Source organism: Budorcas taxicolor, chromosome 19 (genome assembly GCF_023091745.1).
Source record: "Budorcas taxicolor isolate Tak-1 chromosome 19, Takin1.1, whole genome shotgun sequence".
NCBI lineage: Eukaryota > Metazoa > Chordata > Mammalia > Artiodactyla > Bovidae > Budorcas > Budorcas taxicolor.
Window position 1 is genome coordinate 48500301 of NC_068928.1, and position 260630 is coordinate 48760930.

At 41.7% G+C, this 260630-nt stretch overlaps 3 protein-coding genes, 2 non-coding genes and 1 pseudogene across 5 annotated transcripts; 4 read left to right on the forward strand and 2 right to left on the reverse strand.

Annotated features, from left to right (window-relative positions):
- Nucleotides 1-33183: 33183 nt before the first annotated feature.
- KPNA2 (karyopherin subunit alpha 2) lies at nt 33184-43181 on the reverse strand. Its single transcript, XM_052657848.1, has 11 exons — nt 43087-43181; nt 41384-41481; nt 41097-41234; nt 39351-39439; nt 38015-38283; nt 37758-37852; nt 37398-37661; nt 36976-37209; nt 36559-36741; nt 34966-35115; nt 33184-33530 (listed from the first exon to the last, which is right to left on the reverse strand). Exons 2-11 carry the CDS (start codon nt 41456-41458, stop codon nt 33438-33440), a joined length of 1590 nt encoding a protein of 529 aa, XP_052513808.1. The 5' UTR covers nt 41459-41481; nt 43087-43181; the 3' UTR covers nt 33184-33437.
- A 6354-nt stretch (nt 43182-49535) lies between these two features.
- Nucleotides 49536-49608, forward strand: TRNAR-CCG (transfer RNA arginine (anticodon CCG)). Its single transcript has one exon. It is a non-coding gene; the product is annotated as a tRNA-Arg (tRNA).
- A 20727-nt stretch (nt 49609-70335) lies between these two features.
- C19H17orf58 (chromosome 19 C17orf58 homolog) lies at nt 70336-75467 on the forward strand. Its single transcript, XM_052658551.1, has 4 exons — nt 70336-70411; nt 72709-73245; nt 73476-73667; nt 74327-75467. The coding sequence occupies exons 1-4, from the start codon at nt 70336-70338 to the stop codon at nt 74515-74517; spliced, it is 996 nt and encodes a 331-aa protein (XP_052514511.1). The 3' UTR covers nt 74518-75467.
- A 3975-nt stretch (nt 75468-79442) lies between these two features.
- BPTF (bromodomain PHD finger transcription factor) lies at nt 79443-211142 on the reverse strand. Its single transcript, XM_052657404.1, has 32 exons — nt 210500-211142; nt 169585-170407; nt 155338-155561; nt 149495-149704; nt 148750-148938; nt 142193-142381; nt 138377-138564; nt 136520-136875; nt 135250-135381; nt 127019-127148; nt 126469-126607; nt 124544-124723; nt 121176-123486; nt 116800-116924; nt 115920-116048; nt 113599-113749; nt 112512-112635; nt 109364-109610; nt 108841-109002; nt 108473-108624; nt 107493-107601; nt 103508-103725; nt 100508-100730; nt 98846-99783; nt 97160-97242; nt 96625-96850; nt 94097-94419; nt 91148-91321; nt 90188-90380; nt 89173-89257; nt 85688-85874; nt 79443-80392 (listed from the first exon to the last, which is right to left on the reverse strand). The coding sequence occupies exons 1-32, from the start codon at nt 211140-211142 to the stop codon at nt 80356-80358; spliced, it is 9600 nt and encodes a 3199-aa protein (XP_052513364.1). The 3' UTR covers nt 79443-80355.
- On the forward strand, nt 174949-175573 carry LOC128064588 (transcription factor BTF3-like; annotated as a pseudogene).
- TRNAE-UUC (transfer RNA glutamic acid (anticodon UUC)) lies at nt 199247-199319 on the forward strand. The gene has a single exon. It is a non-coding gene; the product is annotated as a tRNA-Glu (tRNA).
- Nucleotides 211143-260630: the final 49488 nt, after the last annotated feature.

Sequence of the window (260630 nt, forward strand, 5' to 3'; positions counted from 1 at the left end):
GACATGGGTTTAATCCCTAATCCGGGAAGATCCCACAGGCCACGGAGTAACTAAGCCCACGCGCAACTATTAAGCCCTGTGCTCTCAGAGCCCGGGAGCCACAACAGCTGAGCCCAGGGGCTGCAAGTATGGAAGCCTGCGCTCCCTAGAGCCCGTGCTCCTCAGCTAGAGAAGCCAGTGGACTAGACCTAGAGAGTAGCCCTTGCTCTCCACGATGAGAGAAAAGCCCACACAGCCTGCACAGCCAAAAAAAAAAAAAAAACATTTTAAAAATACAAAATCGGAACCCAAAGAAAGAGGATAACCATTCAGGAGCGGTTTGGAGACAAACCCCCTTCCCCTAACATTTATCAAAGATGGGTGGCGGAAAAGACGGTAAGGAAAAATCTTAATAAAGCAGACACTGGGGATGCATACGCTTTTACAAGATAATGACATCATCTGTCTAAAACTCTCCTCTATTAAGAAAAAATGCCTGTGATGTGGTCTAGAGCAGCACGGTCCAGTAGAAGTACAATGTGAGACGTGTATAATCTTACATTTCTAATAATCATGTTGAAAAAAAAACTGGGGGGAGGACTTATTTTTTACAAAATAGCTGTGTAACCCAGCATATACAAAATGCCATCTCAGCTTGTAAATAATGTAAAAAATCAGTAATGACATACTGTACTTTCATTACTTTTTTCACACTAAATCGAGAGCTGATGTGTATTTTGCTCTTGCCGTGCATCTCAGTGAGGGCAAGCCACATTTCAAGGTTCCAGGGCCATGTGTGGCGCTCCAGGCTTCAGTGTGAGGGGCACAATTCTGGACCAGCCCTGAGTCCCTGGTTTCTTGCTCCACCACCAGCTCCACCACTGACAATGGGACCTATGGGAAGAGCCTTGTGTGCTAAGTTGCTTCAGTCGTGTCTGACTCTTTTCGACCCCATGGACTGTAGCCCGCCAGGCTCCTCTGTACACAGAATTCTCCAGGCAAGAATACTGGAGTGGGTTGCCATGCCCTGCTCCAGGGGATCTTCCTGACCCAGGGATCGTACTCACGTCTCTTATGTCTCCTGCATTGGCAGGCAGGTTCTTTAGCACTAGCGCTACCTGGAAACCCCAAGTGCCTGAATAGCTGTGAATCTCAGTCCTGGAAAGTGAAAGTGTCAGTTGCTCAGTTGTGTCCGTCCCTTTTCAACCCCATGAACTGTAGCCCTCCTGGTTCCTCAGTCCATGGAATTTTCCTGGCTAGAATACTGGAATGGGTTGCCATGCCTTCCTCTAGGGGATCTTCCTGACCCAAGGATGGAACCCCAGGTCTCCTGCACTGGAACAGATTCTTTACCATCTGAACCACCAGGGAAGCTGGAATTGTAGTCCTAGTCTTGAGAAATTCCTAATTAAATGGAGTTGAGTTGACCTGTCTAGGCCATATGGTTATTGGAAGTCTCCATCAAGACAATACACAAATATAAAGGTTCATACAGCTGTGATGTCTGATTGAATCTATCAATACCAAAATGCAATATGTTAAAATTATAGCCTAAGACCATCATAACCACAGGCAAGAGAAATACTTCTAGACAAAAATTCCCTGATTGTCCAGTGGTTGGGACTCTCTGCTTCCACTGCAGGGGCCACAGGTTCAATTCCTGGTCAGGGAACTAGGATTCCACATGCTGCAGGGTACAGCCAGAAATAAATAAATAAAATAAAATACTTCTGGACAAGTGAACTCACGGGGAGGCATGCAGGGAGGGTAGCAGGGAGAAGTTCATGGTACGAAGCGTCCGTAGACAACTTCAGACTAGTCTTCTCCAGGAAAAGAAGCCCCAAAGCCACAGTCACTGACTTGTGAATGTATGGAGCCTGAAAGACACACAGTCATAGCTGTTCTGCAAGTGGATTTTCTTCCAGGCTATAAGATGCTATTTCTCAAAGGAAGGAGCTCAGCGCTTCCTTGTTTATGAATTTATTTTTCAGGGGTGGAGTGATTTAAAGAGCTGGGGCTGTTTCCTGACAGTGTACACTGAGCCGGCCTGGAAGCCTCAGGCCCCAGCCAGGCTGACCACGAGCCAGACCCAGAGTAAGCTTCGTCCCACGCTTCCTGTCGGGTCCGGCAGCCTGAGTTTCCTGGTGACCCTTTCCTGCACCCAGCTGATTCAAAGGCCTGGCAAGACCTGGTGCCAGCCAAGAAAATCTGAGGCAGCCAGGTTTGTTATTTCAAATCTCTAACCCAGCAGACCTCTGTGCTTGGCTAGTAAATAGAAAGTTTAAAACAAGGATGCATGTGATAGCTGTGATTTATAAGACAAGCGGGCAAAAATCCTTGCATGGCCAGCCTTCAAAATGTCAGCCCACTTCAAATTGAATGAATTTAACTAGTGTCATAAAATAATAAAAATGATGAACAGTGGGAAGGTAAAAATGGCAAGGCCATTCTAGGAAACGCTTTGGCAGTTTCTTATAAAGTTAAATATATACTTACCATAAGATTCGGCAATAGCAGTCCTGGGAAATTATCCCAGCGAAAGGAAAATGTGTGTTCATACAAAGTCCTCTATACCAATGTTTATAGCAGTTTTACTTGTAATAGTCCTGTATTAGTCAGAATTCTTCAGAGAACCAGAACCAGTAGAGAGAGAGGTTAAGAGAGAGGGAGATTTCTCATAAGGAATTGGCTCACATGATCATGGAGGCTGACAAGGTCAAAGTTTCGGAGTCGGCAAGCTGGAGATGGAAGAAAACCAAAGATGTAGTTCCTCTGAGTCCAAAGGCCTGAAACCCAGAAAGAGCTGATGTTTCAATTTGAGTGTAAAGGGAGGAAAAACCGATATCTCAGCTCAAGGCATTCAGGCAGGAGGAGTCCCTCTACTGGGGGAAAATCAGTCTTTTTGTTCTGTTCAGGACTTCAGCTGATTGAATGAGGACCACCCACACCAAGGAGAGCAATCTGCTTCACTGAGTCTACCAATTTAATTGTTAAACTCATCCAAAACACCCTCCTAGAAACAATCAGGATCAAATTTGACCAAATATCTGAGCACCATGTGATCCAGTCAAGTTGATACATAAAATTAACCATCACACACACACACACACACACACACACACAAAATTAACCATCACAAGTCAAAAACTGGATACGAGCAAATGTCCTTCAACAGGTGAATGGATAAACAAGTTGTGGGCCAGTCATACAATGGAATACTGCTCAGCAATCAAAAGGAATGAGCTACTGATATACGAAACCACTTGAGGGCATCTTAGGGCTTTATGATGACTGAAAAAAAGCCTATTTCCAAAGTGTACATACTGGAGATGTACAATGCTGGAGATGGCTGCTATGGTACTTATCTTGATTGTGGTATTCATCTCATGATGCCTACATATATCAAATCATCACAGGCATACCTTAATTACACACAGTTTTAATTTGTCAATAATACTTCAATAAAGTTGGAAAAAGAGAAAAAAGATTAAGCCCTGCCCTTAAGGCTGGCTTTGTTCCTTTTTGCCTATTATAGATTTATATTTTAAAATAGGTCTTTTCAGGAATTCCCTGGTGGTCCAGTGGTCAGGACTCCACACTGCACTGCAGGAAGGCACAGGTTTGATCCCTAGTTGGGGAACTAAGATCCTGCAAGCTGTGCAGCACGGCCACCCACCAAAAAAAAAAATAAATAATAAGATTGCTCTCTTTAAAGTGTTCATTTCAAAAAAGTTACATATTCTTTGATTCTTGAAGTGGCAACATCATAGTGACAGGGAATAAATAGATCAGTGGTTGCCAGGGGTTAGGGCTGGGGGGAGGTGTGACCACTAAGGAATAACATGAAAAAGTTTCTTATTGGTGATGGAATAGCTCTGTATTCAGATCTTGATGATAGTTACTTGAATCTGCACAGAAAATTTCATAGAATTATATACCTTGCAAAAAAGGAATGTATGTTCTTTTTTCTAATGATGATGAGTACCTATTCAGCATCATGTTCACAGCACCGCTCTTGCAACTTTACATACACCCTCTGCATGTATGCACAGCTCTTGGAGACCCTATAGACTATAGCCCACCAGGATCCATTGTCCATGAGATTTCCCAGGCAAGAATACTGGAGTGGGTTGCCATTTCCTTCTCCAGGGGATCTTCCCAACCCAGAGTTCGAACCCACGTCTCCTGCATTGGCAGGCGGATTCTTTACCACTGAGCAACTTGGGAATGCCTTCCATACATTAAACATGATATTGACAGTAGCTTTGTGAATAAACACTATTGGTCCATTTTAGACAGGAAGAAACAGATGCTCAGAGAGTGTCAGTAACCACACACAATCACACAGTAGGGAAGTGGCAAAACCAGGGCTTAAACCAAATCTGTCTGACTCCAAGACTTTTGCCCTTTCCCCTGCCTGCCTCAAGTAACCTCCTAATCCATTAAAAACTCCAAAGAGCAGAGCCTCTGTCATTCACACAATAGATCATTCCAGCTCTGATGTCCTCTCGCATCACAGCTGAGCATTCTACACTTCCTTCTCACATGCTCGGAATCCCACTGAGCTGCAGCCAGGTCCTAAGGTAAATGCAGAAAATACTGCTCTACAAAGAGGTGATGAGAATTGGGAATTCCCTGGTGGTCCAGTGAGTAGGATGTGGTACTCTCACTGCTGGGGCCCAGGGTTCAATCCCTGGTCAAGGTACTAAGATCTCACAAGCCATGGGGTGTGACCAAAAAAGAGACAGGATTAGCAGAGAGATGAAGCCACTGAAGAGAAAACTACACGACGAGTCCAGATAGGCAGGTGACTCAGACTAGCTTCAGGGGTCCCAGAGTCAAGGGAGCAGCTTTCCTCCATAAACCTCACTTAGAAAGTGACTGGCTTTTTAAAGGTATAGGCGTCTCCTGTAGTATGCCTCACCAGCTCCCTCAGGGCTGAACTAGGAGCCCCCACTTCAATGTGCTCATCAGCAGGGTTTACTGGGGACTAACCATCCAGTTCCAGAATCATTAGTGTGTGTGTGATGATCGGGGAGCCTCCAACCGAACTTGGCCTGAGTAGGAGTTAGGAGCTCAGTGAGTATTTGTTGAGTGAACAAATGAACTGTAAGGGGTTGTGGACTCAAATGTCTTCAGAAGTCAGGCAGGATGGACCTAGAGATTGTCGTACCGAGTGAAGTAAGTCAGACAGAGAAAGAAAACATCACATGATGTCACTTATATGAGGAATTTTAAAAGGTGATACATGGGTTTCCCTGGTGCGCCAGTGGTCTGCTTCCATAGCAGGGGACATAGGCTTGACCCCTGCTTGGGGATGTCCACATGTCATGAGGTGCAACCAAAACAGAAAGTATAAAAACAGTACAAATGAACCGGTTTACAAATCAGAAATAGGCACAGATGCAGAAGACAAACTTATGCTTGCCAAGGGGAAAGCAGTGTAGGAGAATAAACCGGGAGACTGGATAGACATATACATATACTATAAGCGAAAGTGAAAGTCGATCAGTCGTGTCCGACTCTTTGCGATGCCATTGACTATACAGTCCATGGAATTCTCCAGACCAGAATACTAGAGTATCCCAACCCAGGGATCAAACCAGGGTCTCCTGCATTGCAGGTGGATTCTTTACCAGCTGAGCTATAAGGGAAGCCCGAGAATACTGGAGTGGGTACCCTATCCCTTTTCCAGCAGATCTTCCCAACCCAGGAACTGAACCAGGGTCTCCTGCATTGCAGGTGGATTACTTACCAACTGAGCTATCATATATATAACAGGTAATTAATAAGGACCTACTGTATAGCACAAGGAACTCTATTCAACACTCTGCAATGACCTATATGGGAACAGAATCTAAAACACATATATGGATAACTGATTCACGTTGCTGTAGAGCAGAAACCACAGCAACAGTGTAAACCAACTATAAAATCCAGGCAAACACAAGTGACTGAGGTTGAGGGTTGTGAGCAGCAGGGAGTGGTGAGGAGTAGAGTGAAATGGAGTGCTTGCACCATGCTCAGCTCCAGCCACTTGCTGCCAGGGGAGAATGCAGACCATTTATTGCCTCATCTGATTTTTCAAGAGAAGCCAAAATCCAGACTTTTATGATGAACTCCTGATTTTTTTTCATGTTGTGAACTAATTTTAAACTTCTTAAATTAAGTGAGGACCAAATGAAACACATATGCTGGTTGACCACTGCCCAGAAGACATGTTTAGAGCTTCTACTCTGAAACCTCAGATGTTTTGGAGTTTCTGATGCAGTAATAGTGATTTTGCTGATAACTGATAGGCAAAGAGGTCAAGAGTGGGCAAAGGAAAGCCTCCTCTGTAGGCATCCCACAGGGAGAGGCCCAGAGTGCAGGCAGGAAATTTGAAGGGGAACAGATAGCCTTGTGATTATTAGCTGGTTCGGTTATAGGATTCTTGCATCACTTGAGCCCTCATGGAAAATGCATCTTTTTTGAATTATCAGATTATCTGTGCTTTTAGTGCCAGGATGAAAAGACCAGACAGCCTCATTTAATGGGCATGTGATAGTCTTGCCATATCTATTTAAAGAGGAGACCTCATTGCCTCTTGCACCGGACACAGGAAATTTAAGACAAGACTGGACAGGGCCGTGGGGCAGAGACCATGGGTGGTGAATCACCCTGGCTGAGGGACCTAATATGGACATGAGGTCTCCCCACATCCCACCCTTCACTTCAATGCTAAAGGCCTCTTTTTATCTCTCTCACTGGCCAGTTCTTCCCCTCCAACAAAGGAAGTGGCACAAAGTTCAGAATGGCTCAGTGTCAAATCCTCCCTCCACCATTTGTTGGCTGTGTGACTTTAGGCAAGAGACAGCTTTGGAATCTCCATCTTTAAAATGATAACTAAAAGGGACTTCCCTGGCAGTCCAGTGGTTAAGACTGCCTTCCAATGCAGGGGGTGCGGGTTCAATCTGATTGGCGAGCTAAGATCCTAAGTCTCGTGGCCAAAAAGCCAAAACATAAAACTGAAACAATATCATAACAAATTCAATAAAGACTTAAAAAATGGTCCACATCCAAAAAAAAAAGAACTCAAAAAAATGTAACTAGTACAGGTGGATATCACACATCCCACGAGAAGCTATAATCTGAAGGGCACACCATCTCGTAGGTGTTCTTTCCCAAAATCTACATCCCCAATCTTAATCATGAGAAAACAGCTAATGAGCCCAAATTGAAGGCAGGAGGAGAAGGGGATGACAGAGGATGCGATGGCATCACCGACTCGATGGACATGAGTTTGAGCAAGCTCCAGGAGTTGGTGATGGACAGGGAAGCCTGGCGTGCTGCAGTCCATGGGGCTGCAAAGAGTCAGACACGACTGAGCGACTAAACTGAACTGAACTGATACAAAACGACTGAGTGGACTCTTCGGAAGTGTCGAAGACAAAGGACAAGGATAAACTGAGAAACCGTCACAAATAGGAGACTAAGGCGACTCGACTACTCAGGGCAACATGGTACCTGGTTAAATGCTGGGATGGAAAAAGGCTGTGAGCAGAACTGGCGAGATCTGAACAAAGTCTGTAGGTTTGTTTTTAAATCACGGGACTAATAATTCCTCCTCTTCAAATCCCTTTTCCCTCCCTCTTCCTTTCCCAAACAATTCAGTCCTAAAACTTGGTTGGGACAGAGCAAGGGGGCTGGAAGGAGGTAGGGAGTCATGGGGACCCAGAGTGCATGCCCACATAGGAGGCAACGTGACATACGGAATCAGCGCCCAGGCAGGGTGGGAAGAGTGTCCACCCCGAGAGGCCTGGAATGAGGGGTCAGAGGTCAAGAGTGAGAGGAAAGTATGGCTGTTGAAGACAGCAACAACATGGAAGGGAGAAGGCTAGGATGAACCCTGTGATGTTGAATGAGAGTCAGACCCATCAGGGTGAGCCCATGGCTTTTAGTACATACAGACAGATACACAAATCATTATAGAGATGAGTATTTAATAGGCTGTCTCGGTTTTGCAAGATGTGGATGTGCGATGGTGATGGCTGTACAACAATGTGGAGATACTTTGTTGGCGGTGTTTAGTCACTACGTCGTGTCCAGCTCTTTTGCGACCCCATGGATTGTAGTCTGCCAGGCTCCTCTGTCCATGAGATTTCCTGGGCAAGAATACTAGAGTGGGTTGCCAGTTTCTTCTCCAGGGGCTCTTTCCCACCCAGAGGTCAAACCCAACTCTCCTGCTTGGCAGGCAAATTCTTTACCACTGCTGCTGCTGCTGCTAAGTCGCTTCAGTCGTGTCCAACTCTGTGCAACCCCATAGACGGCAGCCCACCAGGCTCCCCTGTCCCTGGGATTCTCCAGGCAAGAACACTGGAGTGGGTTGCCATTTCCTTCTCCAATGCATGAAAGTGAAAAGTGAAAGTGAAGTTGCTCAGTCGTGTCTGACTCTTAGCGACCCCATGGACTGCAGCCTACCAGGCTCCTCCGTCCATGGGATTTTCCAGGCAAGAACACTGGAGTGGGTTGCCATTTCCTTCTCAGCCACCTGGAAATCCCATGAACGTACTTAAGACCAGCAAAAATGGCTAAGATGGGACTTCCCTGATGGTCCAGTGGTTAGGACTTCACCTTCCAATGCAGGATAGGGTTCAGTCCCTGGTTGGGGAACTAAGATCCCTCTGCCTCATGGCCAAAAAACCAACACATAAATCAGAAACTATTCTAACAAACTCAATAAAGACTTTAAAAAAAATAAAATTGATGGAAAAATGGTTAAGATGATAAATGTTATGTAACACAGATTTTATCAGTTTTTTAAAATAATAAATAAACGTAGATACAAATGATTCTCTGTGTGTTGCATTGTATGTGTATACATACCTACATTCCCTCCCTCCCTCTGCTGAGAGGGACTGGGAGATCTTGCCCTGGTAGCAATGAGCACACTCGGCATCCAGATCTTGAGTTCTAAATACCATTTCCACTAAAATCAACCATGTTCCTTGGAGAAATAGCTGATTCCAAGGTTGAGACAGGAAAATACAAGACGAGCCTGGTACATCTGGTGCTAGAAAGCTCAGAGAATAACAGGTCGTGGCCAAAGGACATGGTGACTAGCTTGAAACGGTTTCCACCAGTCAAATCAGGAATGACTTAATTATCAAAATAAGTAACGAGAGTCACAAACTGTAACACACTGAATCCACAAGTTCATGTAGACATAAATAAACTACTTGCCCAAGACCACGAGTGGGTAAGGAAGCTCTCAGGCTAGAAGGATGCTCAGTCTCTTTTCCTGTTTCATTTTTCCTATTAAAAAAAAATAGCCTTGAGTGGAAAGGATATGACACATAGAGCAAACTAGAGGCCCAGAAAATTCCTAGAGAGACGGTCCAGGACATATGGACTTCTGAGATCTGTCCAATGTCATTTCCTGTTGGTGGGGAGGGAAGATGCAGGCGGTGCCAGGGTGAGGCCTGGGATGCGGGAGTGAGGGGAGCTGGGGAGAGGGGCCGGGGCTGGGTGGCCAGCTGCTCCTTCTGATATGCCCCCTCCCCAGATGCTGAGGGGTCCCCGGAGTGGCTTCTGCCCTTCAGTGTGAGGAACTCCACATCTGGTTCACATTGAAGGGGAAAAGCAAACGGGTTTCTGAGCTGGAGGAAGCCCAGTGGACTTGGCCAAACCTGGAGCTTGGACACGAGGGCACAGCATCACCTCTTCTGCGGGGCACCAGGCCTGGCCAGCTCCCCAGGGCCTGCCGAGGGGCAGTGGTTGGAATGAGGCTGTCTTCTTCGCTTAGAACCCCATTATCCAGGTCCAGCTTTGCCTAATGTACAAAACAGCCTCGTTGTGTGTCCAGAGGGGCTTGTTCCATGACTTGCCGATGACTCATTTCGGGCCCGAAGTGAGGCTGGAGCTGCGCACACACCAAATGTAATCACCTCCACCCACAGGGCTTGTCTCTGCTTCCCAAGGTGCCTCCCTTGGCTGGGAAGGCACAACTGCTTGCCCTGGAATCTTGAGAACTTTCTTAACCTCTCCGAGCCCCAGTTTCCCCATCTGGAAAATGGGAACAACAATTTTCCTTCTCACCAGGCCATAGTAAGCCTACTAGAGTCGCTGGTTATAAGGCATAGTCAGCCCCAGGAAGCTCTCCATCCGTGTCTACCATTCCTATTGGTCATCTGGTTACCAGTCTTTTCCACTGGATAATAAAAATCTTAGTGGGGATGGGGGAGTGGGAAAGGACTTTCTTTCTCTCGCTTCGTACCCCAGCAATCAGTACCATTCCTGACAGTAGACAGTATGTGGAGTATTCTTGCCTGGAAAATTCTATGGACAGAGGAGCCTGGTAGGCTACAGTCTATGGGGGTCGTAAAGAGCTGGACATAACTGAGCGCATATGCACATACACAGACTATGGGACAGAGGACAAAGGACACTTCACTTTCCAGTTTTACCATTTGTTAGCTGCGTGACTACAAAGCTTCCTTAACCTTCCTGAGCTTCAGTTTCTTCCTCTGTAAAGGGGGAATCCTTGCCCCTGTGACCCACATGGTTGCGAGAATTGAGAGAGACCATGCCTGTCAGGGTATAGGTCCTATTTTCCCTCCCAGACTTCTGTTAAAGACTCAAAGAATAGCTGTTGAGCTGAAGAAACGCACATCAGGAGAACATCTCTTAAAGCATCCAGTCTTGGCCCTTTCTCTGCCCAGCATTAGTTCTTTCCTCTTCAAAAATCGGCAGCTGCCAGAAGAGAGCTGATTCATTCTGAGGCTCACATCCCGGCCAGTGCTCCGCGGAGGTCTCAGCTTCCGAGCCTGGGCTCGCCTCCCACGATGTGGACCTCAGACATATAGAAAGGGCATCACCTCTTTTCTGGATGCAATCAGCTTCTCTGGTGCCCTCCTGGGTGTTCCCTGGGAGCCACTCAGCCTCGATGGGACCCTCATCCGTGGCTAAGAGCTCCGGCCAGGAACCAGGTCTCCAGAGCAAAAGGGTTTGGGTTCTGGGACACCACCTTTCTTGGTCCTTTGGAGAAGAAGGTAAAACCAGAGAAGCTGCTTACATCTCTGCAAACCATTCGTCCACCTTGTGCCTCAGTTCTCTTACTTGCTAAAAGGGCTTGTAGACACTCCCCACCTTACAGAGTGCGGTGAGGCTCCCTGAGAGGTTCTAGCATGTGAAGGGTGTACTTAGTATACAGTACCTGGCCCATGGTTGAAGTGCTCACTCAGTGCTTTGATGAGTGTTAGCGCTCATGGAAATCTCTCCAGCCCCAAACAATTCCTCCTGCAGCTCAGAAATTGCCAGGGTTCAGGCTCAGCTCTGCTTTACCAAGGAGGCTGGGGGAGAGAGAGGCAGTCACTCACTTGGTTTCTCTCTCGCGCTTACGCAGGTGAGGAATACAGGGGATTCCTTGGTGCTCCAGCAGTTAGGACTCTGTCTCCACTGCAGGGGGCACAGGTTCAGTCCTTGGTTGGCGACCTAAGATCCCACATGCTGAGAGGCATGGCCAACGCCCCCCTGCCCTGTTCCCCACGTACACACACATACACACAAACAAGTGAGGAATCTGACATTCCATCAACAACTAATCCACTCCTATATATAATCCACTCCAGCCGGACAATCTACAGATGAAACCATAATTCCATCAGGTGGTTAAATCTAAATTCAATATACCCACTTAACCCCTCTCCTCCTTCAAAAATTGTACCAGTCTCTGCATTGGAGAAGGAAATGGCAACCCACTCCAGTGTTCTTGCCTGGAGAATCCCAGGGACGGCGGAGCCTGATGGGCTGCCGTCTATGGGGTCACACAGAGTCGGACACGACTGAAGCGACTTAGCAGCAGCAGCAGCTCAAACCATCACCCACTGAACTACCAGCCGCGATTTAATCACTCCCCTGAAACTTGGACACAGCTCAGTGTCATTAACACACAAAATTGAAATCTTTTCCTTTAAGCACTTTCTTCGAAACCTTGAAACAAGAAAAAGAGCAGAAGAAAGCAGCCTTCCCCTTCTCTGTGAAACCCTAAAAAAAAAAAATAAATAAAAACCAAAGATTTTTTACATAATACATTTTATACATAATTTCTAAATATAATAATATACTCCATTCCATAATACAACTGTTATATACTAAGAAAGTAATTCTAGAATATATATCATTTCGTTGTGCGTGTGTATACACTCAACCAAAGGCTAAGAGAAAGCCTGTCACACTCAAAAGTGGAATGGAACAAATTACACAGCCTCTGCATGACAAGAAAGAGCTAGAAGAATAACACTGTGGAGGGCCAAGGTTTCTTTGAAGCAGCTGTTGAAATTTGCTTCTTGATTACAATGGGATGTGATTGTAGGTGAGGATTGGGACTAGGCCTTTGAGAAACTGTTTAGATGATTTGGGAGGGGGCGGGGGTGCTTCCCTGGTGGCTCAGATGATAAGGAATCCATCTGCAATGCAGGAGACCTGGGTTCAGTCCCTAGGTTGGAAAGATCCTCTGGAGAAGGGAATGGCTACCCACTCCAATATTCTTGCCTGGAGAATTCCATGGACAGAGGGGCCTGGTGGACTACAGTCCATGGAGTCACAAAGAGTCAGACAGACTGAGTGACTAACATTTTCATTTTAGACCATTTTGCACAGCCTTAAATATATTGTGCTCTCAAAAAAAACCCCTACCTATTCACTTATCTATTTGAAGCTTGCTCCCCTCAACTCCTGTATTTTTAAACACTAATCAAGAGCTTACTTAACACCCCTAGGAGTTTGATATTAGTTTCATCCCCATTTGGCTGAGTTGGACAGTGAGGCACAGAGCAGTTGAGGAACTTTCTGGAGGTCACACAGCTATGACGTCTGCCTGATTTCCAGAGCCCACACTCTTAACCACTAGGCTCTACTGCCTCCCTGTGGCGGTTTCTCCAGTGGGGAGGAAACGACCAGCTTTCACAAATCCATCCCTACCGAATAACACACAGAACTCAGTGTCTCCCATGTTGCTTTTCATAACAAATCCCACACCTTGTGTTTACATTTTCAACAGGCATAAAATATTAATCCACCAGGAGAAAAAAATACGTTGGTTTGAGGGATTTTTTTAACCAATAACTTCCACTCTCTCTGACTCTAGACCATCATAAGGAAAGCATTTTTTTCTCACCTTCCTACGTCAAGCCAGAAGAATCTGTCAGCTCTAGACCTGGGGTAGGTTCCACCTCCAGAGTTTTAGGAACGTTTTGTTCTTCACATCGGTGATTCAGATACCTTCGCATGGTGGGGAGGCAGGTTTATTTTCTTCCTGTTAAAACTTTTAAAATTTACAGTAAAAGTTGTCGGCCACAGAGGCTGGCTTCGTGCTGCTGTGGGTGAGGCATGGGGTGACTGGGGAGGAGGGTCCTAGTGGGTGGGGCAGTTTTGATGTATCTGGTGGGATTAGCAGCCCCTTTAATTAGAAGATTAGAACAGAGCTGATGGGGTCTGGGTGGGATGGATTGAATTAAAGCTTACTAGGCATTTGATTCCTTGCTGCTGTTCACTTGCCAAGTCGTGTCTCACTCTGCGACTCATGGACTGCAGCCCACCAGGCCTCCCTGTCCCTCACCATCTCCCAGAGTTTGCCCAAGTTCGTGTCCATTGAATTGGCAATGCTGTTTGGTTCCTTACTGTTTACCAGGTATGTGGAGGGTGACAAAAAAGCAACCCAAGGGCAAATATTAGCCCTGGCGGTCCAGAGGCTAAGACTCCATGCTCCCAATGCAGGGGGCTCAGATTCAATCCCTGGTTGGGTAACTAGATCCCTTATTCCTCAACTAAAAAATGATCCTGCATGCCAAAACAAGGATCGAAGACCCTGTAGTGCCAGAACTAAGACCCAGCACAGCCAAATACGTCGATAATTTTTTTTTAAAGAATAGGGCAAAGAAATGATCCACTGTGGGAGAAATGATCCACGGATGGTCTGACATGTGAGGCCAAGGGGACGTAAACTTGCAAATAAGTGAAATAAAATATTTAAAAGAATGGAGATACTCTGTTTCCTTTGTCTTGTCCAAACCTTCCTGCCTCAGTTAAAGCTCTCAGAGTGAAGTTGGCTGAGAACACGTGGCTGCCCTGGATGCCCAAGGCCACGGCCACCGATGATCATGGCTGAGTCTACTGAGCTCTTAACAATGTGTCACCCCAATCATTTTACCTGCATTAGGCTATTTAACCCTCACAACAACCCCAAAAGGTGGGGACTATTTTCCATGTTAATAGATAAGAAGGGTGAGTTACAAAGAGGTTAAGTAGTTTACTCAAGATCACAGTAAGGGACTTCCCTGGTGGTCCAGTGGCTAAGGCTCTGTTCTCTCAGTGCAGGGGGCTGGGGTGCCATCCCTGGTCAGGGAACTAGATCCCACATGCCGCTAAGAGTTCTCATGCCACAGTGAAGATGCAAGATCCCGCATGCCACAACTAAGACCCAGCACAGACAAATAAGTAAAAATAAACATTTTTTAAAAAGTAAAAGGATGGTGATTCAGGAAATGGGTGATGTCAGGAAGGCTTTAGGAAGAGGTAACATCTGAGGCAAAACCTAAGGGTGAGAAGGAATGAGTCATATGGATATGCGTGGGGAGATTACCGCAGAAAGAGGAAGCAGCACAAGCAAAGGTCCTGTGGCAGCTCCCAGCTTAGAGTTTGAGGACTAGAGGGAAGGCCAGGATAGCTGGCACACAGTGAGCTCAGGAGAGCATAAGAGGTGGATACCGGATGGGAGCCAGGTCACACAAGGCCTTGCAGGCTACAGTGAGTTTAATTCTAAGCGTGATGTGAAGCCAGTGGAGACTGTGAAGCAGAGGAGTGATAGAATGTGATTTGTGTTTTTAAAAGGCCCCTCTGTGGTTGAAGTCACACTAGTGGTTACCTCTGGCTGCTGGGGAGTGGGGATGGCAGCTAAGGTTGCAGAGCAAGAGGAGGCGGGGGGAGACCAGTAGGTGATTGACTAGAGAGGGACCTTAAGGAATCTTCTGGGGTCCTGGAAATGTCCCATACCTTGATCCAGACGCTGCTGACCTGGGTGTGTCCATAAGTAAAAATGCATTGAGCAATATGCTTAAGATTAGAGCATTTCACACAGATTACTGTGGGTATACTTACCTCAGTAAAATCAAATAGGGACAAACGAAGCAACATAAATGTTCATCAACAGATGAATGAATAAAGAAGATATAGTATGTATATCTATATATACATATGTATATCTATATATCTATATAGTATATCTATACTATGTATACATATATAGATATACATACTATATACTAGTGTATATATATACATAGTGTATATGTATATATGTATATGCGTGTGTGCGTATATGTATATATATATATATATATATACATACATACAATGGAATACTACATGGCCATAAAAAATAAAATAAAAGTAGCATATAAAAATAAAAATAGCATTTTTATTTGCTCCAACATCAACTCTGAATATTCATTGAAAGGACTGATGAAGCTGAAGCTCCAATACTTTGACCACCTTATGCAAAGAGCCAAGTCATTGGAAAAGACCCTGATGCTGGGAAAGATTGAAGGCAGGAAGAGAAGGGACGAGATGGTTGGATGGCATCACCGACTCAATGGACATGAGTCTGAGCAAGCTCCAGGAGATGGTGAAGGACAGGGAAGCCTGGCGTGCTGCAGTCCACGGGGTCACAAGGAGTCGGACACGGCTGAGTGACTGAACAACAGCAAGCAGCACACAGATGAACCTAGAGATTATCGAACTAAGTGAACGAGGTCAGACCAATACGATATCACTTATATATGGAATCTAAAAAAATGATACAAGGACTTCCCTGGCAGTCCAGTGGTTAAGACTCCACATTTCAACTGCAAAGGGCATAAATTTAATCTCTGGTCAGGGAGCTAAAATCCCACATGCCACATGTACAGCCAGAAAAAAAATCTTTTAAAATGATACAAATGAACTTATTTATAAAACAGAATCACAGACTCAGAAACAAACTTATAGTTACCAAAGGGAAAAGTCAGTGAGGGGAGGGATAAATTAAGATGTTGGGATTAACATACACACTACTACATACAAAACAGATAATCAACAAGGACCTACTGTATAGCACAGGGAACTCCACTCAATATTCTATAATAGCCTACATGAAAAAAGAATCTGGAAAAGAATGGATATATGTATAACTGTGCACCTGAAACTAATGTAACATTTTAAATCAACTATACGCCAACATAAAATAAAAATCAAATTTAAAAAAGACAAATGAAAAGGAGCAATCTTGGGGAAACCGTTGTAAGAGTGAGCAAGGTTCACCAAAAAATAAATCCCTCTGGCTTCTGCATAGACTGGAGGGGGACTTGCTATCCTAGTTTTACTCTCTGTTAGGGGGACAGGGAGAAGAAAGGGAAGCATGTTCTTTTTATTGGCACTGGCTTGAGTTTTATCCTCTAAAGACAAATTGGTTTCACGTTTTTCTGTTTCCCAGATTCATCCTCCACTTTCTGCATCCTGGTCCATTGCCTCCCGGCACTGCCACCGCCTGCCTCTGTCTAGCAGCATAGCATCATCCATCCAGGAGGCCAGATTCAAATGTTTCCAATGGCCTCAATAATCCCTTTAATGTAAATTTCCCCCAGTTAAGGATCCAATCTCAGATGAGGGATAGCATTTAGTTTTGTTATGGGTTGACTTATTTCTATCCCCCCCAAAACTATGGTGTGTTGAAATTCTAACCTCCAGGACCTCAAAATGTGATTTTATTTGGAAATGCAGTCTTTATACCCTTCATGGATCATGGGTTTGTCGTGGCAAAGGGGCTTACAAAACTCAGTGAAGCTATGAGCCAAGTCATGCAGGGCCACCCAAGACAGATGGGTCATAGTCAAGAGTTCTAACAAAACATGGTTCACTGGAGGAGGGAATGGCAAGTCACTCAAGTGTTCTTGCCACGAGAACCACATGAAGAGTATTAAAAAGCAGCAAAAAGATATGACACCGGAAGATGACCCCCCAGGACAGAAGGTGTCCAATATACTAGGGAAAGAGTGGAGGGCAATTCCTAATAGCTCCAGAAGGAATGAAGAGGCAGGGACATAGTGGAAATGATGTTTAGTTGTGGATGTGTCTGATGGTGAAAGTAAAGTCCAATACTATAAAGAACAATATTGCACAAGAACCTGGAATGTTAGGTCCATGAACCAAGGTAACCTGGACATGGTCAAACAGGGGGTGGTAAGAGTAAACATCGACATTTTAGAGTCAGTGAACTAAAATGGGCAGGAATGGGTGAATTTAATTCAGATGACCATTATATCTGCTACTGTGGGCAAGAATCCCTTAGACAAAATGGAGTAGCCCTTTTAGTCAATAAAAGAATCCGAAATGCAGTACTTGGGTGCAATCTCAAACACAACAATGACCTCAGTTCGTTTCCAAGGCAAACCATTCAATATCACAGTAATCCAAGTCTATGCCTCAACCACTAATGCTGAAAGAAGCTGAAGATGTCCAGTTTTATGAAGACCTACAAGATCTTCTAGAACAAACACCAAAAAAGGATATCCTTTTGATCATAGGGAATTAAAATGCAAAAGTAGGAAGTCAAGAGATACCTGGACAGACAGGCAAGTTTGGCCTTGGAGTACAAAATGAAGCAGGGCAAAGGCTAACAGAGTTTTGTCAAGAGAACACACTGGTCATAGCAAACACCCTTTTCCAACAACACAAGAGATTACTCTACATGTGAATATCCACATACGGTCAATATACAAAATCAGATTGATTGTATTCTTTGCAGTCAGAGATGAAGAAACACAATACAGTCAGCAAAAACAAGACCTGAAGCTGACTGTGGCTCAGATTATGAGCTCCTTATTGCAAAATTCAGGCTTAAATGAAAGAAAATGGAAAAACTACTAGGCCATTCAGGTATAACCTAAATCAAATCTTTATACTTATACAGTAGAGATGATGAATAGATTCAAGAGATTAGATATGGTAGACAGGGTGCCTGAAGAACTATGGATGGAAGTTCACAACATCATACAGGAGGCAGTTACCAAAATCATCCTAAACAAAAAGAAATGGAAGAAGGCAAAGTGGTTGTCTGAGGAGACTTTATAAATAGCTGAGAAAAGAAGAGAAGCAAAAGATAAGGTAGAAATGGAAAGATATACCAACTGACTGCAAAGTTCCAGAGGATAACAAGGAGAGATAACAAAACCTTCTTAAGTGAACAATGGAGAGAAATAGAGGAAAGCAATAGCACAGGAAAGACTAGAAATCTCTTCAAGAAAATTTGAGATATCAAGGGAATATTTCATGCAAGGATGGGCACGATACAGGACAGAAATGGCCAGAGAATTAACAGAAGCAGCAGAGATTAAAAAGAGATGGCAAGAATACACAGAAAAACTATACAAGAAAGGTCTTAATGACCTGGATAACCACAATAGTGTGGTCACTCACCTGGAGCCAGACACCCTGGAGGGTGAAGTCAAGTAGCCCTTAGGAAGCATTACTACAAACACAGCGAGTAGTGATGATGGAATTCCAGCTGAACTATTTCAAATCCCAAAAGATGATGCTGTGAAAGTGTTGCACTCAATATACCAGCAAATTTGGAAAACTCAGCAGTGGCCACAGGACTGGAAAAGGTGTTTTCATTCCATTCCCAAAGAAGGGCAATGCCAAAGAATGTTCAAACTACCGCACAGTTGCATTCAATTCACATGCTAGCAAGTTTATATTCAAAATCTTTCAAGCTAGGCTTCAGCAGTACATGCACCGAGAACTTCCAGATGTACATGCTGGATTTAGAAAAGGCAGAGGAACCAAAGATTAAATTTTCAACATTCGTTGGATCATAGAGAAAGCAAAGGAATTCCAGAGAAGCATCTACTTCTGCTTCACTGACTATGTTAATGCCTTTGACTGTGTGGATAACAACAAATTGGAAAATTCTTAAAGAGATGGGAATAGCAGAGCATCTTATCTGTCTCCTGAGAAACCTGTATGTAAGTCAAGAAGTAAAAAATTAGAACCAGACATGGAACAATGAACTGGCTCAAAATTGGGACAGGAGTATGACAAGGCTGTATACTGTCACCCTACTTATTTAACTTATATGCAAAGTACATCAAGGGAAATGTTGGGCTGGATAAATCACAAGCTGGAATGAAGATTCCAGGAGAAATATCAACAACCTCAGATATGCAGATGATACTACTCCAATGGCAGAAAGTGAAGAGGAAAGAAAAAGCCTCTTGATGAGGGTGAAAGAGAAGAGTGAAAAAGCTGACTTAAAACTCAACATTCAAAAAACTAAGATCGTGGCATCCGGTCCCATCACTGCATGGCGAATAGAAGGGGAACAAGTGGAAACAGTGACAGATTTTATTTTCTTGGGCTCCAAAATCACTGTGGATGGTGACTGCAGCCATGAAATTAAAAGACACCTTGGAAGGAAAGCTATGACAAAACTAGACCGCGTATTAAAAAGCCGAGATACCGCTTTGCCAACAAAGACCTGTACACGCTGTGTGCTAAGGCACCTCAGTCGTGTCAGACTCCTGCGACCCTACGGATTATGGCCCTCAAGGCTCCTCTGTCCGTTGGATTCTCCATGCAAGAATACTGGAGGGGCTGCCAGGCCCTCCTCTAGGGGATCTTCTCAACCCAGGGATTGAACCCATGTCTCATTATGTCTCCTGCGTTGGCAGGTGGGTTCTTTACCCCTAGCGCCACCTGGGAAGCCTGATGATTTTTCTAGTAGTCATGTACGGATATGAGAGTTGGACCATAAAGAAGGCTGAGCACAGAAAATTGATGCTTTCGAATTGTGGTGCTGGAGAAGACTCTTGAGAGTTCCTGGGACTGCAGGGAGATCAAACCAGTCAGCCCTAAAGGAAATCTATCTTAAATATGCATTGGAAGGACTGATGCTGAAACTGAAGCTCCAATACTTTGGCCACCTGATGCAAAGACCCTACTCATTGGAAAAGACCTTGATACTGGGAAAGATTGAAGGCAAAAGGAGAAAAGGGTGGCAGAGGATGAGATGGTTGAATGGCATCACAACTGAATGGACATGAATCTGAGCAAATTCTGGGAGATGGTGAAGGACAGGGAAGCCTGGCATTCTGCAGTCCACGGTGTCTCAAAGATTCAGACACAACCTAGCGACTGGAACAACAACAATGGTCTTTACAGAGACAATCAGGTTAAACTGAGGTCATTAAAGTGGGCACTAATCTGATATGAATAGAGTCCTTTTATTTGTTTTTATTGTGGTTGTTTATTTATTTTGACCACACCATGCAGCTTGTGGGATCTCAGCTCCCTAGTCAAGAATTGAACCCAGGCCCTTGGCAGAAATCACAGAAACCTAACCACCGGACTACTGGGGGATTCCTGAATGGAGTCCTTTAAAATGGGGAAGTTTGGACCCAGAGACAGACATGCATGGAGGGATGATGGCGTGAAGTGATACAGGCAGAAGACGACCATCCATCTATACTCGAAGGACAGAGGTTTGGTACAGCTCCTTCCCTCACAGTCCTCAGAAGTAACCAACCCACTGACACCTTGACCTCAGACTTGTGGCCACCAGAACTTAAGACAATAAATCTCTGTTCTTTAAGTCCCCCAGTTTGTGGTATTTCTTAACCACAGCCCTAGGAAACAGGAAACTAAGACACTTATCAGGTCAGTTCAGTCAGTCAGTTCAGTCGCTCAGTGTGTCTGACTCTTTGCGACCTCATGGACTGCAGCACGCCAGGCCTCCCTGTCCATCACCAACTCCTGGAGTTTACTCAAACTCATGTCCATTGAGTCAGTGATGCCATCCAGCCATCTTATCCTCTGTCATCACCTTCTCTTCCCACCTTCAGTCTTTCCTAGCATCAGGGTCTTTTCCAATGAGTCAGTTCTTCCAATCAAGTGACCAAAGTATTGGAGTTCCAGCTTCAGCATCAGTCCTTCCAATGAATATTCAGGACTGATTTCCTTTAGCATGGACTGGTTGGATCTCCTTGCAGTCCAAGGGACTCTCAAGAGTCTTCTCCAACACCACAATTCAAAACCATCAATTCTTTGGTGCTCAGCTTTCTATATAGTCCAAGCCTCACATTCATACATGACTACTGGAAAAACCATAGCTTTGACTAGATGGACCTTTGTTGACAAAGTAATGTCTCTGCTTTTTAATATGCTGTCTAGGTTGGTCATAACTTTGCTTCCAAAGAGCAAGTGTCTTAATTTCACAGCTGCAGTCACCATCTTCAGTGATTTTGGAGACCCCCCAAATTAAGTCTGTCACTGTTTCCATTGTTTCCCCATTTATTTTCCATGAAGTGAATGGCAATGGGTGAATTTACCTCATATGACCATTATATCTACTATTGTGGGAGAGAATCCCTTAGAAGAAATGGAGTAACCATCACAGTCATCAAAAGAGTCCAAAATGCAGTACTTGGATGCAATCTCAAAAATGACAGAATGATCTGTTTGTTTCCAAGGCAAACCATTCAATATCACGGAAATCAAAGTCCATGCCCCGACCAGTAATGCTGAAGAAGCTGAAGCTGAACGGTTCTATGAAGACCTACAAGACCTTCTAGGATTAACACCCAAAAAAAGATGTCTTTTTCATTATAGGGGACTGGAAGGCAAAAGTAGGAAGTCAAGAAATACTGGAGTAACAGGCAAATTTGGCCTTGGAGTATAGAATGAAGCAGGGCAAAGGCTAACAGAGTTTTGCCGAGAGAACGCACTGGTCATAGCAAACACCCTCTTCCAAAAACACAAGAGAAGACTCTACATGGACATCACCAGGTGGTCAATATCAAAATCAAACTGATTATATCCTTTGCAGCCAAAGATGGAGACGCTCTATGCAGTCAACAAAAACAAGACCGGGAGCTGACTGTGGCTCAGAGCATGAACTCCTTATTACCAAATTCAGACTTAAATTGAAGAAAGTAGAGAAAACCACTAGACCATTCAGGTTATCAGGTCAGGTCACTTTTAAAAGCCCTTCTGACCCAGCTGACAAGGAGCAGGGCTCACCATGGGCCCTGAAGCCATAGGCTGCCTGGCTTTTGGAGCAGGTGTTCAGACTTCCATATCACCTGATGCTGGGAAAGATCCAAGGCAGGAGGAAAAGGTGGCGACAGAGGACGAGAAGGCTGTATGGCATCACCCACTCAATGGATGTGAGTTTGGGCAAAGTTTGTGAGACAGTGGAGGACAGGGAAACCTGGCGTGCTGCAGCCCATGGGGTCGAAAAGACTCGGACGTGACTTAGCCTCTGAACAACAACACAGCACCTGTTGTGAGATCTGGCTGAACCTTTAAGTGTCTACCTGGAGCTTGGGTGGGCCAGTGTCCAGGACTGGGCCCTGGGGGAACCCAGGGGGCACCCACGACTTGGATACTGCTCTCGGGCTGCCCGTGGCAGCAGGATGGAGGGAAACCTATCCCCCAAGCAATGAAGGAGACACAGCTTGGTGAAGGCGTCATCAGGAGGAGGCCAAAGTGGGTGGCAGAGAGGAGGAAGGGACCCCGTGGGGATGTCCAGGGGGCTTCCTGGGTGAGAGGAACATTTCCAAGGTTTTCTCCATGAAGGACAGTTTTAAAATTCTTATTGTTGTTTTTTAGTTGCCTGACCAGGAATCGAACTCATGCCCTCAGCAGTGAAAATGTAGAGTCCTTACCACTGGACTGCCAGGGAATTTTTAAGTTTGCAAAAAGAAAGATTGAAGTAAAATTCCCCTTGTCTCTGGCTATTGGCTGAACTTCCTTGCGGCTGTCTCTTGCTGATGGCCAGACAAACAGTGACAGCCTGGGGCTCCCTGGCAGCTAGGCCTTGAGGAAAGAAAAAAGAAATAGCTGCTTGCTGAATAGGCCCTGTCGGAGAAACAGAATGGCTTATTCACTGCAAGAAAAACAGGACCTCGAAACCCTGGGGCCAATCAGAAGTGCAAAAAAAACGGGGTCCCTTTTCCACAAGGATCACTTACAAGATTTACAAGATACCTGATTCCCAGGGCGTGTCTTCAACATCCAATGTTTGGGAGATTGTCATCACCTGCAGGACCAGCCCAGGAATCCAGGATGCTCCCAGAAGCTTAGATCCTAGATCTGAATGGGCTGAAAGGTCCCCACCGTTAAGATGTGGGACTTAACAGAGAGGACACAAGCCAACACTGAGTCACGCTGAACCTTTAGACCAGGCTTTTAAAACCTCAGCACTACTGACGTTTTGGGCAAGATCACTCTTTATTGTGGGGGGTCTATTCTGTGAGTTACACACAGTATGTTCAGTCGGATCCTAGACCTCTACCTACTTAGTTGTCAATAGCATCCCTCTCCCCAAGAAGTGACACCCCAAATGTTCCCTTGGGGGTTGTAAAATCACCTTCGATCTAGCACCATTGCTTTAGATAAAAATTCACCTGGTTAAATTTTTTATTTTTCAGTTACCTGAAATCACATTCAAAAGTCTAAATGACACAATTTCAACACCAATACCTGAACCCCACTGAATGCAGCAGAAAGCAAATCAAAGAGGCTGCCTCCCTCGCTGCTTCCTTGCAGTTTCAGTTGTGTTAGGCGGTTGGCTTTCCGCCCTCTCCACTGTTTGAATTGTTGCTGTGCAGGGCAAACACAGCGGCGGCTCCACCTCAGACAGAGCTGGCCGCATTTCAACAACGGCTGGGAGGACTCTCGTGGGGGCTTTCCAAGCTTAATTAGTTCATATTGTCAAGTTCCTTAGGAAGCACAGGCCAGGATGCTATGGGAAGTCCAAGTTACTAGGATTCTCGCCACACTCTTTTAAAAAAGAACATTCCCGCATAAAAAGACCAGGGAAGCCAGAAAAGGGCTCCTAGGAGCATGTGTGTGTGAATAGTGAAGGAGTCCCTGGGAAGTGCCTTTGTGACCGTAAAGAAAGAGAGTAATACTTTCCAACTTTCTGGCTCTCCTCCTAGTCTCTAGAGCAGGAAATTATTTAAAGTATTTCCTGAACAGCTGAAGTATGTTAGAAACCTGCTAGCATTCTCTGCGTTATCTCCAGGAAATAGACGCCGAAGAATTTTTCTTTGCCACCAGAAACTATTTGGGCTCTGTTGCTCATTTCCACCTGAATGGGATGAATACTCTCATTCTGGGAATTGGAGATGACAATCTTTTTAGATCATTTTTATGTCATACGCAGTGTCCGAAAAAACACACCCTCGAAGAGAACTCTTAGCGTGTGTGTGTGTGTCTGTGTGTGTGTATGTGTAGAGAGAGAGAGACAGAGAGAAACTTTCTTTGCCAGGTAATTTAGCATTGTCAGTAATAACTTGCTAGTTACCTAGTTATCCCCACTTAATCTCCGGGTGGGATAAGAATGAGGTCAGCCTCTTCTGTGTTAGGCAGAATTCGAGAACGCGCAACAAAAGGGAACTGAGTAGCCCCAGCCCACCTCTAGAGATTTGCTCCCTCCAAGGCCTGAGCCCATAAATCTCTCCGGGTGGGGGTCTGCAGGCATCCTGCCCCGCTAGCTAGCTGAGTTTAAGCCTCCTGAGCAAATCAATGTTGGGATGTTCGTGGGGTCATGGGACGGAGAGCCATCTGGGAGCCAGCTGTTTGACTTTGGCTAGCAAATTCCCCCAACCTCCTAGGAGAAGGGCAGGCATGATGACCGCAGCAGAAATACCAGGGGGAAATGGCAGTTGTTAGCTCCAAAGCAAAGCACAAGGCCTAGAAACAAAGCCAATTTCTAAAGAGAGTGACAGCTCTGATGAAGCTGGTGAAGGCCAGGCAAGTCCCCTGCTTCCTTGAGAACAGTTAGGAGCCATCCCTGGCGGTCGAGCCTGGGATCCAACACTGGGAAGTGTCTGATTCGCCTCTCAGAGACCTGGCTGTCAGCAAGAGGATGGGGAGCCAAACAGTACTTCGTTACCGCCCACGCTCTGGGGCCTGCAGAGAAGCCGAACTTGAGGCCAAAGAGAGAAACGCAAACCCCTGCCATCTTCTCTTTCAGGGGACAAAGGCACCACATTCTTCCTGTGCTTCATCACACTTTTGGAGTGAATGTCCGCCAAATGCCATCTTTCAGGGACAGCAGTTAAAACTCCCATTCAACTTGAGTTCTTTAGTCAAATTACAGCTGAATTCTTGGCCTGAGGTCTTAAACAACTGCGTGAAGCTGGCTCCGATGACATTAAAAAAATAAAGTGCACCTCAGCTATGTAGAAAATAAATCGGAGAGAACTACACCTGAAGTGTGTAATGTTTTGAGGGTGGCTACACCTTTAAGAACCCAGTTTTCATCAACCTATGAGCCCCTTTCTTGGAAAAGCTCATATTCCTGTATTTAACAGTAAACTTTGCATACAATTTCAGGGGTTCATGGGCCCCTAAAGGCCTATCCTGGATCTCAGGTTATTCCAATTAAAACTTTCTATCTCTACAAAGTATTAATACTATGTATAAAATAAAGAAGTACCAAGATTATGTTGTACAATACAGGGAATATAGCCAATATTTTATAATAACTATAAATGGAGTATAGTCTATAAAAATCTTCACTATTGTACTATTAGTTGTATAGCTGAAACTAATATCGTAAATCAATAAAAAAAATCCCAAACTCTTCCTGTGTTTAATTATGCATGTAAACATCTTGTGGTCCTATTTTTCCTTGTATTCTTTTCTAATAAAATTAAAAATAACTTGAAAAAGAATTCCTATCTATGAAAAAATATACAATCTAATGGTGAGATTTTAGACTATTTTAATCTTTGTGGTGGTGGGTTTTTTAAATTTTCCAAAATTAGGATTACCTCTGTAACAAGAAAAGGTTATTTTACAAAGTTACCAAGAAGAAAGAAATTTCACATTCACTAAGTTAATGTGAAAGTTTCCTTGATGTGACAGAGAAATTGGTTGAAAAGATGGACAAAAATTGAGAGCAGGGGTAGTAACTGGTCATCTAAAAATTTGGTTTAAGCCCGTTTTTAAAGGTCTTCTCATTTCTGTGTGTTTTTCCACATTTCTCCTGTAATCCAAGTTTTGCTAAAAAATTGTATGTCTTTCATAATTACATTTGGAACAGCCTACTAATATTTATGTATTTATATTATCTTTTTTTCATTCATTTTGAATGAATTCAAAGTTTTCTGAGTCATCCAATTCTTTCTCAAATTCCTTTGTTTTTATGACGAAGCTTCCAATCTCTCTCCCTGAGGGCTTCCCTGGTGACTCAGATGGTAAAGAATCCGCCCGCAATGCAGGAGACCTGGGTTCAATCCCTGGGTTGGGAAGATCCCCTGCAGAAGGGAATGGCAACCTACTCCAGTACTCTTGCCTGGAGAATTCCATGGACAGAGGAGCCCAATGGGCTACAGTCCACCGGGTTGTAAGAGTCGGACACGAGTGGGAAACTAACACACACACATCCCTACCCGAATCTGTTCAAGTTCTAAACATTCAACCTCATTCAGAGTAGAAAACACAGCTTTGTTTGGTTGTTTCTTGGTAAAATGTTTGCTCACTTAAGCAGCTTCATATCACAAGTAAAGGCCTATATGTTGTCAGATTTTATTTTCTTGGGCTCCAAAATCACTGCAGATGGTGACTGAAGCCATGAAATTAAAAGACACTTGCTCCTTGGAAGAAAAGCTATGACAAACCTACACAGCATATTAAAAAGCTGAGATATCACTTTGCCAGCAAAGGTCCATATAGTTAAAAGTCATGGATTTTCCAGTAGTCATGTACAGATGTGAGAGTTGGACCATAAAGGCTGAATGCCGAAGAACTGATGCTTTCCATCTGTTGTGCTGGAGAAGACTCTTGAGAGTTCCTGGACGGCAAGATCAAACCAGTAAATCCTAAAGGAAATCAACCCTTAAAATTCATTAGGACTGATGCTGAAGTGGAAGCTTCACTGGTTGGCCACTTAATGTGATGAGCCAACTCACTAGCAAAGACCCTTGATGCTTGGAAAGACTGAGGCAGGAGAAGGGGGTGACAGGATGAGATGGTAGGATGACATCACCAACTCAATGGACATGAGTTTGAGCAAACTCTGGGAGACAGTGAAGCCTGGCGTGCTGCCCTCCATGGGGTTGCAAACAGTCAGACACGACTTAGCAACTGAACAACAATGGGTTGGCTATACTTACAAGCTTCCAAGCAAACCATCACCAGGATGGCTTGAGTGGGCTGTTCTCAGGGCCAGTGAGACATTAGATGAGAAAGGTGCCCTAAGTCATAGAATGAAGAGAAAGGGGAATAAGGGCAGGGTACAGGAACTTGATGCCCTCACAGGTTTAGCTGCAAAGGCCATCCCTGGAAAAACTGGTGGTCCTTGGGCCAGTTTCACTGTTTGCAAAGCTCTGGTAAGCCTGTAATAGGCCTAAAGACCAACAGAACATCCAACTTTGGAATAGAATCGAATCCTACCACTGAGTACAGAAACAAGCCATGTGGTGTCTCATGATGAGGTATAAGAGACTGATAAGAAAAAAAAGGAGTAAGAATAAACTTAGCTAGGAGGCAGAAAGTGAAGAGGAACTAGAAAGCCTCTTGATGAAAGTCAAAGAGGGGAGTTAAAAAGTTGGCTTAAAGCTCAACATTCAGAAAACGAAGATCATGGCATCTGGTCCCATCACTTCATGGCAAATAGCTGGGGAAACAGTGTCAGACTTCATTTTGTGGGGCTCCAAAATCACTGCAGATGGTGACTGCAGCCATGAAATTAAAAGGCGCTTACTCCTTGGAAGGAAAGCTATGACCAACCTAGACAGCATATTCAAAAGCAGAGACATTACTTTGCCAACAAAGGTCCATCTGGTCAAGGCTATGGTTTTTCCAGTGGTCATGTATGGATGTGAGAGTTGGACTGTGAAGAAAGCTGAGTGCCGAAGAATTGATGCTTTGAACTGTGGTGTTGGAGAAGACTCTTGAGTCCCTTGGACTGCAAGGAGATCCAACCAGTCCATTCTAAAGGAGGTTGGTCCTGGGTGTTCTTTGGAAGGAATGATGCTAAAGCTGAAACTCCAGTATTTTGGCCACCTCATGAGAAGAGTTGACTCATTGGAAAAGACTCTGATGCTGTGAGGGATTGGGGGCGGGAGGAGAAGGGGACGACACAGGATAGATGGCTGGATGGCATCACCGACTCGAAGGACGCGAGTGTGAGTGAACTCCAGGAGTTGGTGATGGACAGGGAGGCCTGGCGCGCTGCGACTCATGGGGTCACAAAGAGTCGGACATAACTGAGCGACTGAACTGAACTGAGGAGGTAAATATATATCAAAATAGAGGTCTGTGGAAGAACAGCAAAGAAACCTTTGTTGCTAAAGGCTGGGAATAGGGACTTTGCTGGTGATCCAGTGGTTAGGACTCCATGCTTCTAATGCAGGGGGTGTGGGCTCCATCCCTGGCGGAAGCACCAAGAACCCACACGCTGTGTGGTGCAGCCAAAACAGAAAATAATTACATTTTAAAAAAAGGTGGGGAATAGCTGTTCTATGACTACAATATTTACCTAGCATACTGCTATTATATGGTAATCAGATATTATATGGTAACCTATTTCAGGGTACAGCCCATCAGGGATTGCGGGCTACATACATAACCCAAAGGACATTCACTAAAATACAGTAGAGACAGATTTTAACTCAGGCTGATCTGGCTCCTAATTAATAGCCCATTCCATTGCACCACTCTAGGAACTTGAACAGGGAAAGACATTTTTTATTGTGGAAAGCCTGAGAGGAATGCACAAACTGATCAATTTAAGAGGGTTTGCTGTGTACAACTCCTACACAGTGTTATGAAACTGTCCCAAATATTTAGGAGGAACTGGGCGTTTATAGACACCAGAATTCTGCTTTCAAACTATGCCAACAACACGCCATTTAACATACAAATGCTCAAAATTAAACTGCTCTTCTGTCCTCAAAAAATCCTACTTGATAGCTTGAGTGTTTTCTATCATCTTTATTAGCTGAGGTTATTTAAATCGGTGATGTTGCTAAACACTTTTCACGAACACTTTCCCTGGGGGGAGGGGAGCACGGCATGATTTGGCCAGGTTTTGTTCATCACAAATTAGGTCAACAGCCCAATCTCAAAAGCAAGCACCATTAATGACATATTTCAAGGGCTTTGCAAAATCAGCCAGCTGGGTCTTGGCAAGCTTCAGCAAGGGTGGAGGGAGGGAAGGAGCAGCCAGCTACACTTCCCTTAATGGCCTTCTGAACTTGGGGTCCTGTGGCTCACGAGGTTTCCAACTGCCCATACAAACAAAACGGCTATTTAGAATGGAAAGGAACATGCCACTTTGATGAGCACAATTTTGGTTTTAATTGACTTGGTTCTGGAAAGTGCAAAATAAATAAGAGCAATATAAGGTGCCTAATGCTGAAGCAAAAATCCTATTTAACAAGGATGTACTGTAACAAGAAATTATCCAGAATTTCTTTGCAGGGATGAGGCAGTCACAGAAAGGTTGAGGATGAGAAGAAAAAAAAAAAACAGCCTTGAGAAAACAAATGTTTATTTCCTCAGTTCAGTTCAGTTGCTCAGTTGTGTCCAACTGTTTGCAACTCCATGGATTGCAGCATGCCAGGCCTCCTTGTCAATCACGAACCCCCGGAGTTTACTCAAACTCATGTGCATTGAGTCAGTGATGCCATCCAACTCTCTCATCCTCTGTCATCTCCTTCTCCTCCTGCCTTCAATCTTTCCCAGCATCAGGGATTTTACAAGAGTCAGCTCATCAGGTGGCCAAAGTTTGGAGTTTCAGCTTCAGCATCAATCCTTCCAGTGAATATTCAGGACTGATTTTCTTTAGGATGGACTGGTTGGATCTCCTTGCAGTCCAAGGGACTCTCAAGAGTCTTCTCCAGCACCACAGCTCAAAAGCATCCATTCTTTGCACTCAGCTTTCTTTATAGTCCAACTCTCACATCCACACATGACTACTGAAAAAACCATAGCTTTGACTAGACAGACCTTTGTCGGCAAAGTAATGTCTCTCCTTTTTAATATGCTGTCTAGGTTGGTTGTAGCTTTTCTTCCAAGGAGCAAGCGTCTTTAAATTTCATGGCTGCAGTTACCATCTACAGTGATTCTGGAGCCCCTAATGTCCATCAGTTTCCACTGTTTCCCCATCTATTTGCCATGAAGCCATAGGACCAGATGCCATGATCTTAGTTTTCTGAGTGTTGAATTTTAAGCCAACTTTTTCACCCTCCTCTTTCACTTTCATTAAGAGGCTCTTTAGTTCTTCGCTTTCTGCCATAAGGATGGTGTCATCTGCTTATCTGAGGTTACTGATATTCCTCCCTGCAATCTTGATTCCAGCTTGTGCTTCATCCAGCCCAGTGTTTCTCATTATGTGCGCTTGCATATAAGATAAATAAGCAGTTAAAATATACAGCCTTGATGTACTCCTTTCCCTATTTGGAACCAGTCTGTTGTTTCATGTCCAGTTCTAACTGTTGCTTCCTGACCTGCATACAGATTTCTTAGGCGGCAGGTCAGGTGGTCTATTTTCCACAGTTTGTGGTGATCCACACAATCAAAGGCTTTGGAATAGCCAATATAGAAGAAATCAGATGTTTTTCTGGAACTCTTTTGCTTTTTTGATGATCCAGAGGATGTTGGCAATTTGATCTCTGGTTCCTCTGCCTTTTCTAAATCCAGCTTGAACATCTGGAAGTTCACGGTCCACAAACTGTTGAAGCCTGGCTTGGAGAATTCTGAGCATTCCTTTACTAGCGTGTGAGATGAGAGCAACTGTGTGGTAGTTTGAGCATTCTTTGGCATTGCCTTTCTTTGGGATTGGAATGAAAACTGCCCTTTTCCAGTCCTGTGGCCACTGCTGAGTTTTCCAAATTTGCTGGCATATTGAGTGCAGCACTTTCACAGCATCATCTTTTAGGATCTGAAATAGCTCAACTGAAATTCCATCACCTCCACCAGCTTTGCTCGTAGTTTATTTCCTACCTTATTCTAAAAATAGTCAAGTTGCTTGATAGGATTTTAAAGCCAAGATACACTGGCAATTTAAAGAATCAATACTCCAGGAAGTATAGCAGAAACTAACACAATATTGTAAAGCAACTATACAATAAAAAACTAATTTAAAAACACTCGGGAAATACTTAGCACCGATGTTCAATCTTTTCCTCATGTTAACTTTTTAAAGATTTTTCAACAAGCAAAAGAAGTGTCAGCAGTACTTTGATATTTGACTGAAATTTTGCTTTCCCATCTTCCTTATGACAATACAAAAATGAAGTCATCACAGGCAGTGATGGTTTATTAAAATCTAGATGAGATTTAAAACGGCTAAAGCTTAAAAAATGCAGTGTATTAATGCAATATACACATGCTCAGTTGTGTCCAGCCCTGCAACCCCATGGACTGTAGCCTATCAGACACGTCTGTCCATACAGTTTCCCAGGCAAGAATACTGGAGTTGGCTGCCATTTCCCACTCCAGGATATCTTCCTGACCCAGGGATTGAATGGAGTCTCCTTCATTGGCAGGTGGATTCTTTACCACTGAGCCACCTGGGAAGCCCATAATTTAGAAATTATCATTTAATGCAAGAGGGAAAATTGGGGGGCTGTTTTGTCACTTCTTAAAATCAAGCTGAATATAAAAACGTTAGATTTTATCTAGTTAAGTTCAATAAAAACATACAAATGCCTCTCTGGATTTTCAAGGAAACTAGTATGTTAGGAATTTTATCTAAAATATGAAAATGTATTTTTGGAAAGCAGCTGTCTCCTGTCCATTACTTCACCAAGTCATGCCTTCACGCTAACAAATCCAGGCCTTATACTCCTATCAAAGTGTGTGTTACACTAGTCCCTTTAAAACCGTAAAGCTCCATCTACCTTAAAGTGAAAGCCTAGGATGTGCAGGTTCACTTCCACATTTTCTCAGGCTAAAGACTTTCGGATGCAGCAACCAAGAAGGGATTCACATTGGGGGAAGGGGAGGGAAAAGGGAGGCAAGCAAGACTTAGGCAGGGAAGGGAGGACAGAGCTCCAGCCTGGTTCCTTCTGTCCTCCTGTCTGGAAGACTGCAGAGAAAAACAGAAAACACCAGGGCTCCAAACAAGGCGCCCTGCACTTAGAGGAGCACCTGTAACAGGTTTCACGTTCTGTGTTGAGAATTCGGCCGTTGGAGGTGCTTTAAGTACACATCAGCTGAAGCGTTTCTGCTCCCCAACAAGACGACCACCTTTGAGAAGAGAACTTAAAAAAACCGTTATCTACAAAAGGCAAAATGTATTAAAGTGTATGTCGATGAACTAGGGGAAGGGCTTGGACCCACTGAGAAGGTAAATGGCAATTCCTTACATTATACTACCAACTTGAAGAACTATCTTGTCTTACTGAATACAGTAGCCCTTATTGACTACAGTAGGTCATAAATTGTGTTCAATTTGAGTCTTCCACCCCATGCCCGCCATCATAGCTTTTATCTTCATGAAGCATTTGCTCATTTTTCCAATAATCTGAAAAGTGGAAACTGACAGTAGTATATTAAAGCTGCGTTTTGTTTTCCTAAGACTTCTGGGATATTGTAGTTAAAAACTCTACCTGACCCCTTCCTTTTCTGCTAACATAGTAGCTTTCACAACCCAGACTGCACCTGGGAATTAAAAGGACAAGACTCAATAGGTGGACCTCACCCCTTACCAATCGAATTTCCCAGGTGCAGCCTTGAAATCACTTTCAGCCTTGAAAGTTGGGAGGAATGAATTCCACTTGTGACTCCAGGAGAAATTTAAGATTAAATTAAGATTTTTATCCCAGTGGCCAGTATGACTTTAGAAGACACTGGCTGAGGGGTTCTGGGAAATTTTATTTGTTCTTTGGTGAAAAACCCGTCCAGTGAAAAATGTCCTATGACATTCCAAGGGCCATTTCTCACCAACCAAGTGGGGAAGCAGCGTAGAGCAAAGCCAGAATTCAGAAGCAGACAGGAAGCGATCAATTCTGTATTCTTGATGACACAACAAACCTTACATCAAATGCTGCCTGACACCAGAACTATACCCCAGTTTAGAGTCACATGAGTTCAGTTCAACTCCCTTTCATTTGCCACCTGTGAGAACTCTACATTAGAAAGTAACACATTGGCATGGTGAAGTAAAGAAAACGGTGGAATTTAATCTTTATTTACAGGACACTGCAAGATATGAAATTCCACATAGAAACATAGAAATAAGAAACCGATTGAGAGGAGAAGCTTCACACAGTATGTACAGTTTGGAACTGTTCAAGTATAGTTTTGTTGTACAAAGTGCTACAGTAACAAACCACATTTAAAAAGAGTTCTTGGTAGAGAAACAGTAAGACAAACTTATACCAAACAAAGGGCACCACAAACGGCGTTAAGCCTCGGGGGCGCGCCTAAAAGCTGAAGGTCCCGGCAGAGCCATCCTGCACCTGGAATGCATAGCCTTCAGAGGTAGCTTCTGGCAAAACATTTTGATCTTCCTCTTCCTGGAAGTATTTAAAAACAAAACAATAGAATCCCATAAATTTGGCACAGTTCTAAGAGGTAGCTGCCTAGCAATCTATATTTACGCTTTTTTCTTTCATCTCAATTTATTTAAGCTGAAAACAAAAACAAACAGTTTACTCACTTCTCCCACCCTCAACCTCTGGCAACCACCCATCTATTCTGTGAGCTGACATATTGTTTGTTCCCCCCGCCCAAACATCCCGCACATAAGAAAAATCTTATGGTGTGTGTCCTACTCTGTCTCATTTCACTTAGCCATAACACCTTAAGGTCTTCATTTGCATATTTCACCTTTAATCTTGAACCATATTTTAATCTCTCAAACAGTGGAGGGAGGGCTACTGAAGTTTGCCTGAGAGGGGAAGGTTCTGAATAGGTTAAGAAATGCTACTCTAACAGGGATGCAACCAGATTATCATACTAAGTGAAGTAAGTCAGAGAGACGAGTCACCTCTATGCGGAATCTAAAATACAATACAAATGAACCCATCCACCCAAGAGAAACACAGTCATGGACACAGAGAAGACGGGTGGTTGCCAAGTGGGAGGAGACTGGGGGAAGAGATGGCGCAGCAGGTCAAGGCTACAAATGTACACTTTTATATACAGAATGGATTAACAAGGTCCTACTGTACAGCAGAGAATTATAGTCAATATCCTATGATAAACCATAATGGAAAAGAATATATGTATGTGTAACTGAATCACTTCACTGTATAGCAGTAATTAAACACATTATAAGTCAACTATACTTCAATAAAAAATTATGGGACTTCCCTGGTGGTCCAGTGGTTAAGAATCTGCCTGCTAACACAAGGGACATGGGTTCGATCCCTGGTCGGAGAAGACCCCACTAGGCCCACGAGCCACAACTGCTGAAGCCCTTACGGTCTGGAGCCTGTGGTCCGCAACAAGAGGCCACCGCAATGAGAAGCCCGCACACCGCAACTAGAGAATATCTTCCTCTCGCTACAACTAGAGAAAGTCCTTGCATAGCAACAAAGACCCATCACAGACAAAAATAAGTTTCTTTTTAAAATGCTACTACAGTAACAGAGAAAGAGATTTCTTTAACCTGTCACTTTTCAGTAGGCAAGAGGCAGCCTATTAGGCCAGAGGATGGCTGTGGGGTTGGCCCACTTCTCCAACTCCTACACAAACTGACTCTCAAGATATTCTAAGATTCGTGAGGCTATTCATTCCAAAGTAAACTGGTGACTTTTTAATATTTCAAGTTAAAAGATGGTATTATTACCAAGCAAAACATTAGAGAAACAAATATGTATGTTATATGCAATAGCATACTTACACGGATATTTTACTACATCTATCAAGACTCATTAAGAAAGTCTGAGGGAAAAATATCTTATGGGGCTTAACCTTCCCAGCTATTAATATTACCAGTTTACTCACCTCTACAGAGAAATACTTCTCAATCAAGTTTAATGAAGCTTTGTACACAGACTCATTTTCATGGTTTTGTAGAGCTTCAATTTTGTCCAAACCTCCACATTCTTCAATCATTATACTAAGTTTCTCAGTTTCACCTAGTTTCTCAGCAGCCTGAAAAAAAGTCCAAGTTTAGAAGACTAAACTTTGAATGAACTCTTTTAATGAAGAAAACAATGTCTATATTTGACTATCAATATATATCAGACAGAAATAAACTCAGCAGTTCCTTCACAACCCTATGAGATAAAACTCAACTTCACATTTTTTAACAATTCAAAGGAATCAGATCTGTACTTGCTCTTCGCAGCTACTTCTGTAGCTTTCAGCCACGAAGATCTTACTATAATTCTCAACCTTTTCTGTGTATCAAAATCACTTGGGTAACTTAAAAAATGACATTATATCCAGGCCCACTGGTCTGTGATGGGAATAGAAAATTACTGGTATAAAAACACCCCAGATAATCCCAAGGTGTATGGAAATCAAGCAAGAGAACCATTGTTCAAGGGTAATAAACCCTAACTGGACTATTTGTTGATATCAAGAATCTATTAGGTATATACACAAATGATTATCATGGCTAGCTATGTTTTTAAAGTCCTCAACTTTCAGGAGAGACATAAATATTTAAAAATGAAATAACTGACTTGCTTCAAAATAGAATAAAAGGTAAGGGTGAGAGTCCCTTGGACTGCAAGGAGGTCCAGCCAATCCATTCTGAAGATCAGCCCTGGGATTTCTTTGGAGGGAATGATGCTGAAGCTGAAACTCCAGTACTTTGGCCACCTCATGCAAAGAGTTGACTCATTGGAAGACTCTGATGCTGGGAGGGATTGGAGGCAGGAGGAGAAGGGGGCGACAGGATGAGATGGCTGGATGGCATCACGGACTCGATGGACGTGAGTCTGAGTGAACTCCGGGAGTTGGTGATGGACAGGGAGGCCTGGTGTGCTGCGATTCATGGGGTCGCAAAGAGTCGGACACGACTGAGCGACTGAACTGAACTGACTGAAGGGTGAGGAGAAAGAGAGGGCAAATGTTGACAAATTATTTAAGCTAGGTGACACATTAGGGATCATTACTATAAACTCAACTTTGATATGTAAAAATTTCCATACTCAGAAGTTTAAAGTTGTTTTTCAATGTTGACCTACACACCATTAAACATTACGATCAAGTGCCATGTGCTATCACACTTCGATCAATTGGGAATGGAACCAAAAGAAAAATATAATTAACCCGGTCATTCAAATTTAATTTCACCAAAGTTTAGTATGAAATTAGGGGAATTAATGCTTGACAAAATAAATGTGTATGAACAGCATATCATCTACATACCTGGCCTCAATTCAGGTCACATCATGCATTTGTCATCTCCTTTTTCTCTCTCATAATCCTCTGCCACATCTTTTATCAAGAGTGTGGCCCACAGAAACAGGTTTTCTGATTCTGCGGTGAACTGAGTAAACTTAGCTGCCCCTCACTTCGTCATCTAAATAGTAAACCAAATTATCGAGTCCAAATTCAAACAAATGCTGTCTTGTTAAGCCTTACCCGAAAGATATTTGAAACGGCATCCAGAATAACCAGAACAATTTTGGTATCTTTTGCAGTTAGGAGGTTCATCAACGGCTCTATTATGCCACAGTGAACAAGGTACACGATCTGCTCAACAGTTCCGCCACTTGTATAATTGTTCACAGCCCATGCGGCTTCCTTTTGTGTCTTAAAGTCTGCCTAATTAACAGAAAGAAACAGGTTTATTTTAGAATGGTCATAAAAATAAGATTCCAAAACTACTGTTTTAGCAGAAAGTGATTAAGACTTCCAATTGGTTCTATCCAAGCTTAAGTAAAAAGGCTACTATTCTTTAGCAAAGGACTGTTAAACAGAACCCAGCATCAGTACGTTAAGAATCTTAAGTACAACTCTACCGAGCGCCTGCCCATTGAAGTCCTAAGGCTACAGTACCTTTGAGAGCAGGCCAACAAGGAACGGGACTAATCCATGATTCACAACTTGTTGTATCTGGTCCTGGCGGCCAGCTGTGATGTTTGACATTGTCCATGTAGCTTCCTTCTGAATATTAGTTTTGGAGTTTGTCAGCAGGCTGGGAAACACGGCAAGTGCTCCCGCATCTATTACAACCTGTGTTTGTTCATCTGTCCCAGTGACAATATTTCCTATGGCTCTGAGCGCAGGAGTCTGAAAGGAAAAAAAAGTTGACACTGGCAGTTATCTTTTATCTATTCCAGCACTACTCAAAATCTCTACACCCTAAAAGTTTTGACAGGTAAGAGGCTCATTATGGCCTAAAATATACAATATGTCAATATTAGTACCAACTAATTGTGCTCCTTATACTTTATACTCTCATTTGAAAATCAACTTACCACAATTGGCAATTCAGTAGCTCCTAAAAGCTTCACAAGTTGGGGTACAACCCCAGTTTTCACAACCATTTCAATCCGTTCATTTGGACCATCAGTAAGGTAGGAAATAGCCCAGCAGGTATCAGCTAATACTTCTGGATCATCGTGATGCAGGAGACGAACTAAAGTAGGAAGAATCTGCTCAATAGCCTCTAAGGGGGGTGCAGGATTCTTGTTGCGACAAAGATTTGAAAGCGTCCAGGTAAGATTACGTAAGTAACCACACTGGGGGGAAAAGAAACACGCAATGAAGTGCTGTTTTTTAAGGGGGGTAGGAAAATGAGAATCAGTGAGAAACGTGACTTATGCTAAGTAACTTACTGCTAGAGATGACATATCAGGCACAGCCAGAAGTGCCAAGAGCGGATCAACTGCACCATACTTGATAACCAGGTCTCGGAAAACGGAACCATCACCTTAAAAAAAAAGAAGGCGGCTGAGTCAACCACAACCACCTGTCTAGTGCCATTAATTTCCGTTACAGAGTACACCAATGTCTTGACGCAACAAACACACTAAGACACGTATGCCAACCTCAGTATGACTGGAGACATTCAGCCAATTTCAAATCCAAGTACCTGCAATGTTTCCTAGAGCCCATACAGCTTGTTCACTGATGTGAGCATGGGGAGATGCCAACAGAGAAATGAATGCTGGGATAGCACCTCCGTCCACCACAGCCTTGGTCTGTTCTGAAGTCCCAGAAGCAATGTTAGTGAGGGCCCAGGCAGATTCGAACTGAATGGGACTACAATCAGTTCTTCCCAAGAAGGACACAAATTTTGGAATCAAACCAGCCCGGATTATGTTGTCAATAGGGGGCTGTTTTTCCCTAGAAAGCAGTTTCCTATGGGTAAGCAAAAAAAGAAACAAAAGTTGAAGGTGATTACCAAACAAGTTCATACCAGAGGAAAAAAAAAAACAAAAACACAACAATTTAAAATGCCAACTCGAGACCAAACAAGTTCATATAAAAAACACAATTTAAAATGCATCTTACACGGGGATGATCCAGAGAGATGATATGGGGTGGGAGGTGGGAGGGGGGGTTCAGGATTGGGAACTCATGTACACCCGTGGCGGATTCATGTCAATGTATGGCAAAACCAATACAGTATTGTAAAGCAAAATAAAGTAAAAATAAAAATTAAAAAAAAAATAAAAAATAAAAATAAAATGCATCTTAATCCAAGAGTTTAGAACTTGAAGTAACCTTTTACAGTGAAGACTAAATGCTGACATATCCTGGAATTTAAGAGAAGCTGAGCAGACAGACTGTTTGCATGGTGCTACCACAGGTAGTGTCGTAAACTACTTTTCCCAAAACTGAATATTACCAATGATGCAGAACCCTTCTCTCTGCAGAAATCTACTCCAGATCTTATCACTTTTTAAAAACTTTGACATACGATACCATCACAGTCCATTAATCCGAATTGCTCCGGCCAGTGGTGGGGACACACACGTTTCCCCTGATCTTCTGCCAATTGGACCTGCTTCTCCCCACACTGTGAGGCTAGAGATCATGAATCCTTATATTATGGATGTCACAGATAGTTGTGTATGGTGGGTGGGAAGAGTCTAATAAATAGAATATATTTATTTCCTAAATGGATGAACCATTCTAAATCAATGTGCTAATCCCAGTTACTGAATAATTCCTCCTCTCCCTGACATTGACTTGAAATGCCAGTGACAAGAAAACATTTGTTAAGTACACTAAAAAGTTATCACTGGAGGTAGATGTAATTTTAGGCAACTACAGAAAATTTTAGATTAGGAAAGATTATAATGAAAATTGGCCTAGGCCTGGCTTAACCTTTACTCTCTGTACCACCTGCCATTGCTTTCCCACCAAAAAATGTAAAAAGGCTGATTTCTTAGTTTACTCATGCTGCAGAAGACAAGACTTACCTAGCAGCTTGAGTAGCTTGGAGCTGGCTTTCCAAATTGTTGCTATTTATGCCTTTGACAATATCATCAACAGACCAATTTACAGTGCCCTACAAGAACAGGGAAATTAATTTTCAAATGATCATTTTTAAGATTAAATACAATGCAATCCCAACACAAAGACATTTCTGTTTATAACCAGTTACTAAAGTTTAGTCCCACATTTAAATTCGCCTGTTAAATATTCATTATTTAATATATAGAACAATCCTCAAATTTGGTGTCATGACTAAATGATGTCAAGTGATGGAGTATCCCAGCATCTAGTCACTAAGAAAAGTAGCTATGAATGGGTTAAAAAAATGAACTAGAGCACTGTGAAGGTTATTCCTACATTAGTCTCAATCACTTGTATTCAGATATGCTTTTAGGGGAAAAGGGACAGAGTTAGAGGCAATGTGCTGGGAATCTGAAAAGCTAAAGTTGTTATCCATGCATTTCCCCACCGGTTTATGTAGTATTTATGCACACATAAACATTATAGGTAGTAACTACATACTGGAGTTAACTGCAGCATTTGCGAACCAAGCTACAGTTAACTCAAAAAGACAATATCACATTCTCCCTAAAACCTTACAACAAGGACAATGTAAAATCTAAACAACCATAGAACAAATGATTATATATATAAAACACTGTATATAGCATTATACAGAATTTACTCTTCATTTGTGGTGCAGAATGGGGTGCTGTAGGAATTCTGGGAAGGGAGCATTTTTCCTGTTAGGATGACCTAGAAGTGCTATAAAGAGAAGATGAGATTTGAGTATAAAACTCGAAAAACACAACACAGGTCGAATTCAGTGGGGTGGGGGGCGGGGAGAACACTGATAAAATGAGGAGAACTGAAGGAAAGCATAATGTGGGGGGAAAAAGCAGGAAACTGCCCAATATTTTTAAAAGATAAAAGATAAATTTAAAAATGTAGGATGGGGTTTCCCTGGTGGCTCAGCTGGTAAAGAATCCAGCTGCAATATGGGAGACCTGGGTTCAATCCCTGGGTTGGGAAGATCCCCGGAGAAGAGCATGACTACCCACTAGAGTATTCTGGCTTCCATGGACTGTATCGTCCACGGGGTCGCAAAGAGTTGGACACAACTGAGCAACTTTCACTGACTTCTGATAAAATCATGAAGTCTCCATGAGTAGAACTCTAGGATGGGTCTAATTTCCAAAAAACCTTTTAAAAAGGATTTAAAATCATAAAGTTTCTAAGATGTTTTAAGCAGTATTTTAAGAAAACTTTTAGGTAAACAGTATGTGGCACAGAAAGAAAATCAAGAGACAGCTGAGGAAAAAGACCTGAAAAAAGCTGGTGACAACTACAAAAAAAGAGAGGGAGGGAGGAAGGGAAAGGGAGAGAAAGAAAAAAAAAAGGCAGAAAAAAAAAAGCTGGTTCTGGACATACTAACTTTCACTGAACACTTGAATGGCCAACTCAAAGTAAAAGCTGGCAACTGGAAAAGCAGGGAAACTTGAAGGGGAGATCAGAGCTAAAGACAACCTTGGAATCAGCTTCCACAGATTACAGAGGATGGGCGGGGGGAAGATAACCCATCAGAATTACTGAACAGGAGCACACAAAGACAGATCTTCACATCTGATAGTTAAAACCCACAAAGCTAAGACATGTTATTTAAATATCTCAGAAAGGCCTCATATTGATTTTCTGGGTTTACCATAACTCATAAACTAAAATATCCTCACCTGGTTGTTGCGGTTTTCCTGCAGTGGAGAAGTAGCATCATCAGGAAAAGAGCTGACATTTCTCCTTTTCAGCATCTGGTCATCCTTCTTAGCTTTCCTTAGCTCCACATTCACTTCTATTCGGCGCCGCCTCATTTCCTTGAGAAAAGATAACGTATCATCTCACCTATTACATCAGTGTTAGGTGCCAAGTGAGGACAACTTTTTAAATTCACTCAAAGTGTGGACGCTCTTTCCAAATACCTTACTATTTAAAAAATACTAGAAAAGCAACAGAAGGTACTCACTGTACTGTCTTTGCCCTTGTTCTTGAATCTGTTAAGCCGGGGAGCCGGTGAATTAGCATTCTCATTGGTGGACATGATTATGAGACAAAGGGAAAAAGCTGCAAGATAAGGGAGAGAAAAAAATTTCCTTTTTATCACTTTGTTTGGCAATAACATAGCATTAAGGGAATTATCAAATACACGTTCAATTCATATTTCCACACTATAGGAGGAACTTCCTTTTTCAGCACTATGGAACAGGAGTTTTGGCCAAATTATATTTGGCCCCTCCCCTCTGAAGGGCTGAGGCTTCCAGGAGCAGTACTGTCCATCAGAAATATAATGCAAGCTGTATAAATTTAAGCTTCCTAGTAGCCACGATTGTTAAAAGCAAAAAGGAACAAATGAAATTAACTTCAATAATATATTTTGTTTACTCCAATATCTATTTGCTCACTTCAACACATTACATCAAAAAAATTACTGAACTATTTTGCATTCTTTTTTCATACTAATTCTTCGAGATTTTGCAGGTACTTTAAGCTTACAGCATTAACTCAGTTTAGACCAGCCACACGCGTTTGGTGACTACCACACTGCACAGCATGGCTCTAGACTCTATATAGGATCCATGAATAGTTAACTGAAGACAACGTACGGGATATAAGGTTACAGTTAAAATCTATGTCGTACGGGCCACAAATTCAGATCTGGAGGCTCTGCTGCTGCTGCTAGGTCGCTTCAGTCGTGTCCGATTCTGTGCGACCCCATAGACGGCAGCCCACCAGGCTCCCCCGTCTCTGGGATTCTCCAGGCAAGAACACTGGAGTGGGTTGCCATTTCCTTCTCCAATGCATGAAAGTGAAAGTGAAGTCGCCCAGTCAAGTCCGACTCTCTGCGACCCCACGGACTGCAGCCCACCAGGCTCCTCCGTCCATGGTATTTTCCAGGCAGGAGTACTGGAGTGGGGTGACATTGCCTTCTCCGAGGCTCTACTGGCTTTAAACGGCCCGAACAGATACATTCTGCACGTTTGAAAATTTTTAAAAATCGGATTCGTCGTTAACATTGTGTAAACTTTCATAAAATTTCCTGCCCACCCTTAACACCTGCGACGCAGTTCAGCATCTCGCACGTTTTCATTTCCAGAAATTCTGAGTGAATGCACTAAATTAGGCTCTATCAGCTGCGTTCCACTCAAACTCACCTACTTAAGAGCAATCTCCCAAAAAATCACAAAAGTCCTCCTTCAAAGTGGCTATCTTTAATTCCATTCTGTTCTTTTACGAAATCGTGACACAGCCAACCCAGGGCCTACAAATTAAGAGATAGCACTTCCAACTGCCACCTCCATCTCCAGTCTCCTCCCCTACCCCCTTCCCCACCCCCATTTCGGGGAAGCAGCAGCGGGAACCCGCGGAGGAGGAGCCAGAGGCGCCGGGCCCCCTACCGAGGCTTTCGTCCTCGGGCCTGACTCTAATTCTTACTCAAAGGCGATTGCAGCGGTTCGCAAGGCCTCGGGCACTAAAGCCCATGCACTCGCATCCACAGTGAAACACCCGTTTCGTCAACGAACTACGCCCCCGAGGCCTCATCGACCAGAGAGGCCGAAGCCTGGCAGGGCGTCTACCCCGGGACTCCCCTCCCGCCTCCAGCAATCCAAGAGCGGCCTAAGGGCCAGCCTTTGTCGCTCCAGCCGCACTGCGACCTCAGTTTGTACTTACACAGCAGGCTCAAGCGTCCACCGGAGGCGGTGCGCGGCGCACAAGCTGCGGGATCTACTGCCTCCAAACGTCTACCACGGTCAGCCCGAGGACGGTATGGCTCGTGCAGCCGGCCGGCGCGATTTAAATTTCCCGGTGGCTCTGCATTCCGATTGGCTGGTTCGAGCTTACGCTATACGCCCATTGGTGGATTTGAAAAACACGTTAGCTGGGGAGGGGTCAGAGGGCTCAGAAGAGGATAGGATAGCATCGCGAGATAAGGGAGCGGCCGCGCGATCCCCGAGAGCCTTGCAGTGCGGAGAAGAAAAACTCCAGATCCCGGCATGCAGCGCACAGGGCCGGTTCCCTGTCCATCTTGGTCGGAGGGTCAGCTCTTTGCGTGGGTTTACCGCGGTGTGGTGGCTGGTCGTTTTCCTGAGTGTTTGCCTTAACTAAGTACCACAAATGATTCCCAAAATAATTCTCTTTAAAAATCTTAATAAAGAAATATATTGCTATGCATTTTTCCCGATGGGACTCAGAAAGAACTTTGCCGGGGTCTCTGGACATCAAGGAGGGGAGGGATAAGGCAGATATGTGCTGCATTTTTTAGTTACTGTTTTTAACGTGTGTCATAAAAGATTGCATAGAAGGCAGAACTATGTTAACAAAAGCTTTATTAATGCCTGCTTCTCCAGTCTTATTTTTAATAATTTGAAATACAAAAGAACTGCAAATCTTTATCCATATTTGTTAAATGTTAATTTACTATTTTGATGTGTGTGTATATATATATATGTATACACACATGCGCGTGTACCTCTATTTATATATACATGGCTTTTACATATTATTTTTTGAACCATTTGAGAGTAAGTTTGAGAAATCTTGTCCATTTACCCCTAAATATTTCAGCTTGTATGTTGTAAGAATAAGGACATTCTGTTATATTACCACACCATAATCATCAAATTCAAGACAATTGAACTTATATGAGATTATTTATTTATAGTCTGTGTTCAGATCATCAATTGTTATAGTAATGATCTATGCTATATTTTATATCCAATAAAATGTTTGCATTTTCTTGTAATTTAAAAAAAGCTTCAGTGATAGTCATCAGAACCTCAGGATTATGGTCCACTTTCTTTTCGCAGCTTTTCTGTATCCTGAGAAGGGTATTTTTAAGAAAAGCTGTGTTGGCTTTTTCTTTTTTTTTTTTTACTATGATTCAAACAATGAACTTTGTCCCTCCTGCAGGCATTTTTGCCAGCCTCACTCTTTGTGTAACAGTAATGAGTCACGGAGGTTCCTTCTACTTCCACATAACCAATCAGGATAATCTTACCCCCTCTAAATGCACAAGGTTGTGGGATTTCACCTCTAAACCAGTCATTACATGGCTTTCTCTAGGCTATTGTGAATGGTTCAGGGGCAGTCATGTGACCTAAATTCATTCAGTTGAGAAGCTGGATACCTTTTGTTTAATGATGGGAGGTAGGAAAGCAGGCTCTGTTCTCAACTGAGAGATGTGAATCCTGGAAATCCAGTAAGACAATTGGAGAGAAATCGTGAAAACTTTGATCAATACCCTACCTTACTTCAAAAGGCTGCAATTATATGACTTTGCAAATACATCATCCAGTACACTTCCTTTGTTGTTTAAGCTAGTTATAGTGGGTATTCTTTTGCTTACGAATACATATTAGGTAATATTATGTGCCCAGAAGTGTTCTAAGTTTTTTATCTTTGTGAATACATTTAATTTTCACAACTCTGTGAGGTAGCATTATTATCTGCTCCATTTCACAGAAGAGAAGAGTGGGTGGTTAAGTAACTTGTCCACATTCACACAGGAGTAAATGGCAGAGACAGGACTCAAACCCAGGCCCTGTCCTTCCAGGAACCATGCTCTCTGACCACTATTCCGTACTTGCACCTGAGAACAACCTGAAACAGAAGTAAACTGTCAACAGTGAAAGTTGCCTTTGACAGATGCCTTGCCTGGGAAAGCACAGACCCCACCCCCTCAAACCTTCCTATTGTAGTTGGGATGGAGATTCAGGAGAGGGCCTAGTGTAGCCTAAACCAATCCCATTCCATCCCCCAGACACAGGAATTGCTTTGCTGATGAAGATGTAACAGAATACAGTAAAATATTTACTGAGACTTTTGTGAGATATCCCCTCTCTTCCAATGGACTGTGTGCTATGATGATGTGAGCCTGAGAAGGAAGCTGAACCAGAGAAGCAAACTCAAGTGTGGCCAAGTCTGAATAATCATAGTCTGTCAGCCATTCTTTCAAGTAAGAACTGTGTTCCATCAAAAAGGCAATGAGTTTAGCCCACAACTCAAACACTACACAAAATGTTTCCTCAAGAGACACTCACTGAATTTTGGTTATCTGGTAGAAGTGATTTATGCATAATTCCATTTTGTCGCATAAAATCTTAAAAACATGTATTCAAGGGTTGGGATTTAAATTAATAATTCTTATAGTGTCACCTCTTCCAACAACACAAGAGAAGGCTCTACACATGGACATCACCAGATGGTCAATACCGAAATCAGACTGATTATATTCTTTGCAGCCAAAGATGGAGAAGCTCTATACAGTCAGCAAAAACAAGACCGGGAGCTGACTGTGGCTCAGATCATGAGCTCCTTATTGCAAAAGTCAGACTTAAATTGAAGAAAGTAGGGAAAACCACTAGACCATTCAGGTATGACCTAAATCAAATCCCTTACGATTATACAGTGGAAGTGAGAAATAGATTCAGGGGATTAGATCTGATAGAGTGCCTGAAGAACTATGGACAGAGGTTCGTGACGTTGTACAGGAGGCAGGGATCAAGACCATCCCCAAGAAAAAGAAATGCAAAAAGGCAAAATGGTTGTTTGAGGAGGCCTTACAAATAGCTGTGAAAAGAAGAGAAGCTAAAGGCAAAGGAGAAAAGGAGAGATATACCCATTTGAATGCAGAGTTACAAGAATAGCAAGGAGAGATAAGAAAGCCTTCCTCAGTGATCAGTGCAAAGAAATAGAAGAAAACAATAGAATGGGAAAGACTAAAGATCTCTTCAAGAAAATTAGAGATACCAAGGAAACATTCCATGCAAAGATGGGCACAATAAAGGACAGAAATGGTATGGACCTAACAGAAGCCGAAGATATTAAGAAGAGGTGGCAAGAATACACAGAAGAACTCTACAAAAAAGATCTTCATGACCCAGATAACCACAATGGTGTGATCACTCACCTAGAACCAGACAACCTGGAATGTGGTCAAGTGGGCCTTGATGCTTCCTAGAAGCATCACTACGAACAAAGCTAGTGGAGGTGATGGAACTCCAGTTGAGCTATTTCAAATCCTAAAAGATGATGCTATGAAAGTGCTGCACTCAATATGCCAGCAAATTTGAAAAACTCAGCAGTGACCACAGGACTGGAAAAGGTCAGTTTTCATTCCAATACCAAAGAATGATCAAATTACCACACAATTGTACTCATCTCACATGCTAGTAAAGAAATGCTCAGAATTCTCTAAGCCAGGCTTCAGCAATATGTGAACTGCGAACTTCCAGATGTTCAAGCTGGATTTGGAAAAGGCAGAGGAACCAGAGATTAAATTACCAACAGCGATGGATCATCACAAAAGCAAGAGAGCTCCAGAAAAACATCTACTTGTTTTACTGACTATGCCAAAGCCTTTGACTGTGTGGATCACCACAAATTGTGGAAAATTCTTAAAGAGATGGGAATACCAGACCACCTGACCTGCCTCTTGAGAAATCTGTATGCAGGTCAGGAAGCAACAGTTAGAACTGGATATGGAACAACAGACTGGTACAAAATAGGGAAAGGAGTACATCAAGGCTGTATATTGTCACCCTGCTTATTTAACTTATATGCAGAGTACATCATGAGAAACACTGGGCTAGATGAAGCACAAGCTGGAATCAAGATTGCTGGGAGAAATATCAATAACCTCAGATATGCAGATGACACCACTCATGGCAGGAAGCGAGGAAGAACTAAAGAGCCTCTTGATGAAAGTGAAAGAGGAGAGTGAAAAAGTTGTCTTAAAGCTCAACATTCAGAAAACTAAGATCATTTCATGGCAGATAGATGGGGAAACAGTAGAAACAATGACAGACTTTATTTTCTCGGGCTTCAAATCACTGCAGATGGTGACTGCAGCCGTGAAATTAAAAGATGCTTGCTCCTTGGAAGAAAAGTTATGACCAACCTAGATAACATATTAAAAAGCAGAGACATTACTTTGCCAACAAAGGTCTGTCTAGTCAAAGCTATGTTTTTTTCAGTGGTCATGTATGGATGTGAGAGTTGTGGACTATAAAGAAAGCTGAGTGCAGAAGAATCGATGGTTTTGAACTGTGGTGTTGGAGAAGACTCTTGAGAGTCCCTTGGACTGCAAGGAGATCCAATCAGTCCATCCTAAAGGAAATAAGCCCTGAATATTCATTGGAAGGACTGATTGTTGAAGCTGAAACTCCAATATTTTGGCCACCTGATGTGAAGAACTGACTCATTAGAAAAGACCCTGATGCTGGGAAAGATTGAAGGCAGGAGAAGGGGACAACAGAGGATGAGAAGGTTGGATAGCATCACCGACTCAATGGACATGAGTCTGAGCGATGGACAGGGAGGCTTGGCATTTTGCAGTCCATGGGGTCGCAAAGAGTCGGACATGATCGAGCAACTGAAATGAACTGATTGTCAAAGATGTTCTTAAGTGAAGCTGGCCAACAACCCACCCCCCCACCTCCACTGCACAAAGGTGAAGCCTAACAATTATTACTAGCTTAGTCTGACTGCCTGGACTCAATAATGTGGCAGTTTTACTTACCATCACGTCTGCACCATCGTTGCTGTGTGATTAGCTATTATTCACTGATAATGTCCTAGTGTCCATGAAAAGTATTTCCTGGAGGACTCAGGATCCCCAGGTAGTAAAACTGACATGACACACAGACACATAAAATTTGAAAGAAACACACCAAAATGTTAATAGTGGTTGACTCTGAACACTAGATAGCATATTCAAAAGCAGAGACATTACTTTACCAACTAAGGTCCATCTAGTCAAGGCTATGGTTTTTCCTGTGGTCATGTATGGATGTGAGAGTTGGACTGTGAAGAAGGCTGAGCGCCCGAAGAATTGATGCGTTTGAACTGTGGTGTTGGAGCAGACTCTTGAGAGTCCCTTGGACTGCAAGGAGATCCAACCAGTCCATTCTGAAGGAGATCAGCCCTGGGATTTCTTTGGAAGGAATAATGCTAAAGCTGAAGCTCCACTACTTTGGCCACCTCATGCGAAGAGTTGACTCATTGGAAAAGACTCTGATGCTGGGAGAGATTGGGGGCAGGAGGAGAAGGGGACGACCGAGGATGAGATGGCTGGATGGCATCACGGACTCGATGGGCGTGAGTCTGAGTGAACTCCGGGAGTTGGTGATGGACAGGGGAGGCCTGGCATGCTGCTATTCATGGGGTCGCAAAGAGTCGGACACGACTGAGCGACAGAACTGAACACTAGAATTATAGTCAGTTTCCATTTTCTTTGCTTGGCTTACTCCTATTTATACAACTTTACAGTGAACAGGTATTATGTGTCTAAAAAGAAAAAGAAGTATTAAAAAAATTAAAAAATCAGCGCATTTACGTGCAACAAGCAAAAAGGTATTATGCATGGAACCAGAAAACCTCTAAATCTTTATCCAAGATCTAGTTTTAAGATAAAAACAAAATTCGTATTATTTTATATGTAGGGCCTTGTTATGTTTATTTTCCCTTTAATCAGGAAGGAAAGAAGAGATGGGGAGAAATATGGATGTAGGTGGGTAGGGGAGCGAGGCAGATTTACAGAAAAGCCTGTTCACCCTGGAAACCCCCAACAGTTCCCAGCACATAAAAAGTTATCCAATTAACGTATATAGAATAAAAGCAGCAAAGGAGAAGGGGGAGACTGTTAGGGACGGGAAGGCTGTGGGGACCTCACGCTAGAGGAAGGCGGCAGACATGCCAAAATGCAGAGGCCTGGGCCTGCCCCGGTAAACAGAATTAGAACGGGGGTGGGGGAGGCCAGGCATTGGAATTTTGTTTAAAGTTCCCAGCAAGAGCGTCTAGTATGCAGTCAAGACTGAGAACTTTCCCGAAAAGAACCTCCCGAAAGAACCTAATGAAAAGCACGCCCCTCCCACAGATACCCAGACCCGCCTGCGTGCCTGCCAAGCAGTACCAGGACAGCGTGGGGGCGCCGAGGTAGCTCACGCGCATGCGCGTAGGGGCTAGGGCGGCGGGCCAGGCCGAAGGCGCAGGCGCGTGCTGCAGCCACTGGGGGCGATTCCCAAATCGCACGCAGCCTGACGTGAGGCCCCGAAGCGCGGGGGCGGGGCACGATGATGGCATCGCGTAAGAGGACGGTGTGAGAACCCGGATCCTGTGGTGACCCAGTGGCCTAATGGATAAGGCATCAGCCTCCGGAGCTGGGGATTGTGGGTTCGAGTCCCATCTGGGTCGCACGGAGATTAGTTTTGGTGGAGAGAAAAGCAATGATGGGCACAAAAGTAGATTTTGAAATGTCGTGATTTCGCTTTCTCTGCTGCGATCTCCAGGGCTGTTGTATTTAAAAATCGGAAATGCGTTCTCCGCTGTAGCACAATTGAGACCTTGAAAGAGAAAACTAAGATGTGACCGAAAAGAGGAGCGTTTACTCTTGCCTAGTTTATATTTATCTTTAAAAGAAAAAAGCCTTAGGAAACACCAAATGCTAGCTGGATAGATGGCATCATCTCTTTTTCTGTCTTTTAAAAATGCATTTCATCATGGGCAGGCACACATGGAAAACTCCCTCCCCATCCTTATCCCAAGGGGTGTGTGAGCAGATCCAATTGTGCTGGCTGCAAACGTTTATTTCCAGAACTAAGGAGAATTTATAAGAAACTGTATTAAAACATATAAATATAATAAATATAATTTATGGTTTATGTCCTTAAAGACCGATGAACAACAAACTATAGTTGAAATGTAAGGTTTGTGTGTATGTGTATTTGATTTGCAAATTAGTGTAATAAAAGAAATGCAATCAGAGTTTAAGCTTTCCAGACTGGTTCAGCTGACGAGCCTGAAAAGTTCAAACTCTTCTTGTAAAACTTGTACAGGAGAAATATCACAGAGTTAAGTCCTACTTTTGAAAAAACAAATACTAAATACTATGTGGGGATCCTGGGTTTGAGCCTGAAACAGATAAAGGACAGTAGGGGAAAAACCAGTGGAATCAGTACATTCTGCAATTTAGCTACGCACAATTATCAGTTCAGTTCAGTCACGTCCGACTCTTTTCGACCCCATGGACTGCAGCACACTAGGCTTCTGTGTCCATCACCAACTCCTGGAGCTTGCCCAAACTCCTGTCCATTGAGACAGTGATGCCATCCAACCATCTCATCTTCTGTCGTCCCCTTCTCCTCCTGCCTTCAGTCTTGCCCAGCATCGGGGTCTTTTCTAATCAGTCAGTTCTTCTCATCAGGTGGCCAAAGTATTGGAGCTCCAGCCTCAGCATCAGTCCTTCCAATGAGTATTCAGGACTGGTCTCCTTTAGGATGGACTGGTTGGATCTCCTTGCAGTCCAAGGGACTCTCAAGAGTCTTCTCCAACACCACAGTTCAAAACCATCAATTCTTCAGTGCTCAGCTTTCTTTATAGTCCAACTCTCACATCCATATGTGGCTACTGAAAAACCATAGCTTTGACTAGACGGACCCTTGTTTGCAAAGTAATGTCTCTACTTTTTAATGTGCTGTCTAGGTTTGTCATAGATTTTCTTCCAAGGAGCAAGTGTCTTAATTTCATGGCTGTAGTCACCATCTGCAGTGATTTATACCACTGTTGATTTCTTAATTGTGACATGGTGATGTAAGATGGTAGCGTTAGGGGAAACTCACTGAAGGGTATATGGGAGCCCTCTTTGCAACCTTTATGAAATTATTAACATTAAATCTGAAATTATTCCAAAATTAAACATTTATTCAAGAAAAAAAGCTAAACAATCAATGGGAAAATTTAGCTGATACCTTTACTACCGCCACCCCCCGCCCCCTTTTAAGATTAGCAAGATGGTGCTACATTTAAAAGCCAGAAGAGACTAACAAATGAAAAAGCCCAGGGCATGATTTCCAGCTCCATTCCTGGTGCCTCAGAGTTGGTGGCCACATTAGGTCCTTGCTACAGTAGGGGCTCAAAAAATTAGAATTGCCTTGTCTCCACTTTCCACCTGTGGGCAGCATCTGGGGACAACGGTCAGCGACACTGTCTCCCTGGTCCCAAGGCAAGATTGCTGTCATGCACGACCCTCAGCCTGAGGGCTGGGCAAGACTAACTCCTCACAGGCCCTCCATGCTTTGGGCTTCTGACTGGCCTGCTCGGGCCTCCAGCGAGCTCACCGGACTCTCCCACCTCCTCCAACCTCTCCTCTCAGCCCCGGGCCTTCTCTCTGGCAGGTGTTTTTGTGACTCAGTCACCATAGTTCATCCCAGCTGAAGTCAATGCCTGCTGAACACCCCGGGTTCAAGTCATTCAACGCAAGTTCTGCGTTTTCGCCTACCCTCACCTCCACCGTCTCCCCCATTTCTTCCCTCTTCTGTCTCACATGAAGAGGATGTCCCTCCTCCAGTCCAGGCCATTCCCTCCCTCTGCTTTTGCTTTGAAACGCCTTCTCCTCAGGAAACTTGTCTGATACTTAGAGTGAAAAAAAACGAAGTGTTAGTGGGGTCCAGCTCTTTGCGACCCATGGACCGTATAGCCCGCCAGGCCCCTCTGTCCATGGAATTCTCCAGCCAAGAGTACTGGTGGCGTGAAAGTGAGAGTCGCTCAGTCGTGTCCGACTCTTTGCAACCCCATGGGCTATACAGTCCATGGACTTCTCCAGGCCAGAATACTGGAGTGGGACCCATTCCCTTCTCCAGGGGATCTTCCCAACCCAGGTTCAATCCCTGGGTCTCCTGCATGACAAGCAGATTCTTTACAGTCTGAACTGCCACACTTAGTAAACATTTAAAAAGTCTAAGCCCAGTGATCCCCTCCACCTTGTCTATATCTTTATAGTTTCCTTCTTCTGGCTTTCCTTTGAGCCCCCGAACATTCTACAGTTTCTCTATTCCTTAAAAGCTCACCCTCGGTCCTGGGCACCTGGCGACCGGTGGCACCTTGGCACCTCCCTCCAAGCAGCCAAGCTGCCTCAGGGTAGCTCCTGCACACCCAGGGTTTCCTTCCTTCCACCTGGCATGTACTCCTTGCTCCCCTGTTGCTGGACACACTCCGCCTGGATACTGACCTCCGAATTGGCAAGTTTAAGAGATACCTTTCACTCCTTCTCTTGCTTGACTTCGCTCTGAAGTTTGAAACTCTTGGCCAGTTCCTTCCTGAAACAAACCGTTTTTTCACAGGCTTCCAGAAAAATCTCCTTTTTCTCAGTTCTCCAATCAGCTTCTCAGTCTCCTTTGCTGGTTCCCTCTTGTTTCTAACAATGAAAACAAACCAGCCCAATCAAAAAGAGCAAAGCAAAAGAGAACTCATTGGAACGCCATGGGGAAGGGGGGTGCTTACTAAATGCGGTTGGGAAAAACTGGAGGACCAGTTGTGGGGGCTAGCCAGAATCGACACAGCAAAGGCCCCCCAGAAGAAGAAGCTGGAAGCACAGTGACTCTCAGAGCCAGCCACCTGCCAAGAGGCCACCACTGCTGCCATCATTGCCACTTGCCATGCAGCTAGGCTTGCAAAAAGTGCCTCTGATGGCTTTCATCATCCCAGGGTCACTTGCTCCAGAATCAAGCTTCCCTGGAACAGCTTACAGTTGGCCCAACTTTCTCCTGTTGATTCATGGGGCCACAGAGGAATCACCCTCCCACCAATTCTTCTCATTAAGGGGAAGAGATAATTTCTTCAAAAGAGGCTTGCATACTAACTAGCCACACAAAGCATCGGCTCCTTTCCTCAGCACAAACGTTGTACATTTTATTTTGAGTATTCCATAGTGATTGCTCCATTGTCATTGTTGACCTTAGGTGATGAAGACTGTTGTTGTTTTTCCTCTTATTGAATTTGGTTTTAATGAGTCTCAAAATTCTCTGACAGATTTTTGGTTCAGTTGTTGCCATTTAAAACATTTTAAGAACTAATAACTTAAAACTGCCACACACATATACCCACAAACAAATGGTCCACAAAACACTCTCCTTTCCATCTGAAACTTTTACGATGCATTGCTTATCATCAACCAGTCTCATACTATCAAACTTAAATGGCCAATTGAGACAGTTCTGAGATGGTTTTTCCATCACTGACTAAGACTGGGGTGGCAGGTATTGGAGCTAATACTCACCTAGCCTTCTGAGGTTTCTGGGCAGACATGGTGACCTTGCCATCTTACAGCACACAGGACAGCCCCATAACAAAGAATGAGCTGGTTCCTCATCTAGGAATTGCCTTAGAGGCTTGACAAACAGGGATGGTATGACTATATTATTGATATACCTCATGAAAAACATATTAGGGCCTTTCTAATTGTCCCCATTTTAATCTTTTCTTTCTTTGTCCCCAGGCAATCTCAGGGGCAAGGGCTTCCCAGGTGGCTTAATGGTAAAGAATCCACCTGTCAGTGCAATAGACACAAGAGATGCAGGTTTGATCCCTGGGTTGGGAAGATTGCCTGGAGTAGGAAATGGCAACCCACTCTAGTATTCTTGCCTGGAAAACTCTATGGATAGAGGAGCCTGGCGGGCTGCAGTCCATGGGGTCCCAAAGAGCTGGACACAGCTGAGCATTCATGCACACAATTTCAGGCAATGTGAGGAGCGGGTCAAGGGGTAAATATTAGTATTATATCCAGCCAAATTTTCCAAACTCATATAAGAATGTCAGAAAGTACACCAGAATTAATATTAAAATGCAATACAGTAATATTAACATTCGGAATTGTCATAAGTTTAAAATTTTACCAGATTACAGTACGGTTGCCACTTTTCTCCACTCCTCTCAGAAATCCTACAGAAGCACAAGGAGGATGAGAAGCAGAATCACAAACACCTCCATCAGTGAAACCAGGGGGCATCGCAACTCCTCAAATAAAAGGAGAAAGGTTCCTCAAATAAAAGCATAAGGAACCAAGACTGCTGCTAAGTCACTTCAGTCGTGTCCGACTCTGTGCGACCCAATAGACAGCAGCCCACCAGGCACCCCTGTCCCTGGGATTCTCCAGGCAAGAACACTGGAGTGGGTTGCCATTTCCTTCTCCAATGCATGCAAGTGAAAAGTGAAAGTGAAGTTGCTCAGTCGTGTCCGACTCTTAGCCACCCCACGGACTGCAGCCCCCCAGGCTCCTCCGTCCACGGGATTTTCCAGGCAAAAGTACTGGAGTGGGGGTGCCATTGCCTTCTCCGAGGAACCAAGACTGATAGACGCCAATTAGAAGAGGATGCCCGTGGCCGCAGATCTTAGGAAAAGCCAGCAGAGGGCGCTTCTTCAAGGGGAGGGTCGCATCCTGAGAGGCAAAACAATAATGTCTTGTTTGCAGGGAGTCTGGGATGTGCGGACAGCAGCCGGTCCTCACAGGGACACACACGTGTTCTGGGTCTGGATTTGCCTTCCTTGCCTGCAGGGCTTCTAGCACTACCATTCCTGGACTTAGGCATTGCCAGAATGCGCCTGGCCAGGAACTAAGGAGAGGAGGTACGAGTGGCTTCTCCCACGATGACCGCTAATGATCCACTGGAAGATTTATTTTATTTTATTTTATTTTATTTGCTTTCCTTGCCAGAGGCTCAGTGGGTCCAGAGGTCCTAGTGACCAGTGGAGAGATGTTTGGGCCAGGAGACACTATTATGGCTCCATTCAGCTGGAGATGAGGCTGGCCCTTGACCATCTGGGACCCCCCCAGGCTGCTGAATCAACAGGCGGAGAAGGCGAGGGGGTGTCACTTTTATGAGCTGAATATTTATGTTACCCCCAAATCGACTGGTAAAAGTCCCAGTGTTACCGTATGGGGAGGTGAGGCTTTCAGATGAGGTCATGAGGGTGGAGCCCCGTGTTGGATTAGCGTCCTTAGGAGAAGTGTCTGGCGCCCTTTCTCTCTCTCTGTCTCTCTGTTGCGCGCTCTCTCTCATGTGAGAATACAGCAAGAAGGCAGCCATCTGTGAGCCAGGAAGAGAGCTCTCACCAGAATCCAGCCATACTGACACCCTGATCTCAGAGTTCCAGCCCCAGAACTGTGAGAAACAAATGTCTGTTGTGTAAGCCACTCCGGCTGTGGTACTTGGTTACAGCAGCCCCAGCTCTGACAGTCCCGTGAATGATGTGATTACCAAGGGGAAAATGGCTCTGCTACTTAGTGGAGGAAAGAGGAATCCAAGGACTCACGGGAGGTACATCTTAGTGTGCTCTTGTCCCAAAGACTCAGTTAATAGGAAAGCACAGCAATCCAATAACGACAGGACTGCCAAGAATGCAAGTCTTACAGGAATACAGTTTTGAGTCTCCCTACCAAGCATTGAGCCCTGCCCAACAGAGGGTAGAAGAAACACAGAATAAATGATGGAAGAAGGCAGTTATGATGATCAACTTAGACCTCACGGGCATTTGCAGAGGAGGCCTCTAACAGCTACATTTATGTTAATTGTATCTTTTCCCTTCTTTTTAATTTCTACTTGATATAAAGCAGACTAGCTAATGGTTTTGGTATCCATTGATTACCAGCTGTATAACCCTGGGCAAGTTACTTAATTTTTCTCTTATCCCTAATCTGGGATAATAAAAGTAAAAGCTCATGTGTTTATGCAAAGATTTATAAAAAATATTTTATACAAAGATTTAATACTTGGAACAGTGTTCAGTAGGTGCAAGCTATTATTAACAATAGATTTTCTTTTACATTTCATTATAACATTAGAATCCAGTACTTTGGCCACCTCATGCGAAGAGTTGACTCATTGGAAAAGACTCTGATGCTGGGAGGGATTGGGGGCAGGAGAAAAGGGGACGACAGAGGATGAGATGGCTGGATGGCATCACCGACTCCATAGATGTGAGTTTGAGTGAACTCCGGGAGATGGTGATGGGCAGGGAAGCCTGGTGTGCTGCGATTCATGGGGTCGCAAAGAGTTGGACACAACTGAGTGACTGAACTGAACTGAACTGATAACATTAGACTAGGCAATTCCCACATTAAAAAGGGAAAAGTTCCCCAACTTTATTATCATTCATTTCAGAGACCATTTATTGAACTGCTGCTGCTGCTGCTAAGTCGCTTCAGTCATGTCCGACTCTGTGCGACCTCATAGACAGCAGCCCACTAGGCTCCCCCGTCCATGGGATTCTCCAGGCAAGAATACTGGAGTGGGTTGCCATTTCCTTCTCCAGTGCATGAAAGTGAAAAGTGAAAGTGAAGTCACTCAGTCGTGTCCGACTCTTAGTGACCCCATGGACTGCAGCCTACCAGGCTCCTCTGTCCATGGGATTTTCCAGGCAAGAGTACTGGAGTGGGTTGCCATTGCCTTCTCCGTTATTGAACTATAAGTGCATATTTTATGGAATGTAGCAAAACTTAGAATTATAATTTTTTAAACTCCTCAACTTGGAGAAGGAAATGGCAACCAACCCCAGTGTTCTTGCCTGGAGAATCGCAAGGACGGGGGAGCCTGGTGGGCTGCCATCTATGGGGTCGCACAGAGTCGGACCCGACTGATGCAACTTAGCAGCAGCAGCAGCAGCAGCAGCAGCAGCAAACTCCTCAACATTAATTGATGATATCTTTTTACAATGGCAGCTAGCGCACTCATAATAGGAAAAACATTCAGGAGAATGGTAAAGACCCCCATTTCAGCATAAAGATTATTATCTCTGGAAGGAAAATAAATTGGATTAGGGAGGAGCCTAAGGGGCCTTCAACCCTGTATTAGTTACCTATTACTGCAAAATGAATTACCCCAGAATTTAGCAGCTCAACAATAAACACTTATTACTCATACTTCCTCTGCCCCAGGAATCTGGGAATGGTTTACTGGATGGTTCAGGTCCCTCAGGAAGAGACCAGTCAAGCTCTGGGCTGGGGCTGCAGTCTTATCTGGAGGCTCCACTGGGAGAGGATCTGCCTTCAATTTCACTTACCAGCTATTGGCAGACCTCAGCGACTCACTGGCTGTTGGCTGAGGACTTCAGTGGCTTCCTTGCCACGGGCCTCTTTGGACTGTCTGGTGTCCTCCCATTACAGCAGCTGGCTTCCCTCAGGGGAAATGATCTAACAGAGAGGATGAGATTTTGAGAGTGAAGAAGGAGGGGCATGGTAAGAAGAAATAAAATTATGTAATGAAAACAGAGAGAGGTGAGAATTCAGTCTTTTGTAACCCAGACTTGGAAGCATTTATTACCACTTTTTCCATATGCTATGGGTCACTCAGACCAGTCCCACTACATGCAGGGACCATGCAATGCCAGGGGACTACACAAGGTGTGAACACAAAGAAGCAGGGATCACCTAGAGGCCAGTCATCCCGGAGACTGGCTGCCACCAACTATATTTGTAATTTTTAAGCATTAAAAAAGAAGCAAATATGGAAAAATTATTAAGGTTTGATAAAACTGGGCCATGCTTATGCAGGTATTCTTTATATTATTCTCAGTAGCTTTCTTTTGGACTTCCCTGGTGGCAGAGAGGATGGTAATCTGCCTGCCAATGCAGGGAACACTGGTTCTATCGATGATCCAAAAGGATTCCACGTGCCGCCTGTGGAGCAACTAACCCTGAGCACTACAACCACAGAGCCCCTTCTCTAGAGCCCACAAGCCGCAGCTACTGAAGCCCACCTGCCTACAGCCTGTGCGCCCCGGGAGGCGAGGCTACTGCAATGAGAAGCCTGCACACTGTCATCGAGTAGCACCCGCTTGTCACAGCTAGAGAAAGGCTGTGTAAAGCAATGAAGACCCAGTGTAGCCCAAAACAGATAAATACATTAAAATTATATAAAGAATGGAATGCATTTATTTAAAAAAAATAGCTTTCTTTTTTCTTTCTTTTTTTTGGCTGTGCTGGATGGCTTGCAGGATCCTAGTTCCTTAACCAGGGATTGGACCTGGGCCCTGGCAGTGCAAGTGCTGGAGTCTCTGGACCACCAGGGAACTCCTTCTATTAAATTCCCCCTTAGAAACGCTCAGAGGAAGATATACCTCAAATAATGATGACAAAGAATCCCAAAGACAATTTCAAGGAGCAGATATTTTCCAAAAAAATGTACAAGAAGAAATTGTTCTTGTGAATCAGGAAATTACGAGCAGGGAGTAGACTGAATTGAAAGAACAACAGGGTGAACAATAGAAAAAGAACTAACTAGGGGACTTCCCTGGATGTCCAGTATTTAAGACTCTGTGCTTCCAGAGCAGGGGGCGTGGGTTTGATCCCTGGTCAGGGAACTGAGAAATCATACATTCGAGGCACAGCCAAACTCATAGTTGATGTTACTGAAAATGAAATCAGAATGAAAAGGAAAAAGATAAAGAGACAAAAATGACGAGTGAGAAGGTAAAATACGTGGAAGACATACTCAGATCAGTGGTATTAAGAAAGCTATAAAAAATAAAAAGGGGTATCTGTCAGATTTCCAAGCTGAAATGATGTGGACATCCCTGAAGTAAAGTGAAATGTTATTCATTTGAAAGTGAAACACTTGAGGTGTTCCCGGAAAATGAGAACTACTTATAATGCAAAGATGATGACTATGATTGAGATTATTTAATAGCTTGTGAAGTTCTCATCAATGCAATATGAAAGTTTTACAAATATTTGAGAGGAACAGGCAAAATACCACTACTTCAAAATTTTACAGTTTTCCCTTGAGAAAATCCAAGGGAATCTATGGCGAACAGTTTGAAATATTTTTGTATATATACAAATTGGGATATAAGCAATAAATATCAATATATATCAGAATATATATATATATGTATCAGGTATATATATATATATATATATATATATATATATATGATCAGGTATAATCAGTACCCTTTCTGTACACCTACCAAAACCAGTTAGAAAATATAAAGGAAAAAAGACCTTTCTATATTACCCAGGAGATGGTTAGTGCTTAGGTGAAGAAAATGATAATATTCTAACAGAAGGAAGAGGTTCAAAAATATAGAGATATTCGATTTTCATGGCTACAAAGATAATACATGACAGTTGCCAATTCCTTTACAAATCTATGTATTTAGTGGAATTTTAATTTAATGCAAATTCTGTTGGTTTTTTTTTTTTTTTTTTTTCCCACACTGTGAGTTATGCAGAATCTTAGTTCCCAGATTAGGGATCAAACCTGTGACCTCTTCAACGGAAACATGGAGTCTTAACCGCTGGATGGTCAGAGAAATCCCAGGGTCATTTTTTTTTTTTTTTTCCAATTTAGCAGAATAACCTTGAAGTTCACTTGGGAAAAAGAAAAGCTATAATAGTCAAAACAATTTTTGAAAATAGAGCTATATTATAAGATCATTATAATAATGTCCCATTGTAGGCACCAAAATAAACAGATGAAATAACAGAGAAGAAAGTCCAGAAAGAGATCTACATTTATTAGAAGTTAATGATCTTTATCTGCTGCACTCAATATACCAGCAAATTTGGACAACTCAGCAGTGACCACAGGACTGGAAAAGGTCAGTTTTCATTCCAATCCCAAAGAAAGGCAATGCCAAAAATGTTCAAACTACCACACAGTTTCACTCATCTCACACTCTAACAAAGTAATACTCGAAATTCTCCAAGCCAGGCTTCAACAGTATGTGAACTGTGAACTTCCAGATGTTCAAGCTGGTTTTAGAAAAGGGAGAAGAAACAGAGGTCAATTGCCAACATCCATTGGATCATCAAAAAAGCAAGAGAGTTCCAGAAAAATATCTACTTCTTCTTTATTGACTGTGTCAAAGCCTTTGACTGTGGGTCACAACAAGCTGTGGAAAATTCTTAAAGAGATGGGAATACCAGAGCACCTTACCTGACTCTTGAGAAATCTGTATTCAGGTCAAGAAGCAATGGTTAGAACCATACATGGAACAATGGACTGGTTTCAAGTTGGGAAAGGAGTACGTCAAAGCTGTATATTGTCACCCTGTTTATTTAACTGCTATACAGAGTACATCATGCGAAATGCTGGGGTGGATGAAGCACAAGCTGAAATCAAGATTGCCAGGAGAAATATCAATAACCTCAGATATGCAGATGACACCACCCTTATGGCAGAAAGCAAAGAAAAACTCAAGAGCCTCTTGGTGAAAGTGAAAGAGGAGAGTGAAAAAGTTGGCTTAAAGCTCAACATTCAGAAAACAAAGGTCATGGCATCCAGTCCTGTCACTTCATGGCAAATAGATGGGGAAACAATGGAAACAGTGACAGGCAAAAAAATCACTGCAGATGGGGACTGAAGCCATGAAATTAAAAGACGCTTGCTCCTTGGAAGAAAAGCTATGACCAACCTAGACGTTATATTAAAAAGCAGAGACATTACTTTGCTGACAAAGGTCCATCTAGAAAAGATCTTCATGACTCAGATAATCACAATGGTGTGATCACTCACCTAGAGCCAGACACCCTAGAATGCGAAGTCAAGCGGGCCTTAGGAAGCATCACGATGAACAAAGCTAGTGGAGGTGATGGAATTCCAGTAGAGCTATTTCAAATCCTAAAAGATGATGCTGTGAAAGTGATGCACTCAATATGCCAGCAAATTTGGAAAACTCAGCAGTGGCCACAGGACTGGAAAATGTCAGTTTTCATTCCAACCCGAAAGAAAGGCAATGCCAAAGAATGCTCAAACTGCTGCACAATTGCACTCATCTCACACGCTAGCAAAGTAGTGCTCAAAATTCTCCAAGCCAGGCTTCAACAGTACGTTGAACTGTGAACTTCCAGATGTTCAAGCTGGTTTTAGAAAAGGTACAGGAACCAGAGATCAAATACCCAACATCTGCTGGATCATCGGAAAAGCAAGAGAGTTCCAGAAAAACATCTACTTCTTCTTTATTGACTATGCCAAAGTCTTTTACTGTGTGGATCACAACAGACTGTGGAAAATTCCTCAAGGGATGGGAATACCAGACCACCTGACCTGCCTCCTGAGAAATCTGTTTGCAGGTCAGGAAGCAGCAGTTAGAACTGGACATGGAAAGACAGACTGGTTCCAAATAGGGAAAGGAGTACGTCAAGGCTGTATACTGTCACCGTGCTTATTTAACTTATATGCAGAGTACATCATGAGAAACGCTGGGCTAGAAGAAGCACAAGCTGGAATCAAGATTGCCAGGAGAAATATCAATAACCTCAGATATGCAGATGACACTTTCAGCCTTATGGCAGCAAGTGAAGAAGAGCTAAAGAGCCTCTCGATCAAAGTGAAAGAGGAGAGTGAAAAAGTTGGCTTAAAACTCAGCATGCACAAAACGAAGATCATGGCATCTGGTCCCATCACTTCATGGCAAATAGATGGGGAAACAGTGGAAACAGTGACAGACTTCATATTTTTGGGCTCCAAAATCACTGCAGATGGTGACTGCAGCCTTGAAATTAAAAGACACTTACTCCTTGGAAGGAAAGTTGTAACCAACCTAGACAGCATATTAAAAAGCAGAGACATTACTTTACCAACAAAGGTCTGTCTAGTCAAAGCTATGGTTTTTCCAGTAGTCATGTATGGATGTGAGAGTTGGACTATAAAGAAAGCTGAATGCTGAAGAATTGATGGTTTTGAACTGTGGTGTTGGAGAAGACTCTTGAGAGTCCCTTGGACTGCAAGGAGATCCAACCAGTCCATCGTAAAGTAAATCAGTCCTAAATATTCACTGGAAGGACTGATGTTGAAGCTGAAACTCCAATACTTTGACCACCTGATGTTAAGAGCTAACTCATCTGTAAAAACCCTGATGCTGGGAAAGATTGAAGGCAGGAGGAGAAGGGGATGACAGAGGATGAGATGGTTGGATGGCATCACTGACTCAATGAACACAAATTTGAGTAAACTTCAGGGGTTGGTGATGGACACAGAAGCCTGGTGTGCTACAGTTCATGGGGTCGCAAAGCGCTGGACACGACTGAGTGACTGAACTGCACTGAACTAAAATATATATAAAATTTTGATTTAAAGAAAGTCTTTCTGAGCAAGATCCAAAAGACACTGGAGAAATTTAAACAAAAGATTGATGGATTTTAGTACAGAAAATTTAAAAGTTCTATGGTCAAAAAAATCAGTAAAAAGCTTAAAATCAAACAAAATTGTGTGAGGAGATATTTACAATATATATAATGAACAAAGGGTTAAAATTCTGAAGCTATGAACAGTTCTTTAAATCATAAATGAAAGTCTGATCATTCCAATACATAGACAAAGAATATGAACAGATCATTAACAAAAGAAATCCAAATAGGCAATAAATTTATGGGAAAAAATGTGCAATATCACTAACAAAATAAATTGTAAACTTTTTTAAAAAGAGAAATCTTAACAAACTCTTCAGAACAGCAAAGATATCAGATAATGATTTATTTGGTAAAAAATAATGATAATTTAATTGGATATCTCCAATGTGGAGAAATATTACACAGCTACACTGTGGATGGTCAGTGTAAACTGATACATATCTGGGGAATAATTCAGCAATAGCAAAAATATTGAAATTATCATATTTTTTGACTCAGCAATGTAATAGTATAGGAATTCAGTCATTAAAATGATCAGGGAGGGACAGCCCTAAGTAAGTAAAGTCGCTCAGTCATGTCCGACTCTTTGTGAACCCATGGACTGTAGCCTACCAGGCTCCACCCTCCATGGGGTTCTCCAGGCAAGAATACTGGAGTGGGTTGCCATTTCCTTCTCCAGGGGATCTTCCCAACCCAGGGATCGAACCTGGGTCTCCCTCATTCTAGGCAGACGCTTTAACCTCTGAGCCACCAGGGAAGCAGCCCTGGCCCTCCAATATATAAGACTCTGAGCTTCCAATTCAGTAGGTTCGGGTTTGATCCTTGGTCAGGGAACAAGATCCCACATGCCTTGGGGCATGGCTAGGGAAAAATAAAATAAATGATTATGGAATCTTATATTTATTGAAATGAAAAGACCTTACCATATCATTAAAAAATTTTAAACCATGTCATAAAATATATACATACCATGACCCCATTTTTATAGAAAGAAATATTTACATGTGCACATATGTATAGGAAAAACATCTGGAAATTGACCCATAAAAATATTTGTAGTAAAAAAATATGTATTTAGAGTAGCTTTTTCTAGGCAACAGGACTATAGTTGATTTTTTCTCTTTTTATTTGTTATAGCTAGTTATTCTGCTATGAATATGTACTAATCATATACAATAACCTCAGATATGCAGATGACACCACCCTTATGGCAGAAAGCAAAGAGGAACTAAAGAGCCTCTTTATGAAAGTGAAAGAGGAGAGTGAAAAATCTGGCTTAAAACTCAACATGCACAAAACGAAGAGCATGGCATCTGGTCCCATCACTTCATGGCAAATAGATGGGGAAACAATGGAAACAGTGACAGGCTTTATATTCTTGGGCTCCAAAATCACTGCAGATGGTGACTGCAGCCATGAAATTAAAAGAGGCTTGCTCCTTGGAAGAAAAGCTATGACCAACCTAGACAGCATATTAAAAAGCAGAGACATTACTTTACCAACAAAGGTCTGTCTAGTCAAAGCTATGGTTTTTCCAGTAGTCATGTATGGATGTGATAGCTGGACTATAAGGAAAGCTGATTGCTGAAGAATTGATGCTTTTGAACTGCAGTGCTGGAGAAGACTCTTGAGAGTCCCTTGGACTGCAAGGAGATCCAACCAGTCCATCCTAAAGGAAATCAGTCTTGAATATTCATTGGAAGGACTGATGCTGAGGCTGAAGCTCCAATACTTTGGCCGCCTGATGCAAAGAGACGACTCATTGGAAAAGACCCTGATTCTGGGAAACATTGAAGACAGGAGGAGAAGGGAACGACAGAGGATGAGATGGTTGGATGACATCACTGACCTGATCCACATAAGTTTGAGCAAGCTCTGGGAGATGGTGAAGGACAGGGAAGCCTGGCATGCTGCAGTCCACGGGATCGCAAAGAGTCGGACATGACTGAGCGACTGAACAACAATAATATAGATCTTAAAGACTTTCATAAAGGGATGGAAGGCATAACAAAAAATAACCTATAGATTCTACTATACAAACAGTAATATTTGTCATTTAAGATATGAGAAATTAATAGATAGAGCTTCAACAGCAAAGAACTCATCCCCCCACCCACTCAGATATTCTTTCTAGTCACTACCTATCCCCAGGGTAAGCACAGCCTGACTTTTAACTCCATAAATTAATTTTGTCTATTTGTGAGTATATAGAAATTAAATGAAATTACACCATAAAGAGTTTTTTTTTTTTTTTTTGGCCATGCATCTTGGCATGTAGCATCTTAGTTCCCCAATCAGAGATGAAACCCAAGCCCCCTGCACTGGAACATAGAGTCTCCACCACTGGGCCAACAGGGAAGTCCTTGGCATATAGCCTTATGTGTCAGACTTCTTTTACTTGATATCACGTTTATGAGATTCATCTATATTTTGCTTTTGTAGTTGTAGCTCATTTATTTTCATTGCTGTCTAGCACTGAATATGGTTCACAATTCTGTCTCCAAGAGACATCTGGCAATGTCTGGAGACAGTTTAGGTTGTCACAACTGGAGGTGGAGGGGCACTACTGCTATTCAGTAGATAAAGCCAGAGATATTGGCGAAGAATGCACAACAAAGAATTATCTTGCTCAATATGTCAAACGTGGCAGGTGGAGAAATGCAGCTCTATAGTATTTCAGTATGTCTCAATACATTCATTCCTTTGTTAGTGGGGACACGGAATGTTTTACAACAGCAAAAACTGAAAACAGTCTAAAATGTACAAGTGATGATTTGTCTAAGTGAGAACATATTATGCATTTAGGAGATTTCAAATCTATAAAGAATGTGTAATATATTTTAATTTGTAAAAAAAAAAAAAAAAAAATCTGGCTACGCTGTGCATGTGGGATCTTAGTACCCCAACCTGGGATCAAACCTACAGCCTCTGTCTTGGAAGGGCCAGTCTTAACCACTGGACCACCAGGGAAGTCCCAATAATATGTTAATTTTCATTGAATAAAAGCTAAATACAAAGTTGTATACACAGCAGGTGAAATAGGCATGTGCCGTTGTCATGGTGTCATGTGAACAACACAAGATCCAAAACAGTGTTCGTTCACTGAAGGCATCTGTGTGAAAATGGCATCTGAGAAAGAGCCTGGAAGGAAAGACATGGGATTATTGCAGTGGTTGTTGAGGGTGATGGTAGTAGTTCTTGTGTCTACTCTTTATTTTCCAAATTTTTCATTACAATAATGGACAGTGATAGGAAAACAAAATGAAGATTTAAAAGCAGCTATTTGGGGAATTCCCTGGCGGTCCAGTGGATAGGACTGGGCCGCTTTCACTGCCATAGCCCAGGTTCAATCCCTGGTCAGGGAACTAAGATCCCACGTGCACAGCAGCAGCCAAAAACCAAAATTAAATGCATAAAGCAGCTAGTTACCATTGTCTGTGGAATGTTCGTCTATAGTCATCAAGATTCTCAGCAACGTCCCCCATCAGGGCACCCTCCTAAGAAGCTGCCATGCTTTCTGGGCCTGGGTAGACTGACATGCTCTCTTATATCCCCATGCCTTTGCATGTGCTGTTGTTTCAGCCTGCAACGCCTGCCCTCCTGGGTCTAACTGGTGAAAAGTGTTAGGTGCTCATTATGTCTCTTTTTGACCCCATGGCTTCTTTGTCCATGAGGATTCTCCAGGAAAGAATACTGGAGTGGGCTGCCATTCCCTTCTCCAGGGGATCTTCCCAACCCAGGGATTGAACCCAGGTCACCAACATTGCAGGCAGATTCTGAGCGACCAGGGAAGCCCTTACCAAATGGGAACCAAAGCAATAGTACTATATTCTTTTTGAAAAATGATGATGATGATGGGTATTTCTGGCTTCTAAAACTCCTGGAACATAGTGGGTTTTTTTTTTTTCTTGGCCATGCCATAAGGCTTGCAGGTTCTTAGCTCCCCAACCAGGAGTTGAACCTGGCCCCCAGCGGTGAAAGCACCAAGTCCTAACCAATGGATCACCAGGAAATTCCCGTGGCACACAGTCTTTGAAAACTGAGTGGTGGGGTGCAATTCAGTTCTGACAGAAACCACCCAGAGTTAGTGCAGACCTCATTAGTTAAAGAGCAGATGATCCAGAACAAGACTGCCCTTATTTCAGACAGCTGGGTACAAACCTAGGGGGTTCCCATGATTCCTCTCAGATTTGATAATTCTCCATAATAACTCAGGAAAGTGCTATAACTTATGATCAGTTTCATTAGAGAGGATACAGATCAGTACCAATCAAATGAAGAGACACATAAGGCAAGATCTAGGAGGGTCCCAAATGCATAGCTTTGGCGTTGCCTCTCCATGGAGCAGACTTTGCTGCTCCCTAGCACATCAGCGTGGTCGTTGACCAAGAAGCCCCACTGAGTTGTCACTGCATTCAGCAGGCATGATGGATTAAAACACTGACCATCCGATTGAACCCAATCTCCAGCCTCTGCTCCCTAGAGGTCATGCTGGCTCAAAGTTCCAACCCTCTAATTGCATGGTTGGTGTTTCTGATGGCCAGATTCCAGCCCTAAGTTATCAAAGGGCCCTCCAAGAGTCAACTCATTAGCATAAACTCAGGTGTGATCTAGGAAGCTCATGAATAATTAAGATGTTTCCTTCACTTGGGAAATTCCAAGAGTTAGAAGCTCCATACTAGGAACTTGGCACAAATTCTTTATTATTCAACACACAGTAGATGCTCAACAAATATTTGCAAAGCGGAAAGATACACTCAAAATGCCAGTGATTGGCAGGGGAGAGGAAGGCAGTTAGGGTTTTAGATTCTTTCATCTGACACATGGGAGATGGGCATGGAGAGATGGACATTATACATTGTGAGAAACCAATACTTTTAAACATTCCAATCATATAAGGAATCCTTGTATCCTTACCAACCACCCTGATGATAACTGGGCTTCCCAAGTGACTTGTTTATAGAAAGAGAATGTTAGCCAGGCTGACATGAGACTCGGGTCTGCCTGAGTCGATCTTTTGTAAATTAATAAAGTGGCATTCTCGCTTACATAGTTTCATCTCTTTGAGCTCTTTGCACTTTCCACCATGAACATGGCTTCGGCGCCTGCAAGTGGTATGCTGCCCAAGACCCAGCCTTGGACCCTGGCAAGTCCTTCCAGGCTGGTGCCACCCCAGGAGGCTCTAGCAGACTTCCGGCCCGCTCTCTGCCTCTACATTTCAGGGTGTGGGCTTCAGGGCATTCATTCACAACATTCCTGAAACAGAAGAGTTTCGGGAACACCCCAAATTGGATCTGGGCGACTTGAACATAATCTCAGGCAACTATGTCTGAGCTGTGGTTGTAACCGAGAAAGCTTAAGCCTAATTAATTTTATTCCACTTAACTTAAAGAAAGAGTGTGTGAAAGAAAGGAATCTAATGACATCTGTAAATTATAATGCCGAGGAACTTCTCTGGTGGTCCAGTGGCTAAGACTTCAAGCTCCCAATTCAGGGGACTCGGGTTCAATCCCTGGTTGGGAACTAGAGCCCAGATGCTGCAACTGAATATCACACATGCAACTAAAAGATTCCAGATGCCACAATGAAGATGGAAGATTCCGCACGCTACGACTAAGACCTGGTGCACCTGCCCCCTCCCCGCCCCCAAAATTGTAAACCCAAAACACAAAGTTCACAGTGTTTTTTTGATCTTGGCCAGAATCTGGAGACACTGACTCTGATGTACATAAGACTCGTAGTGATTGAAGAGATATACTCTTTTGGAGGAAACAGAGAATTTGCTCCTCTAAAACTTGAATGAGGAAAGATGAGCCCATCGTCAACTGCAGTTTGATTTAGCTCTCAACAGGGAACTTCTGATTAATAATTAGACCTCTGACTCATCTTTGCTATATCCTCCCTATTACAAAACAATAAGTGATATTCTGGTTTATACATCTGCTTTTTATGAGTTTGGTTAACATGAGTTGGTTCCATAAATCTGATCTATTGATAAAAGTGAGTTTCAAACTGAGGAAATTTGAGGACCAGTGTTCAGATACAGTGATCCCCTCCAACATATTGTCAGCCTGTGACCGGACAGGCAACTCCTCCCTAGAGCTCATTTATCTACTCTACCCCTCAATCCACAACACACCTAATCCAGGAATCTGTTCTACAAGTATCCCTGAATCATGTTCTCTTTGGACATCCCCAGTGGCCAGGACCTCATTGTTACAACCCTTGAAAGCAGCCCTTTCTTGGAGATCTCTGTTGTTAGAATATTCTTTCTTAAACTGAAATTAAGCCTGTCACTTCATAACTTCTACCTACCAGTTCTTTCCCAAAATATAAAAAATGTTTTTGTTTGCCTACCCTGCCTATCTTCAGTTCTTCCCAAAGAACTTGGCCATCATGGAGCCCAGCCCTCTCAGCACTCTACTGTTTTCCTTCTAGCTGTCCAGTGTCTTTCTTGAAAACATGATATCCACCCTGCCCTGCACCAGTGAATCTGACATTCATTAGTACTATTATTTTTGAGACATATTAATGCAGCAAAACTTTTTAAGCCGCTGCATCTCACTGTTGGCTCACGTGCTTAAGATAAAAATGCCTTCATCTCAACATACTTCCCCTTCCTCTTGGATGGGAAGCTGTTGAAATGAGATACACATTGGGAAAGTTGTGGGTTTACTACGGTGAGCTTACTTCCCTCTTTGGTGAATGCTGTTTCAGTTCAATCTGAGGGATAGGGTTCTTAGCTCAGGCTGAATTTACAGAGCCATTCAAGAATTCAGACCCAATGGGACTTCCCTGGTGGTCCAGTAGCTAGGACTCCGGGCTCCCAATACAGGGGGCCCAGGTTCCATCCCTAGTCGGGGAACTAGATCCTACATGCCTCAACTAAAAGAGAACCCGCCTGTCACAACGAAGATCAAAAGATCCTGTATGCTGCAACTAGATTCAGTGTAGCTAAATAAATATTAAAAAAAAAAATTCAGACCCAAGTAGTGAGTGAGTTTTTCTTAGAAAGAAAAAAACAGAAAACCCACCTTTCTTGAGGAGGTGAGCCATCATCAGAGAGCTGGGGAGGATTTTTCACTGTCCCTGGTGGCTGAGAGGTAAAGAGTCCACCTGCAATGCAGGAGACACAGCTTCGAGATGCGGGTTCCATCCCTGGGTTGGGAACACCCCCTGGAGAATGGCAACCCACTCCAGTATTCTTGCCTGGGAAATCCCATGGACACAGGAGCCTGGTGGGCTATATAGCCCATGGGTTGTAAGAGTCAGGCACGACTTAGTGACTATACCACCTACCACCACCACCATCCTCTAGCACCTGGTGGCTAAAAGACTTGATGAATCTAGGCAATTAGATACCAATTTCAATTAGGGAAAGGAGGAGAGAGAAGAAAAGCTATTAATATTTTATGAGGGCGTTTGGGCCTTTCTGACTCTAGAATAATAAATATTACATATATGATGTAATCAAACCCAGGATGTAGTGACTTAGTTCACCTCAGAATCCATGACACATTCTGGGATGAATTTTCTGTCACCTGGAATCTCCTCCCTTCCACAAGCCCAAACTGTCTAAGGCTCTAATTTGCCTAACTGTTGTTGGCTTAATCTAGAAAAATCTCCTTATCACTCATTCTCCCACACCCAGTCCCTCAGCCCCTCAACACCCTTTTTTGGTGTTGCCGCCCTAACACGCTCCTCCACCCAGCCCCAGCCCGCAAGCCCACACGGGTTTAAAGTGTCGGATCTGATGTTCTCATTGCCCGCAGATCGCAGGACAGACGTTCCCAGGGACAACTTTGAGAGGCCACGTGCTCTTCCCCCTTAGGAGGTGGGAGAAATCCTTGCAGCTCGGTTTTGTTCCAATGGTCTGTTCAGTGAGTGATTCCCGTTTCCCCAAAGGCTGCCCCTCATTAGCATGAACGGGGGTGGGGGTGTGGAGAAGGGGTGGGGGGAGAGAAAGAGCAAAAGCCCAGGCTCAGTTTTAGAGCCTGGGAACCGTGTCTACAAACATGACAGCTAGAGCTTTCTGGCTCCTCTGTTTGATCGTTGGATCTTCTCCCGAAGCCCCAGTGGCGGAGAGAAAAGGTAAGATCGATGAAACGCTGAGCCCTGGGAGAGGGGCTGGAATCCGGGGGCGAGGTGCGGAGAGCGCGCGACGAAGGGAGGGACGAGAAAGGGGTCAGGGCTGACCGGAGACTCCAGGTCCGTGTTCGTGTTTGAAAGGAGCAAAATGTGTCCCCAAGATTGTGTGTGTCTTGGCAGCCTTTTCGGAATGAAGCCAGTTGTTCAGCTACTGAAATGATCTCGAGCGAGCCTGGCAGGCTGGAGAAAACTTTGCATGTTAAGTAGTTGCTCCATCACAGAGGAGGGAAAGTGTCAAAAGGGGTCGTGGCGCGCCTTTCGGAAGCCTTGCGGGCCGGGCTCGCGGGACGCGGCGGGCGGCTGGCGCCCCAGGAGCTCGGGGTCCGCCCTGCGCCCGGGTCCGCGTCCCGCCGGCGATCTCAGGCGCTGGGTGCGCCCCGCCGCGGCTGGGGGCGGAGGGAGCCGAAATCGGACCTCTCTTCCCTCTCCCTGCAGCCCCAACCAATTGCCTTGGGACACCTGAGTCTTTAAAACACACAAAACATATATACACAGTTTCATGCATGAGATGGAAAATACTGAGAGAATGAAGAAACAAGAGGTTCTCTGCGGAGAGGTGTTTTTGTTTGGCTTTTATTTAGATGTTCTGTTCGATTCACTATCTCCGGGAAAAATAGCTTCCGCACCTCGCAGGGCAATTTACTTTGGGTTATTTTTCCACATGGAAATTGAATGACTTCAGTGGCATTTAACCCAAATATCAGACAATCTTTCCCATGACAACAGATGGTGATATCAATGGGGAAGCAGTTGTGAGGTCAACAGTTGACAGTCAGGAATTGGATATCCACCAGAACTTTATTCAGCTGTGTATGGGCAACGTTGAACATAATGAGTCAGAATCAACCTCTCTGCAAAAACATGAGCTATAACTGGCGATTATTGCTGGCGGAAAGCTGATTTTAAAGGAGATTGTCAATTTGGCAAGATAAATCACTTGAAATGAAGATTGTCAATTTGGCAAGATAAATCACTTTAAATGAAGTGTTGCAAGAACTGCAAAGGGGCAGGCCATGCATTTCGATGCCAGAGGAGAGAAATACTGAAAACCAGCCGTTAAAACAATAGAAAAAATAAAGACGGGCTCTTGTGCCCGCCTGGAGGGCACTGGGACCCAGGCAAAAGGGGGAGGTGATATTGTGTAACTGGGCATGGAAAGTTGCCCAACTTCTAAGCTGGCTGAAGTCTGCTCACCAACCTGCCTGCAAGGCTGGGGGAAAAATCACTAATAAATTCAAAAATTTGTTTCCATGCCATGCCATTTAGGAGCTTTTTCTTTACCACGAAAATGATGCGGGGCGGGGGGAGGGGTGCATGTAAGGGATGTGTGTGCTTTCACACTTAACCGGGGGCTTCTGCCTCCCAGCCACGCTTTAAACATCTTTCTAAGCTGTGGTTTACTAATAAACGGTGTCCAAGAAGCCAGATAAAAATCCACTTACAAATGCTCGATTCTGCGGAGACCAAGATGACAGTGTAAATACGGATGGGAAAACCAAATAGTTCTGTTGTCAGGGGCGCTTAAACAATTAGGAGAACCTGTAATATGAGACCTTTCCCCCTGGGGTTTGCTCTCGGTACTTTCTCAACAAACTGTACATAGCAGAAAGGCGGATGTTTATACATATATTAAAGAAAGGGCAAAAAGAGTTTGTTATTTAACCAGAGTTGTCAGTTGTGTTTAGTCCTAGAACAAATAGGTTGTTGTAATTTTAAAAGCTATTGATTTAGACAGGGTCCTTAACAAAATGAAATCGTCCCATGTGGTGAGAAAAATGTTCCTAGTTGTCCTCATTCTCATAGGGCGAGACCCTCAGCTCGGTCTTCCAGTGAGGCCTAGGAAACCCGTGCTCATCAGAAGCTGGGGCGTCTTTCCTCTCCTAACCGGGGGGCGCCTTCCTCTCCCCCCCTCCGGTTCTCTCCGCTTCATTTCCAGGTCCCCGCTCGCAGGTGTACGGCTCCGTTAACATCGTCCCCCATCTCCTCCTCCCCCGCCCCCGGTCAGCCTCTCCTCCCCTCCGCTCCGCAGCTTCATCTCGGCCGGCCTCACCTCGCCTCCCCTCCTCTCGGCCTCTCCCCCTTATTCTCGGCCTCTCCCCTTCCCCCTCCCTTGTCCTCCCCTCAGTCTCCTCTTTGCCCCCCTCCTCTCGACCAGCCCCCTCCCCTGCCCGCTCCTCTCAGCCTCCCCGGCCTCTCCGCCTCTAATGGCCTCCCCGGGCTCTCCTCTTCTCTCCCTACAGCCTCGCCGCCCCACAGCCGGAAGCCCGACCCCGGCGGCGGCCCGAGTGCGGAGATGCCTGGGCCCCGGGCGCAGCCAGTCCCCGAGACCGCGCGGCGGCCGCGCGCGGCCGAAGCCGCTCCCCGCGCCTGGTCAGACCTGAGGCGCCGGAAGCCCCCGCCGCCCGCGGAGAACCGGGCGGGCTTCCGGGAAGCCGCGCGCGCACCCGCCGGTCCGCCGAGCCCGCGCCTGGCGCAGGCCGAGAACCGCGCGTCACCGCGCCACCAGCCGGCGCTGGGGGATTCCCCGCGGCGGGCGCGCGCCCGGGCCCCGCGCCTCCCGGCAGTGCGGCCTTCCGCGCGCGCCGCCGAGATCCCCGCCGGCGCCGCCCATCCCAACCGGCCGCGCGCCGCCGCGCCGCCCCCGGAACCCGCGCCCGCGCCGCCGCCGCATCTCGGCTCCCTGCAGGGGGAGGACGCCGAGCCGGGCGCCGAGACGTGTGCGCGCGCCTGCAGGGCGGACTTGGACGAGCGCGAGTCCTACTGCGCCAGCGAGTTCGGTGAGTCCCCCCCGCAGCTCCTCCCGGGCCCGGGCGACCGAGCCCAGGCCACGGGGCGAGCCTTTCCGAGCCGAGAGCGCCAGGCTGTGGCCCGGGGCCCCTAAACCCAGTCCTAGAGAAACCCACCCACTCGGTCTTTCAAGCCCCAGAGATTTGTAAGAAACGCACTGGGGGGAGAAAAGAGGATGTGAGCGCTATGCATTTCTCCAAACTCTGTTTTTTGAAAGCAGCATTGAACGGAATCGTGCATGATGTAGACGTCCTCGGCACAGGGATCCGGCTGGTGACTCTCCTGGTGGACCGAGACGGGCTGTACAAGATGAACCGCCTGTACATCACTCCGGACGGGTTTTTCTTCCGAGTCCACATACTAGCCCTAGACTCCTCTAGTTGCAATAAGCCATGTCCAGAATTTAAGCCAGGTATTGAAACTGACCGAAGGGACCATTTTGAATATGCACTTTATGCCACTTTGTAACTTGTATATGCCACAGCTCTGTCCCTATCGGTCATCTCAGTACCATTTTTTGGGGGGGGGGGGAAGGGTATTCTAAAATGAATAGAATTTAGACAAGTATCTCTTCGGCAACTCTGTGATTTAAATTCCTTCAGCGAACACCCCCTCCCGGCTCCTCTGGTTAAGGATGGGAACTGCGCGCGTTGGCACAAAGCAAGTCTCTATTTGTTGACAAGTGGAGTGAATGGCCGAACACAGTCGCCAGAAGGCACGCCTAAGGAGCTGTTTAAACTGTTTATAGTCGTCTTTGCGGGGGCGGGGGGCGAGTAATGTCCACTCCTACATCTTTCTAGAAATGTGCTCTGTAAAATCCTGCTGGTACTGTTGTGATTAGAACCTTTGTTCCTGGTGTTGGCTATTAACAGCCTGAGAATCTGATTGTAAAGGTCACTCAGCTGTTTCCACCTGTTGTCTGAGATCTGAATGTCTGAGATTCAGCAAGCGCAGCAAGATCATAGATTCAAGCTATAGGCATGTCTTAAAGGTGTTACGTTTTCTTATTGTTACATGGCACTTGAAAGATAACTATACCTTTATATTTTGGCTTTTTTTTTTTTTCTTCAGGCAGCAGGTATATTGTGATGGGCCACATCTACCATAAGAGAAGGCAGCTTCCTACAGCTCTGCTTCAAATCCTGAGAGGACGCCTTCGCCCAGGAGATGGACTACTCAGGAGCAGCAGCAGCTACGTGAAAAGATTTAACCGAAAAAGGGATGGGCAAGTGCAAGGGGCAATTCATGCCCAGTGCATCTGAAAAACACCAGCTGGGCATTTCTGGATCTGAAACTTAAATTCTGCAATGAGACAGGAAAGGCCTTATCATCATATAATGGGATTTTCCTTTAGAAAGAGCACATAGTCCCTTTAGGAACTATTTGAAAGTCCCAACTCTCATCTTGAAGTCACTGTCTTATTTACAAAAGGCTTCTTAACTGGTTATGCTTCTGAGCTCCATGGCGGGGTTATTCAACTGGTGTGCCAGTTCTTCACACAAGCTCAGCTCACTGACCTGTCCAGTTAACAGATCACTGCTTCATGTTGTTTATTTTTAATTATTTTAATTTAAATACATTCTTCAGTAGAAATAGTTCACAAAAACATTTGCTTGATCTTAAATATACAATTCCAAGTAGTTTATATCATGTATCAAACCAGATTTTATACTAAAACCATCACATTTTAAATTCTGTACATAACAGTAAGTGCACTAGTCAGACGTATGAAATGTCATTTAGATCACATTTAGATCAAACACTAAAGTTGGAGCCCAAGACAAGTATTGAAGTTTTCCACTTAAGAGTACCGAAGGTCTTATTTCAAGCAAACAGGTGTTCCTGATGTACCAAAATACAAGATACAGTTTATTTTCACGCCTCCCAGGTTCTAAAATCCTATTTTGTGCCATATTGGCAGCTATCCCAATGCCAAACATATTCTGGGTGTATCTGATGTCATTTTTCTATTAAGACCAAGTATCATGTTTGTGTTTGTAAAGCAGTAAATCTTGCTGTGAAATCAGATCTTGGATGCACCTGGTTTTTTTAGCCTCACTGAGCCCCAGAAGGTTTGGGAAAAAAAGCATTTCTCAAACTCACTCCCCAAACCCTGGAACCAGTATTTAATGATGGCTTGCAACATGTGAGTCTTAAACGTTTTCCAGCTAGCTTGAAAAATATTTAATCACGAACTGAATTTATTATTGATTTTATATCTGAGCCCACAGACATTAACAGTGTTGTTTTTTTTCCCCCCAGAAGACCAAGTTGTGCTTTACTTAATGTGAAACTGTAAATAGAGACACTGATAATCCTTGGTTGAAGATGACTGCCTAAAGAAAAATAACTGCACTGAAGAGAAAAACAGCACATTTGGTTTCAAAGGAGATGCACTGGATTCAAGCTATGTCAGTCTGTAATGGCCTCAGAGAAGCATCATATACACACAGGATGTCAGGACAGCAGTGACTATACAGCTGAAAACATATCTGCCTGTGATAAGATACTGTTACCTTTTTTGTCCCAAATGAGGCAAAAAGTCAAGAGGCTCTGACTATTCTGTCGTAAAGCATTAACTAAAGGATTTTCAGAGTTTGCTGAGAATGAGTTTTGCCCAAGCTCATCAAAAATTATCCTAGAATTGCCTCTTGGGAATCCACTGCATTATTACATGAACCATTGACAGTGAATGCATATGCAGTGAATGAAGAGCTTCTGGATTAGTTTTCTTTAGGACAGAAATTAACTAAGAAGTAGCACCAGTCACAAAAACCAAAGCTGTACTTGTAAATGTCAAATGGCTAAGTGGTGATCCTGAGTAACATGGTGGGGAAGATTACAATGTGACCAAATAAATGATTAGTTGGATGGTCAGATGTTAGAGTATAAAGGGAAGTGTTATAAATAGCTCTGGTTTAAAAGAGAGGGGGAAAATCACTTATTTAAGACTGAGGGTTAGGGTTTGATTGTTAACAGTTTGAGAAGTTTTGAAATCACACACGTCACTTAGAGGTCACAAGGTTACTGTGGCAAACACAAGCATGTCAACTTTTTAGAAACTGCCTGTTAAAACTAAGGCAGTCATTCAAGACCAAGTTTGCAGTGAGACGAGTGAGGCTCAGGTGAGGTCGAAAAGTGGTATGTGTGGGGATATGGATGGGAGGTAGTAAAGAACAGACTGGTAATTCCAGGTTAGGCAAAAAAGTTTACAAAGAATCTCAATATTAATCAGTACTTTGGACACAATCTTTGAATTTTATGGAAAATTTTAACTTGCAAATTTACTGTAGTTCCGAACCCTTCTGTCCTGTTGATAAGATTTTTCTTAGTACATGGGTTTGTGCTCCAGAGACTAAAGGATCTTGGGGACAATACTCTGTTGCCTTCAAGAGGAACTCAATACATTCCTCCTTCAATTAAGCTGTTGGAGCTCAAGCAGAAAAAAAGTGTTTTTCTTTTGATAGGGAAAGGTTCATAAAACATATACACTTTTGTACTAGCTTTTAACTCTTAAAGACATCACTTGGCACTGTTTATGTTTTTCTCAAAATAATTTCTAAGATTCATCAAAGGTTTAGGTATTTGCAAACACCTAAAAACTGACCTGACCCTTCCCAGGTGGCTCAGTGGTAAAGAATCTACCTGCCAAGCAGACATGGGTTCAATCCCTGGGTTGGGAAGATTCCCTGGAGAAGGAAATGGCAACCCCTCCTAGGATTCTTGCCTAAGATATCCCATGGACAGAGGAGCGTAGGCAGGCATGGGGTCCATGGGGTTGCAAAAAGGTGGACAAGACTTAGCAACTCAACCACCACTACCAAAAACTGACCCACTTTCTACAACGGGTAATTTCAATTTCAGGTGGACTTTATCATTTTAAAACTATAGCACTTATTTCTTCAGTTGAATCTGGTCCAAATTGGATTAAGAGGGGTGTGATCTTCTAAGAAATGTCTTTTGTGGTATCTTATTCCAAGTATCCAAAAGTACTTTGTATTTCAATTCACTAACAACCTTTCCCCAAGTACTTGTAAGACATTACTTTGTTCCTGAGAGGCCACCATTTTCATTTTAACGACGAAATCTGACACTCATGGGTAATGGCCTCAGTCATGAGGCTATGTGTGTAGATTTAAGAGGTCATCACGCAGGCTCTGTAGTATCAGAAACACAAAGATGTAGGGAGTTTGCCTAACAAATGAACAGAAACAGGGAAAGAACTTTTTATTTGCAGATTCCAGGAAGGTAGATTACAAATAACAGCAATCAGCGTCTCTTTAATAACACTCTAGGCCACTTGAAATATAAAAAAGTAATTGTTTTACTTTAGAAAATATCTCTGAAAGTTCACTTTTTAACTACCACAGGACATGAACTAAAATACAAATCCTGCAGAGTTTGGGTAGGAGGAAAAAAAACCTTACCAATATTATGAAAATACTTTTTATGAAATGGTTTCAAGGTTTGTGAACTTGGCAGATGAAATATAACAAGCACTGAAAATACTTCTAGTCAAGGAAATTGTTGATGCAAAGTAAACATATATCTATATATACACACACACACAAATCCAAAGGCTGGGTAGAAAAACCCTAACAGTATAACAAATGTGCATTCTAGTACTTGGATTATTGAAAGCAAAATAGTTGCATCATGTATACTTTATTGAGTAGCAGAAGCTTATCAAATACTCATAGAAAAGTAGCTTTGAAACTCCTTATGTGTATATAAGAAGGCGTGTTTTCCCAAAAATTACTTTTCAAAGACTAAAGCTCTGTAGTTGATAAAACTATAAAATGTCTATGTATTTATATGGTGATAGAAATCACAAGAGGCTTTATACTATTAAATACACTTATGAAATTAACATCTTCCTGGTCCAAGGATTCCCACAAAATTTACCATTTTTGTACAATTTGGCAATGTCAACATCTACGGAAAATATATTAACCAACCAACCAACCACTGTTTCATTAGAAACTGCACCAAATCCAACGTCAAAAACATTACTTTATTTTTCTAGGATGAAATGTCCTATTACGTACAAAAAGAATTGCTGTTTAAATTTGCCACAATCTGTTAAAAACATAGCAATCTATTGCCTACAGATAGGAAAGTTCTTGCCGCAACGTTTTAAGTGATTAAGCCCATATATATCTATATATATGAATAAATAGTACAGAAATACTGTGACGTGATGAGATGCAAAATAATTTCATAATTCATTAAAATGTAGGATTCTTGCATCAGCACAGTGCATACAATATGTAACATTTTTTAAAAAGCAAAAGGACAAAATAACCTATGTTTGACTACTTCCATGTTAATATTTTAAGCAAAAACTTTGTTTCCATGTATTCAATGTTGAACAATTAGTCTCCTTAGTTTGTAAGTATAAGTGACATTTTTATGTACAAAAAGGAATGGGCTTCATTAGATAACATTAACCCAGAATAACTTGTACACCTGAGCCTGTAATAAGAAATAATTGGGAACTGTAGTAACGTCTTTCTTTTAAGAAACTAAGGTCTGGGAAGGTTTTGCATAGCAGGGTGATATTAAACAAAGGAAACTTAAAAAACAATAATTAGATAAAATTCCAGAACCTGGTAGGACAAAGCTAATATGAATTAGTGCAAAATCTAGTAAAATTTTTGCAAAGCTGCATAAACCAACTATGGCAGATCTCACAGAAGTGATTATGACAATGTAGAAATACGACGTGTAAGATTAAAACACTGAAAGGAAAAACATGCGAACTACATTTTCCTCTGAGGTTTCCACTCTCCCCCTACTGCTTACACTACTTTTTCTTATGTGGGGAAAAAAACCCCAAACAACTCAACCAACCAACAAGTACAGAAAGGATGAAGTCATTAAAAAAAAATGCCCTTCATAAAATGTAAGCAGCAGTCTGTAAAGGGTCATCTCCCTGGTATCATAAAAACGTACAGATGAAGGCAAAGTATATTTTGTCACATTATCTTTTTTTTTTAATCAGTCTGATCAATTGATGCAACAGGATTAGCACCGCTGAATATTTTTCTTTGACATGATGACAGTGGGCTGGGAATTGTAAAATTTAGGAGCACTACTGTCCTGGAGAAATCCAGGTACAATCAGATCCTTCTGCCTTTTTATTTTTCTACCTTGCAGCCCTCCCTTTCCCCTCAAAAGGCTTACGGAGAATCATTAGCGCACATTCAAAGACACCATCTGTGGGAGAAAAATGATCTCCATTTATTTTGTTTCATATACATCCATAGTTGAATTTTAATACAAAAAGAAAAAAAAATTAGAATCTGACAAATGTTTACAAACAAGATACCTTCAAATAGATTTTACTCATTTTAGCCTGGTGCAGAGTAAATGACAAATTGTTCTGTTATATTCAAGGCAACAGAGTCTGTAGTCCAGGACCACTTAGCCCAACCTTTATGCAAGCTTAATTTTTATCTACTATGAACAATAAACTCATTGTTGATTCCCAGTTGTGTGTGTGTGTGTGTGTGTGTGCACATGTGTACATAGCAGCTCCTTTCATAGAAAGAAAAGACATCTAGAGGTCGTCTTGTACTTTTACCTACAGGAATCATGATAAGATACAGAATGGATTACATGTAACCGGGGCTGGATTTTATAAGAAAAAATAATTAGCTGACAAATGAGGGCAGCAATAAAAAAGCGTCTTTTTTGCAACAATAAATAAATACAGTCGAAAGTTTTCTGCGAGACTCTAAACCAGCTTCTTCACTGAAGAGCAGACGTGGCATTTCCATGGAGTTACACTTGACCCCATATTATCTTTTTTTTTTTCTTGCTTTCTTTTTTTTCAATAAACAAAGTTTTCCCGCTTCTGCCACAATAGTAAAACCATTTGATCTTGACAAGATAATGGTGTCGTTGACTTTGCTTTTCCCTTGTCCGTTGGACAAAATTGGCCAAGAATATAATTGGACTGTTATGACCAATAAAAACGAAGTTTAGGTCAAGTCTTGTCAGGATAACCTGACTAAAAACATCTGGCTCCTTAATTTTAAAATAGTTCAGACAACCAGATTCTTGCTGTGTTTTATGTTAGGTTAACACGCTGAACTTTAAGAAGCTGTAGACTGCAGTTTGTTGTTATGAGACCTACAGAATACAGAAAAAAGGGAACAATTAAGCACCCTTCATTTTTTAAGACAATGATGCTTTCTGTGGATGCCAAGGTCAGTCTGTCTGGGGAAAGCAGCCATGTTCTTTCATTCGCCCTTGGCAAGCAAATATATGAAAACAAGTAAGAAATTTTTAACCTATAATATTAAAAATTTTCACGGTACACTAAACATGATAATTCACTGGAAAAAGCCAATTTTTTTTAAAAGGAATATATATAATATATATATATATATTTGTCCAATACAACATTTTTAGCCAAAGGGACAAATAGAAACATTTACAAAAGCATTACCACTGTGGTAAAAGATGTGTACACCTATGCGTGTGTGTGCTTATTTACACTGAGTTGGGAAGTTTGAAGGAAAATAATACTAAAAGGAGAGAAATAACAGTATTAAAATCACAGTTTTTTCTATGAAAGTTCAGAAAGTCTCCTTTCTAGTTTCACAGTTTTATTAACAACTTTTGTTAGTAAACCAAATTACTGTACAGTTATCAAGTATGTACTATTGCAATAGTGTATATAAATACAGTCTTCCAGGAGTTTACAATTCTTAAATACATTGTTCAACATGGCTGCTAGAATAAACTGTTTATACTACTATACATCTTTTTTTAAACATTAAAAAAATTATATTAACTAATCTGAACTCTGGGGGGCAATTTTGAATTAGGTAATCACGTGGTACAATAAAAGAAAAGAGTGACCCCAACATCCAGTTCTGATTCCAGTTAAAAATTCAGACTAAAGATATCACAATCTGTAAGAAAAGAAAGAACACGGATGATAAAAATGATGAATTGTAACAAAGAACAGTTACAAAAATAATGCTGGAGATTGCAAATTAAAAATGGCGGAAATATGGCAAAGGAAACACTGGAAATCCATAAATAAATAAAATTTCAAAGATTGGCTACGTATATGTTTCATTCTGCCCTAAACTCAACAAAAGCTCCCTAATATCACTTCATTTTTTTTTTTAAACATAAGCAAGACTTGGGTAAAGTCGTCAGTTGACTTCTGTGTTCTTCAATAAAAATCACATCAGCTAGAATATAATTAAATAGTTATAGAAAGTACTCAGGGGGCAAGCTCTCCTGAGTGGCCCCTTCACTGTGAAGACCCAGCCTTTATGTCTCCTCTCCTGTCCCCAATTCTCTACTTTTGTAGCAGGCCCATCTCATCAGCAGCTGCTGCCACCCCTACTCGGCTGGGATTCAAATCCCCCAGCTTCCACCAAAGGCTAAACTAAAGCCTTTTTCAATGGGAAAAAAAAGAAAAAGCAGTTTCAGAAATTCAGTTGGAGTATAAACTACATAAGGTAGGAAGCACAAAGCACAGAGGGTTTATAGTAAGTTTCAACCTGAAGTCTGGGCTGCCTGAGAATTCCTTGGAACTTTCAGTTCTTGGGTAGGGAGATTTCTTACCCTGGTATTTCTTACTTACCAACTTCCTATTGTTTAAATTGTTATAGCAAATGAGAACTGGGCTTGTGTAACCATCTTCCCTTCTCCCTTCTTGAGTACAACTTTTATTTCTCAGTAATTTAAATCTTTCCACCCTTTGTCTGCAGACTGATTATAAAAGCTGAAAATCAATGTGCCATTTACATTATTGTGACTATATAAATATTTTTCTCTGTAGGACCTACTCTTTTCCTAAGAGGGCATTCTTAGTAACCTATACAACTTTTTTCCTTTCATGGAGTTTCTGATTGCCTTTCATTCCCACCCCCACCCTTACATTCTTAAGTTATCTAATGTATGAATCATTTTTTCCCTCCAGACACATCCCTTCTGGGAGTGCTCCATTCTCCTGCTTCAATTTGCCGTGCCAGCTGCATGGGCCTGCTGTACAAATGTCACTCTGGGTCAGAGTCATTCTCTCAGCTTTCTTGAAATTCAAGGTCTTTCGTTTTATTTTCTTCTTTTTTTGTTAATGCACATCATAAAATAACTTGCTAAGAAAGGATGCAAGGGAAAGAAGCTCTGAGTCCTTATATGACCTGAAAACATACTTATTCCACCTCTACATGTGACTGTTTGGCTGGACACGGATTTCATCTTCCCTCAAACTTTTCGATTATATTCTTCCATTACTCTCTAGAGTTCTGTGTTGTCAGAGAAAAGTCTGATACCAGTCTAATTTCTATTACTTTACAGGAATTTTAACCTCTTTAGAAGCTTTCAGAAGAGCTTCTTCTATCCCTGGCATCTGGAGATTTCAGTTATGGATATGTGGAATGGACCAGTTATGGATACGTGGAATGAACCAGTGATGGATACGTGTAACGGACCTTTTCCCACTTGTCCGGCTGGCTTACTCGTTTACCAACCATTCTCATGCCTCCACAGCCCCACCCAGCTCCGCCTCCCTGTCTCACAGAACAGGAGCTCCATGGCAAGCCGCTATATTCAATATCTGATGCACAGCAGTGGCTCAACAACCATTTGCTGAACGAACAGCTTTGCTTAGATACAAAGTTGTCTGCATCTCACCAGCTCAGGAAATTTTTCTTAGTAGTCCTCTGTTAATTTCTTTTCCTCTGTCTTCTCTGTTCTTTCTGAAATTTCCACTAAGTGAATACTGGATATCCCATAACAATTTTTTCTTCATATTTTTCACCTCCTTGTCTTTTTGTTCTTTACATTGAGAATGTCTTGATTCAATGTGTACAATAAGTTTGTAAAATTTCTAGTTACTCTTTTTTCAGATTATTCTTTATTTCTAATATCCTGTTCACCATTTTACAGATGCAGTATCTTCTAAAATTTCTCTTGGGACATGATTTAGAGGCTTGCTTTGTTTTTTAAGGTTCTCCTTTGACTTCTCTGGAATCTTTTTTTATTACACCCTGACCTTTCACCTTTGCACTGCAGGCTTTCCTTACATATCTGGCTATCCCTGACTGTCTGTTCCCACTTAAGAGTAAGTTCACAAACTTGATGGGTGCCTGGAGAACCCTATGCATATGTATGCAGCTTACTAACTGGCAGGCTTTGCTTTAGATCACAGTTTTCAATCTCAACACCACTGACATTCTGGAGCTGGATAATTCTTTGCTGTAAAGGCTGCAATGTCTGATGCAAGTGTGGGATGTTCAGCAGCATCTCCAGCCTCTACCTATTAGATGCCAGTACCACTTACCATCTCCAAGTGTGACAAGCAGTAGTGTCTTCAGGTATTGCTAACTATCCCTTGTAGGGTGAGGGCGAGCAAATTACCCTGTTGAGAGCCCCAGTGTTAGCATAAGGGGAGCTGATCCTTCAAGTATCAGGGGATTTTACTCTGGGTCCCATTCTCTTCTGTCTACTCTAGCTCTGTGCTGATGGTTTATTCTGTTTCTTTGGAGAAAAATCCAGTGTTCTTCCAGTTCTTCAGGCCTCCTACAAGGTCTACACACTGGTCAATGAGGGCGACTAGCCTGGATACATTGGAGAAGGAAATGGCAACCCACTCCAGTGTTCTTGCCTGGAGAATCCCAGGGACGGGGGAGCCTGGTGGGCTGCCGTCTATGGGGTCACACGGAGTCGGACACAACTGAAGTGACTTAGCAGCAGCAGCCTGGATACAGATCTTCAGTTAACCCTCTCTCTTCCCACTCTTGCCTTCGATCCTATTTCAGACTCTGTGTGTTGAAGGCTGTCTGGTGCCCTACCAGTCAGCAGGCTGTCACGTCTGCTGAAGAGCCTGCTGGAGGAGTCTGGCTGCAGCCTGCTTGCCTTCATCAGTCAGTGCCCTTCTGTCTGCTGCATTTCATGATTTGCTGAAATCGCATCAGCTGACTGACTTCTACCATATTCTTTTCACCACTCTGAATTTCTCTCTTTCTTCCTTTGTTATTATTTTCCTGGGGACTCTGTCATATTCAGTAAGTCCTCTCCCATTTTAAGTTTTCCAGCTAATGGGTTCATAGGCAACAATAAAAGCAGGAAGGTTTTAGAGATTCTGTAACTCTCTTGGTTCATGGTTCACAAAGTCTCCCTACTTGCTTTCCATCCTGCTTTGCCTGTAGTTTGTGAGTCTTTTGTTGAGAAAGTGACTGGGTTGTGCCTATCTTTAACTTTAAATAGACTGACTCTGAAGTACAGGTCTCAGTCTACCTTGTTACAGGAGAAGGAGAGAAACCCAGAAGATTTTCCTTAGAGAAAAATGACTAGAGATTCTTACACTTTGGTATGCAGAGTCCCTTGGGAGTTCACTAGGTAATACAGGTGCCCAGGCCCCAGCCTAGCCAAGAGTTACCCAGGGAAGGTAGATCCTACGACTACTTAGGAAGGATCAAACTAGTGGGCTGGTGGATGGGAGATAGTGAACAATGAATCCCAGGACTAGACCAGTGGCTGCTCTCAAAGAAAAGGAAAATGGGCCTCTGTTGGGAAGAAGAAAGTCATGGGCTTGGGAGGAGCAGGTAATGAAGAAACAGAAGGCATGAGGTCAAACCACCTGAATACCATACGCAGCTGTTCAATGCTTTTTATATGTTACTATAGAGGTTAAAGCGTCTGCCTCTAATACGGGAGACCTGAGATCGATCACTGGGTTGGGAAGATTCCCTGGAGAAGGAAATGGCAACCCACTCCAGTATTCTTGCCTGGAGAATCCCATGGACGGAGGAGCCTGGTGGGCTACAGTCCATGGGGTCACAAAGAGTCGGACACGACTGAGCGACTTAACTTATAGATTCAAAGGGGCTTTCCTGGTGGCTCAGCTGGTAAAGAATGACCTGCAGTGTGGAAGACCTGGATTCGATCTCTGGGTTGGGAAGACCCCCTGGAGAAGGGAACGGCTACCCACTCCAGTATTCTGGTCTGGAGAATTCCATGGACTGTATAATCCATGGGGTCCCAAAGAGTCAGACATGACTGAGTGACTTTCACAGGTTCGAAGAAAAAGTCTGTGGAATTAAAGTATAGTTTTGGCCCAAGGAAAAAAAATCCAGAAAAATAAAATAATTCATGATTTCAAAGACATCACAAACATAAATTAATGAGAACGTGCTAAGATCCCCTCTTTATGGTCTTCCCCTCACTCTATCCTATAGAACAGTTATTTTCATACTTCTGTAAACTTAGTGAGAGCAAGAACTCTTACTACTATCTTTGTATGTGCCCCATGGCATTTAAGACATCTTACATTCTTTAAGCATTTGATAAATGCTTTTTGAATTTTAGAAAGTGGCTCTAATTTTAAGTAGATCATACACAAATCTAGCCATTTCTCATCAGGAGTTGAGTTGATTCAGAGCACTGAACACCTCTGCTTACCTGCTAGCCTTGAATCCTTTCAATTTCTGTACAAAGAATGATTCAAGAACTTCTGCACACTGGTAAAAAGGAGAGTCACTTGGATTGTAGTAACGACAATTATCAAAAATTTTGGTCATATCTGCTACAAATTCCGTCAGCTTTTCATAATATCTTCTTTGTACTCTTTCTTCCATGGTGGCAAGGTCTTAAAAACACAAAATGTAAAAAGATTTTCAAAACCTTAAGGTCATTCCCATGTGAATACTGCCTGCAGTTCTGACAAACAAGAACAGGACTGATAGATAAACACAATTTCAAAACTAAATCTCAATAATTATTTTAGAATTGGGAAAATAATTTTGAAGTTCATTCAAAAAATAAAAGCTCAAGAGCATCTAAGAAACATTTGAACAATAAAAGTAATGGAAGAAGACTTAATCTATGAGAATTTAAAACATCATAAAACTGTGATAATGAAAAGTGTGGCACTGTCCAAGATGATACAAACATTAATGGAACTGAATTCAAAACAGGGACAGACCTGACTGTATTCAGCATATGAATTTTACATATGTTGAGGATGTCATTTCAAGTAAGCAGAGAAAGGAAGAATTCATTAATAAAGTGGGTAGGGACAACTGCCTACCTATATTTGAAGAAAAATTCTATCTCATACTATATGCCAAAGTAATCCTAGGTGGATTAAAATGTAAAGACAAAAACGAATGTAGTCAGTCACTGAACCATGCATATGAAAGTAGTTAAAATGGCAAGTTTACGTTATACATATATTTTAATACACACATACATATCTTTGATAGTTCCAGTGTATACAGGTAGGGGGAAAAAGTATAAACAGGAACAACTGTAAAAAAGGACCCAGTCTGATAAATTCTAAACAAGATCTGGGTACATCACTTTGTGCAGGTTATGTAAGCTGTACAGGAAGAGTGAACGCTTGACACAGCCCACCACGAAAGCACCATCTTCAGACTTTTTTAAAGTTCCAGGCAACCATTGATTGAGTAGCTATGACAAAGTATGTGAGTAGGGTTTGGACATTTTATGATTTCTATTTAGTTTGATATTCCTTTAAAAAAAGTATTGGAAAAAAATTTAAAAAGTATTGGGAGAATATATAGGTAAGTCTTTATATATCTGGGGTAGGGAGAAAGGCTGAAAATACAACTCTAAAAGTAGAATTCATAATGATTAATAGATTTGAATTAAAAAATATTAAAAACTACCTATGACCAAAAATTACCATAAATCTTTAAATATCCTTAGAATATAACTACCCCTTAAATAACACTGACAAGAGGAGGAATATCTCAAGAACAAAATGGCAAAATATATAAATAGGAAGCTCACAGAGAAAAAGTTCAAACAGTAAGAACATCACTAGTTACTGAAGACAGGCAAAAACAGAGAGTCCTTTTTTTGTCCAAATTAACAGAAACTAAAAATCATAATATCAGACTATTAACACAGGCTATCTTTAAAGGAGGATGAGAATGGTAGTAATTTACATTTTACTCCCTACATTTCCGTAACATCTGCGTTTGTACCTTAAACCTATCATTTTGAAATAAATATATGCAAAGAAAAAAATGTTCTCAAGAGTGATAATGCTCAGTGTCTTCAGGGGTGCAGAGAAAAGGGTACAGATATATGCCATCAGTGGAAAATGGCTCAATCTGCTAACGCATAATATGAAAATACATATCAGAAGCCTAAAAAGTATACATACCCTCTGACAGAGAAATTCTGATTCTAGAAATTTTTACTAAGAAAACAAGAACAGCACAGATGCACAAAGGTGTTTTACAGAAGTGTCATTTATAGTAGCAAAAATTGCATACAATCCCCAAAAACCCATTTTCGGGGAGGTGATTAAATAGATTATCTTAACTTCATACAATTAAGAACAATCTGGGTCTATACCACAGCTGATGTAACAAAGCTACTGACTGACAAGTTTACAAAATATGCTACAGAACACGGTAATCCATGTGTACAACTCCATTTAAGAAACCAAAAGCTGCTGACCTTGTCGGCTCCTTCATACCCTCAGAAGAAACTATTTTCAAATTAGTCAATGTTTGTCCAGACATTTTCTATGCACCTTTAAATACATGTACATATCCTGAGAAAACACACTTGCTTACGGCTTAAAACCTAGCAATTACACTGTAACTTTCATTTTTCTTTCAACAGTATATTTGGGAGACCTGTATTATCTTTATGCACATACCTACATAAAATGCTATTTATCTGGCTGGCATTTAAAAAAAAGGAAAACATTCTAGCTCTTCAAGGAAAGAACTGTGGTTAAATAAGTTAAGGCATAATCAATTTACAGACTATATAAAGCCATTAAAATTGTTACTGAAGATTAATGAAGATATCGGAGAAGGCAATGGCACCCCACTCTAGCACTCTTGCCTGGAAAATCCCATGGGCGGAGGAGCCTGGTAGGCTGCAGTCCATGGGGTCGCTAAGAGTCGGACACGACTGAGCGACTTCACTTTCACTTTTCACTTTCATGCATTGGAGAAGGAAATGGCAACCCACTCCAGTGTTCTTGCCTGGAGAATCCCAGAGACGGGGGAGCCTGGTGGGCTGCCGTCTGTGGGGTCGCACAGAGTCAGACACGACTGAAGTGACTTAGCAGCAGCAGCAGCAGCATGAAGATTAATGACAGGAAGATGAATGCCAGACACATTTACTACATGATCTCAATTTTTTCCCTTTTAAAAAATATATATGATTTCAATTTACACACACACACAAAGAACACACCAAAATGTGAGAGCATTCAGGGAGGAAAAGGTTAAAGTGCATGCATCTAAAAGGCTTAGCTGCTCTTGGAATATTTTCATCAGCTAGAATGAATCTTTTGGCAGTTCTGGAAGCTTTTATGTATGTTCTAACTTCTATAACTTCTTTTGCAGATAAACTATTTTTAATATAATCATCACCTGCAGCTGTTCATCTTAATACAGTCACTTGCAGCTGTTCCTTATTACTACTTTCATTTTCTGGGCAATGAAGCCATATTTTCTTGGATTTCTACCTTTGTTCTCCTTCAGGAAAAGACGAGGAAGAGAGGACAGGAAAGATGAGAGGTTCAAAACGACCTCAATCTATTCAAGGATTTCACTCCTTATACAGCTACAGAGTATTCTGCTCATCCTTTGATATGGCTGCTCTTCTCCTGACGGTCATTTATTTCATTTCCAGTACTTTTGCAATTATAAACACTGCTGGGATGAACAACATGTGTGCATATATAAATCCTAAGGGATGAAACTGCTGGGTCCAAAGCTATATACCCTTGAACTACAACATGTACTCCCCATTTATCCTACCACTGACTATACCAGTTTAGACTCCCACCAGTCCTGCTCAACACAGCCTCATGATGTATCAGTTGCATGGATGAAAATTGAAATAGCTGCTTAGACTTCTGAAAAAACTTCAAGTTCAACTCAAGCACTTACCCATAGGTTCCTTAATAACACCATAATAATCTGGTGCGTCGTTAGGATCCACTGGTTCAAGGAAAGGCCAGGCCATCTTATGGGCCTATATTGATGAGAAAAAAGGCATCATTACTGTCAGGGAGAAATAAAAATTTCATCTAAGCTTCCCATCTGACTTACTGCATCAGTCAGCCATTAAACTTGGAGAGTCAGTTTTAAACTTGATGGATGAAATTTATACTTGGGATGATTTTTGCTCCAGTTACAAATGATCTCAGACGAACATGCTCTATAATAACGGTGCTCAGAGGCCTGGGACCTTGCCCTGAGCGGGGATGGTGGAGCACTGGCTTAGGAGTCAAGGAATCTGTCCTCTGGTCCCTACCTGATGACCTGCCAACTTAGTCATGCTGCCACTGCAACCTCGTCTATTAAACTGGAGTGGGAGGGGTTCCAAGTGGGGAACGGTTACTTGTGTAGGTGAAGGATGTGGCAGAGAGATGAAGTTAAGTGAGATGCAACCACATGATGAGACTACTGTTCTTGCTTCGGTTCTTTCAATGTTTCTGATTACAACGACATGGGAGACAGTGCTGACCTAGTGCTATGTCTGGAATACATCTCTAATACTTGGCAATCCTATTAGGCACCCCCATCTCCTTCTTATTTTTAATAAGGGAGGGAAGGCTTTGCCTCAAAGCCTTAGATAAGCATTTGTATCTCACTAGAGTTTAATCAAATTGCTTTTCAATTGATGGTATTAACAGTAAGGTAGTTTTCTTTAAAAATAAAATTAAGGCTAAAAAAAAAAATCAGTCATTTTAAACATGAGCATTAGCTAGACAACAGCTGAGCTAGCCTGTGGATCTGGTCAACGTCATGACAATGGCTTGTGGAGGGCTGAGTTCTGTGGAGCACTTCAGCTGGGAGTCGGCAAATAATCAGGTCCTTGAAGATTGGAAAGGTCAACCCCCAGAAGTGTTTCCTAGGTCACGCTGGTTGACTTCATCTTTCAATGAGAGTGGCTTCTTACCTGTAAAGAACGCAGCACCCTCTTCAGACCCTCATAATCTTTCTCTGTGAGCGGCGTGAGCACTGTCATGGCATCCTCTGTTGACTGGCACTGTGGACAGACGTACTCGTCAATGAGCTCTGCCTCACTCTGCAAGATGCCAACGCAGCGCCCATGGTACCAATTCTGACACCGATCACAGCCAATATAAAATCTGCAAGATCCGAAATGGAAATGTGAGTTCAAAACAGATGGGATGACATGACTTATAATTTACTTAAAAAAAAAAAACAAAACATGCATCTGAAAATATTCTAACCCTGGGATATAAAATAGTTTTAGTATTATAATTATTTTAATACTTTTGAAGATTGACATTCCAATGTGTTAATTTAGTATTTCCGATGTTAAGAACAAGCGTTAAAGGTTTAAGAACACTGTCAAAATTGGAGAACCAATATGATAAAAAAAAAAGTAGAACATTTAATTGACTTTAAAGCTCAAAACAAAATAAAGACAAAAATCTTTCAGCTAATACCATATCAAATGGGAAGCTGGTACTGGCCACCCAACTGGGAGTTCAAAATCCTAAAAGCTATTAACAGAGTCTCAGAGCTTATTCCCAAATTAGTGTTTTACTAACCTGCAATAAAGCACCATTTCAAAACACTGATAAAAGTCCAAACAAGTCAGGCTATTTTAATCTCATTAATTTCTGCGTTACATATTGAAGAATCAAGTCTACCATTAAACCACATTTTCCCCAATGCATCTCAAACATTCACTATGAAGCAGCATAAAGTTTGAAGGGGAGGTAAAGAGGGAAGAAGAGAAAAAAAAAAATTGGAAAGGAGTTTGTAATGTAAGTGTATCATATATGCAGAAAAGTATCTTGCTTTTTATTTTAAAATAAAATAAGTAACCAGTCAGAGCAATTTGGCTTCCTAAATTATTAAATATGATGCTCTTATCAGAACTCACTGTGACTCATCATAAGGTGTTCTGCAGATACAGTACAATTCCTCACTGTTGCCCTCTTGTGCCCGTTTACAATCATTACAGATGTACACATCCATTTTCTTAGCCTCCTTTTCTGTGATGCCAACACATTCTCCATGATACCAGTTAGTACAAAGATCACAGCCAATATAGAACCTAAAAGCATTCACAATGAAAATGACAATGTAGTTGTCATTTTGAGCTGCATGGTACGTAAATCTGTCTTCCCTGTCCTGATTCACGTTCTTACAGGGTAACTTTCTGCAATGAGTCAGCTAAACATCCTGAATCCAGCCATTCTAACCCTGACAAGCTGCAGCATTTGACGCTGTATCAAGTGTGGAAACATAAAAGTCGCTCACATCCATTTCAACAAATACACTGTTGAGTGAAATGCGGGTCTTTAAAAAAACACACTGGGATTTGAAAAAATAAACAACACACCGATGGTAATGTCTCCCTCTTAATGAATGTGTGTAAAACTGTCACAGGCACAAAAACCAAAGCCAAAGAATCAAAGACTTACATCTGTCAAACCTATGCCACAGAAGCCATTTCAAAGTCAGGGCTATTTCTTAGATAGGTTTGAAAATGTATCTCACGATTTAAATTTGAAAACAAAGCAAAGCGCAAACACCGAGTAGAAGTTACACTACAAGGAACATGCAGGAGCTCAGCCAGGGGCAGAAGATAAAATGGTCAAAATGCAATATGAAGAAGAAAATTAAAAAAGGCACATGTAGGAAGTCTACCAAGTTTTCGAAATAAATATTGGAATTTAATTGCAATAAGATTATGACATGGGCCAGTTTTTCAGTCAGTAGAATGTGTGGGACAATGTGGAGAGCGGCCAGGTTATTAGCTGGTGAGAACGTACTTCAGTTCAAAACCAGGGTTATACTGTGTGGAGAGTGATATAAGGATTGTTAATCTGAAAACGGGGCTATATGAGTGTGTCACTGTGGGTAACCACAGTTAGTCAACCTCGAGGCCTTTGTCGTGTAAGATCCCAAATAGCACAGTGAAGACTATCTCTATGACAAACACATACTGTGTCTTCCGTGCTGACGGGTGCTCTGGAGGAATGCCTGGTCAGAGTCACGGCAAGGATGAGCGTGAACTGCAGGGAATGAGACTGGCCTTGCTGATACCCCTGGTTCTACCCAATGTATTTCTTGGCAGATTCACCTAAAGGAATCGCAATAGTCCTCAAGCTTCCAACTAACCTGCTTTTGAACATCAAGGAGTAATAGACTTTTCTTGTGAGTTACAACGCTCACACGAATTGCACTGCCCGGGGTGGAGGCCCTGGGGCGTTTCTGCATGCTGCCTTCACCCAGGCAGGCGGTGTGCTGTGTGTTCTGGAAGTAAGCTCAGGACTTGAATTTCAGGTTTTAGTCTTCCTCACTAGATTCCCAAACCAGCCTAGTTTGGTATAAGAGATCACAGAACACTCCTTAAAAAACTCTCCCCAACTAGAACGGGGAATGGATGAACCTGGTATACTGAAATGTTAATAATGAAAAAAAGTAAAAAATATGAAATATCCACAAAATAACAATCTCAATACAATGAACATATGTACGTGTGCCACATTTTATGCAATTTAAAAGTTGTGTGTGAAATGAATTTCCATGATCTGAATATTTTAAATAGGCCAAAGTGTCTTGTTATTTAAGGAAAATCCATAAGCAGAGCTTTTTGTAAAGAAAGTAAATCATGTTTTGTTCTAGAAATCATTTAGTATAATTTGCCTAAAGGGAGGCACACGTGTTATTGAACCATGGGGAAAATCAGTTAATAGGGTTCTACTTTTTATATCACATCTAATTTCTCATAAGGTAAGACAATGAAAAGTGAAGATGCCTATACTGATCTGCGTTTAATTCAACACACAGCTAAATCTACCAACAAAAAGCTTTGATTTAGCACTTCCAAACAGATTATAATTTAAACTGCATCACTAAAGTAGTTCCACTGTTACAACTTAAACATCATTAAAGGGACAATTTTATTTTATAAATGGATTAGGCATCTACTTACAGTAGACATTAAGTATTCCTAATTCTAAATGATCACACTTTTTAGCATAATCAAACTTTTGGATATTGTAAAATTAATACTGCTATTAATTTTGGTTTTAAAAAGTTGGCCTGCATCTGAATGTTGAAAATGGAAGCTAAATAAAAATGAGTGATAAAAATGATAGAAAAAAAAAGTGTAACCGCATTTATGGATTAATGTCTCTAAAATCTTGTATATATAACCAAATACAAGTCACAACTATCAAAAACAGCTTCCAGTTGCCGTGCTTATCAAATTTTTGAGTGTCATACTTGAGGAATGAGTGAAAGAACTCCTTTTTGTATTCTTCTGACTTCTGTCCCCAGTAAGAAAGTGGGAACTTGGACAAAAATATTAGGTTACACTATTCTATTGCAAGAAGATAGAATTACTTGCAATTAAATGATAAAAATCCCAAACCACTCCAACTCAAAGCCCTTTCCACCATTTGAATCTAGGTTGTCTCTAGGGTTGGATGTAATCATGGGTTTGTGAAGATTCCAGAAAGGATGATGTCAACTTTGGGCGGTGATAGTAACACCCCTCTTTCTTCAGAGAGCATTACTGATTGATCTGGAATTGATCCAGAGAGAAAAGGAGACAGCAAAGGAGCAAGAGAAAGCTTATTTTTGATAGAAAAGAATATGATGAAGGACAAACATGAATCATGAACACGTGGGGTAAAAAAAAACACGAATTTTTATTCTAGTGTCAAGGTTAAGAATATCAGATGCAAGACCACAAATGAAATATCTTATGTTTAACTATTTTCATTTACACTGCTACTGATATCCTCATTTTCTTCAAAACTGGAAACTTAGCTACACTTTTAAGAGAATAAACTAGAGCTCAGAAAGATCTACTCACTTAGATTCATCGTAAGGCGTTTTACAGATACAGTAAAGCTTTGTGTCCTTCTTAGTTTCCTTTGAGGTAGTAGAGATCATTTTCTTCTTCTTGGACTTGGAGTTGGAGTCTCTCTCCTCTTCCCGCTTCCTTTTCTGGGAAGCCACAGGCAGCGTGGTTGTGGCCGTGGCCAGGGGGCCCGGGTGCTGCGGGGGAGGCGGAGGCGGAGGCGAAGGTGGAGGGGCTGGAGGTGCGGGCGGTGCTGCGGGGCAGGTGGCAGCTACTGCTGTGGCCTGCACCAAGTCTTTTTCCTTCTTAATTTTCAGGTCCCTCTTGAGCTCTTCCTGTCGTCAATTAAAGAAAATACCAGACCATCAACCGATTTACATAACGTCCTGGCCAGAGGACCTTACTTTCCCTCCCTTGTCCGAGGAGTTCCCTAGTTCAGTCTAAGGCGAGGGAGTCTTGCTAACTGAAGCCAAGAGGGTTCTTACTTTACCTTAAACCCAACAGACAGCTAGAAACAGAAAATGATAATTACACAATTAGAAAGCTGCGAGTTATCGTCAAAGGAGGTTTGACAGAGAGACGAGTATGTGTATAAAAGAACGGTCCTTCTGACACGCCAGGGCCCTGCCTGGTCACCGCAGTCGCCGCTCAGGACATGGTTTCAAGTGTCCACACGCGCTGGCTGCTTCCTTTCGGCTGGTCTCCTTCCATCCCCTTAGAGTGAGACTGGACATACTGGACACGAACAGGATGTGACCCTCCAGACATGGCCTGACCAGCGGAGTATGAGACAGATGCGCCTTATTTACTGTGCTTCTACGTCTAGAATTTAAGACTCGAAGGAGAGCTATCTTCTCAAAAGAAATTTTGCATAAATTACAATCTTCACTTTTTCCCATGTGAAATATTTTATAGACACACCTGCGGTATTAAGCACTACAACTTCTTAGAAATGATGATTTAAAAAGAGTTTCATTTTCCTAAATAATATGATGTGTTTATAACATAAAGTTTATAAACATACATTTAATTTAAGGAAAATTAAGATTGTCAAGACAGTATAAAGGGTATACACTTTGACCACCCCTTCAAGAACATTAACATATGCGAAGTCTCTGCTTTCTGCATAATTTTTACGTAAATTTAAAACTGTTCTTAAAAATGAAGTCTATTTGTTTCAAAGAAGGCAATCATAAATGATATGAGAACAGGTAGATATAAAGGACCAACTGCACATCTTGACAATAAGAATAACAGCTCTATAACTAAAAGTAATTGTTAAAATATACTAGCATACATAAATTTGAAAGTTGTTCTTCAAAGGAAATCATCCTAGCAATAAATTCTATTAGTTAAAATAATGCTGAATACTTTAAGTGCAATTTTTCTCCCTCATTAGATGAGCAATACACTGTCAGAAACAACACCACTACTGTACACTAGAGTATCTGCGGTAGTAACAGCATTTTTAAGTGGCAGCATAGTATAGAGAACGCAGAAAAATGTTCAGCATATGCTTACAGTGTGATTCTGATTAAGATGTGTTTTATGTAAATACCTATATTACAAATAATATATATGAATATAAATAATTTTAAAATGGTAATCTTTGAGGGGGGATCACAACAGACTATTGGCTCTTTTATTTTTATTTCCTTTGACAATGGTTGTGACACCTCGATATTCATCTAGTAGTGACTACCTTACTGAACTCGCTCTTAAATTTTAATAATTTTTCTTTGGGGTTTCAATATAATCATACCATACACAATAACAAATTTTATCTTGTTTTTTTTTTTTTTGCTTAACATGTTAGCTAGAATTTCCAGAGATGCTGAGTAATAATGGTGATTCTGGGAGTTACCGCCAGTTTCTGACTTCAGTGCAAAGATTTCTAATGTCTCAAGAGTTACGTGCAATGCTCATTAGTAAGATGACCTACTAATTTAATATTTAATATTTCTAACTTAATATTTCTCACTTTTCAAAATGTACAAGACATTTTTAGAGATGCTTTAGATAGCCTACTTCTCTTTTAAAAAACTGTTTAAATATGTATGAGTAATCTTTCATTTCTCAACAAATTCTCCAAGTATACAGAGGACTAGCCACGCCTGCAGGATCAGTTACAAGTCAAGGAAGAAATCTGGCCTTATTTAATGAACACACTTAATTTTTCCTTTAACATTATTTCCCAGTTTCTCTGTTTACTCTTCTCATGAAAGTTGGCAGCTTTTGGCAAGACTATGCTGCAGACAAGAAGAACTACAGTCAAGAGGATCCTCAAATGTTTTAATCAAAAGCCTAGACCTCTCCAAGGGGCCAGTTTAGAGATTACAATATACATGTAAACATAAACATCTATCTTATTTTAAAAGACATATGTTCCACTACTTACTACTTATTCTAGGAACAAAAATGTAAATTCTAGGAAACAAACTCAGGTTTTAAGTTTAATCACAATTTCAAAGGGGGAAAAAAAAAAGAGTAAAATCCGATGCTGAACACTGGACACAGGAGGATAGAAAACACTTTCTTACCTGCACTTCGATTTGTAGATCTTTGTCTAGCAGCGCTCTCTTTTTCAGTATTTCAGCTTTGAGCTGCTCTTTGTGCTTGAAGAGCAGTGCAGAGAGCTTGCTGGCATTCTGTTTGCTACGTTTCTGTTCCACACTCTCTTCTCGCTTCCGTTTTTTTGCTGCCTGTTTTTCTTCTTTATCTATCTTATCCAAAATATACTTCATCACCTGGTTACAGACAATCATTCTAGAGAGAAATACACAACCTATGTAATGCTGGGCATTTTATTCTGGGCTGAAGACATAATTTTTCTATGTCTCTATAGTTGATACTAACTTTCTGGGAATGGAAAGCTTCAAAGAGTGCTTCAAAACCAGTCACAAGCATCTATTAGTACTCAGTGTTCTGATTTAATAAACTCCAATCAGGATAAAACACAAACTCAGAACTCCCATGCGTGTGTGTGTGTGTGTGTTCGTTCATGCACACACTTTAAGAGAAGAGTCTGATGCACAGTGAGAGCCTGTGTAATGGGTTATAAACATTTCTCCCTACCTTTGATTCTCTTCTCTTTCTGCTGGAGTCATGGTCTTTTTCTGTTTTAAATGTTCTATTACAGCATTATGCTTCATCACCACCTTCAGGACAGAATAAAATCCAAAAATGCATATTTTATAATGACTACAAGTTAGCACAGGGGTAACAACAGTAGAAATCTGAGCGTGTGTATGTGTTTCCCAAAGAAACTAAGAATTTTATATCATGGTACAAATAAAATTAGCGCCACAGTATGCCCCAGGTGCTTACCATGTACTGGGCACTGCACTGAGTGAAGCACTGGACATTACCTCGTTCATTCACTGTAACAATGCTGAACAGTAGGGACATTTTTATAAATGAGATGCTGAGATATAAAGAATTTACTAACTTGTCTGAGAGTAAAGAATGAATACAGTTGTAATTTTAACCCAGCTATCATCCTCCTATGATCATGTTTTGAATGTTATGTTCTCCTTCCCAGGCATTAAAGATCACTCCATTCCAGCCCATCCCCAACTTATACAGAAATTAGCGTAGAGAGAGACATTATAACAATTCTCAGTTCATGGCCCATACAGTACTGAAAGATGGAAAATAATGCATTTTAAAATACTGCAGATGACATTAATTTTATAAGGATATTCCCATACATCTTCAAAATCCCTCTGCTGCTTAATGAGTGCTTCTAACAACAGTATTACAATCATCAAAGTTGTGAAGAGACTAGATCTTAAATTATTCCAATCACCAAAAAGAAATGAAATTATGTGACATGACAGAGGAGTTAATTATTGCCATGATGGCAATCATAAGATACAATCTGTGTCAAATAAGTCATACGCCTTAAATTTATACAATGCTACATGTCAAATATATTTTAATAAAAAATAAAAAGTGCTTCTATATACATGACCTAGTTTAATCATTACAATAGCCTTGCATGGCTGAAAAGAGTGTTTTAAGGAGGATAAAGCCCAGGGAAGGTGAGTGAGCTTCACGGACTGTAAATGGGAGACCCAGGAACTGGGTTCTCATGACTTGGGAACACTTGAAATCCACACACTCCTGATAAGTGCAGAGTACTGCAAGCTGTAAATGCAAAGAAAGCTTTCTCCAGTAATGTAGGATATTATTTATTATACATGAAACTTCATTTCAAGTAGAATAACTCTAATTCATCTAAATTGCCTTACTTCACGATGAGGCTACTGCACAAGGTTGCTTTTTATTTCTGCTATGGAGTAATGGTACTTAACACTTCTTTTTTTCAAAACAAAGCTATGACTGGAAATACAAATGAGTTTAATCTGCCTGTAAAATTTGCTTAGTCTACACACCAACTAAAGAAGGACAACTGCGAATACCTTCAAACAAATTGCCACGATGCCTCAAGTGGCTTCAAAACTTAGTCAAACCTTCAAGTTTCAAAGATGCTTAAACTTCCTATGTGCATTCTTTCCCTCTTAGTTCTCCCAAAATACGGGTAGTTTTCACCAGTAAGTACTGGCTGTTTATACACAACAGAGTCCCAGACCACAAGTCATGTGATACGTATTGGTCAATGCAGTGCTGCTTCTAACTTGAAGCGACAATGATGTCTGTGTCTCGTTTACGGAAAGCTAACACAACCAAACACTACGTCTAATGCACAGCACAATCATTCAAGCTACTGAACATGCTGCTTTCACTCAACGACTTTACCTGTTTCTGAATGATCTCACTTTGATTAGAAGCCTGGAGGGTGTGTTCCCGCTCCATCTCTATCTGCTGCTGCTTCTTCTTTTGCTGCTGCTCCCTGAGTTGCTGAACCCTCTGCAACTGCTCTTGCACACTGGCTGCCTGTACTGTGACCACACTCTGGATGTGGTGAGTCTGCACAGGGCTGCTCTGCTGAATCTGAACGGGCAACTGGAGTCTGATCTGCTGGGGCACACCACCTTGCTGAGCCTGTATCTGAGCCACAACCTGCGACTGGATCTGGGAGAGAACCTGGACTTGTGGTGGCAGCTGCGGCACAGCCAGGACTTGGGGCTGAGGCTGCGGTACTTGGAGCGGAGGACGGGGCGGGGATGCAACAGTAACTTGACTTAACGTTTGTCCTGGTGAAAGAGTTTGAGTTGAAGACTGTACCTGGGGTTGTGACTGTGGCTGGCCCTGGGAAGGTGTCGGAAGAGATGTGTGTGGCTGGATTGGAATCGGTTGGGAGGCTGCAGTCTGACCCTGGGCCTGCTGTCCGGGAGACACTTGGGATGGCGTCGATGGGCGTGCTCGAGTCTGTGGCGGGCTCTGGACGCGAGCAGGAGGCTGTCCTTGGCCATTGCTCTGAGGCGGACACTGTCCTGCAACCTGGGCTTTGGAGGACTGTGCTTGGGTGGGCTGTGCTTCAGGAGGGACATGGGAGGCCACAGCTGTTTGGGTCTGAACTTCAGGCTGAGTCTGAGTTTCAGGCTGAGCTGGGGACGGGGGCTGGGTTTGGGGCTGGGGCTGAGCTGAAGGCTGAGCTGAAGGCTGAGCGGGCTGCGCAGGCTGAGGCTGGGCTTCTGGAGGACTCACGCTCGACGGCGGAGCTGGAGGCAGGCTTTTGGCTGGCTGCACCTGTGTCGGGGACGATAATTTACTCTGTCTTTGTTCACTTGTACCTGTGAAAAGGCAAGAGCAAATACTTATGACTCTAGAACGTAAGACTGTGGTTTAAGAAGAATTTGAAGGGGATTTTCTAAAGGTGAGAATTCTACATTTCAGGACAGAGGACTGAAGCTTAGAAATGCTCCATCTGGAAATACTTTGGTCAGAACTCGCCTATCAGGGAACCTCGCCATGTTCACGGCTGCCCGCCACACGTTTTGTGAGGTCTCCGGAAGGCTGGCTTCCGAAACAAAGCGCATTCTCTGGACATCAGTCCGGACTTGTGGCCCAGGCTAAGCTACCCGTATCCCTCTCCTACGGCATGGGGTCAGTGAACGACAGCAGCTTGCAGGGGGAGGCTCACAGAGTGCTCCGGTTTGGGAGCTCTCAGTCCTAGCTTATGAGCTGGACAGACCATCTGCCTGGTGAGCACGTCCGTGATTCACTCAGCAACTACAGGTCTGGGAGAGAGCAGGAGGGGGCACGGTCGCCACGGCGCTTTACTACTGTGCGCTACCCCTGCTTTCCTCATTTCCTAAAGGGGGAGAGGGGTGGCGACAGGGAGTCTGTCCGAGCAAGAGATCTGGTCGAGCCCTTGTGAGGCTGACCAGTCAGCTGTGGCCGCTCCTCAGCTTGGGGCACATCCGCCCACGGTAAGCCCCAGTCCTTTTGCCTCCTTGGTCACCCAGCAACTTGTGACACCAACGAGCAGCACTTCCGACAGCCCCCAAGTTCTACCTGCTGCTGTAGTAGAGACGGTGGTGGTGGTGGCGCTGGTGGTGGCAGCTGTGGTTGCCAGCGGGGTGAAGAGGAATCGCTGAACGGTACCATTTGGCATTGCAGCTTGCATCAGCTGCTGTCCTGGACCCGGAAGTATCGTCACCCCTTGAGGTATCAACTGCAACTGCCCAGTAGTCTGACCTTGTCCTTGAATCACCACTGTCAAACCTTGATTGCCACCCTACAGAAAAAAAATACCTAACATGTAAAGAGTATTCAAAAAACATCAATCTCTAAGTATACTTGTTTTTATGTTGAAAAGATCCTTTAAAATAATGAAACTATGTATTTCAATGTCTATGGAATAGTACCAAGAGAAATACAGATAAGCTAAAAGAACGGCATTTATTTTAAAAGACTGATGGTGATTAGTGGAAAAAACATGAATTAACAATCCAGAGTTTCAGTCCGAGTTCTGCACATGGACAGCCAGGAATCTGTCTATGAGTAACACCACTTACCTGGATCTAAGTCTCCCAGTCTATAAAATAAGAGCATTGAAGTGACTAAGGTCTCCACAAAATTCTGAGTTTAAATCACCTTATTTGTAGTCATATTATTTTATAACTTTTACATACTTTAGACATGCCTCATTTGATTCTCACAATAGACATGTGACTTTGTGGAGTAAGGAAAGAAATATTACTACACTCTTCCTACCAATTAGGAAACTCAAGTTAGAAAGTTCAAGTCCCTTGCCGACAATTAGAGAGCAAGTCCAAGGTGAGACACAGTGAGAAGCCCAGGTCTCCTAGTTTCAGCTTTTTCACTAGGTACCAAACGATCTATGGAGTGTGTGTATGCTGAAGCATAGAAAGCTTAGGGTTCTACACATGGAATGCAAATACCACGTGAGGAAGGTCACTAATGTCTGCGTTGTCACCAAAATGGGGACCAGGAACTAAAAACTCCATGTGTACTACCACTTCTGTCCAGGACTTATTAATCCTCTCAGCCACCAGAAGCATGAGGGAGAATGAGAAAGCAAACGTAAAACCAATCCACCCCAAATCTCCAACAGTCAAAACTGACACTGCAAAGTTCACTTACTAAGCTCCGTGCACTTTTACTCATGAGCCCCTTATTCAGTCTTGCTTTTCTAAAATACTTTGTGTGCACAGTCAAAACTGCATAAAACACAAAGTATAAAGAATAATAATGAAGTGAAGATCTATAAACCCAGCATTCAGGTCATCATCGCCAGTATCCAAGAAGCTCTGCATGTGACCTGCTCTGATCTTCATCTCCTTCCTTTGCCCTAGAGGGAAGCGCTAATTTCACGGATACAGTACCTGCATTTCATCGCGTTGTGACCACTGAGGTGTATACAGATCTCTACGAGGCCATAGGCTCATGACTTCAGGAGCACCATTATTTACAAAGAATATGAAGGGTGCCCTTTGGTGCCCCCTCCAGGAAGGCAATGCAGCAGCCCCCTAATTCTGCACAATGTAGCTAGTTTTGCCTGTTTCTGAATCCTAGGCAAGTAGATCATAATGTATGTTTGTTACCTGCTTCTTCATTTAGCTCAACAATGTAGTTCTACATTGCGGTAGTTTGGTCATTTCAGTTGCTGTAGGAAGGCATTACCGCTCTACTGATCTAATCGATGGCTGCTGTATATGTTCATGTCCGTTATTCTGGGGCTCAGACGAACAAGAACTTTTCAAGAGAACATACCTAGGAGGGTAACTGCTGTGACCTGGGGCATGCTGTGTCTTCAACTCTGCTAGAAAGTATTGAGGAGTTTTCCAAGGTGGCCAAACCAATTTACATTATTATCAGTTGTGTATGAGAGTTCATTCTACTCCACGTTTTTGCTTTTCTTGATTTTGTCTGACATTTTACTTTATACCAATCTCTTAATATATGGTTTTAATACACATTTCCCTCATTACTAACAAAGTTCAGCAGTTTTTTTGGATTTGTGGACATTTAAGAGTTCCTCTATTCTCATCAAGTGTGTCTATTCTTATTTTCTACCAAGTTATCTGGATTTTTCCCCATCTTAATCTGTAGTAGTAACTCTTCGTTTCTGGAGAACAATCCTTGGCTGGCTACATGTGCACCTTTCCCTCACTCTTTTCACTCTTTCATGTTTGATGGACTAAAGTTCTTACTTCTAATGTTGAATTTATAAATCTTTTCCTTTATGGTGAATATTTTCTGTCTTTAAGAAAGCCTTTCCTACCTTCTGACAAGTACTATAGTCTTATCTTTTACAGCCAGGACTTTAATCTTCCTGGAGCCGAGTTTATGAGTGAGGTTGTGGTCCAAGCCAGGACCTTTTATTGAACAGTCTGTCCTTGATCCACACTGCCATGCAGGTCATATATCAAGTGTCCACATATACATATGGGTCCTCTTCTACTGTTCTGTACCGACTGGTCCACCTATCCTTGTGTCTGAACCTTACTGTATTAATTAGTGAAGGACTATAATTTAAAGTCTTTATATCAGGTTTCTACATAGGGCAAATCCTCCTTTTCTTCACAAGTATTAAGAGTTATTCTGGATCCTTTGAACTTCCATATAAATGTTTTAAAAACCAGCTTGTCAAACTTTAAAACACCTCTCTTGGGATTTTGATGGCAACCACATTCACTCTATGGATTACTACTGGAAGAACTGACAGAACTGACAGTAACACTGGGTGTTGCAAGGAAACGGCTTGATGTACTCAAATTTCATTTTTCCCAAGCAAATTAGTTAACTAATAAAATTTTGGTGGTTCAATGTGTTATCCACCCTGCTATTACAGCACACAATCTCAGCATTCTGGACAGTTGAACGGATCACATCCTGCCTTTAAGAAGTACTTTTCTTTGACTTTAGGAAGCAGCCATTTCTTAAAACAAGTACATTTTTAAATCTCTGAAAATAAGTCCATGTTTTAAAACTCACAGCAGATGTAAATAAGATCACTTCTAACGTGAAAAGGGAAGTCACATTACTTACGTGGCCCTGTGTTAACTGAGTGAGCTGAGCCATGGTAAGCTTCACCTGTCCTTGCTGGGGACGAGGGGGCTGTGAGGCTGAAGGCTGCAGACTCGCAGTGGATGTTCCTGAAGATAACCCTTTCTGTGCAGGTGTGGAGGAAACGGTACTAGGGGCAGAGATCGCAGTGGAGACAGGCTGCCCTCTGATGATCTGTGTCACCACCTGCTGAGGAGCACCTATGTAAACAGGGAAACATTAGAGTGCTTCTGTGCCCAGAGTGGTCCTCTGAGTTGAGATATATCTTTCAACACTTCGCATGAATGTATTTTCTCAATTTTCAAAAAGACTTATGGGATGCCGACAGACAGATGCCTTTAGTCATATACCCATACCCGAAGGACCCACCAGGTTGTCAATGAGTCTGTTTTCACTCAGCTCACTGACAACCTCTCTCCCTTTCCTGTTCTCCGTAGAAGAGTTTAAAAAAAAAAAAAATACAATGCTCTTCCTGTGACTCTAAAGCCAAAATGATAATAGGGAAGATGGAGGAGAATACGTAAAAAATGCCGTTAGGCAGTCTTTCCTTAGGAATACAAATTAAAAATAACAACACATAATTAACTAATGTAATTTTTAAACAAAACACATATAATCTGGAATATTCTGGGCCAATTAACAGTTTGGGAGAAGCAAGAGGTCAAGGACCCCTATATATCCTCAATATTAGAGCAATGTGCTTAACTAATGCTTTCGTATTTACTCTTCAATAACTGTCTATAGAATGAATGAAGTTTAACTGAAATGGCTCTATCATCTTCTTGAAAAACTGTTTCTCATTTAACCTGATATAACTGGAAAAAAAAATCAGATGGTAATTATTTGGTAGCTGGTTGTATACTTACAAAGTCTGAATTCATTATCCATTAGTAAATAACATCATATTTCTGAAGTTTTATGTTCGCATCCTGTTTGTCCTTTTGTGTCTACATATATATTTCTGTGTATATTTCTTTTAATGATTGGTGGTTAATATTACTGCATTATGTATAAAATTAAATCAATTTTGACCCTTAGAACACTTTCCCCTTTTCTTTTTTTAGATAACACCATGGTGAAATCCCTGCTTATAAACTTTTTTGTGCTTCTAATTATTTCCTTAGAATGAACTCCTCCCAAAGATACTGTGTTCACAGTATGCACACAATACTAAACTGAATTTTAGAAAGGTTATACTCACTCATATTCCCCCCACCACTGGGTACTCATTACATTGAACCTTTGCCAGCCCTGTCACTAAAGTAACATATTCCAGCAATCGGACATAGTATGACAGCATCACAGGGCCTGCAATTCGTCAGCTGGGCTAGTTTGCTTTGGTAGCATGTGCCTGAATTCCAGTGGCTTGTAAATATGCTTTAAAAATTGGCAGGGTAAGTTTTCTTTTTTTTCTCTTTCTTCTAAACTTTTCTTGGTTACTGTTATCCATTTATTCATAAAGATGAATTGAAAAATAGCATAGTATATGCAGACAAGTGCCTGAATTTACGAACTTCTGGACCCCAACACTATGTTCTTGTACTGAAGTTCAAGGAGCAGTTCATAGAAAGTTACTTCATCATCTTGTATTGATACAATGTCGTCATAATCACAGATGGAAAAAAGGGTTATATGATGTAATTCAGACGATCCCCAATATGTACGTGTTAATTTATTTTTAGATTATCACAGAAATGCAACTTCAAAAATTAAAACACTTTTTATTCCATCTTGGGAATGTACGACTTTGGGAAAGGCTAGCGAGTGTGGTGGTAGGAACAGGGTACGCTAACCAGCGCCCACTCAGACATACACACAGCACATATCCACTCTCCCTCCATCTCTCTGACTACAACTCTAAAGAGTCTTCACTGGGCACCCCAGCCCCACTGGCCACCTTGCTTTTCAAACAACACACCAGACACACTCATATATATTCACATATGCAAGTCTATTATCACTTATCATCTATAAACTTTTCTTCTTTACATCAGTTTTATCTTCCCTTTAAGTCAGCTGCCTGATAGCTATTTTTAAACACAAATAGATATTAAATTTCATCAATTGTCATTGTAGTATTAACTGAAATAACAAACCATACTTTCTTCTCTGGGATAAATCCTGCTTAAGCATTAGGGGATTGCTGTTTCAAAAAAATACCAAGCCATGTTTTATACTAGAATTATGCTAAATCTGTAAAATGAATGGGAAAAAAAATCAATCCCACCCCTCTCCCCTTATGCCCTGAAACTATTTCTTATAAGAAAGAAATTGTTTTCCAACCATTTCAGAGAATTTTACCTATAAATCCATGAGGTCTAGAATTCTTTTTTGTATGTAACAGTATGGCAACTTTCCAAATTTCTTTCCTTGATATGAGTCATTAAGACTTGAAATTTAGGGGACTTCCCTGGTGGTCCAGTGGCTTCCAATGCTTTCCCTGCAGGAAGGTGTGGGTTTGATACCTGGTCAGGAGACTAAGATCCCACATATCATGTGGCATGGCCAAAACAATTTTTTAAAAAGACTAGAAATTTATAAACATAGTATATACCTATGCCTTGTGATTCAAAAAGATTTAGTTCACTCTATTTTTATGGCACTTTCTCATTCCTACTTTTAGTAAACTAGCATTTTGTTTCCTTTTGTCAAGATCAGACTTGCAAAAGAAAAGAATTTAATATTTGCCTTTTTTGCCTTATAATCATTACTTATATTTATTTTACTTCCTCCTATTTTCATTTAACACTTGTTTTATATATTTTTCTAACTTCTGATTAAGATTTAACATGGGTTTTTGAGTCTGTTTTGTTCACCAACATATTTCAACTGCCTAGAGTAGGTGCTCAAATATTTGTTGAATGAATGAATTTGCCTCCCAGTTCAGCTTTGCAGCCTGGCTTAATTGCTATTTGATAATCTGTTTGTAATGACACATTTTCTTTAACATAAAAGTCACTTTTGAAAACATATGTTTATAAATTCCAAGCAAATAAAAGTTATTAGTATAATACCTTAGTATTAATTTCTAGATTCACTACAAAAAATGTAGTCTATACATATTCTACTTTTTGGAATTCTTCAAGGTTTTACCCATGGCTCATTTTAAGACCATTTTCATAGGAACAGCTCACAAATATTTGCAACTAATGCGTATTCCTAAAGGTACAAAATTGATATAGTCTGGTTCTGGTCTATTATGCTTCTGCTAATCCTTCCTTGATTTCAAACAGCTTTTGCTTTATACACTTCAATCACATCTTATTTAAAGATACAAGATTACATCTTCACTGCAATGTTTAGCTTTAAGCCAAAATAAATAAAATGACCCTCTGTGTCCTAGTTGTTTTTTTTTTTAATTGTGAATTTGACTTTGTTCGGTATTAATAGGATTATCGATGTCTTCTCTCTGCCCCTTGGTTTTTTTTTGTCCTTTATTTCATGTATCCTTAACCATCTTTTCTTTTTTTTTTTAACCTTCTGTGGTAATCTGCTTTTAGGTACCTTTTCATAAAGGCTTTTCCACTCAGTCTTTATTGGCTTCAACTTTTAATAGGGGAGCTTTAACATTTACATTAAAAAGGGCAGGGACTGCCTTTGTAATTTTGTCTCACGCTTTCCATTTAAATGCTTCTTAGCCACTTCCTTGATTTTATCTGTCCTTTACCACACAGACTGATTTCTCTGCTCATTCTCTTTACGCCAGTGATTTCAATGTATATATCCCATTAACTAGAGGTTTGAAGAACATTTTAAACAAGCATACTTGAATCTGCTTAGCTCTTATTGACAATGCCAGAAATGAAATCGATGGGGACATCCCATGATAAATCAGAAATTTAGTATGCTTTGAAATCTTAATTCATATTGGTATTTTCTAATATGTGGAGTGCCGAATACAGAATATTATAGATTTCCTACACTGGCTATTTAGATGTAAAATGATAACGCTGGGGTGGATGAATACCTGGCTGTACCATCACAGGTGTTCGAATAATTGCCTTTCCTAGTGTTGACTGCTGGAGTGGAGTTCTAATCACCGTCATACCAGGGCGGATCTGAGGCCCTGTGATGACCTACAAATGACACAAAGGACAAGGAATTAAATGTTTTTAAAAGATTAGAGCATGATGGACTCAGAACAGAGAGATCTTTAAACATTCTATATTGATAAACATGTCTGTAGAAATGACAGAGACTCTTGGACATTACATATTAAATTATATGAAGCATCAGAATAAAGACAAATTTTTGAGGGGAGAAAACAGCATTCAAATCAGATCATACGACACTCCTCATCACTGATACCAAGAATAGCCTACAGACTAAAAGAAAAGAACAAGACCCAGGAAAGCTTGCTCTATAACCACCACAGTTGCTCACAGGAAAACGAGGAGTCCTATTTTTCCTGAGCTCCGTATCTGTAACCCAGAGAACACAGGAGCAAGATCGGAGGCCAAAAGCTCTTTCATACGGAGCATGTTACCTTCAGGGTGAGGTTTAGAACGTTCTCAAGTCTGCAGAACATTAAGCCTTTCTCATACTAGTGCCAAAGACATGATGTATCTAATCTGTATGCGTATCAGCTGACAGACTAGTTTCAGGGCTGTGGAGTGTATTTTTCACTCTACTTCTTAGCTGTACTGAACATTCTCCTGGGTGATCCAGTGTTCCCCACTGTTTTCAATTAAGAAATATTTTTGTAAAATCCTGGAAAAGCAATCTTCATGATTCATAAACTGTACTAATGTGGTATTAACAAAATGTTAAAAATGAACAGTTCACTAGAAATATAACTAACAGATTTTTTAAAAAGCCAATACTTTGTCACAGATAAAGTAAGGGGCAAAGAACAATTAGGAGCTGGATTAATCCCAGAGGAGGCCATTCAAAAAACTCCAACCAATGTGGTTATTAACATCAAATAAACCTGTAAAGGACTCTTACTTGGGAAGCGGTTGTGGTTCCTCCAGAGCCTGAGGTGTTGGGCCTAATGGTGACTGTTGCTGTCCTGGGCTGGAATGAAGTAAAGGTTTGCTGACTTGTACCTGTACTCGATGGAATGATACCCAGGACTTTCTGCTGTACTTGAACAACGCCTTAAAAAAAAAGATGAAGAAGTCATTAGTAACTGCTTCTTTAGTAACATCTCAGGTACTGCTTGGTTTCTGAAGAGAAACTAGGTGTGGCGGGGGGTTTTAGTGGGCTACATAAAATGTGAGATCCGAAGACTGAAATCAGTGAAAAGGAAATGAAAATAATGGCAACAGTATGATCTGGCAGATGTGAATCAAAACTCTCCACACTTCCCTTACCTCCTTGTGTTGCTGGCACATTTACAGCGACAATCTTGCTGTTTGCAGGAAGTGGAAGTTTGGTAATTACTTTTCCTGCCACAGTGACTGGACTGCCTGTAATTTGGAACGTCTGACCTGTGCTGGCAATGGTGGTAGCAGATGTGGCAGCTGTGCTGGTGGCTAATGGGGTATAAGACATTCGATAAGCTTCAGATTTAAAATAACCAGCAACGCAGTGACTTCTAGGAAGGCACCAAGGCATGAAATGTGGCTCATTTTTGTATTTTTAAGAAAAGCATTCCACTCCACTCAAAGTAAGTGAACCATGTAAATGTTGAAAGTGAAATAATGTAAGAGAGGAGTTTCGCTAATGTAATATTAGGAACATTATCTGTAACAAACCTACTGTTACAGTTGGTTTGCTCAACCGGCTGCAGAAGAAAAAGAATTTTCTAAAGAAAAGTTTCATTTCAGTAGGTAAAGGACTGAAATTTCTTTCTCTTGAATGAAAGCAAGCTTTTATTTAATCACAGGTGTGTACCTGAATTTGACTGGCCTTGCTTAACCCAGGTGGCAAAGGTTTGATGAAAGTTCTTGTTCTGCTGGAATGTTACTGTAGCGGGAGATCCAACTTTAGTAGTTAGTACCATTTTAGTTCCAGTTGTAACTGAGCCACTTATGGGGGCCACCATGACTTTCTGTGCTGGAGAGATGGTACTAGTCGTACTGTTGGTTGGGGAAGTAGTAGAAGCTGCAATCACTGTAGGCTTCTGTTGTTCCAATCGTTTCTAGAAAAGTCAGGGAGAGAAATCATGAACAAACATCGTTTCAAATAAAAACGCCATTCTGTAAGAAGTCCAGTCACAATTCCTTCTAATCTAAAGAAACTGCACCAAACTTCTAAAAATATTTTACTTCTAAAAATGTGCTCATATAATCTGCTCATATAAATTTACACCTGAATTTAATTCTTGAGGAAGGCAATACTTTTATGACTCTAAATTACATATACTTTATTAAAAGTAGATTTTCACAACAAAAAATTGAAATAATCATGTTTTTCCAGTCCGTGCAAAGGTCCAAGCTTTCAGACTAAAAACACAAGAGACATGGGTGATCTTACTAGACACAGGATACTGTGCGACTCAGTGGTGGAGTTTAGAACAGATAGCAAATGATGGGCCTGTAAAAGGATTTAGTTTTATCATGATGCTCATTTATCCAATAATAAAGAATGAGTCAATTTTTGGGGGGGAGAGGAGGGGGCTTTTCCATGTGAGACGCAGAATCTTAATTCCCTGACCAAGGATCAAACCCACGTCCCCTGCAGTGGAAGAGTAGAGTCTTAAACACTGAACCATTAGGGAAGTCCCCAAGAACAGCTCAATATTTAAATATCACTATTCAAGTTGGCAAACCTGCAATCAAGCAAGCTGAAAATTATAAACAATTTTTCTGTATTTTTCAGGTCAAGTATTTTTATATAAAAGTCCTTAAGGGTATTTTATACAGAAGTGTATAATCTGATCTTTCAGACTATGGGGTTATCAAAGACAATGTTTCTTTTCCCATAGATTGCTGCCTTTTCCTGACAGCTTACTGACATGACAGCTTACGTTTACACATGTAAAACCTACAGATGCCACTGACTACAAACCTGGTGGGAGACCCTGTACCTTCATTATCCTATTTAATGCTTAGATCTTTAAATTATGATTTACAGATGAGGAAACTGAGACTCAGTTTGTAAAACTAGTCTAAGGTTACAGAGTTAGTACATGGTGGAGTTGAGTTGTGTATGAAGACCAAATTTCAATGATGAAGTATTTCCTGCCATCAAAAACAGCTCAGCAAAGACAGCACACCCCATCTTTTTACTGTTACTTTTGTACATGTCCTGTATGCCTGAAAATAAACTGAGGTATTTTATATAATTTCTCATTTCTCAGAAAAAAAGGAGTTTAGTTTTGGATTCCTAGAAATCTCATCTGACTAAATTATTTTTTTTTTTTTAAAAAAAGGAGACCAAACACCTCCCCCTAAACACATAGCTATTTTCTGGGTCTATGCCTTTAAATACCGGAAATGTAGACTATGGGAAATATAGCCGATATTTCATAATAACTGTGAATGAAGTATAACCTTTTAAAATTGTATAAAAAATTACAAGGGTAAAAGAAATCATAGATCTGATATGTCCACAGAATCTGCTGGTTTGTACACATATTCAAAAAGGCAAGTTTGTCATTAAATTCTAGCTGTCATTATTGCCTAATTTCTGCATGAAAAAAAAAGTTAAGATCATCTTCACTGATAAATATGAAAAGCATATTAAAATGAAGACTGGCCTGTTTCAAGAAAGACTCTGAATAAAGATTTTGAAGTAATGTATAAATTAATTATATCCTGCTCTCTTCAATTAAGCTATATCCAGGATGTATGTCCATCACCTCAGAAACTGACACACATGGGGAAAACAGAGACAACAATGTTCCTGGGGGACTTAAGGGGCAATAAATCAAGTTCAGGTTCTGACTTTCAATCGCCAGAGAAAAGTTCGTTATCAAATTATAGAAACTGACTCCCTGCCCACCCCCACCCCCCACCAAAGCAAAATCTTAGGTTACATCGTAGAGATGACAAAACACATCCATAAAACGAAAAACAAAACAACTAGCCAGTCCTTCCATAAGTGGACAGACAGATGTGACAAAATCGAAGTGTTGTTATCTCAAACTGTGATCTAAGTAAAGATGACCCATAGTAAACCACTGTAAAAGATATATAAGAACTTGAAAATGTTTTATAAAATATGAGGGACAAGGTAAAATTTAAGGAAATGAAGAATCTGATTTAGTATGTAATTTTTAATTTAGCTTTGTGTCACTAAGTTAATGGTATCTATTTTATCTATATCCTGAAAATTTATATATTCAAGTTTGGCTAAAAGCTTTTATATTACCTTCTTAACAATAATTAACAACAATCTTCTTAACAGTAATTATCTTTTATGCGAGTCCCTAAGTTGTCAGGCACAATTTGCTTTTTCTTAGGCTACAGAGATTTTATTGATCAGAATTTTGCAGGAAAAAATTATCCTTAGAAGCTACTCATCAGGACTTTCCTAATGGTCCAGTGGTTAAGGCTCTGTGCTTCCACATGGAACTCTGCTCAATGTTATGTGGCAGCTTAGATGGGAGAGGGATTTGGGGGAGAATGGATACATGTATACGTACAACTGAGTCCCTTCGCTGGTCACCTGAAACTACCACAAAATTGTTTGTCAATCAGGCATACCCCAATACAAAATAAAAAGTTAAAAAAAAAAAAAAAAAAAAGACTCTGCTTCCACTGAAAGAGGTGAGGGTTCAACCCCTGGTTGGAAAACTAAGATCCTACCTGTCACACGACACGACACAGCCAGGAAAAAAAAAAAAGAAACTACTCATTGAAATATAACAAAGAAGAGCTTAGACTTCAAACAGTGTTCTTCAAATATGTACACTTTTTGCAAAACCACAGCTTGGTATATCCACAGAATTACTTTCAAGTACTGAAATTAAGATACATATGTGAGATACACATAAAAACAAAACCACATAAACATATAATTACTGTGCTTTTAGCGTGCATGAATTTGGCTAAAAATGTCAATTCGTTGCCAGGTGGGACAGTACCAACTCCCCCACCTGCTGGGCAGCCAATCGCTGCTGTTTGAGGTGAGCCTCCATTTGGGCCTTGAAGTCCTCTGCCTTCTTCTGTTCACTAACCTTAGCCTGTTGCTCAACTGCTTGTGCCTTTTCTTTCTCCACTCTGCAGGGAAAGAAAGGAGGAATTTGTCAGAAACTACAGGCATACCTCAGAGACAGTGTGGGTTTGGTTCCAGACCACTGCAATTACACAAATAAAGCAGTCAAGTGAGTCCCATGAATTTTTTTGATTTCCCAGAGCATACAAGTGATATTTACACTATTACTGTAGCCTATTAAGTGTGCAAAAGCATTGTCTAAAAAAATGTACATACCTTAATTTAAAAAATACTTTGTTGTTAAAAAATGCTAATAATCACCTGAGCCTTTGGTGAGTACAGTGGTAACATCCAAGATCACTGATGGGGAGTGGGGATGGGGGGGGGGGGGAGGTGAGGTTCAGGAGAGAGGAAATGTATGTATATAGTTACGGCTGATTTGTGCTGTGGTAGGGCAGAAACCAACACAATGCTGTAACGCAATTATCCTTCAATTGAAAAAAAAGATCACTGATCACAGATTATTATAAGAAATATAATAATAAAAAAATTTGAAATATTGTTAAGAATTACCATAATGTGACCCAGAGACACAAAGTAAACAAATGGTGTCAGGCAAATGGTGCCAACAGACTTGCTCAAGGTAGGGTGGCTACAAACCTTCAGCATGTAAAAACAAAAAACAAACAAAAAAAAGCAGTTATCTGCAAAGTGCAAGAAAAGGAACAAGCCCGTACCCATCCTATCAGGCATCTGGAATCTAATATTAGGTGAAACCGGGCTAAATGTCATAAAAGTATAAAATTGTCTCAATTTAAAAATAAAACATCAAATCAAGGTAATTCACAACTGACAAGTGGATGATAACTCATAAAAATTAGGAAGAGGCCCTTAATAAACACCCAGCTAGAAAATCAAAATGTGGATCAAAGTTAGGACATACTGAATAAACTATTCGAGAAGTAATTCTTAAATTCTGAAGTGACAGAAATCTTCAATAGCTGATCACACGTAAGCCATTTCCTTACCTTTCGGCAAATGCCCTGATCTCCCATAATTCCAGCTCTTCCTCTGCCACCCAGGTTTCGATAATAACAGGGCCAGTTTGCTTGGGCGTTTCTGGTCTCTTTGGCCGCAATGCACTTGATCGAAGGCCTTTCCTCTGAGGTGTAGGTGTTTCTTTGGAAAAGAAACCAGAGTATTCTAAGCAATATAGCTTCTAAAATTATAGTGCTTCTGGCATCTTCTCTTATACGAAAAGCAGGGATTGGCAAAGTTTTCTTAAACGGCCAGATGGTAAATACTTTATAGATTATTTTTTAGACTTTTAGACTGCATACTGACTATGCAGGCCAGATGGTCTCTGTTACAACTTCTCAACACTGCCTTTGTATCATAAAAAGAGCCAAAAACAACATACATGTGAGTGAGTGAGTGTGGCTGTGTTCCAATCAAACTTTACTAACAAAAGCAGATGGTGGGTCAAAGTTTATGGGCCGTCGTTTGCTGGCCCCTGATATAAAAGTCCTATGAGCCTTTACCCAGCCTGTTCCCTCTGCCTGGACACTATTCCTAGCTCCCTTCATCCTCATTTGACTGCTGCTTAATCATCCTTCAGACCACAGCATGGATACAAACTTCCTTCAAGAAGCACGGCATTTTCCTCCCAGGTGGGCTGCGGAGGTCTCTGACATGTGCAGCCCTGGCAATCTGTATTTCCCTATCACGGCACCGAGAAGAGGGACTAGAGAGTTGCTAATGGAAAGGGGGGATTGGAAACTATTAAGAATAGATATAATTTCCCATGATAAAGATTTTAAAAATAAAAAGTAAGGACAGACAAGCATTGAACCGTCCCATATGCTCAGGAAAAAGAGAAGCAGCAGAATCACAGGCAAGCAACAGAAGGAAACTGAAACAGCAGCAGGAGCTGGGTTGTACAAAGTGATACAAGAAGAGTGATTTCAGAAGACTGGCAGTGGTTGCATGGACGGCTGAGGTCGAGACTGGTCAGGAGCACATTCTTTCATCTGTGTGCCTCTGCCTATCAGTGTTCCAAGACAGCCCTGCTTTAATTCTACTAGTATTTCATCATCTTTTAGGACAGGTACCCTCTTTGTTGGTACTCTTTTCAAAAAAGGCATTCCTATTTATTCCCCAAGATGAGCCTTTTGACTTAATTCAATCAAGCTTCAAAAAATTAAATTTATACATTTGGGGACAATTAACTTCTATAAAATAGTAAGTTTCTATCTATAGACAGCACTTTCTTTTTACACATTTCTTAACAGATTTTTCCCTAAGCACTTTTACTATACATATAAAATAAAATTATTGACTTTTGTCTAATTATAGATCTTTAATCTGGACACCTTACTGCACTCTTTTTAGTATTAATAGTTTTGATTTTCAAGTATAGTACTATCATACCTTTTGCTTCCTTGAGAATTGGGCTGGATGCCATTCTATATATTTGCCACCTAGTACCTATCATGTAGCTGTCCATGTTTCCTGAGTAACTCTTTACGCCTGTTAGGTTATTTCTATATTGAGCACTTAGGTATGACGCAAGAGCTTGAACCCTTGAGTCAATACATCTTCAATGACCACTTACGTGTCAGATTCTGCAGCAGGCTCCAGGACTACAACCAGACAGACTTGAAGGCTTGAGTCTTGGAGCTGATGGTCTGGTGTCAACCACTGCCCTACATCTTAATTATAAGAGGTATTTGTACCCTTTCTCTGCTGGGCACTGTTGATTGTGGACAACACAGTGCCCAGGGGAATCTTGCTATATTTATTACTTAAATATCATTTAAAAAACGAAACTGTCTGTGATGAAAAAGTACTGCTTTCAAAAGCTGAATGAAGAGTTAAACCAACACTGCAGGGGAGAAACAGAGATCCAACATAGAGAACAGAATTATGGACACAGCTGGGGAAGGAGAGGGTGGGATGAATTGAGAGAGTCGCACTGAGATATTTACACTATCACGTGTCAAACAGACAGCTAATGGCAAGCTGCTGGGTAGCACAGGGAGCTCAGCCTGATGCTTTGTGACAACCTAGAGGGGGGGATGGGGAGGGAGGGAGCGTCAAGAGGGAGGGAATGTGTGTATACCTATGTCTGATTCATGCTGACATACAGCAGAAACCAACACAACACTGTACAGCAATCGTCCTCCAATTAAAAATAAATTTTTGTTAAAAAGGCATTTTAAGGTGCCTCCCACAAGTACCTATGGACGATGAACTATTAAAAAGTTAAAGAAATAATTATAATTAAATTTCAATTCATAAAAGATATGGATAACAGGTGAATAATAATAGAATTCTTTCTACTCCTTACCTTTTGGTGCTTCTGGAACTCCAATGGGGCAAATGATTTTCCTGATACAATATTCAGATCGAATGCCATAAGGACCAACATCTCGCCTCTTAATTATTTCTGTTGTTGTGATTTCAGTTTCTGATGTTTCTATGGCAATTTGATTCACACAGTATTAATAACCACCCAAAATATTCAAAGAATAAAAAAATACAACATCTGGTGCTTTAAAAAAGACACACATGGACTAAACCTCTGGAAACATTTGCTTAATGAAGAGCTGCAGCACCATCACCGGACTGCAACAATATTGAGTGCCCTCCTCACTGAAAATTTCTAAGCTGAGCAAATTGCTGTTTGGGGACAACTTAGTTCCTAGTGGCAAAATTCAGTCAGAATAATAAAAACCCAAGGAAAGCAGCAGCAAGCACAGGGTTCCAGGTGTCCCAGTGCATGGTAAGAAATAACTTCTAAAGCTTCACACTGGTTCACACATTAGTGATTCATCTTATAATCCAAACCCTTCCCCTACCCCCAAGATTTTATAGCATATGCTGCCAAACTTTACCAAAGCTGTGTTTTTAAAATGGGCTTCCCAGGTGACTCAGTGGTAAAGTGCTGGCCAATGCAGGAGATGCAGGCTTGATCCCTGGGTTGGGAATATACCCTGGAGAAGGGAACAGCAACCCACTCCAGTATTCTTGCTTGGGAAATGCCATGGAGAGGGGAGCCTTGTGGGCTACCGTCCATGGGGTCACAAAGAGTTGGACATGATTGAGCAAACTGAGCACATTTTAAAAATACTAGCACTATCTTTTAATAAATAACAGATATGCTTACAATGAACTATCAGGAGATTTTCTCTTTTAAACTTAATTTAGAAAATAAAAAAACCCCTTACCTGTCCGTGTGGTCCCTCCTCCTGGAGGAGCCTTAGCTGCCATGTCATCCCATCTCAGACTTGCCCACAGTAACCGCAACATAAGACTCACTCCAGCTAAGGACTTCACAGTCTGAAGTCTATACCTGAAAGAAAAACCCAGAAAAACCATGTATGTATATAAACACACATACACACTCTGTATTGAATGGAAGGACTGCTTTTTGTCCTCATTGTGACTTCAATATTTATAATATGGCTTTGTAAGTGCTTTGGTTATTATGTGTCCCTTAAGAAAAGAACTTTTTTATTCCCAAGTATAACATGTATCTAACAATTTTAAAAGGGGCTGCAGTCACCTCAAATGCCATATAAATTTGTAAAACAAGAACATTTCATTGTAAGATTGATATGGCAATAATTTACACAGATTTTACAAATTTAGCGTAGTTCTAAAATATGTGTTAGAAAAATTATGAGAAAATAAATATGAATAAATAAATAATGTCACAGTGTGACAAGTGATCTGAAGGATAAAATCTTAACTGACTGATTTTTGCTGAAACAAATCTGAAAATGTTTAATTTTCTCAACAAGCAAAACAAAAACAAAAAGACCTCATAAATCCAACAAGAGCTTTCCAGATGGACTGAAATTTTGTATTCAAATGGTGGTTCTGCAAAACATGGAACAACTGGATGGTAAATACTGCTAAAACTAATATCACTTTAGCAACATTAGTATAGTTTTGGAATTCTTTGATACAATGAATAATAAAAAAGACGTTACTGTATTAATTACTAGTCAGGAGACAAGGGAATCTCTGTGTTCAGGTTTCTCCTAAGCACTATATACAAAGTTATTGAACTTTTTAGGTATTATTTTAAAAATAATATTAAAAATGCGTTCCAGAGTGAATTTACAACTCTACTGAGTATCATGTCTTAAAAATAGAATATTTTAAAGCAGCTCTAGGCTGTCAATTCTCTATTAGCGGTTTTGTATAATTAAGTATTTATTTAACTGACATTTCCACATACTGAAATGAATACCCTGATTGTACTGTAGAGAAGAACTATGAAACGAAATTAATTTCCTCCTCTAATGGAAGTACAGGTAAATCTTAAAACAATTTGTATTTGAAAAACAATGCTTTCCATTCTTAACGTTAAGTTAGAAAAATGAACAATGTGAGAAAAAAACGCTCTAGCCAAAAAGTTGCTGCCCCTTCTTAACTTCCCCTCTCCATCTATAATACTATTATTTTCTTCCCTGTACTATCAGCGTGTGAACCCTCTGGCTTGAACAGACAGTTCTTAAATTAGAGGGCAAATGTTAAGTAGGGCAGGGTAGGCAAGGGGGAGCGTGTCCCTTTCAGACCACAGCCCCTGTAGAGATGCCTAGCGAACTCTGGACTCCTGGGAGCAATCAAATATTTATTTGGAGGTTTTCCTCCTTCTCTCTCTTCTTCCTCTGCTCACTCTCAACAAATAACTTGAAAGTATCTCTGGTTTTACAATGGAAACACCACAAGGTGGGGAACACACCCATGCATTAGAGCCTGTTCATTCATTTATTCATCCAAAAAACACTTGAGTGTCATCTATGTGTTCAACTAAGTAAAAGGAGCTGGGAACACAGATGAATTTTAATCTCGTCCTACATTACACAGGAGCTGTTAACAGAGGAAAGCACAAGGCAGCGGTTATCGGATTTGGCTCAGGGATGGGGATGAGAGCTTTGCTGGAGTCTCAAAGACAAGGGTGTGGGGGCAGCTGGCCAAAGGCAAGGGGGCAAACATGTGCTTAGGAGGAAGGTGTATGAGGGCTCACACTTCTTCATCACATCACATCTGGTGTGCTAGGACTGGAGGGAAGGGGTGTGGAGGTGTAGCAAGAGATGGAGCTGGCATGAGAGAGGAAGGCGGAAGCCAGAATGTGCTACACCAAACAGAAGAATTAAAGGACATCAGAGACCATCTATAAGGAGATCTCTAACATGTACACAGTTCTGCACAGGCTGTAAAGGGGCATACAGGTGACACTGTCCCCCTCCCAGCCCTGCAGTACTTAACACGTCCTCTTGATTTATTAAGTTTTTCGGCCACACTGCGCAGCACGTGGGATCTTAGTTCCCTGACCAGGGATGGAACCCATGTCCCCTGCAGTGCAAATGGAGAGTCTTAACCACTGAACCACCAGGAAGTTCCAACACACCTGCCTGCTCAGCTTAGTCAGAATAATCACAGGATAGATCTGTGTTTTAGAAGGATCCTTCTAATAGCACTATGGGTTCTAAGTGATTATGATACACAGAATCAGGGCCTGGGGAAAAGAGAATATGGGAATGGACAGTGTAGAGGGAAAAAAAAAAGGCCCTATTGAGCCAATGAGACAAATTTCATTTTTTCAGTATTGCTCAGCCTTAACATTAAATTTAATAAAGATCAAACATGTGTGCCTTTGGCATTCTTAGCTCCTACTCTAAGCATCAGACATATTTTTATTCAAGTGTGAGTAGAAAAATGCATTTCACATGCATGGTTTTTATAGCAATATATATATATTTTAAATGCATTCTGAAGTCAAAAATAATTACATTTTTACCCATGCCTCTGTTAGGTAGAAGGGATTATGGTTCTCTCAGCCTCAGCAAATTAAGACATTAGCGTATACCTGAAGGCAATACCTGTTTCAAATGTACAGGAAGGTATTTCCATCTCATTTGAGAAATGAACTAAACAGATACAAACTGTGCCCCCAGTGCATATTAAAACATAACAGTACAAGGCTTCTGACACCCAACCGTGCAGAGAAGGGCCCTGGGCAACATGGGAACAGAACTGGTTCAGAGGACAGTGCTTCCCAGTCAAGCCTACCTTCCATTTCAGAACAGAAAAGAGCAGAAAGGCCGGCCTCCACAAGTGCCAGGTCACTTTAATTAAAGTATTTGTACATAGTAACTTTTCCAGTGGGAAAGAAGTTACCTGCAGGACAGTCAAGGATACATTTGGGGACCGCTCTCAATGAAGAAAGCAGAAAAGTGCAGAGTAATCCTACAAATCCATGAACTGTAATGAAGAGTTCCTTGATTCCCTGCAGGATTCTGCAAATCCTTCATTGCAGGCCCTGCAGAGAAATTGTACTTTTCAGCTGTCTCTATTGAATGTGTAATGGAGTGATGATATTTAATTCAAATCAAAAGATGAGTTATTAAAAAACTTGGTCAAACCAACTATGACTGGTCATATTAATTCCTTCATAGAGAGTATTCATTACAGTTTTTTTTTAAAATGCTAACTGTAATATAAAGAAAACCAAAAAAGTATGATTTCAACTTAAAGAAACCATATTAAAGACACAAAGACATGAAGCCTAAAGTGAAATGGAGTCTGCTCAGGAACTTGCTGATGTCATGAATTTCAGGATCTTAGGCGAAAACTAACTGCAAATAAGACCGTTCCTGGTTTCTGCGCCTGTCCCACAGAACTTGTTTTTGATGTTCATGTTCCATCCTTTTCAGATGTAAAAGTGAAGAGATAAAAAGACAAGGCCATGGAAAAGGACAAAGCAAGGGGCAAATATGTGAAATGTGATACAGCAGATAAAGGACTGGACTGAGATTCAGGAAAACCAGGCACTGCTCCTAACTCCCTCTGTGGCCAGAGGCAAGTTACTACACGTTGAGAAAAGATAACAAATTTCTAAGATCCTCCCCCAATTTAAACCTACATGATTTTACAACTGCCAACTCTTTGTACTTATGACTCATCCCCAAAGCTTAATGCCCAGAAAATTTTACATTAAGACTATTTCTGGGTTTAAATAAACTCTCTAAGGAATCTCAGATTACTTTTCCTCACAAAAATAACAGAGAACTCCAAAACAAATGTTTACATTGCAAATAAGTTACATTCAGGAAGATTTCTACGTTATGATGAACCTTGTGTGAGTCACAGGCATGTCTCCTATGTCTTCTGTTTTTATGAATTACCTAATAGAAATATTCAATAAAATACAAACATTCCAGAAAGTTGATGAGTATCTAATTCTGTGATTATTTCATTCCCAAAGCAAACACATGGCAATATCTGGAAGGTTAGACCACAAAAACAACTATGTTTGACACATTTCTTATGCCTTATGAAAAGTGAAGTTGAGTTTCATTTTAAAAGATTCCCTTACATTTTCAGTCTTTAAACATTCTTTTTCCCTAAGCAAGCTTTAGTACCTACCAGCTGGCTGAGTTAAAAACTCTGTATCTTATTTCCATTACTAACATGCCCATTAAATATATATTTCCCTGTCTTGTTTCTATTATCTCATAAATGAGATATTCTTATTAGACAATTTTTCAAAAACGTTCTCCCTCCCCCAAAGGCATTTAAAAGTACATACCTCCAAGTGATACCAAAGGTCGGTCTAGGAGAAGGATATGGCCATATATCCAAGGCAGGTTTTGCATTGTAATTAAAATAAGGGACTTCTCGGATTCCTCCTTTTCTGGCCAATTTTTTTAGGTCATCATTGGGCAAAACAAATATGCTCTTCTTGCTGCTCTTGGTGATAAACTTTCTGTACGACGGCAGAGCTGTACCTGAACGAGTCTTTTTGGGTCTTGAAAACTTCATGAGTTTCACTTTGTCTCTTGTGGAATATTCTTTGCTCACGGTCATAGATGTGACCAGAGTGCCTCCGGCGGTGGTCAGCGAGTCTGTCACGGTTGTGGTGACCACAGTTTTGCTCTGCTCCTTCACGGAGATGATGTCCACGTCGCTGCCTGCAGAGGGCGTGGAAAGCTTGGTCACTGTTGTAGTGGTGGTTGTGACGGTGGACTTGGCACAATTTTCCGTGGCAGAGACCACGGTCTGCTTATCGCCCTTTGCTACCTTAATTACGGTTTTTGATTCTGTGGCCACTGTGGATGTCATGGTGGTGACTTCTGTGATGACCGTTTTTCTTTTAGGTTCTCCATTGACATTTTCATCTTTGTTGGTGGGGAGGCCATTTTCATCAATAAAATCATTACTGAGGTTAGATTCCTCTCCAGAAGGAACAGGGGACGAAGTAACTTTCTTAACTTTGGAGGTGTCAATTTCCATATCTTCTACCTGATTGGATGAACTGCCTTCTGGACAAGACGGCAGAGGCATGGTGGCCTGGGCACTCTCAGACTCTCTGGTTGACGGCAGTGTCTCCAGGCTACCATGGTAGCCACCTTCAGCATCTGAAGACCTCAGTAAACGTGATTTTGTTTCCAAGTTGTTTTTTTCATTAAAATCTTCCATAATGACATCACCATTCATGAATGGCTTTACAGTAGATTCTTTAACAGTTAAAGGCTTGATATCATTTTCAGGAATAATTTTATTTATATTATTAACCTTTGGTTCAATGTCCCCACTTCCTATTTTACTCTCAGAGATGTCTCTCAAGCATTCACCTTTCAAATATACTTTAGCTTTATTATCTTTTCCATTTATTTGAAAGGTACTTGCTTTCTGTCCTTTCTTTTCAGACTCTCGGTTTTCATTATTCCTTTTATCAGTGACACTTTTCAGGCTGTTTTGATCGATACATTTATTAAGTGGTCTCTCCTCTAATTTCTGATCTTGACTTGGTTTTCTACCATTTGCGTCATTTACCTTACCCTGCAGCCTGTCATCACAGCTTCCAGTAGTCTTATCTGAAACAAATTCACGTTTCAGTGGTTCAAAGCCTTCACTACCTTGTTCTTGAGTTATTAACTGTTCAGAAATACTTTCATTGCTATTTTGAACAATCATATCTTCTTCACTGCTGTCCTGAACAGACATAGTATCAGAACTATTTTCCAAAGTGCTATTATATTCAGAGTCACATCCCAGTTTTCCATCAAAGTCTATTGCTTTTGACAGAGACGGGATATCTCTATCATCAGTACTTTTAGGTACTGATGGAAGCAAAGGGCTCTGGGAGGGACACACAGTGGTGTCATTATCTTCCTGTATGAATGGTTTTCTGTTCTTATAGATCAAAGTGCCAATTTCATCTGCACTGCCTAGTTTAGAGTTATCAGTGAGAAAATCAGTTCCTTTTGTTTTAATCTTACTGGGCTCCTGGCCTTCACTGGCAGGGTCAGAGAGACCCTCATCCATGTCATTTTGAACAGAATTTTGTTTCTGACAGTGTGTCTCTGCGCTCTGAATGGAGACGTCCTCTAACATTTGATCTTTTGAATAAAGTTTGTTTGCTGTATGATCAGGGTCACTGATTCCAAGAATTGAGGAATCACTCTGTGAACATCCCTGAATTGAGTCTTCGGATTTATCGTTACTTGAGTTAGAGCTCTGTTCTTGTGTAAGCAAGTCACTCTGACATCCTTCTTTTACTTTCGTTATGACTGGTGACTCAGACAGACTTTTCACAGAACTTGTAGGGGTCTTTCCCGAACCTTTAATCCCACCCTCCAACTTCATTTTTTCGTGGCGTTGTTTTTCTTCCAGTGTAAACTGTTTAATTCTCCTTTCCAGAAGTCCATCTAGTTTGGATGATTTGATTTTCTTTTTATAACTAGTCCTTAGATGAAAACCCTCACTGACATTGACCACATCTACTTGAGAGCTTTCCTGACAATTTACATGGGACTCTGTTTTCATATCATCATCTATTTCCATCGGTTCTTCTTTAAAGGATTTATCATTGTCAGAATCTAAAACTTCTTTTACATCTGTGAAACAAAGACATTGATATAAATGTAGTTTTTAGTCTGAAATGTGGAATCCATAATATTTTTATTTAAAAAAAATACCAGTTTTTCTTACTTTTACTTAAATCTTAACTATAAATAGCTATATATTTAAAAGTTCCTGATATGATTAAAATAGGTCAATGGGCAGGGCTAAACTTTATAAAGTTTAAAAACCACATACATACCAAATATTTAAATATTCTGATTCTCAGTATCTAAAAATGATGGAATGTCACAGTGAAAAATTAGTATGTGATATCTATTGCATATACCAGTACCTTCACGTAAGATTTCATTTAGTTTAGGCTTATAAAACATCTTAAGGTTTATGCATTATCTAACTCATCTAGTTTTTAAAAAACAACTGTTCACAAAAGACAAGGTAAGTTCCTCAAAAGGCTGAACACAGAGTTATCTTTGATTCAGCAATTCCACCCCTACATATTTACCCAAGATAAATGAAAATGTATGTCTACAGAAGAACTTCTATACAAATGTTCTTATTACCATTATTCTTAACAGTGAAAAAGAAACAACCCAGATGTTCATCAACTGATGAATGGATAAACAAAAGATGACACATTCATACAATAGAATATTACTTGTAAATAAAAAGGAATGAACTACTGATATTAATATATGCCACAACATGGAAGAACTTTGAAAATAAGCTAAGTGAAAGAAGCCAGACACAAAGGACCACATACTACCTGATTCCATTTATATGGAATGTCCGAAACAGGCAAATCCATAAAGACAGAAAGTAGACTTGGATCTAGGGGAAGATAGAGGACCAACTGCTGGTGGATATGAGGTTTTTGTTTGGGGTGATGAGAATGCTCTAAAATTGAGCGTGGTGACGGCTGAACAACTCTGTGAACTGTACACTCTAAGTGGATGAATTATATGGCATATGAATCATGTTTCAATAATGCTGTTATCGAAAAGAGACAAAGCAGTACCTTTCCTGCTGTGCCAACTAGATCCAGTGCTTTCTTATCACCCCCAGGTGCCCTCCACACTTGACTCTCCTTACCTTGATCCTTCTTCTCAGTAACCTTTGAAATGTCCATTTCACTTTGGTCTGCTCCTTTTGCAGCATCAGAGTCTTTTACCTCGCCTTTCTCAGAATCAGGCTCTGTTTTTATCTTTTTAGGGCTTCGCGGACTTTTCCTTCTATCCGATTCATCCATATTTTCATCCATGTTATTTTTAACTAAAAAGAACCAAGTACCTAGTAATTACAAGTATGTCAAATATTAGCAATTACTTTAATACACCTAGTTTAGTGGAAATTATGAAGTATATTCCAGCAATTTATACCTTATTTTTAATTCACAAAACAAAAATTGAATATACTACATACTTCCTTATATGCTCAGCTGACTTAAACCATAGAAGTAAAGACTACACTTTAGACACGCTTTAGGAATCTTCACCTAGGAGACTGTTTCACCCTCTTCACTGACCCCAGAAAGTCTCCATGAGCGGTTTCTAACATAGTTTGTATCACAGAGAACCATATTAGAACTGGATAAAGCTATGATTCCCTATCTAGGAAAAAAGTACATACAGAAGCTTTTGTTAATAAATTTCAACGGATTGATTTTTAGATGGAATTGAAGTTTATCTATGGACTCCCAGGTTAAGAATATTTAAGTCTGTGTCACTGAAAAGAGAAAAAAAACCAAATGCAAAGTGTGGCCCTGTTTGGATCTGATTTACCACTAGTTTTTTCCCCTGCTAGCAACTAATTAGGGAGGAAAAGACTCAAAAGATGCTCCAAGACCAACATGGTACCTGCTGGATAAAGGCCCAGCATTAAGACAATAGAAAACCCCATGCTAAGGAAAGTGGATACAAAAGAAATTTACAAAAGCCTAAATGTTTTGTATATCGATAATCTGGATTTTATTACATAGGACAAAGCAGGTCAGTCAGACACAATTAGAAGCTCTCCATAATTCTAAGCGCTACACAGTAACTAGCGCAATGAAATGATAATAAAAAGTTAACCTTTTGGAATTTATTATAATGGACATTTAGCTTGAATATAATCAGATAAGTAACTAAATACTTAATATTTCTATTTAGCAAATAGTTATTGAGCATCTACTAAAGGCAATTCAAGGACAACTTTAATAGTTTAAAAAATCTACCAGTCTAGGTTTCACAAGAACCATTCACAAGTAAGCCCAATCAGTTAGCTAAGTGTGTACTTATTTGACCTACAACACAGGTTTCACAACAAAGACCATACCACACCATAAACCAGCAAATTATACTGCAGAGCAAACAGAACTGCTCTTGAAAATCACTTAGATAACAAAAGAGACTTGACAAGGTAGAGTGCAGAAAGGGGAACGGAAGCCAGGAGACAGAGGTTTAGCCAGGATTCTATTACTCTTCATCTATGTGAGCTTCAGCATATCCCTTAACATCTTCATGAAATAATTTGTTCATGTAGCATGCGTTTCGAAATACATGGTCTTCTAAAAGGACAGTTTACCTCTAGAGTTCTGTGATTCTAAATACTGAAGTCATCAGCCAGTGGCATAAACTGAATTAATATCTCCTTTACGTGATAGTGTTATGGAAGCCTCTATTGCTTTCTTTCTGGTTTTGTTATACGTTACAAATCTGAAGTCACCAGAGATTTGATTCCTCAAGAAGTTAAGCAGTATTGAATTTAAGATTTTAGAAAGACAATTAAGTGGCTGAGGTCTTCTTTCTTTCAACAAGTTCTATTCTCTCACCTTTTTAAGCTAGAATCCTAAGTATCAAAATCCTGTTAATAAAGGTAATTTTAAAAATGAGAGCTTGTTAAACTACATTAGTAATTTTACACATTCTAGAAAGAATTTCAGAAAAACTTTTATCCAAACTATTGTCAATATACTACAAATTTGTAAGAATACGGACCAGAAACAATGATGCAGGAAAATAGCTTCAGTTACTTACCTCCTTCTACTGACTTTCTGTAATGCACATTGGTATTGCCTGGCAATTTGGGAACAAACCTATAAACGTGAGTTTTACTAATCCAGCTCCAACCACCATATCCTGTTACTCGGTATTCCTCTCCTTTTTGTTTCCAAACCTGGTGTAAATAAAAACATGCTGATTAAACAAGAATGAGAATGTTTCATAAAGCACCTTTGATTTTACATGTTTTTACCAAATAAAATCAACAGTCAGGCAAATTAATTTGCCCATTTTATTTTCACCCAGAATCAAAGATTTCTGAAGAAACTTAAATATTCCTGATACAAAAAAATGTAAAAACCAATTTTACATTTTATAACAATTTCTACAAATTGGTCTGATGACTCACATCTATTTTACTAAGAAAAACCTATGCTTATAAAATTGCTAGAGAGATTTACTTCGTTCAAACTATGTTAATTAAGAGTGTATCGAAAGTAAAATAAAATTACTAAGTATCTGAAGTTGCAGAATCAAAGCCTCAGAAATGGCTAACACTTTTAAATAAGGTCATCCTAAAAATTACCTGATGTTTAACTGGAAATGTGTATTTTACCCATGTAGCTTGCTGCATTGTTTCTTCCTCTTCTTGTTTTTTCTCCTTTTTTTTGACTTTCTCCTTTTCTTCTCTCTCAATTGATGTCATTCTATGTAACCTAAGAATATATGAATAGAAAGACAGAATTACATTAAAAAAATAAAGAGATAAAAATACAGTACTGAAGATTAGGAAGGTAAAAGCAAAGGATGATTAACTATAATTCCACAACCCAGGAAACTGAAAAGTCACAAAAAATAAGCAGATATACAATTATGTAATAGTAGAAAATCAAACAGTACAAAAAGGCAAAAATAAAACTTGCTGTCCTTCCCATATGCCTCTCCATAAGAAATAACTCACTCATGACTTATTTCATGGATATACCAACATTATAATCACACAAAGGATGTTATATTACAAATACAATTACACAGTTTTTAATCAACGGAAAACTGCACTAGATCTTTCCAAACCCTAAGATACATTATCTTCTTACCTCCCCACAAAAAGATCAACAAGTCCCAAAACTTTTATCAACCAATATTTCTATTTAGCACTTTCTATTTAGACTCTCTTTAGTAGAGTCTTCACAGGGTCCACTAACATAGAATTTAGGCTTCCTACAAGCAGAGAGACAGGGATCCGCTTTTGGGTGACTGGAAGGGTTGGGCAGGGAGGACCACATTAATCAGGCAATAATCACTAGGCATATGGCATAGACCATGCTCTTTTTTTAAGGCAGGAAATCAGATACCACTGCACCTATCTGTAAGGAGACAGGTGAGTCTGTGGTGAGGTTTTAAGTTGATTACACTAGATTTCTTGAATGGGAGTATTTCCCATAAAAAAAAAACATTAACCAAAGTCTACAAAGGAGCTCCTGTCTCTAAAAGCCCTAGTGGTAGAATAACTGCTTTTATCATACCTTACCCAGAAGTAGCTAATTTCAAATGCACAGCTATATGGAAAGAAGAAAGAGCTCTTTTGTTAACTGGGGGAGCAGTAGGTGCTACAAAGATGTGAGAGGGGATTTAATTCTTTTTTCTTTCATCCTTCCACCAAAAACCTATCTCCACGCTGAAACAAGTTTCATGTCCCTATGACTACAGGACCCTAGAATCTGTTAACTGCACACAACTAGTATAGCAACGATTCTTCATTCTGTCACAAACGACAGAAGAAGAAAGGGAGGAAGTTCTCACCGGGGACTAACTTAGTCTCAGATATCACAGATCTGCAGCCACTCCTGGAGTCAGGGAGTGGGGCAAGCTCTGTAGGCACAGCTTGGTGGAAAACCCAACAGCCTCAGCTCCCCAGACTACAGGAGTGACTGAGCCACAAGCAAGCAGTTATTTCTCCACAGGGATTCTGTGGGCTCAGCTTTAAACTCCTACGGAAGGCCAGGTCTGGCACAGCAACTGAGCCACCTTCACAGATGCTGGCCAGAAAGGAAGCCCTGTCTGGGGAGAGAACCAGTGCACTGACACTCTGGGAACACACAGCTGAGCCTGGCACTCGGCCTGTGCTCTTGGTGTTCATGTGAGGAATACGTCCATCTTCATCACCAAAGACAAACGCTTTTCTTTGCTGGGGATGCCAGGCCAGTGAGACAGTATTGTAGCTAACCTATGATTTCCCTCTACCAGAGCAGAGTCTATTGTTTTCAACACCGCTGAGACAACCCTTATGGGAAAAAGCAGCAAGAAAGGTGAGCTAGAAAGGGGTTCACTTCCACGTGGTTAGGCAGAAATCCTGGCTACTGCTGGCAGCCTGGTGGCCCCAGGAATCAAACCCCAGGAGGTTGGTAGTCTGAGCCTCCAGACACTGCTCCACTCTGGAGGGCACACTGGGGACAGGGGTTTCCTCCATGCATCCTCGGCTCACAGAGACCCAGGCCACCAAGTGCAGAATGAGCCTCCACTCTGTTCCCCATGTCCATGGGGCTTCGCTGTGTCTGTCTCCCTATTTCTTAGTGAACACGAGGAGTAGCCCCTTATGTTTCCCACTGGTAGGATGGCTGAGTCCAAAGAGCATCGTATTTAAAATGCTGACAGTGCCCAATTGCTCTGCAGAATTATACACTTCGCATTGCCATCGACTCTAGTCACCCTGCTTTCCCATACCTTCACTCAAGTCAGCACCAGATTTCTAAATTATTAGCCCAACTGAGAAAGAAGAAATATTATCCCACTGTTTTTATTTACATTTAATTATGAGAGAAGTAACCACTTTTTTTTTTAAATGTCTACTGGCCTTTCATATTTATTTTGCTGCCAGATGCCTGTTCAAATCCTATGTCTTGTCGGCAATGGATATTTCATTTATAAAAAAGATCTTTTCATTTTAAAGGAAAGTTTCCATTTGCGGTGCAAATATTTTTCCTCAGTGTCTCAGCTGTCTTTTGAGTTTGATTATATTATTTTTCCACTGAGAATTTTAAATACATATATCCACTTTTTTCATCTATGGCATCTGGGTTTTATATCTGTTTGAAAAGAAAGTATCACAACAAAAATATAAATTAATCCATGCTCTCTTATTTAAGCTTTTTGTTACTGTTTTTAACAGTATGTTGTTTTTCTTTTTAATCCTCATTTGTCTGATGAATGTTTTTGCTGAAGCAGGAATTTGGATGACATTTTCCCCAAACACACCCTCCTTTCTTGTCTGACAGGAAAAGCTATCACAGTAGATTTCCATGTGTATTTAGGTTTATTTTTGGATTCTCTGTTTGATTCCATTGCTCTACTTTTTCTCTAGGACAAAGTATTTTGACTATTGTAGCTTCAAAACACATTCTAAATATCTAATCCCTTTCCTGTAATACCTGTTTTCCTTTTCTTACACAATAAGTCTTCTAGAGGAAATACTAGTATCATTTTGGTCAAGTCTCCCTCACTCTCCAAAAGGAAAACTATCTACATTGCAAATGAAAATTAAATTTGATAGACTAAATTAGCATAATTAGTATACTGTATGGAAGCATATGATGTCTCTTCCCATTTACTCCAAGTATATCCTTTATATCTTTTCCTTCTGGCGGGGGAGGCACTGAGGGGAGGGGGTGCTGCCGCTGTGTGTCATGTGGATCCCAGTTCCCCAATCAGGGACTGAACCCACCGTGGAAGTGTGAAGTCCTAACTGCTGGACTGCTGAGGAAGTCCCAAGGTAGCCTTTATATCTTTAGTAAAGTATAAATGATTTCTTTACATGCCCTGAATTAAATTTATTCCTGGTCTGAAGTATTGTGTTATTGCTGGATATTTTCTTCATTATAATCTTTAAAAATATGTAAACTGCAACCAGGTTAAGAAACAGACCCTTATCAATAACGACTACATCCAAAGCTAGAATGTCCCACCCCAGGCAGGCATTAGGCTGACTTCTGTGCTATGCTATCATTTCCTTGCTTTTCTTCATAGTTTTACAAGCACCTACATGTGTGTCCTGAAAACCCAGTAGTGAGAATAAAACCAGCTGCATGAGCAAGAGCAATATTGTCACTATTAAAAAAAAGCACCCCAGGAAAAAATAAACTTGTCTCCAGGTCACACTTCACAAGTTAAGAGCTTCTTGTGGTGCAATCACAGGGTGGGGCCATCAGCAAGGGCTAGCAGACTCCCCACCCTCAGGGAACCCGGCAGGACCGGGTATAAACAGCTGCACTGCCCAGAAAGAATCCCAAGCAGATTGCTCTGCACTTGCTGCTTCCGTGCCTTTCAAGGGTTCTACGGTGTGACTGGTGAAAATTCTCAGTTCTCCCCCACTGACTTGGGATCTGCCTTTCTTGGTTAGGGTACTGCTTGTTCACCTGCAATACTGCTTCCACAGCTACACGGCACTGCGTTCTCTGTGGTTTCCCTTGTCACTGTTAGTTTATGCTTTGAAAAAAATCCCTTTGCATAGCTATGGTGGAGTTCAACAGGCAACAAAACTAAACATACTTTTTAATTTGTCATTTTAACTCAGAACTCCCTCTGTATTTTTTTCATGGTTACTATTTGTATATATAAATCCTACTGTGGAGTACAGGGGCCACCTTATTTAATTTTCATATTGTTTTACAGTTTTTCAGTCAATTAAGTATATAATTAAACCAACTTAAATAACTATCCCTACATTTACCTATGTATGTTTTACTTCTCTTGGCAAACTGCATTAACTAATACTTTTAGGAAAAGTTAACAGTAACAGTAGGGATTCTCTTGTTTCGTTCCACCTAAATGTTAACGGGAAAACTTCAAGAGTTCCATAAAAAAACATGATGGTTTGGTCTGAAATGTATCTTTACAACAAAGCAGGGTGGGTGGGGGTAGTCACTCATCTATTTCTATTTACTTAAGTATTTTTTAATACTTAATACAAGAATTAATAATGAACTCATATCTTTTTAATAAACAAATACCCTCCTGACATCTAAAGAGAAAATCAAAGTTTTCTCTGACTTCTTAAGATAGCACGGTATTAATAATCTCCTAAAAACAGACAAACGTTCAATGCCAAGAGGAAATCAATTTTGTCATAATTTATTATTCTTTTAATTTACTCCTGAGTATATTTCCTAATGCTTTAAGATTTCCTGCATATACTTCTATTTGCTATTAATTATTAATCAATGGTAAATATTAATAAATGAGACAGGATCTTACTTTTCCATTTAACTATTTGCCTATTTATCAAGTTATAACACAGACAGAACTAAGGCACAAGATTTCTTTTCCATATGGAACAATTTAAATAGAATTACCTGTTTTCCTAAAATTTGAAAAACTTTCTTATGAAATCATCTGGTCCTGCCCAAATCCTTACTCTGATAGGCACAGTGATATCCTTCAAACTGAACCAGACTTTCTTTTCGTGCCTAAGAGCATGGCCTCTGCCCTACGTCCAATGGCTGAGACCTGTGGTACTCCTCCTCCCCAACCCCTCTTCCACTCAAAACAAGGCGTTCAACAGGATGCTTTCTCTACAGATGTAGGAAGCCTGAATGCTATGTCAGTGGACTCTGAAGGTTTGAAATCACAGCATCAGTGACAGAGAATCAGAAATGTTCTTGATATTGGTTATTTGTCCTTTGACCTCTCCCTTTTTTTTTTCTACCTTTCCTGATAATCTCATAGAGATTAGTAAACTGTAATAGTATCTAAGTTATTTTTAATCCTAGGAAGAATTTAAGTCCATTCCATTTGTGTAAGTTTCTATCAGGAGCAGCAATTACATTCAAAATGGGAGGGAGAAAGGAGAGAGGGAAAAAAGGTATCCGTAAGATTTATAGGTTGGCAGGGAGGAGTGGGGAAGACTACAGAAAACTTACAGCAACCTTTGACAGATAAAAAATATTTAGCAGGCATACTTACTTTTCTTTAAAATTTCTCATTATAAGGTAAAATACAGCTGTAAAAATCAACACAAAATATATTTATGTTTTTTTAAAAGTATAGCATTATACCTTTGGAGTGGGCCCAAAGGGGCAGGGAAGGTAGGAGGAGTCTTTAGTTCAGTCAGTGGTGTCTATCTCTTTGTGACCCCAGGGACTGGAGCACGCCAGGCTTCCCTGTCCATCACCAACTCCCGGAGCTTGCTCAAACTCATGTTCATCAAGTCGGTGATGCCATCTAACCACCTCATCCTCTGTCATCCCCTTCTCCTCCCGCCTTCAATCTTTCCCAGCATCAGGGTCTTTTCCAGTGAGTCAGTTCTTCACATTAGGTGGCCAAAGTATTGGAGCTCCAGCTTCAGCATCAGTCAATCAATGAATATTCAGGACTGATTTCCTTTAGGATGGACAGGTTGGGTAGCCTTGCAATCCAGCGGACTCTTCAAGAGTCTTCTCCAACACCACAGTTTAAAAGCATCAATTCTTCGTACTCAGCTTTCTTTATAGTTCAACACTCACATCCATACATGACTACTGGAAAAATCATACCTTTGACTAGATGGACCTTTGTTGGCAAAGTAATGTCTCTGCTTTTGAATATGCTATCTAGGTTGGTCATAACTTTTCCTCCAAGGATCAAGGGTCTTTTAATTTCATGTCTGCAGTCACCATCTGCAGTGATTTTGGAGCCCAAGAAAATAAAGTCTATCACTATTTCCACTGTTTCTCCATCTATTTGCCATGAAGTGATGGGACCAAAGGCCATGATCTTAGTTTTCTGAATGTTGAGTTTTAAGCCAACTTTTTCACTCTCCTCTCTCACTTTCATTAAGAGGCTCTTTGTTCCTCCTTGCTTTCTGCTATAAGGGTGGTGTCATCTGCCTATCTGAGGTTATTGATATTTCTCCCAACACTCTTGATTCCAGCTTGTGCTTCACCCAGTCTGGCATTTCTCATGATGTACTCTGCATATAAGTTAAATAAGCATGGTGACAATACAGCCTTGATGTACTCCTTTCTCGATCTGGAACCAATCTGTCGTTCCATGTCCAGTTCTAACTGTTGCTTCTTGACCTGCACACAGATTTCTCAGGAGGCAGGTCAGGTGGTCTGGTATTCCCATCTCTCTCAGAATTTTCCACAGTCTGCTGTGATCCACACAGTCAAAGGCTTTGGCATAGTCAATAAAGCAGAAATAGATGTTTTTCTGGAACTCTCTTGCTTTTTCCATGATCCAGCGGATGCTGGCAATTTGATCTCTGGTTCCTCTGCCTTTTCTAAAACCAGCTTGAACATCAGGAAGTTCACGGTTCACGTATTGCTGAAGCCTGGCTTGGAGAATTTTGAGCATTACTTTGCTAGTGTGTGAGATGAGTGCAACTGTGCAGTAGTTTGAGTATTCTTTCGCATTGCCTTTCTTTGGGACTAGAATGAAAACTGACCTTTTCCAGTCCTGTGGCCACTGCTGGGTTTTCCAGATTTGCTGGCATACTGAGTGCAGCACTTTCACAGCATCATCTTTTAGGATTTGAAATAGCTCAACTAGAATTTCATCACTTCCACTAGCTTTGTTTGTTGTGATGCTTCCTAAGGCCCACATGACTTCACATTCCAGGATGTCTGGCTCTAGGTGAGTGATCACACCATCATGGTTATCTGGGTCATTAAGATCTCTTTTGTATAGTTCTTCTGTGTATTCTTGCCACCTCTTCTTAATATCTTCTGCTTCTGTTAAATCCATACCGTTTCTGTCCTGTATTGTGCCCATCTGTGCATGAAATGTTTCCTTGGTATCCCTAATTTTCTTGAAGAGATCTCTAGTCTTTCCCATTCTATTGTTTTACTCTATTTCTTTGCACTGATCCCTGAGGAAGGCTTTCTTATTTCTCCTTGCTATTCTTTGGAACTCTGCATTCAAATGGGTATATCTTTCCTTTTCTCCTTTGCCTTTCAATTCTCTTCTTCTCACAGCTATTTGTAAGGCCTCCTCAGACAACCATTTTGCCCTTTTGCATTTCTTTTTCTTTGGGATGGTCTTGATTAGTGCCTCCTGTACAATGTCACGAACCTCTATCCATAGTTCTTCAGAAGGAGTCTTACTTATCACATTAGGTAATAATTTATGCTTTTCACTGTAAGCTTATATTGTTTTTATAATAAGAACTTTTAAAGTTACAAAATAAATCCATTCGAGCTAAAAAGTAGAGTTGCGTCATAACAGTTATCCTTTTTGTTAACCAGGTGCTAAAGTCACGTAACTCTTGGACTACTTAGGAGCTATATCATGTTGGGCCAAATACTCATTTCTAAATATATCAGATCTCCAGTACATTCCAGAATAAATATTCAAAAAACATGAGCATTCTTCCTATTCAATAAAAATGTTTTCACTTGATGTTGCTTTTTTAGTTTCTTTTTTTTTTTTTCTGGCTGAGCCTTACAGCGTGCAGGATCTTAATTCCCTGCAGGGGAAGCACAATCTTAAACCACTGGCCCACCAGGAAAATCCCTAAAGATGTTTCTTTTACTTTAGAAAATATTTTTCAAAAAAAAAAAAAAAAGAAAATATTTTTCATTTGTATATACCTGATCTCTTCTGCTCTTCATTACAATCCTATGTCATAAATAAGAACTAATATTCATTCAGGGTTATACCTTAGAGAGGAGGAAAATGAGGTCAAGGTTGTTCAGTCGCTCAGTTGTGTTCGACTCTTTGCGGTCAAGATTAGTTAAGTCTTTAATATGGCTTCTTAACGCCATTAACTTTCATTATTAGTAGACTACTAATACTCCAAAAGGGAGTCTAACACATTATTCATAAAGCTCAGGACTCACTTACCTGGTATGTCCTAAAGATTCCCGCCATATCGGCAGCATCACAACTGGCTTGACTGCACACTCCAAAATAGCTAAAGCCAATGCAAATTCTCTGGGTTTGCTACACATCTGAACAGCCTTGATCCAATTTGCCCTATATTTCAGAAGTGGGGGAAAAAGGGGGAAAAACAAAATTTCATCTTGTTGATCTTAAATTAAAAGCACCAGAGTTGTAATTTATGACAACTTTACCTTATAAGGCATGTCAAAGTGTTAGTCACTCAGTCATGTCCAACTCCTTGTGACCCCATGGACTGTGGCCGTCCAGGCTCCTTTGTCCATGGGCTTGTCCAGGGGAGCCCCTGGTGGCTCAGCCAGTAAACAATCTGCCTGCAATGCAGGAGACTTGGGTTCAATCCCTGGTTGGGAAGATCCTCTGGAGAAAGGAGTGACTAACCACTCCCGTATTTTCGCCTGGAAAATCCCACGGACAGAGGAGACTGGCAGACTACAGTCCATGGGGCCGCAGAGAGTCAGACACGACTGAGTGACTAAGCACGTATATAAGGCATATGTTTCTAGGCTAATCAAGTACAAAATACACTGCTACTGGAAGTTTCTACCTCACAGAATCACAGATTTTGAACACTGGAGGAATCTCAGAGGTCAGTTAGTCCTCCAAATCCTTACACCTTCTATGATGTTCCAACTTTGTTGGGACTCCATTTGGATCCAGGAATAAAGACTGCTTTCCAGAAATCTTCCAAATGTCAGTGTTGGTTCATTAACTTTATATGTTAAATTAATCAATCAATTAATCAATTTATTGGTCATACTGCACAGCATGCAGGATAGATCCCTGACCAGGGATTGAACCCATGCCCTTAGAAGCATGGAGTCTTAACCAGTAGACTGCCAGGGAAGTCTTGGTTCAGTAACTATAGAAGTACACTCATAGTCCTAACATCCTCAGTGTTTTGCTGACTAAACTGATGTCATTCAATTTACTAATAATGATAGTTTAGGGATTTCCCTAGTGGTCCAGTAGCCAAGACTCTACACTCGCAATCCACAGGGCCTGAGTTCCATCCCTGGCCAGGGAATCAGATCCTACATGCCAAGACTAAAGATCCTGCATGCCGCAGTAAAGACCTGGTGCAGCCAAATTTTTTAATATTTATTTTAAATTTTAATATACACATTTTTAAATGACAGTTTAAAGTGTGCAACTGCAATAATTTTATAAATATTTACTATATTCACAGCAATAAACAAACCTTAGTTTCCTTTACCTGTGTGAAGCCCAATTGGGATGAAGAAAGGAGGAAGGGATATTGTTTTCCAACTGGGTGATAGTCAGTCTCAGAGTAGATATAGTAAGAACTTTGGACCCATGGACAGAACCATTCCATTTGAACTCTCCAGCTGGAGTCAGGCAGAATTTATGTGCAAGATGTCTTCTCTTATCATGGTCTTCTCTGTGCTGATGCTTATTCAACGCAAATGAATTCGTGGAGTACTGATTGTGGTAGACGCGATACTTCCCCTCTTGACCCAACTTAAAATAATTGTTGATGTTTCCCTTCATGACCACTTCCTTTTTGGTGCTCAACCGTGAAATTTCTCCTTGAGAGTTAACTACTAGTACCTGGCCAAGAAAATAAAAAGAGACTCCATTATTTGTGTCAAACGCATAATAAAGCTGATCAACTGTCTTTCCACAGTTTTTAATTTATCATTCAAAGTAAGTTAAAATATATCTTATGACTGCACTTTTGAAGTTAAAAGCTCAGTTATAAGCTAAAGCTAATTATTTATCATTAAACAACCAAGATGTGCCTGCAAAAAGAAAAAAAATTAAGCTTTATTAAAGTGCCTGTTATATGTTGGACATTAGTTAAGTACTTCTATATATCTCAAATATACACCTGAAACCAAATGTGTGATATATAAATCATTCAACAATCATTATCTCAAGCTTACAATACTCAGGGGTTAGGGTTAAGCATGAGGGCATTACATGTACTATTCCCCTCCAAAATACACTCCTAAAAATATATTTTATTCTGTTCCTTTTATCATTCCAGCTTTAGATAAGAGCCCATAGATATATGACAACAGTGTTTTAAATAGTTGATTCCAATCCTTTAGTGGCCTGTGAAATCAATAGTGGGCCTTATCCAGCTTTAAAAAAAAAATGAACTATAATACAACAGACTAGGAAAGAAAATACTAGAGCGCTCCCCACACAGTAAGGTAAAATCCTATTTCAGGGAACTTTTAAATATATGTACTGGGCTGCTAAGGGCTTCCCCAGTGGCTCAGCAGTAAAGAACCTACCTGCAATGCAGGAGACACAGGTTCAATCCCTAAAGGAGGAGGAAATGGCAACCCACTCTAGTATTCTTTCCAGAACAAACCCATTGACAGAGGGGCCTGGTGGGCTACAGTCCGTGGTGTCGTAAAGAGGTGGACACAACTGAGCATGCGTGCGCACACTGGGCTATGAAAAATGTCTTACTGAGGGTCAGAGTGAAAAAGTAGCCTGAAAACCTCTGCTTTAAAGCCTTTTCTATGATGTTAAAAACACTGCATATTCTTGCAAATATCTACCCTGCAAATAATTCTCAAATCTGAAAGACACAACTGTGACCTTTATTCAATCACCATGGCTGGCTGGGGGACAGAAATACTGAGTCTTAGCTTCCATTTTCTTCTTCAAAATCAGGGTTAAGATGATGTTCTACATACTACTGTCTGCTGTCAAGAGGTTAAGTCCCATCCTTTAGTTGTAGGTTCACCCAAAATGACTACAGTCAGATCTGAGCATTAAACCTTTAATAAAGCCCACAAAGAGCCTACCTGTTCCCACATGTGAAAAAGAAGCCTCTATCTCTTTAGAACTGCATACAATAAAACTAACCATATATAAAAAAGTATACTATCCATGTTCAGCATTTCTAGGCATGGACTGAAACTGGGGTGTACATTTATCATAACATAAACCTAACACTTTTCATCTTCTTACACACTACACTCTCAAAGTGAGGAAAATACAGTTTAAAAGTGTATGTCTACAAACATCTTGCCTCTATTTTAAAAATTATTTTACATTCCAGAGATATTTGTTTTAAACAGAAAGAACACACCTCTTTCCCCTCCTTAAATAATTTATTTGCTTCATGGGCTGCAGCAGCCACCTGTTGGCTCTTCAGCTGACTCAGTTTGCTGTCTGGGTTCCGTAACCTGGTGATAATCCGAGTTGAACCAGATGCTCCTCTTCCTCCTCCAGGAGACTCACTTATTTCCCCATTAGACTTCTCTGATTTGAAATCACCTGTTATCAAACGAAAAGCCAAAAGTAATTGCTAATAGTAAGTAGACTATATATAATAAGTAATAATACCTTACTAACCCAAATATTCTGTCTGATAGACAACTAAGATCCAGAAAACAAACAGAAAAAGTCCTTGAATAGCCAAAGCAAATGGATTAATTCTTCAAAGTTTTACTCCAAAGAAATTATGTCAGAACTTCACTGTGAGTCATTATTTTACAGAAAATTCAAACATGCCAGGTTATCTGTTGTAAAGCTCATCTACCAGAAAAGCGGAAGGGCTGCTACAGGTTAACAAGGAACAAACATAACTCGAAATGCAAACTAATAAAATATTGCCTTATATATTCACTGTGGGTTTCTGTATTAAAAGCATATAATTACTTTTAGAAATATTTCCACTGAAAGTCTGTTCAAATACCTAACTGTTTAAAGCTTATAAACATAAACTGCATGTTCTCCTAAGGAATCTAGGTAATTATCTGTGTTTGCAGACAATGTACATATGAAAATCAACTGCATTAGTTTTTTTTTTTAATATAGTAAAGACCTCTCATATTTTCCTAACATCAATTTTTTAAAGTGATGGATTTAACTGCCAAGGAGCAACTTCTGCTTTCCCATGAATCTCACTTCAGCTGAAAATTCCTATATATTCTAAAACTATTGCATCACTATCCAATTTCCATTGGCCAGATGGTTAAACAAGACCTCATTTTCCTTTTGCAGTTTTTAAAAACTAAGTGTGGCAACGGCAAATGAAACACCAAGCAGACAATAATGCCACTGACTAAATCAAGATGCGGCATCTTGCCATCTCAGGCTGGAGAGCAGGTAACCTTCAAGGTGAGGTAGCAAAGCAGTTGGTTAGACTTCCCACAATTTTCTCTTGGGTCTCAGACCATGACTCTACCCATGCTGGAGGTTTGTGCCAACATGTTGAGCTACAGTGGCTACTTCTCAGGACCATCACTGAAGTTCTCCAATAAAGACATTTTAAACTTCACTTAGTCAAGGCCAGACTTCCTAAAAGCAGAAAGGGAACAGCGCGGCACTTTTTAAACTGAAGGCACTCAATTTACAGCCAAGGATCCAATAGGCAAGAGTCCATTTGTTGCCACTTACTAAATTTAGTGCAAATAAGGGCAAGGAGGCAGAAAATTCATCCCTGGGGGAAATACTTGAAGGAACAGAGAAAGGGGACATGGCTGAGTGGAGGTCATTATCTACTACACCCTGCAAAAAGGGTGTATTCTCCCTGTTACAAAAGAGGGAATCACAGTGATGCAGCCTGCAGGCAGAGTCCAGAACTGCTGGACCCTGGTCTCCCTAACTCCTTGTTTAATGATGTCAAGAGGCAGGAGCCTATACAGACTTTGCTCACCTGAGGGCTAGGGCAGACAAACTCGGTAAGTAGAGGGGGTTTACCTTCAGGTACCCTGAGCCAAGTTTCTGGGCGTTAGGTATGAGCTGGGGGTCCAAGCAATCTACAAGGGGTATGACTGCCAGAAAAAACTCCAAACCTGTCAAACAGGATGTATAACTATTCAAACCTACCTACAGCAATTTCCAGCAGGCTATCCCTCACAGGTGGACCGAGGCTGGTAAAGCAAGATGGCCTCCAGCAGGGGGATCTTGCCATGTTCTTCTCACATCTTGTCCATATCCATCCTCCCAGATAATCTCCCCAAAAATGCCAGCCAGGTTTATCAGAGAACACCGTTCACCATCAGGATAATGAGTGTTACAGGTAGTTAAAACTCATAACCTGGCTCATGGATTGTGAGATCAAGGTAAGCCACATCCAGATGTAATCAAAATAGTACACACAATACACAGAAATCCTAGATACAATGTTATCAGATGTAATTTGGGGGAGAGAAGTTTTTGAAAAAATTTTCAGTTGTGGGTGAGACCTTTGCACTGTGTCAGGCAGAAGCGCTTCTGAATCTACGCCTGTACGAGCTAGGGTGGAACTGTGGCTATTCACTGTTTGCTGTTTCCACATCTCTCTTTATTTGGAAAACCATTCCTACCCCACTTGAATCATATACTTTTGCTGGAGCCATCAATCATAATACCTTGCCTGCCCTGGCCACAGGGGTGGAAACAATTCCAACAGGCCACTCAAATTCCTTCCTCAAGCACTTTTGATTTGGAGCAGAAGTAGGGGCCTTGCCTTTGGGTCACAGACCATGGAAACTTATGAATACATGAAACCGCTGAGGCCATCTTCCCTGCTACTTGGGAAAAGCCTGTCTGTATTAGGAGAGAACGAGGTTAACACACAAACATATGCAGATCCACAAAGCTGAGACAGAAAGAGGAAAATGGAAAGAGTTTTGATACCTGGGGGGTCCAGTTATGCCTGATGATGGCTTGGACTTCCCAATTACATGAGCTAATTAAATTCCCTTTTCACTTAAGCTAGTTTAAGCTGGTTTGGTCACTTGCAATTGAAAAGGTTCTAATTAAAATAGATTTCCATCTCACACACAAAATTATACACCACCAGGATTAAAGACAAAGTTATAAAGTATTTTAGGTGAAATTACTATAAAATATATGTATGTTCTTGGGATAGAGATGGTCTTCCTTACTTAGTAAGACACAAAATCCAGAGAAATCCTAAAGAAAAAGATAGATTTAAATGCATAAAAAAATGTAAAAACTTTCTGTACAAAGCAAGCAATGCCTATTTAAGTATAGAGGTAAAATCAAAAATTAATACCCAAAATACATAAAGCATTCCTAAAACTCATTGGGGAATATCAAAAGTCAAGAGAAAAAATTGAGCAAAAGACATGAATAAGCAATTCACAGAAAGTTCAACAAACACATGAAAAGAAATTCAACCACATTAGTAAGCAGGGATATGCAATTTTTTTCATGAAATACCACTGGCCAAAATGTAAGAGGTGAAAATGTGAAGAAATACACATATATGTAAATTATTAGTATAAATTTCTTTTAATGTACAATTAAGCAATAGCCATCATTATTTTTAAAATGTACCTACCATATGATCCAGCAATTCCACTTACTGTATCTACACTGCCAGAAATACTTATATAAGGAGACAAAGATATATGCTGAGGATGTTAAAAAGCACCACTAGTTGTAATAAGGAAAAAACTGTTAACAGCCTAAATGTCCATTAATAGAGAAACAGTAAATGAATTATGGTTCATCCGTACTGTGGCATATCATGCAGCGGGTAAAAAGAATATATTCAATTTATTACATGAAAAGAACCCCTACATGTATTACTGAGTGAAAAAAGCAAGATGCAGACAACATATGCAGAATGATCCCGTTTAAATATTTTTTTAAAAAAATGTTTTTTGTAAGCATACATACATAAATGTAACTACATGGAGAAAGATACAATACCAATTAATGGTGGTTACCTTTGGGGAGGGGGTGTGAAACAGATGTATTTTTTCCTATATGCTTGTTTTTCAAAAGCAAAAACAGAGTCTGAGTGTTACTTATGCTTTAAAAAAAAAAAAAAAAGGAAAGAAAGAAAATCCAAATCTTCCCACCCCCATCAAACTTGTATTTTAAAAAATTTAAAAAATTAAAAAAAAAAAAAAAGTTCCTCTTGTTGTATGAAGTGTATCCTTACCTATCTCTTCTTGAATAGAGACAGGTGTATGGGGCTCTCTTTCTCCATTTTCAGGATCGTCAGCTGCCTTAGCAGGCTCACTCTGGGAAGAGCTTAGTTCACTGCTGCTGTTACTGAGCTCCAGATTAGGCTGGATGCAGGTAGTGGGAGCACTAGTGTTACTGCTGTCACATGTCTTGTTAGGTTCTTCTAGAAAAATAGAATATCTGAGTTTTAAACTGGAAATCACATCAAAAATAACTAATTGTCAGAAAAGACATTTAATTGTTTTAGGGTTGCATTACAAAGCCAGATTTTAAAAAGAAAAAGCTGCTCATGTATGAATAATGCAATGTATGAAAAGAAATTTGTAAAGAACACCCTGTGAACTGTCTTTTAAGTCTCTCAGCATTAACTCAACACACAGTACAAAGCAGACCATCTGTCAGAGTCAAGTGATGTAACTATCTCACAGAATTTATGATGATATGATATGCCAGATACTGCAAAGGTAAGTTAGTAGAGAAAATCCCTCAAAATCAGAAATTTATATTCTTACTTTTCAAAAAGTCTTCAAACAGTATTCTAAATGGAATTAAACAGGATTACTTCTCTCTAAGGTTTTCCTGCCTGAATTCTATACCCCCAAATTTAACTACAAGGTAATGCTTAAGTGATTGCTAATTTTAAGAATATAACAGTATCAATAACAGTATAGTTGCTGAAAGACCAAAATGAACACTACCATGTACTGAAAGGCCATGTCGTTCCTCGGTAGGTCAAAGATCTAGAGCCTCCTTGTGTATTTCATTTTGCCACTATTAAGGTAGCTTTTATATCAATCATCTAAAGTAAAAGTGATTGACAGTATTACTGTAATATGTTGTGAGTTCCTAAATTTTGTTTTGAAGGAAAAAAACAACAACCTGATAGAAAAATGGGAAAAATATATGAACAGTGACAAAAGAAATGAAAATGGCCTTTAAACATGGAAATAGGCTCATTTAATTAAAACTAAAAGAAATGCAAAATGAAACTATATGGAGAAACTACCTCCCAGCTACCAGAAGGGCCAAAAATCCAAGTCTCATGATATACTCAGGTCGAGAGGCAGTAGCTTAAGAGATACTGCCATACACTGCTGTGGGAGTGGCAACAGGGTGCCAAGCGGATACAAGGGAACTGACGATACCTAGAAAAATTACAGTTGCAACTACTCTTAACCTAGCAATCCCATGTCTATAAATCTATCCCCAAATTCACTGGCAGAAATAATACTACACTGCTTATTTGCAGAGGTATTCACTGTAGCACTATAATGGCAAAAGACCAGAAAAAGAAAATGCCCATCAATACGGCACTGGCTGAATAAAAGACGGAACATACAGTAAAATATCATGCACCATAAAAAGGACTGAGAGGATCATTATATCCACATACAAACTGATCTCAAGATTAAATGTAAAAAGAAACATGCAGAAGAGCACTTAAGAGTATGCCAACATTATGTAAGAAAAGGAGAGAAATATGAATTTATGGATATATTTTGCCTTTCTATACAAAAAAAACCACTAAAGAAAAATGACTAAAAATGGCTACCTATAAGGGAAAGGAAGGATATAGTTACCTAGAGAGGGAAGGAATGAAAGTGAAAATTCTCTGAACAGATATTGTTACACACAGCTGGACTTTGGAATCATGTAAATGTTTTGTATTTAGTTAGAAATGCAACCCCTAAAAAGTGAAAACCAATGGAAACAAAAAAAAGTCTAACTGTGCATTAAGTTGTTGGCATGACTGCACAGAGGAAAAAATTATTTCAAGTGACTTTGGAACACAGAATTTTGACTATATAGTCTTACTGGAAATATGACACAAAGATGAAAAGCTGAAAAAAACCTTAAATGCCATTAGGAAATCTTACTGTGAGCAATAACATTGGTATTATGAAATTCTATGCTGTTTAAAACATTTCTTTGTATTACTGTTATTAATGCATATCAGTATATTGATAATTATTAATTAACATCTGTATCAGGATAAAGCAAATATATAATTAAGCTACTGTTGTTAGGAACTAAGCCATTCAGTATAAAGAAAAAGATACAAGTGTTTAAAAAAGAAAAAAAAAAAACCTATGCAATCCTCAATCTGAATCTGAAATGTCAACGTGAATTGGTCTTTTTCTTTTCTGAAATATGTATTTCCTAACACTACCCACCAAAAAAATCCTACAGACAGTGTACTTCATAAAAGAATAGGCAATCAGTCCTATCCCCAGGAATTTTGATCCTGCAAAGACTGAGCTCAGAATTTATCTGTTTAAACTTTCAAGGTGCTAATGAGCTGAGGACTCCTGTAAGTCATTAACACACAGCGTTTTTGTTAACTTGTCCCAAATTAATTTGCCTTACTTTCTCCTCCATTTCAGTTTAGAATTCTGAATTTGTTTTTCAATTGTTCTAGAACTCTTGACCTCTTTACTTCATTAGGCTATAAGATTAAAGAAATCTCAAGCATTTGCTTTAAAACACCACAAAGGTTTCAGTTCAGTTCAGTTCAGTCGCTCAGTCGTGTTAGACTCTTTGCGACCCCATGAATCGCAGCACGCCAGGCCTCCCTGTCCATCACCATCTCCCGGAGTTCACTCAGACTCACGTCATCGAGTCCGTGATGCCATCCAGCCATCTCATCCTTGGTCGTCCCCTTCTCCTCCTGCCCCCAATCCCTCCCAGCATCAGGGTCTTTTCCAATGAGTCAGCTCTTACCCACAAATTGTCCCCACAGTTCAACTAGACTAGAAACTAAAACCAAATTTTAAAAAATAAGAAACAAAAGAGTAACATTTTGCTGCAGAACCTCCAAAAGCTATTCTTAGTCAACTCAATGAGGTGAGCCGGTAATAAAGAAGTTCAGCAGCCAGTATCAGCAGCCTCTTCTGTCCACTAGCTTCCTGATAATAGTATCAAAACCTAAAGCAAAGTACTATCTTTATCCCAAAAGTTAAGAAACAGATTAAATAAATATGTTCTTATCGTTCAACTTTATAGATGTTAGAGTTTCAATATGTCTATGGAAACATTTTCAAAGCAGTTATAAATAGTTATGGATATAAAGCCAGTTTTATCTATTGTTACTATCTTCTTAGTCCCAGGCATGAAATCTAGAGGCGTAACTTAAAAACAAATGCTGTCTGCATTATAGGTTTGAATACCAATTCTCTGTAGTACATTTGAGGTTAAGATGCTAGAATGACATGCCCCTCTCTTCTCTTATAAACTGAAAAAACTGACACTCTGGTACAAAAAGTTTCTAATCTAAAATGGAAAACAAAAGTATAACTCTGAAATTGAGCTTTTTGTTAACTACAAAGGAATTATGCTGAATAATAAACAGTATACTTGCTATAAGGCATCATTTTTGGCAACATAACCATTTTCATGAGCTGAAGTGAAATGTTTGGAGTAGAGATGTGGGGGCGGTGGCGGGAGGATCTGAGGAATAGATATTCAGAGATTAACTTTTTAAAGTGATGTCTACAAACCTCTCTCAAAATACAGCCCCGAACTCAGTTTAAACTTCAGTCTCAGCTACATAAAGTCTTTCTAATCACTGAAAATACCCAACTTGAAGTCATGAAATCTGTCCATTTTTCTTATGTTTTCATTCCTTTAGATTTTTAGATCACAGATTTGTAATTCTTCCTTTGCATAATGTCATCTAGCATAAGACAATGACAGTGCTGTCTGACAAGACTTGACAAAATACAGCTTGAAATAAATAAATATACATATGCACATATGTATATATTTATGTGTATGTATGTATTTCTAAAGAAATTCTAAAGTAGATATATTTAAAAAGAGAGTTTAAATTCTCAGGTTATTTTTAAGTATCTTTCTATTCTAGAAAAGATATCCAATACAAATGCTAATCAAAAGAAAGCTACTGTATTTAGTAACATTATTAACAATAAAGGGTATTTCACAAAGACAAAGTTAATTCGACAATAAAAATTATGGGCACCTAATAACACAGGCTCAAACTATATAACGCAAAACTAAAAACATCTGAAAGATAAAAAGGCAACACATTAAAAAAAGTAACTTAAAAGTATCTTGCAGAGAGGGGGGGAAATGGCAAAAATATAGATATGAACAACATAATTGAAAACCCTAACTGTTCCGTACAGTACCCCAAAACTAAAAATATATGTCTCAAGTGTATATTGGAGGAGGAAATGGCAATCCACTCCAGCATTCTTGCTTGGAGAATTCCGTGGACAGAGGAGCCTGGCGGGCTACAGTCCAGGGTGTTGCAAAGAGTCGGACACGACTGAGTGACTAACACTTGACTGAGTGATTAACACTTTCTTTCAAGTGTAAATGAGATAGCTTATCTATATTAACCAAATGTTGGGACCACAAAACAAGCCTCAACAAATCTTAAAGGACATAAATCATGCACAGAATGTTCTGTGACTCCAGTTTGTCAAACCAGAAATCAGTAGCAAAAATATAACTAGCAAATCTCTAAATGTTTGGGTGCTAAACAACAGATTTCTAAATAAGCAATGGATTAAAAAATATATAACAGAAATCAGGAAGTATTTTAAATTGAATGATAAAGACAAAATAATATATTGAAGTTAGTGAGATGAAGCTACAGCAGTATACAGGGGTAAATGCATAGCCTTGATGACAGCCATAGCAAAAAATAAAAACTAAAAGGCATGAAAGCATCCATTAAGTGAGAAGAAAAAAATTTAACAAACAGTGTATGAGAAACTTGGAGGTGACAGATGTTTATGCCACAGACTACAGCGATGGTTTCACAGGTACATCTTTATCTCCAAACTCATCAAGTTGTATACACTGAATATGTACAGCTTTCTGTGTGTCAATTACAACTCAATAGAGTGGTTAAGGGGGAAAAAAGGCAGGGAGGAATAACTCACAAGAACGAAAAGAAATTAAAAGGAATCCCAAAGTTATTTTTTTAAAAGACTCATAAAAATTATTAATAGTCTCATGAAATGATTAACCAATTTCTGGACTGAAAAAAGGGAACATCACTACAGATGCTATAGACACTTAAAAACAGTTATCATGTCAGTAAAATTTAAAATTGAAATGAAATGGTATATTCTTAGAAAAATAAAACTTAAGAAAATTGACACAAGCAATCAACAGAAAACATGAATACTTCACTATCTGCCAAAGAAATGAAATCTACAATAACTTTCCCTCAATGAAAACACTAGGACCAAAAGACTTTCGCAAACATTTAAGGAATCAACAACATCCACCCACAGAAACTCTTGCAGACAAAAGGAAAAGTGGGAACTTGTAAAATAAAAATGCATTTTATAAGGCCAATGTAATCTAGGCATCAAATCCTGACACAGACATTATCAGAGGAGAACTACGTCAATTTCATTCATGAAAGCTGATGCAAAAATTCTAAACAAAAGATTAAAAATGGAATGCAACAATATTTAAGAACAAAAATATGTCACAACAAAGTTGTATTTATTCCAGGAATATGAGATTGGGTTAACATTATTTTTAAAAAATCAATGTAGAAACTTTTGCTTCCAGTCAGGATAGAGAAGAGGGACTGAACCTAGCCCAGTCTATGCAACAACCACAGACAAAAAAAGAAACCACTTAACAGAAAATGAACAGCAGAACTGATAGCCACTTCAAAACAGAAGGCATCCAAATGACACACACACAGAAGCATGTGTGTATGCGCACACACACTAAAGGTGTTCAACATCCTTAGTCACCAGGGAACTGCAAGTTCATCACAATAAGCTATCCCTACATTTCTACCAGAAGGACTAAAAAATACTCTTTCAGGATTTCCATCACAGTATTAACTACAATTACTGACTTTCCATAGGATCACCACTGTTTTCCTGTTTTGCTTATCTAATTTTCTAATTTGCCTTCTTAAAAAAATACATCAAGCTCCTATGATAAAATGTTTTCTTTTTTAAAAAAAGGCAAAAGGAAAGACATATCAAACATTTTTGATGTGATACAACTTACTCTGAGTATTAATTTTAATTTTAAAAAGCTTAAATTATTACTGGTTAACTTACATTTTCATATCAAAATACATGACAATGGTTTTCTATTATAATATTATGGTTTGAAATGTTGTTAAAAAGAAACTTACATGACCACATGCAAACATAAAATTAATCTGTTAGTACATACACAACTGGAATGGTCAAATTATTCAACACAGCCATTAGCATGTGAGTAGTTAAAACCAAAATATCTGCCACTACGGTCTGGTGATAAATATATAAATAAGTCTATTAAACAAAAACAGCTAAATGAACTTTAAAAAAGCATGAAGATTATGATGAGTTTCAAGCACTAAATGCAGGAACATCTGTCAAATTCCAAATGTTAGGTGACAATTTAGCGGTCAGGGATGGCACTGATGTAAGCAAGCAGCATGAATGAACACATACTTTAAGGTTTTAGGTGACATTCAGCTTTCACTACTCAAGGGAAGGACTTCCCCCCATTACAGAGGCATTGATACACTGCCCTCTGTACCTGGCACGTCCTGGGGGAGCTCAGATGCCACCTTCTTCTCTGCCATGTTGCTGCTATCGTGGGTTTCTGAGACACACCCCATGGGACTCCTCCCTTCAGAGGGAACAGTCTCTTCGGAAGAAGCATTTGTTGTGTTGTCGCCAAGATTTGCTGACACAGAGTTACCTTTATCCCCAACTTCTGTTGGCTCTACAGTAAAATGCACAACAAAACTTTAACGATACCCTTTAAAATTGCTCGAGGACAAATGGCCACATTCAGTCATCCACTGAAAATGAATGAGCACCAAAACACCTGGCTTCTATTCAACGGCCATTTTGAAGCAATTAGATTCTGGGATATTTTTGCAGCAGGTAATCCAAAGGGTATTTAAGAATATTTGGTATTATTAAGAATGTTTAAGTAGTCAACATAAAAATGAACATTTTTTATCACCCCAAAGTGTATATTCTGATAGAAAAACAGTGACTTTTCACCAACAAATCTCATAGGAAAATCATACCTTATTAAGAAGTATAGAGATATGGATATAAAATCATAGCAAATCCACCAATATATAAAACTCATTACCATGATTATACACGTTATAAGGAGGAAGGATATACTAATCACTTTAGAAATGTAAAATTAAATAGTTGTTTGTAATTTTTAAAAAAAAAACCTCATTTTCATTTTGCAAGTAAAATTGGAGATTTCCTAAATAACACTGATGAAATATTTCTTTTTAACCAAGTAATGTCTTTACCCTCAGATCTTCCTTGCTCAGGATCGACGTCATCTGGTGTTTTGTCATCACTGTCTCTTTCAACAATCTGGTCTTCAAACTCCTCTCTGCTTTTCTCAGCATCTCTGGAGTTACTATTCTCAGTCTCATTCTTGTCCTTGTCTATTTCTTCTGGGCTTTTAACAATATCAATGTCTCCCTTTTTGGCTCTTATGGATTCCAAAATTTCTTCTATAATAAAACAAATAAAAAAAATTTTGTTTCCATATTACCAAGTATAAGGTACTACACGTGTCACTTAAGAGTTTTCAATACAAGCTATTAACAGATAAATTTGTTAAACGCATTAAGAACTCTGAAACAAGGATCAAGATTACCAGTAACAGTTTGATACTTAACAGAACTTGACCAATTTGGTTATCTTCACATCTAGAAAACAGTCTTTTAAAATTGAGATTGCTACAGATTACTGTAACATCCTCTGCCATATAAGAAAAACTATAAGCTGACACAGACCCACAGTCTGTGCAGTGTGGTTCGGTGACAAAAACCTAGTGACCCATGACCTAGCACAGTTCTGACTTAACTGTGTGAGCCTGGACAGGCTAGTTAACCTTCGGTCCTCCACTGTAAAACAAGAAAACAAAGGCCCATTAAATATTTCTCTCTGAAATCCCATAGCTTTCTGAAAATCACTAAAGCCTAATGGCTCTAACTTCCTTTCAACCTCGGTGTAGTGAGACCATAACATGGGTGCAGACGGCAAGGTATACCAACACAGATCCCTGGATACTGACATTCTTTACATCATAATACAATACTATCGTTTTTTTTTTTTACTTTGTTGCTCAAACTGGTCCAGCTTTTGGCCACTGGGAGCTTTTCCCAGGGAGTCCTGTATCCTTTTAAACACACTTCCCCTCCCTCCTTCCTTACTTTCCAACACTACAAGATGCTCCAGACTCATCTTGGGTTTTCTCTGCCCCAGCCCTAGAATATACCACCTCTCAAGAAATCTTGACTTTTTTTTTTTAATTGGAGAAAGAGGTTTAGAAGTCATGATCTAGGCACTATGTGCACTTCTTACTAGTGGGGTGTCACTGCTTTAACCACCACAGACCCAGGGAATGTATATACGTATACTAACCCATGTATATATACACCTTTATTATTTCTGTATCTATCTGTGTGTGTGTAGCGGGGAGTACGTGTGTGGTTCATTCAACCATGGCTCTGTTGTTTTTTTTTTGTAAATTCACTGTCTGACAGAAGCTGCTTTCATTACAATATATCTATTTATTTGGTTAACCCTATTATTCACAGTAAACCAGTTTCAGAATTGCTAAACTGTACTCCCAGGAGAAATAATGTTTCTGAACAAGAAGAGACATCTTTAATGCTAAAGCCATGCACCCATGGTACCTCTTTTGGGATTTTTAAATTTCCTTGTTTACATTTCCTTTCTTTAAATGTTCTCTACCTTCATTTTCATCAGTGTTTTCTAAATTGTAGGTTTCCTAGGATTAGAAAAACCTTGTAAAGTCATCGCTGAAACACACTGACCTCTCTGCTTAAAAGATTATCTTTGAGATGGCTGTAGTTAATTCCTTACTCTCTTTCACCTACTCCTAAATCCTGTAAGAATTCTAAGTCAGTGATTATAGAAACATCTAAGTCAGCTATAGGACAATTTCAAACAGAAGGAATTCTAATATGTGTATTTTCTGTCTTCACCATCACCCCAGGATCCTTTTTTTACATCATTTCTTTGTATCCTTTTACATCTATACATCTACACCGCTTTCAGTTCGTATTAACCCTAATGCATTTACTCTTGCTACACACACTAAATCTATCAATGCAAGTATCTCAATCACTGTGAAAAGAACTTTTTATTTGGAAAAAAAATTTGTTCACCAACTACCTGCTTTTCTTAGAGCCATATTATTTCTTACTTTCAAATATAGCTCCATCCTGATCAAAGTGTTACACATTCAACCAACTTCCCTCTTGCCATATGAGGATAGAGTTTAAAAAAAAAATACAAAACTATAAATTAGATCACCTAAATTAGGTAGAAAGCACAGGTAGGATGATCAAAGGTCTCTGATTTTCTATAAAGGTTCTAATTTTAAATAGTCTATTCTGTTATCTACTCTATCAAGTATACAAATAATTATCAGTCTATATGTCTGTATTTTCAGCTCAAGACCTACAGTACTCAGAGACTTATGAGTAACATACAGTTCTCATAGCCTTATGAGAAACACACCAAAAAAGTGGGGAGGGGAAAAAAAAGCATTAAGGAGGTGACAGAAGAAATAATTGGTCTAGGTTGTATCTGATCTGTAATAAATATGCATCTTCTATAAACATGTATAGTAGTCTATACTTTGCAGGAATATTTCAAAATTAAATAGAATCAACCTACCAAATATTAAAAATTATCTCCTCTCAGAAAAAAATTTATTCCAAAAATAAATTTCTTTCAAAACAAGCAGAATAAAGCATTACAAAACACAATCACCAAAGGGGTATATGATAAAACCAACTATTTACAGTTACAAATATATAATAAATTTTAGAATCTAGATGGTAGGCTTATGGGTATTTACTGGATAATTCTTTTAACTCTCTGTATATTTGACAATTTCAAAAATATCAGGGAAAAAAACAAAAAATATTCAGAAAAAAAAAAAAGAAAACCACCAAAAAACTGAATTAAACTCTCCTGAAGTGAACATATATGTATATAACAACCAGAGAGCTGAAAATGTGAAAGGATTTACGCTATTTGTGAGGTTAAAAAAGAAAAGTCACAAGGATAAGCTGGGATTCTCAGATCACTGATAAGATACTGTAAATTATTCTTGGCTATTTCAGGAGCCCAGTAGTCTGTCTTTTTTTTAATCTCATAAAACCCCCAATTAAAGAACACCACTAGATACTATTTTAGGTATTTACCTGGACTGGATGCTCCTAAACTATCATAGCCAAGATTTTGGTTCCCAGAGAGAGCAAATAAAGATAATGGTGGCAGACCGGTGTCTTAATAGGAAATTCTTCTATCTGAATGTTTAATTCATTGCCAATACATTCCTTATAAAGTTGCTGAGAGGATTAAAGGCTTGTGTAACATCTAGATGAACACCTGGCCCACAGTAGGTGCTCAAAAATGTTAGTTTCCCTTCTCTTCCCCATCAAGTTTCAATCCTTGTGAATCCCTCCACCTTTAGTACCAGGTTGGTTGTACCTTAGCAAAAAAAAGGGGAAGGGGGAGAAAAAAAGAGAAGAAAAATGTCACTTGTTGTCTAGATCTCACCATTAAATTCAAGGTGCACGTTACCTTATTTAAATTAACTTCAGTTGTACTAAGAGGGTAGCTGTCCACAAGCCGTGGCCACATATCTCTAAGAATATACTGTGCCCTAATGCTCAAAGCTCGATTTCTGATTATTACAAAAGATTTAACTAATTTTTAAAAGTACATCACAGGCTGAATTACATGAACTATAACATGCTTATTGTAGGAAATTTGAAAAATATAAAATGGAAAGTAACTATAATCCTACGATGCTAATTAGTTACTTTTTAGTGATAAAAGCTGATTATTCACCCAGTTGATTATTCAGAGGAAGAGAATTTAAGTGCCTCAATGACCCAGGTACTGTTCTGGCGTGGTACCTTATGTATTCTCCAATGTACAATGCTCCATCCCACAGTAATTCAAATGAAATTAACCAATTCCTCCCCAAGTTCATTTCCAGTTTGACATTCCCCCCAATCAGACCACTAAACATTTTAATTATCCACTTCTATACTGGCTTTGTTCTTTACTTAAGATGATGAAGTGTTACTCGCTCACTCGCTCAGTCGTGGCCGACTCCTTGCGACCCCGTGGACTGTAGCTCCCAGGCTCCTCTGTCCATGGAATTCTCCAGGCAAGAATACTGGAGCAGGTAGCTACTCCCTTCTCCAGGGGATTCTTCCCGACCCAGGGATTGAACCTGGGTCTCCTGCACTGCAGGAGTATTCTTCACCAACTGAGCCACCAGGAAAGCCCATGATTAAGATGATACTACTATATACATAATTTTGTATACAGATGAGTTCACTCTAAAAAATATTTCTAATTCAATACCTGGTAAAAACACATTTCACATTGCTTTTTAGGGGACAGCATGGCTCATTATTACTATACTAAAAGCTGACACTGCAAGAGTAAAAAGGGATTTGTCAATTGCAATGCTGGGATCCATAAAAGGAAATTAAGAGGGGAAGTAATCCTCTTAATTATATTAGTACAATTATCAACCTCCCCAAAGAATTCTGATGAGTAAAACTTATCTGATGGAAAAAAATACACATTAAAAAACCCAGATCTAGTGATAAAAGATACTTCCAACTACCAGATATGAATAAATATAACTCTTGTTAACTAAATCTACTAGTTTTTGAAGAAGTACAGGAAGTCCCTGTACTATTTACTTTTTTAAAATGTCATATACATTCATTATTTGTTACAAAGCAGGGAATAAAAATAAAAACACTGAGCAGCAAAATAAATAAGGTAGTAATCAAAATATAACCCAAAGTGTAAAATATATATCCATGTGTCCTGATATACATGACTGAATAAATAAAGAATACACACATCTGTGCAGGAATCCAAACAACGTAAGATCAATGCTCCCTCAAGGAGGTGGACTGTGACTCCCGATGGCCTAAGTGGGCTGTGCACAGTGACTCTCTCCCCAGACCACAGTATGGGTGGGAGGAGTAATTTTACAAGAAAGAAACCGGACAAACACTGACTCAATCAGATGACCCAAGTTAACATCACTGGTGATAAATCACGCTGGTGGCAGGTACTCTGGATAAGATGACGAGGAGGGCACTTCACCTTTGTGGCCTTCCTCCCCAAAATACACAGCACAAGGCTAACTCTGAGAAGAACACGAGACAAATCCATGTTGAGGGCATTCTTTTAAGTCCCTGGCCAGCAATCCTCAAAACCTGTCAAGGTCGTCAATAATAAGGGAAATCTGAAAACCTGTGACATCCGAGAGAGACAGGATGACTAAACATAGTGTGGTGTCCCGGAAGGGATCATGAGACAGAAAAAGGGCATTAGATAAGGACTGAGGAAATCTGAATAAAGTATAGACATAAGTTATTAAATACATCAACACTGGTTCATCAGTGATGACAAACACACCACACTAATGTGAAAGTCGCTCAGTTGTGTCCGACTCTTTGCGACCCCATGGGCTAGCCAGTCCGTGGAATTCTCCAGGCCAGAATACTGGAGTGGGTAGCCTTTCCCTTCTCCAGGGGATCTTCCCAACCCAGGGATCCAACCCAGGTCTTCTGCATTGCAGGCAGATTCTTTACCAGCTGAGCCAGGATGTAACGCTGATAATAAGGGAAGCCTACTGCAGGGCATGCGAAAAACCCTCCGTGCTATCTTAGCAACTTTTCTGTAACTCTAAAATTATTCTAAAATTGAAAGTTAAAAAAAAAAAAGGCAGAGAGTAAATTTTAAAGGAATACCATTTCTCATAATTAAAAACAGGACTCCCTAAAAGGTTTATTAATAAAATTTATGAATTAAAAAACAAATATAATTTGTAGAATATCAGTAATGACTAAGACAAGGTACCAAACACTAAACTGTATAGGATCTCTAATTTAAATTAGGATGAACAAGGTTCTATTGGGAAAATATTATAAAGAATTAAAGTAAAATAGTCATACTTGAAAATTTTAATACATTTTTAAATTTTGTAGTGATTTCACACCAAGAGTTTATCTCAAAAAGTAAAATCTAACAAAAAGTAAAATGAGAAGAATTTCCTACTCACCATTAGCTGCCGCCAGGAAGGATTTGTTACTGCCCCGAGCTTTATTGGTCAGGTCTTCAGTTATGTCCATGTGCCGGTGGATTTCTTCACGCATTTCTTCTAGAATTTTGCAGAGTTCTGCCTCCCAGTAATCTTTGTCTAGACAGTCAATTAACTCTGCCAGTTGGACCTTCGTGCTGTAGTACCAGATTTTCTTTTCATCTTCATTTTCTGTGTCTTCTTCTCTGTTTAAGAAAAAGCACAAACACACTTTATATGTTGGACATAATGGCACTTATCTGACAATTTTATCTATCCAGTGAAAGTTAAAATACATAACACAAAGACTGCACACTAAAATTCAATATATTAACATTTATTCACAAGAGATCGTCAAGTTTCATTCAAATTCAAGGTACTCATTTTACTTGAACTTCTATTTTGATTTCCTAGCCCAACATAGACAGCATATTAAAAAGCAGAGACATTACTTTGCCAACAAAGGTCCATTTAGTCAAAGCTGTGGTTTTTCCAGTAGTCATGTATGGATGTGAGAATTGGACTATAAAGAAAGCTGAGTGTCGAAGAATTGATGCTTTTGAACTGTGGTGTTGGAGAACTCTCTTGAGAGTCCCTTGGACTGCAAGGAGATCCAACCAGTCCATCCTAAAGGAAATCAGTCCTGAATATTCATTGGGAGGACTGATGCTGAAGCTGAAGCTCCAATACTTTGGCCACCTGATGTGAAGAACTGACTCACTGGAAAAGACCCTGATGCTGGGAGGGATTGGGGGCAGGAGAAGGGGACGACCCAGGATGAGATGGTTGGATGGCATCACCAACTCAATGGACACGAGTTTGAGTAAATTCCGGAGTTGGCGATGGACAGGGAGGTCCATGGGGTCACAAAGAGTTGGACACGACTGAGCGACTGAACTGAACCTAGCCCACAACAGCTTAGGATAAAATATAGTAAATGTAGATAAATGTAGCTTGTAGTAATGGGAAGAGAAGAATTAGTACAGCAACAAAGAAAGATTTCTAAGAACATGACACTCAGAAATAGGACCTTAAAACTCAAGAGTGCGTGCGTGAGTACTTGGTGGAGGATGGTCTTGGTGACACTTCAATCAACATTAAGATCGTCACTGTAACAACAGCATGCACGGAACTTTAACCAGAAATATTTAAACTCTGTTCAGTACCTGACAGGTACAGGGCAGGATCATGTTATACTACAGTTTAGAAACATTTCCACCAAAATTGTGGAAATGCTTTGTTAAATCTTGGTCCTTGAATGAATCATCTCAATTGAGTGACAATATCTCATCACTCTTCTTGCCTGTGGACAATCAAAGCTCAAACTGGAAAAGAGCAGAGCAGCTTCCTGTCCTGCTTAAATCTCACTTGCAATGGAGGCAGACACTTCCACACGAATAGTCACTGATTAAAAACACAAGGCAAATTAATGTCTAGCGCCAGACTTTAAGAAACACATGTGATGGCAGTTCTTCTCTCATTCAAAAGAAGTCAGGATTCCATAGGCATGCATCAATATACAATACTTGTCTTTCTCTTTCTGACTTATTTACTCTGTATAATAGGCTCTAGGTTCATCCACCTCATTAGGACTGACTCAAATGTGTTCCTTTTTTATAGCTAAGCAATATTCCATTGTATATATGTACCACAATTTCTGTATCTGTTCACTGAGGGTGGGACCAATTGAGAGAATAGCATGGAAACACATAATTACCATATGCAAAACAGACAGCAAATGGGAATCTGCTGTGTCACACAGGGAGCTCAACTCAGTGCTGTGACAACCTAGAGGGGTGGGATGGAGAGGGAGATGGGAGCGGGGTTCAGGAGGGAGGGGACATACGTACACTTGTGACTGATTCATGTTGATGTACACAGAAACCAACACAATATTGTAAAGCAATCATGCTTCCATTAAAAAAAAATGTTTAATCTGGAATATGTGTGAAGTAGCTGACAAGAATAAATCTAACTTTCCTACTTGCTCAAAGGCAAACTGATGGAGCTGAAAGAAGAGGACTTTAAGAAAGATCTGGCTTTAAATGGGCTCAGTTGCTTATGATATGCGAACGTGGACCAGATACAACCTCTCTGAGTGTCTGAGCCACTTTACTCACCTCACTGGCACATGGGGATAACATGACCTGTCTTGAGGGTCACTGTGAGATATTATAAAGCAAATAAAGGTATTCACTTCCCTGGTGGCTCAGAGGTTAAGCGTCTGCCTGCAATGCGGGAGACCTGAGTTCGATCCCTGGGTCGGGAAGTTCCCCTGGAAAAGGAAATGGCAACCCACTCCAGTATTCTTGCCTGGAGAATCCCAAGGATGGAGCAGCCTGGTGGGCTGCAGTTCACGGGGTCGCAAAGAGTTGGACATGACTGAGCAACTTCACTCACTCACTCAATAAGGCATCTTATTAGAGTTAAGTCTTATAGTGCCTGGAAACATCACTGACAAGTGAGAAGTGTTAGTGGCTCAGTTGTGTCCGACTCTTTGCAACCCCATGGACTGTAGACTGCCAGGCTCCTCCATCCATGGAATTTTCCAGGCAAGGCTACTCGAGTGGATTGCCATTTCCTACTTCAGGGGATCCTCCCAACCCAGGAATCAAACCCAAGTCTCTTGTGTCTCCTGCACTGCAGATTCTTTATTGTCTGAGCCATAATGACCAATAAATAGAAAATATTATTGTTACTAGTAAGGTAGTAAATAAATTAAAATGTAGTAGAATTCCAGGAATGAGACATTCAACAATTTTGAAGAAAGATAGGATATATTAAATCATGGATAAATAAAAGGATATCAAACTTAACAAAAATTTTTAAGAAAAAAGGTTTAATAAAGGGTCCCTGTTATCTAGCTTTGCTTTTTCAAATAGGCATCTACCGACATGATTTATCTCTCTGATAGAGGCTTTTCACAAAAATTTCTGAAAATCATTTTTTTAAGCTGCTCTGGATTTTACTTTACAATAGGTATTTTTACTGACTTCTTATGACTGAATGAAAACAATGGTCTATTGCAATTTAGAATGCTAAAGATGTCAGAATCCTCTAATCAAAAGATTAACAGGGAATGCCCTGGTGGTCCAGTCACTAGGACTCTGCTTCCACTGCCGAGGATCCAGGTTGAATCCCTGGTTGGGGAACTAAGTGCACACAAGCCATGGGACATAGCCAAAAATAAATAAATAAAAAGCTTTCCAAAGGCAATACCATAACAAACACATTCTCAGGTGGCTGACTGGTGAGAATTCACTTGCCAAAGCAGGAGACACAGGAGATGCAGGTTCAATCCCGGGGTCAGGAAGAGCCTGTGGAGTAGGAAATGGTTACCTGCTCCAGTATTTTTGTCTGGGAAATCCCACGGACAGAGGAGCCCAGTGGCTTACAGTCCATGGGGTTGCAGAGAGTCAGACACGAATGAGTGACTTAGCATGCACACACCAAATCAGAACGTACACAGTGAGCTTTGCCCAAGCACAAGAGTTACAGGACAACCTAATTATTTTCTAAGATATCAATCTTAAGGAATTTTCCTCTGTTATGAAGATTATCAAATTTTTTTCTTACCTGTTTGCTTTTTTCTCGATACAGAAATATCTACAAATTTCAATGGAACAAGAAAAATAGTCTACATAAAAACATTTTGGGGGTAGAAATACAATTTACAAGCATAAGAATGAGATGTTAAAAGAGCAAACTTAAGCAACTCACAAGCTACTCAAAGGGCCTCTATCAGATGACTAAATTAGCCCATGCTGGCATTTGCAGAATTTCTATCTTAACAGAGAACACTTAATTTTAATCTTAATTTTCATCTTAAGAGAGAATTCACAACTTCATAACAGTGGCAGTCCATTCTAGATTGAAACTGCTCTATTAGAAAGTTTTTTCCCTTTTAAGAGAAGATACACATACCTAGTATTTCCATCAATCCATCCTGCTAGAATTCTCTGAAATGAATCTAACACCTCCTCCACACAGTCCTTCAATTCTTTCACATCTATAATTTTACCACTTTTTTCTTTCCTTTATCTTAAATGATAAAATACTTTAATCATTTCTCACACAGCACGTTTTCCAGTTTTCACTACACTGATATTGTTCCCCTAAATGTACAGTTTGTCAATGTCCTGCTAAAAATAGCCCTATTTTTTATCCTGCTCATCAAAGATAATACTCAACACTATTCTTTTTTCTTCTTGAGGCCGTAGGAGGATAAATTCATCAAAAGCATAGAGTAGTAAAACTGAGTGAACAATAATGGCAAATGCTCTCAAAGAAAAGCTGTTTTAATACTGATGTACTTGGGCACATTTACACAATCTAAATAACCAAGATTATTTCTTCTAATTGTAAAGGTGACAACAGCTTTCCTGTAGGAATATACATCAATTTGTAGGTCTAGCTGTTTATGGGGTTATAATCTGTTTTCTACAGAAGCTCTGTCTCTGCAATGCACCCTCTGCACCCCAAAACTGGCCGGGATTCTGTGAAGTCACTGATCAGCTCAAGGAGCTCACAGGCTGGTGGGGGAGGACAGGCTGGGATGAAAATATTTGCCAAAAATGCAATTAAGCCCAAGTTTCCAGATTCTATGCCTATGCTTTAAAGTCTATTTGGCTTCTACTTAGGCAAGGTAAGAGGTTAATGACTAACAGTTAAATTTTGAGTTTCATTTCTAAACAAACGCACAGAAACTAAGAGTAAGGAACGCTAGTGTGGCGGGTTGACTAGTACCCCACAGAAATGCATGTCCACCCGAGACCACAGAATGCGACCTTATTTGGAAACACAGTCTTTGCACCTGTAATTATCTAGGGATCTTGAGATGAAATCATTCTGGATTTGGGTGAGCCCTAAGTCAAATGACTGCTATCCTTGAAAGAAGAGAAGATTCAAAGAGACACATGGAGAAGGTGATGTGAAGATGGAGGCAGAAATCTGAGTGATGTGCCAGTCTGTAAGCTGGGAAATGCCAAGGACAGCCAGCAACCACCCAGAAGCTAGGAGAGAGGTGAAAGAAACAATCCTGTTGACATGGATTTCAAACTCTCAGCCCCAGAATCATGACAGAATAAATTCCTGTTGCTTTAAACAACTCAACTTATGGCAATTTTTTATGGCAGCCCTAGGGAACCAAAACAGATTTGGATACTGGGAAATGAAAGTGCTGTTGTAACAAATACCTGAAAACATGGAAGCAGCTTAGGAACTGGGTAATGGGAAAAGGCTGGAAGAATCTTGGGCCACTTGACAGAAAAGGCCTATCCTGAATACACAGAGGTTGGCAGAAACAGGAACTGTGCTACTATAAGCCAAGGAACACCTCAGGTACCAGAAGACGGAAAAGGCAAACAAAGAATTCCTTCCTAGCGCCTCTGGAGGGAGCACAGCCCCACAGACACCTTGATTTTAGACTTCTAGCCTCCACAGCTATTAAAATGTGAATTTCTCATTATACTTTGTTACAGCAGCCACAGGAAACTAATGCAGCTCAAGATTCAGAGACCAAAGGCAGCCCAAGCAGGTTAAGAGCACACATTCTGGGTTAGAATGCCTGGGACTGAATTCTCATTCTGCCATTTGCTAGTAGCATCATACCGGATAAATTATTTAAACTTGCGATGTCTCAACTTCTCCATCTGTAAAATGGGAGTGACAGTATTTATATATCAAAATGCTGCTGTGAGGATTAAACAAATTAAAACTGTAAAGTGCTTCAAACACTGACAGCATTTAGTAGGTGCAGTATGCACGGTTGCTACTATTTTGCTCATCTTATGAAGTATATGATACCTACCTTAAAACAAATAATTAAAGTAGAGAGTGTGTGTGTGTGTGTGTTTTTAAGTTGTCTCAGGGTGCAAGTGGGAGAGAATTTCAGGGGGGAAAGCTCTAGGAAATGGCATATATAGGCTGTAGTTGAAAGGCTTTGAGTTTTTTGGTTTGCCTGGGTGCGTTTTATTTATTTTGTTCTGGGTGGTGGAAAGCAAGAGAATAGGGCTTCCCTGGTGGCTCATTGGTAAAGAATCTCTCTGCAATGTAGGAGGTGCAGGTTCAATCCCTGGGTCAGGAAGATCCCCTAGAGAAGGAAATGGGAACCCACTCCAGCATTCTTGCCTGGAGAATTCCATGAACAGAGGAGCCTGGCGGGAAGCAGCCCATGGGGTCGCAAAAGAGTCAGATAGGACTTAGTGGCTGAACAACAACGAAGTTAGGGAATATACAGAACTAGAGCTCTACGAACTTTCTGTTACGGGCAAAGGAAAGCATGTAATTGAGAAGTTGTTCAACTTGGGGGTAAAGGAGACCTGACCAGAGAGGCTGTTTTAAAAACAGTCCAACTATGGGACAGAAAACACAACTGGGGAATGGGGAGTCACACACAGACCGGTCTGGAGACAACTCAACCAATATAATTGAGATGATGTTGACCCTGAGCATGGAGAAAAAGAGATTCAATACTGAAGAGATAATTACAAGGTATACAAAAACAACACAGGACAGGAAACCATTTGCAGGTTTCTAGCTTGAGCAGCAGGCAGGATGGTAATCCCATCACTAAGATGGTAACACTGAGTGAAAGGCAGGTAATGGGGGCAAGTGGGGCATTCGGTTTCAGACATGTTGCATCTGAGGCGCCAGCTATGTGGACTTGTCCAGGAGGCTGATGGATACACAGAACTGGACATGGGTAGAAAGGTTACACGTGTTAGGTCTGATGGCAACTGAGTCAGCCAGTAAACAGGCAGCTTATGGCTGGAATGGGGAGGTACAGGTAGAAAGCTGTACAGGTTAAAAAGGATAAATCAGTTCTGGAAAGTGAAAAAATGCAGAGCTTTAAAATGCTATGTTCAAGGTAATTTTATCCAGAACAGAGAGTGAGAGGAAAAGGTGCTAATCTAATCTGGTACATCCTATTTTATTAAAAGCCCCAATTTCAGAGCAAAGGATTGATAGAATGAAAGCAATATTTAAGAAAGATTGGCCCTCATATATCAGACTGGAACTAATCTCTAAATTGTTTGCTCAATATCCTAGTTCTTCAGGTAGACTATAAACTCATGCGTAAGAACTTTTATTCACTAACCTATCCAAATAACACTTTAAATGACTATTAAATAAAAGCAATAATAGGAAAACTTTAATGTCTATAAAATATTAGCATTACAATGAAAAAGTGTTCACTGGAACTTCCTTGGTGGTCCAGAGGTTAAGACTGTGCTTCCACTGCAGGGGGCAAGGGGCTCACTTCCGAGTGGGAAAACTGAGATCCCGCCAGCCCCAGGCAAAAAAAAACGAAAAAGTGATTACTGCCCCAGACTTTGTTTCAGACATAACCCCTTGGACAACAGGTCCACTGATTCATCATTTTAAGCTTCTGGACTTTCCAGGAAAGCATACACCAAATCTCTATATAACCTGAGCAATTTACATTGTTTCAAAACTTTTCATCAGGAGTCCACATATAATCTACCACAAGGGGGCGCTTAAATGGAAATTGTTTTGATCTAACTTTGAAAAAGATGTAAAATCTTTCACATTTACTCAAATTATTGACAAGGAATGATTCATTAACAATGATATTGAAATCTTCGTATCAGACTTTACAAAGAAAATAGTCAAAATGTTGCAACACATGAAAAAAGATACTATCCTAATTCATCTGAAATCTTCCATTAAATTTTGTGTACTTTATTATCATTAAGAAAGGAAATTTGGGGACTTCCCTGGTGGTCCAGTGGCTAAGACTCAGAGCTCCCAACGCAGAGGGGCCTGGGTTCAATCCCTGGTCAGGAAACTAGATCCCACATGCTGTGACTAAGACCTGGCACAGTCAAATAAATAAATATTTTTTTTTAAAAAAAGGAAATTTGAGGGACTATGATTGAAGCTTTTAAAGCAAATAAATGTAAGTGAATAGTTTCAATGCCAAATATGTAATTTATTATTAAATAATAATAACAAATTATTATTATTACGTATTACACTGGGACTTCCCTGGTGGTCAGGTAGTTAAGAATCTGCCTTCCAGTGCAGGGGATGAGGGTTTGATTGCTCTTCAGGGAACTAGATCCCACATGCTGCAGGGCAACTAAGCCCCAGAGCTAGAGAGAAACCCTCATGCCGCATGATAAAGGGCCTGTGTGCCACAACTAAGACCCAGTGCAGCCAAACATACATGTAAAGGGATTTTACTGTCCAATTTAGAAAAGCAGATTATTTCATCTCATTGATGTTTCACAAATCCACCCACAGGAACCTTCTTGAGTCCTTTGACTCCTGTAATTTCAAAGGTTTGCACTTTATTTAACCACATTCAATGAGTCTTCTCTTCTCCTTGTCTGAGTGTTGCTTTACATAAGATGCTGATTTATCAAGAAACAACTTTTTTGGAACACCACTTATTTATGTCATATTTTCTAAAAATGCCTTTGTTTCAAATTTATAAGATCTCAGAAAAATCCAGTCTCAACAGAGCCAAAATCATTATGCTATTTTTCTTTAAGCACCGCTTTTCACAACTAAAACAATGCAGGTTGCAGACTTCTCAAGACGAGGGCTTAGCAACCAGACCACAGTATAAAATTAGTTCTTGAAAATATTCTTGGGAGTTCCCTGGCAGCCCAGCGGTTAGGGTTCTCATTGCCATAGCCCGGATTCAATCCCTGGTCAGGGAATTAAGATCCTGCAAACCACATGGTGTGGCCAAGAAAAAAGAAACAAGAAAAAAGAAGATTCTTAAAAATAGGTCCTGGAAAAAAAAATTTTTTTTTTTTAGGTTCTACTTCCTAATAGCCAGAGTCTTGGGCAAGTCCAAGAGCAACTTATTTAACTTCTCCTGAGTTTGAGTTTTTCATCTATGAAATGCAGACAAGAAGAGTACCTACATTATTGGATTGCTGCGAGGATTAATTTTAAAAATGGATTATGTAAAATGCATCATACAGTCCTTTTTATATGAAATGCTTAGAAAAGGCGGATTTATACAAGCAGCAGAGGCGTGATTTTCTAAGGCTGAGGATGGGCGTGAGATTAACTGCAGACAGGTACGAGAAAATTTTCATTCAGGATGACTGAAACATAGTGACCAACCACGTGGATTTGTCTCAGAAGGAAATGTTTCCTGGGATGTGTGGCTTTCAGTGTTAATTTACTAAAATTATTGAATTGTACACCTATAACAACAGAATTTTATAATACATAAATTAATGAACAGCCCAGGGAACCCCCTGCTGGTCCAATGGTTAGGATTCTGAGCTTCTACTGTAAGGCCCAAGGGATCCCCCCGGGTCAGAAAACTAAAATCCCACATCCCACGTGGTGTGATGAAAACAAAACAAAACAAGGGCAGGACAGGGAAGACAACAGAAGAACCGGAGAAGAGGAGCACAGAGTGAGCATCCCTTGCTTCCTGATTTGTTCACAGCAATCCTGAGGACTCCGAGCCCTTATGGGAAGGCACAGGAGACTGAGGGAATCGGGCCTGTTAACTGCTGAGCTGCCTGCTGTCTAGAGGGTATAAGCACCAGGCTCCCTGAAAGGCAGCCACTGACTCTTCATTTAGAATGCAAGACTGCATCACACTTCACACCAAAATGTGGTTCCAGTCACCTCTCCATCTGTAATGACCGCGCCGACACAAGCTCCCATGCTACCATTCCCATAGCGTAACGTGCAAAAGACGGAACAATAAACACCACAACCAGGTATGTGGGAGGTACGGGGGCAGAAAAAGAAAATTATATAAACATTCTAAATAACTGATAGAACCCAAAACACAAAATAACATTTAAAAACGTAATATGCTGTTTCTCACATCAGTGTCTGGATTAAGGAACAGACTGAATCCGCACGTCTCATTCATGCTGTCTCTCGAAGCCCTCTTGCTGTGTGCTGTGCTGAGCCGCTCAGTCGTGTCTCTGACCCCATGGACTATAGCCCACCAGGCACCTCGGTCCACGGGATTCTCCAGGGAAGAACGCTGGAGGGGGTTGCCATGCCATCCTCCAGGGGATCTTCCCAAACCAGGGGCTGAACCCAGGTCTCCTGCATTGCAGACAGATTCTTACCATCTGAGCCACCAGGGAAGCCCCTGGAAACCCCCTTAAAACTGCTACAGAAATATCTTTAAAGACGTAAACTTACAGTACTTCCCTGCTCAGTGTGAAGAACTGGCTTGCTAGTGTAGGAGACACAGGTTCGATCCCTGGTCCGGGAGGATCTTACACGCCTCAACGGAACTAAATGCATGGGCCACGATGACTGAGCCTGTGATCTAGAGCCTGGGAACAGCAACTACTGAAGCCCGTGCACCTAAGGGCCCGTGCTCCACAGCAAGAGAAGGCACCACAGTGAGAGGCCCACACACGGCAACCAGAGAGTAACCCCTGCTCGCGGCGGCTCGAGAAAAGCCCGCGCACCAACGAGGACCCAGCACAGCCAAATAAACAAGTAAAATTATAAAGTATGCTTGCATTTTTAAAAAAAGATCTAAACATAAAAGAATAAAGAAACTAGATAATCGTGATTCAAAAAGATACATGCGCCCTCGTGTTCACCGCAGCACCTAACTGCCAGGACGAAAGAAGTGATCTAGATGCCCGTTCACAGGAGACTGGGTGGAGACGATACACCACGCACGTACGATGGAGTATTACTCAGCCATAGAAAGAGATGAAGTAAGGACCCCCCTGGTGGTCCAGTGGTTAAGAATCTCTCTTGCAATGCAGAGGACGTGGGTTCAGTCCCCGGTCAGGGAACTAAAATTCCACATGCCTCAGAGCTACTGAGCCTATGGGCCACAACAAAAGATCCCACGTGATGTAATGAAGATCCCAATTGCTGCAACTAAGACCTGACACAACCAAATAAACAAACATCTTTCTAAAAAGAACGAAATATGCCATTTCACAGCAACACGGATGGAACTAGAGACTCTTAAACTAAGTGAAGTAAGTCAGAGAGAAAACAACAAATACCTTAGGATATCGCTTACATATGGAATCTAAATAAAGGGTACAAATCTAAATAAAGGGTACAAATGAACTGGTCTATGAAACAGCAACAGCATGGAGAAAACAAATGCATGGTTAGCAGTGGGTAACTGTGAGGAGGGATAAACTGGAGACTGGGACTGACATGTATACACTACTATATACACAGCAGATAACCAGTAAGGACGTGCGGTATAGTACAGGGAACTCTACTCAATACTCTGCAATGGCATATATGGGAAAAGAATTTTTTAAAAAGTAGGTATCTGTATGCGTACACCTGAAACTAACATAAAATTGTTAATCAACTATACTCCAGTAAAAATCAAAAAAACAAAAGATTAGAGAAAATAAAAATAACAACAACAACAAAAGCTGGAAGCAGGAAAGGAAATGGACAAGTGGTAACTGCCTTTAACAGAGCCAAGAAAGTGCAGCCTGAAATATAAAGGGCGCAGCTGAGAACCAGCAACCACAGTCCCCAGAAGACACTGAAATGCGGAGGGAGTGTGGACAGCAGAGAAGGGCTTGAGCTTCAGGAGCAGACCTAGAGACCACTTAGTACCCACTTTAAGCCACTAAAGGTTTAGTTACTACAGGAGGTAAAAGTGAGGTTCTCTGGACCGGGGGACACCGGGAACAGAGGTACTGTACAGAAAACCAAGGAACTGAGTGGCTATGCACACAGTCTGCAGAAGCCTCTTGACAGTCCCGTGGGCTGCAAGGAGACCCAAGCAGTCAATCCTAAAGGAAATCAACCCTGAATATTCACTGGAAGGACTGATGCTAAAGCTCCAATACTTCGGCTACCTGATGCAAAGAGCCAACTCACTGGAAAAGACCCTGATGCTGGGAATGATTGAGGGCAGGAGGAAAAGGGGGCAACAGAGGATGATGGTTGGATGGCATCATCAACTTAATGGACATGAGTCTGAGCAAACACCAGGAGATAGTGAAGGACAGGGAAGCCTGCCATGCTGCAGTCCATGGGGTCGCAAAGAATCAGACACGACTGGACAAAAAACAAAGCACATAGTTAAATGTGCTGTGCGTGGTAAATGCAGCCCACGTTCTCCACCCAGCCAGCCAGACCCTCATGCTCCACGCAGGACACGAGAAAAGGCCTCTCTGGACCACCTGACCAGCTCAAGAGGAAGAGCTAAAGATAGTGAGTGACACTGGGGATCACCAAGAACAAAGATTAAGAAAAATCACCTAAAGGTTAAGCTCAAAATTGACATAGCCTACCCACTTGCTCAGAACTTCCAATCAGCTGTATAATCCCACAATGTTAATCAATCAAGAGCAGAAAACTAAAGATTAACAGACATCTAAGGATGGAAGAAACAAAACAAACAGCAGGGAGAAGCAGATTAGAAGAAACAGAGGGAAAAAGTATACGAAGAATGATCAAAAAAAAAAATATCTTCAAAAGCAAGAGAAATTTTTATTTCCAGAAAATAAAAGACCAGGATTTTATGTTATTTTTAGAAAATGAGGATGATTTTAAGAACAAAAGAGCTCTTAAAAAATAAAAATATGATAGGAAAGGGAAAATAAATACTCGGGCTTGAAGACCAACCTTCAGAAAAACCTTCCATAAAAACTGAGCAACACATACACACACTGAGCAACACGCATGCGTACATACACACACCCACACACTGCAAAGAAGACAGAGAGGAAAACTGGAGAGAAAAGATAAAATCAGAAGACCAAAACAGGAAGTCCAACATTCAATAACATAATAGTTGAAGAAAAATGAAACAGGGAATAGGAGAGGAGGAAGTCCTCAAGGGAAGTTCTCAGAACTGACTCCACTGTCAGACTGAAAGTGCCCACCACACACACAATGGACAAAAACAGACCCACAGGAGGCCGCATCACTCTACAACTGCAGGAAATGCCAAGGCAAAGAGAAGGCTCATTAAGCTTCCAGGTAAGTCCAAACTAGTTATATACAAAGAATCAATGAACAGACTCAGATTTCTCAACAGCAACACTGCAAGATGACAACTGTACAAAATTCTGAAATTCGCTGTGTATTCTGTACCATTTTTAAATACTAAGGGTGGCCCTGGCTAAGCTCCTCCTCTCTACCTGGCCTGGTCTGGCCGTATGCTGATGAAGTTCCCTCTCTCCTCTCCTCTCTTTCATTTCATCCCACGATGATTTCTGCTTTGACCTAGTTCTGAGAGCTTGAAGAAGGCTCTGAAAACTTTAGAAGTTGAAACTACAAAGCAGCCGCTCTCTCTGACCAGACTTCTACAGGCTGTCCAAAACCAAGTCCACACTGCAACCCTGTCCCTCACCCTCACTGAGGTCAACCCTCTGCTTCCCCAGACTTTCTCCCACTCTTCCCACTGCCCTGCCTGGAAGCAACCTCTTGAAAACCCTCGGGAAAGCACAAGCCAAGACTATGACCATGAGTTTGTCAGGTTCATCTTCTGGGAGACTGCAATCAATGTGACAGCACCGATCTTTCCTGAGACAGCTGGTTTCTTCTTGCTGCTCCATTTCATTACAGGCACAGCAAAACTAAAAAGAGAAGCAAGAAAATCCTAACACCAAAGTGAGGATGGAGACTATCCTGGGGGGTGGGAGCAGGGGTGGGGGGAGGAGCAGGGGTGGGGGGAGGCGCAGCGATCTAATGGGAGAACGGCCCCCAGTGGCATGTGGCTTTCCACCTAGTAATTAATGTCTTTAAGTAATTTTAAGTAATTAATTTTTCCATCCTAGGTATTGAATACAATGGGGTATACTTTGCTTTTTCTCATATACCCTTCTGTCCTTAAAATTGTAAAGACTTGTTTTAATGCACATATTCCTTCAAGTTAGTAGCTATTAAACTATACAACTCGTTGGGCTTCCCAGACGGCGCTAGTCCGGGAAGGTAAAGAATCAACCTGCCCATACAGGAGATGTAGGACACACAGGGTTGATCCCTGGGGGGAGAAGATCCCCTGGAGAAGGACATGGCAATCCACTCCAGTATTCTTGCCTGGAGAATCCCATGGACAGAGGATCCTGGCAGGCTACAGTCCACTCGGTTGCAAAAAGTCAGACACTACTGAAGCGACTTAGCACGCACGCCTACAACTCATTATTAAATCACAAAACTTTGTATCACATCGGCAGCACAGCTCTGCTACATCAATCATGAAGGAAGCTGGCTTAATTTTAAATACACACACACAAAAAATCTAAGACCAGATTCACTCACATTATGAGTCTTCGGTTTAAGAACCAGTATTTCCTCCGACTTCTGTCATATCCGATAGGTTCGTGTCGAATATAGGGTTTGTTTTTTTGGATTTCAGCAACGCAGTCAGTCACACCAGGCACCTTATGTGCTACACAGACTTCACACTGCCACTCATCCTCCGGCACCTCCTCGAGCGGCGGCTTCACGCATTCCAGGTGGTACACCGCCGAGCAGGTCTCGCAGCAAAGCAAGTCCCCAAGCTTGTGGCAGACCCGGCAGTGGTCGTCGTACTGGATCACCCCTTCAGACATCAGCTCCTCCCGAGCGATGTTCGTGGTGAGAAACTGGTCGACTAAGAACTGCAGAACTTTGATTTTGTTCTCTACTGGTCCGTAAGGATAGTCCTCCGCTTCTTGGTAAGGAAGAACGTGATGGTACTCCTTGTCACTCTCACAGTACACCCGCAGCACCTCTGGCCACGTCATGCCATCGATGAAATACAGCGTGGAATTCACGCTGTCTTTCAGATCGGCGGGTCCAAAGGTAGTATTGGAAGTGTCTTCTTCACGCAAGACTGCTTTCAAAAGCACGACGTGCATCTCTGCCATAAGTGTGCACTGCTCTTGACTCACCAGAGCCGCACAGAAGTCCTCGAAGCGAAAAGGAGATAACCTTAGAACCGTGCCAAAGTTCCGCAGTACCTCATAAATGGCAATAACATTCATTATATGCTCATTAGGCACCATTAAATCCTCAGAGGACTTGGGAAATTCAAGGGGCGGGATGTCTTTTTCTTCCAATATTGGAGAACGAGGCCGATGTACTCTTGGTTTTCGCCTACCTGTAAAGAAAGAAATGGTATAGTTACAAATCAATACCTCATTTCTATGAACTACGGGTTTTCCAGTTTTTCCTGTTTGGATGTATACCCCCGAAAAGAGATATGTCATACTTCTATTTTTCTAATAACTGCCAAGTTCAAAGAACACCAAGAAGCAATGATTTAGCTCTGACCTTGATGTCTGTAGAAAATCTAAATGCAAGTTTTCCCATTATATCCCAAACTAGAAGTACCAAAAAAAAACTGCAATTATATTCAGTTCTCAATTACCTAGAGGGGTTAACTGGTTTACAGGTAACCACAATAAAAAAAAGTTAACAGTGTATTTGTGAAAGACCTGATGAGAATATAAATAAAAAAAAGACATCTCCAAGAGAAGAGGCGCAACACGGTGCCCCGCTGCACTAAGAAAAGGCTCTCAGCAACCAGACAGGAAGTCCACTGTTGCCGCAGCCCTGTCCTTGGCCAGAAGTTCTTCCTGAGTGCTAAGGTGACGCTCAAGGTTAGGGCTGAGACAGAAAAGAAGAAGGAAGAGAGAAGACAAGCAAGATTCCAATACTGGGAGAAAATGGGATCGGGGGTTCACTTAAGAAACAGACAACTGACTGTAATTTTTCAGCATAAATTCATCAACAGCAGATGCCTGTTTGCCAACTGACGAGCTGCGATATCCAGTCTAGGAATACCTATGTATGTAAATAAATATACCAAGATATATCATTTGAGAGCTTAGTTTATAACAAGCATGCAGATTTACTCAATCCTCTGAAAAAGTCTACTAAGTATTTTAATAAGAAAATCTGTGGGAAGAAACAAGTTTCTCTTAAAATGCTATGCCTGCATTACTATTATTACACTTTCCAATGATGTTTACAGAACAAGAAATGTATTTTTAAATATAAGGATTAATTTTATCAAGATCAGTTAACACTGAATTCATTTTTCACAATTAAGCTTTATGGTAACCATGGCTTTGGGTTGCTGGTCACCTCCTGATTGCCTCTTCCATCCCCCCATTCCTAAGCTCTCCTCAGGTCCAGCTAACTCACTGCTGCTGCTGCTGCTGCTAAGTCGCTTCAGTCGTGTCCGACTCTGTGCGACCCCATAGACAGTAGCCCACCAGGCTCCCCCGTCCCTGGGATTCTCCAGGCAAGAACAGTGGAGTGGGTTGCCATTTCCTTCTCCAATGCATGAAAGTGAAAAGTGAAGGGGAAGTCGTTCAGTCATGTCCGACTCTAGGCGAACCCATAGACTGCAGCCCACCAGGCTCCTCCAATCCATGGGATTTTCCAGGCAAAAGTACTGGAGTGGGGTGCCACTGCCTTCTCGGAACTCTCATTAGGTACAAACTGAAAGGGTACAGGACACCAGGAGCAGAAAGTATAATAAAGGATATAAAAGGTCAAGATCTTTTATACAAAGCACTACTCCCCATATGCGTTCACTGGAAAGATTTCCCAAATAAGACTATATCCATTACTTTCTGTAGAAAAAGGTTCAAGGGATCATGCTAGGCCAGACTTCGCAGGTGAGCCTACATAGCAAGGGGTTTCCCTGGTGGCTCAGAGGTAAAGAATCCACCTTCCAAGTAGAAGATGCAGGTTCGATCCCTGGGTCGGGAAGATCCCCAGGAGGAGGAAATGGCAACCCACTCCAGTATTCTTGCTTGGGAAATCCCATGGACAGAGGAGCCTGACAGGCTACAGTTATGGGGTCGCAAAGAGTCAGACACGACTTTTAGTGACTGAGCACCCCCCATTATGTAGTAAGTAGTAAGGAAAGAAACCTCCTTCATCTCAGCAAATCTTCATCTACTACAAAGATGCAGTCTTCACAGATTCAGCTAAATCACGGAATCACCACATTAGTGACAAGCATCATGATGGTAATCCAGTCCATTTCACTGTCTTCTGGAAATTATTTGGGTCTCAGCTGCATAAGTATAAATAGAGAAAGCCAAAAGGGATTCAAGGGAAGACTGAGCCTAGAGGAATCCCTCAAATCCAAGAGAAGAAACACAAGTCAAACCTGCTTATAGAGATAGCGCCTGTGTTCCTCTCGGCTGTTTACGCAAAATGCTGTCAAACAAGAGTCCAAGCAAAGGATTGCAGAAGCAAAGGTTGGAAAAGCAGTTCGAGGACCAGAACACAGGGATCCTTAAATGTCAGGTGTAGGCATTTGTACAGCACTTTATTCGGGCAGTAATGAAGGCTGTCACAGGCTTTCTGAGCAGGGCAGGGTCATGGGAAGAGTGCTCTAGGAAACCTTCTCTGGCTTCAGTGTGTACAATGAAAAGGACAAGGGGAACAGGTCAGAGACAGGGCAGTTGCAACTACCGGGAAAATAAAGACCTGGATTCAGAGTCTGGCTGTGAGAACAAAGAAAAAGATGGATAAAAGTGATCTTATGAAGCAAGAAATCAAGTGGTGTGGAATACAACATGGTCACCGTAATGTTTGACTCAGGTACCATTTCCTGCAAAACACTGCTCTAACTCCCCCAAACTCTTCTGAATTCTTGTCGCCGTCTCTGAGCCATGTTACCTTGTAATTCACCTGTTCATGGTAGCTATTCCACCTCTGCACCTGAATGCCCACCTCTTAGACCTAAGAAAGATTTGGCATGCTTCTTTTACTGGCAGAACTTGCCAGCATCACTCTCCTGAGAGAATTACCTTCCCCCACACCACCTGATTCGGATGGGGTCCCCATGCACAGTAGTCCATCTCCCGAGCGTGGGCACTGACAGCCGGCTAGGGTCCTGCCTGAGATTTTATATTCAGATGCTGGGTGAGAAGTGCTCTGAAGCTTGTTCTTTCCAAGATGGTGGCCAGAGGTGGTCTGGGGCCAACCCACCTTTACCTCCCTTGTGGAAGAAGGGAATCAAGACAAGAAAACAGAGGAAGCAGGAGTGAGAGAAGAGTACTGATGACTCAGGAGTACTGGCAGAAGCTGTCATTCAAATTTCCCAGTCACACAAACCAAGTGTGACTTGAAGCAAGTCACTTGCTTAAAGTGAACATGTTGGTTTTTTGTCACTTGCAAAAAAAAGGGAACTGATTAAAACAGTATTTAACACAGTATATAAATCTTTTATAATGAGAAACTCAGAAAATTGCTATTTAAAGACTATCAATGAGAGCAGTTAATGTGTTTTTTTTTTTTTTGCTAAAGAAAGACTGTTGATAGTACTCTTCCGTAGTAAATTGGACAGTAACAGAAACACTGTCCAACATCTAATTTCAAAGGATCAGCTTTCACAGATTCTACAAGATTTTGGATAATCATTGCATTCTGATATTTAACAGTTCGTTTAGCTTTATCTTAAGCTAAAGTATGTTTGCTTTCTATTAGGTTTAGAGGTAAGAGGAAGAAAGGCAAAAAAAGGCTCACAAATTCTACACTCCAGTATCTAGCTGGAAACCACAAAATAGGGTCTATTCAAACTATGATTATATACATACTGAACAATGTGAGCACTTTTCAAAGTTAACATTAAATACTGGTCAGTTCATTCTGAAGTATTATTGGCAGAGTTTAAATAAGTTCAATTGTTAAGAAGGCAATTTGGCAAAAATCTATCTGAAGGCATATCCCTTTGACCCAACAATTCTACCTCCTAGAAGTTATTCTACAGATAAACAGACACATGCACTTAAGTAATTACAAAATACTTAACACAACAGTTTCTTTGTGTGTATTTTGTGGGTTTTTTCGTTTAACCTAAATATATATCAATACTTAAACAAATCATAATTACAATGCATATAGATAATAGCATCCAATATAGCAGCTGAAAAGAATATGGTAATATTCATATGGGTTGAAATAAAAAATCTTGAAGATATTAAGTAGAAGAAAAAGCCAGCTACAAAACAATGATGAGAATGTCATTTGAGAAAAGAAATTGGAAACAAACAAAAAAAAGGGGGGAAGAGCAATATAGTATATACATCTAAGAGGTCATATAAGACTCTTTCTCGTAGTTGCTCCTGGGGAGGAGAAATGGAGGAAAGGAAGGAAGGCCAGTTTTTTTTATCCTTTTATAGTCTTAAACATCACATGCATATATTTTTGCTATAATATTTTAGGAAAAATACTGCACAGGTATCTATGCAAATACATAAAAATATTAATATTCAAATCAATAAAAATGATGCTAATAATAATGGCTACTGATGGTCTTGTATGAATACAAATATAAGGTCATTATGCCAAATTCAAAGATTCAGGTAAAAGCACAGAGTATAGTGCATAAAGAGAAACTCGTAAAATTAAACCACTTATGCCCCTCAACTGTCAATCACTAGTGTTAGCAAGTCAAGTCATTTCCACTATTCAAGGAAATGTATTTATAATGTGCCACTGAAGATTATCCCCATTACCATTGCAACACTGATACAACACCTAGCAGATAGCTCTAGCTGCCCTCTCGCGTCCCCACGTGTGTGCGCCTAACCTCAGCTGGTCTGCCCGAGGCCACCTGAGTGCCAACCCTAGTCCCCTGCGCGGCCCCATTTCCGCTCCAACAAGACGAAAGAAACTATCATGAACCAGGAGAAACTCGCCAAACTGCAAGCACCAGTGCACACTGGTGGGAAAGGAACTGCTCGCAGAAAGAAGGTGGTGGTTCGTAGAACAGCCACGGCAGATGACAAAAAACTTCAGTTCTCTTTAAAGAAGTTAGGGGTAAACAATATCTCTGGTATTGAAGAGGTGAATATGTTCACAAATCAAGGAACAGTGATCCACTTCAACAACCCTAAAGTTCAGGCATCTCTGGCAGCAAACACTTTCACCCATCACGGGCCACGCTGAGACAAAGCAACTGACAGAAATGCTTCCCAGCTTAAACCAGCTTGGTGCCGACAGTCTGACCAGTTTAAGGAGACTGGCTGAAGCTCTGCCCAAATAATCTGTGGATGGAAAAGCACCTCTTGCTGCTGGAGAGGAGGATGATGATAGAGTTCCAGATCTTGCGGAGAATTTTGATGAGGCTTCCAAGAATGAAGCAAACTGAACTGAGTTAACTTCTGAAGAAGATAAATCTTGAAGAAGTTACTGGCAGCTGCTATTTTATATTATGACTGCTTTTTAAGATTTTGTTTATGGATCTGATAAAATCTAGATCTCCAATATTTTTAAGCCTAAGCCCCTGGACACTGCAGCTCTTTTCAGTTTTTGCTTATACACAATTCATTCTTTGCAGCTAATGAAGCTGAAGAAGCCTAGGAATAAAGTGTGAGACAAAGATAAATAAAATTCTTTACCTAGTATATGGTTTTATTTTTTATTTCATTGATACCAATTTGTACACAGAAGGCAAAATTGTTTATAGAAAGCTAATCATGGCATGTAATGTGACTGATAATCATGAATGGAATCTGATTAAAGATTTAAAATGACAGTTAAAAAAAAATATCTAGCAGATAAATTATATTAATTTTCCTGTATTAAAGAAAAAAGTGATCAACGTCAACCTCACTAGCTATCCGGAAAAGGCAGAGTAAAACCACAATGAGATAGTTTCATAGTCATCAACAGACAAAAATTTTAAAGTCCATCCAAACAAACTTTTGAGAAGAAGAGACAACAACGGACACGCTGGTATATCATCTTCGGGACCCTAAAGTGGCACCACCACTTTGGGGAGCAAGTCAGTCTGAGTCAGGTTTAGGCTATACACATAACTTTGAGAGGGCAGTCTGCAAACTTTTTGTCCATGACCCAAAGTAAGAATACATTTTATATCTCAATCTAGTATATAGCCCCCAAACTAAAGTCTTTTAAGCACTACTCTTAGCTTCCCTCATAGCTCGGATGGTAAAGGATCCGTCTGCAATGCAGGAGACCCTGGTTCGATTCCTGGGTCAGGAAGATCCACTGGAGAAGGGATAGGCTACCCACTCCAGCATTCCTGGACTTCCCTTATGGCTCAACTGGTAAAGAATCCACTTGAAATGTGGGAGACCTGGGTTCAATCCCTGGGTTGGGAAGATCCCCTGGAGAAGGGGGAATGGCTACCCACTCCAATATTCTGGCCTGGAGAATTCCATGGACTGTACAGTCCATGGGGTCACAAACAGTCGGACACAACTGAGTGATTTTCCCTTTCTTTCACTTAGACTAATGTCTTCTCTTCCATCCCATTTTAATACCTTCTATTCCATTCTTTTTCTGCTTTTAAAACATGCTGCATACAGCCCACAATCTGAAAAACACTTCTCAGGAATTTCCTGACATCCAGTGGTTAGGACTCTGCACTTCCACGGAGGGGGGCACTGGTTCCATCCCTCGTTGGATCCTGCCTGCCTCACAGGGGCCTCCCTGGTGGCTCAGTGGTAAAGAATCCACCTGCCAAGACAGGAGATGCAGGAGATGTGGTTCGATCCCTAGGTCAGGAAGATCTCCTGGAGGAGGAAATGGCAACCGACTCCAGTATCCTTGCCTGGGAAATCCCATGGATAGAGGACCTGGCAGCCTACAGTCCATGGTCACAAAGACCTGGACACAACTGAGCACAGCACAGCATGCTGTCCAGAGTGGCCAAAATATAAAGTGTGAGGTGCTGCCTTGAAACTATCCATCCTAAAACTAGAAGTGCAGCAAAATCACATGGGTCACTGTTAAAGAATGCACAGGAGAACTGTACAAAAAGATCTTAAAGGCCCAGCTAACCACGATGGTGTGATCACTCACCTAGAGCCAGACATCCTGGAGTGCGAAATCAAGTGGGCCTTAGGAAGCATGACTACGAATCAAACTAGGAGAGGTGATGGTATTCCAGTCGAGTTATTTTGAATCCTAAAAGATGATGCTGGGAAAGTGCTGCACTCAATATGCCAGCAAATTCGGAAAACTCAGCAGTGGCCACAGGCCTGGAAAAGGTCAGTTTTCATTCCAATTCCAAAGAAAGGCAATGCCAAAGAATATTCAAACAACTGCACAATTTCAATCATCTCACATGCTAGCAAAGTAATGCTCAAAATTCTCCAAGCTAGGTTTCAATAGTACGTGAACTGAGCGAGAACTTCCAGATATTCAAGCTGGATTTAGAAAAGGCAGACGAACCAGAGATCAAATTGCCAACATCCACTGGATCATTGAAAAAGCAAGACAGTTCCAGAAAAAAATCTACTTCTGCTTCATTGACTATGCCAAAGCCTTTGACTGTGTGGACCACAACAAACTGTGGAAAATTCTTCAAGAGATGGGAATACCAGACCACGTTACCTGCCTCCTGAGAAATCTGTGCAGGTCAGGAAGCAACAGTTAGAACCAGACATGGAACAACGGACTGGTTCAAAACTGGGATAAGAGTACGTCAAGGCTGTATATTGTCACCCTGCTTATTTAACTTATATACAGAGTATATCACGTGAAATGCTAGGCTGGATGAAGCACAAGCCAGAATCAAGACTGCTGGGAGAAATACCAATAACCTCAGATATGCAGATGACACTATCCTTGTGGCAGAAAGTGAAGAGAAACTAAAGAGCCTCTTGATGAAAGTGAAAGAGAAGAGTGAAAAAGCTGGCTTAAAACTAAGCATTGAAAAAACGAAGATTCTGGCATCCAGTCCCATCACTTCATGGCAAATAGATGGGGAAACAATGGAAACAGTAACAGACTTTATTTTGGGGGGCTCCAAAATCACTGCAGAGGGTGACTGCAGCCATGAAATTAAAAGACACTTGCTCCTTGGAAGAAAAGTTATGACAAACCTAGACAGCATATTTAAAAGCAGAGATATTACTTTACCAACAAAGTCCTTATAGTCAAAGCTATGGTTTTTCCACTAGTCATGTACAGATGTGAGCGTTGGACCATATAGAAAGCTGAGTGCCAAAGAATTGATGCTTTTGAACTGCAGTGTTGGAGAAGACTCTTGAGAGTCCCTTGGACTGCAAGGAGATCAAACCAGTCAATCCTAAAGGCAATCTAGTCCTGAATATTCATCGGAAGGACTGATGCTAAAGTTCCAATACTTTGGCCTCCTGATGCGAAGAACTGACTCACTGGAAAAGACCCTGATGCTGGGAAAGACTGAAGGCAGGAGAAAGGAATGACAGAGGACGAGATGCTTGGATGATATCACCGACTTGATGGACAAGAGTTGGAGCAAGCTCCAGGAGTTGGTGATAGACAGGGAAGCCTGGTGTGCTGCCAACCATGAGGTCGCAAAGAATCACACACGACTGAGTGAATGAACTGAACTGAACCGAAACTGTTAAAAGTAGAGTATCAAAATGCAACTCAAATTTACAGAACCCCAGGTGAAGCTCAGTAATCTGTATTTTTAATCTTTCTCCCCAGATAATTCCCATGTGCAGCAAAGTTTGAAAATTAAGGCTCTCCTGAAATTGGATATTCCCCCTGCCAAGCAAAAGTAGAGCTTTTGTGGAAACTCAAGGAAAGAAAGCTAAGAGGCCACCTCAAGGCATGATTAGAAGAGTGGCGTGAAAGGAAACTGAAGCCTAATCAAAGACATTAATAAGACCACAAAGAAAAACTGCTAAGGATGGAGAGTGGTCTGCATGGCGGATGGGAGTGGGGTGGGGAGGGGAACCAAAGACCAAGAATTTGTCAGTGTTTCCAACACAGACTGGGTTAAGGGAGAGAGTTTCTTGTCTGAACAAGAAGGATTCTGGCCCATGTGACAGATTATTACCTTAACAGAAAAATTATGTTTTTATGTACACTATTTAAATAACCTGGCAGTTGCTGAGGCAATACTTTCCACTCCTTTGAATTCCATAATAGAAGTTTACTTAATAGGGTCTATGGGGACACCCTCTGAGCTCTTTGGAAGAACTGGTCAATAACACTAAGTGTTAACTGTTGCTTGGGGTCCTTTTCTACACGCCTAGGTTTTTTTAATATACACTGTTGGCACAATCTGTATTTGTTAATTTCCCACTGTTTTCATTTAAAAACTTGTCTATACATTTTAAGTAGATATTGCTTTCATCTGCTGAAGCTGCAAGAAATCCTAGACCTTTTTCAAGGCCCTGATCAGATGTCACCTTTCTGTCTTCTCCTGGGCCTCCCGGCCCGGTGCTTCTCTGACACTTTGTACAACTCTCTGTTATAGTGTGAGCACGTTTATACTACAGGCAATTACTTATGGGTCCTCAGCTCATGTGTTAACTTCTTGAGAGCACAGACCACGTTTTATTGTAATAACTAAAATTTTAAAAGTGTTCAACAAATGATACCCAGAAGCAAAACTACCTACAAAGGGCAGAGATCCAGGGGTGCACTCAGGCCAAGATTAAAATCCAGATGCCACTGCAGATTTTTCAGTTTGGCTTACACATTTTTACTGTATTAATACTAACAAGGATATTTACAGTATTTTCAGACTTTTAGACCCCATAACTCTCTATATATGTGTTTCTATGGAAAAAAATGTTAATATTGTCCCCCTATTTCTAACTGCTATCTGAGGGAAGAAAGATGTACACTCAGTATTGGTATACAGGGTGAGTGAAGTTTGTTTCCAACATAAGTTCATATTCAGTATCTAATCAAGTCTCATTCTTTAATCTAATGTTACACATAAACCATGAATGGCATAACAAAATAAATCACCTGTAGTATGTTCACTGGGCTTCCCAGGTGGCTCAGTGGTAAAGAAGTCACCTGCCAACACAGGAGACTGGGGTTCAGTCCTGGGTCAGGAAAATTCCCTGGAGAAGGAAATTGCAACTCACTCCAGTATTCTTGCCTGGGAAATCCCATGGACAGAAGAGCCTGGTGGGCTATGGTCCATGAAGTGGCAAAGAGTCAGACACGACTTAGCAACTGAACAACAATATATTTACTAGTCATCTTTTTAAAATTGGGCTCCCCTGGTGGCTCAGGCAGTAAAGAATCTTGGCTGCAATGCAGGAGACCCAGGTTCGATCTCTGGGTCGGTAAGATCCCCTGGAGAAGGTAATGGCTAATCACTCCAGTATTCTTGCCTGGAGAATTCCATCAACAGAGGAGCCTGGCAGGTCACTGTCCATGGGGTTGCAAAGAGTTAGACGCCACTGAGCAACTCACACTTTTTTTTAAATTATGAAACTGATTTGTCCAAAGTAACAAGGATATATCCCTTTGATCTGGAATAGTGTCCCAATCTAGCTTTAAGATTATTACTCACAAGTTTGAGCTCTTTCAGTGAATCTCCTTTGTCTCCATTCCCTATCCTCCCATTTCAGTAATAACAGGAAAAATAGCAGCTAGCTTTCACAAGGGCTTCCTATACGCCAGAGACAGGAACTGTGCTAATAAACACATTTAAATGCATTATCTCCACATCAACTCCATGAACTAGGTATTATTATTATCTCCTTTAAAAGATGCATGTAGAAAGGCTGAATGACTGGTCCAAGGTAATACAGTCAGTGCCACTAAGAGTTACAGTAAAGGAGAAGTCCACCTGTCTCTTAAGCTTATGCTCTTTACTGCATTAGACTTTCTCCCCTATTATTAAAAAACCACTGGAGTCAACCTCTCAGGTAAAAGGCATTTGAGAAATAACAAGAGTCCTTTGTGCAGGTGGCAGAAATAGCAGCTAAAGGAGATCAATGACAGAGTTAGGAAGTTTGGACATCTAAAGCAAAAATTTTAACAAGAGGCATCATTTCAAGTGCTTAATAGCCAGGTATGGTTAGTGGCTTACCAGACTGGACAGTGCATATACAGAACATTTCCATCACCACAGAAAGTTCTTTGGAGAACCCTGGTCTAGAAATATATCTAGGGACTACTCCACAACCCTACCCCACTGGGTTAACAACACAAGGCTAAAATATGTCAGTAGTCTCTCCCTTTAAAACAACTGCAAAATACTAAAAGCATTCTCTGTGAAATTCCAGCAAAATAAGGAGTCTATCAAAACTGAAATAAAGATGTAAGCCTCAGATAAAGAAACCCATGTAAATATATACACCTACAGATAGATTTAAGCATTGATAAGAGTACATGATATGCGCTCTAAAGAAGCACCCCCCAAACTGGAAATAACCTAAATGTTCATCAGGAGGAAATGGATAAATATAATGGAATACTACATAGTATTTAAAAACAAATGAACTAGGTGTATCAACACGAATAATGAATACTTTTTAAAAAGTGAAACAAGCAAATTAATTAAACACCTGAAGACCACCTATGTAAAAATTTTAAACATCAAACAATAATGGCACATAAACATATGTAAGTGAAAGTGAGAGTTGCTCAGTTGTGTCCGACTGTTCGCAACGCCATGGACTGTAGACTGCCAGGCTCTCCTGTCCATGGAATTCTCCAGGCAAGAATACTGGAGTTCCTTCTCCAGGGGATCTTCCCAACCCAGGGATCAAACCCAGGTCTCCCGCATTGAAGGCAGACTCGTTACCGTCTGAGCCACCAGGGAAGTCCATAAACATTTTTGGACAAGCATAAAAACATGGATGGGAATGATACACACCAACTTCAGGAGAATAAATACCTCTGGAGGGGCAGGGAGGGGAAAAGGAGAGAGAATGTTAACTTAACCTCTAATATTCTCTTAAAATAGGTAGAACTGGAACAAATACGGAGAAAATGTCAGTATTTACTAAATCTGGCTAGGGTATTACAGAGTGTACACTGTCTTATTTTACAAACTTTTTTGAATGCTTGAAATATTTTCTAATTATTTTAAGAGGAAAATTTCTTATATTTGAAAAGTTTACTTCCATAGTATGCTTAGTTGTTCAGTTGTGTCCAACTCTTTGCGACTCCATGGATAGTATCCTGCCAGGCCCCTCTGTCCATGGGATTCTCCAGACAAGAATACTGGAGTGGGCAGCCATTCTCTTCTCCAGGGGATCTCAACCACCCAGGAATCTAACCCAGGTCTCTTGCATTGCATGCGGATTCTTTTCCATCTGAGCCACCGAGGAAGCCCCTGAAAATTAGTACTACTATGCACTCAGTTGGGTCTGACTTTTTGCAACCCCATGGACTGTAGCCCACCAGGCTCCTCTGCCCATGAGTACTGGAGTGGGACCCACCACTGAACTCAATGGTTCTTCAACCATTTCTGAATATGCTACTTTCTGTATAGTCAAAAGAAATTTTTCACTATAGTAGAAAAGGTGAAATTCTGGCTTCAACAAAAGTTGAAGAATTCATTTACTAATTTCTTTTAGCCTTTGAAAAATAAAAATTTTTCATAGTATTATATCTCTTTAGTTTCTTCTCCAAATAAAACATTTCTAGAACAGGTCAGAAACATTTTAAGTAACATTACCAAAGAATCTTGCTTCTTAAATATCTGGCACAAAAACTATTATGACATAAAAATCTCTTAAGTCTTCACAATGAATTAAAAAAGAATCTATCAGTCCACAGTAACATTCAAAAGAAAGGGAGGGAGAACTCTTCAAATGCTAATATATGAAAGAATGAAAAATCAGAAAAAAATCATTATGCAATCACGAGTGTAATAACCGACTCAGGCAAGGCCTGAATGAATGCTAAAACCACTGGGTGAAAGCCTGATGGGCAACGGGATATTCTCACCATAATATCAGCTCATAAATTACCTGTTCCTTTCAAAGGGAAAGCAACCTTTAAAAGTCAGACTCAACCTTTACAAAGTGATCAAACGGTCAGTAATGGGACAAACTGATGACATGCCTTCTGCTGAGATGTGCAAAGGAAGACACAACATCACTTACACAGAATTCCCACCAAAAACATCAAAACTGAGTCTGGAGGGAACAATCAGATAAACCCAAACAGTGAGACGCTCTGAAGACAACTGGCCTAGACAGTTAAGAAACGTCATTGTTGGGGATTCCCCGGTGACCCAGTGGTTAGGACTCCATGCTTTTTTGGGTTTGATTCCTGGTCAGGGAACTAAGATCCTACAAGCCGCATGATGTGACCAAAAAACCAAAAAGTCATTGTCACAAAAGAACCTTTCCCTCTCCAAAAGTGACAGGACAGCTCTAGATTAAAGGAACAAAAGAGATGTCAGCTAAAAGCAACACATGACCCTTGACTGAATCCTGGATAAACAAAAAGACAAAACAGCAATAAAGGGCAATTAGGAAAATCTGAAATGGAATATTATATCTGCGTTAAATTAAATGTCTTGAGCATGCTGCAGAATCTAGAAGTGAAATGCCATCATGCCTGCAATTTACAGTCAAACAGTTCAGCAAAAAGAAAACTTTTAAAGACTGAAAAAGTAAATACAGCAAAAATGTTTTTTAAAAAATTGGTGAATTCAAGAGAAAGGTATACTGGGTGTTCACTGTACTATTCTTTCAGCTTTTCTGCATATTTGAAATTATGTAGTGTTCAGAAAATATGTTCTACAGTTTCTTACTTTTAACTGTTTCAATGATTTGTTTTAATTTTTTCAATATATAAGCTAACAGGAAGTATCATGTTATAGTCTAAATATAGACTAAGATTAAATAAGATTATTAAATTAACTGCAAACTCAAGAACATCAACTGATAGTTGAGATCGAAAGCGCTACAACGTACCCCTGTTTTACCCAGCCTGTCTGAAAACATCTGACATATTTGGCCACAACACCCTTCTAAACTTCCTTCTGCCAAATGACTCATTTTCCCTGACCGGTGTTCCTCTGCCATACATCTCTCCTACACGCCAAATTCCCCAAAGTTTAGTCCTCAGCAGATTCTCCTGCTTTCCCTTAATTATCAGTGGACTCAATTACCACCCAAATATCAATGACTTCTAAATGCATTTCTCTACCCAGACCTCTCTTCATAACGCCAGAGACATTATTTCCAACCTACTAGCTATTATTGCCCCCTACTAGCTATTTTCAATAGGATGCCCTAGGTAGGAAATGAAAACAAAAAGGGTTCATAGAAGTTTAATTCAAAGCAAAATTTTAAAATCCCTAAATTAAACGAACATTTTGTAATGATGAAGGATGCAGTCTACAGTGAAGATATACCAGTTATGAGCAACTTAATAAAAAGCAAATATGACTGGACTGGATCAGTCCTCAGCTTTCAGCCTTTCAGTGAGTCCCCACCGTACTTGGTTACAATCCAAACTCCTTCCTGAGACCCACAAGGCTCTCCGTGAGGTGGGCCCTGCCGACTTCTCCAACCTCAGCCACTCTCCCTTCCTTTCTGCTTCAGTAACACTGGCCTCCTGGACCTCAAAAAGCTTTCTGTCTCCCCCCAGCTGTTCTCTCTGTCTAGGATATTCCCTCCCACTCTTTCAAGTGGCCAGCTCCTCATTCATTCAGATCTTTTCCCTCATAGTATTTTATCATATTTTCAACTCTTACAAGTTTCATTCCATTAACATATGCCTCCACTAGACTGAAACTTCCACAATGGCCAGGACAATTTCTGTTTGACTTGTCAGGCCTAGTACTTATGACAGTGCTTGGCCTGTGGTAGATTCCTGAGTTAGCTGCTGCATTAATTAATAAACCAAATAGACTGGCATCACACAATCAAACAACATAAAGCACAACTATAAAAACTCCAAGGAGAACCAGACAGAAGCAGAGTAGAGCCTTTAAGATACTTCTTTTTTGAACCTTAACGGATCTAGGAGACTGAAAAGTAAACGCAGGTCATAAACTCAAGTGTCCACAAAGAGGAAGCGGAACAGCGAAGAGCACAGTCAGAGGCAATGTACAGGGCCCAACCAGAACTAACCTAACCAAACAAGGTGGGAACTACGACCCAGCAATCCCACTACTGAGGAAACCATAACTGAGAAAGACACATGCACCCAGTGTTCACAGCAGCACATTTCCAATAGCTAGGACACGGAGGCAACCTAGACGTGCATCAGCAGATGAAAGGACAGAGAAGGTGTGATACATACATACAACAAACACTACTCAGTCACAAAAAAGAACGAACAAGCTGAGCCAGTTCTAGTGAGGCGGATGAATTTAGAGCCTGTTACACAGAGTGAAGTAAGTCAGAAAGAGAAAAATAAATATAGTATACTAACACATGATGCTTTTGAACTGTGGTGTTGGAGAAGACTCTTGAGAGTCCCTTGGACTGCAAGGAGATCCAACCAGTCCATTCTGAAGGAGATCAACCCGGGGATTTCTTTGGAAGGAATGATGCTAAAGCTGAAACTCCAGTACTTTGGCCACCTCATGCGAAGAGTTGACTCATTGGAGAAGACTTTGATGCTGGGAGGGATTGGGGGCAGGAGGAGAAGGGGACAACAGAGGATGAGATGGCTGGATGGCATCACCGACTCGATGAACGCGACTCTGAGTGAACTCCGGGAGTTGGTGATGGACAGGGAGGCCTGGCCTGCTGCGATTCACGGGGTTGCAAAGAGTTGGACACAACTGAGCGACTAAACTGAACTGAACTGAACTGAACACATATATGGAACCTAGAAAAATGGTATTGATGAACCTAATTGCAGGGAAAGGACGGAGATGCAGATAGAGTGAATGGACTTCTGGACACAGTGAGGGAAGAAAAGAGTGGGATGAAAGGAGAAGGCAGCATATATACACCACCCAGTGTAAAACAGACAGCTGGTGAGACGGTGCGGGACTACGCAGGGAGCCCAGCCGGGTGCTCTGTGACAACCTAGAGTCGTGGGGTGGGAGGGAGGCAGGGAGGGAGGGGATGCATGTATAATTACGGCCGATCTGTGTTGTTGTACGGCAGAAACCAACACATTTAAAGCAATTTTCTCCCAATTAAATTTTTAAAAAGGTGGGACTGAGTACAATAAACAAAATTGGTGATGATGAACAAGAACTTGCCACAGGTACAGAAGCTATTAAAATAATGCTAATAAAGTCTAAACCCTGAGTGCAAGGACAACTGTCAAAGAATTATTGAACACCAAAACTAAATCAAAAATAGGAAAAAAAAAAACAAAACAGAAAACAAACCAATAATGATAGGAGAAACTGAGGAAGATGTCAGCGAGCTCTTATCCATAGAACAGCTCAGATGGTTTTCAATATATTTCAGAGGGCAGAAAAAGAAAATATTTTAAAAGTCCTTTTTAAAAAAACCAGGATAACAGTGACAGCAAAACCTAACAAAGAGAAGCACCTTCCCTTCCACAAAACAAACGATGGGCCAATCATAGTTATTAAACTAAAATTTAAAATACATTTTTAAAATGGCAAATAAGCTCTTCCCTGATGGTCCAGTGGTTAAGAATCCACCTCGCAATGCAAGAGACACTGGTTCAATCCCTGGTCCAGGAGGGTCCCACATGCCGTGCAGCAACTAAGCCCCCTGGGCCACAATTACTGAGCCCACACGTCACAACTGCTGAAGACCCCACACCCACAGCCTGTGCTCTGCAACAACAGAAGCCACCACAATGAGTCCCCCACTCACGGCAACGAACAGTAGCCCCCACTCACTGCAACGAGAACGCTCGTGAGCATCAGCAAAGACCCAGTGCAGCTAAAAATGAAAATAAATAAACCCTTTTTTAAAATGGCAAATAAAACCCAGAAGCATACTGTGTTTAAGTATCTATGAAAAATCACAGAATAATACATACTTTTAAATCCAGCAATTCCCTTTCTAAGAATTCACCATATAACATACGCACATATACATTCATTTTGGTACTGTTTGCAACAGCCAGAAGCTGTAAATAATTTAAACATCCACCAATAAGGAACCGACTAAAATAAAAAGACTATTACATCGTACTTCCGCACAAGGGAACACCATGCAGCTCCTAAGAAGAATGTGGCCCAAAGCCAAGTCAAGATGGCGTAAGCGCACTAGAGCCAAGGGCTCCACCAAGCTGCAGCTAAAAACTCTGGACAGAGTACAAAAGAAGCAACCACCAAAGGGCTGGGGGTTGGGGGCGGGGTTGGGGGGGAGCAAAAGCACAAGGACTGGCTAGCAGAGTGTAAACTTAGAGGAAGCAACAACCAACAACAAGCAGAGGCTTGTTTCCCTATTTTTCCTCCTGGAATAGAATAAGCTCACAGTGGATCTGTGGCAAGAAACATGAACAGAAAAAACGCAGAGAAACCCTGTCTTTCGGGCAGAAGACTGACAAGAGGGTCCCCTGGAGCTGAAGACTATGAGGGAAATCCCAGGTTTGGGATTTTACTCCCCTCGCCCCTTTCTGGCCCCTGCCTCAAGGGAGGCTCCAATTACAGAAACTACAAGGAGATCACATCTTTCTGGCCAGCGGATCAAGCAAAGGGGGCCCCTGCAAGCCAGAGTATGGGAGAAATCCCAGAACATACAGCTGAGGGAAAATCTACAAACAGCAAGAGAAAATAACAACAATATGCATGAGAGAACAACAATTCACATAACTGCAGAGGGTGGGCTATCTTCAAAGTGCTTACAGAAGTATCCACCCAGAATTCTATAACCTTCAAAAATACCCTTCGACAAGTCAGGAAAAATGAAAACATTTCAGATGAAGAAACACTGCAAGAACTTGATGCCTGAAATCTTGCTTTAAAACAAATGGTAAAAACAGTAAAACACACAGAAATAATACCAGAGTGAAAACTGGACTGTCAGGAACAAAGGAAGGGATTAAATTAAATTAAAAAACAAACAGAAAAAGGTAGTTTCAACTCTTAAGCGCTTTAAAATACGTATGACGGTTGAGAGCGAAAAATTGTCGCAACGTCTAGTGGGGCTTTCACTGTAAATAGAGTTTGATACAGAAGGCCGACTGTACTGTGCGCCACTTTGTCAAGGGACTTGACATCTGGAAATTCTGCTTATCTGCAGGGGTCCTGGGAACCAGTCCCCCATATATAAAGAGGGACAACTATAGACATACATGTGACAGCACTGGGGAGGGGACTAGGATAAGTGAGCCTTTACGGCTGTGACACTTTAAAGTTTTACCTAAAGGAATGAAAAAAACTAAGTAGGTAAGTACTTTGCAACTCCTAGAGGAACCACTAAAAAAGTAGCACAGATACAACCAAAAAGCTAATAAATTAAAATAGGACAATATTCAACTAATGCAAAAAAAGCAGGCAAGAAAGAGAGGAAACAGAGGAACCAAATGAAAAAGAAAAAAGACAGGAATTCCCTGGCGGGCCACGGTCCAGTGGTTAGGACTACAGCCCTTTCACTGCTGAGGGCCAGTGTTCAATCCCTGGTTGGGGAACTAAGATCCCACAAGCCTTTCAGTGCAGCCAAAAAAGAAAAAAATAAATATATTTAATGTAAATAATCTAAATTCACTGTCATAAGACTGGATTAAGAAACAAACAAGGAACCCCTTTAAAATATGACATAGTAGACTTAAAAGTACAAGGGTGGAAAAAGACATACCGTGCTAACACTCTATTCAAAAAGAGTGAAGCTGAATTTGTTATATTAATATCAAACAGGAGATTTTAAGCAAAGACTATTACCGGAGTAAAGAAGGTCATTTCATAATGATAAAGAGGTCAGATAATCAAGAAGGCAAACAACCATAAATGTTTATAAATCTAATAACAGAACCACAAAATACATGAAGTATAAACATACAAAACTGCAAGAAGACAGAGAACAAATCTGTGACAATGGTTGTAAATTTCAACACTCCTCTCTTAGTAATCAACAGAACAAGTAGATGGAAAATCAACAAGGATATAGAAGACTTTAACAACAGTATCAACACACTCGACCTAACTGACATTTAAGGAACACTCTATCCAACAGCAGCAGAATCTTCCTTCCTTCTTCATATGGAACAGTCACCTAAACAGACAATATTCTGAGTCATAAAACAAATCTCAAATGATTTCATTTTCTAAACATTTAGTCATACTCTGACATATGAAGTTAAATAGAAGCCGATTTTTATAATAGCCAAGACTTAAGCGACTTAAACGGCCACCAAGAGTTGAATGGATAAAGATGTGGTATATATACACAAAAGAGTATTCTTACTCAGCCATTAAAAAAAAAAGAAAAGAAACAATGCCATCTGAAGCAACACAGACGAACCTAGAGATTTATCAGACTAAGTGAAGTAAGTCAGACAGAGAAAGACAAGTATTCTACAACACCAGTTATATGTGGAATCTTAAAAAATAGTACAAATCAACTTGTTTACCACACAGAAACAGACTAACATACATACAAAACAAACTTATGCTGAGCAAAGGGGAAAGGGGGCAGAGATGAATGGGAGCATGGGATTAGCAGATACACACCATCATACGTAAAATAAACATGGATTTACTGTATAGCAGAAGGAACTGCATTCAATATCTTGTAATAAACTACAGTGGAAAAGAATAAAAAAGAAAAGAAATAGATATATATAAAACCGAACCACTTGCTACACACCTGAAACTAACACAATATTGTAAATCAATTACACTTCAATTTAAAAAAAAAAAAAAAACAAACAGAAAATTCAGCTTGGAAAAGGAAGACATAAAACCATTTCTATTTGCCAGACAACATGATTACCTATGTAAAAAATCCCAAGAAAACTGCCACCCCCCCAAAAAAATCTACCAGACTAGCAGTTGAGTTTCACAAGGTCACAAAGATCAATACACAAAAATTAATTATATTTTTATTGTAACAATTAATAACTGGAAATTCAAATTCTTTTTCTTCTGGTCATACCATGAGGCATGTGGCATCTTAGTTTTCCAATAAGGGATCAAATCCTGCCCTCTGCATTGGACGCACAGAGTCCTAACTACTGAACCACCAGGGAAGTCCCCAAGTTCAAATTTAAAAGTACCAGATATAATAGCACCAAAAATCATGAAAGATAGGTACAACGTAATAATATCAACAGGACCAGTATGCTTAAAACAAAACAAACAAACAAACAAACAAACAAAAACAGTGATGAAAGAGATCAGAGACTTGAATTAATGGAGGGAAAAAATGTGCTCATGGACTAGACAGTTAAAAGAAAGAAACACAAGCCACAGACCAGAAGAAAATACAAGTACATACGTAACAATGCACTTAAATTCAAAACCAAAATGAAATATCCCTGTATGGTTACTAGGACAGCAGAAAACAAAAAAGCCAATAGCTAGTGTAACAATTAACAGTGAAATATTAGCATCGGTCTCTTGGAATTTAGAAAGAACACAAAGATGCTTCTCATTTCAACTAGTATTTAACATCGCTTTGGAGATGGTTGGTAACATAATTTGAAAAGAAAAAAAAAGGAGAAATAAACGTAAGAATAGCAGATGTATGCACATGATTCACGTCTGAAAATGATGCAACTTTATTCCTAGAAAATCCAACCCAACAAATAAGCTATTAGAAACGATCAGAAAAGAGAAGAGGTGGCTAAATATAAAACTCACCTTTAAAATCCATGACTCCATGAGAGCAGACATTTTCGTAGACAAATTATCTAAAGACATACTAAGATCTCATGGTATAAGGGAAAAGATTTACAAAACCAATTAGGCATTATCTAGTTTTTTTTTTTTTTAAAGGTACATTTCTATGCACAAATAAGTATTCCTCATATAAATACACACACATCCACACAAAGCTGGTTATGTGAGGCGTGACCAAACTACTAATGCTATCTTCTGAGTTTTCTAAGTTTTCTGTAGTTCTTTCCTGATAAAGAGAAAAAGTAAAAATAAAAAACTGAAGTTCTTACTAGACTTTCCAGTGGTATTTTAAAAATTCAAAGCTCTTTTCCTAACCTAGTTATCCAAATTACAGATGAATGAACGTCAAGAGCTCAGAAAGGTGTTGGCAAACTGGCCAGCCAAAGGCTGTTTTTATAAATAAAGTTTCATTCAAACACAGCCATGCTCATCTTTAGCTGTGGTCTCCAGTTGTTATCATGCTACAATGGCAGAGTTCAGTGGTTACAAGCAGAGCCAGTCTAGCCCACAAAGACCACAGTATTTACTATCCAGCACTTTCTAAGAGAAAGTTTGCCAATCCCTTGCCCATTAGGATCATCTAGTCACAGAGGAATGGCTTCTAGAAGGTCAAGTTCAAGCTAAGGAGCAATAAAGAATTCCATTCCCACTTGGTCAGATAACCGTCAGAGACATAGTTCGGGGGCTAAACCTCAGGCTCTCGTATTATAAGTATATTTAACCAATAAATTGATGAGGAAAGGACGTTGGGCCTAGTCTATATCCAAGAACACCCGCTAGAGATCTGAGTAAACTTCGGTAAGTTCCAGAAAAAATCCATTTAAAAGCCACACAAACACAGATTGGGGAAGGTCTAAAAACAAATAGGTAATGAGAGCATAACCTGGCTCAGCTTTTTAAATGCGACCCAACAATCTTATCTTAGGAATCTACCTTATAGAAACACCAGTCTGGGTGACCAAAGATACATCTCTAGCACATTTAGAACAGCACTGTCTGTAAAAGCAAAAAAGATTCCAATAGGGCTAGCTTTTCAAGACAAACTTTACCGCCAACTGCAATTGTGCACAATTAGTAAAAGAAAAAAAAGGCCACTTCACATCTTTAATTCACTTGGACTCTGCAGCGTTCAAGTTTGTGACCCCTGCCATACACAATCCCCCATGGTTAGGTTTCTCCTAAAACGCAGGGAGGATTTTTAACTCAAGTTATTTATAATTAAGGACAACAATATATCTGGATAAAGGCAATCTTCCACGTTAACAGAGATTCAGAAATCTGAGGTATTTCACCCAGATTAATTCAAACTAAAAAGTTCAAATATGTATCTGAAATTACAGTAAAATCATTTTTAAATTTTTTTATTATTTGAATAATACTTTGAAAGCAGATTATGGTCTTAAGTTGGAGAAAAGGGTAATTTATTAAGACTTCAAGGAGTGTGCGAAAGAATTCTGATGTCTAGAAGAACAGGGAAAACGGCACTGATAGGAAAGTTTAACATTTTATTAGCTATTTTAAATGCTAGACTATTTCCTCAGACAAGTCTTGATATAGCTATGCAAGCATTAGAAGGAAAAAGGACAAGATGAGAAATTCCTCACAGATTAATGTGTGCGTTTCTGAAATGCTTTTTAAGTTCCATAAATAGGACATACTATAAACAGACCTCAAAGGAGGCAATGTTAGCATACTGAAATCAAGGAGGAAGCCGTGACAGTAAAATGTAGAAAGTGCACCTACTGAACATCATTCAGCATGAATCACTCGGCCAGGCAGTCTCCCAAGTGAATGAACTCTAGGACACATCCATGAGGAGAGGAGTCTAAGCATCAGGTTTCTTGGCAAATGTGCTGAGGCTCCGTAACTGCAATTTAACGTCACTTTAATAACAAAAGAATCCCACCCCAAAAGTGATGTCTCTTCCTTGAAAACTATGAAAATAGTTAAGTCATTTGTCCAAAGACTCCTGAGAAAGAGGTTTTATACAGAATTCAGACAACTGAAGGCAATGGCACCCCACTCCAGTACTCTTGCCTGGAAAATCCCATGGACGGAGGAGCCGGGTGGGCTGTAGTCCATGGGGTCGCTAAGAGTTAGACACGACTGAGCGACCTCACTTTCACTTTTCACTTTCATGCATTGGAAAAGGAAATGGCAACCAACTCCAGCGTTCTTGCCTGGAGAAACCCAGGGACCGGGGAGCCTGGTGGGCTGCCGTCTACGGGCTCGCACAGAGTCGGACACGACTGTAGCGACTTAGCAGCAGCAGCAGCAGCGGACAACTGAGATGACCTATCAGTACTCAGTTCACAAACCAACTTTCAGGCTTTTATAATACGGAATTCTCTTAGTCGTCAAACTACATGTCTCATCTAAAAGTCTCTTAAGAGTTTTAATTCTTTTTTCCCTTCTGTCGTACATCTATGACTTCACTTAATTTTCTCAGGACCATGATAGATTTTTTTAAAACTAAAGGTTAACTGACTACCTCTCCTCTTTCCCTACCAGAGAGAACAACAAATGATGCCATCTTCCCAAAGATGAGTCCAAATCTCACTCCAGAAACTCAACACCGTCACACTGACAAATAACGCTTTGCTGACAGGCTTAACAGAGAAGAACCACAGCCAGAGTGCGGGGGCTAACCCAGGCCACGCAGGATTCGGAGCAAATACAAAGCCAGAGGAAAAGGGATAAATTCCCACAGTCTGGCAGAAGCAGACTGACTACAACAAACCACTCAGCCCAAGGGAACTTTCTGTGATGATAAGAAATGACCCAAATGTTCTACATCACACATGGCTCCTGGGCACGGGAGATGTAGCCAGTGCCAATGAAGAACTGAAGTCTTATTTTACTGAATTTAAATAGCCCCACATGGCTAGTGGCTGCCATACTGGACAGGGCAAAACTAAGAGTGAAAAGAATCTAGGTTGTTGTTGTTTTTTTAATGCTCAGTTTAACAATTACTGGTGCTGCCCACTGCATACTAGAGAGAGAGGAGGCGCTAAGAGGAGAGAGATGAATGAGAATCTCCCTGCTTTAAGGCAGGTTCTAACTAAGGAGACAGCCACATAATTACAGTCCATTTCAGCAGAATGTCTTAACCAATAGATAAAATGATGGGGACTTCCCTGGTGGTCCAGGGAAGGTGGCTAAGCTCTGTGCTCCTAGCGCAGGGGGCCTGGGTTCAATCCCTGTCAGGGAACTGGATCCCACATGTCCCAACTAAGAGTTATCATGCTGCAACTAAGACCTCGTGTAGCCAAATAAATAAATACTTAAAAAAAAAAAAAAGATATAATGATGAAGGGATTGAATAATCCTCCCTAAATGTTTATGGACTTAATAACAGAAACTCAAACTATTAATATGTGAAAACTTAATAGAATTCCAGAGAGAAATAGGCAAATCTGGGACAGTAATTGTAGACTTAGACATTCCTCTCTTGGTAATCAACAGAACAGGCTGGTGGAAAATTAGCAAGGATACAGAAGACCTTTACACTGCAACCAACCTAACCTGACTCTTCAGGAACACGCTACCAACCAGCAGAAGAATACACCTTCTTTCTAAGTACACCTGGAACATTCACCTAGACAAACACCTGGGGGCACAAAACAAACCTTTAAAAATGCTTTACAAAACTAAAGTTATATGAACATAATGACATTAAGTTAGAAATAAGTAACAGAAAGAAAGACACCTTTGAAAATCCTCAAATATTTGGAAAGTGAACAACATATAAATGCATACAGTCCTGGGGGAGTAGGGGAGAGATAAAAGAACTTAGTCCCGCCCAAGGACCAGAGAATGGTGCCCAGAGGAGGCAAGCTGCAGGACATGGGTGGCTGACTAGAAGTGAACCATCACAGCAGTGAGTAACGGGAAGGTGTCTGAGGGGAGGGCTTCCGAGGTGGTGCAACGGTGAAGAGTCGGCCTGCTAATGCGGGAGACACAAGAGACGTGGGTTCAGTTCCTGGGTCAGGAAGATCCCCTGGAGTAGGAAATGGCAACCCACTCCAGTATTCTTTCTCGCCTGGAAAATTCCACAGACTGAGGAGCCTGGCGGGCTACAGTCCACGAGGTCACAAAGAGTCAGACGTAACTGAGCAACTGAGCACAGCACAGAAGCACAGTGTGAGGGGAACTTTTATAAAGAAATTCAGTACTACTTGACAGTCAAATTTAAGGTGAAGAGAAGTAAGTCGTGAACAAAAAAACAAGGGAGATTTAGAAGTCAAGTCAACTTTGACCATACCCCATCTAACCCGTCTATCACTAAGATGTGTCATTCGAAGTCCTAAATTACTGGGTTGGCCAAAAAGTTCATTTGGGTCTTTCTGTACGATGCTATGAAAAAAACCAAATGAACTTTTTGGCCAACCCAGTATTTTTTTAATATTTCTCTCCAAGGTACAAAATCTATCACCTGGTTTATTTCAAATGCCTAATTTCCTTCATTAATTCTTACCCCACTCCAATTCATCCTCTAGCCTATAGCCAGAGGGGGAAAAAAAAACACGCATCTGAGCACATCACTCTGATCCTTCACGGTTTCCCCTCCAGTCCATTTCATGCAATGATCATCTTATGGCCTAGAGTCCTCGTTCCCTTCCCCTCCCCCAGCTGCTTCAATTCTGAACTCAACTGTCACCTCTTTGAGGAGGCTTTTTGTGACGGCCCCCCATACACACACACCACGAAGTCACTGTTACTCGCCACCTCCCGAAGCGCTTCTCTCACTGATACACTGGCTGCCTTCCCCTGTGGACTCAGGGCAGGGGCCACATCGGCTCTGTTCGCGGCTTTATCTCACAGAGTGCTTGGAACACAGCAGGTTCCCAACAGGTATTTTTTAAATAAATGAACAATTCAACGAAGCAACAGAACATGAGGCCGGCAGAGGAAGCAAAAGTCAAGTCAGAACTATCCGCATACACTTACACACATACTCATCTTCCCACAGAAGATTTTTAAGAAAGGGCATAACATGGTCAGCTTTGTCTCAGAGCAGAGCAGTATGTACATGGAAGATGGAAACGAGAGATAAATGGAAAAAAGGAGACCAGGCAGGCAGGCTGGTTCCTTCAGAGACCAAGTATAGGATAAAGAAGGCCTGATTCAGGTTACCATCAGCATGGATGGACAAGAGAACTGAAAGATATTTAAAAGAGACATAAGAAGCAAACTGAACAGGACCTGGTGACAAGCCTGCACATGGAGGGTGAGGCATAGGGAGGAATCTGTCACTTCCTCACTGTGACTTGGGCAATTCAGCGGGCAGTGCCATTATTAACTGAGAAGGAAATGGGAGGTCGGGAGCAGTCATTAAAGCATGAACTCTATTTGGAACATGTGGAATTAGATGTGCCTATAGGACTTTCAAGAGGGGTTCAAGAAGGATTCACTCATCCATGAGTTAAAACACAGGAAGGAAACCATGACTTCAGAGATGTGGGTGTCAGAGGCCACGAAGGTATTAGATTTTATGAGTAATCTAAAAAAAAAAAAAAATGCAAATTCAAATGAGAGCTTTTAACCCACTAAATGCAAAGCTGGTTTATAAATAACCAGTGCTGGTGAAATGGACACTTTCACACACTGCCAGTGAAAATGCATCTTTTATTATAAAGTATCTATATATGTTATATATAAATGAGGCTTCCCAGGTGGCTTAGCGGTAAAGAACCTGCCTGAATAATGCAGGAGATGCGGGATCGATCCCTGGGTTGGAAAGATCCCTTGGGGTAGGAAATGGCAACCCACTCCAGTACTTCTGCCTGGAAAATTCCATGATCAGAGGAGCCTGGTGGGCTACAGTCCATGGGATTGCAAAGAATCGGACATGACTGAGTGACTGAGCACGCACGCCTGTTATATAATATTTATAATGCATCAGGAATACATAGGAAAGCCTTAAAAAAAAAATCAGGAATGTGAACTAAGATTAGTCTAAAGGTTTAGTCACTACGAGTAATCACAGCAAACAGTCAACCCTCCATATCCAGGAGTTTGGCATCGGAGGACTGGAGTGTTGGGCACCAGCAGACTTCAGTATCATGGCGAGGGGTCAGTCCTAGAGCCGACCACCCACAGATACTAAGGAATGACTGTACAGGAGAGCTTAACTATTTGGTAAAGCCTTGGGACAGAACCTTATTTTATATCAGCCCCCTCCTATTCCCCCAAAATTCTATACACCAAAGCCAGATTACTTTTTCAAAAAGCTCAGCTTTATCACGACACATTCCAGCTTTAAAACATTCAATGACTCCCCACTGTCTACTAAGTACAATTTCCTCAAACTGGCATTTATTGAAGTTGGACCAAAACATAAACTCCACTTCTCTGCGGTCCTGTCTGAATATGCACGTTCCTCTCATCTGTTACCTTTCAGCTCCCTTTTTCTCTTCCTGTTCCATCTCCACCTGGAGAAATCCTACCCAACTTTCAAGACATATCTCAAATTTAACCTTGCTCTTGACCCCATTTCTGACCTCCCAAATAGAATGTGACTTCTCTCCCTAATTTGTTTTTCTTACAGCATTTACCATGCCCTGCCCTATGTTATTTTATATTTATCCATCACCGGATCTCATGAAGGTTTTTAACACAGTACCTCACACTCTGAGTAAGTATTAGGTTAAGTTATTTTTAAACTCTTTTGTAGAGAAATACTTAATGTGACTTCACTTTACACATGACTAATATGTAACATGAACCAATATCCTTTTCCTCTCAACACTTGGTAAATTGACAACGAAGAAGTACAAAGATAAAAACATGCCAGAACAAAGAGAAAAGAACCACAGTGAGACATCACCTCACACCTGCTGCTATGGCTATTACCAAAAAGGTAAGAAACAACAAGTGTTGGTAAGGATGTGGAAAAAAGGAAACCCTTGTCCACTGCTGGTGAGAATATAACTTGGAAAACAGTATGAAAGTTCCTCAAAAAATTAAAAGTAGAATTACCATATGATCCAGCAATTCCACTTCTGAGTATATACCCAAAGAAAAAGAAATCACTGTCTCAAAAAGATATCTACACCTCCATGTCCACTGCAACATCGTTCATTGGTTATAAGTAAATGTTTACAGCAGTTTTATTTATAATCAAGACATGAAATAGCTTTTATGTCCATTGATGGATGAATGGATACAGAAAATGTGGCGTACACACACACAATATGGAATATTATTCAGGCATAAAAGAGAAGGAAATCCTGCCGTTTGTGACAACACAGAAAGACCCTGAGGACATTATGCTAAATGAAATAAGACACAGAAAAAGACAAATACTGTATGATCTCACTTCTATGTGGAAAATAAAAAGCCAACAAATAAGCTCATAGATACAGAGAACAGACTGATGGTTACCAGAGGCAGGGCATAGTGGGTGGGCAAAATGGGTGAAGATGAGTCAAAAGACACAAGCTTGCAGTTATAAATAAGTCACAGACATGTATGGTACAACATGGTAACTGTGCTTAAGAAAGCTGTATTGTATATTTAAAAGCTGCTAACAGAGTAGATCTTAAAATTTCTCATCACAAGAGAAAAACACGTTTTGTAACTATGTATTGATATGTTGACAGATATTAACTAGACTTACTGCCGCGATCATTTGGCAATATACAGAAATACCAAATCATTATGTTGTATACCTGCAACTAAAATTAAGCTACGTATCAATTATGGGCATGTGTATGCTCAGTCCACCAGGCTCCTCTGTCCATGGAATGTTTCAGGCAATTGGAGTGGGTTGCCACTTCCTACTCCAGGGGATCTTCCCGACCTAGGGACCCAACCTGCGTCTCCTGCATTGGCAGGCAGATTCTTTACCAATGTACCACCTAGGAAGCCCTTTTATCAATTACACCACAATTTAGAAAAAAAGACCACTCAGGTTTTTAGCAGGGAAATTTAGTGAAGTATGCCTACTCTAAGCGTGAACTCTAGCCACCTGACCTCATCCAGCTTCCCAGGGTACTTGTCACTCACCCTTGGACCCCTACTTCCAGGTCCCGGTAAAAGACGGAAGAAAGCTTCCCTTAAGAAACCAAATAGGGGACTTCCCTTGCAATCCAGTCGTTAAACTTGTCGCTTCCAATGCAGGGGGCACAGGTTCGATCCCTGTTCAGGAAACTAGGATCACACATGCTTCGTGGCACAGACAAAAAAAGGAGGGGAAAAACAAAAACAAAAACCCAAACAGATTCATATGAGAAAAACAGAAGTGTGAAAGAGAAAACAAATACACAAAAACAAAAACATTGATATCTGGGATCCCACCGCCCAATTACTTTACAGTGAAACCCACCAACTGTCAAACCATGGCCACCCACAAAGTGTGTACCCAGTGCTTCACTCCTGAATATGAACAGCTGAGGGTCAAGAGGCATTTGAAAAGAAGCCTCCAATGTCAAAGAGAAAAAAACTAAAACATGATGAAACAAAAGAAACAAAGTGGAAAAAAAAAATCCTACAATAGAGAATTCCCTGGTGGTCCAGGGGTTAAGACTTGGCACTTTCACTGCCATGGGCCCAGGTTCGATCCCTGGTTGGGAAACTAATATCCTACAAGTCACGAGGTGCAGCTGACCTCCACCCAACACACAAAAACCTATAATAAATGTCCTTAGGTAAGTGAGGATGTTGCATCCAGGAAGAAAATGCTCTGAAAAAGGAACAGAGCTTCGGGAAACTATATAGCATAAATAATTATTATGTTAGCTGAACTTTAGAAATTTAGTAACAAGAAAACCACACAGTGAAAAACGGCAAAATATTCCAGCAGATACTTCACCAATGATTTTCTTCACAGCAAAGAAGCACATGAAAAGATGCTCAGCATTACTATTAGGGAAATGCAAATTAAAACCATAATGAAATATAACTCTCTGTGACCCCATGGACTGTAGCCTATCAGGTTCCTCTGTCCATGGGGATTTCCCAGGAAAGAATACTGAAGTGGGTTGCCACGCCCTCCTCCAGCGGATCTTCACAACCAAGGGATTGAACACAGGTCTCCCGCATTGCAGGCGGATTCTTTACCGTCTGAGCCACCAGGGAGGCCCTGAAACATACCACTATATAGAATGGCTAGAACCCTCATCCCTCCAGTCCTCTTGCCTGGAAAATCCCATGGAGAGAAGAGCCTGGGAGGCTGCAGTCCATGGGGTCGCTAAGAGTCAGACAGGACTGAGTGACTTCACTTCCACTTCTCAGTTTCATGCACGGGAGAAGGAAATGGCAACCCACTCCAGTATGCTTGCCTGGAGAATCCCAGGGACAGAGGAGCCTAGTGGGCTGCCGTCTATGGGGTCGCACAGTCGGAACGACTGAAGCGACTTAGTAGCAGCAGCAGCAGAACCCTCATCCAGTGCTGGTGAGGATGCAAAATGTTTAACTGGAAATGCTTAACTAGAAAAGTTTGGGGCTTCCCTGGTGGCTAAGTGGTCGAGTCTGCCTGCCAATGCTGGGGACACGGGTTCAATTCCTGACCTGGGAGGACCCCACGTGCCACAGAGCAGCTAGATCCGCGCACCACAACTTACTGAGCCTGTGCTCTAGAGTTCAAGAGCGGCAACTCCTGAGCCCGAGTGCCACAACTACTGAAGTCCAACCTAGAGCCTGTGCTCCAAAACAAGAGTAGCGCCTGCTCGCCGCAACTGGAGGAAAAGCTAGAGCAGTAACGAAGGGCCAGCACTGCCAAAAATAAATAAATAAAAATTATTTTTTAAAAAAGAAAACGGTTTGGCAGTTTCTTAGGAAGTTAAAATACGCTCAGCATACAACCCTGTGATTCCACTCCTCTTTACCCGTGAAAAAGGAAAACTTACGTTCACACAAAAACCTGTAAGTGCATGTTTAGAGCAGTTTTATTTATAATCTCCAAAACCTAAAAACAACTCAGAGGTTCTTAAATGGGTGAATGGATAAACCAACTGTGGTATATTCATATAATGAAATACCTAGTTGGCAACAAAAAGGAATGACCAAGACAGAAGCCATATCTTGGATAAATCTCAAATGCATTATACTAGGTAAAAGAAGCCAGACTCAGAAAGCTACATAGGTTGTAATCCCATTTATATGATATTCAGGGAAAGGCAAAACTACAGGGACAGAAAATAGATCAGTGGCGGCCTGGGGTGAGGGAGAGGAGTTGACTGCTGGAGCACAGTTGAGGTGGGGTGATGGAACTGCTCTGTATTTCATGATAGTGGTGGTTACATGACTGTATGTATTTGCTAAAACTTTAAAGAGTCAAAACTGTACACTAAAAAGGGTGAATTTTACCATATATCCTTGGAAGAAAAGTTATGACCAACTTAGATAGTATATTCAGAAGCAGAGACACTACTTTGCCGACTAAGGTCCGTCTAGTCAAGGCTATGGTTTTTCCTGTGGTCATGTATGGATGTGAGAGTTGGACTGTGAAGAAGGCTGAACACCGAAGAATTGATGCTTTTGAACTGTGGTGTTGAAGACTCTTGAGAGTCCCTTGGACTGCCAGGAGATCCAACCAGTCCATTCTGAAGGAGATCAACCCTGGGATTTCTTTGGAAGGAATGATGCTAAAGCTGAAGCTCCAGTACTTTGGCCACCTCATGCGAAGAGTTGACTCATTGGAGAAGACTCTGATGCTGGGAGGGATTGGGGGCAGGAGGAGAAGGGGACGACCCAGGATGAGATGGCTGGATGACATTACGGACTCGATGAACGTGAGTCTCAGTGAACTCCGGAAGATGGTGATGGACAGGGAGGCCTGGCGTGCTGTGATTCATGGGGTCGCAAAGAGTCGGACACGACTGAGCGACTGAACTGAACTGAAGTTGCACTTCAGTATTTTTTTAAAATTATCAATAATGAGAAACATAAGATACTGTGTCAACAAACAGGATGAAAAGGAACACAGAAAACAGTTTTCAGAAATTAAATATCTGACAGCTGAAATAAAAGTGGATTTAATAGAAGGCTCGGAAGAGAAACTCTCCCAGAAAGCAGACCAAATTGACAAACAGATAAAAAGAACTGAAAAAGATTAGAAATTTCACATGAACAGTCTAAAATGCCTAACATCTAACTAAAGAGAAGTTCAACAAAAGAACAGATCAAATTTGGGGGGAAATTAGCAAATAATAAAGACATTTTCTCAGAACTAAAGAGTATGAGTCTGCAGATTAAAAGGGCCCACCAAGTACCTGGGCAGAATGAGTAAAAAAGAGCCACATCAAGGGATATGCAGTCCCTTTAAAACTCCAGAGCACTGGGGACCATGAAAAGAGCCTAAAAGCTTTGCTGCTGTTCGGTCACTAAGTTTTGTCTGACTCTTCGCAACCCCACAGACTGCAGCACGCCAGGCTTCCCTGTCCTTCACTATCTCCTGGAGTTTGCTCAAACTCATGTCTATTGAGTTGGTGATGCCATCCAACCATCTCATCCTGTCGCCCCCTTCTCCTCCTGCCTTCAACCTTTCCCAGCATCAGGGTCTTTTCAAATGAGTCAGCTTCAGGTGGCCAAACTATTGGAGGTTCAGCTCCAGCATCAGTACTTCCAATGAGTATTCATGGTCAATTTCCTTTAGGATTGACTGGTTTGATCTCCTTGCTGTCCAAGGGACTCTCAAGAGTCTTCTCCAGCACGACAATTCAAAAGCATTAATTCTTCAGTGCTCAGCCTTCTTTATGGTCCAACTCTTATATCCGTACATAAACTACTGAAAAAATCATAGCTTTGACTATACAGAAATTTGTCGGCAAAGTGATGTCTCTGCTTTTTAATACACTGTCTACATTTGTCATAACTTTTCTTCCAAGGAGCGAGCGTCTCTTAATTTTGTGGCTCCAGTCACCGTCCACAGTGATTTTGGAGGGATAAAAACAGGTCAGACATGAGGTAATCAGGACGGCCCTTCACCTCACAACAGCAATCCTCGATGCTGGAGCACACCAAAGCGAACCTTTCAATGAAAGTGCTTTTTTAAATTTAGAACCCTACCCCCTGCCAAATTCTCTACCAAGTATTAGGACTGAAAAGGGCATTTGCAGATACATCATGATTTAAAAAAAAAACAAGTTTATTTCTCATGCACCCATTCCTAGGAAGCAACTAGAGATTGTGCTGAAACAGACAAGTAAACCAAGGGGGCGGTAGGACCCAAGAAACAGAATCAACAGTGAAAGCAGCAAAAAGAAGTTTCAGGAAATTCCCTGGCAGTGCAGTAGGTTAGTCTTCACTGCCGGGACCAGGTCCACTCCCTAGTCAGGGAACTGTGATCCCACAAACTGTGTGGCATGGCTAAAAAGAAAAAAAGAAACCAAGATATGGGGAGAGTTTGCTGTATATCAAGGGAAAACAATCAGTTTATTTCATCTTAGTTATAACTTCTAAGAAATATTACTAAGAACGTTGCAGTAAATGGAATTACCCACACACTCACACACACACGCAAACACACACACACATGTCCAATGGGTATCCTTGGTTGCTGGGATTATAGTTAATTTCCATTTTTAGCTTTATATTATGCGTATTTTCCCAAAGGAGTAAAACTGCACTATTTTTCAATTTTTCACTGCAATTTTTAAAAACAACTTAAGAACAGATGAGATCTCAGGGGAAGGAGGGAGATAGTGAGAGGGCCAGGGGCTGGCTTGAAAACCTGGAAAACTGGGGTTTAAGGAAAAGGCAGAGGAAGATGTCTTGGAGAAGGAACTACCAGAGAGCTGAAATTATCAAGAGCACTTTTTCTACTTTAACGGTAAATAACAGAACTCAATGTATTTTTTACTATAGTTCTAAAATAAATTAGATGTTAGGTAAACTAAATGTTCTGAATGGAGAAGTTAAACACTTAATAACCCTTTTGGGGGGGGGGGGGATAAAGCTCTAGTTTAATGTGAACTTTTACTTAAGTGTGGTCTTCAAAATATTTTTCTACCCTGTGAGTCAACTGACAGTTTTCTGACAGAATAAAATACTACCTTGCTACATTGTAAGTAAGGTTCCTATATGTTAACAGAATCTCAGCTTACAATTCAGGAACAAATCAATAGACAAGAATAGTTACTATTTATTGAATCTTTACCCAGTACCAGGCACTGTTCTAGTTTCACACACATTAACCCATTCGGCTCTCACAACACACTGAATTCAGTACTATGATATTTTACAAAAGAGGAAAGTGAGGTACAAAGACCTGAGCAAAATGCCCATCATCACAGAGCCCAGATTCATTCATTCATTCATTCATTCGTTCATCCATGAGGACTGGTAATCTCTATGCTACATGCTACCTCTCTAGATCCTTGACATTCATGAAAGATGCACCTAGAATCCTGAGATTCTCATGTATCATGATAGCCTAAGACTTCGTAGTGAGTTTATTTACATGAGTGAGTGCCTCCAAAGCCTGCCACACGTTGCTCACACTGACTGAATGAAAATATGACTCCACTTACACTCCTCCTTCTCTGACAAACCTGGAATAAATTCTCCAAGCTGACCAAAAGCAATCCAAAAATCATAGATATTTTGGAAGACTTACAAACTAGCTCTCATTCATCCTAAGAGAACTGTTTCAAAACTATTCTAAACAAAAAAAGTAAGTCTGGTTAAAGTGACTCTATTTAAATTGTATTTGTATTAAAAATAAGTATTTGTAATTAATCCAGCTATATATAACATTCCTAGGATATACCCAAGAGAAATGAACACATCTTGTCCAGACAAAAACCTATACATGAACATTAGCAGCAGTGTTACTCACTATAGCCAAAAAGTGGAAACAATTCAGATGTCCATGGAGTGATGGATGGATGAACAAAAAGTGGTATATCCATATAAAGGGATACTATTTAAATATAGTACTGTTACATGCCCCAAGATCCATGCACCTTGAAACCATTAATCTAAATGAAAGAAGTTATATATTGTATGATTTTTTTTCATAAGAAATTTCCATGAGACACAAATCAACAGAAAATGAAAGTAGTGGTTGCCGGGAGATGGAGCAGGGCAGGGAGAGAACAAGGAGTGACTGCTGTGACTGTCACTGTTTCTTGTTGGGGTGATAAAAATATTCTGGAATTAGGTAGGGGTGATACATTCACAACTCTGTGAATACATTAAAAACCACTGGATAATACCTTTTTCTTTTTTTTAAAGGGTGAATTTTATGCTATGTATTCTATATCTCAATAAAACTGCTATTTTAAAAATGCAACTTTTAGAGATTTCCCTGGTGGTCCAGTGGCTAAGAGTCTGCCTTGCAATGCAGGAGAGACAGGTTCAATCCCTGATCAAGGGGCCAAGACCCCACATGCCTTGGATTAACTAAGCCTGTGCACCAAAACTACAGAAGTCTGTATGCTGCAGCTAAGACTCGTGGCAGCCAAATGAATAAAATAAAAATTTTAAAAATAAAAATTAAAGTGAAACTTTAAAAATGTTTTTGTATTTTTAAATGCAACTTTTATTCAATATTACTTGAAAATAATTCAGCAATTCAGAAGTCCAATAAATGTTAGCTCTATTTTTAAAAATCATTCAGCAATCAAAAAATATTTGAGTAATGTAACTTAGTATCTAGAAAAATACATAAAATAATTTGGCATATACCAGTAGATAAAACAATTAAAACATTATATTTAGCTATATCCACTTTAATTCCATCTGTATGGTTTTACTTTCAATCTTTTCAAGTGCATTCTGTAAGTTTTTCTTTTTTAAGAAATGTTCTACCTCCTGAGGGTTATCATTTTAAAGGACTGAAAGCATGAAAAAAAAAAAAGAAGAAGAAGAAGCGTCAGTGCTAAGCTAGTGCTAAATTATGAAGATGAGGCTCTAAGTGCCACAAGCAGGCATTCAAAGAGGAGAGAGATCAAGGTGATCATCAGTACTCTGGGAGGACTTCTAGAAGAGATCCTCAAGAGCATGCTAAGGAGCAGGGAACGAGGGATCTACCCAGTGCAAAGACAGCATCTGCTAGGATCTGCTCCTGTGTTTGTTACCCAGACTACTGGTCTCCCATCACCCCCACCACCTTCTCACCCCCCACATCCCTACCCCAAGAATCTCCAGTCACAGGGAGGACACAGTGTCCTGAAGAGGAAGAAAAGATGGACCTGAGGGAAGAAACCGGAGCTCCTGGCCTTAGTATCCCCAGTCCTGTTGCACACCCACATTTCAACACCCAGCTCCACTTCCACTCATACCCCAGCCAAGTACCGGGCCTGGGTGGTACACAAGACCATCTATCACTGCATACCTTGGACATATCTCTCTATCACTCACAGATCACATCATCCAACTTTGTAATAACTCTCTGGGGCCCTCATTTTCTTTCTTTTAATTCTCATGTTTAACCTCTTCAAGTACTGATACCCGAAAACAGATCTCATTAATTTCTCTTATAATCCTGAATACCTGTTGCTATCGAAAACACTGCCATTCTTACAGAGGCCTATCTGATGAAGTCCTCTGTCTACACTTCTGATGCTGTCCAGGCTTGGAGAATTCTGAAGTACCTCCTGGACTGATGTTTCCATCCAGGGCTATAAAACCCATTCACATCCCCACCAGTTATCTGACCTCTTTCAATCCACCCTGCAGAACGGAAGCAATGCTAAATTTCCTGACGTCCCACTGAAATCATATCCACTTGTTTCCAGATCTTCTGACTGATCCCCAGTACCCACAAGTGAAATAGATCTGAAACAGACTGGAAAGAAAAGAAAAGGGCTTCAGATGTCACCTCTCCATTGATTTTCTCAATTTGTGGTGGGGGGAAGAGCTGGCTAAATCGGCGAATTAATAGTATCTGTGATTTAATGTGCTTTTGTTTCACACTCCTTGCATAGTGCTGATAGGAATACAGCACATCCCTTGGGTGGTCCTGAAGTGAAAAATGACCGAGGACCACCGATCTAGCCCAATCCTGACCCAACAGATGAGGGAGAGAGGAAAAATGCTGTAGCCTGGTTCTCTACCTATCGCTCAGCAGTTTCTTATTCATATACTCAGGCTCTTGCTAAAGGAGGTTACCTAAGACCGCCCACACTTGAAAGTCAGTGCCCTGGTTTATGCTACTCCCTCCCTGCCTCTGTCCATCCTCACTAGCCACAGGCCCATCCACACTGGCCACATCCCCATCCACACTAGCCACATGCCCATCCAGGAAGCAGACATCCATACCAGCTCCCCCATATAGCTTATGAGCCCACCCTCCTTTAACTCTCCACAGTACTTTGTATCTATCTCACTTGTAGCAATCAGGAATCCCAAGCATACTGAAAAGATATTTGCTTGAAACAGGTGGGAACAAATATTGTCAAACGAGTAACAAATTCTTCTTCAGATAAATCCACAGTGTATTCATGGCACCTGTGCCACCCCTCTCAACTGTCACAATCTTAGAGGACATAAATCACTAATTCTCCCAGGACAACACCAGGGATTCTATTTTCTGAAGTCACCAGAAGTTCCAAATTTCAAAATAACAGCTAAGTATTCTCATAAATCCCGCACAAGTTAAATGCAAGAACGGCTCTGTTTTAAAGTCTGACTTAACTTTTTTGAATTAGCAAACACTTGATTATAAGGTGCTGTCAGAAGTTTACCAAATGCCTATGCAAAACATTTTCTATACAATTCTTCTGAATGTACTTCAAAAGTATGTCATAAAACCTACTGTCTGAAATAATTCTAACTTTTAACAATAAAAATACTAAAAGCCTTATGCAACCAAATGTTTTGAACTTAAGCAAAACTAGATGATTTCAAATTTTTATTAACAAGTTGCCACCCCTACAGTAACATCTGTCATGTGAGGACCTTACATACCCATTTAAATTTTTTCTTCATTAAGAAGAAAACATTTCACCTCCACTGAAAACTTTTTTAAATCTATGGTTTTAGAAAAATCTAGTAACATCAACCAATGTCCTTGCATCAACAGGTATATTACCTACGAAGTACTCAATATACGAACAGATGAATGAGTAATTTCTTATACTAAGTATATAAGTATACTAAGTATAATTTCTCATTCTTATTTACTACTTAAGCCAACATTCTAGTTCACAAGACTTAATTAACTTATTCTAAATTACCAGCAAAGTATATTCCTCTTTTCAATCTTGACAACATAGGTGGACTCGAATCCACCAAATGTATTTATTTATGAACTTCTGGGATATCTTAAACCAGTTCTAGAACATTTTTCCTTCCAAAGCATATACACACATATACACATTTACCTAGAAGTACACCCAATAAAACAAATGAAACAAGGGCTTAGCCTAAACAACTCACTATCATGAATTGTTATTCCAGGCAAGTGGACATATTCTAAAAGTTTAGGATGTAAAATGTATCATCTCTTTCACCATAATCTTGAGAAATAATGTTTCAAAAGTAAAACATATAACAAGTTACCACCACATCTAATAAAGAAAGGAAAATGCCTGGCAAGCAATATGAAACAGCAGCTCCAAACACTCTCTCTCTGCTACTAAAAACTGGTCAAACTATCAAAATCTAATTAGGCCAATTTTTAGTTTCCCACATCCAAAATATTTAGGAATTATGGTAGCCACTGGAGAATCAGCACAACGTCATCTATTACAAGTTCTCACCTACTAACAATCATTTGTCCAACCAGTCTTTGATGAGCACCTGTAGTGTGCTCGAGGCACTACTCTAGGAACTACAGGGGCTGTAAGATTAGTATAAGGATATATAACCCTTAATTTCACATAAAGGTGAAAGGTGACAAGCATACACAAGGTAGACTATGAATGTCATCGGAAAAAACAATCATGGAAGTACATAAAGATATAAGGATCTTTTTAAAAAAGGAAGCCTAACCACAAAATTGTAATTTAACAGCATATACACCGCTCTCAACCCTAAATATTACTTGCTAAGCCTTCAAAGAGGAGTTAAAGTTAGCTGAACCACCCTGCCAAACGCCTTAGCTCTGCCTAATCTGAGAAAACTTCCTCCAATAGTATAATTTCCTCTCCACAAGTCTTTCAGTTCTGGGCTCCTGGTCGAAAAGACCACATGTGATTTCATAAGGTAGAAATCATTACTATAAAAGATGCACTAAAATTAAGTTGGCAAGGATGGTGTGTAGTCCTTTCCACATAGAAGACATACACACTTGACATTTGATTCATTCTCTTCATTCTCCTGCCAGCTCTCCTTCACTCCACCCCCAAAGACAGGCAGATATTACTGTCAGGCAAAAGAAATTACCTTTTTCCTTTGCTGGGAGGACAAGCTAAATGGGCTTGCATCTGACTTAATGCTCATACTCCTCCAATGAGTATTTAAGCATTTATTAAAAAAAAAAAAAAAAGGCACATTTACATTTAACCACTTCTCCTATTCCAGTCCTTTTTTTTTTTTTTGTCTTCTTTGTTGATTTTTATTTGAGGGCTGGTCCAGTCTCTTTTAAAAACAAGTGACACACCTTAATCACTGTTAAGACTCTATTCCTTCATGAACTTTACTTCGGAAATGCTCTGAAAACTGGATTCTAATTCAGTTCAGATTTTAAAAAATACAAAGGAAAAGATCTTGTAGGTTACTGCTATAAATTATGATTTTTTTTCACAATTTAGTAAACTGCAACTATGAATTTCATACACAGCAGCCATTGTGTGTGTATGTGTTTTTTAGATAAACAAAATGTATATCCGCACCAGCCTAGAGAAGCTCTCTGAGAAAAGAGGAGTCACCATGGAGAAGTTCATTGTAGATCAGGGAGGACTTATTACCCTCAGAAATAGAATGAAAAGAAAAAGTCATTTTGCATTAGATTTCCCTATACTTCTGTTGTGTGACTTGGAAGTTGGTCCAAAAGTTCATCTTCAGCAATTACGTCTGCAGGATCAACCATACGTGTCTGCAACAGGTGACAGGAAACGGCATTTCTCAGGCAAAGGGATCAAATTAGTTAAGACTCAAGTTCCTGCGGTCTCTTATTTTGCATTTTACCAAAATGATACTGGAATCAGATAAAACAGCAAATTTGTTTTGGTATTCTTTGGTTTTTCTTCTTTGCTTTTTAATCAGCCATTCACTAGCAACTGTTGCACGAGCCCATCAGCGCTCAAGAATAAACACACACACACACAGGACCAGATAAGGCTCCCCTACTAACCCAACTGATCCATTTCCTTAAGACACTTTTAAAACCACACAGTTCGGGGCGTGAAGAGAAGCATGTTGTGTGTGTGTGTGTTTGTATGGCACAATCTGTCTGAATCCTCCATTCCCTTTTTTAGGAACCGATTAGAGACGAGAAATCTAAAAGAAACCACATTAGAAATGCAAAGAGGTTTGCAAAAACAAGAAGCTTCTTTCATTCCAAAAAACCAAACCAAAACAAGGGGAGAAAAATGAATGCAATGGATATGTGTGTGCCAAAGTTTCAACTATGCCCGTGGAGACACTGCACTGGCACACATTTTTAAGAGGAAAAAGAGGGGGTTGAGGGGAGAGAGCGAGCGTGTGGCCTGCGAACGGCAACAATGCAATCTCCATTTTGAACAATGCGCCTCTTTCCTCTAGTAAATCTAGTTTTTTGCCACTTGATGGGCCGTCGCATTTCCCCTCCGTTTGGGGGGTGGGGGGGAGGTGGGGGTGGGGGGAGACCAGAGAGGGAGTGAGCCAGGAGGGAGGGAGGGGGAGGAGGTGGGGAAGAAGTCTGCAGCAACCGGGCTGGGTGGGTACCTGGAGTGCTGCTATAGGTGCTATGGCTCCTGAAGCTGCTTTCCGTGCAGTAACTGGCGTCGTCGTCGTCGTCGTCTTCCATCTCCTCCGGATAGTCGGAGTCATCGTCGTCCTCCTCCATCTCATCCTCCTCCTCGTCCTCGGAATCCTGGGTCTCCTCGGCGTCGCCGTCCTCCTCCTCCTCCTCCTCCTCCTCCTCCGAGACCATGTCCTCCTCCTCCTCCTCCTCTTCGCTCTCGTGGTCATCGTACACCACTTTGTTGACGGCCCTCCGGGCCGGGGTGGTCCGGGCCAGGTGGCCGCCGCCGCCCCCGCCCCCTGTCCTGCCGCCCCCGCCTCCTCGCCCCCCCCGGCCCGGGGCGCTGGTGCTGGGGGGGGCCGGCGGCGGCGGCGGCGGCGGCGGCGGCGGCGGCTTCCTCCGGCTACTGCTGCCCCCCCTGGGCGAGCTCAGCCGCGTCTTGGGCGCCACCTCAGCCTGGGCGGCGGCCCACCTGCCCCGGCTGCTGCCGCGGTGCCGCGAACGGAGCCCCCCGATGGGTCCGGACGTGGGCGGCGGCGGCGGCGGCGGCGGCGGGGCCGGGGCGCAGCGCTCCGCAGCGGGAGCCGCGGGCTGCTTGGGCGGCCTGCCCCGCCGGCCCCTCATGTCGGAGCTGAGGCGGGGGGGGGAGAAGGGAAAGCGGAGGGGGGAGGGGCGGGCGGAGGGGCGGCGGTGGGGGGCGCCGGGGCCGGGTGGGGAGGCCCGCGGGGCCGGGCGGGAGGGGCCCGGCCGGCGGAAGCGGGTGGAGGGAGAAGGCTCAATCCGAATTGCTGGGGCCCCACTCCGGATCGCCTTCAGCCGCCATCTTGTTTCTTCCCTCTCGCTCGGTGACTGGGGGAACCGACAGCGGCCGCAGGCCCGGAGCGCGGTCACGTGAGCTGCGCCGCCGACGAGCCTGGGACGGAGCGAGGCCGCGCGGCGGCCGCTAGGGGGAGTGCGGGAGCGCCGGGTCGGGGGCGGGGAGCCCGGGGCGCCTCCGCGCGGCTTGGCTAGACCGCGGCGGCCGGCGGCTGTGAGCAGAGGGGCGCTCCCTCGAGAAGTGCCCCGTGTCGAAGGCTCTGGGAGTCTAAACTCACGGGGCCTCCTTCCCGCGTGTCCTTTTCCCCCGCTAGGGGACGAGGGCAGGGAAGCCCCCAAATCTGTCCCCGTCTTGTCCCCTGGGGGATAATGATGCTGAGAGCGCCAGAGAGGGTATCGCGCCGCGGCGGGGTGGGGCGAGGGGCTGTGCGACTCCAGCGACAGAAGGGACAAGGTGAGCGCCAGCAACGGAGGGAGGTTACCTGGGGACTGTGAGACGAGCCCCCAGAACTGTGAAACTCCGAACGCTTGGCTCGAGAGAGTCCAGGAATTGATCCCAGTGACAACGGCTGGGGTGGGGAGGGGATGGAGGGGGCGCTGTGCTAGAAGCCCCGCCCTAAGCTGCCAGACCCTGAGGGAGGGTCGCTCTGAGACTCGGGATGAAATCCCCTCCCAAAAAGCCTTCGATAAACTTCAGAAAGCAACTACATTCCAGTCTCCACCTTTGCTAGTGTCCCAGCTAGAAACTCGACCACCTCAGAAAGAGCTTTCTAATTTCTTCCTTGCTGTAGAAAGGATAACTTCTGTCCTAATACCTACTTTAAAATGTTGGATGTTTGAGTTATCGGGAGATAATTTTAATCTACCTGACAAGTAACAAAGTCTCGGCTAAACCCAGGGGGCGAATCATGAGGATGAAATTTTAGGCATCCTGGGACCCAAGCTGGGCTTCTCTCGTAGCTCAGTTGGTAAAGACTGCCTGCAATGCAGGAGACCCGGGCTTGATCCCTGGGTCGGGAAGACTCCCCTGAAGAAGGAAATGGCAACCCACCCCAGTATTCTTGTCTGGAGAAACCCATGGACAGAGGAGCCGGGCAGGCTACAGGCCATGGGCTCACAAAGAGCCTGACACGACTTAGCGACTAAAACCACGAGCCACCAGGGACCAAAACAGGGAGACTCAACTCGCAGTGGTCTGGGGCTAAGACCCAGACTGTATTTTATAATATATTAATACTTATTGAAACATGTGACCACGAAGAAGTGATTTGTGTTTAACAGTTAACAGGATTCTGTCCACCAAGTGAATTATTACAGTGGAGTTAGAAGGATAGAATGCATAGGTGAAATGAAAATGAACCAACAAGCATTAATGGCCAAATTCACTTATTCAATATATTAATAGTTCCATTGAGCGACAAGGGTGGCAAACTTATATGCCTTCAGGAGCCAGGTAATTAATGAAAGTAAATCAAGTGGGCAAGGTGTGGACTTTACACAGACGGAATTGCCCGAGTTTTGTTTGAAGAGGTCAGCTTTGGGAATGTGGCCTGAAATGGCCAGATCTTCAAATTTTTTAAGAGAAGGTACTGGCAACCCACTCCAGTGTTCTTGCCTGGAGATTCCCAGGGACAGGGGAGCCTGGTGGGCTGCTGTCTATGGGGTTGCACAGAGTCAGACACGACTGAAGTGACTTAGCAGCGACACATGTGCATTGCACATGAATCTCTTGGTTTTTAAATGTTGGCAACTGTCAATGAAAACAATCTACTTCAGATTGATCAAAATGAATGCAGTTCATCTATAGCCCAAAACCTACAAGTTTGCAACCTGTATCCTGCACTATTTAAAGTACAGTGCTAGGACTAGAGAAACCCCCATAGGAAAGCAAGGAAGATTCAGCACAATCAAAAATAAAGACTGCATTTGTAAAATAAATAAAGTACAGTGCTAGGGACTTTCCCGGTGGTACAGTGGATAAGAATCCCCTGCTAATGCAGAGGACATGGGTTCAATCCCTGGTCTAGGAAGGTTCTAGAAGACACGATACAGCTAAGCCAATGCACCAAAACTACTGAGCCCACATGCTGCAATTAATGAAGCCCCTCTGCCTAGCTCCACCACAAGAAAAGCCGCTGTAATGAGAAGCCCGTGAGCTGAAATGAAGAGTAGCCCCCACTTACCACAGCTAGAGAAAGCCAAAATAAATTATTAAAAAAAAAATCAGGGGACACAGCTTCTATGGCTGGTCCAGGAAGATCTCATGCCTTGGGGCTCCTAAGCCCGTGCACCACAAGTATGGAAGCCCGGGCACCCTAGGGCCCGTGCTCTGCAACAAGAGAAGTCACCATGATGAGAGGCCCACACACTACAGCTAGAGAGAAGCCCCCGCTTTTGCAGCAACCAAGACCTAGCACAGCCAAAAATAATTAATTTTTTTTTTAAAGTACAATGCTAGGTTCTTAAATACAAAGATATTTAAAATGGTGACAGCCTTCAGAGTCTACAATCTAATTGCAGAGGAAACCTATTTTAAAATAGATGCTCATTATTATAAGTGATCTAGAGATGATTTAAAGTATATTGGGAGAATGCGTGTCAGTTATATGAAATACTATGCCATTTTACATAAAGACTTGAGCAAGCGTGGATTTTGTCATCTGGGGGTGGGAGGGTGTGGGGAGAGCTGTCCTAGAACCAATTCCCGGAGGATACCCAGGGACTATTGTAAATAGAGTCCTAACTCTCAAGCTGTTAGCTTCCAGCTGGTTCAGTAGGCATGCATTCTCTGTCATTCTACTGTTTGCTAAAGTCAGATGCTTCTGGTTGTTGGGGTTCACAGTGGGGTCAGCGAATCTGATCAGACAGCCAGTTTTTTACTTCACTGTAAAGTTAGTTCCTTAGTCAGATGCTGTTAGGGACTGAGTGTGTCTTCACAAAATTCACAAGATGAAATCCTTCCCCCGGGCGTGATGTATTAGGATACGGTGTTTTTGAGAAGTAATTGGGATTAGGTGAGACCATGAGGGGCGGAGCCCTCACGAATGGGAATATTGCCCTCATACGATTATGAGAGAGCCTGCTTCCCATCTCTGCTCTGTGTGTGAGCAGAACATCTCACACACCATCTCTGTGTGTGAGGATATAATGAGAAACGGGTAGTCTGCAAACTGGAAGGGGGCTCGCGCTAGAACCCAGACACGCTGGCATCCTGATCCCAGACTTCCCGCTTCCAGATAGTGAGAAATAGATTTCTGTGGTTAATAAGCCATCCAGCCTACGGTAAGTGTGATAACAGTCTGAACTAAGACAGGTGCCATAATGTATAAGATACCATGGTGGTGAATAAGGTATTCAGTAAACCCATTTAAGACGAGGATGGTAAAAGCATAGCTGGTAGGGGGAAAAAAAGAAATTCAGTGTAGACCCCTTCCCAATGAGGTTGACTCACTGTACCTACCGTGAGAGAATTAATACATGATAATGATTCCTTCTATTAATAAAACGGTCAATCTGCAGTGGCAACGGTCAGATACTCCTTGTCGAGGAGAAGCATGTGATGAGCTCGTGACTCCGATAAGCAGGCTAGGGAAAGGTTGACTAGGAAAAGAGCTTTATCCACTTGATCAGTCATCTTGTTCACTAATTTATTAAGGCTTCTTTAGCAGTGGGGACATTTTGATAAATATTCATATAGGATGCAATTACTCTCACTTCCTAAGTCTATTTTGAAAGGTTCATCTATGTCTATATCCTCTCTCCCAGACTGCCTTGTCACCAGCCTAAGTCCCTACCCACCAGGCCCATGAACTGGTGTAGTCTTCTTTCTCAAGGGAACAAGAACCCAAGAGTACAGCTCACAGCTTATGCCGCTTCCAGGACCATTTTCAAGACCACCTCCAACTGCAGCTAGAACACCTTAGCAGTCCACTCCCATCTGATACCATCTGTTACACCAAGTTCAAATGTCTTGCTTAGTCACCTAGTCACAGGAGTTTCCATAAAGCCATAGATGTGAATTGAGAAAGGAGCGGTGGTAAAATGGGAATAAACAGACAGGAACATCTCATTTTATCATGCTTCGCTTTACCGTGCTTTGCAGTAAAGATACTGTGCTTTTTACAAATTGAAGGCCAATGTGGCAAGTAGCTGGTATGTCAGCTCCCACAAGGTGGAGGGCTGATTCGATCTGAGAGGGACTGTAGGCTGGGTGAGATACGACACACAGAGAGAAGTGAACGTGCTTTAACTTGGACTTGGGTGACTTGGAGAATGATGTATTACAGACCTGCAGTTAAGACAGAAAGTCAGCCCAGGAGCTGGTTTAGGAAGGAAGAGATTAGCTCTGTGACCTTAGACAAGTCACCCTGACTGGGCCCCAGTTTCCTCATATACAAGTTAAGGGGGCTGGATTAGATCTGTACTTTACAACCCTTTCACATTACAGCACCCACTGAAAATTAGAAGGGCTTAATGAGTGTGATAAAATATTATAATGAAAATTAAAAATACAGCATTAACAAGCGAAAGTCGCTCAGTTGTGTCCGACTCTTTTCGACCCCATTTACTACACAGTCCATGGAATTCTCTAGGCCAGAATACTGGAGTGGGGAGCCTTTCCCTTCTCCAGGGGATCTTCCCAACCCAGGGATCAAACCCAAGTCTCCCGCATTGCACGCAGATTCTTTATCAGCTGAGCCACAAGGGAAACCCAAGAATACTGGAGAAGACAATAAATAGAGAATTTGTTAACACTTTACAAAAAAATATTTTTGTTAAATGAGAAACTTGAATCCTGGTATCTAATTTTATGTGTATCTAATTTTATGGTACCTAATTTTCAGCTTTGTGTTTTAAATAGCTCATTCCTGGTTGAGACTCTTGAACAGTGATCTCGTTAAATGACAAGAAACTGCAGCAGTAGGTGATACAAAGAAATTTAAACCATCTTCTACAACCACTCATTTACAACAGTAGAAATTATACTGAAGTTATGTTTAATGCTCTCCCTTTTCTTTCATTGACAAATGTGTTTATAAAAGTTCTTGTGGATTTTCGATCCAATCAGACTTGTTCATAGCTAGTATTTCAAAACAATGATGAAGCCCCCACTTACAGAACACAGACAGTTTTACGATAGCCACTTCACAGTTTGGACATCATTTGTGGCGCATCAGCCACAAATAGACAAAATTATCCAACATAGGAGTGTGTGAAGATGGAGTTTCTGAGCTGTAAGCACCAGAACCCCCACCACACACACTCACTTATTCACAACTTCCCTACCTGCCAGATTGCTCCTTGGGCACCTGGGACACGAACTCCTCCAGCATCTCTATCTAGGTAATGCTGTGTCCTGCATCCGGCTGGCAATGATATCCTCTTGCTCAGTCTCAGAAACACGCCCCCACCCCCCGCTGGCCCCATGTAACACCATCAGAGGATGAGGCTGTAGTGAACAGGAGTGACTGGTCCAGAGGCTCCAGTCACTGTAGGGACTGGGAGGATGAACATCCCCGTCCCCCACCATCCAGACCTCATTCACTGTGCCCTGGTGTGTGTCATAGCTCCCTGGTTCAGCAGGTCTGGATTACACCATCTCTATGGTTCCTTCCAATGCTAGCATGTATGATTATGATCCTGTGATGCTTCTTATTTAGGAGGCTGGATTTGGCTTACTGGTGGGAAAATGAGGTGGAAATATCTCGGAGACAGTTTGAAATGTGGACCCAAGCTCTTGCAAGGTTAAAACTGGAGGTATAATTTGGGAGCCAGCCGCATTGAGATGAAAACAGCTACCCCAAGGATAAATTAAACTACAATGAAAGACAGGGCAGAGAGAAAAAAGAACACCTCATATAGACCTTGGAAAATCACCTGCATTTCAGAGACGGAAGAGAAGTCTATTCGACGATGTAGCAAATGTTCAGTCAATACTGGCTTTGGAGTGAGGCATAGCCAAATGGAAGCTAAGGGCTGGTTGAGGACTGTGTCCCAGACCTGCGAACCTCAAATCTAACTTTTCCTTGACCGCCTTGACCACTCCTCGGTTTCTTTTGTGGACTCATCTCCCTCCACCTCCTGGCTCCAATGGCATTATCCTCAGGCTTCTGTCCCACTTACACATTGCCTGGACACTCTCCCCGACTTCTGTGACTTCAGTCGCCACCCAAGAAGCTCATGTTTTCCAAGCCAGCATCTCTTGTCCAAACTTGTGCTCTGATCACCTATTTCTCAAGCAGTCATTTGATTAGTTTACTTACTTCCCTAGTACCAGAGATAAAAATCCTCTGAATTTAAACACAAATATTCTGCTCACCCGTCAGTCCTCATTTAGGGAGGAACACAGCCTGGCTCCAGCTGAGAAAACAAATGCCATTTGGGCGCCTAAATAAAACGCTTGCACCTTTGGAAGTATTCTGGGCATTGAGACGGGGTCACCAAAGAAATGGGATCACCAACAAGATGGGGTCCCCAACTTATCCCAATTTGCCAAGGACTTTCCCAATTTTAACACTTAAGAGTCTTGCATCCCAGGAAATCTCTCAGGTCCAGGCAAACCTGGTGGTTGGTCCTCCCACCCCACCATGAAGGTATGCCCACTGTAAACAGAGAAGGTCTGGAAAGAATGACTGGGTCTATAAGTATAGACATCTTATGAATACTGGAGTGGCTGGGGGAAGCAGACCTGGTCTAGCTACTCCCTAGGGCCCCTAGAACATTTGCAAAGGTCTGCAGGAGCAGGTGGGGGCAATGAGGCAGAGAAATTTGGGTACGAGTTAAACCCACAAGCTGGAGATGCCGGGGGACTTTTGGAATATAATTAGCCAAGATGACATCACATACACAATTTTGTCTTTTTTTTTTTTTTGCCATGCAACATGTGGGATCTTAGTTCCCTGACCAAGGGATCAAACCTGTGCCCCCTAAATAGGAAGCACAGAGTTTTAACCACTGGGCCGCCGGGGCAGTCCCTGTCTAGGGCTTTTGTATCTGTAATTATACAGCACATTCTCACAGTTTAATGGCTTCATAATATTCCAAGAAGATTCTGAATTTTCTTCAATGTTTTTCCTATTACAAATAACACTTCATGTATATCTTTGTGCTAAAAGGGTTTTCTGTATTAAAATGTTTTTCAATAGTAACTTAAAATTATCATTGATGGAGCATATACATTTTGAGAAATTATCTCATTTAATCCTCTATATTAAAGCACCTCTGTGGAGCAGATATTATTTTCCTTAGGTAGAAATTGGAGCCCAGAGGCTATGTCATTTGCCCACAGCCAGTGCATGATGAAGCCAGGGCTCGAAGCCAACACCACTCTACATTTTTTTAAATATGTGGCTGGTGAATTTTGATTAGTTCAGGGCCACACTGTTGCTTGCCTAGGTGTGCTGCACTGAGCCTCCCGAGCCTTGCATATGAATCTCTTTATTTCTGGGTGTATACAGTGCCCAAGTCATCACATGTGTCTCTCTTTTGCATTTCTCCCACTGTGTTGATTTAATATTTACTTGTTTACACATTTGTTCCACCTGCAAGCAGGGGAAGCACACCCCTAGGTTAGAAATGCACTTATGTGTCTCCTCCCAACATACCCAAGCAGAATGGAGTAGAGACGAGAGATTTGTTGTTGAATGTGCAGAAGGAGAATCAATTGGTAGTTTAAGAGTGAAGGATTATTACAGGATTGAAGGGACTGGAACATCTTGATGGGTGAGGACTGGTGGTCTTGTATGTGCTCAGAGAAGGTGACGTTTCAGGGGCTGGGAGGAAGGATTTGATCCAGGCAGACTAGCTAACTGGACTGTGGGAACAAGGAAAGCAAATCTAGGGATGTGAGAAGGTCCATGGATGCCTTAACTTAGTCAGTATTTACAGAGCACCTACTGTATGCCTGAAGTATATGCAGTACTACTTTGGGTGGGGTGGAAAAGGCTTCTGTGGGGAGGCAACATTTTAGTTCTAATCTGAACATGAAAGAAGCCATCTGCTGAAGATCCGAAGAACATTCTGGACAGAGTGGACCCAGCATGTTGGGGAAACAGTAAGGAGACTAAATGCGTAGGGGCAACTCTATAATCTGGGGCAGGTTTCTTGACCTCTATTTGTCATAGGTAAAATGGGATGATAACCCCACTGTACCCATCTCAGGGTGGTTATGAGTATTAAAGAATGCACTTGAGGAGCCCAGTACAGTGCCTACAACTCAGCAAACGATGAAGTTTAGGGATAATAGTAATCGTTATGATCCTACAATTATTTATTATTCTATTAATAGAAGAACACTGAGAAGTGCATGCAAAGCCACATGGAATCGTCCAGTGTTAATACTCAGGAGTCGGTCGGGCCTGGATTCAGTCCTGGGGCCCCGACGTAACAGTGTAATTTGCATTTTCTTTTACTTCTCTAAGCTGTAGTTTTCTCAGCTGTGAAACAAAAATAAAAATAGTACTTATTGCATAGGATTGTTTAAGGACTAAATGAAAAAAAATACACAGCATTTAATACAGGGCTTGGTCACATTAGTTCCCAGAAAGTCTGTTTTTTATTATTATCATTGAAGTACACGGAGGTTGACTGTCTACCATCCCATCATCTCCCAAGGAAGAACTCTAGTTTACATCAGCCCTGAGCCCTTCTCTGACTTACCCATAAACTCTGTTAGCTAAGTGAATAATCTCCTGTTCGCAGTAACAATGCCTTAGATAGGTTTTATTCTTTACAGTCAATGCACTTATTTTGTTAAATAGTCATTTTATTAGTTATACAAGAAAAGAATTAATATGTTCTGATCAAATCAGCAATCCTAAAGAAATCAACCCTGAACATTCATTGGAAGGACTGTTGCTGAAGCTGAAGCTCTAGTACTTTGACCACCTGACGCAAAGAGCTGACTCATTAGAAAAGACCCTGATGCTGGGAAAAGATTGAAGGCAAAAGGAGAAGGGGGTGGCAGAGGATGAGATGGTTAGATAGCATCACCAACTCAATGGACATGAATCTGAGCAAACACTGGGAGATGGTAGAGGACAGAGGAGCCCAGTGGGCTACAGTCCATGGGGCTGCAGAGTCAGGCACGACTTAGCAAGTGAACAACCACAACACAACCTGATTTAAACAAAACATTATGAAATTCAAATCTAAATCACAATGAGATCCACTAGGATGGCTGAAATTTTTATTTTTTAAAAAAGGAAAACAACAAGTATTGGTGGATGTAGGAAAATTAGAACCCTTGTATATTGTTGGTGAGAGTGTAAAATGGTGCAGCCCTGTGAAAAGACATTGGCAGCTCCTCAGAAGGTTAAACGTGAGTTGCCATATGACCCGGCAATTTGACTCCTAGGTATATAGCCAAGAGAACTGAAAACATGTTCATGCAAAAACTTGTACCCAGACGTTTGTAGTCAAACATAATTGTCCAAAAGTAAAAATAACCTAATGTCCATCAGCTGATGAATGGATATATCCATACAATGGAACATTAGTCAGTCTTTTAAAGGAAGGAAATGCTGACAAATGCTGCAACATGGATGAACTTTGAAGATGTGCCAAGTGAAATAAGCCAGACACAAAAGGATAACTGCTATTCAGCTCCCTAGAACAGTGAGATTCGTATTGACAGAAAGTGGGATGGTGGTTGTCAGGGGCTATAGGAGGAGGAAAATGGAGAGTTAGTGTCTCGTGGGGACAGAGCTCCAGTTTGTAAGGATAATAAAGCTCTGGAGAGAGACGGGGATGATGATCGCACAACTGGGTGAATGTACTTAATACCAATGGACTCTTCACTTGAAAGATGGTTAAAATGGTTGGGGACTTCCCTGGTAGTCCAGTGGTGAAGACTCTCCGGGCTCCCAATGCAGGGGGCCCAGGTTCAATCCCTGGCTGGAGATTAAGATCCCACATGCTGCATGATTGGCCAGAAAAAAAATTTTTTTAATTTTTTATAAATGATTTACTTTTGGCTCTGCTGGGTCTTAGTTGCTGCGAGGGCTTTTCTCGAGTCGCTGCGTCGCTGCGAGCAGGGGCTACTCTCTAGTTGCGGTGCACGGGCTTCTCATTGAGGCGGCTTCTCTTGTTGCGGAGCCCGGGCCCTAGGGTGCGGGGGCTTCAGAAGCTGCGGCTCCCCGGCTGCAGAGCACAGGCTCCATAGTTGTGGCTCCTGGGCTTAGCTGCTCTGAGGCAGGTGAGATCTGCCTGAATCAGGGGTCAAACCTGTGTCTCGTGCCCTGGCATGCAGATTCCTTACCACTGGACCACCAGGGAAGCCTCTGTAAATTTTTTTAAAGTAAATAGTTGGTACAAGGAAGGGGAAAAATATATATATAGATAATGCTTTGTCTTCTTTAATTAGCTCTCCTTACCCTTTCAGCAACAAAGTTACTCTCAATGGATGCTACTATTATTAATTAGTAAGGTTTCTAGTCCCTTTTCTAACATTTACATATGTACAGCTCCAGAGAAAATATGCAAGGTTAATTTTTATACTCTCTAAATTTTTTCTTTTAGTGTATCTGTGGTTCCACAACTTCCTTTTTTCCCTCCCCTCTATGGACTTTCTTTCTGCCTCATTTGGGCTCTGCTTAAATTGACCTAGTTTCCTCTTTAATCAAATCTTCAGGAACCAATTCATTACCATTAAAAATGATCTAACAAGCTTCATTTCGATCATTGCTAAAAGTTCTTTTTTATTTATGGATAACGCAATCACAAAGAATGTTACTTGACCAGTAAAAAAGACGACGCTTCTGAATAAAATTTGAAAAACATATGGCAGCAGGCTTACCTGATGATAAAGATGATTGCAGCTGAAAGCTGCATCTGCCAGACAATGGTTTTAGATTTTCTGTGCTCCCTGAAAGCCGTGAAAAATGTATCGCCCGGCATCTTGATAAAGAAATCAATTACCTACCTCATTCTGAAGGAAGAGAAAGAGAGGATTAAAAAACAGCAACAACCAAAAACGGTAAGAATAAAACAAACTGGAAAGAGACATATGTTTCAAGGTAGCATTGCATTTCCTGAAAATAGCTTTTATGCGTTCAGATATTCAGGGTGATTTTTATTCCTTTATTCCTGAGTCCTCGGAAGTCACTGGGAACATTTATCCTCGAAGCAGCTAGCTGCCAACCTTCAACCACACCCAATGTCATTTTTCTTAGCTTGTCAGGATAGTTACCCAGAGTTGCCTCTGCCCCTCCCCACCACAGGCATCCCATTCAAGAATTCACAGCCCCTGCTGGCCTGGCAGTAGAAAACGAATTTAGTTTGCAGGAGAAAGCTACACATGATCTTTTGTTTTTTTTCTCAACTGGGCTTCTATCATAGGAGTTACTCCTTTTGCCCCTCGCTGCTCCCTAAACAGCCCTGGTAAATAGGAAGTGAAAAAAAGGCACAGGCTTTTCAAAGCTCCATTTAGTCTTCTTAACAGGTCATTTTCACCGAGCAACACAGAGATGGAAAATTTTTATTTCCTGATCAATTACAAGTTACCCTCAGTAATTTCAGCCATTTCATTATCTTCTCGCCCTCACAAATGCTGCCTTCCCGGCCAGGAGGCTATAAAGCCAACGTCTTAGGAGATTCAGAATTTTATTAAACATTTATTTGCTTTACTCAGAAGTGAATGTATGTTAGCTTGATCGTAAAACAAATGACCTTTTTTGGGGGGGCGGAAGGAAACGTGGTAAATGAAACATGAGACTCATTTGCCAGCTGATGCTGAGGGCATGAAATAAATAAGAGGTTGGTGGTGGGGAAGCCTCTCACACCTTGGCTAGGAGAGTGCATCCATGGACTGAGAACTGAGGCTGGAAGGAGAGGATCTGCTTTGCCCTGCTCTGGGAACACACACACACACACACACACACACACACACACACACACTGACTGGATTGACCTCAAGGGTAGCCATGGCCAGACTGCACCTAATTTCAGAGGCTCTGCCCTCAGCCAGGGCTACTGTAGTTTTAAAGCCGCCACCATCCAGGACAGAACCTTGCTTTGCTGATTCTCTACCTTCTACCTTGTTTAGAAAACTAGACCCAGGTCACAGAGGCAGGGTATAAAAGCTAGTCTTACAGACATGCCTCAACCCATTTGTATAGACTGAGTCCCCTGACTAGGACTGTGGCCCCAAAATGAATGAGCAGAACCTGGAATCTAGCAAGAGGTCTCAGGCCACCTGTATTTCTGTCCTCTACCTGAGCCCTCCACTAGGGGACTGGTAATAGTAGTAGTGTTCATCGCTTGGTTGTGTCTGACTCTTTGCAACCCTATGGACTATAGTCTGCCAGGTTCTCCTGTCCATGGAATTCTCCCGGCAAGAATACTGGAGTGGGTAGCCATGCCCTTCTCCAGAGCATCTTCTTGACCCTAGGATTAAACCTGGGTCTCCTGCATTGCAGGCATACTCTCTACAGTCTGAGCCACCAGGGAACTGGGGCTCAACATAACTGAGGAGGGGGCTAGCCAGGCTCCTGGGCACCGGATGACAAAAGTACCACTGGCTACACAACCTAGTCCCACTTGCAACGCTTTCCTTAGGTCAGATGTGTCTTTGCCCTGGAAACACTAAAAGCACATTTTGACCAGAAGAATGTTTAAGATGTGTCACGGAAGGCTTTGTGGGAAAGCTACATTCAGAAGTTTATGAAGAAACTGGAGTGTAGTACTTAAAACCTATGTCATTCTGGATTTGAGGGAATGGGAGTTAGAAACAGATTTCAAGCTAAGTCTTGAGCAGTTTGAAGACATGGCAGTGGACTTACTTGGGCAATGCCCCTGCTCTCTTCAGGAGGTGATGAAAAGGTCCAGCCTAGGTTTCTGGGCATCCTGTTCCACTGGGTGGCATCCTCATTCTTTTTTTTTTTTTTAGCTTCACTGAGTAGCATGTGAAATCTTACTTCTCCAGCCAGGGATCGAACCCATACACCCTACAGTCAAAGCTCAAAGTCCTAACCACTGGACCACCAGGGAATTCCTGACATCCTCATCCTTTGGCCAGACCTGCAGAAGCCTTGGTCCAGCAGTTCCAGACCAACAGCAAGGGCGCCACCTCCAGGCCAATCTCCAGAACTGAGGTGTTGTGACCCGGACCAATATTCTGGGTCACGTTCATTCTGGGAAGTGTATCCTGGGCAAAGGATCCCGGCTTCTGGGTTGGGGACATCCTCCCCCATACAATTCTAGAATATAGGGCTTCTTGGGACTCAAGAATCTAAATGGTTCATCCATATTTTGCCACCTTGTTTGACCTCTAAAAAGAGAGGACTTTCCTCAGGTACCAGCCTCGCTATGTATTTGGTTTCAGGGATTAACAACTTTTTGTTCCTAAAATTAGCCTGGCCTGACATCCTCAAAGCCAACTGTTCTGGCCTGTCTCAAGGACTCCCCAGCCTAAGTGACTTCCTCCCTTGTGACCTCATGTCAAGAAACCCATGATGGCTAACATCAGTGATCTTGTGGGGAACATGGAACTGCTAAGCAACCATGTGGCCTTCAAGGAGGGATGTCCTTCACCTGACAGCCAGGCATGCCTGAGACACACTCGGCTCTTCTCACGCTTCATCACAGTCTTCAAAGGCTGGGATTCTCACATTGGCTAGCTGAACAAAACTGTTTAGCAGATATCCTGTGACAAAAGCTGGGGAAGGCAGAGAAGTCCCATGCCCACAGCCCCACGGCCTGAGAACTTTGCAGCCATTCTAGGTTTGCTGCTGGTGGTCTAAACAATTCTGCAAGGCCGCCATACAGCCGGCCGAGATCCTAGTCTCCCCAAAGGTAAGGCAAGAAATGCAAGGATCCTCTTCCACTTGAACCTCTTCCACCAGAACCTGCTGGGATCAGATGAGACACTACTCCGCATGCTGCTGCTGGTCATTCAAAATCCTGCACATGGTCCAAAAGAGCTTTTGATGAAGCTTCCCTGGTGGCTCAGAGGTATCGTCCACCTGCAGTACAGGAGGCACGGGTTCGATCCCTGATCCTGGGAGGATCCCACATGCCTCGGACCAACTCACCCCATGTGCCACAACTGCTGAGCCTGTGCTCTAGAGCCCGGGAGCCGCAACAAGGGAAACCACTGCAATGAGAAGCCCACGCACGGCCACTAGAGAAGAGCCCCCACGCACAGCCACTAGAGAAGAGCCCCCACTCACGGCCACTAGAGAAGAGCCCCCACTCCCTGCAACTAGAGAAGAGCCCCCACTCACGGCCACTAGAGAAGAGCCCCCACTCACTGCAACTAGAGAAGAGGCCCCACTCACGGCCACTAGAGCAGAACCCAAGAGCCCCCACTCACGGCCACTAGAGAAGAGCCCCCACTCCCTGCAACTAGAGAAGAGCCCTCACTCACGGCCACTAGAGAAGAGCCCCCACTCCCTGCAACTAGAGAAGAGGTCCCACTCACGGCCACTAGAGAAGAGCCCCCACTCGCTGCAACTAGAGAAGAGGCCCCACTCACAGCCACTAGAGAAGAGCCCCCACTCGCTGCAACTAGAGAAGAGGCCCCACTCACGGCCACTAGAGAAGAGCCCCCACTCCCTGCAACTAGAGAAGAGGCCCCACTCACGGCCACTAGAGAAGAGCCCCCACTCGCTGCAACTAGAGAAGAGCCCCCACTCGCTGCAACTAGAGAAGAGCCCACATGCACAGCAACAAAGACCCAGCACAGCCTAAATAAATAAAATTATTTATTTTTAAAAAAAGGAGTTGGTTTAAAAGAAAAAAAAAAAACTTTTGGTGGCCTTGCAGTCTGGAAACTGTCCCTGAAACCCTGAACTCTTGAGGTCACAGGTACTGTGGCTGGGGATAGACAGCAACGGTCCTGAGGGCTAATATACCCTCTGCAGGCCCTTTAATGCCCATGGGCATCACAACGTCATGGTGGATGAAGGGGATACCCTGACTACGTGGGCGACTTCACCCTCTACACTGGACCTTTCTTCTGGGTTTATGGTGGAATACATCAGTCAAGCTCTAGAGAACTCTCCCTGCTCCCTGCCCACAGGGAAACACGACTGTACCACCCACCTTCACTGTAAAATCTGCGGACAGTTCAGCACATTCTTAGGTCCAGAACACACAGGCACACACCTACCGCGGCTTCCATTTCTTGAACCTTCTAAATAACCAATCATCTCACCAGCAAATGCTTAGGACCCCAAGGGCTTGCACCCGAGGGATGTACGTCAGAGTCACCGGAAAAGCTTTAGAAAAAAAGAAAAACAGAATTCCTGCCACAAATAGACATGTATGTGGTTATTTGATTTTCAACAAAAACACCAAAACAATCCTGTGGGGAAAGGAAAATGTTTCCAACAAATGTTACTGCAAAACTAGACATCCATTCCAGGTGAGAAAACAAGCAAAGCTCCACCCCTTATCTCGTGAGGATATAGTCGCTCAGTTGTGTCTGACTGTCCTGCAACCCTATGGACTGTAGCCCGTCAGGCTCCTCTGTCCATGGGATTTCTCAGACAAGGATATTGGGGTGGGTTGCCACTTCCTACTCCCAGGGATCTTCCCGACCCAGGGATTGAACCCACGTCTCTTGAGTCTCCTGCATTGGCAGGCAATTCTTTACCACTGAGCCACCTGGCAAGCAACGCCCCCACTCCCCCACCACTTACCTCATTCCATATACAAAAATTACTCAAGAAGAACCCTCAACTTATATATGAAAGCTAAAACTATAAAGCTGCTAGAAGAAAACAGGAAAATATTTTCATCACTTGAGTATAGGCAAAAGTTTCTTAGGACACAGAAAGCAATAACCATAAATGAGAGCAAATTAGACTGATCCAAATTTAACACTTTTGCTCATCAAAATACATCATTAAGAAAATGAATAGATGAGAGCCACAGACTGAGTGAAAATTATTCTCAAAATATATATCTGACAGAGGAGGTATCTTGGACATTCAGAGAACTCTTAAAACTCAATAATGGGGCTTCCCTGGTGGCTCACTAGTGAGAAAAAAAATCTGTCTGCCAATTCAGGAGACATGGGTTTGGCATGCCCTGGAGCAATTAAGCTGGTGTGGCACAACGGTTAAGCCTGTGTTCTAGAGCCTGGGATCTGCACCCAGTGAGCCAGCAGGCTGCAGCTGCTGAGGCCTGAGAGCCCTAGAGCCTGTGCTGCACAAGAGAGGCCGCCACGATGAGGGGCCTTTGCACTGTAACTGCAGAGTAGCCCCCGCTTGCCACAGCTAGAGAAAAGCCCACGCAGCGATGAAGACCCAGCACAGCCAGAAATACATAAATATATATATTTTTAAATTCAATTTTTAAAATAGGCAAAGGATTTTAAAAGACATTCCACAGGGGAAAACATATGAATGGCCAGAACGTACATGAAAAAGTACTCTCCAGCATTTAGTCATCTGGGAAATACATGTTAAAATCACAATGAGCTACATCTATACTCCCACCAAAATGGCTAAAATTCAAGACTGGAAACACCAAATGTTGAAGAAGTTAGTAGAGTAACCAGAGCTCTCATACATTTTTTTTTCCCCTCCAGTATATTTTTGGTGAGAGTTTAAAACAGCACAGCGATGTTGGGGAAATGTGTGACAGATTCTCATAAAACTAAACACACACCTGACCTCAAACCCAGCGAATTTATTCCGGTGTATTTACCCAAGAGAAGTAAAAACACGTGACCACACACAGACACATAGTTGTACCAAAACGTTTATGGAAGCTTTCACTGCAATAGCCAAAAACTGAAAATATTAATAGTTCAGGTGTCTAGGAGACTTACTTTAAAAACCTGGTGGATTTTCTTGTTTAGTAATCCAAACAATGGATTACTATTTACAGTAAAAAGGGACAACTGCTGATCCATGTAACAATATAAACAAATCCCCAAAATGTTAAGTTAAGCAAAGGAAGCCAGATACAAAAGACACGCCATTTCACTCCAATTTTGTTAAGTTCTAGGGCAGATAAATCTATGGTAAGAAAAAATACCATAGGTTTGGGATCTTCCCAAGCCAGGGATCGAACCCAGGTCTCCCGCACTGTAGGCAGGTGCTTTACCTTCTGAGCCACCAGCGAAGCCCAAGAAAAAATAATTACAATAGATTTTTACCTCTGGGGAGATGAGGAAGGGACTGAGTGGAAAAGGGACTGAGTGGTGATATTCTGCATTTCCAGAGCAGTTTGGGTTATATGGGTATGTGCTTTGTTAAGCTCATCAAAGGGTACATTTAATATCCATGCATTCCACTGTATATGTTTGAGCTAAAATTTTAAATGTAAAACTCATAAACAAACACACGACATATATGATGAAGTATACAGATGTTTGTAACACTTGACATGCATAAAAAATAAGACGGGTTGATGGATGAATAGACAGGTGGGGAGATGGATAGATATGTGACCAGACAGACATAGGATCTTAGGTATACTGGTAATTATTGCACATTTTTTTTTTCAATTTGGGAAGGGTAGTAGGAACGATAAACTGACTATGGAGATTTTTGTTTAAGTGGTAAATGTACATGGGGGCTTCCCTGGTGGCTCTGCTGGTAAGGAATCCTCCTGCAATGCAGGAGACCAGGGTTTGATCCCTGGGTTGGGAAGTTCCCCTGGAGAAGGGAGCTACCCCCTCCAGTATGTTCATGGCTGTTTGTTAGACTTTTGTCATATTTTTGTTCTCGCAATGTTCCGTAATTATAAATTAACAAACACATAAATTAGAGTTACCAGGTGGTTCTGACACTCACTCCTGGCTGGGAACGGCTGGGCTCTGAGCACACAGAGGTCTTTGTGTGCAAAGTGCTGAGGAGCCACAGAGCACTCACGTGGGGGGAAGAGATGACGTTCCTATTGCTGCTACAACAGGAACACCACAGATTCTATGACTTAAAACAAATTTGTTGGGAATTCCTTGGTGGTCCAGTGGTTAGGATGCCTCTTTTCACTGCTGGGACCTGAGTTCGATCCCTGTTTGGGGACCTAAGATCCTGAAAGCTATGCAGCCAAAAAGAAAGCAACCCCAAAATTCTGCAATAAACATTCTTATTTAAATTACTTTAGTTTCCTCTTGGATTTCTAGGGACAAATTCCCAAATGTGAGATAACTGGGTTGAGGTGTTCATCTATTCCTGTTTTTGTCTGACATTCATCCTTTTCCACCGAGAACATGCCCTCCTCCACTGTATAGTTCTCATGTGCTTTTAAGCAAAAGTCCCCACCTGTCCTGTGCCGGGGGTGGGTGTTTGAGCCAATTTGTTCATGGGAGATTGGCAACAACAAAGCACAAATCTCAAGTGGTTTAGTACAGTAAGGGTTTATTTTTCGGTGATAGAACTCTAAAGGCAGAAAGTGAAGAGAAACTAAAGGTCTTTTTTGATGACAGTGAAAGAAGACGGTGAAAAAGCTGGCTTAAAACTCAACATTCACAGAACGAAGATTATAGCATCCGGTCCCATCACTTCATGACAAATAGAAGTGGAAAAGTGAATGAAGTCATGGATTTTATTCTCTTGGGCTCCAAAATCACTGTGGACAGTGACTACAGCCATGAAATTAAAAGCTGCTTGTTTCTTGGAAGGAAAGCTATGATAAACCTGGACAGTGTATTAAAAACCAGAGACATCACTTTGCCAACGAAGGTCTATATCGTCAAAGCAATGGCTTTTCCAATAGCCACGTACGGATGTTAGTCACGTACAGATGTGAAAGCTGGACCATGAAGAAAGAAGGCTGAGCACCAAGGAACAGATGCTTTCAAACTGTGGTGCCGGAGAAGATTCTTGAGAGTCCCTTGGACTGCAAGGAGATCGCACGAGTCAATCCTAAAGGAAATCAATCCTGAATATTCATTGGAAGGACTGATGCTGAAGCTAAAGTTCCAATACTTTGGCCACCTGATGCGAAGAGCTGACTCACTGGAAAAGACTCTGATGCTGGGAAAAATTGAAGTCAAAGGAGAAGGGGTCAGCCGAGAATGAGATGGCTAGATAGCATTACCAACTCAATGGACATGAATTTGAGCAAACTCTGGAAGATAGTGAAAGAGAAATAAATGTAGTCTTCTCCTGCGTCTGAGAAGAAATGAACCAGTTGGGTCACCACATAGCATGGTTTTTGTCAGTTAGAATATCCCAAACCTGAACGTATGCTCACTGGAAGGACTGACGCTGAAGCTCCAATATTTGGCTATCTGGCGCGAAGAGCCGACTCACTGGCAATGACCCTGATGCTGGGAAAGATTGAGGGCAGGAGGAGAAGGGGGCCGTAGAGGATGAGATGGTTGGATGGCATCACGGACTCAATGGACATGAGTTTGAGCAAACTCTGGGAGATAGTGAAGGATACGGAACTCTTGGCATGTTGCACTTCATCGGGTCACAAAGAGTCGGACACGACTTAGCGACTGTAACAACAGTACCAGAACATTAGGCTTCTCAGCGATGGGCATATGACCTAGGCAGACTGATTAGTGTCCTTCTAGGGAATTGTTGTGGATAATGGGAGTCTCGTAGGACTAGAGATACGCAGCTCTTGTTAGCATAGCACTGGCAGGGCTTCTCCAGGAGAGGGAAGGGAGGAAGGCTACCAGAGAACAAACGCAGAGTCAGGGACAGTCAAGGAGCTCAGATCCCTCGGGCCCTGCTTTGAGCTTCTGGATCCAGAATCGGCTCCTTTGGATAAATTCCTTTCCTTTGAGCCAGTCTGTGTTGGATTTCTGTCACTTGCAACTAAAGAAGTCCTGACTAATAATGCATAGCCCAAGGGATAAAAAGTTTTACTAAAAGTGTGTGAAACATTTTTTCTAGATTGCTCTCTAAAATAACCTAGACATCGTGTAGGGCATTTCTATGTTCCCAATTAAAAAAAAAAAAATTTATTGCTTTTGGCTGCATCTCACAACTTGCTGGATCTCAGTTCCCCAACCAGAGGTTTGAACCCAGCCCGTGGCACTGAAAGCACCAAGTCCTAACCACCAGATCACCAGAGAACTCCTTGTTGTCCCAGCTTTTATTTTTCATAACTTATATGTACTTCTTTCTTCTCAATTCCTATGTATTTTACTTTTCCTTCTTAGAAAATTGTGGCAAGCATTTCTACTATAGCAAGTACTAAAGTAAGTCACATTAATTAAACTGTACTATGTTAGGACATTTTGGTTTCACACTTTAAGAAATTTCAACGTGTTTGAAAATTCAAAGCTTGCAGATGAAAGTGAAGTGAAAAGTAAAATCTTTCCTCCTTACCACCTCCCCCTCTTCCAAAAGGCAAATAGCTTTTTGGGCTTTCGTCCAGAAAAAAACAATAATTGTATATGCAAGAATGTGATTAATGTATGTGCGTGTATGTGTGTGTGTTTGCAAACTCTTGATTATATACCTTTTTGGAGCGGTTTTTAGGTATGATGATTCTAAGTGACGATTCCAGGTGTGAGAGGCACTCCTTAAGCCCTTAAGCCATGAACAGATGGGAGAGAATGCATTCACCCCTCCAGAAGAGAGGCATGGTGCAGGGTGTGGGCCTGGGGGTCTCTCCCAGGAGGAGCCCTGCTTGAGAGTCGAGCAGAAGGACATTTTAATGGATTGACACCACTGATTCATGGTTATTTTGCAAGAATTCTGCTCTTTCTTTGCAGCCCATTATCCCTGAGTTAGGAAGATTCCCTAGAGGAGAGCATGGACACCCTACACCAGTATTCTTGCCTGAGAAATCCCATGGATTGAGGAGCCTGGTGGGGTACTGTCGACGTGGTTACAAAGAGTCGGACATGATGGAAGTGACCAACTGTGCACAGCATGTTGGTTTTAGGTCCTCCTTAGCATTTGCCGTTTTGTCATAAACTGCTTTCTCGATGGCTGCATAGCCCCTCTTATCACCATTATTTCTTCCCTGATTAAAAATACCTGTTGGCAGGACTTCCCTGGTGGTCCTGTGGTTGGGACTCCATGCTTCCAATGCAGGGGACCCTGGTTTACCCCCTTTTCGGGGAACTAGATCCTTCATCCCACAACTAAGACCCAGCACAGTCAAATAAATATAGAAACTTAAAAAAAAACAAAACAGCTTATTGGCTAAGGGACCTGCTGGTTCAGTGGCTAAGACTTGGAGTTCTCATTACAGGGGATTTCAATTCGATTCCTGGCCAGGGAACTAGATCTCACACGCCACAATTAAGAGTTCACAGGCTGCAACTACAGATCCTGCTTGCCGTAACTAAGACCCAGCCAAATAAATAAATATTTAAAGAAAAACTCATTGGCTAACACTCGTTCACAAGTCTTGCTTTTTCTGTGATATTTTCATTTGGAGTTCCTTTCCAGCTTTCCTTCCCCTTTGTGGTGGGCGCCCCTGGGGGCTTGGAATGCAGGCATGCCAAGGCGTGCAGATCTGCTTGGAGTCTCATTGCCCGAAGATCCCAGTTATCTCCTGGGAAGGAATGACTCCTGGGGGACGACAGCTTCAGGCAGACAAACCTGGCACCTGAATGGTGTGGAGGTGATGCTTGTCACGCTTACCCGTGTAGTCCCTGACCAAGCCACCTGGAACCCAGGATCCCTGGCTTGAGCTGTCTCCGTTTTCAGGCTCCATATGAAGAAATCTAGCAGAGCTTTTTCCAGTACAAAGTGTATAAGACATAGGACCGGATGCAATCATGTTCCCTTTCATCATGTCCGTGTGACAAAGCGTGTTGGTGAAGTACGGAGAGTGGCCTTGCTCCCCACGTCTATATGCGCTTATGGAAGACGGCACGCTTCGGCCTGCTGAATTTGTCAGAGAACACGATGTAGCTTTGGCCTTCTGCTCACTGATGGTGGTGGTACTCATTGTCGTTTGGTTGCTCAGTTGTGTCTGACTTTGCCATCCCATGGACTGTAGCCCCGCCAGGCTCCTCTGGCCGTGGGATTTCCCAGGCAAAAATACTGGAGTGGGTTGCCATTTCCTTCTGCAGGGGATCTTCCTGATCCAGGGATTGAACCTGAGTCTCCTGCACTGCAGGCAAATTCTTGACCGCTGAGCCACTGGGAAGTCCTGGGGGTATTCTTGCATGATGGTTATTTCCACCTATCAACCTGGCTAAGCTGTAGTACCCAGTTATTTAGTCAAACACTCATCTAGGTGCTCCTGCAAAGGTATTTTGTAGATGTGATTATTGAGTTTAAGTAATTGAGATTATCCTTGATAATCTGGGTGGGCCACATTTAATCAGTTGAAAGGCCCTTAAGGACAGAAACTTGTCTGTGGATTGTCACAGCAGCTCCTGCTCCTTAGCAGAGCTAAGCTGATTCCTGGCAGTAGATTTCTTTATACACCTTTCCTACTGGTTCTGCTTCTCTGGTAGAAACCCGATAGGTATACCACGGGAGTGGTGTTGCCAAGGGGAGGCTGTGGTTGGGGCATTTTGGGCAGATGGCAGGGCCCGTGTGACACCGTCTTGACTGTGGGTATCAGACAGCATGGCAAGAGGAGACGCCACACCGTTTTCACTGGCGGTGGGCATCATTGGAAACAGGGTGGAGAAAAAGATCAGACTCCTTGAGGAAGAAGATAGCATTGCTGGTGAGCGTGAGCGCGCGCACACAGTCTGGGGACGCTCGGAAAGACGCTCGGAAAGACCCCCGTGAGACGGAAGCGGCTGGAGGCCCTTCCTCCTCAGCAGCTGTAAATGCGGAACCCAAACGAATGTTCATCTTCTTGTGACCCCTTTTGTAGCTTGCGGATGGGGTGGTGCCAAGAAACACAGTGGTCGAGAGTGCAGGAAGCAGGTGGCACGCTCAAATTAGCACCGTGCAAGGAGGTCTGACAAACTGACCGTCTACTCAAGGCTGGGCGGGATGTAGGGATACCACGAGGAGCAGCCCAGTACTCCCGGGCTGGAAAGAGTCCAGCTGTTACTTCCTCTGGGCTCATGGGACGAGATGAAAGATGCCCGGAAGCTGGAAGCAGAATTGTGTACAGAAAGTTGTCCTGTAAGGAACCTTCCCTGGAGAGACAGCCAGAGCAAGGCAAGCTCTTAGGGAGGGAGCGGAGGAAATAAATGACCCTGATCTTCCTATTTCTGGGTCTTCACTGGCTGTCCAGTGGTTAAGACTCTGAGCTTCCACTGCCAGGGGCAACGGTCAGTCCCTGGTAGGGACTGACAAAATCTCACATACCTTGCAGTGTGGCTAAAAAAAGAAGAAAAACAACAAAAAAGATGATCTTAATCTTTTTCCTCCCCTGGTCTCTTGTCCGGGGCTCTCCTGACCAGTAGCCAGGGTCCTAGGAGTCCATCTGTTTGGTCCATGTAGGTCAGCCTCGAGGCAGACAGCAGGATGGAGAATGATGAAGAATGATCTGGAAGGGCAGAGAAATGCTGTCTGGCCCACACAAATTACCCTGGAATACTGAACCTGAGGGGATCTTTCCTACCTTGGGAAAAGTGTGTGTGTGTGTGTGTGTTTTTAAGCATTATATTACATTTATAGTTTCTCTTTGTTCTGGTGATTCTCAAGCAGGGACGGCAGGGCTCCCCTGGAGGGTAATGGAAAGGTATGTGGGCAGTTTCTTTTCTCTCTGCTTGTCTCAATGACTTGGGGCACAGTTGGCATTTTCCGGGTGGAGGCCAGGAACACTAAGTGCTTTGCTGTGCTAAGGAAGAGTCCTGAAGAATGAAGAACTTGTTGAAAGCACTGCAGAGTAGGTTGGGCTCAACCAGGGGAAGGAACCAGAAAGCACAGTGCCTTGAACTGGAGCATCCAGAAGAAAGCTGGTTATGCCTAAGGGTAAGATCTTGGGTGACTTATAGCTACATGGGCAGCGGAGGTGCCGCCATGTATGAAAGAGACAGGCCGGAGGTCAGGAGCTGGGACTGACACACACTGCCCAAAGGAGAAAAGATCAGTGGGTTCAACAAGCAAGACATTGGGAGCCTAGTCAGGCTAGGAGATTCATCGGGAACATCTGTGGGCAGGGTGGGCCTGTGGGTTTATACCATAACGTGAAGGTCAAATCCGGAGGTAGGAGGGCACTCCTGGTCCATATGGTGCCAGCATGGATGGATGCTGTCCTGGGCTCAGATGGGGACGGGCTTCCCTGGTGGCTCAGATGGTAAAGAATCTGCCCTCAACGTGGGAGACCTAGGTTTGATCCCTGGATGGGGGAGATCTCCTGGAGAAGGAAATGGCAGCCCACTCCAGTATCCTTGCCTGGAGAATCCCAGGGACAAGAGGAGCCTGGCGGGTTATAGTCCAGGGGGTCGCGAAGAGTCAGACACGATTGAGCGACCAACACACAGAGATGGAGACACCCTGTTTGTCTTCTCTGCCATCCCGGGGGGGTTGTCTCCTTCTTGTCAGGTGGGTTCAGGTAAGATGAGCTTTAGAATCTGACAAGACAGGAGGTGACAAGGAGGGTCAGGGGTTGGAGAAACCACTGTAGTTAAAAGATCCCGCCCCCTTTATTTCTGTGTCCTCGAGTTGGGGACAGAGCGGCGGCTCTAGAAACGGAGGCAGCGTGAAATGTGCAGGTGGAGGCAGCAGGGGGCGCTACTGGGCCTTCTAGAGGTGGGAAATTGGCGAAGTCTAAGGGTTGGTTTTATATAAAGTATACTGAATATAAGATGCATCTCAACTTCAGAGATACTATAAGAAAAAAAGAGTGTCTTAGAATTGACAAAATACACAGTCCTTTTACTTGGTTCTCTCGGCAACCTTAAGAAATGAACGGGGGAAGCCTGGAGTGCTGCAGTCCATGGCGTCACAAAGAGTGGGACGTGACTGAATGACTGAACTGAAATGGATATCTCCACTTTATCAATGGAAAAACTGAGGCTCAGAGAGCGTGGGTAACTCCCCAAGTATAGGGCTTCAGTCCAACAGGAACGTATGTCTCCTAGAATCCCTGGAGCCAGTGACGCTCTGAAATTTCCATTTAGCAGGGATTTGGGCGCAGCAAATGGGTTGGAAGGAGCCGGGAGTCAGCTTGACCTGAGAGCTACCTGGGGAAAAGTACACTTTTCGTGTGGCTTTTTGGAGGACAAATGGACATTATGGCTGTTGTTCCGTTGGTCAGTCATGTCTGACTCTTTGTGACCCCACGGACTACAGCACGCCAGGCTCCGGTGTCCTTCACTATCTCCCAGTGTTAGCTCAGACTCATGTCCATTGAGTCGATGATGCCATCCAGCCATCTCATCCTCCGTCGCCCTCTCTTCCTCCTGCCCTCAGTCTTTCCCAGCATCAGGGTCCTTTCCAGTGAGTCGGCTCACTGGAGATTATGGTGAGCGTGCAAATCCCCGAAGCCACTCCCTCCAGCTGTCAGTGCTTAGAGCTCTGAGCAGTACTCCCGAGGTTTGTCTTGTCTCTGACACCATCAGCCCTGGATGGGGACTCGCCCCTTACCTGACCCTCTCAGCGGACCCCAGCTTGTCTGACGCCACTGTGCCCCCCAGCTTCCCTGGAACTAGGTCCCAGATGCCTCAGGGCTGTCTCGGAAATGCTGAGGGCCTGTGAGGACTCCACAGAACCCACACAGCCCTGCCAGTGTCTGCTGTCTGCCCGAGGCCACTCAGAGATCCTGGGCAGGCCCCACGCCTCCACGAGGCCACTGTCTCCTCTGCAACCGAGTTTAAAGTGTCTAAGTCATGAAGCCAGGACCCTGGGCCTGGTCCCCACAGGCCCCAGTATCTCTGCTCAGAAGGAATTAGAGCTCCAGGCTTCTGTTCTTTTGTCTTTAAGCTTTTTTTTTTGATGTGAGCCATTTTTAGTCTTTCTTGAATTTGTTACAGTACTGCTTCTGTTTTACACTTCTGTTTTGTGCCCATAAGGCGTGTGAGATCTTAGTTTCCTGACCAGGAATTGAACCCTCACCGCCCCCGCATTGGAAGGTGAAGTATTAACCACTGGACCTCCAGGGATGTCCCAGGCTTTTGTTCTGGCCTCGTGTGTCACAGAAGCGTCTGGTTGGGTAGAGAGCATATCTGAGAGAAAATCAAGGCCCAAGCAGGTCTCTCAACACGGATGCCTGTGCGTCTGACAAGGCTGCATGGGGCATCTTTTTCTAGTACAAAGAAAGCGTTTAGCCTTCATGGCTTATTTTCAGCTGGAATCTAATTTAATCTAATTTCAGAGACTAACACTTATTTTTTAAATATTTTAAAAATTAACTTATTTCTCTGGTTGTGCCCAGTCTTAGTTTCTGCATCCGGGCTCTTCACTCTTTGTTGTGGTATATTTAGCTGCAGCATGAGAACTCTTAGTCGAGGCAGGCAGAATCTAGGGAATTCGGGGAATGAACCTGGGCCCTCTGCATTGGGAGCACAGAGTTTTGGCCACTGGACCACCAGTGAAGTCCCTCAGAGACTAATATTTAAGGAGACCTAATAAATTGGCCACCTAAACCATAAACTCCTAGGTCTGTGCTAAGTCGCTCAGTTGTGTCCAACTCTTTGCCACCCCATGGACTGTAGCCCACCAGGCTCCTCTGCCATGGGATTTTCCAGGCAAGAGTACTGGAGTGGGTTGCCATGTCTTCCTCTAGAGGATCTTCTCGACCCAAGGATCAAACCCTCAAACACACGCGTTTATGGTTTAGATTTCTTTATAATTTTGGAGGAGAAGGCAATGGCAACCCACTCCAGTACTCTTGCCTGGAAAATCCCATGGCAGAGGAGCCTGGTGGGCTGCAGTCCATGGGGTTGCAAAGAGTCGGACATGACTGGGAGACTTCACTTTCACTTTTCACTTTCATGGATTGGAGAAGGAAATGGCAACCCACTCCACTGTTCTTGCCTGGAGAATCCCAGGGACGGGGGAGCCTGGTGGGCTGCTGTCTATGGGGTCACACAGAGTCGAACGCGACTGAAGCGACTTAGCAGCAGCAGCATGGTTTTGGAAACCAATGTAACATTACAGCAAATCTTGAACAAAGAAAAAACTTCATACTGACCCCATCACCTTAGCACTATTTTCAGAGTTACACAGTCACTCCTGTTGCTTATCGAGCATTTACTATGTGCCCACCATTATACGTTGTACATTACTGTGCAGTGTTCTTAATTATAATCATCCTCATTCTATCACGTATCCAGCATAAAAGAGCAGGCTCATAACTGACTCATAAACAATATTCACATGTTCATATAATCTTTATCATTGTAATTTAAAAAATATATAGTACTCTAAGAAATTTGGAAAACAAGTAAGGAAAAAAGATCTATCCAACACCTAAGAACCGCTTACCATTATGTCTCTATGTACTTTTACAGAAAATGACAATCATGTATCTTACTTTTCCCAGCATCGTCTCATTAGCCTTTCCTCATCTTATCATCCACTCTTGCAAAATAGCATTTGCTCATAGAAACTTCCAGCCCTGCTGGCCTTGTCCAGGGTTCTCCTGCTGCCGACTTCTCAAACAGTGCTGGAAAAATGCCGAAATGATCATCTGGCATTTGTTCTAAGCGGTTTCAGCCGAGAATGGTCTGGCTCTGTGGGGGCCCCCACCTGCAGGGCTCAGTCCTGTTCTCCTCCCTGAGCCCCTTTCAGAAAGGGTTGATGGGGAGGAGATTAGCTTAGCTTTGCGGCTTCTTCCCTCTGTATCCCTCACTCGCCCTCTCTTCTGTCTCATCTCAGATGCCCATTTCTTTGCTGTCGGACAGTTCTGGGCTCAGCCACTCAGCGGAGCGACCACAGGTGAGGCACTGCATCTCCGAACCTCCCTGTTTGTGCAGCGCCGTCTCGATGAGGCTGCCATCCACACATGAGACGAGGCACACTTGCTGCTGTTGGTGCCGAGCAGTCATTCTGCGTCCGCGGTTTGATCTCCATCACTGAGTCCCTCTGCCTGAACCTGACCTGTAGATTCACTCCTGCGAGCAAACTGTGATTGAGTTTGGCTCTAGTGAGCCAGTTCCTCTGGGCATGAGGTTCCACACCCAGACTTCCTTGACCTCTATCTCCTCAAGCCCTGTCTCTTGTTTTGACTTCCTCACCAAAAGCAGCACTCCTCTTGCTGAACAGTGGCAACCTCCCCAGGCTCCAAACCTCCCCAGCCCATCATATCTTTGCTCCCCAGTTCCTTCCCTTCTTTGCACTGAACCTCCTGACACAAGCTCCCCTCCACACCTGCACGGTGACCTGGTGACACCCGCTAATCAGTATCACGCTCCTATGCGCTCTGCCCACTTGCCATGTGGCTGCACACAGCAAAGTGTCTTCTACACGTATGCTTTCCTATTTAAGAAAGGAATCTGATGCCACTAAGATAAAAAATAAAACTTTATACATGTATGGTAATTAACACTATATACAAAGTACCTGCCGGCAAGTTATCACCTTTGATTATCCTAACAATCTCCTGAGCTAAATAAGAACAATTTAGGGATTTCCCTGGCAGTTCAGTGGTTGAGATGCCATGCTTTCAATGCAGGGGACAAGGTTCAATCCTTGGTTGTGGAACTAAGGTTTCACATGCCTTGCAGCCAAAAGATTGAAAAAAAAAAAGAACAATTTAGTTAGCTTCTTTTTCTTTTTTTTTTTGGTCTTGCTATATGGTTTTGAGAGTCCCTTGGACTGCAAGGAGATCAAACCAGTCAATCCTAAAGCAAAGCAAATCTGAATATTCATTAGAAGGATTAATGCTGAAGCTGAAGCTCCAATACTTTGGTCACCTAATGCAAAGAGCCAACTCATTGGAAAAGACTGGGAAAGACTGAAGTCAGGAGAAGAGGGTGACAGAGAATGAGATAGTTTGATGACATCACTGACTCAAAGAACATGAGTTTGAGCAGATTCTGGGAGATAGGGAAGGACAGGGAAGCCTGGCATGCTGCAGTCCATGGGGTTGCAAAGAGTTGAACAGGACTTAGCAACTGAACAACAACATGGTTTGTGGGATCTTAGTTCTCTGACCAGGGATTGAACCTGAGCCCTTGGCAGTGAAAGCACTGAGACCTAACGACTGGACAGCCAGGGAAGTCCTATTATGTAGTTAGCTTCTTTTGAAGATGGAAAATTAAGATGCAGAGAAGTGAATTGCCCGTTTGTCGACTTCACAGTCGCACTAAAATGAGTATTATATGACTTCAAATTTAGTACTTTCCTGCTATCCTACTCGAATGACTAGCAGCCCCTTCACTTTCCATGTGGTATATAGAAGAAGAATCCAAATTAATGAATCCAAATGAGTTTTATTTTCTGGCTGGCCACAGGACAAGAGGAAGAATTTGAAATAGTAAAGTCATGAAATGGGAAGATGTTATTCCTATGGCTACGCTGAAGGCTGCAGAAGCTAGCAGGCTTCACCACTTCAATTTAAAAAGGAGGAGGAGGAGAGAGAAGAGTGACTGAGGGCGGCAAAGAGGGACATAGAGAAAGAGAAAGAATTTTTGTTCTGTGCACTAAAAGAAAATCTCCCGGACTGCAATCTTACTCTTATTGACAAGACAGCCAGAATTTGGTCCTGGTTTTCACAAAGAGCAGCTGGGAAACCAGTCCAGGGTCTGGGTAGGTTGTTGGCCTTAATAAAGTCTGGGTTCTAGAGGGATAAGGTAGACATCAGATGGAGTGAGCAGAAATCAGGGCTTTGGGAATGTCATCCCTTCCCTCCTCCCCAAGACAGCTTGCTGAGTAGCTCTTGTTGGTAAGATAGTGTTTAACCAACCCTAGTGGAAGGGCTGGCCACCTTGCCAGTTCATCTGGACCATAAAGAAGGCAGAGTGCTGAAGAATTGATGGTTTCAAACTGCGGTGCTGAAGAAGGCTCTTCAGAGACCCTTGGACAGCAAGTAGATCAAACCAGCTAATCTTGAAGGAAATCAACCCTGAATACTCACTGGAAGGACAGATGCTGAAGCTAAAGCTCCAATACTTTGGCCACCTAATGTGAACAGCCTACTCATTGTAAAAGACCCTGATGCTGGGAAAGATTGAGGGCAGGAGGAGAAGAGGGCAACAGAGGATGAGATGGTTGGATGGCAACACCAATTCAATGGACATGAACTTGGGCAAATTCCAGGAGATGGTGAGGGACAGGGAAGCAAAGAGTCAGACACGACTTAGTAACTGAACAATAAAAACAAACTCACAGCAGCTCGCAAAGGCAACCTGAGGTTAGAGGAAGCCCAGTGGGCATGGGTCTGGCATTGGAGAAAAGACCTGGAGCCCTGTGACGGTCATGATCAACAGCAAACGTCTGTTGAATTACTGGTGTTCAAGACAGGCAACCAGAGTCAGGTCTGAGTTTTAAGAGAAACTATTCCCTGATAGGTCAGAAGGCCAGAAATGCAAAATCAAGGTGTTGGCAGGCAGGTGCTGAAAAGCTCTAGGGGAGGATCCTTCCATGCCCCTTTCAGCATCTAGAGGTTGCTGGCAATCCTAGACATTGCTTGGTTGTAGACATACCACTCCATACATGCCTCATCTTCGCACGGCCTCCTCCATGTGTATCTGTGTCTCTTCTTACATGGACACTCGTGATTGAATTTAGGGCCCATCCAGTATGACCTCACCTTAACCTCATATACCTACAAAGACTTCTATTCCAAATCATGTTCAGGGTACTGGAGGTTAAGGTGTCAACAAGTCTTCTTGGGGACACAAGTCAGCCCCCAACATGACATAATATCCAAACAATGTCAGGAAATTGACAACCATCCAAAGGAAACATGTTCTCATTTTCTTTTGTTTCCCAGGTTAATGGAATAGTTTTCCTTGTCATACATTGTACTCCTTCCCTTTGCCTTTATTTTTTTTTTAAGAGAATAGTGTTTTTAATTATCCGGTTGGCCAAAAAGTTTCATGTTTTTCCATAGCATCTTATGGCAGGACATAACTGTTCATTGCAGAATATTTAGAAAACAGAAGCGCACAAAGATAATCCTTAATTGGAAAAAGAATCTAAAAAGAGTGGATTAAAAAAAAACAGAGTGGAGATATATATATATACATATAACTGATTCACCTTGCTGTATGACAGAAACTAATACAACATTGTAAATCAACTATACTCCAATAAAAAGTTTAAAATAAAAAAATGAGAGATAATCAAGTATTTTTCCATGTATAGTTTTTCTATGGATAAATAGTATCGCATTACATAAATTGTTTCGTAGCCTGTTTATTTTTACTCAATGTATCATATGTATTTTCCTAGCCAAATAGGAAAATATTTGGATATTATACAACATGATTTTTAATGGATCCATAGCATGTCTTCTTATGAATTATTACTCCTCTATCATTGGCTATTTAGCTTGTGTGTGTGTGTGTGTGTGTGTGTGTGTGTTTCTGCTACTATAACACTATGATGACCATCCTTTTCACATAGGTCTTTGTACATGTATCTGATAAGTTCCTAGAAATGCAATTGTTAAAGATATGCACAAGTTAAGGTTTGGGGCACATATTGATAAACCATCCTCCAGAGAGACTATGCAATAACCACACATGAAAATGACAAGGCTAAATCACATAGGGTCTCCCTGAAGAAACCTGTCCATTATATTTTGAGAGTCTTGTTAAAAATGCAGATTCTGAGTCTGTATACAGGTCAGGAGAGAAGAGAGGACCTCAGTTCTCCAACTCCCTAGGGGGTGCTGCCACTGACAACCTGCTGACTATGCTTTGAACAGTAAGGATTTAGAGGACTTCCAAATCATACAAGGAGATTAAATGAAAAATGGCCTCTCAGTACCAGCAGATCCCGGGAATTCCTTGGTGGTCCTGTGGTTAAGATGCTGCGCTCTCACTGCCAAGGGTCCAGGTTTGATCCCTCATGGGGGAACTAATATCCGGCAAGCCCAAGAAGAAAACGCTCTTAAAAAAATACCAGCAGATTCTAATCAGCAGGCACTTGACTTATTCACCTGAATAGAAGACAGGTAAGGCACCAAGGTTCTTAAGGCAAGAATACTGAAGCGGTTTGCCATTCATTCCCTTTTCCAGTGGACCATGTTTTGTCAGAACTCTCCATGACTCGTCCATCTTGGGTGGCCCTACATTGTGGCTCATAGTTTCACTGAGTTAGACAAGGCTGTGGTCCCTGTGATCAGTTTGGTTAGTTTTCTGTGATTGTGGTTTTCATTTTGTCTGTCCTCTGATGAAAAAGGATAAGAGGCTTATGGAAGCTTCCTGATGGGAGGGCCTGACAGTGGGGGAAACTGGGTCTTGTTCTGATGGGTGGGGCCAGTAAATCTTTAATCCAATTTTCCCTTGATGGGAGGGGCTGTGCCTGTTGTTTGGCCTGAGGCCAAACTGACCCACCAACATCTCCACCTAGACTCCTGGACATTCACATGCAAGTCTGGCTGGTCTCCCACTAGCCTCCAAAGTCAAGTTCCCTGGAGGGTTCTCAGTCTGTTTGCTGTATCCCCAGGTTGGGAAATCTGTTGTGGGTCCTAGAACTTTCTTAACAATGTGAGAATTTCTTTGGTATAATTGTTCTGCAGTTTGTGGGTCATCTGCTCAGCAGCTTTATGGTGGGGCTCCTCCAAGAGGGCTTATGCCACACACTGGGTGACCCAGGTCTGCCAGAGCAGACCCCTGTCCCCGTGACAGGCCACTGCTGACCTGTGCTCCCACAGGAGACACTCACACACTCAAAGGCAGGTCTGGCTTAGTCTGAAGTCTGAAGCTGAAGTTGAACGGTCCTATGATGACCTATAAGACCTTTTAGAACTAACACCAAAAAAAGATGTCTTTTCATCATAGGGGACTGGAATGCAAAAGTAGGAAGTCAAGAGATACCTGGAATAATAGGCAAGTTTGGCCTTGGAGTACAGAATGAAGCAGGAAAAAGGCTAACAGAGTTTTGCCAAGAGAACACACTGGTCATAGCAAACACCCTCTTCCAACAACACAAGAGAAGATTCTACACACGGACATCACCAGATGGTCAACACCGAAATCAGATTGACTATGTTCTTTGTAGCTGAAGATGGAGAAGCTCTATACAGTCAGCAAAAACAAGATAGGGAGCTGACTATGGCTCAGTTCAGTTCAGTTTAGTTCAGTTCAGTCGCTCAGTCGTGTCCGACTCCTTGCGACCCCATGAATCACAGCATTCCAGGCCTCCCTGTCCATCACCAACTCCCGGAGTTCATGAACTCCGTATTGCCAAATTCAGACTTAAATTGAAGAAAGTAGGGAAAACCACTAGACCATTCAGGTATGACCTAAATCAAATCCCTTACGATTATACAGTGGAAGTGAGAAATAGATTCAGGGGTTTAGATCTGATAAACAGAGTGCCTGAAGAACTATGGATGGAGGTTCCTGACATTGTACAGGAGGCAGTGATCAAGACCATTCCCAAGAAAAAGAAATGCAAAATGGTTGTCTGAGGAGAACCATTACAAATAGCTGAGAAAAGAAAAGAAGCTAAAGGCAAAGGAGAAAAGAAAAGATATACCCATCTGAATGCAGAGTTTCAAAGAACAGAAAGGAGAGATAAGAAAGCCTTCCTCGGTGATCAATGCAAAGAAGTCAGTTCAGTTCAGTCAGTCAGTCGTGTCTGACTCATTGAGACCCCAGGGACTGCAGCACGCCAGGCTTCCCTGTCCATCACCAACTCCCGGAGCTTGCTCAAACTCATGTCCATCAGGTTGGTGATTCCATCCAACCATCTCATCCTCTGTCATCCCCTTCTCCTCCTGCCTTCAATCTTGCCCAGAATCAGGGTCTTTTCCAATGAGTCAGTTCTTTGCATCAGGTGGTCAAAGTATTGGAGTTTCAGCTTCAGCATCAGTCCTTCCAATGATTTCCTATGGGATTGACTGGTTTGATCTCCTTGCAGTCCAAGAGACTCTTAAGAGTCTTCTCCAATACCATAGTTCAAAAGCATCAATTCTTTGGTGCTCAGCTTTCTCTATAGTCCAACTCTCACATCTATACATGACCACTGAAAAAGCCATAGCTTTAACTAGATGGACCTTTGCTGGCAAAGTAATATCTCTGCTTTTTAATATGCTGTCTAGGTTGGTCACAGCACTGCAGGATATCTGGCTCCAGGTGAGTGATTACACCACTGTGGTTGTCTGGGCCATTAAGATCTTTTTTGTACAGTTCTTCTGTGTATTCTTGCCACCTCTTCTTAATATCTTCTGCTTCTGTTAGGTCCATACCATTTCTGTTCTTTATTCTCCCCATTTTTCATGAAATGTTCCCTTGGTATCTCTAATGTTCTTGAAGAGCTCTCTAGTCCTTCCCATTCTATTGTTTTCCTCTATTTCTTTGGATTCCAAATCAGGAATTTCTTTAGTTCCAAATAGGAAAGGAGAATATCAAGGCTGTATATTGTCACCCTGCTTATTTAACTTCTATGCAGAGTATATAATGAGAAATGCCAGGCTGGATGAAGCAAAAGCTGGAATCAAGATTGCGGGAGAAATATCAATAACCTCAGATATCAGATGACACCACCCTTATGGCAGAAAGGGAAGAACTAAAGAGGCTCTTGATGAAAGTGAAAGAATAGAGTGAAAAAGCTGGCTTAAAACTCAATATTTAAATAACTAAGATCATGGCATCTGGTCCCATCACTTCATGGCTAATAGATGAGGAAACAATGGAAACAGTGAGAGACTATTTTCTTGGGCTCCCAAATCACTGCAGATGGTGACTGCAGCCATGAAATTAAAAGATGCTTGCTCTTTGGAAGAAAAGCTATGACCAACCTAGATAGCATATTCAAAAGCAAGACATTACTTTGCCAACAAAGTCCGTCTAGTCAAAGTATAGTTTTTTCAGTAGTCATGCATGGATGTGAGAGTTGCACTATAAAGAAAGCTGAGCACCAAAGAATTGATGCTTTTGAACTGTGGTGTTGGAGAAGACTCTTGAGAGTCTCTTGGACTGCAAGGAGATCAAACCAGTCCATCCTAAAGGAAATCAGTGCTGAATATTCATTGGAAGGACTGATGCTGAAGCTGAAACTCCAATACTTTGACCACCTGATGTGAAGAACTGACTCATTGGAAAAGACCCTGATTCTGGGCAAGATTGAAGGCAGGAGGAGAAGGGGATGACAGAGGATGAGATGGTTGGATGGAATCACCAACTTGATGGACATGAGTTTGAGCAAGCTCTGGGAGTTGGTGATGGACAGGGAAGACTGGCATGGTGCAGTCCATGGGGTCTCAAAAAGTCAGACACAGCTAAGTGATTGAACAGAACTGAAGGCACCAAGGGAGACATCATAAGGTGAAGATGGTGGAGAAATCCCAGATCCATTCGTACTTTTGATGCAATTTATCTTCTATGGTTCCTTCTTTCTTGCAGCTGACTCCACACTGGTCCTCACCTCCAACAGCTAGGCCAGTTCCCTGGTTATCAGTCACAAACTCCATGAACACAAAATTGTGTCTTCCTAATGGAGTCACAATGGTCTTGACCCCATTCCTGTTGAACCCTTGGCCCAGCCCAACACCTTCCTGTCAGAGTCCTTGGAGCATCTATCCTAGACCTGCCTTTACTTGCATCAGCAACGCCTGTAGGTTCTCTCCCCTGGTCCAATCTCCAGCTATTCCTAGCTCAGTGAGAAGGAAATTTGTTGGCAATGAAAGAAAAAGGTACTATGAGAGAAGGAATTTCAGCAAAGATATTCACAGCTTGCAGCCTCTGAGTTCCTTCTGTCTGTGTTCCCTAACTCCTTCCAGCCTAAGGGCCTGGGGTGAGTGCCCACTGGGAGAGTCCTCCCTGCAGAGCACCTGGGAACCATTCGATCCTCAGTCCCACCAGCAGTTTGCCAAGGCTGTCCTCGGTGAATTCAGAGAGGGCCTGTAGCATGAAGGCGGGCACCCCTAGGGCACTGCAGCACAGATGACCTTTGTGACAAAGCTGGCACCATTTATGACATTGCCAATCATCCTCTGAATCCTGCCAATGGCAGGAATGACACCTAGCAAAGTTCCAAGGACAGTTCTGTTCCAGTGATGTTCCAAAGATACTGAGAACAGTGGTTCAAGGGACCAGTGCTGTCTCTTAACCCTGGAAACCTGTGAGATATGGCTATGATCGTCACCCTACAGATACATTCTTTCACTAACATTTACTTCATTCTCTCAGCGTCCCCTCTGAGACTCTGAGAGCTTCACTCTCTCAGAGTACCCCTCTCATGGGGTGGGCTCCGTGGAGGCAGGCAGGCCCAGTGCAGCCCTGGAGTTGGGGTAGTTACCCTGGACAAGTCACTCGACTCATCCTGTGTGCTTCTTCATCGAGTTTTTTAGTGTCTACATTCCTCAGAGTGATAGGGACGGAGTAGGTGCCTAAATAGTTAATACCACTAGGGGATTATAAGTAGAAAAAGTACAGGAGACTCCTGTAAGTTAATGATTACTTAAGAAAGCAGGTTTGCTTAACCATAAAACCAACAGGCTTGCTTAGCAACAAAACCATGCAACAGAAGTGTGAGACAGACCCCCAAACAATGAAACAATAATGGCCTGAGAGCCACATCCTGCAGAATGAGTTTGGTAAGTTTAGCACATGTGATCCTAGGACACATCAGTGAAAACCCATTGCAGCCAAGAATAAAAAAAAAATTTAATAAATTTAAAAAGTAAGTCCTTTTACTTTCAAGTATCGAATCAGAAATCAGCCTTCTGTTTCGTGTCATATATTGTCTAGGTTTGTTGGTTTAAATTGATACCGCTTTTATGTCTCTCAGTTTATAGGTTACACTTCCCCCTATTATTTTTAATTTTTAAAAATATTTATTTTTATTTATTTCTTTGGCTGTGCTGGGTCTTAATGGAGGCATGTGGGATCTAGTTCCCCAACTAGGAAACGAATCCAGTTCCCCTGTGCTGGGAGTGTGAAGTCTTAGGCATTGGACCACCAGGGAAGTTCCCTCCTCTTTATTACACCCTTGCAATGTATTTGGTAGTGAAAACCTAAATTATATTTTAAAGATGCTGAATTAAAATCATCTTGAGATCGTATGTTGGTCTTAAAGCAAAGCAGTATCAGTCAGGAGGGGGCAATCATCCATACTTTCCACTCACTTTTGTAATTAAACACTGATTCCTTTACAAGGGAATATTCAGTAAGAAGACAGTGTTACATTGTAAATTCAGGTGCATGATGGGAATATCTCTTGAAAATTTTAAAAATTTTATGAACCAGTTTTTAAGCAATCTAAACGCTACAGAGTTACTCTCATCACTGGAGATTTCCAAAGGGAAAAATAAAATCACTGAGTTCATTTTCTGTGAAAGAACAGGGTACACAGTTACTGCAAAGGGCAACACCCAGGGCACAGGGCAGACACTGTTCTGCAGGGATAAGAGCATGAAAGTGCATAAAGATTAGCTGCTCTTTATTAATCGGCTCAAGGCTTCGGTAAACATGAAAGTTTATAAAGACACCTGGTTGTTATGGCTGTACAAGGTAGAGAACAGAGACAATTCTCATTCACCTACAATGAGGAGGGTTTGAGGGGCTACTTGTATCTCCAGAATTGCTTTAATTTTCCATTATCATTGCAGTTTCTGTCTCCAGCCTTGGCTGAAGTGCTGAGGTCCCAGGGGCTCATCTTGAGGGGCAGCGCTTGGGGGAGTGGGGGTGGGGGGCTGGAAGGGGGCAGGGAGAGGGCTTTCTTTTTTCCTCTCTTCTCTGGGCCCTTTCACCCCCTGCCCTTTGAGTCTTGCCAAGAGACACCCTGCCCTGAGAGAGGGCGGTTCCTGGAGAAGAGCTGAGCGGCTGGGTGGTTGGTCAGAGGTGACTGGGTGTGGACGACACCCGGGACGTTCTGGCCCTGGGAACGGAGCCAGGCTGAATTAGTTTTCTGGCTATTGTGGGTCTCAGCATACATTCCTTTCTCTAGTTCAAGTTGAAAATTCCATTACACCGAGCATGTGTATGTGTGAGCACGTGTATGGTATGAAGAGCATGTAAGGAGAGGCTGGAAGGACCCAAGTTTGTGGCCTCCTTGGCCCTGGGGTCCCAGCCCTCATCTCCATGGGCCAGGTCTCCGGACTTTCAGGAAAACTGGCTGTAGAGCAGAGAGAAGGGGGCCCTCACTCCCCTCCAGGCCACCTGGAAAGGGCAGTATCAACCTGACATTAAGTGGAAAAAATCACAATAATAGCAAACCTGATTAAAGGCTTATGACCATAGCTGGGCATTTTCTGTGCATTAATTATTTCATTTAATTTGCACAGCAATCCCCCAGGTAGATGGGATTGCATTGGAACAAAGCAAGCAAAGGGAGCTTAGTGAGGCCAAATAACTTGATCCAAGATAAACAGAGTATGAAGATGTTTGGCTGTAGTGCTTCAGCTAAGCTGTGACTCTGGGCCAACTCATCTGGCCTCTCTGAATCTCAGTTTCCTCATCTGCAAAGTGGAAATAATGGGAATACCCAGCTGGGGAAGTTAATTAAAAGGAAAAATGAGCTAATGCATGGAAGACCATAGGGTGAACTAGAGCATAATGTGAAAATATGGTAAGAATGTGAGAAAGCTGCTTGCTCAGCACAGACCCAATTGTTTTCCTAGTAATAAGGCACAATTTCTTTGATGAAATTCTTCTAGTCAATAAACTAGGTTACCTCATTGTAAGAATATCTGTCTCTTCATAGCATTCAGTATAGCTCATGTCATCTAGACTGAGAGGAGAAGAAAACGCAGCCTGTAAACACTTGTTTTTTTCCTGAATGAGCCTTTGTGCTAAAAGAGGGGAGCTCGCTGCTGAAGAAGTTGTGCATTCCTCAGAGGCAGGCCAAGGTTTACAGTCTGTCACCAGCGGCTTTTAGCCAAGTCCTAAACACAAGTTAGTCTCCTGAGAAACACCTGCTTGGCGTATATCTACTCTCTCCAGTTCCTGCCCATACGACCGTGCGTAGGCAGTATGCACGTCATCCTCTATTACAAAGTTCAAAGAGAGGCTCCTGTATTCTTAACATGCAGAGCTTCATTCATTCATTTATTTATTCTACACGCAAATCTTAGTTTGTTTGTTTGTTTTTCATTCATCTTGTACTTTTTGAGATTGCAGTAACCAGGCGCTGCGTAGATTCTGGAAATACAGGACAGACTTGGTCCTGTTCTCATGAACTCACATAGTTTAACGGGGGCAACAGGAAAACACGCAAACAAGTAAGTAGATACTGCTGTGATCAGTGTGAGGAAGGAAGCAAAGAGCTGATGCAGAGATGGGGTGGGCAGGAAAGGGCCCTCAACGGTGGAGGAGCCAGTGCCCTGGTGGAGCTGGCGACAGAGCGCGGGTGGAGGGAACAGAGCAGGGGGCTGGAGGCAGGTGTGGCGAGGCTGCTGGGAGCAGCCCTGCAGGCAAGGCTCACAACGTGAGCACGGGGAGCCAGGGGGCACCATGCAGGGCTTTGTGGACTACGGTAAGGAGTCTGATTTTAAAGACTGCACTAAGAAGCCATTGACAGTTGTTTTAATTGTGGTAGAATTCATTTAACATTGTAATTTGAATTTCTATTCCTCCCTCCACCCACCCCACCCCCACCTCTGGCCACTGCTAATCTGCTTTCTGGCCCTGGGTTGGGAAGATCTCTTGGAGAAGAGAAAGGCTACCCACTCCAGTATTCTGGCCTAGAGAATTCCATGGACTGTATAGTCCACGGAGTCACAAAGAGTCAGACACAACTGAGCGGCTTTCACTTTCATACATTAAGTGGCGGTTTCTTTTATTTGGCATGTTTTCTAGGCTCATCCACGTTTGCCCTTTGTAAAGGGCAGTGTGAACCCATCTGACTTAGCTGTAGGATCACCTTCAGTGCCATGGAGAGGATGGATAGAAGCCAGAGGGCAAGTGGGCAGATAACCTGCAGTGGGGAGGGTGAGAGGCCATGGAGATGCGTAAAGATGGCTGCAGTGGAAATGGAGGGAGGCGCTCTTCCAAGTCCCCAGGAGGTCCAGGCAGGGGGAGCAGATGTAGAGGGAAACCAAGAGTTCCATTTTGAATATCTTAAACTTGAGGTATCGGAGATGTTAATTAGGCGATGAAAATGTGAATCTGGGAATTAGCAGAAAAGTCAGAGCTGGATGCAGATAGAATTTGACGGTCATCAGCCAGGAGATTGAGGCTAAATCCAGGGGAATATGTGTTAAATTACGTGCATAATAAGAGATTTCCACCCCCAAGGGTGACCGAGAATAAGGGGTCTGTAGATCTAATACTTCTCAGCTCCTAGCTAAAAGTGGAATAGTCTGCATCTGAATGAGTCCTCAGCATTTGCAAAGACAGAGGCTGGCATCCTCCGGTCTGTATTCAGAGGGTGTTTGCATTTCTATTGCCTCTGCACTAAGTCTGCCCCCAAAACCAGTAATTCCTATTAAGGGTGTTAAGTGAGAGGATACTTGCCTTTCAATAAGAAATCCAACCAAGGGGCTTCCCTGGCGGTCCAGTGGTTAAGACTCCACTGCAGGGGGTGTGGGTTCAATCCCTGGTCAGGGAACTACTATCCCATAAGCAGTGTGGGTGCAGCCAGGAAAAAAAAAGAAACCCAACTAAGTGGGATGTCTTGGCACAGGTCAAAAATGAATGCTTTGATCACTGAGGTCACTTAGATAGAAGAAATCAAAGTTGTTTTTCTCAAACTTTTGTCTTAATTGAAGGGAAACATATATTCATGTTTTTACATTGTTTTCAAGTATTTGACCTTCTCTGGACAACCTGCACTGTTTGGTGGAGGATTCTCTTAATGGCTAACAAAAACTCTCTGGGAGGAATCCTGGAACCTACCGAGTACTGGACCACTTTTGCTCCAACAGGTGGGGATGGGGGACGAGGTGCATTCCCAACAACTGTCCTTGCCTTTGCTGCCCACACCTGTTAATTTCCATGACTGTAAAACATAGATACCCTGTGACTGTTAGCACAGGTTTGAGGTGAATTAAGAAAAATAGGGCAACATAACAAGTACTTAAAAGTTAATTAGCAGAAAAAACTGCCAACAAAGGTCCATCTAGTCAAGGCTATGGTTTTTCCAGTAGTCATGTATGGATGTGAGAGTTGGACTATAAAGAAAGCTGAGCACCAAAGAATTGATGCTTTTGAGCTGTGGTGTTGGAGAAGACTCTTGAGAATTCCTTGGACTGCAAGATCAAACGAGGCAATCCTAAAGGAAATCAGTCCTGAATATTCACTGGAAGTGTTCCAAGAAGTGGAACCCCCTGCCAGGGCCCAAAACTGGGCTCTTGTCTAACACTCGGAAATGAATTTTCCGAGGAGACACATGTGCTGACAAAGCGAGAGATTTTATTGGGAAAGGGCGCCAGGGTGGAGAGCAGTAGGGTAAGGGAACCCAGAACAGCTCTGCCTCGTGGCTTGCAGTCTTGGGTTTTATGGTGATGGGATCAGTTTTCAGGCTGTCTTTAGCCAATCATTCTGACTCAGAATCCTTCCTGGTGGTGCCTTGTTCAGCCAAGATGGATGCCAGTGAGAAGGATTCTGGGAGATGGTCAGACATGTGGTGTCTCTTTTTTACCTTTCCTGAACTCTTCCGGTTGGTAGTGGCTTATTAGTTCCCTGTTCGTAACCAGGACCTCCTGTTGTAAAACAACTCATGCAAATGGTTACTGTGGTGCCTGGCCGGGGTGGGCGGTTTCAGTCAGTGCGCTTCCCCTGACAGGACTGATGCTGAAGCTGAAACTCCAATACTTTGACCACCTGATGCGAAGAACCGACTCATTGGAAAAGACCCTGATGCTGGGCAAGACTGAAGGCAGGAGGAGAAGGGGACAACAGAGGATGAGATGGTTGGATGGCATCATCGACTCAGTGGACATGAGCTTGAGTAAGCTTCAGGAGTTGGTGATGGACAGGGAAGCCTGGTGTGCTGCAGTCCACGGGCTCGCAGAGTCAGACACAACTGAAGTGAACTGAGCAGGAAAAAAACCCTTGGCAACCTTATGTCAGACCCCAAAATCTTTTGGAAATTTTACTGATTCATCAAGGCCAAAGTCTGGACTGTAGGCTTCTTGCTTAGAACTCCTGAAGCACTGCTGGTCACAGCCTCCAGGGGAACTCATATTATAATCTGCTTTTGCTTTGAGGTCTCTTCTGCTGCATAATAAACACATTTAACGCAGGATTTTTTTCTCCCACTTTTTGTATTCCCCTTGCTGGTGCTCAATAAATATTTGTGGACATAAAGGCAACATCTCTCCCCACTTTGCTGACTAAAAAAAGCAACTCTTCTGCTTTTTATGTTTAATAATTCCCTAAAAAAGTCTTAAGAGTTGCGAGTTTTCAATACAGCCTGTTTGCTCATGATGCCTGTGGGGAAAGGAGATGCGCTGAGCATCTCTTCCAGATGGAGGTTTGCTTTCCCACCTGCAGGGAGATCAGGTGAAGAATCTCCTCTCAGGTAAAGTTCCTTGTATCTCCCCATGGCCCCCAGAGACTTCAAGCTTCTTTGTCTAACCAATGAATGCCTCGGTTCCTTACTGAGCATCTGGTTTTGAGGGAACTCTTCTTTCATCCTGTAGAGGTTTCTCACTCAAATGGTCTTCTCCAATCCTTCAGTAATCATTTAATGAGCATGTCCTCTGTGTCATCTTCCTATTTCATCTGCTAACAGCTCTTAGCTCAGGTCGATCCTGTGTCTCTTCCTGAACAATAAGGCAATTTTCCCTGGCACTGGGGCTCAGCAAGGAAGACCTAAGCCCTTTAGCCAGACACCTAAGGTCCTAACTGTTTTCCCCAGGGTTTCAGTATATTTGCAGAAAATTTAAAATATCAATACTTATTTTTAAAAAGATCTAAAGGTTCCCTGCGGTCTTCTGTCTTTATATTAAGAAAAACTACAGAATTAGAGAAAAAAAAAAGAAAAGCAGAGATTTGAAGCAAAAGTGACTTAAAAAATCTACAAAAGAGACCAGGTAAAAAAGTTTATAATAGGAGATCAGGTAAGAAAACAAACATTTCCAGAGACATTCCCCCCTATAGCAAATGCAACCAGGCATTGCCAACAGAAAGTACGTTAGAGAAGTAAATACACAGCATCAAGAATACAACAGGCAACAGCACCGTTTATTAAATGTGTAGGTAGACACAACATTTCCTTTGAAATCCTAGGGAATACAGTTTTTGCAAACATCAATTTAAACATACTTACCCGTCACATAAGTAAACTCATATTACTTTATAATTATGGTATCCTGAAACGGTTCAATAGCTTATTTAAAATTATACACTGGGACTTCCCTGGCAGTCCAGTGGTTGAGACTCTGCACTTCCACTGCACGGGGGCATGGGTTCAAATCCTGGGTGGGGATCTAAGATCTTACATGCTGCACGGTGCGGTCAAAACAATTCAAAGGAACCGGAGTCTCATAAAGTTTCTATATCCAAATACCAATTTGGAAGAAATATGAATCCAGAAGAAACTGTGAAAAATGATACTATGAGGAAATGACCAACACAAGCCAGACAGGAAATTCTATAGGACAAATGACCTAATTTCACAAGAAAGGAAAAAAAAGAGATAGTAAGAAAATCTACAGATTGAAAGTCATGAGACATCAATCACAAATATGTAAACATCACTTTCCTGATTCAAATAACTTTTAAAATAAATTAATAACTGAAATAGAGATGAAAGTATCTGATGGCTGGGATGAGAAGGGGAAGTAACTGGAGGCACAGATGAAACAAGATTGGGAAAATACTGATAAATGTTGAAGCTGGGTGATATACGATATACAGAGTTTGGTCTAGTTCTGTATGCGTGCAATTCTCCACAATACAAAGAAAGAAAGAAAAAGAGGAGGAACTCACAGAGTCAAAGCTCAGACTTATCATCAGGTAGTTTTTCTGAGCTTCGATTAAAAATTCCTTGACTTTTCCAGTTGTCATATCTGTATACACCTTTCCCGGGCGTAATTTCGTATTTCTACTATACTTGCTTGCTCATTTCTCTTTGAGAGGCAATGTATAAATTTAAAAAGTTTACACCAAAATTACAGAAATCTTAAGCCTCTTGATTTCAAGAGAATCACGCACCAGTCAACTGATGAAGTGAAAGTGAAGGTTGCTCACTTGTATCTGACTCTTTGCGACCCCATGGACTATACAAGTCCATGGAATTCTCTTCTCCAGGGGATATTCCCAACCCAGGGATCAAATCCACGTCTCCCGCATTGCAGGCGCATTCATTACCAGCTGAATCACAGGGGAAACCCAAGAATACTGGGGTGGGTAGCCTGTCCCTTCTCCAGCGCATCTTCCAGACCCAGGAATCAAACCAGGGTCTCCTGCATTGCAGGCAGATTCTTTACCAACTGAGCTATCCGGGAAGCCCTCAAACTGAGGAAAATGGTACAAATTTCATTTCTGGAGTGTCAACTATTGCCTATTACATGCTGCTGTCCAACCTAGTAATGAAACAGGGATGTGGCAAATGGTCTGTGCAAATCCAAAAGGCTTTCGTCAACTATGGGCTAACCTGGTGGCCTAGACGGTAAAGAATCTGCTTGCAGTGCAGGAGACCTGGTTTCAATCCCTGAGTCAGGAAGATCCCCTGGAGAAGGGAATGGCAATCCACTCCAGTATTCTTGCCTGGAGAATTCCATGGACAGAGGCTATAGTCTATGGGGTCGCAAAGGAGCAGACATGACTGAGTGTCTTCTCATCAAGTAGGTACTTAAAGTACCTGGGATCCAAGTTCATTTTAAAATAAAATAAAACATCAAACTTAACTGATGTACAATGTAAAACAAGACATTTAACAATAAGGCAATGAAATATCCAAATGAACCAGAAGAAATAAATATTGTAAGCCCTGTGGTCTGAATGTATCGTTTACAAGGCGTAACAAATTTGGCGCTGACATCCCAAATCAAACAAGTTCATCCAGAAATGAAAAGTAGCCAAGGATAATTAGGTTAACATGAAACTACAGCTTTAGAGAAGAATTTCAATTTGTTAATTTATGAGGATTCTAGGAAACTCATCACTTCTCATATCAAGTTGTTTCTAGGAAAGCAAATCAATGTCATTTGCTTGGTAAGTACAGAATTAGAGAGGGAAAAATACTTGGAACATTTCTTTTTGGAACAATGTACACCTCTCATAGACTCCCTTCTCTAGCTCCAGGGCAGTATGGTTTTTGGTTTTCCACTTAACAAGTTGTCCAAGTTCTCTAACTTCTCCTGTATAAACATCACTACATTTTTTTCTCTGACTCAAATCACTCTTTTCATCCTTAGACTAATGGAACTTTGCTGGTCTGTGCCTCAATTCCCCCAACAGCAAATCCTACTTCATGGGACTGATACACGGGCTTAGGACTACTAAATCAATTAATATTTCTAAAGCATTGGAAACACACAGTGGCACACAGTAAGTGCTATATAATCAAATATATAGTAGCTTATACGTTATAAATTTAAATGGTAAGTATACAAATGTATGTTATTATTAAGTTAAAATACAAATAAAAAACTTATATTCTAAAACTGAGCACAGAATGTCACAGCAACTGGGATCTGAAATGCATTAATATTATATATACACTAAATATATAATACACAAAAATCACAATTCTAATTGCTGGCTGTGTTAATCTAGGTAATAGTATATGATCTGAAACTAAAAGGAGAACCGAATGAGACAGTTATTACCGTGCTTTCTTACGGAAGAAAAGGCTCTGGGGAGGTTCTTTTAAATAATGCTAGTCTCTCCAAAAAAGCTGTTCAGAATTTTTTTTCCTTAAGAAATTTGTCTGTAGCAAATGAAAGCAATTCCAAAAATTCCAGATGTGGATATGTGTTTTAAAATGCATCCCAAATTATACTGATGATGATTAAAAGAAGTGGAAGAGTATAATCTAAAATCACATTTCAACTTTGCTAAAATAAAGATGTGGGAACTGGCTAAGATAGTTAATGTTTATGACCAAATTTACTGGTAAGCCTTCTCAGCTCTAGGTTTTTGAGTCTAAAACTTTAATGAATCAAAACATGTTACCTATGTAAAAACATGTTTTTATGAAAATATTAAGTGAAAAAAGTAATCGCACACTGTACACTAAAGTGTGATTATAACTATTCGAATCTGTGGAATATCTCCATCCATTTGTGTTTGCTCATCCATCTACAGATTTAGAAAGTAAACTGAAGAGGTAAGAATGGTGGTTACGTGGCACACAGCATTCCACTTCAGACTGATGCCAAAACAATTTTTACATCTGCAACCATAACCACCACCAAAATAATAATCGATTCCAGCAAAAATTACCCACGGATTCCAAACCATCGCTGGGGAAGAATAATATTCCAGAACAGGTTACAGGAGTGAGGCAAGCTGGAAAACCCGACCTTAACTAAGTGGCCCAATTCAGCATCACCAGTGATAAGATGACCCACCCCAGTGCCCCCTGAAGCTGTGCCTTCTCTGTAGCATTCTTGTCAGAAACGTCTAATCCGAATCTAATCATGTGGAACCGAGACAAATCGAGGGACATTCTACAAAATAACTGGCCTAGACTCTTCAGAAATGCAGTTGTCTAGGAACTGTTCTAGATCAAAGGAAATTAAAGAAACATGGAAACCAGATGCAATGCATGACCCTTGACTGGATTTTAGGGAGGAGAAAGTCCAATTACAAAAGACATTATTGGGACAACTGTGGAAATCTGGAGGAGGGCTGTAATCATTCTAAATAGTACTGTATTACCATTAATCTTCTGAATTTGGTATTGCATTGTGGTTATGTAAAATTAATGCTCTTGTTTTACAGGATTAAGCTTAAGTATTTATTGGATTAAACTAAATTATGAGACTGTTCAGAAATAACCCTCAAATGATTGAGGAAAAAAGGAAAAAATATATAGTGTAAAACTATTAATAACATGGCAAAATGTTACCAACAGGCAAATTCAGGCTAAGGATACAGGAGTACTCATCATTTCTTCTTGCAATTATTTTAGGATTAAATTGTTTAGAAAAGGTGGGGCAAAAAAATCCATCTTTGTTTTAAAATTCTACATGATCCAGAATGGACTCCACTAGTTTACAGTCACCTGATACTTACTAAGAAGGCTAAAGAGGCAAAAAAGCAAGCATCTACTTTTATGTAGTAATGATAACCTGTTAGCTCACAGTCCCCTCAAAAACTATTAAGCTGCAGCAAGAAACTGTTTCCCAGATGGAGAACTTGAGTTAAAAGAATGATTCTTGGGAATTCCCTGGCAGGACAATGGTTAGGACTCAGTGCTTTCACGGTTGGGGCTGGAGCTCAATCCCTGGTCAGGGAACTGATTCCACAAGCTGCTCAGTGTGGCAAGAAACAATTACACAGATGTACTATATATAATCAGAAACAAATCTGAGGCAGTTTAATTATAAAAAATCAAAGTCTAGGGGCAGAAGATACACTGCCTGTATGTGAACATGGAGGATTTACTTGCCAGAAAAAGGAAGTATTGCAAACCCTCGGAACTACAGTTGGACAGATAAGACCTATAATTCAGTAATTTTATTCAATGACCATTACTGAACACTGATTATGTGCCAGTGGTCCTCTGCTGAGGTGCATTAAGGGTAAGACACAGTCCCTACCTTGAAGAACTCAGCCTGTAAGAGTCTCCTGTCAATTATACTTCAATTAAAAAAAACCAAAAAACTTCTTTATAAAATCCTTAACTTCTGAACTTAGTCTTAAGACTAGTCAACTTAAAGATAATTTGCATAGTATTTAAAAGCCATTAAAATGTTCTACTTATTTTAAAAATTGGTTATTTGCTTCCATAACATTGACAATCTAAATTATTTATAATAAAGCCTTTCTAAGGACCCTATACAGAAGCCCCTTCCAAACAGACACAAGTTTGAGGGCAGAGGAAATCTTTCTCTCACTCAAAGGCCTCTACTTGTTTGAACCCTGACCAGGCAAGTAAGGTTTCAGTGCAGCACCTGTCTCCAAGTACAATTAACTCAGGAGACATGAAGAGTATACCATCTATGAATTTTGGTTGTTTTCTCTGACTGAAAGAACTTTCAATTAACCCGAGATTCATCTGTTATGGGTTCTTGTAAGTTAAATCGTAAACAACTCAGAATCTAAAAACTGAATATCCTGAATAATCTTAACCTACCATAAAATGATCTCTAAATCATAAAGGATGTGCTATTCTAAAGCTCAAAGGTTTTGTTATTTTTAAAAATTTATTTTTTAACTGAAGGATAATTGCTTTACAGATTGTGTTGGTTTCTGCCAAACATCAACATGAATCAATAAGTAAAGTTTAGGAACCCACAATTTTATGCCTGGATGTCTGTAATTCTTAAATGGTTCATAAAAAAGAGGATGAACATCGTGGAGACTTGGATTTTTCATTTCTGCTGAGAAGTTCTGTATCAGTTAAACTGTCTGAGCAAAAGGTCCCACTATGTTAAGTGAGCATAACTGTTAATAATATATGCTGTTATTTTTGGTACCTCTTTTCCCTCAGGATTCAAATAAAAATTAAGAATGACTAAGAAATTAACACAACATTGTAAATCAACCAGACTTAAAAAAAAAAAGACTAGGGAGACCCTCCCTGTTTGTTCAACTGCAGCAGTTGTAGCTAAACTTTATACAGAGTGCCTGACCTAAAACGAAGCCCTTCTCTAATGAAAATTTAGTTAAGCCATCAGGATTCTGGAAATATGGGTCAAGAACCACACTTTAACTTATATTTATGCATCAGAATTTACAGGTATTAAAAAATACACATATATATTGCAATTCTTCAGTTTAAAACAGGTTTTAAAATGATTTACTCAATAGTAAGAGACTTTCATAGCTCAGAAATGTTTTGGGAAACTTAGTCCATCACCTGAAAAAGTGACTTCACTTTTAAGAAAGATAAATTTGAGCTTATTTTTAAGAAACAAAAGTTTCTACTTCTTCTATATAAAATCTTTTGTTTGTCCTAAATTCAATGAGTTAAAACAGGAAACTCTACAGTCAACCAACCTATAAGACTTTTTCAGAAGAGACTATTTTTACTACCTAGAAATATTCAATGCATGTATTTAATTAACTAGTTTTATCTTGGTTGTGATAGGTCTTTGTTGCTGCACACAGGCTTTCTCTAGTTGTGGAGTGTGGGCTCTGGGGTGCGTGGGCTTCAGTAGCTGCGGCATGAGGGCTCAGTAGCTGTGGCTCACAGGCTCTAGAGCGTGCGCTCAGAAGCTTTGGTACACCAGCTTAGGTGCTCTGTGGCACGTGGGATCTTCCTGGACCAGGGATCAAACCCATGTCCCCTGCACTGTATCACCAGGGAAGTCCAAAACATTCAATATAACCAAAATCAGCATCTAGTCACAGAGGTAACGTGAGGGATAATGTTCTAGTCCTAGATA

Bases quoted from the DNA above. Each gene is read 5' to 3' on its own strand.
- C19H17orf58 (XM_052658551.1), top strand. From the start codon at position 70,336: ATGACAGCTAGAGCTTTCTGGCTCCTCTGTTTGATCGTTGGATCTTCT. The intron at 70,412-72,708 runs GTAAGATCGATG...CTCTCCCTACAG, and splicing joins CCCAGTGGCGGAGAGAAAAG to CCTCGCCGCCCCACAGCCGG. The intron at 73,668-74,326 runs GTATTGAAACTG...TTTTTTCTTCAG, and splicing joins ATGTCCAGAATTTAAGCCAG to GCAGCAGGTATATTGTGATG.
- KPNA2 (XM_052657848.1), bottom strand. From the start codon at position 41,458: ATGTCCACCAATGAGAATGCTAATTCACCGGCTCCCCGGCTTAACAGA. The intron at 39,440-41,096 runs GTGAGGATATTT...CTGTTCTTGTAG, and splicing joins AGGAAAACCGCAACAACCAG to GGCACTGTAAATTGGTCTGT. The intron at 37,662-37,757 runs GTAAGTTACTTA...TTTTCCCCCCAG, and splicing joins CTGATATGTCATCTCTAGCA to TGTGGTTACTTACGTAATCT.
- BPTF (XM_052657404.1), bottom strand. From the start codon at position 211,142: ATGAGGGGCCGGCGGGGCAGGCCGCCCAAGCAGCCCGCGGCTCCCGCT. The intron at 116,049-116,799 runs GTAAGGGGTTTT...AAATTGCCATAG, and splicing joins AGGAGGGACCACACGGACAG to AAACATCAGAAACTGAAATC. The intron at 107,602-108,472 runs GTAAGAGTCCTT...TGTCATTTGTAG, and splicing joins GAACCACAACCGCTTCCCAA to GTCATCACAGGGCCTCAGAT.